The sequence below is a fragment of the Pelmatolapia mariae genome, linkage group LG18 (assembly GCF_036321145.2).
Source record: "Pelmatolapia mariae isolate MD_Pm_ZW linkage group LG18, Pm_UMD_F_2, whole genome shotgun sequence".
NCBI classification, from domain to species: domain Eukaryota; kingdom Metazoa; phylum Chordata; class Actinopteri; order Cichliformes; family Cichlidae; genus Pelmatolapia; species Pelmatolapia mariae.
In genome coordinates, this window is record NC_086243.1 from 19767526 (window position 1) to 20055883 (window position 288358).

The 288358-nt window shown below is 39.0% G+C and overlaps 14 protein-coding genes, 1 long non-coding RNA gene and 1 pseudogene across 16 annotated transcripts; 8 read left to right on the forward strand and 8 right to left on the reverse strand.

Moving 5' to 3' along the window:
- Window positions 1-3794: 3794 nt before the first annotated feature.
- snap47 (synaptosome associated protein 47) lies at window positions 3795-10590 on the reverse strand. Of its 2 annotated transcripts, none has more exons than XM_063462913.1 (5): window positions 10481-10590; window positions 9220-9745; window positions 8586-9094; window positions 8157-8281; window positions 3795-5350 (listed from the first exon to the last, which is right to left on the reverse strand). In XM_063462913.1, exons 2-5 carry the CDS (start codon window positions 9714-9716, stop codon window positions 5204-5206), a joined length of 1278 nt encoding a protein of 425 aa, XP_063318983.1. In that variant the 5' UTR covers window positions 9717-9745; window positions 10481-10590; the 3' UTR covers window positions 3795-5203. The 2 variants fall into 2 exon arrangements, with proteins under 2 accessions (XP_063318983.1, XP_063318982.1); XM_063462912.1 differs by lacking the exon at window positions 10481-10590 and adding an exon at window positions 9878-10107.
- jmjd4 (jumonji domain containing 4) lies at window positions 10583-13660 on the forward strand. Its single transcript, XM_063462911.1, has 6 exons — window positions 10583-10847; window positions 10944-11109; window positions 11195-11320; window positions 11415-11682; window positions 12841-12987; window positions 13076-13660. Exons 1-6 carry the CDS (start codon window positions 10595-10597, stop codon window positions 13409-13411), a joined length of 1296 nt encoding a protein of 431 aa, XP_063318981.1. The 5' UTR covers window positions 10583-10594; the 3' UTR covers window positions 13412-13660.
- A 102-nt stretch (window positions 13661-13762) lies between these two features.
- On the reverse strand, window positions 13763-19991 carry iba57 (iron-sulfur cluster assembly factor IBA57). The gene is made up of 3 exons (XM_063462915.1): window positions 19506-19991; window positions 15696-16045; window positions 13763-14330 (listed from the first exon to the last, which is right to left on the reverse strand). The coding sequence occupies exons 1-3, from the start codon at window positions 19865-19867 to the stop codon at window positions 13939-13941; spliced, it is 1104 nt and encodes a 367-aa protein (XP_063318985.1). The 5' UTR covers window positions 19868-19991; the 3' UTR covers window positions 13763-13938.
- Window positions 19992-21327: 1336 nt separating this feature from the next.
- gjc2 (gap junction protein gamma 2) lies at window positions 21328-34765 on the reverse strand. Its single transcript, XM_063462914.1, has 3 exons — window positions 34680-34765; window positions 25736-25865; window positions 21328-23623 (listed from the first exon to the last, which is right to left on the reverse strand). Exon 3 carries the CDS (start codon window positions 23592-23594, stop codon window positions 22338-22340), a length of 1257 nt encoding a protein of 418 aa, XP_063318984.1. The 5' UTR covers window positions 23595-23623; window positions 25736-25865; window positions 34680-34765; the 3' UTR covers window positions 21328-22337.
- Window positions 34766-44668: 9903 nt separating this feature from the next.
- LOC134617177 (5-beta-cholestane-3-alpha,7-alpha-diol 12-alpha-hydroxylase-like) lies at window positions 44669-46195 on the reverse strand. The gene has a single exon (XM_063462377.1). It carries the CDS (start codon window positions 46193-46195, stop codon window positions 44669-44671), a length of 1527 nt encoding a protein of 508 aa, XP_063318447.1.
- A 16550-nt stretch (window positions 46196-62745) lies between these two features.
- LOC134617186 (7-alpha-hydroxycholest-4-en-3-one 12-alpha-hydroxylase-like) lies at window positions 62746-64281 on the forward strand. Its single transcript, XM_063462386.1, has one exon. The coding sequence runs from the start codon at window positions 62746-62748 to the stop codon at window positions 64279-64281; it is 1536 nt and encodes a 511-aa protein (XP_063318456.1).
- Window positions 64282-67873: 3592 nt separating this feature from the next.
- LOC134617122 (5-beta-cholestane-3-alpha,7-alpha-diol 12-alpha-hydroxylase-like) lies at window positions 67874-69480 on the reverse strand. The gene has a single exon (XM_063462310.1). It carries the CDS (start codon window positions 69478-69480, stop codon window positions 67945-67947), a length of 1536 nt encoding a protein of 511 aa, XP_063318380.1. The 3' UTR covers window positions 67874-67944.
- Window positions 69481-72107: 2627 nt separating this feature from the next.
- On the forward strand, window positions 72108-73448 carry LOC134617093 (HIG1 domain family member 1A, mitochondrial-like; annotated as a pseudogene).
- A 928-nt stretch (window positions 73449-74376) lies between these two features.
- Window positions 74377-75983, reverse strand: LOC134617198 (5-beta-cholestane-3-alpha,7-alpha-diol 12-alpha-hydroxylase-like). The gene has a single exon (XM_063462400.1). It carries the CDS (start codon window positions 75981-75983, stop codon window positions 74448-74450), a length of 1536 nt encoding a protein of 511 aa, XP_063318470.1. The 3' UTR covers window positions 74377-74447.
- A 6515-nt stretch (window positions 75984-82498) lies between these two features.
- Window positions 82499-84949, forward strand: LOC134617334 (HIG1 domain family member 1A, mitochondrial-like). The gene is made up of 4 exons (XM_063462545.1): window positions 82499-82626; window positions 83136-83210; window positions 83358-83492; window positions 83630-84949. Exons 2-4 carry the CDS (start codon window positions 83141-83143, stop codon window positions 83704-83706), a joined length of 282 nt encoding a protein of 93 aa, XP_063318615.1. The 5' UTR covers window positions 82499-82626; window positions 83136-83140; the 3' UTR covers window positions 83707-84949.
- Window positions 84950-90888: 5939 nt separating this feature from the next.
- ccdc13 (coiled-coil domain containing 13) lies at window positions 90889-98452 on the forward strand. The gene is made up of 14 exons (XM_063462536.1): window positions 90889-90983; window positions 91323-91515; window positions 92597-92745; window positions 92828-92970; window positions 93059-93142; window positions 93237-93353; window positions 93467-93571; window positions 93730-93900; window positions 94777-94953; window positions 95244-95450; window positions 95554-95663; window positions 96149-96211; window positions 97280-97381; window positions 97527-98452. Exons 2-13 carry the CDS (start codon window positions 91328-91330, stop codon window positions 97359-97361), a joined length of 1596 nt encoding a protein of 531 aa, XP_063318606.1. The 5' UTR covers window positions 90889-90983; window positions 91323-91327; the 3' UTR covers window positions 97362-97381; window positions 97527-98452.
- An 8026-nt stretch (window positions 98453-106478) lies between these two features.
- Window positions 106479-121301, forward strand: tmie (transmembrane inner ear). Its single transcript, XM_063462219.1, has 4 exons — window positions 106479-106793; window positions 110842-110959; window positions 116483-116632; window positions 120970-121301. Exons 1-4 carry the CDS (start codon window positions 106683-106685, stop codon window positions 121257-121259), a joined length of 669 nt encoding a protein of 222 aa, XP_063318289.1. The 5' UTR covers window positions 106479-106682; the 3' UTR covers window positions 121260-121301.
- Window positions 121302-121448: 147 nt separating this feature from the next.
- On the reverse strand, window positions 121449-175691 carry pth1r (parathyroid hormone 1 receptor). The gene is made up of 13 exons (XM_063462522.1): window positions 174497-175691; window positions 149881-149983; window positions 138121-138231; window positions 137817-137938; window positions 135380-135474; window positions 133441-133624; window positions 128192-128345; window positions 127732-127792; window positions 126829-126895; window positions 126585-126679; window positions 125385-125526; window positions 125030-125071; window positions 121449-124945 (listed from the first exon to the last, which is right to left on the reverse strand). The coding sequence occupies exons 1-13, from the start codon at window positions 174563-174565 to the stop codon at window positions 124583-124585; spliced, it is 1608 nt and encodes a 535-aa protein (XP_063318592.1). The 5' UTR covers window positions 174566-175691; the 3' UTR covers window positions 121449-124582.
- LOC134617419 (uncharacterized) lies at window positions 140749-143636 on the forward strand. The gene is made up of 7 exons (XR_010091528.2): window positions 140749-140857; window positions 141542-141653; window positions 141962-142050; window positions 142164-142315; window positions 142433-142465; window positions 142770-142953; window positions 143424-143636. It is a non-coding gene; the product is annotated as an uncharacterized LOC134617419 (long non-coding RNA).
- Window positions 175692-192254: 16563 nt separating the features above from the next.
- On the forward strand, window positions 192255-195062 carry myl13 (myosin, light chain 13). The gene is made up of 5 exons (XM_063461618.1): window positions 192255-192362; window positions 193916-193943; window positions 194362-194511; window positions 194688-194861; window positions 194956-195062. The coding sequence occupies exons 1-5, from the start codon at window positions 192255-192257 to the stop codon at window positions 195060-195062; spliced, it is 567 nt and encodes a 188-aa protein (XP_063317688.1).
- Window positions 195063-198158: 3096 nt separating this feature from the next.
- On the reverse strand, window positions 198159-237149 carry LOC134617073 (corticotropin-releasing factor receptor 2). The gene is made up of 12 exons (XM_063462239.1): window positions 236955-237149; window positions 236705-236824; window positions 219290-219375; window positions 218261-218367; window positions 216274-216391; window positions 216021-216174; window positions 211571-211631; window positions 211399-211471; window positions 210038-210123; window positions 207343-207478; window positions 206802-206843; window positions 198159-201292 (listed from the first exon to the last, which is right to left on the reverse strand). The coding sequence occupies exons 1-12, from the start codon at window positions 237073-237075 to the stop codon at window positions 201152-201154; spliced, it is 1245 nt and encodes a 414-aa protein (XP_063318309.1). The 5' UTR covers window positions 237076-237149; the 3' UTR covers window positions 198159-201151.
- Window positions 237150-288358: the final 51209 nt, after the last annotated feature.

The following is a 288358-nucleotide window of genomic DNA, read 5'->3' on the forward strand; positions in this document are numbered from 1 at the left end:
AATTACTCATGAAAATAGATGTGTAATACTAAAACACATTTATATAAAAACACATTAATTTTAAACTATAATTGCTGCATCATTTACACATTGCCAAGCAACACAAAGAAAAGTGCTTCAACTTTAACATAAATATAAAACACTGAAGAGCTGGATGTTTTTTTCTGGGATGATGAATACACCCTTTTCTCTTGCAGTCACATGACTCCATATTTTGGAGTGCAGTGCAACCGACTTGTGCCCTTTGTAGCCCACAAACTTTGGCTGTTTTTTTCCCCCTGCAGCAGTTGATTGATTGGCCATCAGTGCAGACACGCTCCTTGAATGAGAGCGCTCACCACAGAACTATCAAGTAAACAGACTTGGAAGTCAAGGCCAGCAAAATCCCTTGTGTCTTCATACCATCCATTGGGAAAGTAAAGCCGGATCTCGTGTATCTGTGGTCAGACAAGACCGCCACCACTTCCTCGTATTGCAAGGCTGCTTGAAAACCACGCCAGTGTGTGTTCTATTTCCCCTAACCTTTTTTAAGGATTGGAATTCACATAACCATGTGGTATGCTTCTGGAGTTTGGGACTTCCAAAACTCTGTTTATCACAGAAATCAACCAAAAGATGACCCACAGTAAAAACATTCTCACTTGTGCAGAAGAAAGCATAACATCTCACTGAGGCATTCCTTTTTTTGTTTAGTTTTGAGTGTCACATCTTTCCTGGTGGGCTCTGTTTAATAGAAGTGATAAGTTCATGCTAACCGGGACCAAACTGTTGAATGAGGCTGCCAGTCTTTCAAACCTCTTTATGAAAGACTTCTTCCTGATTCATAATTAATTACTCAACCACTTGCCAAATCAAATGTGGTCTCCTGTTGACATGAAGTAGTCCCCCCTTCTGGTAAAAGCAGTCCAGCTGGGGTGGTCAAACCAATGCCAACAGCCCCGGTGCCAACAGGATGTTATAATATTAGAGGGAATAAAGTGAGCGACTTCCTCACAACAGCATGCACAGCGACCGATACCATAATGAACTGTTTTCAAGTCTTCTGTTACAGTTTGTCACATGTGAGCTGACTGTGAGGGGCGTTTCCCAATTACTTTCTGTTAAGACCTAAAACCTGGTTAAAACTCATTTCACTGGCCCATTTCACAAGTCCCCACAAATAGTAATCCTATTTTTTCATCTAAAAAAGTCAGTCATATCTCTTTCTTTAATGGTCATTTTCTCTCTAGACTCTATATAGGGGAACACTTTTTAGAAGAGATGCAAATTGTGATGAATACAGTTCATGTGTATCATGGAGCAAAACACCCTGAAAAACTACATTTTCAGAAGTTTGCCATTTCCCATCATCAGTAGGCTCCAATGTGACATTTTAGCTAGAAAGAATGACATATACGTTGGTAAATTAGATATGATTAATGCATTGGTGAAGTGATGTTTTTATAGCAGATTTAGCATTACTTTGTTTGTCATTTATTTTTTATCACTGTTTTTCTATGGGAAAGAAAATCAGATTTTTTTAGCTGTTACAAAAAATGGTGATTTCATTAGAGTATTTTTCTTTCTATAAATAGCAACAGCTGAGTGAGCATGTTATGGTCACAAAGCAAGATGAGAGATAAAGAAGTATTCACAAGCTCCAAAAAACACAATGGTTAGCTGATACAGTGTTGAGTAATAGTGTTGAATCATCCATCATTTCTTTACATTTTCCATGCAAGATTTTCTTAAGCAATAGTTCTCCAGGTTTTCTGAAGGTATTTCAATATTTTTCTTTGGACATTGGCTGCTTTTTCACTCATTTGTACTTAAAATTGTCCCCTTTTTTGTTTGTTATGGCACTTAATACTGACCTATGAATGATTCAAGCATAAAAAGTAGGGTTTTTATAGTTGTGTTTACATATAACAGAAAACTTATTTATGAATCATCTCTAAAGTGTATATTTAGACTGTTTATAACTTGCAGCCTATTGAAAAACATTCCCTTAGTTCATTTGTTGTTGCTGAAATTTTTTTAATATCTTGCATGGTGTGCAGGGTATCCTTAAAAAATCTGAGGAAACTGGACAAGTTGAGTTAAAAAGAAGAAGTGACAAGACTAAAACCCATCTACAGTAGATGAACGGTATCTGAAAGTTAGGTCTTTAAGAAATAGCAAAAAATACAAATGGAAAAATGACCTAACACAGGACTGTGTCAGGTCATTTCACTTCTGTGAGCCTCATCAGAAATGGTCTCATTTGAAATATGAGACCTCATTTCAATAAACCATTCTTAATGAGTGGAAAGATGAGAAAAGGCTGAGGTATGTCAGATTACATAAAAGCTAGACTGAAAATCAGGTAACAGGTCTTATGAAGTGATTAATCCAAATGTGAAATTTTTGGTTTTTATTGTAGGACGTCATTGTGGTGCAATGATTAGGACTGTCACCATCAGTGAAGCCTGGGTTCAGATGCAGCCTGGGGCCTTAGGTATCTGTCTCACTGTGACAGATTAGTAACCTATGCAGGCGTAGCCTGCTTCTCACCCTGTGACAGCTGAGATAGGCTCCAGATGGTTCACAACATTGCAAGTATGTATGAAGTAGGTCGGGGGAGAGGTACAACAGCGCGTGTCTACAGCCATTTGTTAAACACGGTGGAGGTTCTGCCATGGTTTGGGGCATTTTAGCCAGTGGTGTTGTAGATCTTGTCAGAATTGATTGAATTGTGAAGGCAGGAAAGTACCATCATCAACCATGCTATGCCATCTGGAAAAATCTGATGGGCAACAGTTTAAATTTTTCAGCACAACAATGATCTCATACACACTGCCAATGCAGTAAGAGATGTGGAGATTAAAGTTGTTGTTTAAAGACACACTACCACAGCTGCGATACCCTGTGAAGTAGTGAACGTGTACTTCGGAATGGGTTTTAGCATCAAGGAAGGACATGATTTCTCTTTTTGTGCATAAACACAGTGTGGTGATTAGTTTAAGAATGCCGAAATGATGGTGCAGAAAGCTCCATCTGGTCAGATGGAAAAACAGACAGATGTGGGAGAGTGGATTTGCACAAAAGGAAATGGCTTTTAATGGACAGATGCAAGGTTATCAATGGCTACATCCTAATGCAATTAAGAGGATGTATGTTGTATCACAAGACAACTGATCAGTTTTTATTCTCAAAATGATCAACAATATATATATATTTTTTTAAACGTGGTCCTAATACTCCCCAGAGCTTGGACATCAACAACATTGAAGCAGTGTGAGATCGTCTTGGGAGGGAATGGAACAAAAGGCAGCCAGTCTTCAGTTCCCATTTCTCTAAAAAAAGGGTAACCCAAGACATTTGCACAGCACTATAGCTAATGCTGTCACCCCGAATGCAACTAACAAGCATGTTGGTGGTTGTGTGGTGGAGAAAAATGATAAAAATGAAACCAGACTCGTTATTTGATGAAATAAAGTCAAAACAGTGAACGGAATAATATACAGTACTACAGTACACATCTTAGTCTGGACAGTATACATTACACTTAGTTCAAGGGGGTGTTATTTGAGGTAATGAGTGTAACAAGAACATGCTGTAACAAGCTGCTTGTCGAAGTAATGTCACCCTGCACTGCTGACAAAAGTACTGAGGGTGAACCAAAACAAAAGACTCAAAGACGCTAAGAGGCCTGCAAAGGGAGACTGCAGTGTGTGATCGTATCATTGAAACACACACCTTTGACAAGCACAATGACACAGATTATGGAAACTGTAAGCAGCAGTTTCAAAAAAAGAGCAAACAAACTACTTGTTTAACTTCAGTTTTATTTACATTATATGCTTTCCAGACCTTGAATGGTGAAAGGAATTCATTCATTGCTTATAATGGTAGTATAGTGCAGACGGTCTTCCCTTGTATTTAGAATGAGCGTTTTAGTTTCATTCGTTGTCACGGTAATTATCACAGGAAAAAGTAAACATTGATAAGATTTTTAAACTAGACATATATTTAAATTAACCTAGTGTCTAATTACACATTCACAGCGATAACAGACTGTTATAACATTACAGAATTACATTGTATGTATCATTTACAGATAATACAGGCTTAGAGGAGAATCGAGGTATATACAGTAGATGTGGATCGGTAGTGTTTTCTGTTTAAAGGTCCAAGAACTTGTTGCAAATTTACATTTTTCAGCAATATATTGATATTGATGGAAGATTTTCCCTCGATGTTATACAAAGCAGCATTATTGGGACATGCAACACTGCACCACAGGGAAACTGTGTCTAAAAGGGATACGTGATACACAGAACCTGAGAAAGACAGAGACGGTTATAAAAGGAAATAATGGCAGTCGATTATCAAAGAGAGACCCAACATGCAGCTTGTTTTAAATGAGTTACTGCAGAATGAATGTACAATATATTCTCTTTTCATTTCGGGATGTCTTGTTCTGTACTGCAGATGTGGAGGGTGTACACTGCTGCCTGTCTACCCTGAAAATATGAAATCATCTGCTTATTTTTCACCTGCCAACTTCACAGGGAGCGCACGACGTGCACTTCAGATTCCTGCCAGCTCCCACTCAGATGATACGACTGATCAGTATGAATCACTGGGGCATTAAAATCGATGTGCTCCATCATTGGGTTCCCACTGGTAATATTTTAAATTGGGGTGAACTGGCTACATTTTTTTCTGTCATGTGCCGATTAGGCTTATATACTAACACCTATTTGCCAGTATTCAGAGGACATCTGCCTTTCAAAATGTTGTGCAGCTGAGAGAATTAAAGCCAAATGCAAAGGCCACAGCTGAAAAATATGCATTCACAGGGAGAGCATTTACTCGTGCTATGGCCAATTAAATGTTTTGACCATTTCCAACTGAGAAGGGCAAATTTAGAATTGATACGATGCAATTTAGCAAAAAGTTCAAGTTTTCTCATGTAGAAATGTGCACGGCCACATGTTATCTACTTTCTCTAAAACAAACAATTGTGTTCTTTTTAATACTAAAGTGAAAACTTTAAAGATGTCTTGTTTTAAGTGGCCATTGCTGTACTTCCCAAGAATTAGTGGCCATCAAATGCAACTAAAATTAATTTTGAGACTACACACAAGTCCTTGTTGATGTGCGTTTTTCATGATTCTCAAACTGCATGTGAACAGTAAGAAGGACACTGAGCCCATGTGCATCTCCTTAAGCGTCAGGACTACAGGAGTCTTTTCATGCGACAGGTGTGCTTCTCTATGTGCATGGTGGCCTGGTCTGTGGAGCTCGTCAGGACATCCAGGGCTTCATCCTGGCGTTCCAGCTCAGTTTCGGCCTCCAAGGCAAGGTTCTTTAGCTGCATGAGCATCTGCAAGCACACCCACACACCACAGCACAATAAAAAGACACAACGTTTTGTGTTAATAAGAAGTAAGGCACATTAAAACAACACCACAGTGGTGGACCAGGGTGAACCACATATGGAGAGACATAGACATTGGTCCTTTCTAATGCTTAAACCATCTGGTTTAAGCATTAGAAAGGCTTGCTGTTAATTGTGCGCTGATCAGAAAGGAACAATGGAATTCACCACAATGATAGCTGTTATTCATTTTGCAGATGAAACTTGATGATACACAGAGGGGGAAGTCTTGGCTTGATTCTTGGGATCGGTGATATCATACTGGGTTTTTTCCCTTACTTTCAGTGACTTTAAGGGATATCACAACTACATGACAATGATCCAGCAACTGCATATGCTGTAGTTGATGGAACAGTTTTAATATATTGTGATGTGCCAAGCAAAGCCTAATAAACACTCACCTCAACCCTACCACTATGGTTACTTAACTGGTAGTATTTTATGCTACATGATCTGCCTCACACATACACACACACACACACACTCACACTCCACTGACATTATGTCATTATGTTCTCTGGCTGGTTTATGTGGACATTTCAGCTGAGCACAAAAACAGCTCGAGTTAGCAGTTTGAAAAACAGATAATATGTCAATACACACCAAGGAACAACGATATTCATTCACTCAGGTCTGTGACTTTACAATTTAAACTGAGAGGACATGACTGAATCACACCTTGCAGTTAACATTCACAAGAGCTTCGGCGTGTCATAGAAAAACAGTAAAAATGAACACTTCTCGCCGCTGTTTATATAATGGCTAGGGGACTTAAGTCATGTAGAAACCCTTCAAATCAAACATTTAGGCTAGAGCTAAAAGAAAAAATATATTAGCAAAAAAAAGTCTGAGTGTCTTGTGTATTAGTGCGGTAACTTTGGGACTGTGCATTAGCAGCACACTCAATTTCATATTCTTACAGCATATTTTTAGCAAGTGGGAATTTCCAACCACAAACAATAATAAAACATACAAATGCTGACACCGAAAAGACTATTTGGCACGGCACTTAGGGCAGGACATGAAACTGAGTACAAGTTATCAGTACCAGTTGGCCCACAGTGATTCTAATCTTGACATGGATTACAGTAAGAGCAGGGTGTGTACAAAAGCATAGCATTAAGGCAAAACTGGCACGCTTTGAAATGTAACCCATTATCAGCCGCAGATAACATGCCATTTAAAACACAATAGGCTAGCCAGTGATTGGCCTGGTGCTGTTATTGCTATGGTGTGCTTGTTTCTTTTTTATATTATTATCCATCCATCAATCTTCTTCTGCTTATCATGAAGAAGGTTGGAGGCAGAGGAGGGGGTTGGAGCCTATCTGTCATGGGGTGAGAGGTCAGGTCGGCAGTTTACTGCAGAGCGAGACAACCGTTCACGCTCATATTCACCTCTACGTACATTTAAGAATCACCGATTGACCGAACATGCAGAGCAGTGGTTAGCACTGTTGCCTCACAGTAAGAAATTCCTGGGTTTCATTCCACTGGCTCGCTGGGGCCTTTCTGTGTGGAGGTTGCAGGTTTTCCCTGTGTATATTAGTTCTTGCCAGGAATGTTGTTAGGTCCTCAGAGATATTATTTTATATACTACTATAAGGCTGCAAGCAAATCTTAAATGGACTGGTTCTTATATAGTGTTGCTTTACTCTACTGGAGCACTCAAAGCGCTTTATACAACTTGCCTCATTCTCCCATTCAAACACATTCATATAAGCACTTTTTTCTATCCCTTTTTTTTCTATTCACACTCCAATAAATGCATCTGAGAGCAACTTAGGGTCTTGCCCAAAGATACTTTGGCAAAGTGACCAAACAGCCAACCTTTAGATTAGTAGATGACCTACTCTACCTCCTGAGCTACAGCATGAAGCTATTTGCTAACCCCAACACAGTATTTGTCTATGGTGTCACTGCTGTTGTTGACAAGACATTTGTATGTTGTTGCTTCAGTTTTTGATTTGAGGAGTTGAGGGCAGTAATGATGTTATGAAAAACTTTGAGTTAATATGTTTATGTGTTAATATGTAATGCAAAGCCATCTTTGTCTGCTACAAATTTCAATACTGGCACATTTGCACCATTATTAACTGTATTTGCTTAGTTTCTTCTCACTTGTAAATGTTAATATCGTTTTTTTCCTTTACATATAGCAGAGCCTTGTAGACTGAAGTCACTCATTAACTTTGATCATTTAAACATTATATGATAAAACAAAGAGCAACTTTCTGAAAGTTTTACATGAAAAATCCTAGTCTAAGCAACCTGTAATAGCGATTCACACACACATAAAAAAAAAAAAAAACTTGCCCGAATCACGGGTCTGAATTTGCGTCACTGTGTAGGTCTTGCCACCACAGACCGTGTCTGTAACAGCATTCAGCGCTGTGAGGTTCTGAATGGAAAGACATTGTAGGTTCTGACCAAATAACTAACCGTGTTTCTTTTCCTCTCTTAAAACCAGGATGGACATTGGTTTGTGGTCTCACCAAATAACATTTTAAACATACAGGATGAAAAATAAAAAAAAATCATTATGGTGAATTGTGGTTTGGACTGGAAACATCAAAATACGTGTTGCTGAGACTCTGGGATTATTTACAATAGCAGCTACCCATATTTGAATCAATCTGTTCCCAGAGCACACACGGCTTTTCATTTGTGTTACTTGTCTTGTGAATACAAATATGAAACATTTTAAGGCCACGGTAGTGTAGTCATAAATTTGGGAGTCCAGCTTTTCTCACCTGTTTGAGTTCCTGGGCCTCGGCCTGACTGACAGATGGCTGGAAGACATGCACCTGCAACTGGGACAGCTCTCCTGCGGGGACCTCCAGTGGGAGCTCTGTCTCTTGGCACGTCTGCAGTAAACCTGACTCCATGGGTGGAGATGGTGAAAAAGTGCAGAGTACATATGTTGTTTATGAGGAAACCAGACAGTAAACTCAGAGTACAGCAACTGAGGCAATCAGGGTGAAGTGACTCATCAAAATACATTTCTGTCAAGGAGACACCAATAACCATGATGAAATGTTTTTACATGTGGCTGCACACTTATAAATACACAGAGGTGGAAACGCAGACCTTTACTGCCACTTAGTGGTCAAATCTATACTAGGCATGGAAACCACTGTGGAATAAGAGTGTCTTTATTTATTTTTTGATGTGTTCCTTACCTTCAGTCCAGCTTTTCCCTTCTGTGTCACGTGGCGATGAAACTGGAGTTGTCTTAAAATCTGTGTATTCGCTTGTGAACTCTATCTTCTTTTTGTACTGCATCTCTAACACGGACAAAGCCTCTGGCATCTTGGCGGACAGGAGCCTGTAACATATGTCTGGCTTCCCGATGAAACGCTGCCTGACGGTAATCTCATAGGGGCTGTGCACCCTGATTTCATCAATTTCATTTCGCTCAAATCTGTGAAGGAGCTGGCAGTTTGTGTTTCGCACCTCCAGCGAGGACACTAGCACCAACAAACATCCAGGCTTCAAGTCCGATTCTCCACCTTTGGACAGCACTGCTGGGATGCTTGTGATTAACTTATTTCTGCTGGAGCCCCTGGCTGCTGAAGAAGAAGCAGCAGCTGCAGCTCTCGCAGCATCCTCGGCCTTTGCATCCTGCTGGGTCTTCCAGGGGAGTTTACCAAAAGGCCACCAGGAAGGAGACTCCAGTTCTGACAGAAGTCTGTAATACAGAGGCAGGAGGAACTGATGTTAGTCATAAATTAGGCCTTGTTATAGAGTTAGCCAAGCAATATGAACAAGACACGTGCAAAACTTCAATAACTAAAAATATCTTAAGATAGTTACTTGTCAGCCACGCCCAAGTCAGAGTCAATCTTCTCCAGGCCCTGCATCATATTGTCAAACTGCTCTCCCTGATGGCCGAGGACTCTGCCAGTGTCCTCCAATCGTTTCTGGGCCCCTGCCACCAGGCTGATCAGCTCTCTTCCCTTCGAAGGCTGAGCCTCAGCCCGCTGGGCTTCTGAGCTGGGAGAGAGAAGCCGCTCTCTCCAGAAATGCTCTAACACATTATAAACCACCACCCTGTTGGGCTTAAGGGAACCAAACCAATGTTTCACGTTGCCTTCTTCAAGTACTGTGAGAGTGCTGAAGATGAAACTAGATGACTCCATCTTGATCTCCATGATCCTCGAGAGACGGAAGCTGGCAAGACTCTCTTTGCTCTGGTTGGAGACGAAGCGCACCGTGGTTCTGGTGAGAGAGAGGGTTCCGTTTTCCCACCGTTTCTCACTGTTGATGTAATAGGAGCCTGGCCAGCTGTGGATGGGAACGTCCAGGCTCATTGTGATGGAAGGAGATAAGACAGATTCACCTGTCAGGGGGACAAATAGGTATCAGTTTAACATGACAACAACATACACACAGGTACTGCTGCAGGTTAAGGTGAAATTACATCAGAAGCACTTTGTACTGAGTGATCTACGAGTCGTGATGAAGAACATACTTTCTTTTGAGTGTAATCCAGACAGCAAGATGAGCTCAGTCGAGGCGTTCACACTGGCAGCTTCAGCTCTCTAGCCAGCTGACCGCATTACGCGTGCGTCATTATAATGTTATAACCTTTTTAACGTGTTTTATATCCTCTCGGTGCAATTAAACCCACACCACATTAATCGTCAACACCGGGCTGGGCATTACGTTACCTCGTAGTCCTCTCAGTAACTCTGCTGTTTGTTGCGGAAGTGACGTCACGCTCGAGCACGGCCGTATTTACCGTCCGACTTGGGAAAAAAAAAAACTTGCTGTCAAAAAAAAAGAAGCACTATTACGAAAATGTCTGGCGAAAAATAATGACAGCGGCGGCGGTTTCGGCGCTTTCCAAGCGATACGAAAAACATAACGTTAATATAAATTTATTAAATATATATATGTATGTATCGTAACAAAATATAAATAGCAACGGTTTTATACGTGCGTCGTTCAGGAGTCCCAACATGCGCTAATGTATAGCGGCTTGTCATAGTGGAAAATTGCGTTTTTCTTAGCTTAGTATCTTTTTCTAGCTTAACCAGATTTTCAAATGTGGCAGAAACGTGAGAATACGTACGCGGTGTAATGGCGAATTAATCTTCCAGTTAGCTTTTCCCCTCACAGTTCCCCCGCTGTCCAAACCCTGACAGCTGAGCTTGCTAAATAGCTAGCCGAGGGCTTGTTTACCATCATGGACAGGGAGGCGTACCGTAACTGCAGCAGCCTGGTCAAAATACCAAGGCAGTCATATGAACAGTTTTGGTCTTCGCATTTTGTAGATTACATTGACAAGGAGCTTAGCTATTCCAAGTTTTTCAAGAAATATCTGCTCCCCAATCACCCTTGTATGTTTTCAAGGAGATTCACAGAGGAGTGGAAGTGTAGGAAACAGTGGGTGACTGAGGATGGGAAACCTAATTTCCAGAAATTGCTGCAAGAGTTTGGTAAAACAAACAAACAAACAAACATGCATTACTGTGTAAATGTCTGCAAAGATAATCTGTAATAATTCTTAATAACTGTTACTGTTTCAATCACAGATGAGACTCCAGTCCCTGTTGCAAACTGCAATGCGAAGGAGTACAATGCCAACCCCAAACAAGTGATGCCTTTCAAAGAATTTATACACTACTGGAGGGAATACATCTTGAATGGACACTCATCACCCAAAGGATGCCTCTATCTTAAAGACTGGCACATGTCAAGGTATCACAGTAATATTAATCCAAAGAAAAATGTTTACACCATTGTATGAAAAATGTGTAACTATCCTTTGTAAATTTCTCCACAGGGACTTTCCAGAACATAATGTTTACACCACACCAGTGTTCTTTACTTCTGACTGGCTCAATGAATACTGGGACACCCTCGAAGTGGATGACTACCGATTTGTCTACATGGGACCTAAAGGGTCATGGTATGAAAACATTATTTCAAAAAAAACAAAAAACAAAACATAAGCTTATATAAAATGTTTCATGATCTGACCCAGTGCACTTTCTTGTTACCAGGACACCATTCCACTCTGATGTGTTCCGTTCATACAGTTGGTCTGCAAACATCTGTGGCAGGAAGAAGTGGCTCCTGTATCCTCCAGGTCAGGAGGAGTTTTTACGAGACACTCACGGCAACCTCCCTTATGATGTTACGTCAGCTGAACTTCGAGACAGAGGCCTTTTTCCACACGCTGAAGAAGCCTGCCAACCTCTTGAAATCATTCAGGAGGCAGGAGAAATCATTTTTGTGCCTAGTGGTTGGCATCATCAAGTTTATAACCTGGTAAGAGCTGTAGAGGGATATCTACTGTTGAACTAGAGGAAAATGGTCTGCCAAGTATTATAAAAGACAAGTTGCATTTCTTACTATGAGAAGTGTTCTGTTAGACTGAATGTAAACACCAGCCACAATGTTAGGTACACGTGTTCAGCTGCTCATTAACACAATTATCTAACTCAGTGCATTAAGGCATGTAGACATGGTCAAAATGACCTGCTGAAGTTCATATTGAGTATCAGAATTAGAAAAAAAGGCCATTTAAGTGGCTTTGAATGTGATTGTTTGTGCCATACCGGCTGGTCTTAGTATTTCAGAAACTTTTCCCAGCTTACAGAGAATGCTCTGAAAAACAGAAAATATCCAGTGAGTGACAGTTCTCAATGAGGTAGCAGCAATTCAATTAACCACTCGTTAGAAACAAGTTTTGCAAGAATAGCACTTCTGAACTTAAAACATGTCAGACTTCGAAGTGAGTGGGCTACAGCAACAGAACACCATGCCTGGCCACTCCTTTGAGCTAAGAACAGGAAACTTTGCACAGGCTAACTGGAAATGGGCAATTGAAGATTAGAAAAATTTTGCCTGGTCTGTTGAGTCTCAATCTTCTGCAGAGAAATGCAACAGAGCATCTGTCAAATGTAGTACAATGGGAGATTTACATTGTAGATGTGAAGCAAGTGTGCAGTTCTCATTTGTTTTAAGAGTTTTGTGTGTTTTCTGTGTGAACAGTGTAGACAGTAGAGCGCGAGGGCTAGCCTACAACTCGGGTGTCTAATAGTGTTCAGATCTCGTCGGGAAAACAAATATATTATTGAAAGGAAGTGATAAGTTCAGATGCCTACAAATCTAATGGACTGGATTACTTACCACTTACTAGATGACAAGAGCCCCAATAATTTTTTTTTTCAAATTAGGTTTTAAACAAAATTCATGTTTTGTTTAACATTACACACATGTACAGACACACTCATGTTTCAATACAGCAGCTCTGGTTTATCTCCTCCAGTCAACATATCTTTCATAATTTTAAACCTTGTGTATATTTTTGGTAGAAATATGGCTTTTTGCAGGAAATGATGACATCACAGTTACTCTAAGTTGTATAACACTGCGTTTTATTTATCACCAGTTTGACATATTAAAACATTCTGTTTCATACAGGAGGACACTATCTCTATTAATCATAACTGGCTAAATGGCTGCAACATTGACATCATGTGGCAGTTTCTTCAGACTGAACTGTCATCTGTTCAAAAAGAGATAGATGAGTGGAGAAACACGATGGACTCGTGGCATCAGCACTGCCAGGTACAATGCATGGAACTTTTCAGTCATGTCATTTAAATGTGCTTCTGCTCTGATCATAATAGCAATTGCTTGGTGCGTTTCCTTTTAGGTAATTATGAAGGCTTGCTCTGGTATCAATTATGGAGAATTTGCCTCGTTTTTGAAAATCATTGCCAACAACAGAATGGCTTTCCTTAACGCTTGCTCCTCTGGGGATTCCTCCGATTACTCACGTCATCTCTCAGAGATTCTCACCACATTGGGACCTTACCATGCGGCCTTTGACCTACAAAGAGTAGCTCATATAATCGAATGTCTCCTGTGCAATGAAGACTTTAAGCGACTCGATCACTCAACATTGACTCTGCAGCCAGAAACAATGTTACAGCAAATTCGTGACACCATACAGTCCACAAGAGGGCAGCATCTCCTTTATCAGGAGTAATGTGTTCGGCCTCTCACCATTGTTATCGCCTGGAAATAGCTTGAATGAAAAGTGCCGGTTTGCAAAAGTGCTGCAAAAAAGAAAAGAAAAAAAAGATGATACATCTGTTACTGCATCTTTGGGTTGAGATTAACTGAATCTCAAATATTGCTTGTGAATGTCTTGCATTTGTTTTTGCACTGACAGATTAAATACATAAAAAAAAAATCTGAGTTTTCTCTTTTAAATATTTATTGAATAATCACCAACACTATTTGTGTCCAGTATGAACAGAGCTGTGATAAGTCTATAATAGTGCATAGTTCAGTGGTAAATAATACTTAAACAAAAAATCCAAAACACACACACACACACACACAAACTTGGGCTTTATTGCAAAAAAAAAAAAAGATACCCAAACACGGACCAGTGCCACACAGCTGTTAAGCAATGACAGTGTAACATACTGTACTTGAGGGTTATGTCTATGAGAAGTCTGTCAGATGTGATGCATGTCATTTTTAGGGAGCTTTAAAACATCATTCCCTTCAGTTACATTTCGCATCTTCAGGCCACCAGTCTGGCACGGAGGCCTTGAGTGTCACTGTAGTGTCGTCAGAAGATATGAGCGTCAACACCTCTTTGGCATGCGCCATGCGGATCAGACTTAGGCCCAGTTCTCCTGTCCCTGCCCTGTGCTTCCCAGCTGGCTTGCCTGACTGGGTTAGCAGTGCCGTTCCTTCCTCGAGGTGTTCCACTGGAGATGACAAGCGTATTGGCATCAGGCGTTTTCGAATCACACCAGTGTGATGAGTCCTGGCTGTGAGTTCCTGGCCAATGTAGCAGCCCTTGCTAAAGCTGATACCCTGCATGTAGACAAGATTGGACTCTAGTGGTAATGCAACCCCAGGAGGAAGGTCTTTGACTCCCTCAGGCACACCTAGACAACAAAAACAGCAAAGGACACAAACATGCGTCATAAAATAAGAGTACTTTTTCAGACAAATAAAAGCTTCTCAGAACCACCCCCTCCTCCTTTTGTCTGTGCTTGTCTGTCTGATTGTTAGCAGTCTAGCATTCACAGCTTTCAAGATATGTTTAAATTTTGTGTGATGGTAGATTCCAATACCATCTCGAGCTGATTTTAACTTTGGTGAGAATACAGTAAAGGTCACACCAAAACTAAAAATCAGCAAAAACTTTATATTACCCACAATTTTTTATAGATCATTGTCAAACTTCGCAACAATATTCCAGGTCTTGGGGGACACTGAGGTTGGCTAAGCATTTGACCTCGACCTTCATTTGTCATAGCCCAAGGTCAAAGTTAACCTAGAAAAGAAATTGGAAATAAAAAAAACCCATAGAGTATAACATATCACATGAAAGTGCATGGAGAGAGCTGCACGATACTTTATTTTTTCAATACAACACCCTATGACCTCACAACAAAATCAGAAGGTTTTGCAAAAATCACACACTGCATGAATTTATCTTCGTCTCAGGATCTAGCTCATAGAAGCTAAAGATTTCAGCCAAGTCTGCTCTAATCATATGAGTAAAGATCAATCATTCCATTATCTTGTTCTTCTTACGTTTTTTTTTCCCCTGGAGCCTATCCCAGCTACGGTAGGGCGAGAGGCAGTAAACTAAGTAAGTAAAATGTATTTATATAGCGCTTCTTAAAACAGGAAGTTTTTTCAAAGTGCTTCACATGGGAATAAAAGCATATCAAACGAAACAATAAAAATGGTATAAAAAAGGTATAAAAGCATATCAATTGATACAATAAACACTATAAATAGGGTATAATAGCATATCCAATAAAACAGTTTGCTACACATGGCAGGTCTGTCGCAAGCCTAACACAGAGAGAGAGACAACTATTAACACTCATGGGCAATTTAGAATGGCCAATTAAACTAAACCCACTAACTGCATGTCTTTGGACTGTGGGAGGAAGCTGGAGTACCCAGAGAGAACCCAGGCAAACACGGGGAGAACATATAAAACTCCACATAGAAAGGCCCTGGCCAGGTGGCGGAATCGAACTCAGGACGTTCTTACTGTGAGGCTAATCACAATGCCACCGTGCTGCCCATACGGGTAAATCTTATTTTTGTCCTTATCTGGCTAAAGATAATAGAGCATATTGTATTAAAAGCAACCTGTCCTCCCACTGTAATAACCCCCCCCCCCCAAAAAAAAAAAATTCAGAGTTTTAGTAAAGCCCTCGCTCTTCGGAATAAGTTGCTCTCTCTCTCTGGGTGTTCTTGTTTGTCTTTGTTCAAAGCTGGTGTCATACCTATGGCATAGCGATGTCTGTGATAGTCTTCAGTGTCTCCTTTCTGACAGGATGCAATGACTTTGAGAGGATCAACATCACTCTGTAGCACAAATCTCCAGCCCATTTGCTGAGTTCTTGGATCAGCCTCCCATGCCAGAGCTTTATCAGGGGAAGAAAGCTCAGGCTTACTGAACTCTTGACCTGGCTTGTTTTGCTGGGACAGCACAGCCCACACAGAGAGCTCTGAACAAGGGCTAATGTTGACTTTTCTGCGGATCTTGTATACTTTCAAGTGTTTCAAGATGGAATCCTTAATTGTGTTGTCACACTCCAGGAAAACACCGTATCCTCCTTCTGTTTCTTTTAATCTGAAAGCAAATATAACTGGATGAGTGACTCAGAAGAATGCAAAACAACATGAAAGCAAACACACGCAGATGTTTTCACTTATTTTGTCTGGTTGGGTGACCTTTGGTGGAACTTTGATGGAGCATCTGTGGTCACCCACTGTGTCTTACAGATAAGGAGAGAATTATTAGCCCTCCTATGAGAATGTCATTTTTAACAGGATTTGCTGCAACAGCAAATACCGTCAAACAGAGCAAGGAGTTTTTAAACACAGCTTTTCCAAACATCCTAGTTTTATTTAGGATGTTTCATTTATTTTGCACACAGAAACAAAATTATTTCCCAAAAACTACCAGCTTAAAAATTGTGTATTATTTTTGCTGAACTCATAACAGTCTGCACTCATTTGTTGTAGTTTACAACAAGTCTAACACATGTCTCCTGAGCAATCCCAGCCCATTCTTCTTTGGAGAATCTCTCAAGCTCCTCCAGAATTAATGGTCTTCTGGCATGAACCTTGATCTTCAGTTCACCTCACTGATTTTCAGTGGGATTCAAGTCAGGGCTTCACTAGGAGTGACCTATCTTTTGGGTCATCATTGTGTTGTGTGTCCCTGTCCTGTCTTCATCCGTCACGCCTCCCTAAGCCTGGTTTTGCTGGAGGTTTCTTCCTGTTAAAGGGAGTTTTTCCTTCCCACTGTTGCCAAAGCATTTGCTCATGGGTTCATAAGATTGTTGGGGTTTTCTCCGTTTTCCTTGTATCATTGTAGGGTCTTTAACTTACAATAGAAAATCACATAGAATAGTCCTTTATTGTCATTGTACATATACAAATGATTTATGTACAAAGCGCCTTGAGGCAACTGTTGCTGTGATTTGGCACTATATAAATAAAATTGAATTGAATTGAATTGTGTTGGAAGACAAAGCAATAACCCAGAGGCAGTATTACTGCTGACCACGTGAAGTTTTCTTTCAAAATCTTTACTTTCCTCATTCTTCATAATTCCTTCTACCTTGACAAGATTTCTAGTTTCACATGCATTGATACACCACCATAGCATAATACTCCCACCATTGTGTTTCACTGTGGGGAAGCTGTTCTTTGGGTTCTATGCCTCTCCCTTCTTTATCCAAACATAAGCATCTCTGTGGCCAAAGAGCTCTAAATTCATCTCATCTGACCAAAGGACATGCTTCCAGACCATAGTCTTCCTCCAGGTTGTTCTTGGCATACTTCAGTCTGGCTTTAAGGCTTCTCTCCTGCAGAAGTGGCGTTTTTCCTGGTCTGCAACCTCGCAGTCCATTCCTGTGCTGTGTTCTAGCGATTGTCTTCTTTGAGACTACAATTCCTGACTTGACTAAGTCATTCATTTGTGTCTTGCCAGTTGTTCTGGAGTCTTTAGACACATCCCTCTCTCTAGTTATCTTTCCAGAATCTTTGAAATCTTTTGTTTTCTACCTCTGCCAGGCTTGTTCTGTACTGCATGGCTCTGTATAAATTTTTTGATTATACTTGACACTTGGAAATGCTGTGAGAAGTTTGTATATCCATCTCCTGCTTTGTGAGCATCAATTATTCTTTTTCTCAACTCAAAACTGATTTCTTTTGTTTTTGGCATGATGCTTTCTCAAGTGAGAGCGCAAACCCTCACAGAAGTTTTAAAACTGTGTGAAATTGTAAGATATAGAAACAGAAATAATTTATGCTTTCTGAAGAAAACTATTATGTTTACAATTACGATGAAAATCACTTGCTCTGGAAAAAAGCACTTGGGAAACATTTTTACAAATGCTCTAATTTCACAGGGGGCTAATAATTTTGTCTTCATCTTTATGTCTTAGAAATTTTTAAAATCATACTGAATATACATGGCAAATACAGAGATGTGCAAAAGTCTTCAGCCATTCTTCATTTCTTTGTACAACGGAAAATTAAAATAGAATCTAGGTACAGTGATGTAGTGAAAACATGCAAACATACATGGAGTTTACACAATTCTAACAGGCTTGAAAGTCAATATTTAGTATGACCACCTTTGTTCTTGAACATAGCCAAAACTCTCTAAGGCAAATTTTAATTTCTTTAAGTAATCTCGAGAAATAGTTCTCCAGTCTTTAAGGACATTTACATCTCTTTTTGGATGTCGTCTGCTTTTTGTTCTGTTCTCTGTCAAGATGATCCTACACTCCTTCAGCAATGTTGAGCTCCAGACTCTGGGAAGATTCTCTCCTGACCTCTTCTACACACTGATGACTGAACCAAACATTTCAAATTTGCATCGATCACTCCATCAAACCTGTTTTCACTGACTTTCAGTCCGCCTCTCAGGGCCAGTGTCAGGACTTTGATGGATTTTTTCCTGTTTCACCAGGACATGACTTTCAGTGGCCTGCCATTTCTTCTTTTGTCCTCTTCTTGTCCAGTTTAGCTCATTAGTTTAAAGCAAACCATGCACACTATACTGAGATATGAAAACTATCAGCAAGAACAAATGGCGTGTTTTTTGCCTGGAGAACTACTTCTCAAGACTGCTTTAACAATTTATACGAAAATCAAGAAAACGAGTGGGGGCTGAAGAGTTTTGCACATTACTGTATCTGTAAAGCAAACTTTCCTAGTAAAATGAACATTCCAGACTATGGACAAATGTAACTGCTCCAAGTCGTGAACTAGACTTTCAATTTTCAGAAACTGTACTATTCTGGAATTCTTACAGCGTATTTTTTATATTCAAAACAATTTTTTTTAAAAAACAAATCAGACATCCATAGTGCAAAATACTACAAAGACTAGTAAAAATGCTGTTTAGATATCAAGATGAGTTATGAATGGTGAGAACTGCAACAATTGCAACTATTCAAAACTGGGGATATTTACAACCAGGTGTACAAGAATATCATCTTAAATAGTTTAAGGTATAGAAAACGTGGTTCACCCATCAATGTACATCAAAACTAAAAGAACATTGATCATGTGTCAGTCACTAAAAATTTGAGATGCTAATATTGCAAAATGTCTTTTTGCAGTTTATTAGAGTGGTTATACTCTATAATTTAGATGTACTCAAGTACAGCATACATGACAAACGCTTTTTAATATAGAATTTTAAAAATGGTTTCTACTTCAACCATCAACATTAGTCGTTTTTTGCTTTTTAAAGTTTTATTAACATTATTTTTAGTAACAGTAAAAATAGGCAAGTGACAAAGAAGAGCTGTTGTTGTTCCTGTGCTGAATTTTACAGCTTATTAAATAAAGGTTTGCCAGCCTGAGCTCGTTTTCTGTTATATATTTGGTTGTTTCTGGGGTTTAAAAAAAATAGAAGGAAAAAAGAAAATAAGCTTATGTCGGCCAGTGTGACGCCTCGGAAAAAAACGCCTTTACGTAAGTAGGCTGTAAGCAGACACACCCTCTTGATAACGCGTTTACTGAATGCACTTATAAGCGTTTGAACAGTGCTCTAAGTTTGCTCTTACCTGTACAATATGATGTCATATAGTGTCCTTCCTTGTACGTTTAGCATGTGTGCGTATAAAGCTCTGTGTTCAGGCTCATCCAGTACCGCCATGTCATTGGTTATAATACCCTGGAGAAACGCGCTCGTGTCTTGTCCCTGAATTTTCAGCAGGCTCCTGTGCGGAAGGTAATAGCACACAAATTGCCCCGGGGAGTGTTTAGGATTACCCGTGTCCTGGCTGTACCTCCTGACACGGATCCCAGCTGGAGCTAACACACTTGAGAGAAGGGTTACACACAAACCTCCGGGTTTTTTCCTGGCGTAAACACCGAGGCCGGAGGCGGACGCCAGCACTCCCCGAGCAAAGCACAAAACCCCCATGATGTACAGTGGCACGGGAGTGTACTGAGCCGTAAAAAGACTGCCTACTCCACTAAAAACGACAGTGGACAGCTAAATAACCAAGGACATCACAGCGTACTCTACACAAACAGCTCCATTTTGAAATCCCACAATGCATTGCTCGATAATATCGGAGCACGTGTGTGTCAGTGAGCGATATTTGTTCCCGTCGTCTTCTCGTGAGGTATGGGACGCTTATTGATAGAATAAAAACTCTCCTACTATCCCTTTATAAATACTTATCAGATTGTAAAACATAAAAAAGACACACAGAACAGCAAAGCAGCAAAAATCAAAGTTATTAAAGTTGCTTGTTTGCGAGTTTTCTGCATATTCCTCAGTAATGATATCATTTTCAAATTTTGCGTGATAGGTAGACAACAAGAACAGCTCGAGCTGATTTAATTTTGTCGAACGTCTCACCAAATGTAAAATTAAACAGTAAAAACTCTGTATTTCCCACAATTTTTTTTATTACAATCTTCAAACTTCACAATATACTAGGCCTTGAGGGACATGAGTACCTAGGTTGGCTAAACATATGACGTTGACCTTCACTGTTAGTGCTCAAGGTCAAAATTGACTTTGAAAATAAAATGTAAAGAAACCATATTGAGTAGTATAGCATATGAAAGGGCATGGAGAGAGCTGTACAACCCTCTGTAGAATGACACCATAACAGGCTGATACCAGTTTGTAATAAAAACATCAAAGTTTTAGTCTAGGCCTTGGCCTTCAGGGGGAGTAACGCTCTGTGAATGTTCTTGTTTTAATACTATCGTGGTGCTGTGAATCTGTAAGTCAGCGGAGTAGCCAGCTCCCACATTGTGATGTTGATCTTTCATTAGCTGTGATTTTATAAGACAACAGATTAAATGTTTGAAATAATTAAATGTAGGGCAACTAATATTATTTGGGGCAAATGGAATGAGAGGTAGTCTGAAAATTTCCTACATGTACCTTAATAGATGCATATGCACAGCCTGTAGAGCTTAAGGTTTGGCATTGATTACATAAAAAGGACAAATAGGCTTTATTTTATTTGAATGCAGTTTGCCCAGATTCATATGAGCACAAATAGAAATTAAACTATGTCAGTAAGTAAGTTAATTTACTTATTTATTTACTTAAGTAAGAATATCTAAAAGCTAAACAAACAAACAAAAAAGGTATCTCTTCAGCTTAGGTTTAAAAACGTTCAGAGTCGATGCTTGTCTGAGGTCACTTGGGAGAAATTCCAAAGTCCTGGTGCAATGACAGCAAAGGTATGACCCCATTTTAAGATAAGACTCAACCAGCAGATGGTCAGAAGTGATTGAGAAGTACCTGCAGTAACATCCTAACTTTCTTCAATGCTCTAATTTTTAGTCAGACTTCAATAAAAAAACAACAACTTTAAAGCGTTTGCACTTTTAGAAACACTTTCTTTATTAGCACAGTGAGACAAAAGCAGAGTGCTGCTGTAAAGACAGAAATCTGAGGTTTCGAACAAGTTTATTTTTGTTTCATAAATAAAATACTTGAACAGTCTCTTAAGGTTTGAGGCACTTTGTTGTATGAAAACAGCGAAGGCAGGATTAACCATTATTATGAAAGCAATTATAGAAACAGAAAAAAAGGTAATAATCTCATTTAACATGCCAAGACTTAGGAGCTTATTGAATAGCTAAGGACAGGATTTTTACTATAGCCTATGCTATGTCTATGCTGTATGTTCCCAGCTGCAAAGCATGCATCATCTGCTTTAGATCGCATAAAATCAGTATTTAGTGTATTTTCTATTTACTTACCTCTTTCTGTTCGAATGTGACACTGCAAGGCTTTGGGACACATTGATTGGCGATCACACTAAGAAGATTTAAAGCCTTCAGTGTCAAACAGTTATATATATATAATTTTACATTTAATTTTCTTGAGGGGACACTCATCCATACTACATCCAGAAATACTTCTAATTTTAAACATGCATCTTTCTAATAATAATAACATTCATCATTCTTCAGAATGAGCCATTGTGCATGTGTACAGTGTCTTAGACTGCATTTTCAGGTTTAGATCCAGTTGTGTCCTTTCAAAGTAAAATTTCTTCAAATCAGTCATGGTAATTAGCTTGAAGCAGTCTGTTTATGCTTTGACATTTTAATTGGAAGTAGATGAATAAACTGAGCAAGCATTTGTTAGCCTATAACCAAAATCTATGGCAAGCACAATATGACACGCTACAGTAACAAAGAAGATTTATGATACTGGAGTTAATAATTCCTTCGTGTTTATTTTTTATCCCCCCAAATTGTCTTCCTACTTTGTACTTCTTTAAAATAGTGAGACTGAAATTTCACTTGTTATCGTCCAAAGTTGTATCTCACACAAACACATACTCCACCTGGGTCACTTTGAAATTCTGGGGACTTGATAGTTTTCACTGTTATCTACTAAAGGAAATTTATCACTAGATCCAGACAGAAGTCTTCCCATTTTTTACAATGGATGCAGCCTTCTCTGTGGCTGACTTGGGTCTTGCTCCTTGTTTCTCTTGGACTGTATTAACTCTATTCTGCTCAGCCATAGTGCCTCCCGACACAGGACTACTGGTTCTGGAGGTTTGTTGGTTGTTTTTGGTTTGGTAGGTTTGAAAAGCCATATCAAGCTGCTCTTGTGCAACCCGTAGATGCCGGTGCAGACTTGCAAGATCAGAGGGGATATTCTCATCTGGGCTGGTGCACTGTTGCTCCTGGGCCACATTGGCCATATTCTGCTCATGTGTGATGAGGCTGTTGGGGATCCTGCTAGGCTTTTCTGTCTTCATCACAAGATTGTACCCTGGAGGGGACGCTGGGATGTTACGGGAGAATGGGTAGCCATATGACATCCGCTGGCCACGGTTCCTCTTCATGCGAAGAGTATCCCGAAAAGTGCCAATCCCCAAGTGAAGCATCTCACAGACATTTAGCACGAGACAAAGACAGCTTACCACATACATAATTAGGAGGAAGATTGTTTTTTCTGTGGGCCTGGAGATGAAACAGTCCACTCTGTGTGGGCAGGGCACCCTGTTGCATACATACGAAGGATTAACTCGAAAACCATAAAGGAGGTACTGTCCAGCAAGGAAAGCAATTTCAAAAATAGCTCTTGACATGAGTTGGAGGACATAGATTCTCATCAGGCCTTCTTGCATTATTTTTCTGCGGCCATCATATTTTGGTGGGTCTTTGCTAGTACTGCTTACTGGTTCAGGTTTGGCCTCCTGCACCTCCAGTGTATCCTCATAGATCATTGGCTCCGCATCGTCATCTTCCTCCTCCTCTAAGACTTCCTGCAGATGGTGGCTCTCTCTCCATCTCAAGTGAGGAGGTGGCTTTTTGCGAAGTCTTTGCTGCTTCCTGCGCTCCTCCTCTGAACTTCGGGCAATCTTGTGGATGGCATAACCCATGTACATGACAGAGGGAGTGGAGATCATGATGATCTGGAAGACCCAGAAGCGAACATGCGAGAGGGGAGCGAATGCATCATAGCATACGTTGTCACAGCCTGGTTGCTTGGTGTTGCAGGTGAACTTGGTCTGCTCATCCGAGTAGATGGACTCACCTCCGACTGCTGTGAGCACAATGCGAAAGATGATGAGCACAGTCAGCCACACTTTCCCCACGAAGGTGGAGTGGTTGTGGATCTCTTCCAGGAGGCGAGTGAGAAAGCTCCAGCTCATGTTGCTCTAAGAAGCTTTTCAACTAGAATCTGTTAAAAAGAAAATAAGATAAGTAATAATTAAATGTAAGTAAGGAACTATTCAAGAGATGTTTTGGACTGATGATGTGAACATTTTACATTTTAGCAAACTGTCGTTTAGAACTGTAATGAACTCTAGTCTTTGACTAATCAACCCATTGTATTCATTGTGTGGTGTTCTCTAACTAAAATGGTTTTAAGTGACAATTAAATTAATCTTGTTTTTACTCTCCTGTATAAAGATACAATTACCAAAAATATACAAAAATAGTATTAAAAAAAATCCCACAGCTTTTTAGATCCCAGGAAGATGATGACAAGAAAACAAACCCAGAAGTAATTTACAGTCCCTGAACAGCAAAGCATCTGAGTTTCCTTAAACTTAAGACCAAATTATAGTCTTAAAATATTTTCTGTTAGTGAAATTTTTGCTGAAAAGTGTGGCGTCATTTTTCAAGAGACAGGCAATTATTGCAAATTAATTTTAATTTTATGATAAAGGTGTTTCACTGATTTCGTTGCTATCTCAGACTTAAACAGTCACTTTGCAAGCATACTTGCTGAAACATACAGTATGGACGTGTGACCAGCTCACTTGGCTACTTCTTTTTGTAAAGGATATTTCTCTTTTCAAGTGATTGCACAGCCACAAATAAACAAAGGCTTGTGTTGATGCATAGGGTAAAGTCATTAGGACATCCTGGAATAGTTTTTGACATGGTTGAAATAGTACAAAATAGCTCAGGGAAGATTAAAAGACAAAAAGAAAGCATTCCATCAGCCAAACAAACAAACGCGCCATCAATCATTTGATTAGACAGAACAAAACCGATTGCTACAAGAAAAGAACTCGAGCCAGTTCGGAAACCAAAGAGCGCCTCTTCAGAAACATACTGCAAGCTTTGTTTTAAAACTCCACGCCAATGGTCCTACACAGAAATGAGATCTCACAGTGTCATACTCTTCTCATAGCCTGCATCACAACTGACTCAGTGAGGCAGCTGTAATGGAGGGAAACAGCGTAGTACTTCTGTCCCTTCATTCATGGTTCACGGTGATCTCATGAATGCAACACTGCATTCCCTGGCGTGTGATGTGCCATCTCTGCTGCCATCTGAGAGAACAGGAGAGGCTTGTTGCTCTGCCACGAGGCCTCCCCTGCAGATCCAGCACTGCTGACGCTGGGGAGGGCTACGGCGTCATGGAGGCAGATGGCACCTATGGTGGGCAGTTCACGTCTGCCCCAGGATGGCATGACAGAAGGGCTGTTTCATGTAGGATGCAATGAATTTGCTGTGTATCTTAACATCAACATTATTCTTATAACAACTGCTATACATTTACGCTCGCTGCTGATGTGCTTTGAAAACCGTTTTAGAAAATGTAATATCAGTTTTGTGCAGTTTTGTTTGTATTGCAGAGCTGCGGCAATTTCAGCCCAATGTGCCCCCTGAGTTTTAAATGTCTGTGGAACCTGATAGATTTTCTTAGGATATTTTTTAGGATAAATATAAATTGACCTACAGTAGTAGTAGAGTAACTATTCTTATTAATTACATGTAAAAATTAAGGTTGGATATTTAATTTAATTTAATGCTGTAATATTTTTCCAAATCATTAAAAAGAGGAAGAGTTGCCATGTTTTTTGTCAAATGTCCCAGAATCTGTTTATTGTGTAAATAACAGGGAGGTATTTAGTGAAGCAGTTAGAGGTAGTTATATAGGACGTTACACAAAATATTAAAATGCGTGGTTTATGCATCTTGACAATAATGTTTTACATAAAACCATATTATGAATGGGAACTCTGGCTAAATTAGAGTAGTATCGTAAAATATTTTTAGTGACGAGCTTCCTCTTGGATTGGGACATATTTTTGCACTGTACAATATAAAACAACTGCTACACACTTTTCCATTTAGTTGCTTTGCATATGTCAGAGTGTTTGATATTTGAAAGACTGCTGCAGTAGCGTCAAAATGTCTTTCAGCAAGGTTTTTTTTCAGAAACACGTCCACGCAAACACATCCATGCTGCCATGATGCAAGACTGTAGTTGAACAAATACTAAAATATCTAGTTGGTTTAGACTAGAGAAGAAAGTCGGCTAGAAACAACTCACCTGGAAAAGTTGCACATGTTTTCCCCATCCTGAAGGTCTCCTTTGCCCTCTCTAGATATCCCCTCCACAGTCTGATCCATGGAATACCACTTCCATCCTAATGTCCTGGCCTTCTCCGTCTTACTGATCACTTCCAGAATCACAAAAACATAAGAAAAATGACTAAACCTGTTGAACTGGAATTTCTTTTCATCCCGTTTTTCACTCTGTTAAGAAGTGAAGTCTCGCCGCTGTGAATGCCTCACATTCTAGCCTGTGTCTGGTTTCTATTACACCAGCCTCCTGCCCAAGAAGGAAGTATAAAAAAAAAAAAACAGAGAGCCAGAGAAGAAAAAATCCTCCTCTGGCAACTGACCCTCATCCAAGGGTTCAGACTTGAGGATATGGTACTGCAGATTGAAACGAACACCCAGCTGAGGGAGGACGTTAATCTCAACACAGTCAACCTCCCCCCAACGCTCGTGTGCAACATTTGTAACAGAGATGATGGGAGTATCGCTCTCTCTCTCTTTCTCTACTTTTTCTCACTTTGTCATCGTCTTCATCACATTCTGTTTCCGACCACATACAGTAAGCACCTCAGCTTCTAGCACCTTTATATTTTAATGACTGATAAACAGTTTTAGTTTTAGTTCTCTCAAAAGATCATTTAAGACTACATTTTCCTCTATCCCACTCTTTCTGTCACATACAAGCATATCAACAAAAAATAAATGCACACTAGCAACCTCTCTATTATCAATTACATAACAGTTTACAGTCGGTGACGGTCATGAAAAAACAACTTTGGGGAGGCAAGTAAGTGTAAGGACAGCAGTGTCACTGAGATATAAGCCACCTTGCCTCAATACAGATCCGCTAGAATGTAACCAGCAGGTATGCTCAGTTATATCAAGTGTCATAATATTTAGATCTTCTGTCCAGGCAGATGGCCAGATAGAAGCAGTGGACAGGTCGCAGTCTTTGCTGCGGCTGCACGTCTTTTCCCAACTTGGTGTTTATACTTAAAGCTTTCACCTTGGTCTGTGAAGTGCAGCGGCACACATTGTTACTAAAGAGACGTGATGGCCTTTATTTTATCATGATGAAAAGACTTGTGCTATATGAACAGAAATCTCACACACATACATGTGTGTACATTAATTGCTTCAGAAATGAAACACCAAAATACAGATGATGAAGCGATTCATGGAAGATTAGAAGTAGGAATTTCTCCATCGCTTTCTTCTATGTGCCAGACCTTGCCATCAAGTTTTGAAAGAGATTTAAACTCGACTACTTTTAATAGAAGACAGATAAACGGGTTAGTGTCTGGCTTGCATTAATGAAATGTGCCTGGTCATTGTCACGTTGGCCATATTATTATAGAGTTACTTTCACCAGATCCCCAATAACTCTTTAATTATGATCTGTGTACAGCTATAAAGCAGAGAATAACGTTCAACAACATCAGCAAGTCCACCATCAATCAAACCACAGTTTCAACTCAGAAATGACGCAAAATTCTTGATATCCAGTGTCTTTAAACACTGTTGCAATATTATGAGCGCAGGAAGCCAACAGAAATAAATGCCCAGATTAAAACAATAACAGTAAAAAAGAAGTCTGCATTAAAATCTCATTCTTTTTGAGTCATTTGTGGTCTTAATAAATCTCTGAGCGCTAGCCATCTGGGCCTGCAGGAGCCTTCCTCCAGAGGCCTCGCCTTCAAGGCTCGCCTCTCCATTTGACTGAGGAGATGCGGCGTAGCAAGCACCACTGGTGCAGCAGTGAGGAGAAGAAGATAGGGGATGCTTCTGGAGTGGCTTGAGCATTTGGCATTTGGACATGTGCTTTCCCTAAGGGACCATTAAGCACGTGTTTTTAAGTTGTAACACACTGCTCTCCCTTTAAAGTCCTTCCATCATCCAGAAGACGCAGATGGTCCAGTGAAGATAGCTAAGAAGTGAACATTTGTGTGACTTAAAATTGAAGTCAATTAGAGTTTATGTTCCTCGACAGTTGCAGAAATTGCTCACCGTTGATGTGAACTGCAGTTATCACTCTGGTATCATAACATTCTGAGCGAAGGAAGCACTCAGAATATTAGAAGAGATTAATATGCAGATGTATTAGGTCACGATAGTAGAACCATTATCTACTAAAAAACATTATGTAATCAAAAATGTATGCCTGAGTATTGCCTTTTTAATTTTATTTATAAATAACTGTTTGCAGGATTACTGTTTTTACAGCAGAAGATTAAGAAAAAATTGATATGATATGAAAATTGATAGTGGCAGTGACAAAATATAAAAACTCAGCTTTAAAGAGCGTGCATTTAAATGCATGAGATGCACAAAGTTACTGAATAAAAACAAGCCACAGAGTCAACCCATTGGCTGTTTAGCTTTGAATACACAGTCATTGTGTCCTTGGACAAATCAGACTGTTCTAGCTTTGGGAAACTGAAGTTCATGTTGATAAGTATTGATTGGACTGCCCTGAGCCAGGAAAATATTACAGTATTCCCCTGTAAGACATTGTTTGACTTTGCTGTTGTTACAAGGACTGGCCACATCTAACAGCCAAAAGAGGGTGTTTAATATTCATTAAGGTTATATTTATTGTTATATGTTAAACAGATCACTTAAAATAAAGAGAAAAAAGACACTGGAATGTCTCATGAATTTACCAGATTAAAAAAAAGGTTTTAAAAATACGCTGAATTCCCGTGGTGCAAGTGAATACTCACTATATAAACCATTTCATAACCATTTTCATAGCCCCTGGTTCATGTATACTGTATACTTATACTTGCATCAATATTCCAACCAAATAAATGTAAGTTTTGAGTCACAGACGGTTACGTCTTAAGAGGTCACTGCAAGCTTTTAAGTTTTGTGGCATAGTGACTGCTGAATGATGCAGCATGGAGGAGCGAACATCTCAACAACTGTCCTTGGACGCCGCTAATGACATCACAACAGGTTTATCTGCATGCATTTACTGAACAAAGTTGATGCGAGTAGACTGGGGGCTGTGAAGGTCTGTGTTTATGTAACAGATCAAGCTCCACCATGTGACTTGGATGTGTCCCACCCTCTGGGAGAAAAGAGTGACACAAGACACCCGAGCAAAAACATGCAACTTGGCTCTTGGACTCCTCCTCTCTGATCCTCTGCTACCACTATCATTAAACTACTCTTACCAGGCTGTGAAGGGCTGTCCCACAGGCAGCCTGAGAGTGGTGGCAGTCCCATCGCATTTGTTCATTTTTCTCCCAGTTTCTCAGCCGAGCATCTCCTACCCCCGGGGTGAGTGCGTCCCGTGCCAGTTTCACTAAGGCTGGACTCCACTGAAGCGACTGCATGAAAAGCCTTGAGGAGGATGCCAACAACTTCCCTCAGACAGGGCTCTGCGTCCCCCACACATGAGCAAAACAACTCGTATTGAGTGTGCATTACATTACGCTGACAAAGGAACTGAAAGTTCATATTTGTTTAGTTTCAATATTAAAATGTCGACTTGGTTATTATTTTTGAATGTGTTAAATTAACAGAGAAAATAAAACATTAAGAGTCCGATATGCAGGTAAAAGCTCTCGTCTTCATGCACGTCCATATTCACTTAAAGATAAATATGACAAATAGTGTGCTGCACTGCAGCAAATCTGGCAGTCACAGAGATTTTAAAAAGCTCTATTACTAAGAGAGATAATGAATATATCCACACCCCCATTGATCTATAGGGGGAAGATTAAAACATTATTATTATGTAAACTTCAGAGCTATATCAGGCCAGCCTTCATTGCTAGTTAAAAATTAACTCATTAGTAGTTGTCTCATTAGGTAGTTTACAATATTGAACTATTCTCACCTATAGAACTGGCTGTATGGCTGTGGTGAATGTGACACGGATGAATTATGCAATGTTTTCAGTTCTTAAATCTTCTCAGATATGTCATTTGATTTGACTTTAAATAAAAATATTTGCATGGAACCAGTTGTCTAGTTACATTAGATAGTGAGTAACACACCTTAAAACAAAGTAATCTTTATTAACCAAAAGAGCTATAGAGCCCTATAGAAGAAAATAAAGCAGCTGAAAAGATGCTGAAAAGTTTGGAAAGCAGAAGAAAATTTGCCGTCTTAAACAAGAAAAGAAATGAAATCAGAATATCAATGATGTAGTAGGTTATCAAGTTCACAATCCCTCACAGTTCACAGGTTAGTATCCATAAAATGACCTTGACCTTGAACTTTATCTCAGGCACAGTTTGGATGAAAACACACTGGGTGATTACTGAGTGCAGGTTTCACAAAAATCTGGCCAGTGCTCTGGGAGGAGCAGAGATTCTTGTGAAATATGACCTTGAACTTAACCTTGATTTGTGTAACGACCGATTAGGTGATCATGTGTGTTTATTCTGACCGATACTGTTGAGGGAGTATTGACAGATACCCCCTCCATGGGCATGAGCTCATAGGTCTGTTAGTAAGCTATATTCTAATATAGAGACTCAGCGCCGAGTTCTAAAAAATAACCACGTTTTAGAGAAATTTTAAAAGTTTTCAAAATGTTATAAAAAATCTGGTAGCAACATAAAAGCTTTGACTAATATTGTAAAATTCAATGTGTAACTTTTAACTATTTTTATGACCACTGTTAATTATATGATGGCTTTCTGATTAGGTTTTCCATCAGGGCAATACAATCCAACTCACAACTAGCCATCAAAAAGAAAGAATTGAAATAACAGTGCTTTGCTTGCAGAGCTGTGAGGCCTTGATCTTTGACGTTATCTTGTCTTAAATGTCTATGTCAGGGAATGAGCTGGGGCAAGCTCAAAGGAGCAGCAGACCTAGTCAGGGTTCATTTGCACTGTCAGGGGTATGTTAAGGCAGCCCCTTCTTTCTTCTGGACATCTTAGTGCCGTTGCCTTTCTCTAACTGAGTGAACTCCAGACACTGATAGCAACGCTGCAGGACATCCTCAGATAACAGCAAGATACTTTTTTTTAAAAAAAAATCTTTAATCTTTTAATGTTGTAAATTAATACAATCAGTTCAGATCATAACTCCACCTATGATTACATTGTATAGTACTATAGTACTAAATACATATAACAATTAAAGTCTTAATCTTGTGATAAGAAAAGTTAATCTACTCCGGAGAATATTAACCTTCAAGGTCACTGTCATTGTTGCCAAGTAAATATGCAACTATTCATGCAGCTATTCATTATGCCACTGAATGCATGCTAAGTGTACAGTAGTATATATATTAATATATTTTTAGATTTGAACAACTACATGTGTTAAATCTTGTTCATTTTATCCTTCTGGCATTGCCATTATTAGCCACTAGATGGCAAGCATGTACTCATTTAAAACACCAAGTTTGACTCCTGTTGAACTCTTAACAGACATTTAAAGTGTTTGATTGTTATACAACCTAAGGCAAACAGGTGACTGACCTATTTAGGCTTTGATTAGGTGGAATACTAGCAGCCCTGTTTTTCTAAGAACTTTGAAAGCGTGTGCAAACAATAAAAATACCCTGTTCCAGAGTAAACAACTAAATTTTTTACAGAGGTCTCTGGAAGCATATTTTAAGGCATTTAATGCATCGGATTATATACCAAGGAGTGCAGTAGAGTTGAAATTGATGTTATTATTTTCTATCACAGTCTATGTTAACATGGCACACAAACTTCAGACGGAAATCCCTACAGAGACTGCCTAACAATCAACATTTAGATTTACAGTAGAGCAAGCAAGGTTGTTAGGCGTGACTGCGTGCTTTTTCAGGCTTTCACAAATTGCTTTCCTGAGAAACTCCCCACTATTGTTTTTTTCTTGTTGTTTATTTCGGTTTTTCTGTTTAAGAAAAGTAGGAACTGCAATATAGCACAAAATATTGAAGTAACAGTACTGTGAAAAGGTTTTGAGTCATGTCTCATTTCTCTTTGGCTTTCGGAGGAGGCGGATGCATCTTTCACCCTCTCCCTGTCTTATCTTCCCTGCTGCTGCTTCTGTGTCTTTGTCTAGTCTCGTCTAACTCTAACCCTCAAATAGTCTCTCAGTCTTGTTCTCTAAAACCTAAAGAATTATGGATTTGATCAACTGGTTCCGTAACGAAATTGACACCCTCCTGGGCTTGGGAGAGCCTGATTGTCCTGCGGAGACGTTTGCTGCTGATGGTCGGTTGCATCGCATGTCTGGCAACACTCTCAGTGGAGGACATTGAACGACATCTACCAATTCGGAACCAGGATAACAGAGTTCTGGCTGACTGGAGCTGGCTCGGACCTGGCTTGTCGAAGAACAAGAAGCGGCTACAGCTGTTCAAAATCCCATAAAGCTGGCCGACATGATAGACGATGGGCAAGGCTGTGAGTAAGACTGTGTTATTGAACACAATATGGATAAGATCTTGGAGAAGAAGAACAGGAATTAAGAGAATTGAGAGAATTGGTGACCAGTGACGGACATTAGACCAACTGTAAAAATTGGATGCAGTTGTTCGCACTAAACCCAAACATTCACCATCTTCACTCATGTGGCTATCCCACTGGTGCCAGCTGAAGGCTTGCCATGGCCGAAGCTGACTGGAACAACAAATTCTTGCACTATCACCCTCCCTCCCCCGAATCTAATGCCTCCTCCCATGCTTACCTCCCATCCGATGTGGACAGCGGATCAGCCAGAGGTGCAATTGAAGATTGCAGCGGTCCCAGATCCAGCTGTACACACTGGAATATTCTCCCATGTTGCTTGTCTGTGTTTTATTGTGTTATGGTGTGTTGATATCTGTGCATTCCTGGATTATCCTTTTGTGTTACACATTTCAATGTTTTTTTTTCCCTAGCTACCTAGCATGACCTGTCTCCCCAATGTGATGTGTGTGTATTGTATGTACGGTCGGTAAGGTCTGTCATCTTGGTTGTGGGCAACTGCAACTGACAAATAAAGGCTATCTCATCTCTCTCATCATCTTCATATTTTACTTCTAAGGAGCCAAACTTTCTGGGGTCATTAAAGCCATTTAACACTCACCAATGAAGCCTTCAAGCATAAAAAGATACCTGAAGCAGGGATGAATGGTGTTGTGTCTACACATAACAGAAAATGTAAAGAGACTCCGTTTTAAATTGTATCTTTAGGTACTTTGTTATTAGCAGCCTTTTGCAAAACACATATTTTTATCCCATTTCTTTTGTTGAATATATCAAATATAAAAAAGATAAGGTAGTTCACCTGGCATAAAATAGTATTTTTGCATCAACAAGTGATTCCCAATGTGCAAACTTGTCACATCTCAGTACTTTTCATAGCGTGTTCCTAAAAATCAGAGGAAATTGGACGTGTGGAGGACAAAAGAACAAGTGGCAGGCCTAGAAAACTACAGCAGATGAAGAGCATCTGAAAGTAATGTCTTTAAGCAAAAGGACGAGATCCAGCAAAGCTCTGACACAGGACCTGAGAGATGCATCTAGCCCTGCAGTTGTTCCATCAGTTGTTCACTAACGCCTCAAAAAGAAATGATCTTGGTGGAAATGAGACCATTTCAGTATTGAAAATCAGTGTAAAGAGGAGGTCAGCAGAGAAGTACAACAGAAGTGTCTACAGTCATTGGTAAAATATAGTTGAGCCTTTGGTTTGGGGATCCATTTCAGCCAAGGTAAATATATTGCAGTTTATTACCTTGAAGCATGGTAACAGTGACATAGCATGAATAAACGGTAGTGTACCAATTTCTTAACCACAGTATGATGTTACTTTGCTGATGTAATTTACGACAAAAGGCATAACGGTATCTCACTGGCGTCACTGGCTACAGTGCATTACCATAATTTTTCCAAGAGTATTATAGCACAACAGCAAAAAACGGTATCATCCTGCAGAACAGTAACTTACCATAACACGGCGTCACGGTATGACGCTGGCAACAGTGACGCCAGTATGTTACTGTAAAGTGGAGACGGAGTCTAACAGTACGGTGGTGTTGGGGATCTTGTAAAAAAAGTTGATGGAATTATGAGCCCAAAAAGATACCATCAGATTTTGATCTACCATGTATGCAAGCATTTAACTGACAACAGCTTTATTTTTCAGCATGACAATGATCTCAAACACTACCAATCCAGTAAAGCATACGAGGACAGAAAAACACACAATGGAAAACTATCAGTCATAGACTGACCTCCCCAAAACATTATCATTATTATTATTTAAGAAGTGTACAATCATCTTGCCAGAGGACAGAACAAAAACAGCCAACACCCAAAGAAGAGGTTTTAAAGTCCTTCAAGAAAACTGGAGAACTATCATGAAGATTACTGCCCAATAGAAGCTTGAAGCCCTTCTCCTCACATACAGGATTTTGAATTATCAGGCCCCAACTAATCACCTGATCCTTCACAATAGGTGAAGGAATTAATTTTCTACAACATCCTTTAACTTGAGAAGGCCAGCGGATATTTTTTCTCTTGGTAATGATTAATTTGATAACATTCACTGGATTGACTGATACTCAGAACAATGGGAAAGTATTCAGCAAAGATGTAAGAAGGAGAATTTCTTGTGCACAAGTTGAGAAGGTCACTTGAAGCATTTTCTAAAAAACTGCAGAATCCCAGATCATCAGTTCAAACAATTGTGCATAACTGCAAGTTATTCAGATGTGTCACCACTTTGCCAAAGTCTGGTTATCAGTAGTTATTATTAGTCTTTGGCTCTCTTCCACAGCGTGTCTTTTTTCCTGTTTCCTATTTAATGAAGCCAAAAAAAGCTATGAAGTACAAAAAGAAAAAAGAATCGGCTGATTCTGAGGGGATCAATGGGAGGCACTCACTGATTTCCCATCTAATGACACATAAATTAATTTTTAAGCTTTAAAACTAATGTTCAGCATAATCCACAGCACTACAGTCAAAGGACAATAAAAGACTTGCACCTACCTGTCCATGTGGGTAAAGAAGAAAGTGTGTTTAGAATTTATAGTAAAGCACACTGGGCGGGCATCCGGAAGCATCCTTTCATTGCTAAAGCTCAGAAGAAGGATGAGCAAGACAATAGGGTCATTTTTATCCAAAACCCCTCACCACCAAGTACAGGCAGGACACTCAGGAAAGCAGCATCCTGCCAAAGGCCCCATTGTTCCCAGCTCATGTGCCTCTATTGCCATGACCACCGACAGTTTATTTTGTTTCCAGGAACATGCCTATTTAACTTACTGAGAGATTTATCAGTTAACTTTAAACCTAATAAATATTTGTAGGTGCATGAGTCAGATTACTTCCACAAATTATCAACTGTTATCTGCAGGTTAAAACAGCAGATAACCAGTAAGTAAGTAAGTAAGTAAAATTTTATTTATATAGCACATTTCTAGATAAAAGATCACAAAGTGCTTCACAAGGTATAAAACAAAAACAGTCCAAATTTAACAAAATGCAATTCTAAAAAGATGTGTTTTTAGCTGTTTTTTTAAAAGTAATCAATGAGTCTGCAGATCTTAAGTTCTGAGGAAGAGAGTTCCACAGTCTGGCGGCCACAGTGGCAAAAGCTCTATCACCCTTGGTTTTCAGCCTAGTATGCTGAATAACAAGTAGGCCCTGATCACAAGACCTCAGGGACCTACTAGGGGCATAGGGCTGTAAAAGTTCAATGATGTAGGCTGGTGCTTGTCCTTGAAGAGCTTTAAATGTCAGAACCAGTATCTTAAAATGGACTCTGAATTCAACGGGGAGCCAGTGCAGCTGTATAAGCAGTGTTAGTCAAGTTACTTGAAAAAAGTAATCAGTAACTAATTACTGATTACTTCCCCCCAAAAGTAGTCCTGTTACTTTACTGATTACTTATTTTCAAAAGTAATTAGTTACTTAGTTTCTTAGTTACTTTTTAAAAACATGATTTACAACCTGAATAGGTAATAAAGCGATAGATCCTTCAGCCCAATTCTACTTTTTCTGCATAATCCATCATACCAAATGTAATCAAATGAAAAAGTCTCTTTTTAAAACTTGTTTAATTAGTTTTAATCTTTTCAACTTTATGCATCAAGCAAACATTAAATTATATGCAACATTCTCTGCATATTTGTTTAACATTTAAACCTATTTTCTGCATATTCCAGCATATAAAATAAAATAGTTTTTTGTGTTTACACTCACTCTTTCAAATAGACGCAAGTAAAACACAGCAGAAAATAAATAAAATCAAAGACTCAGCGGTCCTGTTGCTTTTTTTCACCTGTATAGCAGGAGTGGGGCAGGCGGAGGTTTGCCCTGGTGCACGTGTGTCGCAGCCGTCATGTCAGTGGAAGAATCCGGGAGTTTCTCTGTGAATTTGACATTCCCGTGGCAGCGTACTCAGTGCTTGCTCAGAGTTTAGGGGGTTTTTTTTCGCTGTAAAAGAAGTTTTCTTCCCACGCAGTGAACAGCGGACGCTAATGTTTTTGTCACTTTTTACAGAATTAAACTCAAAGTAAGGTCAGTACTTCCACGCTTTAAACGCTGCACGGTCATACTCTCTGCCGCACTTGATATATTATCCATTGTTGATCTGCACACAGCTGTTGCCACAAACGTCGCACTCGCTTACGTCATTGTCATGAGACACTCTCGCAAAAAAATCACGGTTTTAGTAACACAGTAACGCAGCGTGCTTACGGGAAAGTAACAGTAATCTAATTACCTTTTTTGCAATAGTAATCCCTTACTTTACTCGTTACTTGAAAAAAGTAATCGGATTATCTCTGCAGATAACACTTATCATTTTGTGTTGTTTTAAGCTGAAGAAATTGTGATTAAGTATGTAAATGTCCTGAGCTTCAATAACAATAATACTTTTAAATATATATGTGCCTCATGTTAATTCCTCCTTTGTAGCTTTTCTTTTTGTCTTTTTTTCTGTCAGAAAGGTTAAACAAGAACTAAAAGCTGCTGGAAGCTGCTTACCTATTTCCCAACTAGTTGCCAGATCAGGTGGATTTACATGTGCAATTCTCCCATTTATCTAGGCTTGGGACCAGCACTAGGAGTACATTAACCCTGAGGTTGGGTAAGAACTACCAAGCCACAATTCATACAAATTAATGCAGATATGAAACATGGGCAAAGGAAGGATCGAATTTATTTTTTTTTTTTGCCTGTCCCGTTTGGTTCTTTTGCCATCAGAATTGTTGTCTAAAGGCAAAGAAAGATGCCCAACGGATTTACTTTACCAAATGGACCATCCCAGCCTTGCCGTATTAGTTTATTTGATTCACCTTTGCTTTTATTGTTTATTTTATTTTCATTTGCTGAACACGGGACAGACTTGACTGGGGAAAAGAAAAGGGAGAAAGAAAGAGGGAAAGAAAAAGAGCGGGGAAGAGGGACGGTGATAACGGGCAAAAACCAACAAAACAAACAGACAAAAAAATACATATATCAATCACCTGGATCACCTGTTGAGAAAGAAAAAAGAGAAAACAAGCAAAGAAAAAGAGAGCAATATAATAAACAACATCATTGCGATGATCTATGTGAATATAACAGTAAATACTAAATATTAAATATTATTGTGCAGCACGTAAGATCGACAGCGCACAGTGTGCTTTGAGGTAGGAGCCAAAAAGGGTGTAGTTTGTGTGTGTGAGCACCCGTGTGTACACCTGTGAGCGTGAGCGCGCTTGTATTTAAAAGGTTCCTTCATGTAATGATCTGCTAGAGGGTGTGGGGAGCCATAGCCCCGTCCTCCTGGGCATGAAGCAGGCATGGAGGAGATCAAGGCTCCAGACATCCAGAGGCCCCAAGAGCAAAGGAGACCAAGGAAGACCAACGGAGGGGCAACCGTGCCACTATCCCGGAAAGAGCTGAGGAGAGCCCCAGATGAGGAGTCGCTCAGCAGCCGTGGAGCAGAAGCCAGGGGGGGTTGCAGTGACGTGCCCGTGAGCTCCGCCGGCAGCCAGCTGTGCCAGAGTGACCGAGCCCCAGGTTGAGAGGCCGAGGGCACCCCACCCCCGAAGGAGCCCGAGCGAGCCCCAGGCTCCAAACCCGACAAGCAGCCACCAGGAGTGAGTCAGTGGGTACCTGGACACCCATCCCCGAACATAAAGAACCACCAATGCACCGATGTCTGAGGGCATCTGCCACTGGCAGGGGGAGTGGTGGGGGGAGATAGGCCTCCATACCATGGAGGGCCTGAGATGTCCCTAGAGAGGTGGCGTCTGATACCCAACCTGACATATAGACACAGACATAAAGGCACACACAGATACAAACATCCAGTCCCACCCTCATGCTCTCATATGCAATTACTCAGCACTCACCCAACGTGGAGACAGACATAAATAGACACTGTACACACAATCACACTCCCCAAGCGTACTCTATACCCCAGGTCTAGGTACCCTTGCCCCTGGAGGGGGAAACTGCACCCAGACCCAGGTAATGTTACCCTTTTCCCTGGGGTGGAGAGAAGCAGACCGCCCCGACTCCGCAGCAGCAGGCCCCACATTCCAGACCCCAATCGGATGGCCAACTCCTCCTCCCAGCCCCCCCGCCCCAACAGAGAACGGGGGGGTGTGAAGACTCCAAACCTCCCTCCGCCCGCTCATATGTAGTGTTGATGCATGTGTGTTCTAAGGTGCATTTAAAACCCAGGGGGGCATGGAGCCTCCTGATAGCCCTCAATGTATACGTGTATTTAAAATTGAGAGGTGGGCAACAATGCCAGGGTTGAGGTTGTACACCCTGATGGTCTTCTGGATGACGTGTAGCGTCGGGGGGGGGGGGGTTGCCTCCCCTGCACCCTGGTGACACACCTTTACCCCAAGGCCCTGCATGTGTGGGTGATTGTGGTGGAGTGGGAAGAGGGAGGCAGCTGGAGATGGGGAGGGAAGGAAGGTAGGATCGAATTATTGATTGGTGTGGAATCATTGGCACAGCTTCTTTAAAACCGTGCGATAGGGCCCTGCTTTTTTGTCATAATATTGGTTAGATTTACTTGGCTATTCCTGATCATGATGTAATTACATAGTACACAGTTACACAGTATTGCAGTAATGTAATGTGTTATTGTATTAAATTCAGTAATGACATTACAGATACAATTATGTCATTTATGTCATTTATTTGAAATGCATTTCAAAGGCTGTACAGTCATCTGCACTCTGAGCGGAGAGAAAGGAAAAAATGGTAAACTGTGTTCAACACAGAAACAACTTACATTTTACTGTTAACACAACTTTTGCTCTTTGCGAACCTTTGCACAGACAGTATCCTAACACAAATCTAGATGAGAACCATGCTTGCATGCTGACCCCAGTCCAGCAGCCAGAGCCTAAACTTCAAAAGGACACAAAAGCAGTGACGAGCAGTCAGGCTTGCAGAACTGTGGCCTCCATTTCTACCTTTTTCTAAAATATAACATGTTTATAACATATAATATTTCTGTTCATACCTAAAGCTTGTGACAACAAATGTGTCAGCTTTTTTCTTTTTCAATTCAAATGTTTTGTCCTGTAGACATTACTGTGTACTTTATAATGTGGTTTCTTGCCCCACATTTAGCCTAAAGTATATTTTTTATGTATAAAGCCTTACTGGGTGATCTCTCTTCTTGTCTATGTAAACTCTGTGTAAAGCTGAATGCTTTTGTGTCCCTGGGAGAGTTCAAACCTCTTACAAAGTAGGACTGCAACTGCTATTCAAAAGCTGGACATTGTGATGTCTTTGTGATTAATTTACTTGGTTACTTGGCAGCTGTTACTTGGTCCTCCTGATTTGCTTTACTTTTTGTTTTATGTGTATATGTGTTAATACTGAGCTTAGTTTAAGAGATGTTAATCTCAGCAGACATTTTGTTTGAAATTAAGGTGTTATAGCTAAATAAAAAACAATGTGAAATAGGTCCGTGAAGGTTCTCAGTCAGCCAGGTCTGTGTAGTCTAGACGCTTTTCTTTCCAAACCCCTTAGATTACAATGTGGAATAGGTGTAAAAACAATAGCAGTGAGAGTCAATGAGAAGGACTAACATGGATTGGGAAATGTGCTCCTGGTGTGAGAATTGCATCAGAAATCTGAACCTCCTTGCTTTGCTTTGATAATTATGACCACTTTTAGGTGAGTATTGTTCCCTATTGAAATAGATGTAAACACCAAAACACAGCATATGGCAAGCAGATCTCTGATGTGTGTGCTCAGCAATAAACACCACTAAATATTTTAACCCTCAAGGAGCTTGTAAAACATAGTGTGAGAGTGAAGTTAAACTCTCCTTTCTTCAAACTATTGAGGCACTTTTGAGTTTCTAAATGAGACATCTATTTACAATGGCAATGTGAATTTAATTTATATAGCACATTTCATTCCAAGTAAACTCAATGTGCTTAACATATAAGATTAAATCATTAAAAAAATCTATGTAGGTCTACTATGCCTTAAGGCAATGAAACAACAAAGCAAGTTTTAGACAAAAGAAATCCAAGTTAACAAGGTTTTATATGTGAGATTTTAAACACATGTCTGTGTGTTATGTAACAATATAGTGGAATTTAGAGTATAAAGTCACTTCCTCTGTGTGTGTTGTTGTGCATTTGAGCCCCTCACAGCTTTAATAAATACCTGAAACATTCATGAATATGGTTTTTACACCCAACATTCCAACATTTAGTCCATTTTAAACCAAAATCTTAATTCAATTCAATTCAATTTTATTTATATAGCGCCAAATCACAACAAAAGTCGCCTCAAGGCGCTTTATATTGTACAGTAGATAGCACAATAATAAATACAGAGAAAAACCCAACAATCATATCATATGACCCCCTATGAGCAAGCACTTTGGCGACAGTGGGAAGGAAAAACTCCCTTTTAACAGGAAGAAACCTCCGGCAGAACCAGGCTCAGGGAGGGGCGGCCATCTGCTGCGACCGGTTGGGGTGAAAGAAGGAAAACAGGATGAAAGACATGCTGTGGAAGAGAGACAGAGATTAATAACAGATATGATTCGATGCAGAGAGGTCTATTAACACATAGTGAGTGAGAAGGTGACTGGAAAGGAAAAACTCAATGCATCATGGGAATCCCCGGCAGCCTACGTCTATTGCAGCATAACTAAGGGAGGATTCAGGGTCACCTGGTCCAGCCCTAACTATATGCTTTAGCAAAAAGGAAAGTTTTAAGCCTAACCTTGAAAGTAGAGATAGTGTCTGTCTCCTGAATCCAAACTGGAAGCTGGTTCCACAGAAGAGGGGCCTGAAAACTGAAGGCTCTCCCTCCCATTCTACTTTTAAATACTCTAGGAACAACAAGTAAGCCTGCAGAGCGAGAGCGAAGTGCTCTAATAGGGTGATATGGTACTACAAGGTCATTAAGATAAGATGGGGCCTGATTATTTAAGACCTTGTATGTGAGGAGCAGGATTTTGAATTCAATTCTGGATTTAACAGGAAGCCAATGAAGGGAAGCCAAAACAGGAGAAATATGCTCTCTCTTTCTAGTCCCTGTCAGTACTCTTGCTGCAGCATTTTGGATTAACTGAAGACTTTTCAGGGAGTTTTTAGGACATCCTGATAATAATGAGTTACAGTAGTCCAGCCTGGAAGTAATGAAGGCATGAACTAGTTTTTCAGCATCACTCTGAGACAGGATATTTCTAATTTTAGAGATGTTGCGCAAATGGAAGAAAGCAGTCTTACATATTTGTTTAATATGTGCCTTGAAGGACATGTCCTGGTCAAAAATGACTCCAAGGTTCCTCACAGCATTACTGGAGGCCAAGGTAATGCCATCCAGAGTAAGGATCTGCTTAGATACCATATTTCTAAGATTTTCAGGGCCGAGTACAATAACCTCAGTTTTATCTGAATTAAGAAGCAGGAAGTTAGCGGCCATCCAGGTCTTTATGTCTTTAAGACATTCCTGCAGTTTAACTAATTGGTGTGTGTTACCTGGCTTCATGGATAGATAGAGCTGCGTATCATCTGCATAGCAGTGAAAATTTATGCTATGTCTTCTAATGATGCTACCTAGGGGAAGCATGTATAATGTAAATAGAATTGGTCCTAGCACTGAACCCTGTGGAACTCCATAATTAACCTCAGCATGTGAAGAAGACTCTCCATTTACTTGAACAAATTGGAGTCTATTAGATAGATATGATACAAACCACTGCAGTGCAGTACCTGTAATACCTACAGCATGTTCTAATCGCTCTAATAGGATATTATGGTCGACAGTATCAAACGCTGCACTGAGGTCTAGCAGGACAAGCACAGAGATGAGTCCACTGTCAGAGGCCATAAGAAGATCATTTGTAACCTTCACTAAAGCTGTTTCTGTGCTGTGATGAGCTCTGAAACCTGACTGAAACTCTTCAAATAAGCCATTCCTCTGCAGATGATCTGTTAGCTGTTTGACAACTACTCTTTCAAGGATTTTTGATATGAAAGGAAGGTTGGAGATTGGCCTATAATTAGCTAAGACAGCTGGGTCTAGAGATTGCTTTTTAAGTAAGGGTTTAACTACAGCCACCTTGAAGGCCTGTGGTACATAGCCAATTATTAGAGATAGATTGATCATATTTAAGATTGAAGAATTAATTAATGGCAGGACTTCTTTGAGCAGTTTTGTAGGAATGGGGTCTAAATCATCTTATCTAAATCAATAAGATGAAGTTAAAGATCTTATTGGACATAAGACAAGTTTTAATGGACTGTTAATATGACCACACTCTAAATACTTTCAGAAATCATTGAAAGTTTTTCAAGCTATCATGTTTACAAACAGAAAGATTGACGCAATGTTCCCTCTAATTTTTCATGTGTCTGAGCGAACACATAAACTCCCTGAGCGGTCTCTTGGACCACTGTGAGCAACATTAGACGTGTGCACTGTGGTCACGCCAGCATCGAATCCATCCAAGTTACATGGTTTATTAAAATAATCAAATTACAGCATTTACATTTATGTTAGACTACTTTTAATTAACTGCTTTAGCCCACTTACAATGAAAATTTAAAAAAAAATCTTGTTCATGACCTGTGTAGTATGTTAACACTATTGGAAGTAAAAATAAGTTGAAAGTTTTGAATACACAACTTTCTTTCCTTTTTTTTTTTTTTAAATAAAGCTCTGACTTGTATTATGAGTATGAGTCTGTGGTCTGGGAGAGAGTCCTGTAACTCTCTGTCTGCAAAATACAGTATATAATGACCAATGTTGGGCAATTAAATATGTAGTTACTTCTTCAAAAAAGTAACAGAATTATGCAAAAAACAAAGTTTTTTGCAGCTGTTTACCTAAAAATGCAGCCAAGGCGTTTTTTTTAAATAAACATTTCAAACTATTTACAGAACAATCAGGTGTTCTGCATCAAATTTGATGCCACACAAATTGTTTGTGCCACTCCAAAAAATAATTTCTGTCCACTATGAGATAAAGGAGAACATCACAAGCCTGATATCTGCAGGCCTGACAACAGGAGATGTATCACTCCTGTAACACCTGTAACATTCAGTAGTCGCCTCATTGTTCTGACACACACAACAAAACTATTGACTACACCATCAGTCCCCAACCCCCGGGCCTCGGACCGGTACCGGTCCGTGAGTCGTTTGGTACCGGGCCGCGAGAGTTGAGGCTCAGGTGTGAAATGTATGGTTTTCAGGGTTTTTATCAGTTTTCAGCATTATTTTGTTATCGTTTTTATCGTTAACTCGGTTTTCCTGGGTCTTTTCACGTGTGTTATGAATAAATCTTCTTTTCTTCGGTACCGGTACTAGTTTTATTTTGTTGTATTTATCCGCGACACCTTAAAGGCCGGTCCGTGAAAATATTGTCGGGCATAAACCGGTCCGTGGCGCAAAAAAGGTTGGGGGCCACTGGACTACACTACACACTAACTACACAAGATTTGCGCTAAACGTCGCAAATCTCTCACATCTCAAAACACCGCCGTCACTCCTAAAACTTCCCCCTTCCTAAACAATAAATGCCATGTTGCCATATCATTTTTTGATTGGTCGACATGGTACATTTTTCGACTAATAGGAAAGGGTGGGGGGGGGGTTTTGGTGTTGTTTTTGCTCACAGGCAGAGAGTGCTTTCGAGCGTTTTCCTTATAAAACGCTGTTTTTACCGTTTCTTCCTGCAGTAAATATAAACAATGATAGTATTCAGGAAGAAAACCAAACATTGCATATATTTTTATCATAGCTCTGGTTTTACGTGACCTATCAACACTGTAAAAACTGGTATAAAGTCCACACTTTTTCCGTCAGTTGTTCCGTCTGTCCTGCTCACATCTCCAGTGGTTGTACACGTTGTCATTAATGTGGCTTCACTCCACATCAGCCACGCCGCTTTGCTAGCTAAAACACCGGTGTCGGCACATAAGGACGCTGTCATAGCCTGTCAATGACGTTGATTAGCTGCGTATATACGAATGTGAATCGCATTATTGGCTGGACTATGGGATAAGGTGGCATCGTTCTAATCCCATACGGGAGCAGCCAGTCACTTACTGACTAACACTGCAGAACAGAGTTGTTAAAGTTTTAATTTTAATTTCAATTCAGGTTAGATTTTTTTTTTTTTGCGCACAACACAGATTTTCTGTGCGCAGAGACCGTGCCAGCAGTGCGCACGCGCGCAGCTTAGAGGGAACATTGGATTGACGTGCATTCAAACGCTACCAAAAACATAGTCTCCATGGTAGTGGTAATAAAGTAAGTCAAAGAAAAACAAAGAACTATCTAGGGACTGTGTTCATGGTGAGTAAATCGGTTTTAATTGAATTGAATTGCCCCATGCTTCAATTTATAAGGGTTCAGGTAAAATCAGTCAATTAAATAATTATACAAAAAATGAGCATTCACAATAATACAATGATTCAATTATAATTGATAGAAAATAATCACAATTTTTCTCAGTGACAATCATGTTTTTATCTGACTGGCTTAATATCTGAGTCTGAATCTGAACTGGACATCTCTGACAGGTTGCATCGTTCCAAAGCCGTATCGACTGAGGTCAGTTTCAGGTATCTTCTCATCAGGATTCATCAGCTCAAGTTCAAAATAGACCAACATGAGGAAAACAAACTGTTTGAGCTCATTGGTGGCAAAGAAACGGCCAGGGCACATGGAGACCCCGGATCCCCAGGGCATGGTGTAATATTTTACCTTCTTTCCTGCTTTGTAAAAATCAGTTTTCTTGGTCCCGTCTGGATTCAGGAAGCGGTCATATTTGAATGAGTGCGGCTCAGGATGGATCTCTGGGTCATGGTGGACAGAACTGAAAGGAAAGATTGCAATTCTGTCACCCTTGCGAAGTAAATATTCACGCCCATCAGCCATCTTGTCCTTTATCACTGCCCTGGTGAGGAGGGGTGCAGCAGTGAGTCGGAGGGTCTCTTCGACAGCACTGTCCAGGATCGGGGTTTTCAACAGCATTTCACGGGTCAGGTTGACCAAAGGACCACCAGGCCGGACCTCCTGTCCAGATTCTTTCAGAACTTTATCCACTTCTTCCTTCACTGCTTTCATGGCTTCTGGGTGTTTCATGAGGAAGAGGAGCAGCCAGAATGAAGAAGGCCCTGTGTTGCCCTGAGAGGCCCAAAGAAGCACAAACATGTATCTGGTTATCATTGACATATCCATTCCTGTTTCCTCTTTACCCTGCTGTATGTCCCACACCCAGCCACTGATATTGTCCTTGGTTTTCATTTTCAGTATTGACAGAACATCCCAGAAGTATGCCTTCAACCTCTCTGCAGCCAACTTTTCCATCGGTGGGAGGACCCCATACGCCAATCTGGGGAAGAGCTGGTCATATTTACGAAACTCATGAAACAAAGCTTCTGATTCAGCTCTGTCTTTCTCTTTGGCTTTCTCCTCACTTTGTTCTGACTTGGGTGGCACATTGCCAAACAAGGCCAAATATCCAGCTCTGAAAACAACATTGTAGCTGTACCTGAACAGTCCATCTTCTTTCCAGGTCCTGTCCTCTGCAGCTGATCCAATGTTGTGCAACATCATGTTCTGCAAATTAGTCATAAAAGATTGGGTCAGTTCTTGCAGACCTTCCCCCTTCAGATGCTTGTTGCTGGAAATGCGGAGAATACTGTGCTCCCCTTCAACACCTTTATATCCAAACACTCTGTGCGCCAGATGCAGAGCAACCTTTCGAACGTCCAGTTTGTCCCGACTCTCCTTAATGAACCCCCCAAATGAAAAAGGGTCCTGGACAAATGTAATATAAAATCCTCCCAGCTGTACTGTAAATATATCACCGTGCTTCTTCTCCATTCTCTCTAGGAACTTCAAGGTGTTCCTGCGAAACTCTAAGACATGACCCAACCAAGGAATGAGCCCTTTATCAAGGGGGGGTTCTCCTGGTCGCCGCTGTCTGAACACTCCGACAAGGTACAGCCCTCCGACCAGACAAGCAAGAAAGCCAAGAAGGATCGGCAGCAGCAGCTCCATGACTGATTCAGTTAACCAGCACAGATTCATCTGAAGGAAAGTTTCAGGTCTGCTTTAATGAGCAGACCTTTGCTCCTCCCCCAGCACGCAGGATGGGTTTCTGGGAATTGTCACTAAATAGTCCAGAAAAAAACTCTGTCCTCAAGTAAACAGTGTTAAAACCTGTTTACTTCTTAGTTATAATTTACTAGAACAACGTGTGATGTTGATGTCCAATTCTGGTGAAAATAAACCAGAGTGAAGGGACTTGTCAGGCCTTCGCTGGCAGACGCGTAGAGTGGAGAGAGCGTGGACCCAAATGCAGACAGTGACGACAGACTGAAACTCAGAGCGTACTTTTATTGGCAAAAGGAACAGAATACAAACAAAAGCAGAAAGCGACGAAGTGTACCAGCAGTACACTGAGTACTGCTGGTACACTTCGACAGAGCCACCATCGAGTGTGTAATAATCTATTGCATATGCATCTGCTACACTAGCTGAACAGTGACCCAGAGGAAAGCACTCCAAGGGGTCATTAACACCGCTCAAAGGATCTACACAATACCCGCTGTAATTAAAAAGCTCAGAACATTATAAAAGATACCTCACACCCCGGTCACTCCCTGTTTGTTGCCCTCGGGCCGACCGTACAGAGCAATCAGTGTAATGACAAGTAGACTCAAATGCAGCTTTTACCCAACCGCCATAACATGTCTGAATGCTGCTACTAATAAAATGTCCATTACGCCACTTTTGTAATGATCTATGCACTGACTGAAGCATGTGTGGGAATGTATGTGAATGTTTGCTCATACTATTCTTATTAGCACTTTAAGTATTTTATTTATTGATTTTATTCAATTTTATTGTTTTATTTATATTTTTATATTTCTATGGATGATGCACTGATCGGAGACCACTTTTAATTTTGTTGTACCTGCGACAATGATAATAAATACATTCTGATTCTTCTGATTCTCAGAAATAAACTAAAAAAAACTAAACTGGGAACAACTACAAAATAAGTATAAAAAAACCTGAGCCCCTGAGATGTGGAACATGAAACATGGGACCCTGGAACCTTATTATTTGGTTCCAGGGTTATTCCAGGGTTATTCCAGGGTTATTTGTTGCCACTCATTCTTTCTCAGTCTTTGACATTTGACATCTTGATGTATGCTCAGTTATACAGATAAGTAAATCTCCAAAAGTTGATTCTGTTCATCTGGATGTAGCGTTTTCAGAGGGAGAAACGTTTTGTCACTCATCCAAGTGACTTCTTCAGTCTCAGCTGACTGCAGGTTTCCCCAATCTTATAAACAGTACAGCAGCACAGCTAGCACCACTGAAGGAACAATGGGCTGGGAGGTCAGTTCCTTCATCATAATTATGCAAACTGCTAAAGGGTAGAATTTCGCTGTGACGCCGAGATAAATCCAGCTAGTGGAACTGATCACAGCCACAGAAACAGCAATTCGAAACAACAATATTGCAGACAGGAAGCAGAGCAACTGCGGACAAAAGTTTCACCTGTCTCAGCAATGCATAGCCCCCAGCATCCAACATCAGTATGGAGGAGAGGAAGGCTCTCTCATCACTTAGTAATAACAACAACATTATCATCCTTCCGGCAGACGAGGGTAGGTAGGTGCACAGCGTTGCTAAACCAGAAAGACTATCATGAGAAAATTCTGTCACTGCTCAGTGACGAAAATACTTATGAGCCCCTGAAACGAGACCCAGGAAGTGTTTACGGGAAGAGGGTGATAGACTGTCTGAAGCAGTTAGAACAAGACAATGCTACTGACCGGACCTCATACCACAGGCTATACCCAGGGGGATTACACCAAGTCTGTATGGTTTACCGAAGATACATAAACAGGATGCACCTTTAAGACCGATTGTCTGTATGATCAAGTCGCTCACCTATAACATCTCTAAGTTTCTGCTGGTGTATGGCGTTATATTTGTGCCACAAAACCAGCCAATCACAGACTTGGATGCAAAAAAATCTGATTGGCTGTTTTGGTCTCCAATCAGCTCGAAATGACGAAATGCAATATCCCAGAATCCATTTCGTCCAAAACTCAAACGAGGCAGTGGCGGAGGAACACAGAGTGGCGGAGTTTGAAATATTACTCTTTCTGGGTCACAAAATAAACTTTTAAGATATTTTCATGCGAGAATGGTGCTGTGTAAACTTCAAATATCTGCTCGATTTATCAAGACATCACATATTTGCATAAGTGCTCTAACGTTTTCGGAGATGCCTGTTACCCACCAGCTGACCGGGTGGTCACTCGGGTTAAACATAATATATAAGGCTGAACTGACAAAAAATAGGCTGACTACACCACCAGGTATTATAGGAAAAACCATAAAGCCTTTGAACTAAAACAAACGCTGTTGTGACAGTGTTGTACACTGTCTTGTTGGTATATATGTATGATTTGTATCACCTTCATGTTTCCCTCTCACCACATATCCAAACTGATATCATGACCAGCAGCTTTTACAGCTGTGGCTCCAGCAAACATCAGCTGATACTAGAAAGTAATATTAAATAAATTCTAACAACAGCTTATCAAGCTTGAACGTGCTGCTGTTGTTTAGCGCAACATCCGCTGGTTTCCTCTTTCTGGCACAAAGTGGGCGATAAACAAACAAGAGAGACGGGACTTGTGGCAGAAAAGCCGATCAGCTAATCCTTGATCAGTTTCATGATTGAAGTAGCAACAGGAGAGGGAGGGGGATAGAATGAGAGAAGAACAGGCAGTTGTGCAGCAAAAACACAGAATAACTCCAGCTTTGTGTCTTTTTTTCATTCTAGCTGAAGTACGGGATGAATCGCGTTCCTTTTCCCCTCAATACGGATGTATTGTAATTGGTCCAGCCCAGAGTTCATCATGACCAATTGGCTAATCCACCACCTTTCATTGTTTATACCATTACAAAAACAAACAAACAAACAAACAAACAAACATAAAAATGAAAAATCACCATCGGCCCACCGGGCAAATGCCCGATATGCCCAATGGCCAGTCCAGCTATGCGGTCAGCTGGTGGGTAACAGGCATCTCCGAAAATGTTAGAGCACTTTTGCAAATATGTGATGTCTTGATAAATCAAGCAGACATTTAAACTCTGTGTTCCTCCGCCACTGCCTCGTTGAGAAGGGTCTGGCTGCAGCCACTGGGGAGCGCCATATTGCGACCTCCACAGTAACTGGAAACACGTGACCTCCACCGTAGCCGGAAACACGTGACCTCCACAGTAACCGGAAACACGTGACCTCCACAGTAGGCGGAAATACGTTCCTGCATGGATCATCAGCTGTGTCCCAAAATGTCGGCTGCATCCTCCGGAGGCCGCATTTGAAGGCCGATTACGTCACAGATTACGAAGGCTGTCCCAATTCGTGGACTCCTTCAAATGCGGCCGACAAATGCGTCCTTCATTTCCCCGAATTTGAAGGATGGGTCGGGTCTGTCCTTCGTGGGCCACCATATCCCAGAATTCATAGCGCGGCCCAGCCAATTCCAGTTTCCAACAATGGCGGCCGCTACTAAGTTTTAAAATTACTCTTATTATTCTTTCTGGGTCACAAAATAAACTTTTAACATATTTTCAGGCGAGAAAGTAGCTGTGTAAACTTTAAATATCTGCTTGGTTTATCAAGACATGGCATATTTTCAAAAGTGCTCCGACGTTTTTGGAGATGTCTGTTACCCACCCGCTCGATAGCTAGCCGGGGGTTTCAATGGTCACTTGACCCGGCGAGAGCAGCGGACTCCCGGCTTCATCGTTTTTAGACCCCCGTTTTCTTTCGCTACTCAGGTTAAACATGATATAAGTCACTCGGATAACTTAAAAATGTAATTGTTTGGCTTTTTTCAGTGTTTTATTTGTTCCGGAGTAAATCGGTTTGGCTGAGATCAAAGTTATTAGCTTAGATTAGATTAAATAAAGCTTTATTAATCCATCGGGTGGGTTCCTCTGGGATTTTTACACAGCTGAATAAATGTCAAAAAGAAAACTGATTAAACAGAAGTGTGAGACGGTCGAGAATTTACGCTAGTGTCCTGTTATATTTTAGATAGCAAGGAGCAGATGGCTGAGTTTATTAAACTCCACCGAGACAGCGGTGACGCAACTCTGAAGGCTAGACTGTCCCATTTCATAGCCTCGCACTTTCGGTCTTCGAAGGACCCGGCCCACGTAGACCGCGACGGCCGGGTCCTCCGAAGGATGCAGCCTACGTCTTGGGACACAGCTAATGACTGTGGAAACCTTGCAAGTGGATCGTAAAGGTTGGGACAGAGTCTTTCATGTATAAATTTGCCGTTAATAATTATATAATTCTAGGAATCATCTAGTTTGCTTACACTGATTATGTTGGCACTTTGTTATTGTTACAACAACGGTCATACCCCTGAGGTATCTAAACTTTAGTAAGGAATGCGTGTACTTTTGACACCTCTGGTTAGCATTTAGTGGTCAGTTTCAAACGTATTTGATTTTTGCTTGTTATTGAACGAATTCACTTCACTACTTTTTACTATCTGTAACATCAATGCACATTGTTCCATTTACTGCATATTGCACTTTATTCATGTCTCTCATTCCACCTGCATCAACATTGTAAAGTTTGTCACAAAGAGATTTATATATTTATAAATACTAATATTCTCCCGTTCCATTCTGTTCTGCTTTTTTATTGCCCAGATTTTAGTTAGCCTTTGTTAAATTGTCTGTTTTATGCCAATAGATAGATAGGTATGTCACAAATAAAAGCGTCTTTTAAATTATGTCTTTGTAAAGAATTTTCTCCCAAATCTCTTAGATGCTAACTGTAACGTGTTATTTCTGCTAAAACCTGAACTTAAATGTGTATATAGTGTTTATCTGTTTTTCTGTCTGTTTTAGATTCACATATCAATTTGGAATTCTGCCTCCAAGCCAGAATTGCAGGAATGCAGCACATGTTCAGAAGACTTTTTCACTGCCCTCTGTGCCCCACTTTCAGCCCTACTGTCAGGGCAAAGATTGAGGAGCATATAAATGGACACATTAAAAATGCTTTGCCTTTCAAAGGTATGTTGGTATTAAATATACCTCATAGTTAAAGTTATAAATATGCACTTCTTTTCAGCACTTCTGCAGTCTCTTTGTTGACTTAAAAGTTGCTTTTCACATTGTACAGTTCAGTGCATTCATCAGCAAGAGAAAAAAGTGTGTTTTCATTAAATATTTTTTTTTCCTGTTCACCACATTTCTTGACAGCTCTTGTGATTCATACCATTTTGCTTTCATTATTGAGGATGGCTTGGATATTTTTGTTAATATGTACAATATGTTGTTTGTTTTTGTTAATATGTACAATCTGATTGTTAGATAAACTGATTGCATTCTATACAACTACATTTAAATTACATGTTGTTGTTTTATCTTTTTTTTTCCTCTCTTAAAGACAAAATGATATGCCGGTGCACTTTCACTGTCCTGTCTGTAACATGACAGTCATACAGCATGGGGATATGGCAAGGCAATTATTGAAATGGTAAATGGCCTGTAATTGTATAGCGCTTTACTTAGGTCCCTATGGACCCCAAAGCGCTTTACACTACATTCAGTCATCCACTCATTCACACACACATTCACACACTGGTGATGGCAAGCTACACTGTAGCCACAGCTGCCCTGGGGCACACTGACAGAGTCATGTCAGCATTCAGGACTGCTCCCCACTGAACTCTCCGAGGAGCCCCGCCTCTCTCTCGCTGCACTCTCCGTGGAGCCCCATCTCCCTCTCGATGTCTTGTCTCCAGCATCTAAACCATTTTCTGAATCTTCGGTAGAACATTCATGTGTTCTACCCTCTGTGCTAAATGAAACTGCGGCTTGTGGAAAGTACATGAAAATGAAATGCCCTCACTGTGGTCTTAGTCTTCTTAAAAAAAAACTTCAAGGCTCACATGATGAGGAGGCATTCAAACAGATCAATAGATGTTTGCCTGGCCTGTCATCTGCAGTGTTTTTGTGTAGAGGGACTTCTTCCTCTTTGTTTTTCAGTTTGCAGAGGACATGGAGCTCTTTTTAAAAGCATGTGCTGACGAGCAGGGACTACGGGTCAATGCAATGTTTGACATTTAATGTTTGACACTTGTTTCCATGTCCATACTTTTAGTAAAAAATTGAAGTGTAAATGTAACAGCATTGTTTATACTTGTAACTTCAAAATAAAAGGCTTACAGTTGCTATTAACATTAATGTATTACCCTGTAATCAATAATATTTTTATACATTTTACGCATTACCCCTCTGGGCTCTATCCTGGCCATTTGTGGCCACTTCACTTCTTTTTTTGACTACTACACTGCAGTGGACCAAAAGAATGACGCAGGTTTGAGCTTAAGCATCTAATAGTTGTGTGTGTTTGTGCATGACATTGCAACGCAAATATGTATTTGCAAGACAGACTGGAATAAATTATGACACATCAAATATTACACAGGCTGCAGTGAATTTTTGTTGATACAGACTATTGAGCTTTGAGTTTCCCAGTCAAACTTATCTTTGAAGCACATGCTAAAAACATTTTTACTCTTGTACATTTCATAACAAGACACCATAGCCAAAATATTAACTCTCAAAAAAAATTTCAAAGCTGCAGCACATACAGCAACAAACACTGTTAGTAAATGTGTCCTGGAGTTTATGCAGGTGCAGAAAGTGCTACTGCTGTAAGGAAGCCTAACAGCTTCCAGATCACTTATTTTTCTGGAAAGATGGCAAGAAGGGCATTACTGCTCATTTCTACAATCTCCCAGTATTATAAAATGAAACCGTGCAAAACGTTTCGTTGGCATTGTTGTGTTTGTTGGGGAGAAAACTTACAAACATACAGTACATCACTTCAGAGTTACTCTGCTAGCGATCGAAGATTAGGGGTGAACCGCGTTATAGCGAGGGACCACTGTACAATAATTTCCAGTAGCACTGCTGATATATGAAATGGTGAGTTTTGAGGTTGTTTTCAAACAAGTGCATTGTACTAGAAAAAGGTGTTTGAAGGATTAAAAATGTAAAAAGTAATGACTATTTTATATTTATGAAAAAACCTTTATGCAGAAAAAGTAGCAAAGAAACAAAAACATAACACATGGACACTTTTGGCCACAAACAAGCTGAAGGGATGGTGATTTTTTTAACAAACCCAGAGTGTTAAAAAAACACTAACCAAATTTATTTATCAGCAGCATCAATATTAACAAAAACACAATTTAGTTTTCGCTGTCAAAGTCGATTTAACTGAAGTTACGTGTTTCCGGTTACTGTGGAGGTCACGTGTTTCCGGTTAGTGTGGAGGTCGCAATATGGCGCTCCCCAGTGGCTGCAGCCAGGTGCTCTTGGGGTCCCATATGTACCATATGTAATTTTTTTCTGGAACCGGTTGTCTGATGGTATTATGTGGAACGAAGTTTGGAGACTCCCTAATCAGTTTTTAATTACCAACAAAATTAAAGATATTTCTTGTAAATTAATACACAGAATTTACCCATCTAAAGATTATCTTCAAAGCAAATTCAAATTAGACATTGATACAAACTGTAGCTTTTGTAAAACTTGCAAGGAATCTACTATACATCTTTTTTGGTTTTGTAACCTTGTGCAAGACTTTTGGCAGAGTTTATGTGTTTTTATCTCAGAAAATGTATTTAAAGGATTTGTACTGTTTTGGAAATATGTATTATTTTGTCTACACAAAAGCCAAAGACAATTCAACATTGATAACAGATATGTGATTAACTTGTTAATCTTAATGGCTAAATTTCATATTCACAAATCCAAATGTTTAGGAAGACATCCCTCTTTTTATGTATTCTCCTATGAGCTTGTGCAATATCTTAATTTAATTAAGAACTCTACTAACCCAAAAGCTATAAAAACTATGGCTGTATGTGAAAAAATCAAGATCCTTCAATCAGTTTATTCTTTGGCTTAATCAGTTACTTTTCCCCCTAGCATATGTATATTGTAGGTTCTGAATATTGTTCATTTATTTGCAGTGATGGGAATAATGGCGTTACAATTTTTTCAGTAACGAGTAATCTAACTAATTACTATTCCTATCGTTACAATGCCGTTACTGTTACTAACAAGGAAATGCGGTGCGGTTGCGTTACTATTTTTCAACAAACAGACGGTTGAAGCTGTCTTCAGCTTACCGCTTCTTATATCAGTTGCACGGAAGTAGCTGTCTACGTAAGTAATCTGGGCGCTACAGCTTTAAGCAGCTAAGCGCTCCTGCGGACGGCAATCATTTTCTGGCAGACGATCGCTTTTTGGCACAACACCTGGAGCTAAGGGAGCAAAACAATCGCATGAGTGCTGCTGTTTGACTGAGGAAGAATGAAGTAGTCGTGGTAAGACCACTTCAAGATCACAAAGCAACAAGGTGATAATTACCAGTTTTAAATCGTGTTGAGAGGCCACGTAAAACCAGAGTCATGATAAACAATATATACGCGGTGTTTGTTCCTCAATAGTTTCGTCACGTTTACTGTCTAAGGACAGCGCTAGCAAGCACTCTCTGCTTATGACCAAAATAAACAAACAAACAAAAAAAACCAGCCCTTTCGTGTTGGTGGAAAAATGCACCATATCAACTAATCAAAAAAATGATATGGCAACATGACATTTGGTTGTTTAGGAAGAGGGGGAAGTTTTAGGAGTGACGGCGAGAGAGAGAGAGAGAGAGAGACAGCAGAAAAAGAGAGAGAGCGAGTTTTGAGATATGAGAGATTTGCGACATTTAGCATGTTTGGAGTGTGTAGTTAATGTGTTGTCTTGTGTAGTTAGTGTGTAGTGTTGTGGATAGTTTTGTGTTGTGTGTCAGAACAATGAGGCGACTGCTGAATGAAAACAGGAGGAGTGACACACCTGTTGCTGTCAGACCTGCAGGTATCAGGCTGCGATGTTCTCCTTTATAGTGGACAGAAATTATTTTTTTGGAGTGGCAGAAATAATTTGTGTGGCATCTTATTTAATGCAGAACAGCTTATTGTTATACAAATAGTTTGAAATGGTTATTTAAAAAAAAAAAAGATAAAAGGTAAATGGCTGCAAATAACTTTGTTGTTTGCAAAACTTGTACATAGGATTTTAAAATTAACAATTTATATTCGCATTTAAAGTTATGAAATATGATTCAATAAACATGTTTGTGGTTGTTACAGTAAAAAATATAACCTTTTTACTCTGATTTTATGTTTTTTGTCTGATTTTAGATCAACTGAGTTAATACAGTATGTCAAAATGAAAACATAACTGTAAATTCAGACACGTGAGGTTGTGCTGAAAAGGATGATACCAAACAAGGCAAAGTAAATAGTTTTTAAAGGTGTAATGTAGAGGTAAAATCAAAAGTAGTTAAAAATGGCAAATTATACCCTGGACCCCAGAGGGTTAAACATTTTTTTTAAAGTAACGCAATAGTTACTTTTCAAGTAATTAATTACTTTTAGAATATTGTAACAGTTACTAACTCAGTTACTTTTTTGAAGAAGTAACTAGTAACTATAATTAATTACTTTTTCAAAGTAACTAGCCCAACACTGTTTATTTGTTTGTTTATGGTATACAATTTTTTTGTAAGTACAACACCTTTAATGTAGTACTGTTTAATTCTACTTTGTATTGTACTGATGTTTAAATAAAGGTTTGGAAAAAAAAAAGGTGCTCTTGGCCTCCTTTGAGTTTTGGACGAAATGGATTCTGGGATATTGCATTTCGTCATTTCGAGCTGATTGGAGACCAAAACAGCCAATCAGATTTTTTTGCATCCAAGTCTGTGATTGGCTGGTTTTGTGGCACAAATATAGCAGTGTACAGAAAGAGTTGAACTCGCATAAGCGCAAGCAACACATTGCGAGCAAGCGCAAATGCAAAAACGAGCGAGAGGGGCTGCTATTGTATGTGTGTATGGATAATAGCAAACACTGAAATACATTTTCTGCAATTTTTTTTACGTGCGCTCAAATTTTTTTTACTTGCGCTCAGAATAGTGTCACAAAAATAACGCCATACTACTGCTACTGTATTCGTTACTCGCAATAGAAGCCACATGCAGAGTACTAACCAGGTTCTATCCATGAACATTAAAAAAACAACCATTGCGTTTTATTGCTAGTAATTGCTACCTTACCAAAAAGCAAAATAAATTCAGTTTTTTTCCTTCCTCCCTTCATCAGTACTACAGTGTTCCTTGCCTCGCTTCCCTGTGGATTACTGCAACATTTGTTGAGGAATGTGGCATAGTGGAATCATTGAGAGGACATCATAATAAACATTGGGTTAGAATTATTTTGTATTTCAAATATTGCATGCTTTTTTATATATCTTTTTCCAAAGATTCTTTCTTTTGTTATCAATAGTTCTCATCGCGCTGATTTATGTCCAAGAGGTCTCCTTTCCCATAAGCAGTGTTGGGAAGGTTACTTTTAAAATGTATTCCACTACAGATTACAGAATACATGCCCCAAAATGTATTTTGTAACATATTCCGTTACGTCACTCAATGAGAGTAACGTATTCTAAATACTTTGGATTACTTAATATATTATCATGCTTTTTACAACTACATGAATGTACTATTGCTGTGTGATTTATTACTATTACTGAAGGTCCGCGGCTCCGAAACGTAGTAAAGGGACCTCTGGCTAATACGTCGGGTTCCGTGTCAGGCTCGTAGCCGAAAAATAGCTTTACTTTGTTGTCTGGGTCAAGTTTGAGACAGAGAGAGGCGTTGAAAGGCTGCTCCAACGGAACTTATTGTTTCAGAGGAAAACATGAACACGGTGTACAGTCGAGTCTTAATAGCTTACTTACAACTGGGCTCGTCAGGCACTCTTCTTGGCTGCAGTGGTTATTATTATATTTACATGCTTCCAGCTCCCATTTCTGCTCTATGACAGCTCGTACTTTTCCACTCTCCTTTCTCTCCCTCCTCGCGCTCACAGACACATAACGGGTATGGCAGTCCATTCTCCCTGCAGCACGGACTACACTGCCCATGAGGCTACATTCTTTAGGGCTATGCCTGTAGCATTCTGCCTATTAGCTTAGCACAACAACAACAACAAAAAGGCGCTCTCTCACCCAGGAAACACACAGTCGCAGAGAGAGCGTCGCCCTGTAACCATGGCAACCGTAACGCTGCCGCCTGGAACAACAGAACATAGCTGTCAAACAGAACCCAAACAGTCCTGACCCGCCACAATACGAAACAGGAAAATACCGCCGTGTAATCCATTTATTTCAACAAAGTAACTGTATTCTAAATACCACCTTTTTAAACGGTAACTGTAACGAAATACAGTTACTCATATTTTGTATTTTAAATACGTAACGGCGGTACATGTATTCCGTTGCTCCCCAACACTGTCCATAAGTTTGATTCTAATTCCTACCGCGGTGATGTTAAATTGGGGTGTAACGTCATCATAGAAGCTTTGACTGGCAGCTGCAGTCACGGAGAAACTTGCGTATATCTGTTCGGGAATAGCAGATAGAGCGTAGGCTCTGAGAGGAGGGCCAGCGTTTACGTTACGAAAACATGACCGACTGTTTTAACCAATGACTGTGGTTTTAACCTGACAGCCTGAGGTGTTCTTCAATAAACTGGACTGACCACCCGACAGAAGGACCCGAGGCCCCGCTGCACTTTTCCGGGAATGTTAAAGGTGTTTGTAAGCTAATCCGTAACTACCGTCCTTAGCTAGGTCCTGAGACCTAACTAGCTAAGATGATCACTCGGCTGTCGGGGAAACTTGTTTTGTAAAGTTCGTTTAGCTAATCCGTGCAGGTGAATGAATTTACCCCGACTAAAGAAATCAAGAGAAACGCCCCGGGCTGCTCAGTCACTAATTATCGTTACTGTACTTTTATTACAAGTATTATACTCTAAAAGCATCAGGCTGCACTCTGCTTCAGCTCCTGTGCAGAGCTGATTATTAAATATCTTCAAACAGCAGCATGTTTTCAGTCTTTTGCCACATCTGTAAAGACAGTAACACCAAATTTAAAAAAAAAAGAATAAAAAAAAAGCTTGTACTTCAGTAACTCCTCATTAATCAGTAATATGAATTAACTGTAGAACTGAAAAAATGTAAGAGAAGAACTTCAGATCCTGGGTGTGTGAGGACAGAAAAGGATCAGCTTTATTTCAGATTTGAGAGATAAACTTTATATTTCAGTTTGTGATGATTCTGTTCTCGTTGTGATTACAGGAGCTGCCCTCAGATTCAGATCTCAGCACCACCCAGTGACAGCAGACAGATCATCCAACATGTTCATGAAAACAGTACAAAGGTTAAAGTATCACATGTGCTGTCAGTGAAAGCTGCAGCTGTTTTATTGATAAAGTTAAAGACAAAAAGTCAAAAGTATTAATCACTGCTGTAACTGTGCCACTATATATCAGCATTAACAGGACCTCAGTTTGGTGTTTCAGAGAGCTGCTGATCTCAGACCTGCACAGCTTCTATTTTAAACGCTTGATCTACTCAGCTGCATGAAGAGCACATTTGATTTTCTCTGACACAATAAAATAAAACCTGATGAAGGTCAAAGGTCGTCACTTGTATGTCAAACTACAAACTTGTGATCTGGAATTCTTTCACAGTTTTTTGTAGATAGTGTTATTTACCATAAAGTAATTCAGAGTTATTCATACCCGAGTAACCAGAGAGGATAATATATTTTTAAATATATAACTTTCTACAGGACTGAATATAATATCTTTATGTAAAAGTCTGGAGCCTCTGGGGAGTATCCGAGTATTTATAACAGTACACAAACCAAAGGTCTCCATCACAGTGTTCATAAAATGCTGGGTGTATCCATCTTCTGGGGCGGGCCTACAGAGGAGTGCTGAAGATTTCCCTGTGAGGGAGCTGCTGGTGAAGATCATGAGTCCTGCTTGATCAATGCGATGAGCTTCAGTCTTTCTGGTGTTTCTTAAATGAAGCCTCTCTCAGTGGGTCAACAGGACTTCTGGCACAGGACAGCTGTGATGAAAGAAAGGGAAGAAGTTTCTCCAAACCTCTGGACCCAGGAAACCCAGCTTGGTCCTGATGGTCTCCCTCACTAGTTTCTCCCCAGGGTGAATGTAGCTGTTGATATAATATGGACTCCATTATTAAATGAAAAGAACAAATTAGACTACACTACTGAAACCTTCTGCTGCTGTTTTAGAAGTTTCCATGTTACCAGGCTGTAGACGGCTCTGAAGATTTAAACAGTTTTAGATCCATTACACTCACAGTCTTAAATGTTAAGATCTCAAAGGACAGCATTACATATTTTATATTAACAGTAACTCTGGGCCTCTGTGGAGTGTGCAGCTGATCTTATCACTGTCTGAAAATGGATAACAAAACCTAAGGAGTGCTGAATCCTTCAATAATACAGACTATAGAGGGTTTTCACCTACGTCACATTCTGGGCGGTAACCTGCATGCGCGGCCATATTGGAGGCACTCGGAGGTAAACACTGCAATGGATCAATGTCCAAAACCACAGAAGAGCTCCTCAAAATGCGTTATAGATGCAAAGGCATACAGGGAAGGACTTGGTCCGCAGGAAAGGGCATATTTGGAAAAGTTAAGGTTTATTGGTGGTGCAGATCCATACGAGTTGGCTCCTTTGTCTTGGATCAATGACGACCCGGAGTCTTCCGTCTTTTGCGTATCCTGATATCGTCAACTACCTGGTTTTCTCGCCGAGCCCATACACAGCGGAAGACATTAAATCTTATAAAAGTTTGGAGGCCTATAACCAGATGGTGTGTGGATGGGTGAGGGAGATGCAGTATCAAGTCATCAGCGACAGATGTGTTGTGAATGCCAAAGTAATGCAATAACATCTTTAATCAACCAAACCTTAACCGTATCATCCCTTACCAAAAAGTAGCATACTTCGAGTATATTTTATTAAGTATGCTTAACTATAGAAAAATATATTTCCCCAAGTATACTTCTATTCTCCAAGTACACTGATAGAAATATACTGGCAGTTTACTAGTATCATTTTGATAAAGGTCATGACATGGTTGTATTTACCTTAATTGAATGAGTCGTCAGTGGCGGTAAACCCATCAGCAAATAAACTGGAGCAGCCGGGCTACGTAAAAAGTGTAGGGGGGCGTGTTTGCGATCACGTCCAGTGGGTGTGTGGGTGGGAGCGTAACACAGTCGCTCCACGTCAAGTCACTACTGCACAGACTCTGGCTCCAAAAATGCAAGATGGCAGCCTCCACAAGCGGGATATTTTGGCTTCATTTTTTCACAATGGGAGGAGGTGCTGTCATGTCGTCCATGTTTTCTACAGTCATTGTGAGAGATAAAGGGCCTACCCATGTGGGAGTATTCAGTTTAATTCAATTCAGTTTTATTTATATAGCGCCAAATCACATCAACAGTTGCCTCAAGGCGCTTTGTGAAGTAGAGATTTCACTCTAGTCCATCTGACAGCTATTTGGAGTTGAGTACTGGAAGTAACTGACTAGTGTGGGTTTGGGTCCCTTCTTTATGAAGGGGAGAGGACCGAGGAAATCTGTGTGTGGAAAGACAGGAACAAAGGGGGCTGTAGAACACAGGAGAAACTGGGAAAGCTGGTTTGAATTAGAGACCATGCTGGAGAAATTCACACCTTAATTAGTTTTGTAATCTGGCCTGGCTGGTTCTGTTTTTTAAAATAATCTAGTTTTATTTGTATGGAGGATCCATTTTAATTAGGGCTTATGTTGAGTTTTTAACAAAGGACTGGACTGGAAACCACCAGTAGGAACCTGTATGCTATGGAAGTCTAAGGAGAAAAAAAAACTTCCTGTGCAATTAGGAGGTGGACAACCTCATAATTGCAAAACCATGAAAGTACCTACTGTAAGACCTGGAGAAGAGTTTCATTCCCAGGATCTAGTGTGGAAACTCACTCCCCCCTAACACAAAGCCTATTAACTTTCTTAGGAAGACGCAAGTTTGCAGATACACCATACTGCCAAAAGTATTTGCTGGTCTGTCTTCCCACTCATATGAACTTGAGTGACATCCTATTCTTGATCCATAGGATTTAATATTATTTCAACTCCCCTGGGAAGGCTTGCCATATTGTTTAGGAATGTGTTTATGTTTAGATTATGATCACACCCACATCATAATCCCCCCTCCACCAAACTTTAGATTTGGCACAATGCACAATGAGAAAGGGAGAGACTGATGGTTAAGACACAGAGCAAAGAACGACTGCATTTCAGCTGTCTTGTAGATCATCACCTTCACAACCAGAGAACTAAACTGGTGCCTCAATTTTGATTTGATTTTAATCTCAGAATTCTAAAAAGAAAAAAGGCATGACTCGAATGAGCTGATATTTTATATTTTTATTTAGCTATCCTAAACTCTTCTGCAAAAAAATAAGCCCATTTGGCAGGCCTAGTGTCAAAACCTGTTTTTTTCATGGTTGGCTGTGTGGCAGGCAGGCAGGCAGGAAAAAGGACCCAAAATGCAGGACTCTCGGAGACAGGACTTAAACTGAAAATGCAGCTTTATTGCTAGAAAAACTCCTCAAAGTAAGACTGACAAAAACAGAACAAAAACCCTGAACTGAGGTGCTGGAATACTGGAACACGACAAACACACAGCATGGAGAAAGTACGACGCGACAGAGAGCACAGGAAAACACAGGGCTTATATACACAGGGAAGTAATCAGGGAGAAGTAAAACTGAACACACTGACATGAGACATGAACTTTCAAAGTAAAAAAGGAAACCAGACACAATTCACAAAGATGCGGACTGAGAAACATAGACTTTACACCGAGGGACACACGAGCAGAGCAGACTAAGCACAGTACTAAACCTATACTAAACCTGAGGGCAAGAGAACAAAACCGAAACCAGAAAAATTATAATAATCAACACAGGATAGCTAAAGAATCAGAACATAAATATAATGAACATAATCTAGAAAAACACCAAAATACAAGAAACCGAAAAAGCTGGGTCAAAATTACCCAGAACCGTGACAGTTTTCTTCTTAGTTATAATTTACTTGAACAATGAGTGACATGGATGTTCCTAACCAATTCTGGTAAAAAATAAACCAGAATCACGCGTCTAGTGTCAACAACATGCAATGCCATTGACCCCTCAAAACTTTATTTTTCTTACTTATGATTAACTAGAGTGATATTTGTTTCCAGTGTGCACTCATTGCTCCTCAGTCTCTTCATACCTGCTGTCATAGAGCTGTTAACATAAACATAATATCACTGCAGGTTACAGTATGTTCTTTTGGATTTCGAAAGAGGGGAATCTCTAGGACAATTGGAAAATCGTGTCCTCAATTGATACTTAAGTGCATTATTATTTTTTCTGGACTATTTAGTAAACAAATCCCAGCAAATTCGCAGAAACCTATCCTGGGGGAGGAGCAAAGATCTGCTCATTAAAGCAGGCCTGAAACTTTCCTTCAGATGAAGCTGTGCTGGTTAACTGAATCAGTCATGGAGCTGCTGCTGCCGATCCTTCTTGGCTTTCTTGCTTGTCTGGTCGGAGGGCTGTACCTTCTCGGAGTGTTCAGACAGCGGCAACCAGGAGAACCCCCCCTTGATAAAGGGCTCATTCCTTGGTTGGGTCATGTCTTAGAGTTTCGCAGGAACACCTTGAAGTTCCTAGAGAGAATGGAGAAGAAGCACGGTGATATATTTACAGTACAGCTGGGAGGGTTTTATATTACATTTGTCCAGGACCCTTTTTCATTTGGGGGGTTCATTAAGGAGAGTCGGGACAAACTGGACGTTCGAAAGGTTGCTCTGCATCTGGCGCACAGAGTGTTTGGATATAAAGCTGTTGAAGGGGAGCACAGTATTCTCCGCATTTCCAGCAACAAGCATCTGAAGGGGGAAGGTCTGCTAGAACTGACCCAATCTTTTATGAGTAATTTGCAGAACATGATGTTGCACAACATTGGATCAGCTGCAGAGGACAGGACCTGGAAAGAAGATGGACTGTTCAGGTACAGCTACAATGTTGTTTTCAGAGCTGGATATTTGGCCTTGTTTGGCAATGTGCCACCCAAGTCAGAACAAAGTGAGGAGAAAGCCAAAGAGAAAGACAGAGCTGAATCAGAAGCTTTGTTTCACGAGTTTCGTAAATATGACCAGCTCTTCCCCAGACTGGCGTATGGGGTCCTCCCACCGATGGAAAAGTTGGATGCAGAGAGGTTGAAGGCATACTTCTGGGATGTTCTGTCAATCCTGAAAATGAAAACCAAGGACAATATCAGTGGCTGGGTGTTGGACATACAGCAGGGTAAAGAGGAGATGGGTATCGATATGTCAATGATAAACAGATACATGCTTGTGCTTCTTTGGGCCTCTCAGAGCAACATAGGGCCTTCTTCATTCTGGCTGCTCCTCTTCCTCATGAAACACCCAGAAGCCATGAAAGCAGTGAAGGAAGAGGTGGATAAAGTTCTGAAAGAATCTGGACAGGAGGTCCGGCCTGGTGGTCCTATGATCAACCTGACCCGTGAAATGCTGTTGAAAACCCCGATCCTGGACAGTGCTGTCGAAGAGAACCTCCGACTGACTGCTGCACCCCTCCTCACCAGGGCAGTGATAAAGGACATGACCTTCAAGATGGCTGATGGGCGTGAATATTTACTTCGCAAGGGTGACAGAATTGCAATCTTTCCTTTCAGTTCTGTCCACCATGACCCAGAGATCCATCCTGAGCCGCACTCATTCAAATATGACCGCTTCCTGAATCCAGACGGGACCAAGAAAACTGATTTTTACAAAGCAGGAAAGAAGGTAAAATATTACACCATGCCCTGGGGATCCGGGGTCTCCATGTGCCCTGGCCGTTTCTTTGCCACCAATGAGCTCAAACAGTTTGTTTTCCTCATGTTGGTCCATTTTGAACTTGAGCTGAAGAATCCTGATGAGAAGATTCCTGAAATTGATCTCAGTCGATACGGCTTTGGAACGATGCAACCTGTCAGAGATGTCCAGTTCAGATTCAGACTCAGATATTAAGCCAATCAGATAAAAACAAAAGTCTTATCTTTAAACACCTTTTTTTTGTATAATTCTTTTGATGATACATGGAGACTTATAAAATGAAGCATGGGAACACATGTGTTGCAGATTTTCTGTTACATTTTCCATATGCAAATTAAGTAGAATTTTTCTAAAAATCAGTGCCAGCCATCCATCTCCTTCTGTTTATCCAGTCCAGGATTGCAGTGGGATTGGAGCCTTTTCCAACTGCTATAGGGCAAGAGGCTGGATACACAATGGAGAGAAAATAGATTTGTTTTTTTGTTCTTAAAATTTCTGATTATTGAATTTTCTGTGATTCTGCTTCTGCACACTTTGTTACTCTGTGAATAAACAAGGCTTTAATTGGTATAAGTCTACATGTGTATTGCATTTGTACTGGTCTCATTACATATGTACATCTGTTCATCTACTCCGGTTGTTGAGGTTAGCAAAGAGTTTCATATGGAGTTCTCTGGTGGGAAGCCTCCGGAACTGACCTCAGCACAGTTGTTACTCATAGTATATGCATGGTTTTTTGGTTTTCTTTGATTTGATTTGTTATATTTGTTATTTCTAGGGCTTTGTATCTTCTTCAGTTTTACCCATTGCCATGCAAGCCACATGGTCTGTTTTGTCATTTGCATTATCTATAACTGAACTGACTCCTCCCAGGTGCCAGCTTCTTCATTTTGATAGTGCAGCAGTCAAAAGTATATCGAAAAGAGGGGAGTGAGAACAGGGAAAGACACACAGCAATAGGGCCATCATTGAGCTGTATAGAATATGGTCACCTGCTCAGCCAGTGGGGTTTAATCTCGGAATTCAAAACAATAAAGTCATGACCCAAACATTTTTTATCTCTTGTGCAGAAAATGACCCGAGTCAAAACTTGTTTTCTTAATAGAATGAACTAGAACAACAGCTGATGTCAATGTCCAACTCATTTGTCCTCATTTTCCTGATACCTGCCGTCTGAGTTGTATGTTTTGAGAGAGGGGAGACAAAAAAAAACAAAAAAACAAATTGCATACATATGCAATTACAAGGAGAGCATCACAAAACAAGTTAAAAAGGGTCACATATAACCAGGCTGAACAACAACAACCCAAATTCATCAAGAATCTAATATGGAATCGCATCATACTATATCACTGTCATCAGGTGGGGACAATGCAAAGCAAACGTAGCCTATGTTTCACCTGATGGGGTAAAATGTTGCTGTCGATCTGTGACTGTAGACATTAAAAAGTCCATAGGAAAGATGGTAGCTGATTAAACAAGTGCACACATGCATGCACATACAGTGACATTTTATACCTTCTCCAGAACACTGTATATACTATGGCCAAAAGTTTGGATCCTGGTGCTGATCCAGAATCCTTCCCTTATTATTTATTCCTAGTGCTATAAAAATAAAGTAATAAGAATAAAAAAATTAAGTAATAAATATAAAATAATGTATTTATGATGATTCAATTTGTACAATATTTAAACCATAGAGATACAATAATTTTACTGCTGAAAAATCATCATTTTGTTATATTTGAAATATAAATCTAATATAATCTGTATTTTCTTTAAAATACAGTGTGTGTGTGTGTGTGTGTGTGTGTGTGTGTTTGAATATTGTAATTATAATAAGAGCTACAAACCTCTGAGACCCTTACCCAGTTAGCTAGCGGCTAATGACTACCACTACTTCTGTAGTTAATAAAAGGACAGGTAATATTTTGTCGCCCTGTCGCTCAGTGCACATACAACAATGCTCATTTGTTTCAATTCATCAGTTGCCACAAGAGAACTTAACCACGTGTACATAACAAACTAATACTCCTGTGGGCTATAGACTATAGTGTACTCTGTACACCCTACTTCCTGGTTTTTGTTGCATCAGCCGTCTCCCAATCAATTTTTGTGTTTCTTCTATAGCTCCGCACTGCCCAGGTGGCAAAAAAGGCACCAAGCTTGTTCCCAGCTCGTAACCAACGCACTCTGCCATCAAGGGGTAACCATTGGTTAATGGTCATCATGTGACTTATGCAAGCCAGATCCTTTCATTTAGCAAAGTTGCGATTAATAGTTTAATGTTATTGTTGAGGGCCACAGGCAGGACTCTACACACACATTAAAAAAAAAAAAAAAGCTCAAGAAAAGGGCACCCATCAGGAAAGGGGCAGATGCTCAAGCCCCTGCCGGCCCCCCTGCACGTGTCTGGTAGATAGTCGAGACAGTCTGCTGAAGTTCAAAAATGATTGACTGGCTTTGCATGTTTTTACAAATTTGATAAAGATTTCATTTTATTTTCTTTTGCACTGATGAATCTGTGTTATTAAAAATGTCTTAACTGTTTTCATTAGTGGTGAGATTGAACTTTCCTGATGAGAGCACCAAAGGGATCGAGAAAACATGTGAAAGGTAAAAATCGATGTGGTGCAACATCGGGTCAAGGTCACGGAGTTCAGGGGGAATTGCGCTCTCGGAGTGTTTTTGTTGGTTTTGCTAAATGAACTTTACAAAAGATGGTTCACAGCATCGATCATAGACCAAAGAACACTAATCTGACCCTGATTTGCATTTGAAATCAGACTTGCCTTGTGTGAATGACCTTGAAATCATTTCTGTTCATGATTAATTTGTGTTTGAATGTCAAAATCCTTCTTGTTATAACCTTCTAAGTTATTAATCAGGATGCATTTATTCTTACTGTTTATTTGCAAATTCAGCAAAATTCACAAAAGCATTTTTGTAACTGGGGTTTCATCACAAAATTGGTGAGCCAGCCATTCTGTGAACGGAATTTTTAAACCTGTAATGCATGAAGAATAAAATAACTGCCAAAAGTTTCTAATTTTATTTTTATTTTTAAACTGGAGTATATATTTAAACTCCTGACATTCATTTTAAAATAAATTAAATATAAAATTGCATTTATCATTTTTCATTTCTATCATTCTTCTAAGATTCTGTGTTTTTGTACAATTTATTGTTTATTCTAAAAACATTGGGAATGTGGGAATCTGCTGCCATCTATTGGATTTTGTTGTGGGGAACAAGTAAAAGAATCCATGTCACTGAGTTAACTGAAGTCAGCCTATAACTTTGTTTTTGTTTTTGTTTGTTTTGGTTTTTTAAGCTTTAAAACAGGCTCACATAAAACTCCAAAATCTGACATTTACAAAAAAAAATTTATTTTGGAAAAAACAAAAAGCAAAAACTTGTAATGTACATAGAAAATTGAACTAAAAATTGAAACTGACAACGATATAAATGAATCGTCTCAATTTCTAAGTGTACATGTCACATCAATTACGGAAAAATAATTATACAAAAAAGAACATTCACAATAATAATTAATAAGCAATAATCATAATCGTTGTTATCTTAAACAGTGCCCATCAATATCATTTCTAACTGGATTTAATCTGATTGCTGATCTGCAAATTACTTAAAGAAGAAGAGTTATGATCAGAATGTGTTCAATATACAAACATATACATGTCTAGAATATCAGTGCATTTGCATATTGAATCGTTACAGTTGACCAACACATCAAAAACTTTAGATTTAAATCTGCTTCCATAATTTCCATAATGTCCTCATCAAACCATCTTGATCCAAAGAAAAAGAAAATCACAGTTTTCTTTTTATCTGACTGGCTTAATATCTGAGTCTGAATCTGAACTGGACATCTCTGACAGGTTGCATCGTTCCAAAGCCGTATCGACTGAGGTCAATTTCTGGTATCTTCACATCCGGATTCTTCAGCTCAAACTCAAAATAGACCAACATGAGGAAAACAAACTGTTTGAGCTCATTGGTGGCAAAGAAACGGCCAGGGCACATGGAGACCCCGGATCCCCAGGGCATGGTGTAATATTTTACCTTCTTTCCTGCTTTGTAAAAGTCAGTTTTCTTGGTCCCGTCTGGATTCAGGAAGCGGTCATATTTGAATGAGTGCGGCTCAGGATGGATCTCTGGGTCATGGTGGACAGAACTGAAAGGAAAGACTGCAATTCTGTCACCCTTGCGAAGTAAATATTCACGCCCATCAGCCATCTTGAAGGTCATGTCCTTTATCACTGCCCTGGTGAGGAGGGGTGCAGCAGTGAGTCGGAGGGTCTCTTCGACAGCACTGTCCAGGATCGGTGTTTTCAACAGCATTTCACGGGTCAGGTTGACCATAGGACCACCAGGCCGGACCTCCTGTCCAGATTCTTTCAGAACTTTATCCACCTCTTCCTTCACTGCTTTCATGGCTTCTGGGTGTTTCATGAGGAAGAGGAGCAGCCAGAATGAAGAAGGCCCTGTGTTGCCCTGAGAGGCCCAAAGAAGCACAAACATGTATCTGTTTATCATTGACATATCGATACCCATCTCCTCTTTACCCTGCTGTATGTCCAACACCCAGCCACTGATATTGTCCTTGGTTTTCATTTTCAGGATTGACAGAACATCCCAGAAGTATGCCTTCAACCTCTCTGCAGCCAACTTTTCCATCGGTGGGAGGACCCCATACGCCAGTCTGGGGAAGAGCTGGTCATATTTACGAAACTCATGAAACAAAGCTTCTGATTCAGCTCTGTCTTTCTCTTTGGCTTTCTCCTCACTTTGTTCTGACTTGGGTGGCACATTGCCAAACAAGGCCAAATATCCAGCTCTGAAAACAACATTGTAGCTGTACCTGAACAGTCCATCTTCTTTCCAGGTCCTGTCCTCTGCAGCTGATCCAATGTTGTGCAACATCATGTTCTGCAAATTACTCATAAAAGATTGGGTCAGTTCTTGCAGACCTTCCCCCTTCAGATGCTTGTTGCTGGAATTGTGGAGAACAATGTGCTCCCCTTCAACACCTTTATATCCAAAAACTCTGTTCAACAGGTGCACAACAAACTTTCGAAAGTCCAGTTTGTCCCGACTCTCCTTAACAAACCCCCCAAATGAAAAAGGGTCCTGGACAAATGTAATATAAAACCCTCCCAGCTGTACTGTAAATATATCACCGTGCTTCTTCTCCATTCTCTCTAGGAACTTCAAGGAGTTCCTGCGAAACTCTAAGACATGACCCAACCAAGGAATGAGCCCTTTATCAAGGGGGGGTTCTCCTGGTTGCCGCTGTCTGAACACTCCGACAAGGTACAGCCCTCCGACCAGACAAGCAAGAAAGCCAAGAAGTATCGGCAGCAGCAGCTCCATGACTGATTCAGTTAACCAGCACAGATTCATCTGAAGGAAAGTTTCAGGTCTGCTTTAATGAGCAGACCTTTGCTCCTCCCCTCTGACAAGCCCAATGGTTTCAACTTTCCTGGAACTGATCACTAAATAGTCTTGGAAAAAAGCAAAGGTGTCCTGAATACAAGCAACAATTCACATTATGTTCAATCAACAATGTACTTTCCCGGAAGAATAATTTTCATCTTAATTGCTTATAATTACCGTTATGCAATCCGATAATATTCAAACATCCTTAAAATCAAGATCAACAACCCGTAAATGGTCTTTGAAGTCAGTGTCAAATTTTTCTGTAACTGAAATAGTTAACATCTGGCATGCAGCAGAATTCCAGTCTCACCAGTTTATTCCCGGATGAAAGGTCTGACGTATCGAAGCCACCTGATTTTCATTACAGACTGAATGTTTCATAGCACCAAAAAAAAAAAAAAAAGAAAAGAAAGAAAAGAAAAACTGCAGATTTCTCAAGGCAAGCAAAACATGCCAATACTCAGAAACTTTTTCATGGTTGCGATAACTAGAAAGAAAAAAGAAAAAAAGCTGACTTCGACCTGCATTTGAAAGCTCGCATGCATTGTGTGACTGACCCTGAAAACCATTACCGATCATAAATGATTAGAGATTTGTCTTTGAACGTTAAACTCTATTAATTTAATTGCGCGCTGATCTACTGAATTCAGTTGGAATGTGGCGCCATCTACTGGATTTTTGTTTTAATGGCGAACAATAAAAAGAATCAGCATAATTGAGTGCTTGACTGTTTTTCAGCTTGCCATTTATTTTATTTTATTTTATTTATTTATTTTTTAAAAGAAAACAGTACAGGTGTTAATCTAAACATTAACACAAGTGACAATGTGGCTTAGAAGCAGGCTATGCTGCTATATCAACTGTATAATGTAGCATATATGAACTGTATGTGAACTACATTAATTGTCTGCCATTAAACACAGCTGTGCACATTTCTGTGTTACACTGTTTAAACGAAATAAATTTTATTAAAATAATCAAAAGAATATTGATTATTTGCTTGCTTCCTACCTCCCTGCTGGTCTTATGTTCTGGACTGTCTCATCTTTGCAGGGCCTGAAGCTTGGGTTTTGTCTGCTCTATGGATCAGATATGTAGCCTCTGTGCTACTCACCAGGCTACCCATTTCTAACCACTGGGAGGATTTCTTGATGTCACCCACTTCAGCTATTGAGTCTCACAGAGGTGGAGATATTCATTAGTTACAGGATCTGATAAGAAACCCTTAAGTTAGATTTTGCACAGGGTCCCCTTGTAGTTGAGAACGGCCACATGAGAAATTTAATTCTGGTATTTGTCTCATTTATTAGAGCTCCGCCACTCTACAACCCTCCGGCACATGACCAGGAGCACAAATCGAGTGGGAGGGGTCATCATGATGCACAGATGTCTATCATTGGCTATTGAATTTACTACTCTGTCATGTTTATACACATCTCTCTTTCTCTGTCTCTCTCTCTTTTTTAAACTTTTAGTTCTTGACATTCTGTTAGCCGAGCCACCAGAGTGCAGCAGCTGTCTTTATTCAGCCATGGAGCCTCTTATTCAGAATTCATTTAAGCATTTTCTTTTTAGTCTCATCAAGATTTTTAATCTTTTACATTACTAAAAAAACAACAAAAAAAAAACCCAACGAATTATTAATATATTTTTTTTAAAGTGATAAAGGGTGGCATGGTGGTTCACAGCAGGTTCACTTCTGTGTGGCGCTTACATGTTCTTCCAGTATCAGTGTGAGTTGCTCTCTGAGTATTCTGGCTAAACTCACCTCTGGCTAATCTGGTGATCTGTCCACTGTCTGAGTTTGCTCATGCTCCTCAGTACTGTCATGTGCTGTCACTTTTTATAGCTACTTATTACACCCTACGACTGGGTATGAAAAAGCTTCTTTTTCCTGATATTGCCAAATAACTGTTAGAACAGCTTTCCAGTCTGAGTGTACTCTGTAGTTTCTTTAAACTGATATAGTTGTTATTGTTTTGCAGCTGACCACTTCCTTCCTTACCCTACTTATTTTTGTTTTCTTATTGACTTATCGTTTTGGTTTAAACTGTAACATACTTACCCTGTATTTCAGTGTACTTAGCATTGTGCAAAAAGAAACTTTATGTACGAAGGTGTGCAAGTGTATGAGATTGTTCAAATAAGTTCTTGAAATTCTTTAACACTTCTTTTGGCTTGTAATAAAATATCTCCAGGATTAAATGGTCTGGCCCACTTATGTCCCCCACCATGTAAAATGAGTTAGACATCCCTGACCTACAGCAATGACAGTATAGTAAACTGAAACAAAACCAGAGCACATTAACACGTACAGAGAGTGCTCCAGCATATCCTTTGTAGACACACAGTACTCTAGGTCACACTGGGTCGTGTTCCACATGTTGTGAAAATGCTAACAGGACCTCATGCACTTTCTCCGCCTTCTTGAGCTTGTAGGTCCAAGGCTTTCGAAGATGTTGCCTGTATTTACTACATTCTCTTGGAATGTGAACACAGTACAGCGGTTGCTGATGTCAGGCATGCGTACGAGGGAACTGTTATGTAGCACGCAGAACTGTATCACGTAGACGCCGGCTTATTACTTCCTCCATAACTACAGGCTGCTGCTCGGAGGAGACGTTGAACTCCGCGGATAATTCTTTCACTGGTGCATCCAGCTAACGACACCTTAAAGCAGGTAAGAGGGAGCCCTCTTCAGTTCGGTGGAAGTGTCTTTACGTGCTTTTTAAAGTGTAGCTCATCTTAACTCTCGAGTTGTTGCTTTTCCACATTTTTCTCCCGCACCACACGGAAAGGCCTCGCAGCTGAATAAAAATTCTTCAAAATATATAATATATAATATTTAAATATAATACTACTTAAAAGTGTCGCGTCATTGTGATGTGCATATCAGGCACAGTTGTTTAATGTTAGGTCTGTGAAAGATAGGTCTAGTCCGTGCCCTTCATCTGTCACCTCTGAAGTTTTCATGTCCTATTAATAGTGACTCTCGGACCTCTTTCGTGGGAACGACTTTTAAAGCCTGATTTTGGAGAATTTTTGTGAGACACAGCCTGATGCTTACTTACATGTTTCTCTATGCGTTTTGTTGGTTATATATCAGCACTGAATTAGCTTGCATGCTGTACTGCTACACGGCCAACAAACGTTTGAACTCAGTCGACCTCGTTCTTGTTTCAGGCCAGATGTCTTCTTATGAGGAGAATGAGTCCAAATTCTGGCGAAAGGCGAAGGAGAATCCATTTGTCCCAGTCGGTGAGTACATATTATGACAAGGGCAAATAAAATATGTGCTCACAAAGACAAAAGTTTAAGTTTTGGGTTTTATTGAGTGAGTTTTCAGAGGATTTGGGGGATATGTTGCTGTCTTATTTTTGTTTTAGTGACTTTTGCTTTTTGCAGGGATGGCTGGATTTGTTGCGATTGTTGGCTACAGGCTGATGAAATTGAAAAGTCGTTGAGATACAAAAATGTCAGTGCACCTGATTCACATGCGTGTAGCTGCCCAAGGCTTTGTGGTGGGAGCAATGACTGTTGGTGGGTCATCTTTCAGTTCTTACTGCCAAGCTGCAACCACTTCTTTATTTTTGATTTGTGGTTTGAACCTGAAATCATAATACTATAAACACGGGTCATTTCACATGCTTTTTTGTTGTTTTGTTTTGTTTTCAGGTGTCCTGTTCTCCATGTACAGAGAGTACTTTGCAAAGCCCATTGAACAAGAACAGAAAGCAACCCAACCCAAGTGAACATGGCCTCTTGGACTCCTATTTTATCTCCCTTAGTATTGCCTCATATTAAGGTGTGCAGAAGATTTGTTTCACAGATGTCCTGACTAGAAAAAAATCTATATAGCCATTATGTTGAAACTGTGTGGGGAAAAAAAAGGCTTTAATTCTGTAGCTTTTATGCAGTTTCATTGTAATGGTGAAGTTCTTATTTAGTTTTTCACTTCAATTTAGCACTGGCTTCCGTGGAACATCTATACACTGTGTAGCAGCCTTGTGTTTTAATAGCTGCCTTGTGAAGTTATTCTCTAAGCTAAGTTGTACACAAGTACAGGATGTCATTTGAGAGGTTTTTTTTTTGTTTTTTAAGTGTTAAAGATAAAAGGTTTTTGTATGAATTTTGGTACCTTGATGTGTTTTGACTGTTAAATGTTGTCTTTGTGCCATTATATTGTTGTTGAACACCCATCTTCTGGGTTGTGTAGTACACATACAGCAGCTAAAACATTTACAGTTAACAGGAAAGGCTCAAAACATTGTAAACTAATGAACTCAGCAGCATGAAAGGACAGACTCTACAGCGATCATAAAGTTCTCCCCAAGTTTGAACCAAAATATAACATTGCAGCTTTTTGTTGTTGGGGTCTTTTTTTTAAGCTTCTCACTGATGACACACATTCTAACAGGTAATCTTCTAACCCTTTCCAATTCTACCAAATAAAGCTTCTGTGATTTGCTCAGTCATATACTGTTTCTATTTACTTTCTTATCAGGGATAAGAAAGAAAATCTTATCAGCCATCATTTTAAGCTGGAACAATGCTTTGTCACTGTGACTTTGGAAAGTGTGTAAACAGGCATTTCAATAATAATTAATGACCAATAATCATAATTGTTATCTTAAACAGTGCCCATCAATATAATTTCTCATGGGTTTAATCTGATTGCTGATCTGCAAATTGCATAAGAAGAGTTATGATCAGAATGTGTTCAATATACAAACATATACATGTCTAGAATATCAGTGCATTTGCATATTGAATCGTTACAGTTGACCAACACATCAAAAACTTTAGATTTAAATCTGCTTCCATAATTTCCATAATGTCCTCATCAAACCATCTTGATCCAAAGAAAAAGAAAATCACAGTTTTCTTTTTATCTGACTGGCTTAATATCTGAGTCTGAATCTGAACTGGACATCTCTGACAGGTTGCATCGTTCCAAAGCCGTATCGACTGAGGTCAATTTCTGGTATCTTCACATCCGGGTTCTTCAGCTCAAACTCAAAATAGACCAACATGAGGAAAACAAACTGTTTGAGCTCATTGGTGGCAAAGAAACGGCCAGGGCACATGGAGACCCCGGATCCCCAGGGCATGGTGTAATATTTTACCTTCTTTCCTGCTTTGTAAAAATCAGTTTTCTTGGTCCCGTCTGGATTCAGGAAGCGGTCATATTTGAATGAGTGCGGCTCAGGATGGATCTCTGGGTCATGGTGGACAGAACTGAAAGGAAAGATTGCAATTCTGTCACCCTTGCGAAGTAAATATTCACGCCCATCAGCCATCTTGAAGGTCATGTCCTTTATCACTGCCCTGGTGAGGAGGGGTGCAGCAGTGAGTCGAAGGGTCTCTTCGACAGCACTGTCCAGGATCGGTGTTTTCAACAGCATTTCACGGGTCAGGTTGACCAAAGGACCACCAGGCCGGACCTCCTGTCCAGATTCTTTCAGAACTTTATCCACCTCTTCCTTCACTGCTTTCATGGCTTCTGGGTGTTTCATGAGGAAGAGGAGCAGCCAGAATGAAGAAGGCCCTGTGTTGCCCTGAGAGGCCCAAAGAAGCACAAACATGTATCTGGTTATCATTGACATATCCATTCCTGTTTCCTCTTTACCCTGCTGTATGTCCCACACCCAGCCACTGATATTGTCCTTGGTTTTCATTTTCAGGATTGACAGAACATCCCAGAAGTATGCCTTCAACCTCTCTGCAGCCAACTTTTCCATCGGTGGGAGGACCCCATACGCCAGTCTGGGGAAGAGCTGGTCATATTTACGAAACTCGTGAAACAAAGCTTCTGATTCAGCTCTGTCTTTCTCTTTGGCTTTCTCCTCACTTTGTTCTGACTTGGGTGGCACATTGCCAAACAAGGCCAAATATCCAGCTCTGAAAACAACATTGTAGCTGTACCTGAACAGTCCATCTTCTTTCCAGGTCCTGTCCTCTGCAGCTGATCCAATGTTGTGCAACATCATGTTCTGCAAATTACTCATAAAAGATTGGGTCAGTTCTTGCAGACCTTCCCCCTTCAGATGCTTGTTGCTGGAATTGTGGAGAATATTGTGCTCCCCTTCAACAGCTTTATATCCAAATACTCTGTGCACCAGATGCACAGCAAACTTTCGAAAGTCCAGTTTGTCCCGACTCTCCTTAACAAACCCCCCAAATGAAAAAGGGTCCTGGACAAATGTAATATAAAACCCTCCCAGCTGTACTGTAAATATATCACCGTGCTTCTTCTCCATTCTCTCTAGGAACTTCAAGGTGTTCCTGCGAAACTCTAAGACATGACCCAACCAAGGAACGAGCCCTTTATCAAGGGGGGGTTCTCCTGGTCGCCGCTGTCTGAACACTCCGACAAGGTACAGCCCTCCGACCAGACAAGCAAGAAAGCCAAGAAGTATCGGCAGCAGCAGCTCCATGACTGATTCAGTTAACCAGCACAGATTCATCTGAAGGAAAGTTTCAGGTTTGCTTTAATGAGCAGACCTTTGCTCCTCCCCTCTGACAAGCCCAATGGTTTCAGCTTTCCTGGAACTGATCACTAAATAGTCCTGGAAAAAAAGCAAAGGTGTCCTGAATGCAAGCAACAATTCACATTATGTTCAATCAACAATGTACTTTCGCGGAAGAATAATTTTCATCTTAATTGCTTATAATTACCGTTATGCAATCCGATAATATTCAAACATCCTTAAAATCAAGATCAACAACCCGTAAATGGTCTTTGAAGTCAGTGTCAAATTTCTCTGGAACTGAGTTCTTCAAATAGATAACATCTGGCATGCAGCAGAATTCCAGTCTCACCAGTTTATTCCCGGACGAAAGATCTGACGTATCGAAGCCACCTGATTTTCATTACAGACTGAATGTTTCATAGCACCAAACAAAGAAAGAAAAGAAAAACTGCGGATTTCTCAAGGCAAGCAAAACATGCCAATACTCAGAAACTTTTTGGCCAAAAGGGAAACTATTGAGCTGAAACATGTAGGAAGGACGCGTTTTTACAGACTTTCCTGGAGATTATACATGTTCTAGTTTTATGGTTGCGATAACTAGAAAGAAAAAAGAAAAAAAGCTGACTTCGACCTGCATTTGAAAGCTCGCATGCATTGTGTGACTGACCCTGAAAACCATTACCGATCATAAATGATTAGAGATTTGTCCTTGAACGTTAAACTCTATTAATTTAATTAATTGCACGCTGATCTACTGAACTCAGTGGGAATGTTGCGCCATCTACTGGATTTTTGTTTTAATGGCGAACAATAAAAAGAATCAGCATAATTGAGTGCTTGACTGTTTTTCAGCTTGCCATTTATTTTATTTTATTTTATTTTTTAAAAGAAAACAGCACAGGTGTTAATCTAAACATTAACACAAGTGACAATGTGGCTTAGAAGCAGGGTATGATGCTATATCAACTGTATAATGTAGCATATATGAACTGTATGTGAACTACATTAACTGTCTGCCATTAAACACAGCTGTGCACATTTCTGTGTTACACTGTTTAAACGAAATTAATGTTATTAACATAATCAAAAGAATAGAATATTATAGGGATGCTTAGCCTAATATGTGCAAATTTATGTGTACTTTGATAGTTTGTATATCACAAAGATATAAAAGTGATATAAGTGAATGATATCAGTTTCCTAGAGGTGCAGATAGTTACAGGTTAAATCTCAGCCACCGTCCCCAAATGGCTGAGGATAGCCTTAACAACACCAAAACTTTAGGTCTGGCAGCTGTCTGTTTTTTAAGGTCAGTATAGAATCCTGATAGCTCAGCAGGGCAGTTTCTCAATACCAGATGAAAATCGGTTGAATGTATGTAAATTCCAATGGAAATCTATAAATTCTTACATATGGGGAATTTAGGATGGAAATTTTAAATTCATTTATTAATTCTGGGGATGGCCATTGATAAAGCCCTTTTCAGAAGAAATTCCCAATGCGCAAAACTCTCAAAATTTGCAAAAAAAAAAAAAGAGAAAAAAAAGAAAGAATTAATGCTGAGCTTCCCTTGCAGTTTTCCACTTGATTATTAGGAAATATCGGTTTTCAGATGAGACACCCTGATGAATGCATATTTGGTGCTCTGATATGTGTGTAAAAAAGCACTCATGTGATATTGGTTGCAAAGGAGGAATAGTTGATATACTGGCCACAGGACGTTAAATATGGAGCTGCCAAGCAGAAGGTAAAGAAATAGACCACAGAGAGATTCATGGATGTAGTGATAAAGGACATGCAGAGGGTTGGTGTGACAGAAGAGGGTAAGATGAAGGCAGATGATCCACGGTGGCCAACCCCAAAGGGATCACTAAAAGAAAAAGAAGAAGAAGAGAAATCTAAAAGTAGTTGGAGGTTTGTACCTTTGGGATTTCAAATCCATAAATAGGTCTTCCTCCGTGCTGCTCACCAGGCTACCCATTTCTAACCACTGGGAGGATTTCTTGATGTCACCCACTTCAGCTATTGAGTCTCACAGAGGTGGAGATATTCATTAGTTACAGGATCTGATAAGAAACCCTTAAGTTAAATTTTGCACAGGGTCCCCTTGTGGTTGAGAACGGCCTTAGCAACACGAGAAATTTAATTCTGGCATTTGTCTCATTTATTAGAGCTAATATAAACGACTATGTCACCCGCTTCCACTACGTGCCAGTGATATATCCCAGAGACTTGGTTTTCCACTATATTTTTTATTCCTTCCCATCATCATCTGTCATCCCTCTGATGAACTCCTTGTTTCATCCTCCACTGTGGATCCCACCCTTGCTAATCCTTACCCTGTCTCTTTTTTATTGCAACAATGTATAGTCTCAGGGTGCTGGACTTTGCATTATGTCTTCATATCTGTTTTATCTATGTCCTCCTGTGGCTGGTAGGCTGTATATGTAAGGCTGACTAAGCTCACTGAGCTGACTTCACATCATCCGTTTTACCTTCAGGAGATGTTTGTATCTAGCTGACGTCCTCAGTATCTCCATCGTGATTTTCACTGACTTGTGGTCTAGGTACTTGTAGCCATCTACTGTAGGAAGGCTTTCTGACAATTACCAGAGTTACTATATCTTTAGGACATCCTGATATCCTTGCAGTAGATCCTGGTGAGGTCGATTTGTGATTTGATGTCTTGTTTCCTCCTTGTGTAAAGCTTGGCGTCTGCTTCTAAATCTGTATCTGTATCGAGTCTTTGCAATGAGCTGGATCACGGGGTTCAGGTCTGTGCTAAACAGCATCAGTGACTTGTCCTGGTCACTGATAAGAGTTATAGTATAATAGTATATTAGTCAGTAGTTCTTAAAATACATCTTTTTTTGAAATCATTAGAATCATGAGAATCTTATGGGTTGTATAGCACAAAGGACTTCAGAAGGTATTAGACTAAAGCTCTAAAAGGAAATGGGAATAAATATGAACCATGTTTATTTAATTGTGCTCTCAGAAGGTTGTCTGGAAGGCCGATTGCTGCTCTCCCACCTTTGTATCTCTACTTTAATCTCCTGTGTACACTCTGTTCTGGCATATAATCAGTGGTAACTGGACCATAATTGCATGAAGGAAATACCACAGGCTCATTATGACTTGAAAGATTCTTTTGATGTTCATTCTCAAGAAAGCTGAACACAGCGCAGAAGCTTTTGGAGAGGCACGGCCAACTACTATTGTTAAGAAACAAACAATTTATTCCTGTGCTTCAGATAATTGGCTTGTTTGGGGTGTAATTTACAAAAAGTAAAGTGCAGTGAAATCTTTTACATCAGGAATATAGGCAACTATTTTTTGATACAACAACAAACCAATCATAGTATATAAATTGAGTTGATGATATTAAATTAATCATAATAAGTAATTTTCTAATCAAATACTGTGATTTATTCTGGCACAGTGAAGCCTCCACAGTTCTCGTTCTCAGTGTATTGTTATTAGATGGAGAGGTTGGGTTCACAGAGTTCTTTTTCTTTCCTTTTTTTGTTCCAGCAGCGTCATGGAACAGCATATGTAGCACGTTGCAGGCGTTGCACGTGACTTGAGGCCACAGTTACGTCATCCCCGAGATTAACACGAGAAGCAAAAGGATTCCCTTACACCTACTTCCGCGATCGGTTAAATAGAGCTTAGTTCACACCATACAGTTCTCTCGCTTCGTTAAAACTGCAACCCGATAACCCAAAATGTCACCTGAGATTACATAAAAAAAAAACAGGCAGAGAGCTATTTTGCATCATGTGTCCCCATTTTTACTTTTTTCAAAGGCGTTTTACCGAACTCACGCTGCATTTAGGACACCTCGGAAACAAAACGTTTCCTTAAAGCAATTCAGTGAATTAGTGTCAGGCGTGGCTCTTTTGTAGCCCCACCTCCGCCACTCTACAACCCTCCGGCACATGACCAGGAGAACAAGTCGAGTGGGAGGAGTCATCATGATGCACAGATGTCTATCATTGGCTATTGAATTTACTACTCTATGTAATGTTTATACATATCTCTCTCTCTCTCTCTCTCTTTAAACTTTTAGTTCTTGCCGTTCTGTTAGCCTAACCACCAGAGTGCACCAGCTGTCCTTGTCTTTATACAGTCATAGAGCCTCTTATTCAGAATTCATTTAAGCATTTTCTTTGTAATCTCATCAAGATTTTCGATCTTTTACATTACTAACCCCCCGCCCCCCCTCCAAATAAAACCCAAGGAATTATTTAAAAAAAAAATTAAAGGTTGGCATGGTGGTTCACAGCAGGTTCACTTCTGTGTGGCGCTTACATGTTCTTCCAGTATCGAATGACTTATCATTTCAGTTTAAACTGTAACATACTTACCCTGTATTTCAGTGTACTTAGCATTGTCCAAAAAGAAACTTGATGTACGAAGGTGTGCAAGTGTATGAGATTGTTCAAAAAGGTTCTTGAAATTCTTTAACACTTCTTTTGCCTTATAATAAAATATCTCCAGGATTAAATGGTCTGGCCCACTTATGTCCCACACCATGTAAAATGAGTTTGACATCCCTCAAACACAGAGGAGCTCACCCGGCCCTGACAACATCAGCAGTCGAGTTTTGAGGCACTGTGCAGGGCAACTAGGAAGTGTGTTCCGGACTCTATTTCAACACTCAATTGACAGTCACACCGTCCCCCAGCTGTGGAAACACTCCGCAGTCATCCCCATCCCCAAAAGAAACAACCCAAAGTCTCTGAATGATCTTCGTCCTGTGGCCTTCGCCTCCCTGGTGATGAAGGCCATGGAGAAGATCATAAAACAGCACATCGTAAGAGCAACTGACCCCCTGATGGACCCACTCCAGTTTGCTTACCGTGTATGCAGAGGTGTCGATGATGCAAAAATCTTCATCTTGGACTCCATCCACAAACATCTGGAGCTCCCTGACTCTTCCACCAGACTTCTGTTTGCTGATTTCTCGTCAACGTTCAACACTCTGCAGCCTCATATCCTGGCCACTAAACTTTCCTCCTGATTTCAACTGGATGATCAGCTAATCCTGTGGATATTGGACTTTTTGACCAACAGGACTCAGAAAGTTTGGGTCAACAACTCTCTTTCCGGTCTCCGTTCCACCTCCACTGGCTCCCCCCAGGGCTGTGTGCTCTCCCCCCTGCTCTTCATCCTCTACACTAATGACTGCAGATCCACACAGCCCAATTGTCACCTGGTAAAATATGCTGATGACAAGGTTCTCCTGTCACTGCTGTCAGGCCCCTCACAACACCACGGGCCCGCTCTTCAGGAGTTTGTAGTGGTGTGACAGCTCCAAACTTGAACTGAATGTGAGCAAAACCAAAGAGATGGTGGTGACCTTCTCCAGTAGGCAGAGGGAGCTGGCTGCTTCAGTCACCACCACCATCCATGGGAAGCCAGTGGAGGTAGTTGAGGAGTACAAATATCTGGGAACCATCTTTGACAACCTCCTGATATTCTCTGCCAACACAGAGGAGATTTTCAGGAGGTGCCACCAACGGCTATACCTCCTTGGGAAACTCAACTCCTTTGGAGTCAGCACACCCATCATAATGACTTTTTACTATGCCTTCCTGGGAACCATTATGAACTTCTACATCTCCTGCTGGTTCCACTCCCTCAGCCTTCAGAACAAGAACAGACTGCAGCACACTGCATCAGTGTGCTCTAAAATCATTGGCATGCCTGTCAGAACTCTGGTACAGGTTTTCAGCCAACAGGCCCTTAGACAGGCAGCCAAAATCATCAATGACCCCTCTCACATTCTTCACCCGCATTTCAATGGCTCCCCTCTGGGCGACGCCTCCGCTGCATTTCCTGCAGGACTGAGAGGAGGAGAGCCACCTTTGTCCCCAAAGCCACCCTGCTTTTTAACTCCAGCCAATAAGACCATTTTCCACACCCATAAACATAAACTACTCTACACTCTTTTTATACTGCCGACACTTTACTCACTTACAGTTATTTATTCACCTTTCAGTCACTTTAATTTTAAAACTGTGTCATTTTAAAACTGTATATATACTGTATATTCTGTGTATTTATTATCTCACTACTATTGCCTGTTTATGCCCTGTCCTTATCTTCAACGTCATGCTGCTCTATTGTGTCTTAATTGCCCCCTGGGGATAAATAGTCTTTCTGATTCTGATCCCTGACCTACAGCAATGACAGTATAGTAAACTGAAACAAAACCAGAGCACATTAACACATACAGAGAGTGCTCCAGCATATCCTTTGTAGACACACAGTACTCTAGGTCACACTGGGTCGTGTTCCACATGTTGTGAAAATGCTAACAGGACCTCATGCACTTTCTCCGCCTTCTTGAGCTTGTAGGTCCAAGGCTTTCGAAGATGTTGCCTGTATTTACTACATTCTCTTGGAACGTGAACACAGCACAGCGGTTGCTGACGTCAGGCATGCGTACGAGGGAACTGTTATGTAGCACGCAGAACTGTATCACGTAGACGCCGGCTTATTACTTCCTCCATAACTACAGGCTGCTGCTTGGAGGAGACGTAGATCTCCGCGGATAATTCTTTCACTGGTGCATCCAGCTAACGACACCTTAAAGCAGGTAAGAGGGAGCCCTCTTCAGTTCGGTGGAAGTGTCTTTACGTGCTTTTTAAAGTGTAGCTCATCTTAACTCTCGAGTTGTTGCTTTTCCACATTTTTCTCCCGCACCACACGGAAAGGCCTCGCAGCTGAATAAAAATTCTTCCCTTTCAAAATATATAATATTTAATTATAATACTACTTAAAAGTGTCGCGTCATATCAGGCACAGTTGTTTAATGTTAGGTCTGTGAAAGATAGGTTTAGTCCGTGCCCTTCATCTGTCACCTCTGAAGTTTTCATGTCCTATTAATAGTGACTCTCGGACCTCTTTCGTGGGAACGACTTTTAAAGCCTGATTTTGGAGAATTTTTTTTTTTTTTTTTTTTTTTTTGTGAGACACAGCCTGATACTTCCTGACATGTTTCTCTATGCGCTTTATTGGTTTCTATCAGCACTGAATTAGCTTGCATGCTGTACTGCTACACGGCCAACAAACGTTTGAACTCAGTCGACCTCGTTCTTGTTTCAGGCCAGATGTCTTCTTATGAGGAGAATGAGTCCAAATTCTGGCGAAAGGCGAAGGAGAATCCATTTGTCCCAGTCGGTGAGTACATATTATGACAAGGGCAAATAAAATATGTGCTCACAAAGACAAAAGTTTAAGTTTTGGGTTTTATTGAGTGAGTTTTCAGAGGATTTGGGGGATATGTTGCTGTCTTACTTTTGTTTTAGTGACTTTTGCTTTTTGCAGGGATGGCTGGATTTGTTGCGATTGTTGGCTACAGGCTGATGAAAATGAAAAGTCGTGGAGATACAAAAATGTCGGTGCACCTGATTCACATGCGTGTAGCTGCCCAAGGCTTTGTGGTGGGAGCAATGACTGTTGGTGGGTCATCTTTCAGTTCTTACTGCCAAACTGCAACCACTTCTTTATTTTTGATTTGTGGTTTGAACCTGAAATCATAATACTATAAACACGGGTCGTTTTACATTATTTATTTTGTTGTTTTGTTTTGTTTTCAGGTGTCCTGTTCTCCATGTACAGAGAGTACTTTGCAAAGCCCATTGAACAAGAACAGAAAGCAACCCAACCCAAGTGAACATGGCCTCTTGGACTCCTATTTTATGTCCCTTAGTATTGCCTCATATTAAGGTGTGCAGAAGATTTGTTTCACAGATGTCCTGACTTTTATATGCACATGTCTGCTGTAAATAGCTGAATAGTGAATGACACTGTGCATAGTAGGAGTTGTATTGATCCCATCAGATTTTTCTTGGGGTTATTATCCCTGATAGTTTGGGGGCATTACTGAAAGTTCATCTGCTCTTGCTGTGAGTGAAATATCTACAAAATATCAAAATGAAAATGTATAAAATTTGCTGAACGTGTGTGTTACTAAGTTGGGCCTGGATTAAAAATTAACCACCAAATGCTACCGGCCTGACATATTTATTTTTGTCTCGTATCAGCTAACCACCCCTGTTCATTTCCTGTACTAATACTGGGATGTTTGCCAGATTAAAATTGATTGCACCTGAGCTCATATATTGCTAAATGAGCATCCGAGTGCATTTTGAGTATTTAAAGCCTTTCACAGCACTTGGCTGTCAGATGGAGCAGAGCCCTAAAGTAATAATAATGATAGTGATAAAGTAACTGATACTGGTGGTGTTGAGCTATATTATCCTATAGAAAAAAAAATCTATATAGCCATTATGTTGAAACTGTGTGGAGAAAAAGGCTTTAATTCTGAAGCTTTTATGCAGTTTCATTGTAATGGTGAAGTTCTTTTATTTATTTTTTCACTTCAATTTAGCACTGGCTTCCGTGGAACATCTATACACTGTGTAGCAGCCTTGTGTTTAATTAGTTGCCTTGTGAAGTTATTCTCTAAGCTAAGTTGTACATAAGTACAGGATGTCATTTTAGGGTTTATTTTTTTTAAGTGTTAAAGAAAAAAGGTTTTTGTATGGATTTTGGTACCTTGATGTGTTTTGACTGTTAAATGTTGTCTTTGTGCCATTATATTGTTGTTGAACCCCCATCTTCTGGGTTGTGTAGTACACATACAGCAGCTAAAACATTTACAGTTAACAGGAAAGGCTCAAAACATTGTAAACTAATGAACTCAGCAGCATGAAAGGACAGACTCTACAGTGATCATAAAGTTCTCCCCAAGTTTGAACCAAAATATAACATTGCAGCTTTTTGTTGTTAGGGTCTTTTTTTTTTTTTTTTTTTTTTTTTTGAGCTTCTCACTGACGACACAGTTCTAACCCTCTCCAAAGGTAACCTTCTAACCCTTTCCAATTCTACCAAATAAAGCTTCTGTGATTTGCTCAGTCATATAATGTTTCTATTCACCTTCTTATCAGGGAATGACTGGCATCATTTTAAGCTGGGAACAATGCTTTGTCACTGTGACTTTGGAAAGTGTGTAAACAGGCATTTCCTTGATATTCTACCTGACACGTGCCATGTATCGTGTTACATCCTGTACCAAAAAGAGCACACCTATCAATGGCATGCATAAACATGCACAGATCCTGCTGTTATCTTAATTTAGTTATCTTGCACACAATTATGCAAAAACAGCATCAGTAAGAAAGGTGGTAAGAGTAGAGTGGTGACCTCAAACAGACTCCACAACTGAATGTATGTGAAGTGACACATAATTAGGGTCCCGTGGCACGGATGACTGCATAAGGTCCAGGGGCCCAAATCAGCCTGGCTCCAATCTGGACAAAGCTATCCAGTGGGATACTAGAAAATGCCAAGGAGTGCATATATTTTGAACTACAGAAGTTTTAATGCTTTGCCTATTGTTACAGATCTACACCACCTAGTGTGATCCATAATATACCAAAGTACAATAACATTTTTTGTGAGTTCATAAAAAGTTTATATAATAAATTTATAATTACAACAAAGTCTGAGCAATAATCTACCAGAACCTTTTCTGTAGCATTACATGTTTATAATGTAGTTTACTGGTCCAGCCCACTTCACATCAAAGTGGGCTGTATGCAGCCCACGATGTAAAATGAGTTTGACGTCCCTGCCATTTGGGAATCCCTGCCAAATGATCTAAACTAAAAACATGGACTGGATGTAAATACTGGAAATCTTCCAAATGGAAAAAACTAAATAAAAGTGTTCTTGTGTGTTACCTGTTTCAAATTGCAAAGTCACATCACATTTACCTCTAACAGTTCAACAAAAACTGCTTTGTATAGCAGCTCGGTTCATATATTCACGCAGGATGTTGCCTAATGATGGCCTAAAGCAGTGGTCCACAGAGGCCAACTGGTGTTTGAGGAATGTCCGAATGGGGGAGGTGGGTGGGTTTGTGCAAGCTACAGGTCTACATTATAATTATTAATTGACAAAATCAGTTCTTTGTATGCAACAATTTCCCCCCCAAAACTCTAAACTACTGCTAATACCAGAAGTAACCCAGGGGGTGTTATGAAATGACATATCATACAGCAGTAAGGATAGCAAAAGATTAATGAAACGCTTTCTGTGTGGAGCAAACCACAACTAACTTCTAGGGCAGATGACCCCACCGCCTTAAAAAAATAACATAGCTATGGTAATAACGTATCAGTTTTATGGAGATGAAGCAGGCTTGAGCGTAGTGCAATACAAACATACAAGAGCAACTCTGGCTGTTATTAAAGCTACATTTACAAAACATGTTGATAATAATAACAATTAAAAAAAAATACTATAACGTGCCTGGCTACTGTATGCTGACAGGCCATGGAAAATTATGAAATGCTGATGATCCAAAGGTAATCTTGCACACTGGATGAAACTTTTCACTGGCTGTCCAATTCTCTTGGTGATTGGTGATTGGTAGTTCCCTGCTCTCTTGGTGGGCAAGCTGCTGTTAGGGAACAAAAACAGACCAAGAACACTCTCAGTCATGGATTGGCCTCCCCAGAGGGCGGTGCTCAACACTAATGAAGCAATGCAAGAAAACGGAGCAAAAGCCAGCCAACATTCACAAGGGTTGTGAATAAGAAGCCTGGAGACCTTTTCCCAAAGACTACTTAAAGAAATCACAAGAAAGCTTGCCTAAGAGAGTCATTTAGGGATGTTTGCCACATTCACATTGTTTGCACCTGAGCCCATTTATTATTAAATGGGCATCCCAGTACATTTGGAACATTTGAGGAAGCTTTTCACAACATTTAGCTTTGTAGAATGAGTAGAGCTCTATAATAACTGGCACTAGTGGCCTAATATTAACCCGAAGGAGACATTTATAAAGCCATTACAGTAAACTGAAACTGGAAAAGAATTTGAGATGTAATTCTGTAGCCTTTATGTAATTTAATTATAATGAACTCTCTTTTTCATTTTTTTCAATGATTTTAATTTTGTTATTTGTGCTACTTTGTTATTCTATATATACTTTGTAGTAGCCACCAAAATGTTGTTTAACCTGTTTTGTGCTTTAATTGATGCCTTGTTAAGCTATTCCGAATATGTCATTTCTGGTCTTCTAGCTTTTCCATTTCTATCAAATAAATCTTTTCAACTCTGTTAACTGATACACTATTGTATTATTTGTATTCATTTTTCCTCTAAATGGGGAATTAACTGCATCATTTTGAGGTATGAAAATGCTTTGTCACTGTGACTATGGGGCTGCTGTGAAAATAGGTATTTCCAAGATATCATATAAAGTCTACGTGACATCTGCCGAGTATCATCTTACATCCAATACTGACAGTGTTGGGAAGGTTACTTTTAAAATGTATTCCACTACAGATTAGAGAATAAATGCCCAAAATGTATTTTGTAACCAGTGTTGGGGAGTAACGGAATACATGTACCGCCGTTACGTATTTAGAATACAAAATATGAGTAACTGTATTCCGTTACAGTTACCGTTTAAAAAGGTGGTATTCAGAATACAGTTACTTTGTTGAAATAAATGGATTACACGGCGGTACTTTCCTGTTTCATATTGTCGCGGGTCAGGACTGTTTGGGTTTGTTTGACAGCTACGCTCTGTTGTTCCAGGAAGCAGCGTTACGGTTGCCATGGTTACAGGGTGACGCTCTCTCTCTCTGCGTGTTTCCTGGGTGAGAGAGCGCTTTTTTGTTGTTGTTGTTGTTGTTGTGCTAAGCTAAAAGGCAGAATGCTACAGGCATGGCCCTAAAGAATGTAGCCTCATGGGCAGTGTAGTCCGTGCTGCAGCGAGAATGGACTACCATACACGTTATGTGTCTGTGAGCGAGGGAGGGAGAGAAAGGAAAAGTCCGAGCTGTCACGGAGCAAAAACGGGAGCTGGAAGCATGTAAATATAATAATAACCACTGCAGCCAAGAAGAGTGCCTGACGAGCCCATTTGTAAGTAAGCTATTAAGACTCAACTGTACACTGTGTTCGTGTTTTCCTCCGGAAAAAATAAGTTCCGTTGGAGCAGTCTTTCAACGCCTCTCTCTGTCTCTCGCTAGCAAAGTTGACCCAGACAACAAAGTAAAGCTAGTTTTCAGCTACGAGCCCGACACGGAACCCACCGTATTAGCCAGATGTCCCTTTACTACGGTTCGGAGCCGCGGACCTTCAGTAACAGTAATAAATCACAGCAATAGTACATTCACGTAGTTGTAAACAGCATGATAATATATTAAGTAATCCAAAGTATTCAGAATACGTTACCCTCATTGAGTAACGTAACGGAATACGTTACAGAATACATTTTGGGGCATGTATTCGGTATTCTGTAATGGAATACATTTTAAAAGTAACCTTCCCAACACTGTTTGTAACGTATTCCGTTACGTTACTCAATGAGAGTAACGTATTCTGAATACTTTGGATTACTTAATATATTATCATGCTTCTTTACAACTACATGAATGTACTATTGCTGTGTGATTTATTACTATTACTGAAGGTTACTCTCCATACCAATACCAACTAGATTTTTAAATCTTAATATAAAATGAGTAACAGTAGGGTGGACATTAGGTAAGGCTGCGCTTTTTGCAGCGATCTCGTATAGAAAATTATTCCGCGGCTCCGGCTCCGAACCGTAGTAAAGGGACCTCTGGCTAGTACGTCGGGTTCCGTGTCGGGCTCGTAGCCGAAAAATAGCTTTACTTTGTTGTCTGGGTCAAGTTTGAGACAGAGAGAGGCGTTGAAAGGCTGCTCCAACGGAACTTATTGTTTCGGAGGAAAACACGAACACAGTGTACAGTCGAGCCTTAATAGCGTACTTACAACTGGGCTCGTCAAGCACTCTTTTTGGCTGCAGTGGTTATTATTATATTTACATGCTTCCAGCTCCCGTTTCTGCTCGATGACAGCTCGTACTTTTCCACTCTCCTTTTTCTCCCTCCCTCGCGCTCACAGACACATAACGGGTATGGCAGTCCATTCTCCCTGCAGCACGGACTACACTGTCCATGAAGCTACATTCTTTAGGGTGATGCCTGTAACAATCTGCCTATTGCCTTCATATTAAATCATTTTTAAAAATATTTCTTCACGTCATTATGAGACGCGAGATTGAGACACAGGCATTTGAGCCTCTTAATGCGTGTTTTGTTTGGGTTTCCACCGGCGTGAAATTACAAAAAATAGAGAGGGCATAGCCTAACATATGAAACAGGAAAAGACCGCCGTGTAATCCCTTTATTTCAACAAAGTAACTGTATTCTGAACACCACCTTTTTAAACGGTAACTGTAACGGAATACAGTTACTCATATTTTGTATTTTAAATACGTAACGACGGTACATGTATTCCTTTTTTTTATTATTTTTTTTTTTTTTAATGTATTCCGTTACTCCCCAACACTGAGTACTGAACACATAACACCTGCGCATGGCGTGTGTAAACATGTACAAATCTGTTGGTCATTCAGCCACTCAGCACGCAGTTACACAAATATAGCGTCCTTAAGAAAGTGGGTGGGGTGGTGATTTTAAGTATAGAGTTTGTATGTGTACTTGGCATAGACTTAATTTAACCCCACACTGGAGAAATTCACTTATTCAGCAGCACAGGGGACAGGAAGAACAATTAAATTTTAAATATATTAGAAAAGTAAATAAAAATATTTGTGTACAAAAACCCCCCAATACTGTGTTGTATAGTCTGACTGCTGTCAGGATGAAGGACCTATGATAGCGCTCAGTCCTACATTGTAGCTTTAACAGTCTACTGCTGAAGGAGCCTCTCAGGGACAGGTGGTGAGAGTTGTTGTCCATAATGGACATTAGCTTGGCTAACATCCTCCTCTCATCCACCTCCTCTATGGAGTCAAAGTGTCATAAAAGGTCCTTGTAATGTTCTGCATCTCTCAAAAGGCTTCAGCTGACCAGCAGATGAAGACAACTTTGGCCCTTCTTGTACACAGGATAAGAGTTATGACCACTCCAGTTTACTGTTAAGATTTGTACGTATCTATCACTTCCAAAACTATCCAACCCGTGTATGTTACAGTTACAGGCCTACATTATCACTGCAATATACAGCTAAGCAAAAAGTTATGCCTTTTTGCTTAGCTGTATAGCAACATGAAACAACAGCAAGGATAGGAAGGGGCCTGCCAAATCAAATATGTGGAGCTAACTGCTGTCCTGACCTCTTGTGACTAAAGGAGTAGCTCAAAGTAGCTTTGATCTGATTGATCTGATCGCATGCTTAAACACCATAGAAGAGTACCTCTGGCTGTGATTAAAACCACATTTACAAAAGATCTTAATTAAAATTAGTTAAAAACACTATACTGTGATGTATGGTGACATAACATGAAACAAATTGAGCCTATCCAAGCTGTCTGAGGGCAAGAGCTGGGGTACACCCTGGACAGGTCTAATGTGAAATATATTAAACTAACTAAATTAAAATTTCCAATTACATTTTTTGTAGTGGTGAACAATCTACAATCCACCGGAGGGAGCTGCAGTACAAGTAGCCTCCTTATTTCCCACTACACTGGAAAATAAAAACAAAAGAGCAAAAGAAGAACAAAAACAATGGAAGTTTCGCAAAACCTACTAGGCTATACTGAACGAATACTAGCACAGTGCCCAATAAGTTTAGGAAGCACTGCAGGTGCAGAAGGTGCTTTTATCTGTCAGTGCAGTTAAAAAAATGAAGTGAATACATTTGTGCCATAGAAAGTCAGACTTTGAATTAAAGGTGACATATCCGGGGCACCATTAAAAAAACGTTTTAGCCTTTAAAAGCGTCCCCTGGTCTCTATGACTACATTTCTGCTCCCGCGAGATGTTGTTTTAAGCTGAGCTGAGTCCCCGGACGGCAGTTGCTATGGATACAGGAGTTGTCTTCACCTGTGGTGAAGTTTAAAACCAATTTGTTTACACGGACCCGACTAATTAACAGGTGAGATATTTTCTCTTCAACTTAATCCCTCTTAAAGGGAACTTTTCGCTTAGGCTCAGAGAATAGTCTTTACGGTACGTACGTACGGTTTACGTACTGTAAACGTCGACTACAGACATCGTATTAAGGACATTCTCTCTGGATTCATGGTTTGTTTATCATTGAAAACGTCTTGCCTGACTTAGCTTCTCTGTGAAACAATAACGAAGGCACGGATCATTCTAAAGAACTTTGCTTTTACCTGTGTCAGATAAGAAGCACAACATGACATAATAGTTTAAGCCTCAGCATTGATTCGATTATAATATCAACCTTTAACTTTCCAATGCCATAAATCAGAGATCATGGAGTCTGAGGATCAGCTGAACGAACTGCGGCTTCAGTTTCAAGCACTGCAAAAACAGCAGGAAAAAAGGAAACAGGAGAGGAAAAAGGAGAAACAGCCAGACAAGCTCAATGACAGTGGCGCTCAGGATGATTTGGATCTGTCTAACCAAGGTGTTCAGGCAAACTGTGATGCTCCCCAAAACAGGTGAGACTTAAACTGCGGAATTAAATGTTTTTCAAGGTATTTTCCATAAATGTTGCTACATAAACCGCTATGAAGGAATATATATTCAAGACTGGAAATCTTTGTCACCTGCATGCAGTCATGTGAAAAACTAATCATTTTCTGTATGATGAATTTTGGCTCACTCTTCCATACAACAGTGCTTTTGTTCTTTGAGGTTTGCAGGGTAGGTCCCATGACCTGATAAGTCAGGCTGAGGTCTGGACTTTGACTTGACAATTGCAACACATTCTTTTGTTGTTGTTCAGTCAGATTTGCTGCTGTGGTTGAGATCATTGTCCTGTCATTGCGTGACCAAATTTCAACCAAGTTTTAGTTTTCAGACAGATGTTCTTACATTTGACTCTAGAATACTTTGGTACTGTATACAGAGAAGCTGATAGTTACTCAGTGACTGCAAAGTGCCCGGGTCCTGTGGCTGCAAAACAAGTCCAAATCACCACCCCTTCACCACAATGTCTGACAGTTGGTATGAGGTGTTTTTGTGCTGATATGCTGTGTTTGGTTTTCACCAAACATGTTGCTGTGCATTATGGTCAAACACATCCACTTTGGTGGACATTGTTCCAGAAGTTTTGTGGTTTGTCGAGATTCAACTCTGCAATGCCATGCCATGTTCTTTTTAGAGAGAAAAGGCTTTCTCTTGGCCTTTCCAAACAAGCCATACTTGTTCAGTCTTTTTCTAATTGTATTGTCATGAACTTCAACATTTAACATGCCAAGTGAGCCCTGTAGATTCTGAGCGTTGCTAAGTCTGTCCTTGGGGTAAATTTGCTGGGACACCCACTTTTTGGAAGATTGTGGCACCTGAATGGTCCGGACCAGTAAACTGCCAAAATTTCTGCTTTTCATGGCGCTCACACTTTCTGATGATCAGTTAATTGCACATGGCTGCCACTAACCCATTTAAAGGTAACCACTAAGGGTGGACTCAATTTTTCACAGAACTGCATAGAATCCCACGAAAACTGTCATTTTCACATGGTTGTAAATAACCATTCTGTCATGTTACATTCATCCTTGTTCATTTTGTCTTCCATAGGCTGTTGCACATTCAGAATAAGGCCCTCCTTGACCAATTGAGAGAGCTAAAGGATGAAAATGGTCGGCTCTTCAAACTTCTGAGCGAGAAAGATTTTGAAATTAAGCACCTGAAGAGGAAAAGAGACGAAGAAAGACTGGCTTTAGCAGGTATAATGTAAATTGTTTTACTCTTTTTTTTTTGCATTGAGATGTGACAGCTTCTTCCTGCTTCATCTACTCATCTGTTTAGGTACTTCAGGCTTGGCAGGAGCTGTAGCTGCCACCAAGATTGTTGAGCTATCCAAGAAGAATAGAGAACTAACTGCTGAAATTGAGCAAGAGAAGATTAAATGTAAGCAAAACGGCAACAGAATCAAAGAGCTTGAGAGAGAGGTAAAGTTTAGCTTTATGTGTATCATTTGAAATAATTTGATGCATGAAAATTTGTCCTTCTCAGAAAAACTGTTGTGACTTTCTGTAGCTGCAGGCCATGCTGGTACATAGTGTACCTGGGCAAAAAGTCGATTCAAAGTCACCAGTTAAGATCTCATCTGAAGAATGTGAGGTAAGGAATAATAACAAAAGGAATATTTTGCTGTAGGGTCCTAACTAAAATAATGGCATCACTGAAAGGATCATTTATGACTTGTTTCCGAAAGCAGGAAAGTGCACTGGTTAAATCTCTGCAGGAAAAATTAGCAGCTACCCAACTGAAGGTGACCGAGTACCGCAACCAGGTGCAGTCTGCCAAGCAGGAGTTGAAAATGGCACAGAAGGTAGGAGACTTACTTTATTTTCTGTCTTATATGCAATCACTCAAGAAGAATATTTTATATCTGAATGATTTTTCACAAGTGACTTATAGATTCTAAAATATGAACTACTTCAGGTTCTGATTAGTGAGATTGGAGAGGAGGTCAACCTTCAGCAATTACTAAGCTGCCCTGGGAGCTTTAGAGGTCGAGCACAGCAGATACTGGCTCTGCAGACAAGGGTAGGTTCAAAATTGAAGTTTAACTTGATTTTACATAAATGTATTTTAAAGTTAGAACATTATAACCAATGAAGTGCTTTTCAAAAATAGTGAGTTCACAGGAAAGCATAAAAAAACCCCTGAAACTGAACTGATGATGAACAAAACTTGAACAACAGGTACGGGAGCTTGAGCAGCAGCTGAACAAATCAACACAACAAAGGCAGTCAAGTGTTCTGAGTGGAGAGGAAGAGTTTCTGGTCATGGGTGTTCTTCAGAAAACTCCTCCTCGGGAAAGAAATGTCAACTACATCCGTACTATAGAGAAAGAGAAGAGGGAAGCCCTTGAGGTATGTATAGCCACAACCACAGAGGCCTGCAGACCTACCATCAGTTGCTTGGCGAAAGTGTGTTTTTTACCAATGCCAACCACTTATTAAATGAAAATTTGAATTTCAGAGATATATCAAAAGTTCTTATTTCAAACTGACTATGAGAAACAGGTCCATGCATTCATATCAAGCAGGTTAAACCACTGTATTGCTGTAAGAGAGTGCTTACACATATGCTGCAAGTTCAGCATTTTGTTAGCACTCAAGGACCGAAGTCACAACAGTGGCTCCAAGTTCAATGCAGAATTACATTTAAAATCCTTCTATTAGTTCATAAACCTCTCAGTGGCTTGGCACCCCCAGTACATCTCTGACTTGCGCAGCCTCTTTAACCCAATTAGACCTCTCAGGTGAGCAGGTGCAGATCTTTTGGCTATTCCCAAAATTAGATTTAAGTGTGCTCAGGTGCTTCAGTTACTGTGGTCCTGTTGTTTGGAACAAGCATCCCACTGACTTGAGGTCAATTACAACTGTGTCTACATGCAAAAACAGACTCAAACCATGTTATCCTCACAGGCTTACAGTTAATCATTGTGTGTGTGTGTGTTGACTTGTATTTTATATCTCTGTGTTTTTAATCACCTTGAGCCAGTGCAAACCTACATAAGTTTTTCTGATTTCATTTCTTATGTTAAGAACACAGACTTTACATGTATTCAAAAAAAGAAACTGCCATTTAGTGGCTGTTGGAGGTCACGTGCATGTTGGATTGCGAGAGGGTTGTTGACTGGTCTCTCTGTCTGTTTAACTGGGACTTAGGCAATGATTTTAAATGAACATAGACATTACATTGTTAATGTGCTAAGGCCCTTCTCTCCTTCCACACCTGGGCAGAGGCTCTCAGTGGATTATGAGGTGCTCTTGAAAGAACACAAAGATGTGAAGCAAAAGCTGGAAGCCTCTAAAGCCAGGAGCAAAACTCTATCTGCTGAAGTCAAAACTCTGAAGCATCAAATATCAACCCTGATGGAGAAGGGGAAACACGATGATGAGTTCGTGGCTGCTTTGATGGTAAGAAATTAGACTGGAGACAAATATCTGGTTAGAGTCGTATAGATTCTACCTTTTAATAAATGTATATATTAATAAGAAAGTAGGTATTGTAAGACTTTAAATAAGGTATCTCATGCATGATTACACTATTAATAGTTTTGTTAAATACCATGGCAGTTAGTACTAATTTAACTTGACATTTATGAGTTGAAGTCAACATACTGCAAAGCAGAGGATATCCTGTGATGTTTCCATGCTTTACTACTACTGTGCCTATTAAGTTAGCATATCTTTTCTACCTCTGGCAGAAGCAGCAGGCCCAGATGCAGACGTTATTAAAACGACTCAGCCAAAAACAAAACGTACAGAGCAATGTGATGCAGCAGAGTGTAGGACAACAGCTGAGCAACATACCTTCAGAGCACAGTGCTATCGTCCAGAGATTTAAGGAGATACTTGCTGAGAAAGATGCCATTATCAAAAAACTACAGAAAAACCAGCAATTCTCTGATAAGGTAATCAAGAAATAATTACCAGGGTTTTTTTTTTGGTTTTTTTTGTGCATTCTCCGAGATTCAGCATGAGAAGTCTGACCAGCAATTAAACGTGTGTTTATAGGTGTTGAAGAACGATGACGTGCACAGACAGCCCAGCATCAGGATAACAAACTGTACTTCTGCTGTTTCCCCAGAAGAGGGAGACATTACCAAAAGAATTCCATCTTCAGGGTACGTGTGCTGGCTTAATATCTGATAATCATTAAAATATGCTTATTGTTAGTTTAGCTTAGTGGGTCCCAATCTGTGGGATATGGATCCATTGCACGTGGTGAGAAATAAAATATTTAAGCAAAAAAATTACTTAAGTAAAATTAAGCTGGGAACCTTTTTTTTGAGGTTTAATAAAGAATTATGACGTGTTGAGTAAGAACTGTTTTAGCTTCATACAACTTTGAGAAACCCTGATTTACCTCTTCAGGACAGATAATTATTGTTCATCTTGTCTTCTGTTTCGCACTTGAAACCAGCCTCTGAGGCTAAGTGTCACACATAGCACTGATATCTCTCGTCTTGTCTAGAAACATAAGGCTAAATAATTACCTAAGGTTAACGTTGGGGTGCACTGTTATCGGCGTATTGATGACTGTGATGTTAAACACTTCTGTATTCCTGTGGGATTTCTGTTTACCGCCTTCAAATGTTTTGTTTTTCAGTTCAATTTCTAAATTTGGTCACAAACTGGTGCTGCCAGCTGTGGGAAGTGGCATAGAATTCACGTAAGTTTAATGTGCATCATGTCTGCTCTGTACTGACATGGGCATCACTATGAAATTAGTAAACAAAATTCCTGACTGTGACATGAGCACAGTGATAACCCAAGTCCTCTTTGTGGAGAAGGACTAACAAGCTTGAGAGGTCTGTAGAATATACTGCAGATGTTCTTTTGTAGTTGTTTTTTTTTTTTTCAATCTATCGCTCACAGCGTAATTCTGTCAGTGGGACAGGGTTTTGAAATGCACATCTTTGTGTGAAAGTATAGATCGAAAAATACCACTTCACCTGAAGGCTTAAAACAGTTTTGATTGATTCCTCCAAAATACCCAAACAAAAAAAAATAGATAAAAACATCGAACAAGCAGCACAGGTCACGAAATGTCTCCAAAAGCGAGATCATTTTCATTTTCTTACACAGGATCCAGATTGCTGTAGCTAACAGCTCTCCAGCTTGATCTGGAACGGCATCTTTATGCCACTGCTGCTGGCTCTCTTACTCGTCAAAGATGGTGATGAAGGAGTGCTTTATTGTTGAAAAAATAAGTCGAGTCGATACCCATGTGCTGGTTGTTGTTTTTTTTTTTTTTGCCAAATGAAGTGGTCGGATGATTCACGCAAATGTTCTTTCTTCACATTTCAAGTTTGCACTTTTGCGTACTGCACAAAGCTAAAGTAGCCACTTTTATTTTCTTGTCAGTGTAAAAATTAAATGCTATAATGCTGCACAACTAAAATGTTAAATCAGTTTGTATATTTCCATCCCAAGATTACAAACACAGGGAGGCTATTTCTGTTGGTGTTTGTTCATTTTATTTATGCAGTGCACACCACAGTAATGACTGTGGTGTGCACTAATGAGAGCGTGGTGGTTTATTTTACAGTTTTCAATTTAACGTCGGAAATTTAATGGTGCAAAAATGAAACTTTTATATAAAATTACGCATATTTATCAAGCTAATAGCTTGTCTGAGTAAGTATAATCTATATTTGTCACTCCAAAGCTGTGTCTATTAAGAAAAATTCCATTGCATTAACTCTAATGCAATCCAACATTTGTCTGAATCTTCTAGAGAGAAAGTGATGAGCCACACATGTTTGGAGGCACAAGCACCAAGAGGAGCACCACAGGCCAGTGATCCTGGAGGAGTTTGAGAGGCCAAAATTAGATTAAAGTAAGCACTGTGCATGCAGCATGGCTAGGACTGATATGCCAAGGCTCAGTGACAGCATGATGTGACAATATCAGGATTTTCTTCTTCTCTTTTTTTTTTTCTTTTTCAATTTCCCTCTTATCTTTCTTGCTCGTGGCTATCACAGCTCTGTCGGCAGGAGCAGAGTCCCTGAGCACCATGGAGTCTCTGAGCAACAGGAACTGTCCACAGACAAACCTGAACAGACTGTCCAACAGTCCAGCTGGCATTTGTAAACACTTTATTTCTTTGACAACACTGCCTTAAACTGGTTCTGGTTCAGGAGTTTTCTTTCTCCAACCATAAGAGATGGTCAACCAGACGACAGAAATAATGATGTGCGGCGGTAGACACGCTGCAGACAGCAGTGCTCATTCTGCCCATCACATCGGGGTTGCACGGAGATGTTCATGTTGTTCTTGTATGTTGTCTCTTGGCTGGTCATTCAGCTGGAGGAAACGCGGGCGCTGAGGGCATCCCTAAAGAGCACTCTCCACCATGACCTGCAGCTTTCAGTGACGTGATGAGACAAGTCAGGCATGTTTTCCTGGAGGCTCTGTGACAGCACAGACAAGACACTAACCAGGGGAACTGGCTGGTCCCTGCTCAGCCTCACTTCCAGCTGAGCCCTACCTTCTCCTGTCACATGTGACAAACAGCAGCCTGCAGGAGAAAGAAAAAAAAAAACTCTCCTCTTCAGCCACACAAACATTATATGCATCTCTGACTTTCTCTCCATTTGAGTCCCCGAAAGACAGTTTGCGACGTAAGGTCGGGTGACCTCGGTTTAACGACTTAAGTACCTTGAGTAGAATAGCTTTCAACTTAACCCTGATGGCATCAGACAAGTGTCCCGGGTGACTGCAGGAGCGGTCGGTGCTGATAAGACGTCTCCCCGTGGTTTCACATCTCGTCTGCTCGCTGTTTTATAAATGTCACTGTCACATTTTATTAAATATATGTTTGTCTTTCCTCGGCTGGTAACCTTAAATGCATTACAGGTATCGAGACCAATGCTGTCTGTTTTCAAAGTAAATATTTTCTGTAAACCAAAGAAACATCCAAATTAATCAGTGAAAAGGAACCGAACCCTCACCAAATATTTTCAATACATTGTTTACCTTCATGGCGATGACTTTGGTTGATTTTTTTTCTTTCTTTTTTTAAGGGTTTTTTTGGCTCCATACAGTTGTAAATAAATGTGCGACAGGCCAGGCTAAATAGTAATCACCGCAGTTAAGTTCCCAAGTTGTTTCAATATTCCTATTAAATATTAACACTAATCATTTCTGACTTGAAACCAGTTTTGTGGGAATAGCGGTTGAAAATAACTGCAAACTCAAGCTGCACAAACTCCCACTGTAGTCCTCTATACATTCCCCAGAGCAGGTCACACATGTACAGTATATGGCTCTTAATCCAAAGGTTGTCTGGATATGCCCAGTGGGAGTGGCCCTTACATTCATACTAACATCCGAGTTATTTTCTTCCGATGTAGCCAAAAGGGTTTCAGCAGAACATCCCCCCTTTCCCCCCTCTCCACATCACGCTTAATTTAAAACCATGGCTGAGTTAGTGTGCTGCTTCAAATACCGCACTATGTCTTCCAGGACCCTGTGGGAGATTGGCAGGTCCCCATTGGACTGAGCGAGAAAGTGCCACAAGACAAAAATATCAGAGTTTGGACATGATGAAGAAAGCCTTTATGCTCAGAGTAACAAAAAACAGCTTGTGTTTGAATACCTCCTGGATGGAAGGTGAGGCGCTCTTTAATGCAACAGAGTGAGACGTGTCACCGTAAGAGCAAGATGAGAGACGAGCAGATGAAGATTGCCAGATACGTATCAAGTGAGGAAATGTGCGTCAGAAAGGGTGTTGATGGAGCAAATGCTTGTCACGGTCCCTAACTGTGTCTGATTGCCAGGAAAGCGTTCAACTTCATATGGGCTTTTCTTTTGGGTCATTTTCAAACTTTGCCACAAAACTGTACGTTATATGAAGCCAGCGTTTGAGCATTTTGTCAAACCTGTAATCGTATTTAATTTTAACGCAGTGCATGACTGCAAGAGGGACATCATTTCCATCCTTTTTCAGTGAGCTTTTCTTTTTCAGACATGTTATACTGAAGTTTCAGTTGACCTAATATCAGGGATTAATGTGACTACTTATGTTGACTTCAGTTATTTAAGAGTGTCATCACTTTCAAATAAATTACACCTCGCCAGACAATTTTATTATTGTTTTATGTAGCTGTATTACGCAGAAAGGTGTAGATTTATTCCAAAATGCCCAATAACCCACCAAACCAAACACAAACTTATGTAAACACAGCATACGTAAACAGCCTCACCTATTTGTCATTCCAAGTTTGAATGACTCCTTTCTCCATCCTTCTCCTCAGAGGTATTCCCTCGTTCTGGACCAATGCTTCCTGCAGACCATTGACTGCATCCAGAAACTAAAGTAAATAGTGCAGCTGTGAACGCAGAGGTTAAAGTTAGCCATCAGTATATGAGGGATCTGTGAACTTTGCTAAGGCCAGAAAACGGTTTGGACCTCTATGCATCCATTCATCTCCCAGTCCCTCTCATTTACATGTAATGGAAAGAAAATAAACAGCAGGGTCCTAATGTGCTCATTTACAGTAAGTAGAATTAAAGTAATGAGTTTTTATCTTTTCCAGGTGGCGGTGAGGGAAAGGGTAAAGATCAAAGTGTACGGGGTGAGTTAACGACACTGAAATTGATTTTAAAAATCAGGTGCGGAGGTGTTCACTACAGCCTTGTGAGGCTCAGATCACCTCAGCATGATACTCATTTGTGCCTCTTGCACCCATATTTCAAACTTTTTGAGTCTTTTTGTGTTCATTTTCAAACTCCTTCCTTTGCTTACACTTCGTTTATATACAGTGCAGTGAGTCAATACTGCGTGAGCCCTGTAGTAATTTCAGTTTACTCAGATATGTTTAAATACAAGTAGCATCACTAGATGGCAGTGTGGTCAGTTAAGTACAGTACTTGATGGCGACTCCTATGTTTTGATCTGAAGCCAAAAATGAAATTAAATGGATCCTGCAGGATTAATGTGACACTAACAGCAAATATGTACATTATCAGTTCATACAGCAGAGTTTAATTGCCATTATTGTGACACAGTTGTCATTTAATCATTGATTTTTCCAGCTTTTGGAGTTGATAAAAAGGATGAACACAGTTATAATACTGAATTATTAATACTGGAGACTAAACCAGCTGTGATGTTTTGGTTGAGATACTTGAGATGACAACACACTGATTCTGGATCAGAGGGACTGCTTACAAAAATGCTGTCTCATGAAAAACTGTAGCTCACAATCTGTGCTCTAAGTGCTCTGTCATTGAAGGCTGCGTTCCCCCCCTCCCCAGTCGCTTTAGTAACCCAGTGTTGTTCTCGACTCATGGCTCTTCCGCATCTAATCCTCCCGGCAATTTTCTCACTCTAAATTGAATTGCTCACCATGTTGTATCAAACTTGGAAATAATCAATTTCTTCTGGAACCACTCCACCTTATATCCGATGATGGTCATGGGAAATAAAAAAGGATAAAAAAGCTTCTTTGTTTTTATTCAGTATTATTTGCCCAACTGCTTTTGAACACGCTTGTAAAACTGTTGTTGTCAGTGAAGGAAGAGATGCAGTGTATGTATTTTTTATGAAGAGACCAAAATGCTAATGCCATCATGTTCATGATAACTGGGCAGCAGTGGACGTTTGTTTCTGTCCATTTGTTTCGTCATATGTATGCATCACCACTGGTGCAGATATCCTTTATGTTCCTGCAAGCAGACTTTCCGCCTGACTGCAGCTGCGTGGCAGGAGGTCCTTTAACAAGCAAAAATTGTTTAATAAGTCCCTTAACGAATGCTTCCATGTTAGGGTTGACATTTTGCTCACAGATATGATCACGGTTAGTGAGATCTGCAGCCTTCTGGAGATGTGTGCGAGATCATCACTGATAACAAGGGTGTGATTTTTTTTTCTAGTTTTACCTTTGTCTGAAAGTTTTAAAGAAAGAGAGAGAGATGGAAATAATTGGGCAAGAATGACACACCAGCTGAGATGCAGGGAAGCCCCAGGAGGCCAGTTGCTCACAGAAATGCTGTCTGTGTATGTTTTCTGAATATAAATGTATGAATATTTGTTTTGACACAACAGTCACATCCACTAATTAACACTTAACAGGTCCTCAAGGTGTCTGTGCAAAATCATATACTGTAGCATTATGTAGGCGTGTAAGGGTGGAAAGTGGTTGAATATTCTCAGGCAAGACACCAGATACTCTCTGACTCTTTTCAGCTAATCATTCAGATTATGACTTCATATTGAATTAGTAAAACAGGGTACCACCCTGTGCGTTGTACTACTAACAGTTGCTTTATTTTAAAAAGCTGACACTTTTTAAGAAGCCTGATACATAATATATATATATAAATATATATATGTCATTAAAAAAAGAGTGTAATAAAGACAAACCCACATTGTAAGATTTTACCATTGTTGTTTTCTACTACCATAGCACAATGTCTCTGAGCATGTTTCCTCTGTTGCACTGAATCTAGTTCAGCACATAGCCATAGGACGAAAATGTCAAACATTTTGGGAGACCTTTTGACTCCCTGCATTATAATCAGACGAGCCATTTGACCTTTTCTGAGGCATGAACATGCAACAAGTCATTATTATCATGTTTTTGACCAACACGAAGAAAGCAAAAACAAATCAACGTCAAACAGTAAATAAAATGGGCAAGTGAATTAATTTTGAAAATATCTGTTCGTCTTCTGCAGCTTATCTGGGTTGCAGTGGCAGTTTAAGCTGAGATTCCCAGACCTCCTCCTCACCAGCCACTTCCTCCAGCTCTTCTTGGAGGACACAGAGGACAGCTGAGAGATATAATTTCTTCTGGGTCTGCCCTGGGTCGCATCCCAGTTGAGCATGCCTGAACTGCACTGACTCAGTGTGGAGGAGATGTGGCTCTATTCTGAGCCCCTCCCAAATGATCGAGCCCCTTACCCTAAAAGAGAGCCCAGCTACTCACAGCTTGTGCTGCCATAAGTTTCCTTACCAAACTTATGGCCGCATCCCCATTACTACAGATACTGCACCAATCCATCTGCCAGGCTTCCTTTCCCTCCCTCACTTGTGAACAACGCCCCTGGAGTGGATGCTGTGCCTCTGAGGTGGATACAGAATCTGTGACAAAGGGCAGTCCTGGATCCTGAGTCCAACACCCACTGGGAACCAGCATGACTTCTTGCTGGGAATGCAAACCAAACTCTCACAACAGTTGTACAGGGACCAAATAGCCCATAACAAAGGGCCTGACACTCCATACTTCCAAAGTACCCCCTACAGGATATATCCTACAGGTCACCCCAAAGGGTCAAATGCTCTCTCCAAGTCCACATAGCACATGTAAACTGATTTGTAAAATTTTCACACACCCCTGCATATCCTCAAGAGGATAAAGAGCTGGTCCAGTGTTTTCCAGAAGGAAAACCACATTGTTCCTCCTCAGTCCACAGTTTAATTAACCAGTGAACTCTCTTCTCCAGTACTCTGACATAGACCCTCCCAGGGAGCCACAGAGTGTAATTCCCTTTAAGTTGGAAGCGACACTGCTCCCTTTTTTAAAAAGGGAGGACCTCCATCTCAAATTTGTCAATCAGTCCAGGACTTCCATATGAGGCATGTAGAACAAGACAGTTCAACAAGAGCCTTAAAGGTACATTAAGTCATTTTTTAAAGTTATTTAACAGAAAAAATAATATTGTACTCATGAATATACATTTATTACTGTGTAATTGCATCTTCCAACATATGATCCATTCCTATAAACTTAAAATTAACACATTTTTTTAAAAAAGGAGAGGACGCCGGTTTGTGGAAGCTACCATGTAACTTTGCTATCTTGAATACGGTGGCTGAGATGGACATCGCTGTTCTGCCTTATCACAGTCTATGACCAGCCAGTTACGTAGGATGTCTTATAAGTTACTTTTAATTTCATGATCACAAATAGCTTTTTAAAACACTATATGACCATTTAACATTTGTGAGTGTATCTTTTCATCATTTCTTTGTGATCATTTCTTTGTGATCATATCTTTCTCCTCCTCCACTACTGCTCTCTTTGCTCCCATATTTCCATGTTTTCATGTTCTTCTTTCTCACCTCAAACCTCAAGCCCACCTCAAGCAATACTACTGTTATTTTTAGTCACAAAGGGCAGCGCATTCAACAATTTTTTAGCACTTTGTTAAACTTCAGAAATAATTAGCCAATAAAAAGTTCAGTGACTCTCGCTTGGTCCCCTTTGTACACTGTTTGCAGGTAAGAGTACAGGTGTCCATAAGCAAGAAACACTTCTAACAAGCACCATTGCACTACTTTAACACGTATGTATGACCCGTGATTTTGCCATTTTTGCAGGAAGAATAATACACATCTTTGAAGGAATTTATAGTTCTCTTGAAAGTACAAAAAGTAAGCAAGTGTGCCAGCCACCACGGCTATATAGATGGCAATATTGTACTGTTGAGCAGTTTCCTTTTCCTTCCCTTTGTTTTCTTATTTTTGCAATTCATGCTCACATATATCGACACTAACAGTGTTATCTCTAAACACAGATTATGTGACGTGCAAGACAATTACTTAGAATAGATGCACCATGGTAGAGTTAATCCAAGAAGCCAAAAGATCCCTGAAAGCAACAAAACCAAGAAAAAACAGATGTTTTAATCATTGCATTGAAATGAAATAGCATGTGTATATTATCATAAATTAATTAGCTTGTGACTTTGTTTTCTACCACTGTCTGCGATTTTTATCCTGTGGGGGTTTTTTGTGCTTGTTGCAGGTAAGTTCATTTCCTTACACTTTTCCATGATTCATTTGATAAGAGGGACCACAGGAAGTCTCATCTAATGCATTTGGCACCAGTGTATCAATATTCATTAGAGAAAACAAAGCGATATGTTGTTGTATAAATATTTTTGCTCACCATCAATTACAATGACAGTGATATAGAATCAAACAAGATTTGGATTTGCTCAGGGCTTTGAGGTGCACTCAGTAGATATGTGAAGTGCTTCAAATGTAAAATATTAAACTGGTGCTTCATTTTAATACTTTAACCTTGGTTAAAAAAACAAAAACAAATGTGTAATGGGTGTGAATTGGCTTTTCAGTCTTTCATAACCATCTCATTTTACATATAAAATGTCACAACAAAGCATCATTATCACTAAGGGTTGCTTCCCGGCAGACCTGCTTGCCGCATAAATATAATGCTAAGCTAGAGAGGAGACACTCACTGTGTAAAATATATATATATATATATAGTCTGTGAGGGGAACACAATTTCAAAGACTTCTTTTAAGCTGCCTGTGAAATAACATTTTTTGGCGAATAACAATTTCATGGCAAAAATAAAAAACAACAATAAAGAAGCTTTGTGCAAGCATATTGCATTAAACAACAAGAAAGGCTCTTTCATATGCCAGTCGTTGGACCTAACAGATCCTGTACTGGTATAGTGATTACATCCTACACCTCTGTCAGAAAGCCAATCACAGGGAGCTATTTCTGACTAATTCTGCATGCAGATAAGGGTTCTCATTATCACCGAAACCCCCTCAGGATGGGGCTTCTGCCTTCTAAAGTAGTGTACGTTTCTCAGTGATTTTAATCAGGGAAGTCAGATTCAAGTGTGATGGAGGAACAGAAGTGTGTGTTCACCCATCAGTTTAAATAATACACGATGTCCCTGTTTCTTTGGTGATTACAGGGACAATTCAGACTGTTTTTAGCTATAAAGAAAACATTCAAAGACAAGGTATTTCGTCACTGTTAATTAAAGACTTACTCAGGAATGTGAAAAAGGCTGGATGGCAAAAATGGAGCTATAATGACACCGAATCCACTTTGACTAATGACATTTCATGTCAAAGGGCCTATTAGACGTGCCCCGAGACATCAGCATGATACTCGAATCTATTTGGAAAAGCATCTCTCTGCAGGATGCGTCAGTCAGTCTCTTTGCAGTCATTTCACAGAAACCTTTATGTAATCTGTAATTTTTCACTAATAAAAAATTACAGTGAAATGTGAAATTTGTGAAAATTCACATTTACAGGGGAAGTGGATGAGAGCTAGTGAGATAATTGATAATAAAAGACATCCTGACATTATGTTTCATTAGCAATGAAAATGATGATGACTTACAAAAACAGAAAACCAGATATTGCTGTGGAAAGTATTAAATGCGTTTGCTTGAGAACAAGATCTACAGCCGGTCTAATCAATATTTCATATTAACAATCAATCAGTTGAGTATGTGTTATCCAAAGGCTCTTGTCTGCAGAGGACTATCACATACAGTTTATTCGCCCAGGCTCCACATGGGGTATTAGCATCATTTGATTTTCACATCTCTTATCTGGTTTACTTGCCAGCTGCAGCATGCAAAAACAAAACTGTTAAGAGGCAAACTGAGCATTCAGCAGAACCAGAGCATCACATTCTCTCAGGGTTTGATGGAGACTAAAGTAGAGCTAAAATAAAGGCAATATTGCACAAACAAGGTCGCTGGACAGCAAAGTTCAAAGCTCTTTAACACTGGATATAGAGTTAATGTAGGTTTGTGGTGTTGGCTCTTTTCTCGAGTATTTACCCTGTTGTGTTCATTTTCACACAGAAGTCATTGGTTTTTCCTCAGGCAAGTCCAACTTGAAAACGGCAGCTTGGCTCGTCATCTTTTACCACACTGAAAGGATGAGGCTGTGAGGATTTTACACTTCAGCCAGGGGCAATAAAGGCGATGACTCACTCGTTCGCTTCTCTGTGTCTGTGCAGGCCAGCCTCATCATGGTCAACTGCACCACCCATCCCCCCCCAAGTCTGAGTTAACAGCCTGTCCCCAGGAGGATGAGCTGGCTGTAAACCACACCAGGTCTGTTAATTAATTAATGTACCCTAACTGCAGGGCTGGTTCCCTCCATTCTAGTGGAGCAGTTTTCAGCTGGCTGCACTGGTGACTGCCAGTGCTTTTGGGTTCCTGCTCTGGTGTGGCATAAAGGCAACAGATAGACATGACTGTGGATAGGAGGAAGACTTCATCACCATAGTCACTATTAATCACCCAGGGCCATTGTGGTCCTGTCCTGTAAACAGCGCAAGTGCAGGCAGAGAAAGAAGAGAGGAAGAGGGGGCAGGGTGGCTGCAGGGAGAAAGAGGGGAGAGAATGGTTGGGGATCAGCCTGTATGCCCGCCTCAGCTCATACTGCGGGGCTGGGGAACAGTGCTGCTGTCTCAGTGTTTGTCCTCCGTGTTCTCCCAGATCCCGGATCCTGAGGTAAGAACCTGATACATCACCTTGTCCTCCACAGGTTCCTCTCAGAAAAAGCCTCGAGGTTTCTAAGTGACGGGTGCAGGTACATCAGTGTTTTAGGAAGCCCAAACGTGTGCGATTAATGCTCCTTTGTTTTGTCGCTGTAGTTGTGTCTTGCCTTATTGGATGAGGAGAGGGTGAACCTATGTTGAACCCTGATATATTATATGGGCTAACATGAACAGCCGTGTCACACATGTTTAAATGGGTGCTCCTAGAGGAGAGCTAGGTTGACTAGTACTCGAAAGGTTTTCGTGCTTTTGATCGGGATAGAGAAAAAAGAGTTACATTCAGAGAATTTAAATAGACCTGGCTACAAAATTGATCTGAAGTCCGTTTTCTTAGGTATGAAACAATAAATGATGACTGCATGACTAAACATTCTTATAACATCAAGTCAATCACTAGTAGTCAACTACAGGAACATGAAAGCGAATGAATTTTGTGTTGAATACTAATAGTTTGATATTTAATGTGTTCCTAAGCACAAGGAAACAATATACCAGTGTTTACCTATATGACTCATTTTTGCATCAACATCCTCTGAACTTCAGTTTGCAGCAAACAGTTTTGTTTTTTTTTATGGAAGATGAGAGAAAGCATGAGAAACTTCTAGTAACAGCCTCCCCCTGGGTGTTTGTGTGATGCCTTTTAAGAGCTTGAGACAGAAGATGGTTAATAAATAATAATAATGTTTGTTGTTGCTGTAGAGAAGAGCAAAACTATTTTCTAGTAAGCATGTGTTAAATGGAGAATTAAATATAAAGCTTTAAATATCAGGAAATTGTTTGTCCATATTCTTTGTGCATAATATTGGTCCTGTACTTTATTACTTGAGTAATTGGCCCTTTGCTATTATATGTTGAGTCATTTTTAACCAAGTGCACGCTTTTCTATTTTTAGGTATTAATTCTCTGTTCTTATACTAATCTTCCTTGATTAGTCCCCAGAGGTTTTCCTTAGCGGAAAAAACCAGAACTACTATTTGAGGGAGAATATTCAATCAAGGCTTTGAAGATTTAACACACTAACTAATCAGCCAAACATCCAACAAATAAAAATGTTTAATAAATTAGGTATGTAATCATTAACATTAGGGTTACTTGAGGTCATTTTGTGCTTGTTGTTTCACTGAAAGAAAAAAAAAAGGCAAATAAATAATTGATAAAATAAGAAATGTCCTCAGGAGGACATATATAGCATTACACAATTACTCTTAAAGAAAAAAAAGTTATTTTATTAGATGTGTAAAATATCCTCAATAAGTGAGTTGCACACACACACACACACACACACACACACACACACACACACAACAAAAAACATATTTTTTTGGCAACTTCTCTGTTAAAGATCACAGCCCTTCTTGTATCCTGCTCAGTGCATAAACGGTACAGACACCCTGAAGTCGTGTACACTGTCACATCTGGCATGTTTGCTTTTTATCAGTTCTTTATAGACTGGAGTAAACAAACTGGTCCTTTTGCGCTGGCGCTTTTAAAGAAAGCAGAGATATCCTGTAATCCTTTAATTTTTTAAATTTCTAGTATGATAGTAACATCTCTCAAAATGTACCCTTTTTAGTATTTTAACTGACTTACCATTCCTATCAACTGTTTCTTTTTCATCTCATCCTGTGCTGCTGTTTATCACGTGTATGATATCACCACTTTAGTTTATTTTTGAAACTTTGCTTTTTTGTGGTTCACCTCATAATTGTGTTACACATAAAGGCAACAAATGCAATAGATGTCCATTTTCTGATCTGTTCTCTGTTGGTTTATGGACTAAAGTATAGAGTTTCCAAAACAGCCTTGTATCATCAAATCAACTGATCGATACAGAGGAGACAGGGAGAAATCTACTCAGTAATTTTATCAGGGAACCGGCCCTCTGATGGCTGTGGTAGTACCGATCCAAGTCATTGATCTAGCAGGAAGACAAACGCATACTACAGCCAGTTTCTACACTTATTGTTCCCTAATCCACAGCTCTGGAGAGAACTTTGAAATCACAAAATAGTTGGTCTTGGACGGTAACAAGAAAAACTTCTTGACATGCAGGACATCTAAAAACACTGAGAAAGTTTATGGAAAGCAGTCAACTTGTGCAACACATTCACTGCTGTCACTGTGTGTACTTGTTTATAAGGGGGGCCATGTAAGTTCACATCTGGCATGAAAACATACAGGGGGTTTGGGGGGATTTCCGTAAAGAAATACTAAAGATCCTTTTTATGGAGGACTGAAAGAGTCATTAAAATATTAGAGAAATAATATGCAGTCACACTAACAGAATGTACAATATGAAAACATACATTAGAATCAAAATTAATCAAAAGTTAAACATTTAAGTAAATTACATGTTAGTTAATCATTAAAAAAAAACTTTATAGACATTATAAAGTATATGAGCTTTGACAAACATTTTGAATATGAAGCCAACAATAAATACTTCACATAAAAAATACAATTCGATCATCTTAAAGTGTTACAAAGAAATCTAAGAACATAATGAAAATGTTTATGCAATTTTTAAATGAGAGCTGCAAAACAGTCACAAATTGTTTTAGGAATGGAGCACAGGGAACAACGTGTAAAGACTAAATCAGGAATACAATACAGGAAAAGGAAAACCCACTACCCACTACATACTTACGGATGACTTTATGTTTTAATTTAATACATTTTTTATTTAACACATTTGGTTTATTAATTAAATAATTAATTATTAATAATACATTTAGTTTATTTAATTTAATAAAATTTTTTATTTTAACAACATATTTATGGATTAATATATTATTTGAAGATTATTTCTACAATTTCTGTTCCATTCACTAAGTTAACAAGCAAATTAGTTTTTATTTATAGCTATTTATTGATTACTTATTTCCAAATCCATGTATTAGTGCCTTTTTATTTTTAATTTTTTAAATTTTTTTTATTTATTTGCCTTTTTATTTTTACGATAATTGATTAAATAATAAAAAAGTCCTTCCATGACACTACAGGTCCTCCTTACATATCTGCCTTTTGGTTTTTATACTTTCTTTCTTTGTTAGAAAATGCTCTGATAATTGTTTGCTTTGTCTCTTGGGATTTTCTTACAGTGCATCTATATATCTAATGTACTGCATGCATGTGGCTGTCAAAATGTGTTTCTGTGGCCCAGTGAGTGTGATTTCACAGGTCATCAAACTGAAAGAGTTCAAAGAAACTCACTACTGCCTACTAATGGAATAATGTTGTAATGACTACTGTGTACTCATGAGTTGGTGGTGACGGCATTAGGGTTGATATTATCCCAGCACCAGATGGTGTCTAGTAAGTAATTATATGAGTTCATTATATGGATTCATTTTGATATCAGCTATAAACCTTTAGTGTTTTATTATCATGAAATTGTGTTAAGAAAATCTACAATCTGTGGACATGTAAACATTTGCCATCCTTGCCAGGTAAATACAATATGAGCTACACTGTAGTTGTTGTTAATAACTGAAATGATGTTGAGGCGCTGACATTGCTCAGAATGAAATGTGAGGCTGTACAAGGACGTTGGCTGCACACTTGTAGTAAATTCACTGAAAGGAGGCAGAAATTATTCCTTAATGCTTTGTCCAGTTGTATTCTGAAGAATCAATGCCCGTCCGACTTCAACCCTTATTTCTTATCTAAATGGTGATGCTTTGTGACAATATGACAGATTCAAAAGCTTTTCATTTTACTTGGAGTCAGAAAAGATTGCAGAGTGACTGAAAACTCGAACACCAAGTACTTTACTGACATGCTGCATTGCCTAAAGAGTGAAGTATCACAGTGAAAACTAAAAATAGTTCTCTGAATTTTGAGGTCCTCTAAGATCTTGTTGCTCCTTGAGCTTTGCACTGTTGTTAACCTTTTTTTTTTTTTGTGAAGATTTATTTTTAGTTTCTGCGTAGATATATATATAAAAAAAACAGTTGATGCTCTCTCTCTCTCTCTCTCTCTCTCTCTCTCTCTGCCCACAGCTTTTACCCACAGATCCCCCAAAGAAGCCCGACCCTGTCACTTCAGAGACCGTTGTTTTCTGGGGGCTGCGGTTATGGCAGGTCATTGGCATCTTTTCCGTGTTTGTTCTGGCAGTTGGTTAGTATATCTCAGGAAATCACTTTGTTGTCACCTTCACAAATCATTCATAAAAAAAAACAGCTATCTTGACATGTTGCCGCAGGGCACAAATGTCCTCAATTATGAGTCCACAATGTGATTATCAAGCACAGTGTGATTAGTTGTAATACTGATATTATGTCAGCAAATGGAACAATTTATCTAAGCAGCTGATAAGAACAACCGCAGGATGAGGGCAGAGATACTTTGTTTTTTTGTTTGTTTGTTTGTTTTATTCTGGCAGATTTGTTTCAGAAAAAAAATGAAATGTCAGTTCTACAGTTCTAGTCTTCATTCTTATCTGCATTTTGGCCTGAATGGAGTCTTTGGCATGCTCACATTGGCAGTGGTAGCATAATGAAATTTAGCACGTTACACATTTGTTCCCTAATGCAGTTCAGCCGGGGCTGATCATTAATTGCATATTAAAAAGGAATTCTGTAGGGGAGACACCACATCATTTGCTTTTGAGATACCAATGATACCAATCATTTATTAGAAAACATGACCTCCCGGTGCATTTAGATTAAAAAATAATAATAATAATTTAACCACATCCTAAAGAACTTGACTGATAAACAGTCCTAGTGCCACTGTGAAACATGTCACTATGCGAGCAAAAAATAAAAATCCTGCTTTCATGCATGCTCTTGGTGCCATGGACGGGTTATCATGACCACTGGCCTTAGACACAAAAATGCCATGGGCCTACTTACCTACTCATGCAGAGAGTAAACACTCCATGTGCCCTTTCTGAGAACATGGATTTTGGTTGCACAGTAACACAAGGAAACTTACAACCACGCAGAATGTGTTATTTTGACCTCATAGTTTTCATTTTGTGATGTTAAATTTCTGCTATTTTGTTATGTTCTATGTATTCTGTATATACAGTATATAATATTTTACAGCACGATTTTACATCTTAAGGAGTCAGACATACTTTAATTGAAATAAAACTGCCAGACGAAATGTCTGACTTAAAGCATTGACTTTCTTCTGGGGTTCTTCTGGGAAAAGTCACTGCTCAAATCAATCAAGTCCAACTACCAGACAGTTCAAGTTCAATGGCCATAAGTGATAGGCTGTTTGGGTGTCTTTGTCTTATCCTTAGATAGTTTCTAACATTGTGAATATTTGCCAAAAGGACTGTTCTCCTTGAAAGGCCCTGACAAGAAGCGTCATATTATTATTAGCAGCTTTTTTCTCCACTGGAGTTGTCTTTATCCCTCTTAATCCTATCTGGTAGTGCTGCCCCAGGCTTCACCGCTATCACTCATCCCAGAGCTGCAGTCCTACTGTAAACTTGGGCTAGCAGCATCAGGTCCTTCAAGGCAGACAGGACTGTAGCACTGACAGCGCAGCTGCTGACAGTTTATGGTTTGTCCACCTACCAAGTCTGCATTTCCCCCATGGATGTCTTATTTCTCTATGTTGACCTTTCACAGAGACATGTATTCAGCTGGCATCACATTGATTTGACCTACTCATCACAGGCTTCTTTTCATAAATAAACTCACATCCATTGTTCATAGGTCAATTGACTCCCAGTGGCCTAAGTGAAGATACCACAACAGACCCTGTGGGTTATCTGTCTTGGCTGGCTATTTATGAAAAGATTTAGTAAACATGCATTTTCTAAAAATAAAAAAAAAAAATGAAGAAAAAAATGACATCCACAAATATCCATCAAGTCAATTCTCATATTCAAACTACAGTTTTGACTAGAGACCAATACAGGCCAAAGCACTGGAGACACTGAGCAACGGGACTGAAGCCTCGAACTATGCAAAATACAGATTTTACAGTGAACAATACAAAAGGGAACAGCCGAACAGCAAAATAAAGCGCTAACATAATTGGCAGTACAGTAATACAAAAAACATATGACATCTGCTGCCAGCAATCATCTATCTATCTATCAGCATGCAGACCCACAAAATCAGTGATTCAAAAGTACAATACCTCAATAAAACCATTAAATCCATGAAAGCCACAGGTGTGGCTTTTCTAATAAACTCATTTATACACCTACACCTGTTCAATAGGTGATGCTATCCAGTGGTTTAAAAAGTAATTGAGTGTAATTAGTACTGAAAGTTTACAGTTTTTAACAAATTTCTTAGAGCCTCCCATAAAAACAAGAAAACACAAATATTTAAGAAATCTTTCAAAACTTGACAAAAATAGCTTTTTGTTAAGCAAAAAACAAATTGGGTTCAATTTTTTTGTATCCAAATTTGAGCTGACACACTGCACAGAAAGTAATCAAAAATAACATTCAAACACTGAATGTTATTTTATTTTTACATAATTACAGTAAATAACTGTAATTTGGCATCTCAATCAAAAAATAGTTCTGTGCTTTACTTTTTTTGTGTGTTTATTTTGAAAATTAATGGACAACAGCAGTAATTCTATTTTAGCATTAAAACTATTATTGGTATTAAGACATTTGCACATACTCATGGCTCTACTGTACACAAACCAAAAAATTTTTGGCAACTACCAATACTTTTAATTTAAGGCAGCTGTGGCATAAACCTTACACTGAGGGGTGATCTCATAAATCTGTTAAGCACTTTAATTCATTAAATTGTCTCCACCTTAAACTTTTACATGATACTATATTAAGTCTTTACATCATTATTATTACACGTGCATTAAAATAAAAACTGTATTTAATGTGATGTTTACAACTTATGGTTATTAACGGCGATTCATCTGCTGATTATGTTTTTCTCAATTATTGGTTTGAAATTATTTTAAAAATCTCAGGGCTCAAAGTGATGTCACCCCAGTGCATGGCTTTGTCCAACCAACAGCCCAAACCTCACAACATTACCCAATTAATGAAAAGCAGGTTTTAAAATTTTATATAAGACATGTCATCTGCAAAGGCATTGATGGCATGGCCAAATATTTTTGCAATATTTGTGGAATTTCAGTGTCCAGTAACAGTCTCTAAAACATGATTGAGACAAACCAAGAAAACAAGAAGCTGGTAACTTGCAAAGTGGGGCTAACTTGTCAAAGCAGGTGATAGGGAACAAGTTATAGCTTAATGACACATTATTAGCTATTTGATAATCTAATCTACACTCGTTTCATGTGTCCGTGCATGTATGAGAGCCCACTTGCCCTTCATGCATGTGTCATCAAAGAGACTCATGGGGAAAAAGGTGCAACAAGAGTGAGTATTCCTCCATGGTGTCTGCAGTTGCACATGCATACTTCCTGAAACTAATATAATCTCCGCCTGAGAGGCTCTACTTTTATTTTTGCTCCCCTCTGCTCTCTGTTGCACCATTTGTGTGCATTTGTGTGTCCTCTGCTCCACTTGGAGACACTTGGAGTGGAGTGGAGAAGACACAAATGGAGCCACGAGGAGGGGATTTGGTGTGCAGAAGCTTCCCTAACAGTTTTAATCTTTTTAATTGCTTTGTTCTTGATGCTGCTGTTCAATGTGCTGCATATATTTTAAGCATTTTGTTATTTTTTTTCTTTCCCCTTACCTTTAAAGTACTGACTGTGTCCTAAACCTCTTGTTTTCCTCTCTTGCTTAAAAAGGCACACACAGTGGCGGTCTCTATGTATGACTTCATCTTGCAAGAGCCCTTCAGATGCCATGGGAGAGTGTAGGTGGAGGCTTTGGGCAAAAGACTCAGGGAAGAGGCGCAGATTAATTTGCATATTCATAGATGTGCGTATACAAAATGAGCCAAAGGTGTTGAGTTACAGCTGAACCTTTTTAAGACATGAAGGAATTATCCTCGTGCACATAAATAAATAAGTTAAAAAAAATCCTAAGTATATACTTTGGATCTTTAAGAGTTTATTGAGTGCCTGGAGGGTGGCTGTTTTAAAGCTAGGACTATCGTTTCATGCATGAAATGTTATGGTTTTTAAAAAATGATTTTAGAAAATTAACTAGATAGTTGCTAATTAATTTTGTGCTCAATCAACCAAACATTTTATCTCTACTTCTATAGACAATGTAATCTGTAAAAGGGCTCTATATGCATGGCTGCTTCTGCTTCAGTAACAAACATAAAAGCATGGCAACAATTTAACAATACAATATACAAAACCTATTCAACGTGCACACAGCGGTTTACAACAATAGAAAGCCTTTCACAAACTTCAGTCGCACATGCAGAGACCCAGATGGGCAAATATGACTAAACCTAATCTAACATTCTAACTGGATTCTTCATAACCAGCATTTTGGTAAATAAAGATTAATTATGGATGTTTCATTCACCGCTCCCTGCTGAGCATGCCATAGCTGTTTGAGTGATGAAAGAGAGAGCAAGACTAGAAGTAGCATGCAAGATGTAGGACGCTATTAAACATATCCTGTGGCTTTGTACCTTCTCTCCAGCTAGAATTACAAAAGAAAAAGAAAACACACCAATCAATGTTAAAACTGTCACCAGTAAGTCCGATGGATGTGGGAAACTAACAAATGGTGTCTATGGGGGAAAATGAGCCAGAATTAGAGGGACAAAATAAATAAATTTATCACCATTTTAACTTTAAAAAAACATAACCAAGCAACAACTGTCATGAAAAACAAAATGAAATACTGCAACAGACTTTGAAGCTGATCAGGTCAACACATCAATCCAGAAGAAAATTCACATTCACCAGGGAGTAGGCAACAAACACCACAGCTCAGTCACTGTCAGGACAAGGCTCTCTGGCACTGGCTGTCCTCTCCTCAGTTTAAGTACTACCACAGCTGATTGCTGAGTTGAGCCAGCTGCCCGCTGGCTCCACTGGAAGGTGGGCTGTACCGAGATCGGGAAGAGCAACACAGCAAACCAACACAGCAAAACTACAGTTGGCCTGCTAAACATGTAACACAGTTACACGTCATTATGCAGCCATGAGGCTGTGGTGTAACTTCATCACACGTCAGCATCGGTTTCAGTCACTTAGTCATTGAGGGATGTATTTAGAAAAAGAAGCACTCACAGCCGTTTTTTAGACATTTTCTCCCTCTTGGTTTGCATCTTTGTGTAGAGAGATTCATACTGCAGCAGGATAATGAGTCCAAGTGAACCAGGATTAAGGAGCACTCATGGACTCCTCAGTAGCTCGATTTTACTCACCAGACCTCATTTCCACTGAATATTTGAGGAAGCATTTGTATACTGACAAAGCCAAACATGTCACAAAACATTCTTTGGAACTTTGTCCGGTAATGATAGGATAGCGTAAGGTATTTTCTCCAGCTTGATTGCTTTCTGTCATCAAAGAATGGGAGGACGACCAAAACACCAATCAAATACAAAGATATTCTGAAATCTATATATTTTTTAAACATTCAGTCAGAATGTTAATATATATTGTATGTTGATTATATTCATTTGTAATGTGAAATTTATAAAAATGTACCACTGTATATTGTGACTGCCACTGCCCCTTAAGGTGTTATTAAAATGTCTTATTCAAATAACGTCATCCTGTCTTTATCCTTGTTCTTCTCTCCTTTAGTCATCACTCTGTGCTGTATATTCAAATGCCGAATTCCCAGAACAAAAAAGGAAATTGAAGCAAGGCATGCACAAAGGCAGGCTGCCAAGAAATACGCCAACACATTAGAGACAGTGCCACCTCTTAATGAGCTGACTGAGATCCCAGGCTGTAAGTACCCTTCTCTCATATCTTTCAAATATTAATATGATAGTATTACATTGGTTTTAATAATTGAGTTATAATTGCAAGCAGGAGCTTGAACTCTCATACCAGCTGCGGAAGTTCACAAGAACTGTCCTACTCCTTAAATGCTTCAACTACCAGTTCCTTCAAATGAGAGAAATGATGGATAACTGCCTGAATTTTCCATGCATTCCTCTTGAACCATTAGTGAAGTGCACAGAGATAGACAGAGAGAGACATCAGACTCCCTTAGACCAAAGCACATCACAGACAGGGATTGGGGGGAGGGGGGGGGGGGGGGGGGGGGGGGACACTGGTGACTTCAGTTCTGTATGGATGAGTTACAATATGAATTTGGGTCTCTATCTACAAGAACAGAAGTTTGTTAAATATAGTTTTTTTTTCTCAGTTCTGCTTTGTGATTAAGACCAAGAACAGCTCTCTCTTTTTTTTTTTACTTATTTTCTAGGATAGCTTTGATTTATTAAACTTTTGCTGTCTCTTTTTTTCACCTCACAAAATTTTCACACTTGGTTAAAGTCTTCTTCTGATACTTTCATGTACTAAACTCTTCTCTTCTTTTTTCTTCTCTTCTCTTCTCTTCTCTTCTCTTCTCTTCTCTTCCAGCTGCCCCTGATGCTTCTGCAGTACAGACACTCTCTGAGCAGGTTCAAACTCAGAGTGCTAACAACAGCCAGCCCTCAGCTGTTAGGGTCAGTGAGGAGCATCCCAGCTCCCTCACTTTGCCAGAGACAGGATGATATTTTTTTCCCCTCCTTTTCTTCGGCTCTTATCTTCCTTCAGACACTCCTCTTGGCTAAATCGCTTTAACAAAAAAAAACATAGCGTGCACATTGGCAGCTGCTCTAAAAGTCCCCTTCTTGCATTTATCACACATGCATCAGCCTGTTCGATATTTAGTACATCTGGTTTTCCTTGAATGAAATTTAAGAGAAGCTCAACCAGAAAAGAGCATCTCTCATTCAGCTGCTTACCTCATCACTTTTGAACTAGTCAGAAATTACAGTGCAATCTAACTTCTCCAAACTTTGCTTGATAGTGAGTTTTAATGGAGATGAATAGTAGGTATTGTGCTGCTTCTGTGAATGTAACTACTCTGGCTCTATAGGGCAGCTTGGCTTTTGTAGTCCATACTGTATGTTCTTGTGTCCTTATGTCCCTAAATGTCCCAATATTTTTTGCTTCATGTTGATGAAAATGTGGATTTCAAGACAAAATGGATTTGATCAGAAATTCTGAAGACAGGATATTGCTATTACAAAATAACTGTAAACTGTAATGAACGTACCACGCCTCGTATCTAATGTTTGTGCTCTGTGTTTGTCCCCGTCCCTCTCTGTCTGTTTGCTTCTCCAAAGTGGTTTTAAATAAAGCAAATCAAGCACTCTCTCTTTTTCTAGTGTAAATGGACGATCTGCACGGCACTCCTGGGTTTAATTATTTGAACGATTAAGTGTTCTTATTCTTACAAATGTTCTTTGGTGCGTTGCCTCAAAGATGGTGCTTTCTTAGGTAAGAATAATAGCAAATAACCACAGACAGCTGTCATTTCCTGTTCCTGTAGGTGCTATATCATGTAACAGTACATTAACTATTTATTGTAAAAATCAGAAAAAAGAAAAAACAACACAATCAGCAGTCACTGAGTTGCCAGGTGATCATTTATTAAAATAAGACCTGCATTTGAGCACATGATGACTCTGCTGTGGTCAAAGCATCCAGAGTTTTATACTCTCTAGTGTCAACCAGAGAGTTGGTCCAATATGCACTGGAGTAAATATTCTGTTATTGGCTATAAACTGAGTGACCATATGTCTTGAAGTAGGGCTGAAGGGAAACAAAAGAGTGAAAACATATATGCTTGTGCTCAAAAAACACCATAGTACACTGTTTACAAGAGAGGAGCACTAATACACAAGCAAACATGCAAATTGCCGCCTCTCTCTGGGGATTATAACCAGCTGACACAACGCCGAGTTTTTAAGCAGTAAAATCTGACAAACCAAATGACCCTGTAAGTAAAGAAAATAAAACGAATCCTGTGTTGCTGAATGTAAGAAAGCAATATGTTAATATGAAGCTCAGGATTAAAAGTTTTGCAAGTTTTTTCCTCTACAATGAGGTTTTGATTATGCAAAGCAACATCAAATTCATGAAATGCTCTCCCGAAGTAGGCTAATCGGTAAAAGTAGCACTGAATTATTAATTAAATGTTACAAATGAGGATCAAGAAGTGTCCACTCCTATTTTTTGGATATGTGCGTGGATATCAGATCTGTTTACAAATCAGGAATAAAATAGGTTCATTGCATAAAAGTAAAAAAAAACAAAACATAAAACAAAAACGCAGCTAAACAAAAAGGCAGATATTTTGAGCATCTGTAAAATGAGCCGAGTTGGTTTTCGCGCCACTAAAATTTTGGGCATCCTGTGTCATTTGCATGCACCTACTAGCTTGAAACATATTGGCCCCAAAAATGAAATCTGTAAAAAGAAAGTAGTGAGCATCTCTGGCTTCACAGCCTGTATCTGTTTCAACTACTGTTACAGTGAGAGATGGAAACCTCAGAGCGTTAGCGTCAACTTATTATCTCTCTCTCCCCATCTCCCTCAGAAACACTCACAGAAGACAGTTGTGAAACAGTTCCTCCAATTTGTCATCTTCTCTTATCTACCATCATCTCTCATCCAGAGCTGCTGCTTCTGGAGCTCAAAGTGAATAGTTTCAAGTAGCTGGAAATGAAGACATCCCCGTGTGTCAGCCAGTAGTTGCATCTTTTGTTTGTAAGAAATCAAATGCATTTCTCGCACATCTGCCCCCTGCAGCTCGGAACAGACAGTAAGGAAAACGTAGTTTGATGTGCAAAGACTTCCAAAAACAACTTTAGTCTTATTAGAAGCCCATCTCAGGGCAAGATAAAAAGTTATTGTTCTTAAACACACACTGTTTATGATGTCTTTGTGGCCAATTTTAGCTGAATTCGTCAATATTTTATTACACTTATTGAGATGGAACTCACTTTTTAATTTTCTAAATGTCACAACTCTAAAATTCACTAAGCCTTCGTGTTTTATCAAAAATTGTGCCAGCTTTATCCACGCTGAACATCTGACATTTAATAGTGAGAGTCAGAGCCTTTCTTAACCTTAAACTAGTCCACTGCAGTAAGTAAACAACAGGACACTGGCAAAATGGCACAAAGTCTACATGTCTGACATTGGAATTTAAATGACATATGAGTCTGATGGACGTGGGATCAAAATGTTGGAAATTTAAATGCTTGTTTCTGCTCGCCAGGTTCAATCAAGATCTGATTGATCTAGAAGAAACCAAGAGAAAAAAGCTTTACAGTCGAGGATAATAGCAGAAGACAGCTTCAAAATATGGAAACACAAAGAAATCTATTCACAGACATTCTTATGGTTGCTTGATTATTTTAAGTCAGCTGGATTCACCCACTTCAGCTAAACGGGGGACTGAATGATCTTAGGTTTACTCCGAGTCCCTCTGGCAACTTTTGACATTTGGTGTGTGTTTGTCATTTGGTTTCTTGGCCTTTGATTACATAGCCAGTGTTTTTTGCAGCTTTTGGAAAAATCATACAAAGAAGAAGAAAAAATAGAAGGAACCATATTTCACTCCAGCTCGTCGTCTGTATGTCCTTTGAGGAATTTTCACAGTTGTTCCTAGAGAGTGTTACATTGTTGGGTGCCCATCAATTCTTGTTAGTGGAGTTTATATTCACTTAGTGTTGATAATGTGTGATAACCTTGGATATATCCTTGTTTAGTGTATGTCTGAGATTAAGATGAGGAGACTTATACCAGCAACACATCTGGCAAAAATCAAGCAAAGACGAGGGCTAATATATAGGGCTAGTGAGCCAGGCAGGGTGATATTTAAGATGAGACAAGATAAAAATACATTTTATTTTACTCAAATGTATCGTTCTCCAACATTAAGCAGCTTTTTATGCGATATGCATCTTCAGTAGCTCTGTTGGCCTCAGCCTCAAGATCTCGCCTCCTGAATAATAATGAGCAAAAACAAACCTGATTGTTAACTTTGGCTCTCCTGTTCTCACCTGTTAAGCACTTCAAACAATCCTATTAAAAGAATAAACAGACAATGGTTATTAGAAAAGGTGGAAACAGATGTGCCTTCATTATATTCAACCTACTTAGCCCAACACTCCGCTGGATTAAATTTTCCCACCCAATTAAAATTAGAGGCAGAGAGTGTCGATGATACCTGATGTCGCTGTGAAGCCTTTAACCCTTTTTCCTTTTTTTTCCTGCAGCTGCAAAAGCAGAAGACACTGAGGAGGTAAAAACAGTTTCTGGGAAGGTGGATGCTGAAAAAGGAGAGAAAAAGACCAAGGAGAGCAAGAAAGAGGGCAAGAGTGCCAAAGAGGGGAAAGGAGATGAAAAGAACGCATCTACAAAGAAGAAGGGTGAAAAGGGCGAGAAGGGAGCATCCAAGAAGGAAGATGGGGACGGGAAAGGGAAGAAACCAGGAGAGAAGGGAGACAAAGGGGAAAAGGGAGCGAAAGGAGGGGCTAAAGGAGGGGGCAAGAAAGCTCAAAAGTAAACTCTGCTTTTCTGTAAATACCGGGAGAAAAAAATCCAATTTTTTCACTGGGCACATTTTGAAACTCTTTTTCTAAAGTGAAATTTGTATATAATATTGATAATAAACTGTATTCTGATACATTATTACATTATTGATGTTTTTGTCTTATTAGGATATGAAAAGACAGGTAGAATTATAGATTTATTATCTTATTCACAATTCACTGATGAACAATAGAGATCAGAAAGCATCCTCCAATCTCAGCTGAAGTTTACACTGGTATCTACAACATGCCTACATCACAAAGGAGTGAAGCGAGAATGACTGAATGATGTGTCACTGCCCACATTACAGTATCTAAAGCATGAAGACTATAAAGTCAAGTCCACTGAGTACACTTCGGCACAAGATAAATAAATGAAAATGGAATACACATTATACTTCCATGAGAGGTATTTGAAACAATGAAATACAACCTTAGCTCTACGATTATTGGCCCTATTGTACACTTGATTCCAAAACTCAATCTTTTTACATAATACAATCAGAACAAAACACCATATTACAGGGTATTAAAGTGGTCAAAGAGAATTTTCCAAGTGTTCTTGATTCACAAAAAAAAAAAAAGATCTTCATGCTCTGACATTGCCCGACCTCTGAGTGAAAAACTGGATTATACAACAGTAACATGGTATACTCTTTGATGGTTTGCAAATTAGGCTAACTTTCTGTTTTCACAAGCCTGGGAGAAATGCATTAAATTACAAAAGGATACAGATGGATGATAGATATTTAAATCTTCTGTGGCAGTAAGGTACGGTAACATGACTTTATAAAGGTTTCCCTCAGCCTGTCTTTTTCTATTTTCATCACTGCGGCATGCAGCCACCTGTAATTACTATTGTAGTCAATCCAGTCAAGCTTACGTCATAATTATAGCAGAATGAAAATGTTCCTCTTGACTGTCAAAAGCAGCTCGGAGCTGTCTGCTTCTCTTACATTTTATTTTCAATTTTTTTTTCTTAATTAAAGGAAAAAAAGCTGAAAATTTTTGAGCATGTAGTTTACAATTACAGTTTTTAGCAGAGGTAAAAGAAACAGGAGTTAGTCTCTGATAAATGCATTACTATTTTGAGTTATGAACTGCATATTAGATGTGCTACCGTAATATGCAGAATAGACAAATACTCTGGAAAAATGAACAATAAGATCACCCAGTGAATGTTCATCATAGAGCTCTATGGCAAACGGGAATTTGTTATATGACACTGAAATTATAAGTTAAATCATTTTTGGTTTTGGTCTTTTATATAATAATAGGAAAAAATGAAGCATGTTAAAAACGTTAAATACTTGCTAAAAGGGTAAACAGTCGGTGTGTAAAGTTGATTTCATTCTAGTGCTATTGGATCTTTTACCTTGTATCCAGTTTGTACTGTAAGCAGTAACTTGAACAGATCAGGCTTTAAGTTAAAGAGGTGGCTAACTAAGTGTGAAATGACCAAAAGAGCCATACAGGGGAGCTTACAGTTAAATAGTATTTACTTGAGAATATGTAGAAATTTGGCCAGATACTGCTTGGAAATTTTGTGACATTCAGAATCATTATATAAGCTAATGTTAGATCTTGAAACATAGTCTCCATGTTAAGGATCTAACAACAAATTTAATATTAAAGGCTTTGGTCGGTTGTTACTTTGTGTCTGGGTGTTTTGAATCTTTTACTGCTATTTACATGAAACTAAAGATTTTTTTAAAGGCAAGAAAAAAATAAAATATTACTGCAAAATTAAGACAATCTGGTCACTGTAAACGCGATGGTGGAGGATAATACAAATAAATTCTTCAGTATAACCTCTTCTCTGGCAGCTTATCATGTCTTTTCTCTTTGGTATAATAGATCATGTGAGCTACCCTGCCAATCATGCAGGCTAAGTATAGTAAATTACAAAGATATTCAACTGTTCTGTTTTGGCCTATATACATAACCAAATATTGCCAACATCCCATAAACCAATACATGAAAAAAAAAACCCATCAAAACAGCTTTATAACATATAACATATGCATACATAGGAACACTTTAAGCTCACAATTAGAATGTATCTCTGATTTTTGTAAACATCGTGACTCGTATATACATCATAGAAGCAGCACAACACTGGACTGACTACCTGTAAAAAATACTGTGTAGTAGTAACTTCAGTTTTTTTTTTCTCTATAGCATCACAAATATCACTCCTGGAATCCCACGGGGAATTTAAGACTCTTCGTTTCCTCCTTAAATTAATATTCCACTGGAATATTAATAAGACTGTTGCCTGCACCCTGTGCCTTCTAATAGGGCTTCATCTTTTGACAACTTTGAGAATATATCCAGTATATACAGTTTTCCTTTGAGTTACATGACGTTACTCAAAGAAAAAGGTTGTCTGCAAAGACATTCTTACTTTGGTGTTTTTAGTTTGGCCGTGGGAGTATTAACATTTTATGTGGACAAAAAACTAAAAACTAGTACATTCATTTTAACCATTCAAAATCTGTGGAGTTAGAGGGCTGAATACTGGGTGGGAGGGGACAGAAGAGAAACACAAAATAAAATTTTATGACACACATGGATCCTCTGGAGCAAAAAGCTGACTATGCTAAAACACCACTTGAACAGTATAAAAATAGGTGTGCAACAACAGAGGACTTCAATTACCTGAGTAACTTCCCTTTTACGCTGAAGTGGATTTAATCCAATGCAGAACAAATGAGATTCCACACCAGGAAACATGAACACATGTCTCAACAAGTAGGATTAATAGTTTTAAAGCCACACGTAATCTTCATTCAAAACTTCCTGATTAAATTACCCACATTTGTGCCTCTGAGAGCGCTCAGTACCCACCTGGCTTTACTTTGGTGATTAAGGGTATTCTTGGCCATTGTAGTAACTACAAAACCCCAGTTTTTACTTATGCACAAAAAAAAAAATGACCACAAGACGATTGCTTCCAGAGGAAACATAAATGAAAGATAACAACAGTTATGGCAGTGAATAAGAAATAAAGAATGGCAGTCCTCTTCTCAACATTTTACACATTCAGTGTGGCAGGCGGTTGGTGAAAGAGTTATTTGCTGCAACAACGACAGTCATCACCCATCAAATAAGCCCGCAAAAGCGATACGGCCTTTCTGCCTCGAGCCTCATCGCTTGGCAATGTTCCGGCTCAATTCACAGGAGAAAAAAACTGGCAGTGTCGATGCATGCAGCCATCCCCTTCGGACCATCCTGAGACTGTTTCGTGATGATTTTCTTTCCTCGATTTTCACCGACAAAGACAGCGTCCTGCAGGTCACATGACTGTCTCCCTCTCCTCCTCAACCACGGGCGAGGGTTTTTCGTCCTCACAAGGCCGCGTATGCGCAGAATGCTCTTCGGCTGGAATGTGGAGCTCCTGTCCCGATGACGGTACAGAGTTCTCTGACACTGAGCCATTTTTCACATACCCAGGGAGGTTCCTGTGCCCATTCACAGGCGCCGGTCCCAGCCTTGTGGTGAGGTGGAGGCCCAGCGGTCCTCTGGCAGTGACATTGGTAACACTGGTGTGTGATACCATAGGTCCATAGCTGTAAGTGTTACTGCCGCTTCGAGCTTTTCTTTTGAAGTCCAGGGCCAGAGTTCTCCTGCTCCAGGACTTTTTTATCTCAGCTTGCACCTTAGAAGAGAAAATACTTTTTTTTTGATGCATAAAAGCAGAAGAGTCAAAAATGTGTAAAAGGCAAGATTTCTGAGTTCTTACCTCTCCATTGCAAAAGCAGTATATAATTGCCACTAGGAATCCCTGCAATATAGTAAACAGTGATTTTTACTCCCATTATCCGTGAGTGAAATATCTTTGCAATGCACTTTAATTTGACATTTTAGCTGTAAAATTTGGCATTTTGTTTGATATTTTCAGTCATCAGCTACTCCTGTTGTTCTTTTAACTCAAGAACTAAACAATAAGCAACAACTGGACATTCGCTAACTGTTTTTTGGTGATAAGGATAACCCTTAGGGCATTTCAAATCCTGAAAAATCAAGCCTATTAGATTTTTTGAGCACGTCATTATTTATGTCAGAATAAAATGAGATTTTCATCACAGCATTTTTACCTGGAAGGAGTTAGACAGCATCTCATAATGCATTTGGATCAACCATGGAATCCCATGCACCTCTGTATATGGCATGGCAATGAATATGATGTAGTGGACGCCAAACAGAGGCATCAGCACCAGCGTGGACTTCAACAGTTTTCTGTAACAGAAACATTTCACAATCGTAACACAATACTTTATAAACATCTCATTTTGATAGATCAACAATAAAGTTGAGTTGGTGGATTGAAGGTTAAAGTAATTTGTTAGCAAAAAAAAAAAAACACAAATCAAGCTTAATTTCCAGCTTTTTACATGCAAGGGTTTGATGATTTTTCTCTATTTGAAATCATTTGAAATTGAATGCTGAACAGTGCGGAACAGTTGGAATGTAATTTGAAGATGACCTTGTAGTCTGTGTTGAGAATTTCCCACGTTTTAATCTCCCTGTGTTTGTGTGGGTTTTCTCCTACATTTGTAAGACTTAGGCTATGTGGTGAAATTCACTGCAGATAAAAGTGTGTGGTTTAGGGTTAGGTGTGTTTGTACGTGCACTGTGATAGACTAGAAACCTGTCGAGTATGTTCCCAGGATTTATTTTACTTTGGCAGTTGGGATAGACTGTCACCCTGAGAAGCATAAGTGATTACAAAAATGCATTATATGGACAAAGGTGCTGGGTCACCTCCACATTAGGCGTACAGGAGCTGCTCTCCCATGAAGTTCTGGGCGCACAATTTTTGTGCTGATGTTAATGCCAGAGGAGGTTCTGAGCTCTGCAGTTACTGAGTCAGCAGAGCTTTGGTGACTTTTATGCACTAAACCCCACAGCACTTAGCAACCCTGCTCTGTAACTTTACTGTGGTTGCTGTGGTTCCTCAGCTCTTCCACTTTGCAGTAATATCACTTGCAGCTAATCGCAAATATCTAGGAGGGAAGAAATGTCACAAACTGACTTGTTGCAATGGTGACATACTATTACAGTACCGACCCATTAATTCACAAATGCCTATAAAGGCAGACTGCATGGCTAGATGTTTGATTTTACAAAGAGATGTGGCCCAAGACTTTTGTCCATATAGTGTGCATCTCATGATGTAGCTAAATGTTACCTTTGCTGGTTGCAGCATTAAATTTCAAATGAATCGTAACATGACTCAGAAAAGAAAATATTTAAAAAAAGAAATAATAATTTTGCAGTTCGCTAGTACGCAGCACCTGTACTGTTGTCTGGTGTCACACCTTCTAGCATTTGTTTCTCGCAGTTTAGTTGCCAGGACTCGGACGATGTTCAGAAATAACAGAAAATTAATCTGAAGAAGAAATAGAAACATAATGTTAGAATTAGACGTAATTGGAATCACTAAACGGTGTCTTATCCATCAGCTGTGATGCCACAGGTGCAGCGAAACACTGTCATTTCGCACACGGTAGGGGAAAGTTGAAATCAGCACGTACTCACCACTACAGCAACCACGATGGGCATTTGATATATCCATTTAAAATTGCCTGCGCTTAGGTTCCAACACCTATGATAGACAAATAATAACAAGGCATCGATAAACAAGTGATATGAAAAACCCCTTTTGGGGGGGTGTTATTGTTTTCTGCCATCATGTCGGATATACAGAAAGGGCACAAATACAACATCAGGTCATGTTTTATGGCTTTCAAAGAACTTTAACATTTGCAAAGCTTTGAAATAACAAAATCTGCTCTTTTTATTTGGAATTAAAAGTTCACTTGACCCCGGGTGTCATTTCAAAGATTTATAGACAATGCACAATGACAGCATTTGATTTAGGTTAAGTATGGTATTAACCATAGGCTGCTTTTATTGATAGATTTTAAGCCATATGGATATTATTATGTTTACTCAATTTCCCAAATATATTGCAAAGGTACATGCTGTGGTTATCATCATGTATGGTAGATTTTTTTTTTGCTAAAAAAAAACAAAAAAACAACCCAGACAGGAGGCAGAAATGTTCTGCTGCTCTCCCACCGACAGAGAAGAGAATTATGTGGTTTAGTTGCACTCTACAGATGCTGGATACTAGCTTAGTCGCAAGCTCCCAGCTGCAGAAACTTCATGTTTTACTGTGGTACAGGACCAATGTGTACGCTGCAGATAATGGTAGTTGGAGTTGGTTGAGATCCTGCCTGTCTGGTTTAGGAGTTTTGGCAGTTTTGACCCAGGTGAAGTTGCCCATTTGCAAATCGAATTTGAATACACTGATTTTTAGCCACTTTAAGCTTTATTGGACACACTAATACCAAATATGTGTGGTTAATTCATACACAACTGTACACACACACTTAATGGGAAAGTAGTGAAACTAAATTGCTTCTATGGATCACTCACTCTGTGTCTGCAAACATGGCTCTCACAGTTGCCCAAATGGTTACAAACACAGCTGGTACACCTGCAAAATAAAATAAAAAATGTCTGACTTGGTATCTTAAAAAATTTATCAAAAAGACAAAAAATAATTTGCTCATGTGAGGAGAATCCGGGTAGCACAGCATCCACATTGTATGCGCTGTGCTTATGACATTTATACGCACAGTGTGTACAATGCAGGAACTGTAAAGCCCATATTCAAAATCTTTTCCTTTTTTTTTAACCAGATGAATCACTCTCCATTGTCCTTTCTTATTTATGAGAATTTCATCAGCAGATATGGAAGTACCTCAAAGTGTTCCAACTTATTTGCATGCTAATTAGACCATCAAAAATTAAATTCCTTTGATAAGAGCTGCGTTGCAGGTCATTGGATCTACTGAACATGCAAGTACAATGTAAATTAAGCAAGCAAACTCACCCCATCCAATCACAGTAAATCCCCACAGGCACTTTCGATTGGAGAAGAAGGTCATAAAAATGAGACTGTGGAGGTAGAGACCCTCCACGAGAATCCAGTAGTAATTAGTTGCCAGGAAGTACATAAACAAGGTCACGACCACCTTACAGGTAATCTATAGAGAGAAGAATAAAAAAAGCAACAGATTTAAAGTTTAAACACATACCTTATAACTTTAACATACACCTATGGTACTCTGATTTCAGCTACAGGTGATAAACTAGAAGGGTACTTTCAATAGGTTTTTATGATGACACTGACATGGATTGTGGACCTCTACAGTTTTCTCATGTCAGCGCTGGTTTCCTATGTGCCACAGAACTGAATTTCAAATACTGCTTGGTTTAAAGACCACTGGAAGGTTTGGGTCCAAAATACATTTCACGCCTGCTGACACATTATGGACCATTCACACCTCTCAAGTTGTCTGGGTACGGTTTTATTCGCTATCCCCCAGGGTCAGGACTAAGCATGGAGAGGAAGAATTTGGTTTTTATGCATCACACAGCTGAGCAGAAAAACACTTTGCACATGTATTTCATGAGACAGGTGAATATGAGCGGGGGAAACTGATCTGACATTGCAAACAAAGTCCTGCACACTGTCTAAATTGCATTGAGAAAGTTGAGAAATGAATATATTTTTGCAATACTGTGCATCAGCGCTGAAATGAGCTCCCAAAAAAATCCAGATAAAATGAAAAAAACTCAGCAGGACTGCTCCACTGAAGGCTTGCACATTTCTGTTTGCTACAACCTTTTAATAAATGAAATTATTTTACACATTAAGTGATTTACCCATTTTTTAAATATATTTTATTTTTTTATTGTCTCCCATTTAATATTGCTCTAATTTATATATGTGTCTGCAGCCACAACTTTTGTCTTCATGCATTTTTATTTCATGCACATTTGACTGATGTCACGGCGAGTGAGAAGAGCCGTGTGGAAAAATAAAGGAGGATCCAAATGCAGGCACTCGCTGATAAGTGAAGGTGGTTTATTGAAAAATAAACCACCTTCACACAGCTGGAAGTAATTGACAAGATGAGACAAAGGAGGCAATCTGAATACACTCACATAAGACACGAACTTTCACAATAAAACAGGAAACAAGAAATCACTACACAAAGACACAGAACTAAACCTACACAAAACATGAGAACAAAACTCTAAACCAGAATCACCGAAACATAGATTAATAATAATAATAATGATCAACAAAGCACCAGAGAATCAAAACGATCCATCATTCAAAAATAAACCAAAACATAAGAACTCAAAATGACCCAGAACCATACTCGAAACGACCCAGAACCATAACAACTGACCTCTTGTTGAATGGTGCAAAACAACATGGCTTATGTTACTCATGTTCAGATTATTCACCACAGGACAGCGGGCATGATTATTTTTCAGGCAGGATTCATTCCTGCTGCTTTTCGCCACACCGCTAATTGTTGAGCAACTTTAGAGGCACGAATGAGGTTAAAATCTTGTTAGCTGACCTCCAGCTAGTATAAACATGAATGATATATTGGCAATTTACAACTCTGATAGATGTCAGAAAAATGAAGACTCTCTCACCTGGCATTTCATTAGGTATACCTGTTCAACTGCTATTATTGCAAATCAGTCAATCACATGACTGCAACTCAATGCATTTAGGCATGGAGATATAGTAAAGATGACCTGCTGAAGGTCAAACTGAGCATCAGAATGGGGAAGAAAGGTGATTTAAGCGACTTTGAATGTGGCATGGTTTTTGGTGGCAGACAGGCTGGTCTGAGTAGTTCAGAAACTGTTGATCTACTGGGGTTGTCCGACAAAACCGTCCCTCGGGCTTATGGAGAACGGTCCGAAAAAGAAAAAAAATCCAGTGAGCAGCAGTTCTCTGAGTGGAAATGCCTTGTTGATGCCTGAGGTAAGAGGAGAGAGGCCAGACTACTTTGAAGTGATCGGAAGGCAACAGTAACTCAAATAAGCACTTGTTATAACCAAGGTATGCAGACGAGCATCTCTGAACGCACACCGTGTTAAGCCTCGAAGCAAACGGGCTACAGTACTCTAGCCCACATTGATCTCTAATCACATTTTCTTGTCTGTAATTACTGCAGATTGGTTAGCGCACAAAGTGCTCACAGATCCTTGTGATGAAGGATGGTTCTGAACAAAATAAAGACTTTTACTGGGAATCATGGGACCTCTTTCTTTTTCTCTAAGTCGGTCACAGCAGTTTGAGAGGAATCTTCGTAGATCTTCTGACTAGCTAAGTGAGAAATTTAGCCAGACAATGTGACAACTATTTACTCATAGCAGAACAGCTGAGATAAACAAGGTAACTTTATGAGATTTCCCCATCTTCAGGTGTTCCTTTTCTTTAGGACTGTTAGAGTAATTGGACATATTTTGACAGCTGGGTCATATGTTGTGAAAGCATGGGCAAATGTAATGTAGTTCAAATCTTGAATAACACATAAAAGTTTCTCATTATCATTAGATGTACCTCAGGAACATCTAAATTTGCAGCGCTACTGTCATTGCACCCACCCAGTGGGAAAATACTGCTCTGAACTACATCTGTAACCGAGTTACAATGCCATTTTGTTACTGTGGAAACAACACATTTTGCTTGTGGATCACTGTGTGAGTTTAGGCTCGTTACTGTATATGCTGGTTTTTTAGCCAGACTCTTTTTCTGATAAAAATAACATGTCTTTTTTTTTTACGGGTGGGGGGATGAGAAAATTTCTGAAAAAACAAAAAAACTGGGGTGAGCAGTTACAGAAATATGACTCCTTCCCAGACATAACCCAAAATAATTGTGTTAAACAGTTCTGAGTACTAACAATCCATTGTACGCATTTGAGCATTAATGTATTGCTGTTAAATTTTGTTGGTCCCCAGAGGGCGTGGATCAATTTCCCCCCACCACCAGCAAGTATACGTTTTCACTTATTAAGAAAGCTTCAAGTCCCAAGCATCGTGGCCATCTGCCGTTCCCATTATAGGGTTGAGATTCTTGATTACAAAATTTAGCAATTATTAGATTATTAGATGGGTATCAGTGGAATTACAGACAAAAAGAGGTTAGCTTCTACCACGACTGGCTTTGGTAATCTTTTGATTTTTTTTTATCTAGTACCTTCATAAGTTTCCATGTGATCAGTAATTGTCTATTTATTTATTTGTTTGATTATTTTTATAATTTCTAAATATTTAAATAAAATTGAATTGAATAGAACTGAGTTTGTTTATTTTTAACAGGGACAGTGTACATTAATAAACATTGCTGTAATTGTACAAGAGTTAGCAACAGGTTAATATTCATCACCTGCAAACTAACAGCATTTCTGTTAACCTCTGCTGTGTTATGTTTGTACTGTAAATGAACCAAAACATCATCATGCTAGCGAGTTAAGACCAGATGATAAGTCTGGTAAATACGCTGCATGTTAAATAGCATGCAGATTAAAAGCATGCAGACAGCACATACAGAGTCCACTGTGGAGTTTTTTCACAGCATCTGTGCTTCATAGTTACAGTGTTATATGGTCGACCAATGGATTATTATTGCAGTTTTCTGAAATGCATCTGTTTTATTAAAACATTCAATTAAATAATAATTTAATTAAATGTTTTACTTTTTATCTATATATATTTCTACCACAAATAAAGAGAATGGATGTAGTTCACTGGCTTTGAGCTTAACTCAGTTCTTACGCATGTCTAATTATCAGTCCCAAGCGCACTAATCCACAAATGTTGTTCCTGTGTTATTCGCAGCCTCTTATTTTCTGTGTCCATCCCAGTGTCTTAATCCATTATCTGTATTTGTGTGGAACAAAGCTTTTGAACCCACTGTTTCAAAGTTCTGAGTGAAAATGTTTTATTTCATGCACAGAATAAAGTTTTGAAACTAAGTGAGTTATCACCATGCAACATACGGGAAACACATTTTATATGTGAATGATTGGTGTCTCTCATGCCAATTGTATTAATCTTTAAAAGCAATGTGACATAAATGTATCAATAGACTACCAACAAAATTAACCACAAACACTAAAGTTGGGACTCAAAGCACAGAGTACTGCACATAACTCAAAGGACGAGCAAGTGTTGTGTCTACAATTAACTTGCACTTAGCAAAGAACCAATTTTAAACAGTATCATTAAACACTTTTCTACTAGCAGCCTGTTGCAAAAACCCATAATTTCTTTCCATTTCTTTAGTTGAATTTACAAACAAAAAGTACACATAACACAGTGTGACAGGTATTTTTGAACCAACATGTGATTCCCAAAGCTGAAAACTTGACATATTTCAACTGGTTTGCAGTGTGTCAAAAATTCTGCAGCAATATCTTCACAGAGAACAGAACAAGCATCCAAATAGGAATTTTGGAATCTCTTTAAGAAGCCTCAGGGACTATTCATGAAGACTACTTAAAGAAAACACAAGAAAGTTTGAGTAAGAGAGCTCAGACTGAGTTGAGCTTCCATACATCCTTAATAAAGTGCAATAAATTGCTGCACCTAATTCCCATTTTGCTATAAAGAAGAAGGCTTTGGAACAGCATTATATACACATATTCAGCCTGTGATTTCTGCAGGAGCGTCAGACCTTTTGTGATTGGACTGGTCTGTGGTTCAGACCTTACATTTTCTTTTTCTTAATTAAGAAAATAAGTCGTTCAAAAAGATTATTTGCTCCATACATAAAATGATGAATTATGCCAGAGTACACACACCTAAGTTCCCTCATTGTGTCACACACAATATTTCACCTACTAAGCAGTTTGAATACAGTATAAGTTACTTTGCAGAGATACAGAGGATGAAAGATATCCCTAAATATATAGTGTAAATTGTTTGTGTATTAAAGCATCCGTGAAAAGTACACAGTCTTTACAACTTTTTTCAGACTTGACTCTGTTCGGGAAAGCCAAGTCCTGGCCTAGTAAAACCTTGGCACGGTGACAAACAGTACAGTTTATTTGCTGCAGTACTGGAAAAGCAACTGAGACTCCTGCAAAACTTACCTAACACTTCCCGTGCGGAAACAACTCTTCACACCAAGCAACACTAATCAAATTATGTGTACACGTAAAGCAAACAAATCCCGACATTATATTTTTTGTGAATACTGCACGTTCACTGACTACGACAATGACTTTATCTGCTGCTTCTGTTTCTATTTGGTTTACTTACAAAATGCGTTTTGTCGGTTTGTGAGGCTTCAGAAATAGACTTGATGTCTTCCACACTGACTCCTTCCATGTCTAATGTCGATCCGGAGTAGAGAACAACGTCTTTTACAAAAATGCTTATAGCTCTTAGCATGTAGGACACAAAGAGGTGCATGTGGATGTAGTTCCTGGTACAGTGTAACCGTCTAAAAAAGAGAGAGAGAGAGAAAAAGAGTGGTATGGTCAAATATCAGATATGTGAGAAATGTTTCCTATTTTTACTTTTTTTTTAGACAGTTGGTACACCTCAATGCTAAGTTTGTGTCCGACTTTTCACACGCACACAAACAATACGCATCCTAATTAGAGCCAGCTGAATTCCACGCTGACTACAACACATTCTCGAGAATTAGGAGCTTGAACACACACAAATATTAAATCGTTACACTCAAAGTGAGCAGTAAAAACGAAATTGCAAGCATGTGTTGAAAAGGATCCAAATTTGCTTCCACGAAAGCACAAGTTTATCAGTCAAAAATTCTTCATTCTTAACATTTGTAGAAATGTTAACATTTGCAACTGTGAAGTGATTCTGGCACTGTGCCCCAAAGGGAGCTGCAGGATCAATAGCCATAAAGGTTACATTATTGCAGTCAAGACAAAACATCAATGATAAAATTTCTTGAATATTTACTAGTGCAAAAAAAATAAATAAATCTAAAAGGCATGACAGTTTAAAGTCTAAATTTGTCAAAATTTACTTGACGCTGACATTAGACCAGTGTAATTTCTACCCACTGTTTCTTTCTCTAAAGACTCTTTAATGAGCTGAATTCTTTGACAAGCAACCCTCAGAGAGCTATTGATTGAGAAAAACTAATCTAGCGTACATTTCCCCAGTGAAAAATTCTGAACACAAGTGGTAATGCAAAATATCCCCTCTTCTCTCTCCCTGGAAAACATTTATGAGCTCTCCTGTCTAAAAGCTGATGTGTTAAAGAGGAGACATGGCTGGAGCACTCTGAGCACAGAGCCAGAATGTCAGATGGGCCCCTGGGACAACTTATTAAACTCATTTTGCCCGTAGATTTCCTGGTGCCAGTTGGGAGCATTCCTAAAAACCTTCTGACTGCCTGCCTGTACAGTAAGTCACGCCGGTTGGAGCATTGGTAAACAGTTCCTTCCCATTGATTAGTGATAGTCCCTGTGCTCAACTAAATAAGCAAATAATAACAAATCTGCCCTGTGTTAATCAAAATGATTAAAAAAAACAGACATTTTCAGACTGAATTCAACCTTGTTTTAAGGTTTTTTTCCTTTTTCATTTAAGAAAGTAGCCCTAAGGTAAGGCTGATACCTCTTATGTTTGTACAGTAGGAGGAGCAAGCTTTTCAAACACAGCACTTTGCTCTGAATTCACATCACTTCACTCCCTTGTTTAGATGTTTACATGTGGAAAAAGGTAGATGTTGATTAGGAAATGTAATCTTTGTAAGCTGGGAGGAATAATAAAAAATCAAAAATCAGCATACACACTTTGGTTGTGTGTCAGCGAAATCTGAAATCAGCATGAAAATAACAAAGAACCTAAATGTCAGGCAATGAGGCATGCATTACAGCACGCCTGAAGGCAGGCTCCTCCTCAAAGGCAGTCATATCATAGTCTGTTAAAAGTCAAAGTAAAAGTCAAAGGTAATGCTTGATACAGATTGTGTGCTCCGTGCCGTCGCTGTGACACAACACATATATTGCGATGCACGATTATCCGGTGGAGTCGGGGTGGGGGTGGTGGGGGATTCACAGCATGCCATCATGCTGTGAATCATTTGGACTCCCTGTTTTGATCTCTTCTCCAATTGCTCTAACCTTAATTTCTGACCCCGTATCAAACGCCCTCTCTTTTGGGAACATTTGTAGTTGAAAGTACTGATTGAAAAAGTCCAGCAGCAGCATCGACTCACCGAAAATATCCCAAAATGACGACAGCCACCATGAGCGACCCCAAAGAGACCGAGTACCCAACCGTGTAAATGAGATACAGACGGTGAAAGACGTCCTGTTGGAAAAGGATAATTTGTTAGAATATCAACAGACACATTATCCCCTCCTAATTGCATTGTTTGATCCACGGTATGTTTTAGTCAGACATGCTAATTCTGTTTGTTGGAAAAATTTGTTTAAGGATGTCTCCAAATAACCTGGTTTGTCACTGGAAAGCATTAGTACACTGGGCAGTAGTTTAATCCTCCAGCAGAAGCCTGGCTGCAAGAAAACCAAACCCTCTGCACGTCATGAGTTAATAAGTGCCAGGACCTCCTTGTGATGTAAGTTGATACTACACTGCTGTTATCATTTAGCATCAGGATCTTGTGCCAGAAAAAAACGTGCGTCTGCAGTATTGCTGTTTGCTATAGTTCATGCGCACATATTTATCATTATCTACTGCAACTGCTCCTCTGTTGGAACATCGATCTGAACATTCGACGTCATACAGATGACAGCGGTATCGTATCGTTTCAGGCCAGAAAAGGGTGACGATCAAAGCATGACAGCTTTCACGGCTTTCTCACAGCCTTTGAATGTTTTCATTTATCAATATTTTTAACAAGTTTTCCATCCTTCTTACAAGAGCTATTTACCGCCAGCACTGACATCTAACACCCCGAGCGATGATAGAGGAACTCTACACAGGCACCTGCGATCAAGGTCACATCTAGCTGTCAGTCACACTGGGTTGTAGTACAAAGGCTGCTGTTCTTCTTCTTTTAACTGTTTCCACACGATGCTTTGCAGTGCAATGGTGCTGTTGGTGCTCATGGTATTACAGATTATGCAACACATAATCTTCTTTATTAAAGTTAAAGATGTCCATTTTGTAAGACGTGTACGCCCGCTTAAAAATGTGCAACTGTGTCAGGATACACAGCAAAGAAACACTATCAGCTGACAGGTCTGCTATGAAACAATGAAACAAATACAACAACTATAAAGACCTCATTATGATAATTAATTATAACGTCAGGTAAATGACAACAAAGCTCTAACATTAAAACATTAGCTGAGCTAAATATACAACACACTCCACCCTGGGCCTAAGTATGCCAATTTTTATGGTTTGGCTTTAGAGAAGAAAAATAATAATTCTACAGCATAAAATGGTCATAAGCAATTACCTTTCACTGTAAATCAAATCAATGAAATAGATTGCACTATAGTATGAGGTGGTGCAACTTCATTAACCCTTTCCAAACCATCCTAAAAAGTTTGTTAAAATCTTCTCAACTCTGCACTCACTGAGTTTTATATTATAGATTTCATGCATACACTTGGAAATAGCATATTATATATTAATTTATATGTGTGTGTTGTCTGCCTTTTAATGAATAATTCTGTGCTTTGCTGCTACGCTGTACTATTCTGTTGTCAAATGTTCTGACCTTTTAAGGGGACTACAAATGCAAAATAACACCACGGTGACATTGTCGTCAGCCTGTTAAAGTAATTAAAAATACTGCACTTCTAACTGGTGTGCCTCAAGCACTGGAAAACAGTCCCTTCTTCCATGGATAACACACCCTACGATCCAGGTGGGGTTTCCTATAGAAATAAGCTTTTAGACATAACTGGCCCACACAGGTCTGGCCCGCCCTGACATATATCCTATCAAACACCTCGAAGAGACCTGCGATAAGCTGGACCCCTGACTAGCATCCAGGTCTCGTCACCTATCAGTGATGCTGTCGAGATTATATCAAAGATTTGCAGCAAAGTCTTCCCAAAATGGTCGAGGCTGTTACAAAAGCATAAAAATGTTTGCTAATGCTCCACACTAATGGTTTTCAAAGAAGATGAAAATCTAATCGGTTCTTCCTTAATTCAAGAGAACACTTGTGCAAGATTTGACGATACGGCATTCACAAGAAAGGATGCATAAAAATCATTAAAATTGATGAATGAAGCTGCATGACTCAAATGTGCAACTGCGGGTCTTATTATTGTTAAGTAACTCAGCTGAGCCATGTCTGGTGAATTCTTAGTGGTCTTAGATTTGCGAGGGAATGACTCAGTTCAAGACTAATCTGGCACTGTTTTCACTTTGTATTATAACATAAATTTAGCCAGTTACAGCCATTTTATCACAAAGCGACCACATGACTATCCTTTCATTATCCCCTCATCATCTTCTCAACATTTCAGTAAATACGATCAGACTTTATTTGCATTGCACATTACTAAGAAGGCATGCTGTTAATTTGTTACGCATTTCAAAGGAAGTATAATTGCAGGGTACATTTTTTTCTTAAATGCCTTAAGTGAGACAATTTGCTATGGTGCTGCTGTTAATTATTTTGGTGGGAGACAGTGTCAGTATGTAAATGGAAATCAGATGGCTCTTACCATTTGATAGCTTGAGTTATATTCAGGGAGGTGTTTTGAACATTCAGTATAATCGGCCCATGTTCTGTTGGCTCCTGCCACCTTCCATATCCCATTGCTTTCACACCGACGGTGTGCTAATCCTAGAAATCAACAAAAGAAGTCTATTTTTAATTACAGATTTAAAGCTGCATAATTAAATAAATTGCCAAAGCAGGTTCAGAGAGAGCTCCAGTTATGATTTGCAATGAGTTTGCAGAGCACAGCCTAACTCATTTTAAAATTCAGGGATTTAACTGCTTACTGTATCCAGGGCCAAGCTTACCTTTATGGTTGAAGTCAAAGATATACTCTGGACAGGGAGTGGATACAGTTTTTTCAGGAGGCCCTTCAGGCCAACAAACAATGCCATCCCAATCTGGTGAGCAGAAACCATCTGCAGAGAAAAGAAAAGAGTTGACTTAAAACCAAATCCTGTCATGACTATAGCACTGCAGTAATGGTCAGTAGGCATTTCCAGGATCTGCTTGTTTTCAGGGTTTTTGTTTGAATTTTAAAAAGCAGACACACGAAACATAAACAGCACTGGAATGGCACTGCAAAAGCAGCCTTGTAATTTCATGTGTGGCATAACTGACCCCCCCCCCCCCCCCCTTTTATTCATTTTTGTTCTACTTGTGGGAAACATGGGTCACCAAAAGAAAACACATGCCTGTCCACTTCCCATCTATTGTCACATAATTAAGACTTGCAACCATGGAATTTCCCGCATGCTGACAACAAGTTGTCCATTGAATCTGGTGTGTTCATTAAGGCTTGTTTGTTAGCTGCTGGATATTTCCATAACCGCTCCGTTGTTGATAACACGACAACTATTATAATGTTGTATGGAATTGGTTTTAGCATGGATCTTATTTAAAGACTTCCTGCAACACTAGCTGCATTGTGATGCCCTAACTGGCAAATTATGGTTAAATAACGGCACTATATTATATAATTCACTTTCAATATGTATCATATGTTTTGAGTCTTTTTTTAAGATGGATCAAATTCAATTAATTAACAACATCCAATTTGATTATTCATTTACGTAGAGAGTTATGTCTTGCTAGGGTGAATGAAATTTTAGAGAATGGGAAAAAATGCTGATAAGATGTAAAACAAATGTCTTATTTGGCCAATCATTATTCCCAATGCAACAACGTTATGTATATTTGAATTAATTTTTTGAAAATGTAAAATATTTATTTTAAAATATTTAATAATTTTAATTTTAAAAAAATGGTTGAAAAAATTCTTGGATTTACAGTCCTCGGCATGTTTTAGACCACCACCGAATCTAAGGTTTGTGCCACACCTGCCTTAAATTAACAGTATTTATGATTACAAAAATATTTTTTATGTTCTGCAACAGCTAATCCAACAGTACACCCATGCTCTTTAATCAAAATCCCATTTTTAATGCTAAAGTATAGTTATTCTTGCTATACATGAATTTTCAGCTTCACTGTTTTTCAAAACAACCATAATAAAATAGTAAAAAAAACTATTGTTTCAGTGATTGAATGTCATGCTTGATTAATTTATGGTTCTCAGAATTCTCAGTTTTTTCCTGTTCAAATTTAGGTAAAAACATGAATTCAGTCATTTTTAGTTTTTAGGGGTTTCTTTTTTCTTTTCTTTTTTTGCTTGTTTTTATTCTAATAAATGTGTTAGGAACTACAATTTTGTATCAGTCTGGACTTAGGGGACCATAGTGGTTTGGGTCATTTCACTTTAATAATAATAATAACTTATATAGTGAAGAATTGACTAATAATAATAACAATAATAATAATAATAATAATAATATCATAATAATATAATTTATATTAGGGCTGCCACAAACGATTATTTTGATAGTCGACTAGTCACCGATTATTTTTGCGATTAGTCGACTAATCAGATCATGCATCGATTGGACGTAAAACGTACAGCTTATTGCACCAGCAGCATCTGCTCTTATATAACTATTAGCTTACAGCTTTAAGTGTTTAAGGTATGTGCTAACTAAAAATAAAGACAAGGTGATACTTTATTAAATTTTAATGACATTTGCAGATTGTTTCGGTGAAGTTTAATAAACTCCTTGCTATCTAAAATATAACAGGACACCGGAGTAAATTCTCGAGCATCTCACACTTCTGATAATCAGCTGTCTGCTTGACGTTTATTCAGCTGTGTAAAAACTATAACTTTAATCTCAGCCAAACCGATTGACTCAGGAACAAATAAAATACTAAAAAAAAGCCAAACAATAACATTTTTAAGTTATCTAAGTGACTTATATATGTTTAACCTGAGTAGCGAAAGACAGCGGTGGGTTTGAAAACGATTTGCCGGGAGTCCGGTGTTCTCACGGGCTCTAGTGAGCCTTGCCCCCGGCTCGCTATCGAGCTAGTGGGTAACAGCCCAGATAGCAAGACAACATTGAATCTATGTTGATTTTTCATCCGAACCGTCGTATATGGTCGGGGTTGAAATGCCAATGTTGTAACAACATTGAAATACTGTGGTAAACCGACGGTCTTACTATAGAGACGTTGTAACGATGTTGATTCACCGTTGTTTTTTTGTCATTGATATTTGATCTATTTATAGTCGACCAGGTGACAACAACAACGTCGAGAAAACGTCTATTTATAGTTGACGATCATTCGGCTCCGGTCACCATCAAAAACCATCGATTTGTAGTTGAGCATTAAATTGCATTGCAACTGATCGGGTATAAAGTACCAGAGAAAGTAGATTTATTGTTCATTTGTTATCAATGACTTGGTCTAGTTCACCAGCTTTAAAAAATCGTGTCTACGTGCAATTTATGTATAGTTGACCGGGAAATTAAAGCAGCGATCACTTGGACTATTCCGCAGCACCCCTCTCACATTGGTACATCCCCCCCCCTCCCCAGGTATTCATTGTCTTCTACAGTAGAGCGGGACATTTGATTTACTCTCAGCGGAATTGACCGGAGAAGGCATCAGTTCATGCACTGCACTGGCCTGCACCATGATTAGTATAAGGTAAGAATGAATGATTTTTTTTTACTCGTTATTTCGTTATGTTTGCATTTGAAGAACAGTAAAAAACTCGTTAATGTTGTACATTAACGACTTTTTTACTGTTATTTACGTTGCTCCCACAAAATGTGGGAGCCCGAAATTGTGTCTACTTCTTACAATCCGGCAACAAATAAATTGCACTGCGAACAAAGTATATCAACAAATAAAACATTTTCGTTTCATAATTTCTTCGTTATATTCCCTTACAAAGCTAGCTTTAACGCTTCGAGGTTTCCTTTGTTCTTGCCGTCGCCTCGGCGCTTGACCCAGACTTTCGCTCTGTAGTTGCTTAGTACTACAAAAAATTCTAAATCTGTGATATATGATTGATAAACGTAAAGTTAACTGTATAAACGTGTTCAATGACTTTGTTACTTTTGATGATTGGAGAGCACTCGCTTCAATTCGCACACGAAAACTTTAGACTCAGTTTGAAAGCTCACGCAGCATGCGTGACTGTACGTTGTACGCGCACCTAACTTTACGTTGCACGCGTACATGACTTTCCGTTTGTGCCTTGAATAATGAATAAGGCTACGTCCACACGTACCAGCGTATTTTTGAAACCGCTGATTTTTCTATGCGTTTGCACCTTTTGTCCACACGTAATGTATGTCTGGCCGTACATTGTGTTTGTATTTCCAGGCACATTTCACGAAGCAGAACGCAGTCTTCAGAGATATCCACGTGAACGCTGTGATACGTCTGACCTTCAGTCCGAAGCTGAAACTCAGACCAGTCTTAAAAGAAAGCACAAGTAAAACCTTTATATTCACAAACATATCTTTGATTGTTAAGAATTTATGATCTTGTCTTTTATACATATCTGTGGTGCTTGCATACTGCAATATCACCACATAATATAGTCCAAAAAGTGGAAGTTTGTAAACTTTTTAAAAATGCAAAGCCGTGTACACTTGTGCACTTAAATTCATTGTATACTGCACCTTCTTGCACATCTCTGTTTCCTGTGTGTGTTGTTAGAAATCAAACTAACTTTAGGAAACAATATGCCAAAAGCATATTTACAATTACTTAAGACCGTTTTTAATTTCTTTTCTTTAGACCAAATCCCCTGTACACATATACGGACTCAGAGGATGAGCAGCCTACAAAAAAACGGTTTCCCCGGGCCCCTCGAGTGAAAATACCAGGTAATAAAATACTGTCTAGTGTCTGTGTACATATCTGTGTCTGACACAAGGAAACTTTTTTGACAAGTTGTCTGTATTCTTAAATACTTAAAAAATTATCTTTTTCTAAACAGCCCTCACCACTCCGCAGTCTGCCCCCCAGCCCACTGATAGCAACCATCATAATGCCCCACCCAGCTTCCGGCACCTTTCGCCACTCCGGCACAAACCAACACAGCTTTGCGATCTCGCCAGCATGCAGAGTCTGATGTCTTCCCTATAGATGGTATGCTTTTTAAAAAGCTTTAAAGCTGCATCACAATGTCATTGTACTCTTATCTAAAAAAAACAAAACAATTTATACTCCTGAATGTCATCTTGTTGTGATTTTTTTTTTCTGTAGATTCCAGAGACTCTGTGAGGCCACTATTACAAGGCAAGTTTGAAAATCTTGGAATTTCACAGTTTACATGGTATAACAAATATATGTGACAGGCAAAAACTAGTAAACACTTTTAGCAGTTACAAGAACTAACAAATGAATATCCAACAAAAGGGAATAGAAATACATTGCACTGCCAATACTTTGGTTTATTCTTTGTATGACTTGAAAACCAGGCTTTAGGGAAAACTAAATGACATGTTTCTATCATCAATTACATGAAGTAAACACACAAGCACTTGCATACACATTTAAGACATGAGACACGCTAATTCCATCTCATAAAATGTGTCTATAGGTGAGACGCTTTGCGTTGATTGGTGCTGCTGGACCACACTGGAGGTGCGAGTCCGCCGTGTAATGGTTTATGCCATTACAAAGGAGCTGGCCTCTGTACTCAACTGGGCAGGGAAAAAATACCAAGGACCAGACAAAGCAAAAAAGGGCATTTAAAGAGACAGCGCTGTGCAGATGCATATTTGGTAAGTTTTAACATTTATTGTAGTTTTATGAGCCTAAAGTGAACAATAAAGGGATCAATTGATGCGCTGGGTGCGTTTCACATTTCCTATGTCTGTTTTTTGCTATATTACTTTGTCTTTCTTAATAACAAGACTTTCATATCCGGTTAATCTGGAGATGGAGTCTTTGGTCTTCGGCTTGTTTTGTCCTTGGGTTGTACACTTTGTACAGCCCGAGGACCCATGTTTTCTTTTTTTTTTTTAAAGGATACACGGCACACCATGCTAAGACATATCACATTTTCAGCTTATAGCTCTTTGGGAATCAAATGCGGCAGTTTGCTGATTTCCGCCTGGTGACTTTCATGTTTATCAGCCTAGGAGTTTACATACTTTCTCACTGCTGAAGACAATTAACAAGAGCTTATTCATGTGCTCTAATTCCCTTTTTTTGTCTTTGTTTTTTGTGTGTGTGTCTATTTTTGTCCTAGATGGCCTGGCGCAGCAGGTAGGGGCGAACTCTATGTCTGAGTTGGTCTTTGCTCAAGCAGTCCAGAAATGGCTCAGATATGATCCAGATCGTACGGGTGGCACGCAGGACGCACATCATCCATCCCCATCCCGGAGTAAATAATAAAAAGTGACGTGAAACATAGAAATGTAAATAGGAAACTTTGTCTTTTAATAAAGTACTTTGCAAATGATACATGTCTATTGACCTTTTTTGTTTTTTTGTTTTTTTCAATAAAAAGCAACTGTGCGAAAGAGGTGGAAAATCAATACCATATCTCAACAGTGTTTCAATATCAGAATCTGACATTGTTTCAATGTCAACAGTGTTAGAAAATATAACGTCGAATCAATGTCAGGTTTCAACATTGATTCAACATCAAAACCTGACGTTGTTTCAATGTTAAAAATGGGTGCAAGAGTGACGTTGGGTCAACGTCACACTTCAACGTTGATTCAATGACGTCGCCTGATATTGACTCAACATTGTTTCAATGTTTCCTTGCTATCTGGGAGACGTCTCCGAAAACGTCGGAGAGCTTTTGAAAATATGTGGTGTCTTGATAAACTGAGCAGATATTTGAGGTTTACACAGTTACATTCTCGCCTGAAAATATGTTAAACGTTTATTTTGTGACCCAGAAAGAATAATAAGAGTAATATTAAAACTAACTAGCTGCCGCCATTGTTAGAAACTGAGCTGGGCTGCCTATGAATTCTGAGACAGAGCTACTTCTTCTTCGGGGTTTAACGGCAGCTGGCATCCTTGTACATGCAGTGCTGCCATCTTCTGTTTCAGTCCGTTATTACACTCTTAAATCCTACTACTTATTCCTGCGGCTTTTGTGATCTTACAAAGCTTCAAACGACGCGTCGACTATTAAATCAGTCGTCGACGATTTTGATAGTCGACGTAATCGTGACTAGTCGACTAATCGTGGCAGCCCTAATTTATATAGTGAGGAATTGACAAATAATAATAATAATAATAATGATAATAATAAAGATCATGAAATCCCATATTTGCATTCATTTTTTAACATAGAAAAATATCACATAAAAAACAGTTATTGCATATTTCTCTTTTTACTACAGAATTGGTTAATGATAATAATTCTCTCTTTTTTTTAATGAGGCTGATTATGAATGCAAAATGTTTCCCAGGAATCATTAAAGCAAAAAAAGTATTTTCCACACTTTTCACAGATTTTTACAAGATGCATGGTGATCCCGATGATCACAACAGAAAACTTTGTGTCAAATTATTAGCAAAGACTGTGCTACATTAAACTTGCCATAATGCATCTGTGCTAAGTTCAGACAAAGAACTTTACGTTCAAAGGGGGGAAAAAACCTATGAGTGCACACAGTCCCCTAATTCTCAGCAAAACCGTGGAACAGAGCCTACTGATAGTGTGAGTGGAGTCCCTTTCACCACAGATTCTTGGCAAAACCTCTCTTATGGCTTGGCATTTATGTTGTATTATTGAAAACATCTGCCCCACTTTGACCACTAATAAGTAGGTAAGCATAGAACTAAAACTCTCCTCTCTTTGCAGTAGATCCATTATTTTCTCATTCCTGTAATCAAACTTACAAAGAAACATCTGACAAAATGACGACTTGCTTTTAACTGCTTGTCACTGGGAGCACAAAATTAAAGAGTAGACTGAGTGGAGCTGACTGATTCTTGCAGATGCATGGTGGGAAAAAAACTGCGTTTAGTTTTGAAAATCACGCTGACCACACATCCTGGGAGTAAAAGTAGAATTGCTGCTTGCTTTTGCCATAGGTTTTACTACCGTAGGACCACCTACTAACAGGCTTAAATTAAACACACAAACACACAGACACACACACACATACAATTTCCTGTAAATTTCTTGACCACAATTTAAATATAAACGTGCCTACGGGGAGACTTTGGTATTTGTGATGTCACTGGGGTTTGAAGAATGTTTTTTTCTCCCCCAACTCATTTGATTCTGACCTGCAGATGTCAAAACACTCACTGCAGTTCCTCCTGATACATGCAGCCTTTTATAATGATTCCCCATGTTATTCTACACCCAGACCACAAGCTTGAAGGTTGAGCTATTTTCACACTGCAAGGTCTGGGGATTTGAACCCACATCCCTCCACTGTCCTCCCCAGGCAAACCTCACTGCATCCCTCAAAGAAAACCTTGTCCCAGGCATCAAATGGTGAATTTTACACATTTGAAGCCCAAATGAAGCACAACAGCTTTTCCTTTCAAGCAGCACTCAAAGCTTTCTTAATTAACACATAATTTTGGATAATCTTTCTACACTTTCTGCATTTTACTCTGCTGCCATTTGAAGCAGTCGTCATTCCTAATCTCCTATAATAGTTCAAAAAGCCACAGGATTACAGCTAAAGAGCCAGAAAAAAAAATCCTGGGAGATTAGGCAAGACAATTACAGATATAAATCTAAAGCTAGTAGTTGGTGTTATCAGTTTATCTCAACCCATGGTTTGAAGTTCACGCCACAATGCAAAAAGGAAGGAAAATGTCTCTTAAAAAGTGATTTCTGCTGAAATCTTGATGACTTTTTCAAGGAAAATACTTACATCTTTCATCAGAAAGCGCAAGTTAGGTTTTCTTTGAACTTAATGGCAAAATCTTGACAATATCTATAATTTTACTCAACATCACAGCAAACCCACTACCCAGATTTTAAATGACTTCCACACTACATAATTACAAACAGACAGATGTGGCTCTGGAGTTCAAATCAAATCCAAATGAAGTTAAGGTTAAAGCAATTCATCTGGCATTACAGGGAAAAAGAAAATCTCAAAACAAGCACATGCAAGGAGCACATATGTGCTTCTCAAGCCGTTAGTCTCCACCACACTGGGGAACTTAACTGAGGACTCTACTCTTTATTAAGGTAATAGGGTTATTTAATTTCTTCAGCTGTAATGTGATTGAACAGACATGTGCAACCTTCCAAAAGAGGTCAGCAAAAATCCACTACATGCAGGATGAGTCACATCCGGCACACCAGCATCATCAGGTATGCAGGTCAGCTCTCTTGTGCTGATGTACCCCTTAAACAGCACCTCAAGCATTTCACAGAATCCCAGTCAGGCATTCCTGATGGGCTTGTTAGAGTCCAGATTGAGTGCCAAAGTTTGCCCTAATGTGCAGACACAGGAACATGCGAGTGCAATAAGGCCGTGGTTATCAACTATTTATACCAGATTAAAATATAAATGTATATATAGTCCCATATGTCTAGTCAAGATAGTGCAAAATGTTTAATTAGGTTTTATCCCATTGTAGTTCGTACTGAAAATAGCATGCGCTCGGAGGTGCATGCGGACATGTGACACCAACCTTTCCTGTCACTACAACATGTCAGGATAGATTCTCGTCTGCGAGATCTCTGATGTTTGACTGATTGCTCTCCTCTGCATTGGCGCCTATAGCCATCTTGCTAAGTGTGCTGTAAGAGCTGGAACATAAACCCTAAGCAAACAAAATCTGCTGCTCGGCCCTCTGCAATTCTCAAAAGTAGCAATTCTGACATTTTGGGTTTTTTTTATCTAATTTGAGCTAGTGGATATTTATCAAAACCATGAAAAGTTGGGACATACCACATGGGTAATGTAACTACAGGGAACAGTCAACAATAGCTTTTGTGTTCTGAGCCAGGAAGTAAACGTTTTTAATTATGTGTTTCATTTACAAGGAGTATCGTTTGGAGGGCAAAGAATTTCATGTGACCACAATGCACTGGGGTTAAAGAGAAAATAATATGATTGGTTTGGCTGTGGAATTCCTCTCCAAACAATCAACTGGGAGAATGACAGCAACCACATGACGATACAGTGTGCTGGGGTCTGCAGGAAAATGGCGTTCTTCAGATAGCCATAAATATTGAAAAACACCCCAGGACCAGGTTTGCCTTCGAGCTCAGCCTTCGGAAAGCCACAGAGAAGACAAAGGAAACAAAGCTGAGGTTTTAAATGTAACCATCAACTTACAGTTCACAAAAAATGTCTTGCAACTGCTCCAAGAATGGTCCGTGATTTTAACATATCAGCGAAATATAGGCAAAACGGTCCCTTTTATTTATATATTTACTTATTATGGTGAAGTATGAACAGCATCAGTTGATTAGTTTAAGCTCTTATAATCAACAGTCACTCTCAAACAAGTCACCAATCACATTCAATCAACATAGCGTCTCGATGGACTCTTTACTTTCAAGCTTGTGTTCATCATGTTGCTGGTTATGCAGTTTACTTCCACAGTTCTTGGTAAACTTCACTGTTGATTGGTTTCTCCCTCCATACACACAGCCTTCTCTCGGTACGCCTCCCGTGTCTGATGGCGTCCTCCGCCTCGTACATTATATTTCAGCTCGGCAGCCATGAGGCGCTGCTCTGTGCAGCCTCTGGGGGATTTACTGCACTCCACATTGAACCTCTAGCTTCAGCTAGAATTCACTGGGGAGCTTCCTCACAAGCTGAAAGCCCCAAACTATTTTTAAGTGATAACGCCTTTGATAAATGTGCCTGTGACAGAAATCTTTTAATTAAAAAACCTTTAGCAGGTAGTGGAAAATCACACTATTGGAAATCAATAATAAAAGGCAAATAAAGCGGCACCTTTCAAACGCGTGATCCCATTTCAATTTCACGCATTCCGCTTGATTAGTTTCCTCCAGTTTTTAGCTATTAGTTATCTTGTAATAATAATCTGTAGCTAAACAAGACATTTTATTCGATATACAGAAGCTATTAGGGACGAGCTTATGGATTTGTATCTCTTATCTCTCTAACACACCCCTTTTACTGGGTGATTTGCATGACAAACATGGACTCTGTAATCCCTTTGTTACTCTGCTTTGGCATGAGGAGAATCACAATCTGGCTAACAGAGTAAACAATGAACCAAAAGCAACCAATGTCCTGTGCATGCGCTAAATGTTAATCAAATCTACAATATCATGCACACGCACACCTGCAGGCAATGTTCCCATGATAAACCACAGCACACCTTGATAAGTGCATACATGTCCCACACCCCACCCCTCTCACACATACATTAAACAAGAAATCTTCAGTGCAAAGCGTCTCACGAATGTTGATTTCGATGACAGGAATTCCTCCATTCGCATGGTCCTCAGGCATTCCCACCCAACACACTTTTCACTGTAGTATTTATATGCTTACCGTAATCTCACTAATTGCCTCACAGTTTACCAAAATTATGGTGACAGTCAGTGGTACCTCCAACCTGTGTTTTCACGTAAAAGTGGAAACAGCTGAGAGGTGAAAATAGATGAATTATAGTTGAGCTTCATTCCGGTGAACTTGACAAGCATTATGATTAGGACACATAATAAAGACATATAGTGTAATCACTGTGCAAGAGCTGCCGCTGGCTTTATTTGTAGGTTTTACTAATTTGTATGTTAATGTGATAATAATGTATCAAATTGGAAAGCTAAGTGTGAGTCTCCAATGCTCCTTGTGTGTCTGACAGCTCAGTCGTGCTCACTGCAGCGATCAAACACAAAAACTGAATGAAAACTAACATTGTAGACCATATCTAAGCAAAGCATTAGAGCCTACTACTAAAACTATTAACGTTCTGTTCAGAAATTTTAATGCCATCTGATTTTTATCCAAGAACAATGATTTAGCAGCTAGCCTAGTTAACACTGAAGTAAAATAGCATTTATACACGCTTATATATCAGGAAAAGGCAAGCCAGACTTTCTCACAGTAAATCCAGTTATCCACTCAAGCCCACCATTTATCCAGCAAAATCTGATTTGAGCGCTAATAGAATAGTTACAGCTCACCATTACAAACAAATAAAACTGCAGGCGTAAACTGTTATGATTAAGTGGATCCATGAGTACTCCATGATGTAAAGTGTTAATAAAAGTGTCCTGTCAATTTTTAAAGATCGGCTTTAATTAACCATCTGTGTCACCACTTTCCCCAGTCTACAAAATATAAGGGGCTGTGGTCAGGTGTGCAGATATGCCATTTAACTTTACAGATTTCAGCTTTTGCAAGAGAAGCGGTGCACATCCATTTCAAGCCCCCGGTTAAAAATGAGTCTCCAGCTAAAAGACATCCTACAGGCGATTTAAGGTTTAATTCTGGATTTAGGGATCTGGGATTTTTTTCACATGACTGCACTCAATCCACAGCTGTAGTACACAATGAAGTATGTGAACAAATATTAAAAACCCATGCTGTTTTATACAGATATTCCTCTGGCCCCCTGAGGATGAATCCTACTTAAATCTCCTATGTGGCTGTTGACTATTTTGCCATGAAATTCAATACTGAAAGTTCAAGTCCCCCTGAAGAATAACAGTATTGTCATTACAGACTCACAAAGCCACTCATACGGCTAAAGACTGACAGATTTGTTTCTGTACTCACCAGGAATCCTCTGCTTTGCCTTGATGATGGCCTCACATTTTTGCTTGGCTCTGTACAAAAACTCTAACTGCTCCTCTTTTGTCAGCACATCATCGGCGTAAACCTGCAAATCAGGGGGAAAGCCGCAGAGTTAACGGAAGGATATGGAAGTGGAAATAGGTATAGTGTGCAAAATAGATACTTTCAAACAAAATTTCCAACACCAAACATCTATTACAACTCAGCTACATGGCAGTTAAAATGACAAGAACAACATAAAAGTGTAAATATTTCGCTGCAGATGTAGACTCTCCTCTGGATCTGAAATGAGCATGAAAATCAGTTCAGACTTAGACATTAATTTCTTTTTACAGCTGCTTCAAAACTGTCAAACTGTCTGGAACCCTGCTCGTGGTGCTGTGGAGAAAAAATTAAATTCAGTTTCCTTCCTCCAAAATTCACCGGATATGAGTGACAGTAATACAGTGGATAAATATTAGAAAGTCCTGTACTTTGACCACATCAGTGAATTCATTGAAGAGTTCTCAGTCTTACTGTGATAAAGTGAAAGCTAAACTTCCCTGACTCAACAGCATCAGTTTCACTTGCAGCATGCAGGTTTATTCCAGTGGTAAACTGATTGACATGAGGAAAATTTTAACACTGACAAAAATGACATTTTATTCCCTGCAGCTTTTTTTTTTTTACCCCTTATATATTTTCAGCTTCTGAACGTTTTATATGAGGGTGACGTGGTAACTCAGGTGTGGTTTTCCAGTCAGGGAAACTTTTTCCATTCTAATAGGTCACACTGACTGACTTGCTGTTTGCCTGTGGATCACTTTCGGGCATTGACAAATGTGACTGTATTGAAAACGACAACATTCATTTTTAACAGAGCATGACAAGAAGAGTGGAAATGAAAAAACAGGCCGCCTAAACTAAAGGCTAGATCACCAGGATATTTAATGCTGTCATGTAGGCACTATCATTGTTCTCTGAGCCACACTGCAGCAAAACTATAAGACACACACCATGAGACATAAACTAACACGTATGCCGTACAGAGCGCCTGGAGGTGCGGCTAAAAAAAAACACACACACACACAGTCTTGTTTTTTTGGTCCAGTGATCCAGAGCAAATAGTGCAAATTAAAGACAGACGTTTACTCAGAGCAGCTGACTCCCTGGCTGCAGTTGCATCTGTCGGGTTTCAGACACAAATTACATGTCTGGATGTGAAGAAATCGAATTTTGCTTCTATGAAAGCAAGAAGCAGAACACTTCAAATAGTAACGAGTAATTATTTTACCAATGAGCAAGAGACAGCAGGGAGAACAAGGTAAATCTATGCATAAATAATTCACCTTTTTAAACATTTATTGCAGTCATTTTGGATCTAGAATATATATTTTTTAAACGTGACACAATGGAATATATAACCATAGATAGATAGCTGCAGATGCAAAGTAAAGGCGGTGTGGAGACTTGCTTGTCGAATCTCATTGTGATATAATGATTATGCCTGATTCTATCTCTAAATATAAGTAATATAATTGATTTTCTCTTGTTTCCCTGAAAAATCTTATTTGAATCTCTCCAATATTTGTTAATTTGTTCAGACAGATGTTAACTAAATAATTTGTGTACCTTATTTTTAAGGTATGCTTGTTATACTGCTCATTAACCTGAATATCTAATCAGTCAATCACATGGCACCAACTCGGTGTGTTTAACCAAGTAGCCATTATCAATTGAGCATGAGAATGTGAAAGAAAGGTGATTTCAGTGAATTTGAATGTGCCAGATGGGCTGGCCTGGTTATTTCAGAACCTGCTGATCTCTACAGGAAATATCCATGGGCGGCAGTTCTCTGTTGACGTCAGAGATCAGAGGAGAATGGCCAGACTACTTTGAGCTGATAGAAGACAGCAGCAACTCAAATGACTACTTGTTACAAGCAAGGTATGCAGAAGAGCATCTTCGAATGCACAACATGTTAAAGCTTGAAGCAGATGGGTACAGCACCAGAAGACTGCACTGGGTACAACTCCTGTCAGCTAGAAACAGGATACCGAGGCTATAATTCACACTGGCTCACCAAGATTGGACAACAGAAGATTGGAAAAACATTACCTGGTCTGATGTGTCACATGAAACAACATGAAAGCTGATGTTTGCATTCTAATATTTGTGTTCAAGCCTCTAGCTAAAGATAAAGACATCTTATGGAAAATATGTTTTAGTAATAGACTTTTACTCTATCTTAAACTCTTTTTTTGTGAATATAGAAATACTGGAAGTGAGCTTACTCATTCTGCAACAGTATTTTATATTGTATTCTTCTTATTTATAATTTAGTACAGCCAATTGCGGTGGTGTTTATTTAAAGTATATGAAATGCTGAAATTTTACAGCAGTAACAGCAGTATAAATGTTGAGAACCAACCATAAAAATGACAGTACCAAAACACTACAGTACTGAAATAAATTACAAAAATTTTACACTGGTTCCTGAGTACAACATTTAAGAGAATGTACTTATTTACTATAACAGTTACTATAGTAGATGTACAGTCTACTAAGAAGCATTTATAGTTTTGCAGTTGGCAATGCACCTCAGTATAGCAACCAACTGTTGTATAAGCTTTTTCAAGACTTTTTCCGCCGTCTCTTGTGCCTGTTCATAATGAGAAATAAATAAATAAGTACAGATAGGAACAAAGACATGTATACTTTGTTTCTAACAGAAGTACGCAACTTCACGAGGTTTAAATTTAACTGTAAATACCAAGCCGTTGTGGGTTTGCTCCATACAAACCCACAATACCTCAATCCATCAATATTTTCACTACTTTCAGCCCTAAAAAAAGGATGTCCAGTCTGAGAACTGAATAAGGTTACAGAATGAAGACGTTTATGGCTTTGCACAGTAAACAACCACAGATGGAATAACATTTTACCGCAGGCGAACAAGGATAGATACTACCTGTTTACTGTACTAACTAAGCCAATATAGAATATTCCGCTGACAGCTTCTGAGACGTTCACACTATTTTCATCTAAAAAGCTGCCTAGTGTTACTTTAGGTAATGACCAATAGGTAATCAGAAACAGTGAATTTGGAAGCTATTCTGGTAAGAATAACACCACTATCATTACTCTCTCTATTTGCGGACAGGTGACAAATTAAAGGAAAAACACTGAATGTCTAACCTCTACATTAAGGGGACTGTTATGCTGCAGAAGGCGTTATCATGATCAGCTTTATCTTGAGATCATATATTTCTTTTCCGATACGAGCGATCACTTCCTGCATATTTATTAAGGTGCAGTGGCATTTCCAGTCACCAGGTTTTAAGGTAGTTATAGCCTTATGGGAGAATTTGTACTGGCAGATAATTTTCCTCACCACCACCGTAAAACACCAAATGAGGGCTCTTTGGGGAGAAGAGATCTTGAGATTTGGAGAATAAGTGACAAGGCTAGCTGAAGCTGCATAATGTATTTTCACCATTTAAATAATTGCATGCATCATGCTGATATATGTTGAATTTTTCCACACACTTCAAATCAGTGTGAAATGTCCGCTAGTTTATTACTTTGAAATCGCAGGGTTACAATTTCTCTAAGTTATTTCTGCCATTTGAGTGAGACTGCTGTTCCAGCACATTAAGAACAAACATCCCAGCCTTTATAGCGGTGTTTAAGCCCCCGTGAAACAGTAAACCAAAATGAGGCATGGAGTTTCAGCTTTCTGTCTTAAAAACCAGACTCCTGCATCCAGGGATATAGAGGAGTATCATTTACCATTTCAAGAGGAGAATCTTGGGTAATATGTATGCCCCGTGATTATTTCTGAAAACTATTCCTCCTCCACTGGCCAGAGTCCAAACCTCCAAAGTAAACACACCTCTCACAGGGAGAAACGTGGACATTCTTATTTACTGCATTTCATTCAAAACACAGTATTCTTTTTGTGAAATGCTTTTGAGTTTGTGCCAAAATGAGAATTAGAAAAATACACAACATATAAATATGTGTGTTTTCATCCCCGGTCGCTAGAATACAAACTCCACTTGGATAAACCACAAGTTTCTATTTGTCTTTGCAAACTGCAGCTTGATGACTTAAACTGCAGCCCTCTGCAAGAATATAAGACCAATATTGAGAGAACTGTATTTAGGGTGCTCAGTCAAGAGAGTGTTTAACCGCTAGGATGAAATACTAACATTATACAGCGTGGGAGTGAAGGCACATTTACAGTTTAGTTTTAGTTTTCTATTTTCAGCATTTGGTCATTAATGCAAGTTGTATTTATCTGTCAGAGACTGATTTGTCTGGCATGACAGTTGAATATTTTCAGTGTCCATTTGTTGATTTTCAAATAGTTTGCACCAAAGGTTAAAAAAAGATTCTAATAAACTGTCCATCAGAAATGTGTCATATGGCTAGACGCCATGCATACATTGAGTGGAGACACTGGGTTTCCACTGCATTACCAACAGCCTTCATTGCGGACTGCCTTGCGCTTTTTATTTCTTCTTCTTTCTTTTTTTGAAGAAAGTTGTGGCTAACCAAAGTCATTTCCTGTAATGTCCTACACGGAATCAGAGAGTCAAATGCTGGAGCTTGTGAGGTAGACTTTGATTAGAAAAAACAAAACAAAAACTCGAGTATCCAAAAAGTTTAAATGAACCACAAAAACCACTGGATTCAATGGAGTATAATTATCTGCAGTGAGTCAACAGTGTATTTGGATTCAAAATAAAGCTCAGTGATCTCATTAGTACTATCTCAGACCATGAAAAAGTTATATCAAAAACACAACATAAAGCGAGTTCCAAATATCATGACGGCAAAGACGCAAGCATTGTTGAGCAAAACACTACAGCTTCAAAGTGGCTTGAACTTTGTACTGATCTCCCAGAAAGTTGAATGTAGGGACAATTCCGCTGCCAAAATTAATATACTTTATCCTCAAGCTAAGCTCAGTGGGCAATAAAAAATGCATCCCAACAGTTTTGATTACTTTCAAGAGTTCGTTCAAACGGAATTGTTGAAATCCTGCCTATACACAAGCCCCCTTCTATGCATTTTGGCTTTTTACATGCATGTAGAAGGTGTTGTAGGTCTCTGAAAAGCTTCTTCCACGGTTAAAGATGTTCAGGCGCTCCATTTCAGCATTTACATTTGGACTAGACACTGCAGATTTTAGCTTTCAGTATCGAAGGTGTGCATTTTCATCTTCTTTTTCAACATCACACTGTCCTCCGTGTTATTGTTTAAAAGGCTTATGAAAAGCCAACATTTCTATAGAGCTGGGGTTATATCACCAGTTGTCACTTTGGGGCACTCCAGTTTACGCTAATAACACAACAGTCGAAGAGAAAGGATTAATGATCGGCAAGAAATATTCATCGGCCAGAATTGGGTTTTTTTACTTTTTTTTTTAGTGATAAACAAAAATTAAATCCACAAGACCAAATGTTCCAAAGCAAGAACTCAATGCATGGAGGTAAACAGAGACTACATAAACTAGCTATGAGCTTTTTTTTTTTTCCAAAACCAGAAGAGTTTTTGATTTAATATAAATGAATAAATAAATAAATATATGTTAGGTGAAGCTGGCTCAAAATTCAGTCTGGACAATTGTTAAATATATATATTTTTTGTGAGTAATGTCTTTGGTAAAAATGTGTCAATATCTTAGCTATTCCTAGAACTGTACTCTTCTGGACAAGCACCTCTGATGTGCCTGGAATCTGCTGGAGCCACTCTTCCAGCTTTGGCGTTATTGGTCTTATTGCTCCTATCATTGTGGGGCCTCTTTGGTCTTTACCTTCCACATCTGCTCTAGTTATTCCTTCAGTCCCTGTTACTTCCCTGTTTTTTGTGCTTTTCTAACCACTAGTCAGATTACTTGATGTCCACCACTTCCTCAATCTGTCCATGATATATCCAATGCAGTGGCTTGGTCTTCCATGATAGTTTCTCATCACTGTCGTGTCTTCAGATATCTGAGGAAATCTTAGAGCAGCTTATCCCTGGGGTCATCTTTCTAAAGCATTCATTGACGTTTCATCTTTCTTCCTGGATTCTGGCTCTGCCCTCCTACTTTCTGTTGGCCGTAAAGCCTCAGGGTGTTGGACTTTGGGTAAAGAGCACCATATGTTGTAAGGAGTTTTCATGTCTTGACATCAGTGGCATATATGTCCTCCTGTGGCCAGCATATTATTCGAGCTGAGTAACAGTCTGATGAGTGGTAGGTCATATGTATTGATAGTTCAGCTCTTATTCCTACTGCTACCTTCTCAGGACCTGTCTTACCTACTGGAGATATTTGACTGTGGTTGATCTTCATGTATCTTTATTGCGGACCCTGTTGGCTTAAGGGATACCCATGTATTTGTAGCTGTCCTGTATATCTGCTATTATACCTTCTGGTATCTTCACCCCTTCAGCCTTGATCACGTTACCTCTCTATGCAATTTTCTAGCCACACCTATCCAGCCAAATGGCCCCAAATGTTGTCGTCCACTGAGTTCCTGATTGATGTTATGAACACACTTTACCTTGTATAGTGCCAAATATTCCACTATCAACGTGTGGGGCATTGAGTCATAGGTTTTCTTGTAGTCCAACCAGACAGTGCTGAGATTAGTCTCCCTGGTCTTACAGCTGTGGTGTAGTGCTCTATTAACCAGCAGTTGGTGTTTTGGCCTTCTGGTATTATTTTCAATGCCTTTCTGAGCTGTGCTCATATGTTGACTCATGTCAAGCCTACTCAGCTTGGTTGCTATGATGCCTTAGAGGAGCTTCCATGTTTTAGAGAGGGAGCTAGTTGGCATGGTAGTTTCATGGTGTCATAAACTTGCAGGGATATTTCATGATTGTGTTAGCAAGTCAAGATGAGTACCTGCTACTAGCAGCCTGCTTCTTTGTGTTACCAGGTGTTGATGGAGTACCACTTCTTCAGCCAGTTGGTGTGGATATCAGATCCTGGTGCTATCAGCTTTTCATTCTTGAGACACCTTATAAGATTTTTGCCTTTGTGTTGTTAACTGGTTCTTTTTCTGGGAGGTTGCTGCTGGATCTTTGGCAAACAGACCATTTATTCTCTTGGCCTTTGCTTCTCTGGTGCATCTCTTCAGCCTAGTCACCACAGTTATAAGCCTTTGCTTGGGAGTTTCTAGAGCCCCCAATTATGGACACTTTTTGTCATTCCCATTCATCCAGTACCCACATCTCATAACTTTTATAACATCCTTTCAAGTTTCCCTGATTTTGGCTTCCAGCCTACCTTTCCATAAGAGCTTTCTCTATATGCATTCCTGATCTTATACCCAAGTGTATCTAGGATTACTGTAGCAGTGGCATATATGAGCTCATTGGTTACAGTGATTTCATATTTAAAAATACTACCAAAATTGTGGGTAAAAACCTTAACAACCATGAAAGCAGAAGAAACTCTGAAACAAAATTTCTATAACTCACTGAATTATTTTAGGCCAAACTTCACATGACTTTAAAGGCACTGGACTCACACACATGCTGTCTTATTTCAGTTCAGTGTTTGCAGATGTTTTCACTGTCAACATAGAATCTCTCATCACAACTCTGGCAGTGTTTTCAGTGGAAACCATATTAATTTTTCTATAAGTTCAGAGACATCCAATAATGCTTCTCTGTTAGACAATCCCTGTGCGAAGATAAGGTTTTTTAGGTAATGGTCATAAGTAAAGCTTTCCATTCCAGATCACACTTCATCACATGAATGATAAATACTACACAGATAATATTTACTCTGGTTGCTGTGAAGCGCCTCAATTTTAGGAATACAGCTGAATGTTTGTTTTATGTACTTGTTTTGGTCATTTGCCATTCTTTACACCATAGGCTAACATTCACTTCCTTGTTGTTGGCATGTGTTCAAAATTTGATCCCAAGGGCTTTTGGACTTTCCTGCATGTTTTTTCTTCACAAAACAGTAAGGTTCTAGAAAATTATAACTTCGCTGAATCTAGTGTTTAATGGGCTGTCTACTATCTGGAAAAAACATGAATATGTTACTTTTGACATATTGCGCCGCATGAATGTTTTAGCGGATGAGGTTCCTGGATATTATAAACTCTATGAGTCAGTGCCACTCCTCTTCAACTGTGCAATTTGCATTTGATGATAAAAACCACAAACCACAAGACTGGTTGTCCTTTGGAAATGCTCGCAGACCACATTCTGACTTAAAGCAGCATTTAGTTCCTAATTATACCCTGCTCTGGTCGTAAGCCTGAAGAACAGCACTTTTGTCCTTGATGGAAACATTGTGTGTGCTCTGAGAGGCTGCACACAAGGCAGATAGCTGTGACTGTTGTTCTCACAAATTAAAAAGGGATCATTCTTGCATTATATAAGTGATTTAATACAGCAACTACAGACTGTTGCTTTAGCAAAGCAATATAAATGCACTATTTTAATTTTCATCAAAAGCTTAAAAACTACTAATGGTTATGCAACAGTCAAATGCAGTAGACATTTCATAATGTCTTAACGGATGTCACAAAACAACTGATGAAACAAACGAAACAACGCTCACAGGTCACTGGGCTTCAACAGCAGAATAATGCACTGCCATAAATGCAACTTATGCATGCAATAAGAAGATTATAGGTTAAAATATACATTTTAAAGTGGATTTAAAACCCATAAAAGGCTTTTTTTTGGATGTGTTTTTTCAGACCTTACATATTGTAGCTTTACAGTGCAGATCGGCATTAATGGAATATGAGACCATCTCAGTCACAGCTTGGCATTACAGCTATTACCCTTTAAATAACATCAGCTGATGTAAAACATTAGTAGGAATTAAATGCATCACTGAAAACAGGCTTCAATCAGTCAAAATTGATTATTCAGTTTTTGTCATCTGTAAAAGTAATGAATGATGTCAGGTTTGTGGGTCAATCCAATCATATTCCTGCAAATAGCCTTGCCCTAGAGTAATTGTAAAAACTAACTAGGTGAGGTTGCAGAAAGTAGGATTATGCAATATTTATTACCATGGACAGCAGAACAGACTCATCCATTTTTAAATGAGACTCCCCACAAAACTACATACTGTAGCAAGAATAAAAATCACAGGTTAAACTTTGAAACATCTCAAAACTTTCTAAAGGTAAGTTTATTCAGGCATTTATGAAAAACTTTCATCAATGAATGATGACAGTGAGAAGACTCAGATGAGGTGTCCAGTGAGTGTTTTTCATTCAAGTCAACTCACTCATATCAGCATCTTTTCTACTGCTATATTTGCTTTGCTGCTTGATCCCATAATTAACAGTGAATTCACATAATACGCAGAGCCTTGTCTATCTCGCTGTCAATATTATGCCTACAGGGAGTTTTTCAATTAGTATCACAAAGCCAACTTTTACAATTCCAAATGAGTGTGAACCACCACTGAGCAATCTCAGCCATGCACACTGCATGTAATGCAGACAATGTGTCAACACCAAACAATGTAATACTGTCTGTTTAACACAGTCAGTTAGGGCTGGGTAAAGGAGGATAAATATATATATATATATATGTATACATACATATATATATATGTATGTATACATATATATACATATAGATAGATAGATAGAGAGAGAGAGAGAGAGCTGTAAGATATATATATATATATATCTATATATATCTATATATCTATATATATATATCTATATATCTATATATATATATCTATATATCTATATATATATATCTATATATCTATATATATATATCTATATATATCTATATATCTATATATATATATCTATATATCTATATATCTATATAGATATATAGATATATAGATAGATATACTGAGACAAGAAAGCTTTGTCTAGGTGAAAAGGGTAAGACAGCTTATCCTTTTAATAAGACTAAAAGTAATTTATGGACATGCTAGAATTTTCATAGTCTACCTTGAATAGCTATGAATTATTATAATTTTAGTGAGGAAGGGGATGAATACAAAAAGACAACACATACAGAGGACAGCACTTCAATCAGCCCCTTTTCCACTGTTAACCAAAGGGACACCAAGGGGCCTGCTGCCCGCTAAGAACTAGGACAAGGGCACTTTTTGCATAAGACCCCTCATCATAACTGCCTTCCCAATAAAAAGCTCCAAAATTGTGGACTAATTAGGCATAGCTTAATCACCCAAGGTGTCTCTCATTGCCTGTTAATATTGCACTCTTCTGATTTGCTTATTAAGGAGGCCACGTAGAGTGAACCTCTTGCAGATGGTCACCTTGATTGAAGTGCTTTTCAGGGCAGTCAATCTATTACAAAATAATTTCAAATCAAAAGCAAAGGAAACGCCATGCTCTCAAATTTAATAGAGCCGCACAGGGAGTAAGAATTATACTCCACGCTAATAAACTAACAATCAATATCAAATACGTATTCAGAGTGTAATTAACACGGCCATGTAACCACACTAAATGCAGTGGAATTATTTCTAGATCAAGACTACATAATGTGAATTTTTTCAAATTTCTGCATTTCTACAATGATAATAATCAAATCTGACAGCAGTAAATTTTCATGACCTGCAATATGATAATTAAAATAATCTTATGTTGCATATACAATTGCAAGAGTTGAGCTAAAAACTGACAAGGCTTCCAGGAAAAATACCTATACAGCAAAAACACAAACTATTAAGAAAGACTGAATAAAATTCAAACTGCATTTTCAATAAAGCCGTAATTCATACTCCTGAATTTTCTAAATACATTAAAACATTTATGTAATTTCTCAAATTTTAACTTCACTAGAAAATGCCTGAAAAGGTTTTCTGATTCTATAAAACCTTTAAATGAAATGCAAATATATTTTATTATGGACTTATTGGCGATAAACATATACAGAGGATCTCTTTAGTAAAACATTTAAGGATTTAATGTATTTTTTAAACACTAACATTAATGCACGTGACTAAGATGCACTTTATTTAGCAGGGAAAATTAAAGCAGACACAGGCTACACTGTTTGTGCTGTACTCCAGCTGAGAGGCCTGCAGCTGACCTGCCAGCATGAGCCGTCCACACTTTCTTACAAGGCCATTGGTGCTGAGGTCTTCGAACCACGCTCCTGTTTCACTAAACATTACTTGAAACTGTGATTAAAAGGCCTGTGGCAAAACAGAAAAAAGTCAGGATTGTCATGGTGCTGAGTTTTTGTTAAGTAATGGTTTAATTTGTCTAATAATCTGTTTTCTTTTGAAAGCATTACTTTAGGTGTGTTTGTGCTTGAGCGTGTGTGTGTGTGCGACTGCAGGTTTTCTCTCTCTTCCTGTCCTTTGTCGGCTTATCTGTTCATCTGCATGTGTTCCTACTTTAAGTGGTGATTATACTCTGTTGTGAACATGGGAAGCTGGAGGCCGTACTCAGTCTTGTGATACTTCACTAAAGCCTGACTGAATGGCACTTATCTAATAGTTGAATTTTAATGTAAACACGAGTTGTTACAGTCACAGAAAATTTGGAAGCATGTGGATGTCCCCTCATAACCTAGGACTCGCTGTTTGATAACATCACTTGGACCAAAGTGAACCATAGCAGACTCAAAAACATGGGTGCAGATTTAGCTTAGTTGGATGTGCAGCCAACCATATGGCGTATGGCTGAGTCAGCCAGCCCGGGTTCGAGTCTGACCCGCAGCTCTTTTATCTACTGTATTTCGTTATCCTGTATTCATACATGTGTAATGACAATAAAGTTCGAATCCTAAAGCTAACTATAACATACCTTTTAGTTGCTGCATGGTTGTTTCTGTTCATCTGGACGTAGCATTTTCAGTGGGAGAAACTGAAAACGCTACGTCCAGATGAATAGAATGAACCTTTTGGGATTGCTGTAATATTATTCTCACTGCAATATTATGTGTTTTATATATATATTGCAATGACAAAACTCATCATTCAGTTATGAGTAAGGAGACCCCAAGCTCGACTTCAACGCTTGTTTACTGACTTTGTAAAAGAATATGTGAAAAATAAACAGATCCAAGAATATCAATTCCCTGAATTTGTACTTACTATTAGAATAACCAAAGTCCATGGGACATACATAAAAAAATGAAAATCTGTTGACATTTTAATCAAACTTTTTGACTTAGACTCATTACAGCCCAGTCTGAGACTCATTCTGCACTTTTCTGTCATCCTGTCACACACAAGCCACAAGTGAAGATTGGCAATAACAAAAGTAAAAGCATGTGGCCAAGAAAGAGACACTCTTCAAGGTTTTCATTGGTGTAAACTCACTTGAACACATGTTTAAAAAAGCTTACAAAGAAAAGCTGGTTTAATTGCTGCAAAGTAAGCACGAAACTGAACTCTGACGAGATCAACCCCATGTAGCATTTTCTCACTGACAAACGGTTCTTTCAGTCAGGATTGGAGCAATAATCAATCTAAATATCAAATTGGTACTTCACCAGAAAACAGCAATAGAAAGTAAAAATAAGTTAATAGAGATAAAAGCAACAGCTGTGCTGCACATAAAGAAATATATATTTTTTGACCACTTTATTTTTAAGGAGACAGCCACTCAGTCCAGTTCTGAACCTTCGAACCTTAAACTAAGTTTGAATTGTTGCGCAACGGGAAAAGGCTCACATCTTTGAATTAAAATGCACCTACTGTTGCAGTGCAGTGATGAATTAAAGGACAGCTGATCCTTTGCATATCAATACTGTTTTCAGAGTTTTTCTCTTTAGCTGATATCGATCCCTTTCAAATTCATCCCAGACAAAACAACGTCTGCCCTGTCACATGCTCTAAACTGAAACCAATATTTTCCATTGCAGATCAGATAAGCTTAATTGCCCCCCCAGAAACCTTAAAACTTACATTTTTATCTTTAAAAAGCACCCGTCTGATTTACTATTGAACTCCTTTAAAAGACAGACAATAACAACGGGCAAATCTTATTCATTATAGGTATGCTTCTTTCTTGTCAAAAATCGGATAGTTATTCAGTCAGTGTATTGTGTTTGTAATGGCTAATGTAGCTTGAAGCAGTGAGTAAGAGCATGCTAAATAAATAATGTAGACCCTAATGTCTACATTATTTATTTCTCACTATAATAAACAGCCTTCCTCACCCATCAGGTCAGCTCAATACTATCAGCTATCACTCCAAATGCTTGTATGGGAGTATGTATGATTGAATGCAAGACTGAGACTAACCCTGACCCTCGACAACAACAATACTGCCACACTTGTTGGTTTATTTTGTTTTCTTTTTGTTAAAAATGGCTGGTTGAAATATATGTTACTTACTTAAATAATTGCTTGTTTTTTTTTTTTTACAAAGAAACACAATTTCCCACGAGAGAGGACACGTGCATATCTCTTTAAAATGAGATAGAAATGAAATGATTTTATGAAAAGAAGGTAACTTTATTACCTTCATTTATTTTTGATGTATTTTAAATCTTCATTGCATCATGTTTAAAGTATAGTATAGCATTTCTGTAGCCATGAATACAGCTACATCACACAAGGACATTTTGTAGAAATACACTTTGAATATGGAACAATAAAGCTCTGAATAATAATCAGTGTATATGGAGATCATACACCATGCTACATGTTTAAGGATTACATTTTAAATATTGCATCCATTCAAGTTAGTCCACATATGGATGCAAACAGTTCAATGACTGAGTGCCAACTATGCATCATCATCCGCTGTAGGACTCATACAGTGCACTAATTCAATATTTTGGTGTCTTTACAATTTTAAATATTTAATAGCAACTGAATCCACCAAAATAAAACAACAAATAATTGTAATAAAAAAAACTGCCTGTTCCAATAAAATAAGCCAAATTATATAAAAAAAATCTTTTAAATGTAATTAATTTTTGCTATATTTTATTTCTATTCGTTACATTAATAGGGCCACATTAATCACAGTCTAGCAAAGAGAGACACAGTGAACCTTAACCAATGAGCAATAAGCTATAATGCTGGAAGAAGAATTCATGCAAAATAATTTGTGACAAAACTTGAAATTAATCATGTGTCTGACCTTCACTACACAATGAACGGTACTTTTTGTAAATGTCAGTCTGAAAACATTCATTAAATCTCTCCACGACCAACAAGTATCTTATACGAAGCACTCAAACTTGAGATCTGTGATGACTCAAACTATAACTTTTTAACCACATTGAGAGGGGCTTGGCTTTAAATGCCACCAATTTAACACAGAGAAAAACCCATCCACCCACTGTTATCTGAATTTAAATTGGCTGAGATTTCCCCCTGTACTGCAGTGTAAGGATTTTTTACTTATTGCTGGAAAATCTGGAGCTGTGAACTGCATACTTACAAACCCATAAGCCCCTGAGTTTTGCAATGAAACTAATAAAGGTCCTTTTAAGAAATCCAGCCTCCTCTTAGCCATAAGCCATGTGCCAGGGGAGTATTCCTGCCCAAAATTTGAACCGCTTCCAAATTACGCAAACAACTGAATCACGTGTGAAATCCTACTCTCTGTGCCCACAGTAATTAAGGAATTGACTTGGAACTGTCTACCGGCCTAATTTGTTGTTGCATTTAAAAGGACAGAATGAGACTGGAAGAGTCTGTATATTTGAAATTCAATCCGTTCGCTAACAGTGGGGGTAGGGCTGAGCTGAACTGTCGGTCAATGGCAAAGGCATCTGCATAGCTGAGAATTTTCACATGTCAACTCAACGGAGGTGCTCTGGGATTCCAAGCATATTGCCCGCAAGGAAGTCTGCACCACAATATTGATACAGCGGGTAACTGATGAAAAAAGACTGCATAGGACTCAAACTCGTCACAGAGCTGACAATCAATCAGCGTGTCCCTGACTTCTAGCAACGTTGAGATTATAATACACTGCTGGTCTTAGGTCCAACAATTTCTAGTTCCAATGCTTAAATAAAAACAATGTTCATATTGGTCATTCTCAAGACTGTTTGCATTTGAATTTTGCATGGACTTAATCTTATCAGAGACCAGATCAGAGTGCTTCAAAGATTCAGCTTCTCTTTGATAAGCATCACCACAGATCATGATGCTGTTAGTCAGCTGAAACTCCACAGGAAAAAATAAATAGAGGTTTTTCTGCTAAATTGTTAAATGCAATTAGGTGAAGCATCACTGACATCACCAGCTGGTTTGTCGTCAGTATCTTTGTATAACTGTTGCTCACTACTGTTGCTTTTGAAGAAGCATCAAGAAAAGAGAGTATAAAGAAGCGGATTTTTACGAGTTGCCAAGGTTAAACAAATGAAGCTGGAGTTTAAAAAATAATAAATTAAACAAAATGTGATGTTTTCACTACAACACCATATTTTTGTGGGTGCTAAAGTCCACAGAACATAGGAACCATCATAAAAATATCAGTGAGAAGTGTAACTTTTTTCATTGAGGTGTAAAAGTGGCATTGAGTTACACATATTCTGGCATTCTTCAAGTGGAAAAGTTAAGAAAAAAAAAGCAGAGGTCATGGTAAGTCAAGAAAACAACCCCTTTCCTGAGTCAAATACTGCCATGGTGTTACCTTACCATGCTGCTGAAACTGAAGACTCGCGTATTAACACATGCGTTATGGGTCTGACTCACAGGCCCTCTGAAAGCGAGCAATGCATCGGTCAATACGCCACACAGATGAATGCACTCCTGAGAGAAAGTTACAAGAATTAGATTATTCTGCAGTTATCTCAGGAGGTCATGTCAGCTACTGAGAGTAAAACTCTCAGCGTGAGGAGAGTATGTGTGTGAAGGTTATTTTTCCCACTACAAGTTGCCTCTGTGAGGTAAATATCGTGCTGATCCCACGAAAGTTCAGGCAAACATGCAAACTGACGACAGCAAGCACATATAGCAACGAGCGCTTACTGAGGTTACACCTCCATACTGCTTAAATCTACAACACGTGCTGTAAAAACCAAATTACAAAACAGGATGTCTCAGATCTGCCAACCGCATAATCTTATTAGGATGGAGAAATTATATCCTATCCAAGGTGGGCATAAATACCCTCTGTGCACTAGAATACCCGCTCTTAAGTCCTTCAGCTTCATGTGCTACTGTTGATTTTTCAGTCCATCATGCACAATTACACGATTCTCTCTGCTGTTTGAGGTATAAATGTGTTATTTTTGGTGTTTTCAGTGACTCCACTCAATCAGAGTGCAGTGTCACTGAGCCATCTCCACTCAGCCTCATACTTCCTGTGGTTAGAGCACCATCCATGACTACACCTCCAACACAAGTATAAAAGCTTTCACCTTGCACTGTCATCAAGTCAGCGGTGGAAATCGCTGCACTTTGCCCTTTAAAGCTAAAACAGTTAAAATGTGAGCTTTCTAATATGAAAATACATAAAGAAATAAAGCAATGACTTGGATTTCCATCCAGACTTGGATTAAATGTTAAATTCTAAGGAGGACTATGAAATGTTGGGTTTATATGAAACCATTTCCGATGTCCAATGTTCCTTCTGGCAACGTCTTATCATATCATAAAACCCTTCAGATATTAGATTACACTACCTCATAAAGCTCTGAGTTTTTGTCTGCAGGTAAGCAGTTGTATAACTCTCTTATCCCTCTTAACATTACAATAATGTGAATACACTGAGCGAACCAACACCTGTCCAAACAGGCTGCTCTCATGCTGTCTCCTTTAGCACGATAGGAGGAGAATGGACACATTGGCCTCTATCGCGTCCAACAGCTCAACTTGTGCGTTCCTGTCAAGAGCCACAGTCATCTCTAGCATGGACAAACTGAGTGAAACAGAAAGGGCAGAACTAGCTAAAAAGCTTGACCACCAAATCTACAACACAGCTGATAAAGGGGAAAAAACATAAAAACTGTGTTCTTGTGATTTCACCATCTTGAAACAAAGAAGCATGATGCTGAGTGTGCGCAAAACATTTTAAGGCTGTAAAAAAGCAGTGAAACATTGAAAATAAAGTAAGAATACATGCCCCAGCCCTCCCACAACCCTGAATTCGATGAGCAATTGAAAATTAAAAGGATAAAAATAAGTATATTCTTTCTAAGTTTATAACCTCAATAAGTGTCCTTAAAAATCTTTCATTGCGTTAAAACTTACAAAGATTGCCTAGTACCTAATAATAACAATAATAATAATAATAATGATAATACTGATCAAATCTGAAGTGTTATGTATTACATGATGTATTATGTGTCATGTATTGCATTGAAATACTACTGTCAGTACAATGTCTCTTGATCTTCAGGTCTGGGCTCTGAAGGATCCTGAAACCAAAAACTGGCCTCCTGTGGCTCTCATGAGGCTGATGACTCTGATCCTTCCCTCACTCTCTGTTGCTCACCTCACTGCATATTAAATTCAAAATCAATGTATGAAAAATTATTTGGTCACACAGTGACTCGCTCCATACTAACACCAGGTTCCAACAGCAAGAAGTCCATTATTTCCCCCACTCTGTTGCTCTATAGCAAAGATCCAATGCCCAGGAGAGGAGTAATGCATTTAAACTCACTGATTAGAACAAACATTAAAGTGCTTTTTCACTAACTAGATTATATTATTTTGCCCTGTGGCCACAGACAAAAGGTAGCAATTTCAGAAGCAAGTATTAATTTGTAAAAGGTATGAAGGTGAAGCAAAAGCAGAGAGGCAGACTGAGAAAAGCGCACACAGTGCAGCACCTCGGTTAGGTGTGGGCACACAAGGCACAGTGACTGATGTTTAGAGATTTCATGCAGCACAAATAGTGCATGGTTAGAAATTGGGTGTAACTCAGAGAGGTGCATTAAATGATCACTAGGAGCTCACTTCAGTGACGACCATTTAAAATGGCTCCTTATCTCGCCTTTAAATGCAGTTATTTTCTGCAAAGCTGCGCTTCTAGTGATGAAGAGAACAAGCTAAAGTGGATCCAAAATAAAAGATTCTGTGTTTGAGTGCTAGATGGTGGCGCATCACAAACTCATGTGAACTCACGTGCTAGATTATTAATTAGTGTTTTGTTTGTTTGTTTGTTTTTTCCTCAAATGGATTTTAATGGATCCACATAGCTTGCTTGGCAGTCCTCCTTTAGCCTGTCCAGTAGTTTTTGATTAGCTCACGATTAGGAGCAATTAGCAAATCCCTCCACTAAGCATAAGCTGCTGAGTTTAAACTAACTGAAAAAGTAAAATGTAAACTGTGTTAAGGCTGAGTGACTTCCTACGGTTATTTTTCTGAGTGCTAAGCAGGTTAATTAATAAGCAACTTATCACAAATCCCAGTGAAAACGGATGAACTCGAGCATAACGGTAGTGCTGTAATGGATTGCTTAAAGAAACCCCTTTGTTGTAAGCAGTAGTCATTTCTTCATTGTGTGTAAGGTTAGATAACAAAGCGTGTATCACATGATTCAGGTGTAGTCTGAAACTGGGTAACAAACTTGAGTAAATTTTCATGTTAAAACCTCACTTCACTATTTAATCATTGCTGACACACCTCCTACTTCCTCTCCCCTCCATCTTGGGAAATGTAAAGGTCAGAAAGTCCAGCCATGCATCAAACACACACATTTCCATGCCTATCTTTGTGAGGACACTTATTGACATGATGTATTCCTTAGCTACTAATCCAAAGAGTAAAAGAATGCTGCACAGTGGCCCTGAAAGCTTATTGTACTGCAATTTGAACAAAAACCAAAGAAAAAAATATTTTAAAAAAGCAAAAAGATAACACACAAGCAAATTAAGAAAACATCTTCAATCTTTCATCACATCACTGCAACATGTTTTCTCTTCCATTGTGTTTCCTGAAGCCTTTTATTTTCCAAGTGCTGCCTCTGTGTTGGCAAATTAGTTATGATATTTTCTTGTGCTTTTCAATTTGGATTTGTTTTCTTGAGCTGCAATGCCTTTAGATCTCAGGGCTACCTCAATAACTAAGTGTCTATATAATCACACCCCTTGCTCTAATCTACACCGCATTGCAGCTCGAACTCTAAATCCAAATCTTAACCCTCACGTAGCCCTTTGAAAATTTGTCATCAAGAAAAAAAAAGCAAGCGAGCCTTTCATCATGAAATATTCAATATATGAAGTATAAGATATATATATAAATATATATGACAGGAAGGTGGTTTTCCCATATAAAATGGCTTCAGTCTGGCACGCGGTTGACAGTTGTCAGTGAGGTGTCCACTGACATGTGTAAATGGGCCCTGGCAGGCTTTGTTGTCCCTCTCTGTCCTAATGGAAGCTAAACAGAAAAGGCATCGAGATCAAAGCCGCATCCAAACTGTTTGAACTCCCTGAGGAAATGAAATAAAATAGTGGCCGGTGAGGCCAGCATTTTCATCACACTCAGTGCACTGATGGTAATATAAGCAGAGAAACACACATGCAGACAAATATTTACACACTCACTGGCCTCTTTGTTAGGTACACCTGTTCAATTGCCCATTAATGCAAATATTCATAAATCACACAGCACCAACTCAGTGCACTTAGACATGTAAACATGGCCCAGGTAACCTGCTGAAATTCAAAGTGAGCGAAAGAATGGGGAAGAAAGTCACTATGAACGTGGCATGGTTGTTGATGGCTGACAGGCTGCTCTGAGTATTTCAGAACCTGCTGATCTAGGGGGATTTTCCTGCAGAGCCGTCTCTAAAGTTTACAGAGAATGGCCTGAGAAAGAGAAAATATCCAGCGAGCGCTCCCAATAAAAATGCCTTGTTGACACCAGAGGAAAACCTGAGCTGATAGAAAGTAACTGAACCATTCATTACAACCAAGGTTCACAGAAGAGCATCTCTAAATGCGCATGTCAAAACTTGATGCATCTGGGCTAAAGCAGCAGAAGACCACACCGGGTACCACTCCTGTCAGCTAGGAACAGAAAACTAGTGACTACAGTTCACATGGCCTCTCCAATATTGGACAATACTGTCTTGACACAATACCATTAAAGCATTGGTTACACACCACAACCTACCTGAGTAACATTCCTGAACATGTCCATTCCTTTATGACCACAGTGTATCCATCTTCTGATGGCTAATGCACCATATCACAACACTCAGATCTCAAATTGGTTTCTTGAACATGACAGTGAGTTCACTGCAATCACATGCCCTTCACATTTACCAGATTTCAATCCAGCAGAGCAGAGAGGAAATAAAAATCTGCAGCACCTGTGTGATGCTGTCATGTCAATATGGAGCAAATGTTTTCCGCACCTTGTTGAGGCAGCTGTGAAATTAAAAGGCAGTTACAGTACAAGCAAGTTGTAACTAATGAAGTAGCCACTGAGTGTATAGATGTAGACAAGCTGAGTGTGAAGAAATAACTGACACAAACTATGAAGAGCTGGTGAAAACACACAAAAAACATTGTCTCTATATAGTACAGTATAATATAATATAATATAGTCAATGAAATATGGTACAATGTATGAAATGGAAGGAAAATCTTGCGCCAGATAGGCGCTATACTGGCTATACAGGCTATACAGGCTATACAGACTATACTGCTTTTGGTAGATGATGTACATGTGAAAACAAATTCAAGGAGGCGTTGGTAGGACTCTGACAAGGAGAAACAATGCAGAGACATTTAAAAAGAAAATGTGTGCCAGATTATATTTTATCGTTACATACATCAACACTTCAACATCAGAGGAAACAAAGGAAACCAAAGAATTCTTAAACTGCAGTTTCTTGAATGATCACCTTACACTGGCTGCAGAAGTCAGCCAATTCCCAAAATAGTGTTTTGTTTTTTTTGTCATTATAGCTCATTTTCTCTTTGTGACTTCAAACCTTTTAACCAACTACTTTGGATTTTACTTAGGATTAAAAAGATATGCCATTATAAAAAGTGCGGCCTTTAATAAATAAAATATTTTGTCTTTTTCCAGCACTACCGTCTCATCCATATTCACACCTGACATAAAAATAAATAAAAAGAAGGGCAAAGCAAAAATGCAGGAGTCAAGGATTCAAAAGGGTTGTTCACAAATTAACAGGTGAGACATGGTTACGTCCAACTTTTAATTACAGTCTGTTGAGCATTGGACAAGAGGGAAAGTGATGTAACAGTCTATCAAATGTGCAATTACACACAAATAATAACTTAAACCTACAGGACTGCATAGAGGATTCTCTGTTTAAATATATTCTCTTATGTGTCATTACTTTTAATTGTAGTAATGGTTATAGTTTTATTAGTATTAGAAAAATGCACAACACTGTTGTACATGAGGGAGGAAAATGGAAATTTGACTCATTTCAAATTAAGAGACTTACCTTAAATTTCATGGCCAAATGTGTGATAAACAAATAACCCATTTTAATAATGAGCTACCTTGATTAGTTGCAGGCATTATGTCATAATGAAAGAGGCTATCATTAATAACAAAGTCTCTACAACCACAATCGTTATCATTGTAAGGGGAGTTTTAATCTCGTGGCACGTGTAAGAGTTGCCACTTTTAAATGAAGATGCATTAAGTGTTAGCATTAAGCACAATAAATTAGAAAACAACTTCACCTTTGTACATGTGCTTGAAAAATAATCAAAAGTAAGGTTGGTAGAGGGCAGTGTGAGCAAAATGATTATTCCAGTAAGTACTTCTGCATTGTAACAAAACTGATGCTACAATAGTCGATTGTGTTAACCGCTTCTCCAAGGTCACTGACGCTAGGTGAGGGATGAAGCACTGTTTTTGTTTTTCTTCTCTTTTTGTTCAGTTTTCACTGAACTATTCCAATTTAAAACAAAGACAACAATTTATCAGCATTTATTATTAATTAACAATACATAGTGAATAAATAGAATTACCACACTGGATCGGCTCTTATCGGAGAAAGTTTGGAGGCTAACTGTGCGTGAAGCTGCATATGAAGTAGAATTAAAAGCAGCAATCAAACAGTCTGTGGTTTCAGCAGTTTTCTCTTAATGACTAAGTGAAAAGCACATTTCTGGAATAAATTTAGGAGGACGGCTCATTTCATGCATCTTCAGACACACATATATTCGCACAAACACAGACAAGTGGGAGAAAATTATCATAAGTCATATTTGAGATCAGTCAAATGGGTATGCAGAAATGAATTTCAATATTAAAGCCTATTTCACAGATGCAGCAGCAGTTCATTTGAATCTGTAAGGCAATATCTGCTGCCCCTAATTACCAGTGACAGATTGGGATGAGATTATCCGCCACTCTAATCTATGTTATGAATCTCTATTGAGGATGATTCAACAGAGATGGATAAAGCTACTTTGAATGATTATTGGGAAAGGGGGAGGGGGGTATTCAGGTATTCATTGTTTGCTTTTTTTATGTGGATCAGTAACTTTAAAGTCTTTTAACTGATGACACGGAGGGTACTTTATTATGAAAATGTATTTTCTGTGTGCTCTGCTCTCCTCTTGGATTTGGCTGTCAACCACAACCGTGATCCCTTGATTTCAAATTGATCAGCCATGTCTATGAATATCAATTGAGCTGTTCTCTGGTGAGAAAAACACAGACGTCATTCATCTGTGGGGAATTTAAGAGTTCTGAATCAGTCAGTTCAGTTCGGTATAACTTTGAAAACTATCCTCAGGGAAATTGGAGGTCTCTGGTTTAACACAACATTGATTGAACTACTTAATCTAGAATTTTAGCCACAAGGAAAACTGCTGATTCTCTGCACAAAAAAAGAGAAAAAAAAAAGAAACGAAAGGAAAAAAGTTTTGGCTAAAGTTGTCAACAACTGATATTTTCCACACCTAGTGAAACTCGTCAAAACTGCCTTGTGCAATACTAAACATGACAGTCGTCACAGTCAGATTCTGTCCAGAGCTGACATAAACCTTGACAATGTCATGCAGATGCAGTTACAGTCTGAGTTCTTCCAGTTAGGATCCGAACACATGCAAGTCATCACAGAGGGAAAACACAGTCATGAGGTAAAAATTAAATGCTCACCAAGCTTTCCTGAAAGCAGTGCTGCCTCTTAATAAATGTAATAACCGAGTAAGTGAGGCAGGCAGTCACACTGAACAAAGGCTCTATGAGGCAGTGCTTTGTCTGTCAGCTGTCACTACAGCTTGCCTGCTGCGGTGTAAAACACAATTGAGATATTCCTTGTCAGTCCCTGTATCAGCCAATTTCGTTCAGATAAAAATAGCGAGTACACATTTTGATATTTGTATTTTTAATACGAGGATTCGCAGAGCCTCTGGGAAAGTTGTAAAACGCTGTATTTTGAAAACAGTATGTCTCAATTTTTAAAATATTCCTTCATATTCTTTCTTCAAACACAGACCCAGATTTTTCCGCTCTTAGTTTAGATTCAGTGAACATCTACATCCCGTTTGGTTACAGTCTGGAAAAAAATAAATACTTTTTTGTGGAGAGGAACACTAAGCAAACACCAAACTTAAAAACGGGTAAACACCATTCACAGACAGAGCCTTTGAACGACTCAGTGTTGAATCAGCTATAAATACACAGCTATGTTATAATTGTTTTCCTCTGCCATCTAAACCAATGAGCCTAGAGGTCCTGCGGTACAGTGATGGACCACATCACTGGGAAAATGCACTGTACCTCAGAACCTGGGCGAACTGCCTGTTGAATGCACAACAGCCTCAGCCAAAACACACAGAACCAACTTCGTGTGCTGCTCTGCCTGCACAGTGTGTTTGTGTGTGTGTGTCCCTGTGTATGCAGACATTCTAAATACAACTATGGCAACATTTGAAAGCTCAATACTTGATCACCGTGTTGGGCGAGTTGTTCGGCCGCTGCTGCTGCAGATGTGAATGAAAATTTCTAGCCCCATTTTGACTGCACGAGCTGCATCAGCTCATGCGGGTCAGAGCTTTTCCGAGCTTACAGCATGAAACGTGCTGTAGTAAAACACAATGCTCTGCCTTTTAGGGCAGCTAGGTTACTGTGTGCTTACACAAACCCTAATTGTACTGTTAGGTTGGGAAGAAGCACTTAATGGAACAAGAGCGTAATCACTAATCACAGCTGCTTTTTGTTAGCTGCCATGTCCACCTCTTAAATCCTGTTAGGGAACTGACAATATGTCTGTCATTAGTCAACCGTCTCTCTTGAAATTTCAGCTTAAATGTGTTGTTTTTTTTCCACGGAATCTGGCAAAACAGCCATGTGGTCCGATAAAGCAGCAATTTCAAGAGTTTGACTTCCAGCGCAGAGACAATTAAAGGTTTTGAGCAGATGTGAGTAAAAAGCTTTTGACAACAGAGCCACTTTGTCTCTTATTCTGGAGGACGCACTCTCTCCTTAACACTGAGCACATGCTTCCTCAATCATGATTTGCAAAAGAAGCAATGGACAAATTTTGCGGAAATCAAAGTGAATTTTGCAGATTTCATCAATATGGGATACAAAAAATAATCATCCTAAAAGAGGTCCTAGAGTTTTACTTGGCACACAGCACATGCAGATATCTCTCTCACAACCTCTCAGTGATCTGTGCACACTTTACCAACATTAAAGCAGCATCTTGACTATCAGGCAGCATAAATGTGCTTATTGCATTTTTATTTTCATTTTGAAATGACTCACCAGGCATAAACCGCTGAGTAGAGAGATGAGTAGAAAGTCCAGATTGCGGAGATGCAGAGAGGATCCCATCCCTGACCTGAGGCAACTCTACCTCCAAGAGTCCTTGCAGGGCTCAGACAGATGCTGATTGAGCTCGGATGAAATTATTTAATCTACTTAACTCTCTTCAAAGTGGAACGAGTTGTGTTTTTTCACTCCATCTGGCCTCTCGATGCTTATGATGGCTTGTGAAATCATAACTCTGTAATCGCCTCGCTCTGCCCTCGATTTAATTTCCTATAATCTACTATATGCTCCGGCTCAGTCTGCTCTCTTTATTTCTCTGCATCTGTCTTTTTTCCTCTTCTGAAATTACATCCACATGTCAGAACTATTTATGTCGCCCTAGCTCTGCGGTGGGAAGTTCAAATGATTCTTTGTAGGGAAGAAACCGACGCTGTATTTTTAGGTCTTTTAAATTTCCCCCTCAGACTAACTTAAACACTTCAGTATGGAGCTGTGCGCCTTGCGGCTTATTCCAGTATTCTTTTCCAAGCGTTAGATCAGCGTTGTACAAAAATAAGCCCGAAACGTATCATTCCATCACCAGTCGCTGCTGAATTTCACAACTTCAATCCTGTGACTCATGTCACCATCAACAACGCACGGATCTATCGTGCAGGGCGGCAGTGGAGCAGAAGGATCGCAGACAGGGTCTACTTTGTGCATTTAACAGTAAATGGCAGCCAAGTGAAAGAGCGGAGCGTGAAATTTCAAACTTTTAATAGAAGTGTCTGATTTGCGTGTTTCAACTCAATCACTGTACGCGTGTTCGCTACCCCTGGTAACCGGTCTTTTTTCTTTCTTCTTCTTTTTTTCTTATAAATTAATAAAAGCACATAACGGTAGTGTATCAGCTGTCATGTCCACAAACCGTGCCGAATTATAAATCTATCCACCGTGACAGTTAGACAGAAACTGCATGTATGGAACTCCCAAACGGGGATCTGTTTAAGCTACCGATGGTGATGTGAAAAGCTTTAGAAAGGAGGAAAAACGCCAACTTGGTCTGAATAATTTAGGCTACTTACTATCAAGAGAAACCCAAATTCACCCTGACGGACAGATAATTCGCAAACGCGTGTTTGTTCGCAGAGTAAGCGCAAAACTTGAAGTTCCTCGTGTTGAGAAAGCGTCTCCAGATGTGGCAGGAGGCAGGTCGTGCTCAGTAGTGAGTATGTGGATGGAAAAGGAGGGGGGAGGAGGAGGGGGGGCGGAAAGGAGGCAGGTAGGGTGGAGCGTAAGAGCTTTTCATTGGTGCGCTCTCTTACGTTGGAATAAACCACGGCTCCGAAATGACATATTTTCTCACCCCTCAAACAAACTCCACATTCAACAGATCGCAGGGCCTTTGCCAAACCGCTTTTTTCCCCCTGCACTCTCTCAAAAGTTGCAACTACTAGTAGGATTGGATTACCGAGACATAATGCAGGAGAGCGTGCACAATTTTCTTTTAACGAATCAAGATTTTTGTTTGGAAATGAAATAATAGAGGTTTTGTGGACAGTGTCATAGCAGTTTGTCCACTTTATGCTTTTTCGCGAATATGTTTGTGTGACACTGTTATTTGAATCGTGCAGGCAGACATAATTATTATTATTATTACTATTATTATAATGGTGATAATAATATATACAAAGTCGTTTCTAATCAAACACCTGTTTATAACTGATTATCAGGTTAAGAGACGATTACCCTTTAGTGTCCAAGTATAATACAGGCGGCCTGGTCTTATTTGGTAACTTTGGGTGTAAAAGTCCGAAATCATACATGAGTGAACGCTTTTTCCGCCGTTCTTTCAGAATAACCTCAGCTTTCGATGTCTTGCAGTTGTTTTACATTACTGACCATTAAAAATTTTTAAAGGGGGGGAACAGGGTTTTGTTTTTTTGTTTTTTCAGGATTGTAATTAAGTGAAAACTGGTATTTAACATGAACAAAATGTTAGACAACTTGAAATATGAACTATAAATGTTTTTTGTACGTTTTTTGAGCCTTGGTCTCTCTGTTTTTCATAATTCACTTTTATATCCCAAATGTCCAAGCGCTTTTTGGACTCTGTGATAGATACTAAAGTACTTCCTGTCCTCCTGGAGACAGAGACCCACACTGCGATGATGAGACTACCATGCCAAACCAGGCATGAATGCATGCAAACATCACATATATGTTTTGACTATCTTCCTTGTTCACATTTCATTCTGTAATGAAATTATGTAAGTGTCCCCATCCCACTGAAAATTTCCACTTTCTGATTTTGAAGTCTTTCAATCCCGCTGTGATGTCCTCATTTGACCAAGGCAAGTGGGAAGATCTCCAGCTGTTTGATTTTTTTTAAGTGTCTTTTCTCAAAAGTGATTCTATAACCACTAGTTCTGCAGGTTATGATGATGGTTTTCGGGGAAAATACTGGCAAACACCATTGGAGCAGCTTATTTCAGTCGCTATGGTACTCTGACAGCTGAATGTACAGCACTGTTTTTTACAGTGTGGTCACAGTTGTGATCAAATGGTACAATGACTGAAATGCCCCAGCTGTTAAACCATGCAGAGTCCCAGCTATCATAGAATAGTTCTAGGATTATAAAACCACCTCACAGGCTCCCACAAGCAGAGATATAGTAAAAGGCAATTTCAGTCCTGCTGGGTGTAACTTACACAGATGCACCACCCAGGAGTATCTAGGTAACTACACCTTTTCAAAGGACAAAAGGGTACATATTTGGGCCCAGGGAGTAAAAAGGTACACACTGGCACCATTTCATCTAGATTTTAAAACAGGATTACTTTTAAGAAGATTGAGTGTGTGTGTGTGTGTGTGTGTGTGTGTGTGTGTGTGTGTGTGTGTGTGTGTGTGTGTGTGTGTGTGTGTGTACGGGTTCATACTATCCTGGTGGGGACCAAAATCTGACTTTTACTATCCTGGTGGGGACTTTCTGCACCGTGGGGACCAAAATCCAGGTCCCCTCGGGGTTGAAAGCAATTTTCACACTCAAAATGCAGTTTTACTGTCAGGGTTACAATTAGGTTATGGTTAGGTTTAGGGTAAGGGTTAGGGTTAGGCATTCATTTTTAATGGTTAGGGTTAGGGTAAGGGGCTAGGGAAAGCATTATGTCAATGGGATGTCCCCACGAGGATAGCAAACCAGACATGTGTGTGTGTGTGTGTGTGTGTGTTCAGGGATATGCAAGGACTTAGGTGAAATATTAATTTTCAAGATAATTTCGCATTAAACATAGGAGCACACAGAAACAGTACAGGGAGGTTGGGGTGACGGGGATAAGGTAGGTTGTATGTACCGATCATGGTGACCAGCCTTAACATGTGATTTATATTATCTTGTTTGTATTTGAAGTACACGCTGAGTATTATAAAGGGAATGAGCTCTAGGCGTAACATAAGAATGGAGACAGTGTTTTTGTTTTAACTGGGTCAAGTTTTTCTATAAAGTTGAAGTCAGTTTATCTAAATTTTCATGATCTGTTAGCAAGTTGAGCCAGTGAATTATTGATCATTTTGTTTTGTTTTTCCAGTTAAGAAAAATAGTTTTTATTGCAAAGTTTAAAGGCATTAAGCTATAAGCTTGGAGGTTCTTAGGTACAGTCAAAGAGAAGAAGTCAGATCCAAGTAAAACAGAGGGGGGTTGTGAGATGCTGAGGCTAGCTCTGTCGAAGGTTCTAGCTTTAAACTTTTCTGAGGCATTTGTTCTCCAATTTGTTTTGTGCTTTGACAGTGCATTAAGATATAGACACCAGAGGTTCAAGACTGGTTTCCACATGGTACAAACCACAAGCATTCTAGCAAGTACAAATATCAAGGGTATCAAGGGTACAACAGCAGCACTTTAGATGGTACTGCCCCAGCTACACGCTACTGCACCCATTAAGGCAATTTCTTTTCTGAGAGAATACTGTTTGTGGCTAAGTACGCACTTTGATACAACTGTTGTTCTGATATATATAAATAAAATTCCATTGAATTGATACAATATATCAAGCATCAAGCAATGACTCACTATAAAAGCCATCAATGCTGATAGACAATCGTGATTGGCTGCTGTTGTGGATGAACGTCGTGTGTATTATCCATCAGAGAGAATAATGTTTCAGCAATCAGCTTTAAAGTCATTAACTGCCATATGCTTCCGCCACACAGGGCACAGACTGGCATCTCATGTTGACATTGTTTTCATGCATCAAATCAAAGTTTAAGTCGCAGCAGCACTCATCACGTGTGCAGTTATACTTGAATGTGCGTGTTTATTGTGGGGCTTAAAATGCTCCAAATCTTTGTAGTTTGGCATTTTTGCTCATGTCTTTTAACCAGCTGATTAACTGTAAGTTTTGTTAACAGTGTGAAACTAAAATAGAATAATGACTCAGTGGACAAATTCATAGCCCCAGTTTTCTGTGTACTAGGATGGATAATGGGTACTTAGTAATTTGAGCATAAAAGCTCGCCTTAACTCAAGGTTCACTACATTTGTGGAGCTCTCAAGCCTTTTACAGTTGTCCCTAGTGGATACGGTTCTTACATTCGATTTTCATGTGCATTATACCTGTTAAGAAAGTGTTGTTGTTGCTGCTCAGTGATAAGTTTTTGAACAAGTCAGTCAAACATGGTATTTATATATTATTCACTGGCAATTAAAATATAGGATATGATAGGACCTATAATTCAAGCTCTCCATTTGCCGACAGATTCAGTGAGGTGCAGTTGATGTCTTTCTTTAAAGCTGATAAGAAGACCAAGCTTTGCTATATTCTTTCTGCCTCCTCACGAAAAAAAAACAAAACAACATATAGCAATTTAGTCTTGTATTTTTTATAAGGACTTGATGTCAGTATGTTGCTGTGTCACTTTGCTCAGTCAGTCAAAGACAAAAGCAAAAAGCCACGACATAACGAGAAATTGTTTTTGCACGAAGAAATCAAAAAAGATCCAGTACCATTTTTACAACCCCTTAACTAAGCAGCAATGCACTATAGGTTATGAAACTGTGTGTATTTGCACAGCATACAAAAATAAGGATATATAAATATCTTTCCCATTTTCCACTTCCTTTTTTTAACTTCCTTATTTTCTTTTTGCTCTGTGTATTTATTTCTTAGAGGTCATGGTACTTACTATAACAATGTCCTCCGTATTAACCAGCAGAGCCTTCTTTTCCATCATGAATATAGGTTAATTCCTGTGGTGCAAGATAATACACAATATAAAAGCGGTCATAAACAAACAGCAATAAGATGTATCAATATATTTGCTCATCTGCCTTGCAGAAGATTGCACCCCACTGTGCCTCCATGGAAAACTCAAGATACAGTAGGCTGCAGAAGATTAACAGACGAGACTGTGTTTAAGATATATGCATAATCTCCACTCAGTTTTCAATCCATCTGTCAGGGTTTGTCTTTCTAAAACAGAGCTTTTCTTTGAAACGGTCTCTGGGAAAGGTTAACCTTGCCTTCAAGCCAATTACTGTATCTCTGTGCCAGTTCTGCTGGTTATGGTACTTATCCATGGTACTTATTCTTAATTTTTCACCCTGTCCTGCATCTTTTGCCATCAAATTTATCACAGAAACATTCTGTGATAAATTCCAGATGGATGTCAGAGATCAGAGGTGCTCTCTGATCTCTGACATCCATCTGGAATGATTAATATCCATGTCCAGTAATTGTCTGTAAGTTAGGGACAACGCTCTGCTGTGACAGCACATCTCTATCTATCTATCTATCTATCTATCTATCTATCTATCTATCTATCTATCTATGAGCGCAGCAAGCTCCCATCATGGTTGGAGTCCAACTCTGTAGGAGACCAACTTGTATATTCTTGTTCTCTCACATTTACAAAAGGAATTAGATATCAAAGTAGATGAAAGTGAAAAAAGCTATTAAGAAATCTATTATCTGTTACACTTGGAGGAAATTAGCTTTTCCCTTATCAGCTCTCATTATCATCCACTCATGTTAACTTTCTCTACTTAGAAAAAAAAATAAAGATAGTTTTGGCTGCTCCACTTGTCACAAGGGGTCGCCACAGCAGGTACCACCGCATGTTTGATTTGGCACAGATTTACCCGAGATGCCCTTCCTGACACAATCTCAAAGGGGACTCTACTTAGAAAAAAATAATACGTTAAAAAAAACACGCCAGTGTAACATATGGCATGTATTTTGTATCACGTATTCGCCACTGAAATGATACTATAAGCTATATGCTGCACCCTATGCAACAATCCAGGAATGGGGACACTGAAATTGTATATCTGTGTGACGCATTGTCAAAAGCCATGAAAAAAGCCAAAAATTCAAAGCACATGTATGTCTGGACACATGATACTTCTCTTCTTGTATGGTTCCATATAGTGTGCTGGACTTCTTTTTCAACATCCAGTTATATCTTTTCTATATAAACATCGTTTTGTTTTGGTTTGTTTTGCCCTCACTTTCACGTACACGCATGACCCTAACAAAGGAAATTGCAAATGAAAGCTTTAAATGCACACATATAATTAATTCCCCATGTTTAGAAACATTTTGGAAAATTCTGACACAATTACCAAGTGCTGCTCAAAAATCACCAGGGATTGTAATTGGAATAAAATCTTGGCTTCCTTTTTAATCATTTCTATTTACTTTAATCATGATTCCAAGGCAGCAAATGTCATATACAATATAGTCAATACCCAGTTTTTGTCACAAAACAATTGGTGAAGCCCCCCAGGGCCAGACAAAGCTTTTTCAAGTTGGATTAGGGTCAGCTCATCTTTCCTCTTGCTGCCTTGACAGCTCACCCACTCAGGTCTCCCAAAAGGTATAACCCAGAAATAGAATAAAGGAACAAATCTGGTCAAAGAAACTTCATACCTGACACTGTGAACATAGGACACACTTACACACTGTGGAAGCGGAGGACTTGATGATTATGATCATCAATCTTCCACTTTCATGTCTATCATATTGCAATGAAACTACTTTGATCAAACACATGGCTCGTGAAGATAAGGCGGCATGAGCTAACCAATGACCTTTAATGACCCACAAACACAACTCACATCCTTATCAACAGTTTTGTGACACAGTGTAAAGACACAAAGACAAGGACTCTTTTATTTATATATATATGTGTATATATATATACATATATATATATATACATAATAGCAAGTTGTTTCAGAAGCCACCAGGTAAAGTATAAATTTCTAACATTTACAACCTCATAAAACCTAAACGTGAACATCGTGGACAAAGATTTAATGTCAAATTGAGAATAACATTTCAAACACAGCAAACAATTCAGTACAAAATGCGCTATAATTTCAGAGACTTGAACATGTCCAGCAGTGTCAACAAATTCCAAGATAACCAAACTGTTGAGCAATAAGACAAAACCAGAAAGGAACTCCAAAACAAAAGTAGGGTTGTGTAATTGTTAAAGTACGAGAAAAGAAAAACAGTTGGCACATAAATCTAACAGTTAATGTCAGAGGGGCCAGCGCGGCAGCTGCTTGGAATATCTGATAGCTCGATGTATTTTTCTCAGCAAATTAATCTGTTGTTACAGACATACTATCTGGATAAAATGAATGTAATCAGCAATGAGGTCACCATTTCTTTCCCAAAACAGAACAGCAGAAACTGACTCGAACCAGCGTGCGATGCTTTAGAGCGTTTACTTTGAAAACTTTGTGAGGGAGTTCTACGAAGCTTTGTCCCTCCGATTGGGTTGTGTTTACAGGGTTAGGTTAAAGCATGAGTCATGAGGAATGATAATTGGTTGTTTTAGGCATGAGAAGTGAATCAGAGACACAGGAGGGTGAGCGCCATCAAGTATGTAACTTTCCCCTTGTTAAAGTGAAGGAATAATTGTGTATTTCCTCATTTTTTCTTTATTATTTTGGTTTACACACACACACACTTCACCCATCTTCCATATTTCCGTATAGACACTGTTGCTTCTGCTAAAGTGGGAAGCTCTAAACAACAAAGTTCTTTTTTACAGTTTTTCACAATTTTGATTATAATACTCTCAGACTTGGTCCTGTTGTGGCATGCTACTTGGTCATCATTTCCATCGTTATCGTTTAAACAAGTTCTTTAAAAAATAGGTTAAAAAAGTTCAAAAGTAAATCATATATGATTTTTTGTTATTGCAGGCCACACCTGCAAAGTCTTAACATGATCACGCTTGGCCTCAAACTTTAAGGAACAGGAAAACTTTCATTATTTACAAAAAATATAAGATCAGCAGAATTAAATTTTTACAGCTCAGTGCCATAGATAATAACATGAGGGGAAAAGGGAAAACATATTTACAGTGGAAACTATGGCCTCCACTGCTGTGAGTAGATATGGTTGTGGTAAACAGGAATCATATGAGCAGAGCAGAGTAAACACTTAACTGGTCGAGAGCAACATGGGGTTTAAAGTTAAGCGAAAACTATCTTTAATAAGAGAACTGTTTGCACGATGCAGAGCTGAAAATGCAATTTTAGATAAACAACGCTTGTCAGAGTTACTTGGTGTGACACTTTTGCCTCACAGCAAGGGCACTCTAGTGGTCACTGTGACCACTTGGCTGCTGAGCTCGGTCAAATTCAGAGAATGAATGTCCTCGGGAGGATCAATACATGTGAAGTACCTCGATAAATCTTTCTTCATTCCCACCAACTCACAGAAATATAAGAGGTATATAGTGGGGCCGAGGTACAAACAGATAATTACACAGAGAGCAGAAAGAACGGGGCCTTAATCAAATAAATTAGATGTGACATCAAACTAATGTGAGGATAATTTTAAACAAGGCTGTCTTCGAAAAGTCAGAATAATTCAGCAGTGCTGCTCTGCACGATTAAGTGTCCAAACATCCAGATTGACCCATTATTTTCTCTATGTTAGTTCATATTAATTGAGGTAAAACATTTTGTATTCTAATGGGGAAAAAGGTGATATGAGGGAAACACATGATGATGAATCATTTGCGGATTCAAAGATTTGCTTTTACAGTTGTTGTTTTTTAATTCAATTGCTTTGGCACATTTTTCAAAAGATTTTTGAAGTTTATTTTCTCAGTTCTCTTCTCTGCATTTCCCAAAACTGCTCATACATGCAGTCAAATTCAAGTTTTTTTGTTCAAATGAATAAGTGTTTAAAGCCAGGCAGAAAAATGCTTAGACATTTAGTTTGTTTGTTCTCTTCATGTTTCCTTACAGTCTTGTCCTTTATGTTTTCAGTAACAACAAATGCATTTTGAATAAAACTGTTATTCCTTCCTGAGAATACCTGCTACATTTGTGGTCTGAAGTTTAAATGTAGACTCATCATGGGCATAAATGTCACAGTAATTTGGGGGTTTTGATGATTTCTTTGAGCTGTTCTTTGTCCTCAAATATACCCAAAGACCCCAACTAAAATTTGGTTAAATGTGCCTTAGAAAGTTGCACCCCAATCAGATGCTTTTGGTAGACATCAACAAGCTTCTGGCATAATTCTGGCTGGATATTTGACCACTGTTCTTGGCAGAATTGACATAGGTCATTTAAATTGGTTGTTTTCCTAGTGCAGATCCAGCTTTTAAAGAATTTTTAATAAGGTTGAGGTCAGGGCTTTTCAGAAGCTTAATGTTAGCCTGCTTTATCCATTTCAAAATCAGTTTTGATGTGTGTTTGGGATTATTGTCTTGACAGAAAATCCAAAATAAATTCAAACCTGTGGATCCAATTCTTTTTTTTTCTTTTTTTTCTTTTTTTTTTAAGTGATTAAAGATGCATGCTGTATAATCATTCCACCCTGTAAAACAAAAAGCTCAACAAAACCATTAAAAGTACAAAACTACCATGACATTCGTGACCATGATTAGTGTATGTAAACCTCTGACTCCAGAGTGTGTACATTTAGGGTTTTACATTCGACATGTAAACAAAATGTTTTCTGTGATTTGCATGTTTTATGAGGGAGTCATTTTTCCTCTAAATGGCTGCACATTACAGTTATAGTTACAGAAAAACTGAAAAAACAGAGACAAAACACATCAGCTATCAGTGCCAAAAAACACGTACTGTGGAAACAAAATATGAGTCTGCTACGTGTAATAAAATGCAACAATAACAAAGCTGTGCTGTGAAATCACTGGATCCTTTTGCCCGCAGGCTCTATTAAACCTCACACCTAATGCTCTCCCTTACAAGGTAACAGGGGATTTGTTGCATCCAACCTCTGCACTTCTTCTGCATCCCTCTGTATTCTGCTGACTTCCCGTTGTTACACTGCCATATCTTTGCTCCTCTTTCTTTTTCACCAGCTAATAAATGTTTGTCTGAGCAGACTCTTTCATATTCTATACATACATATATATACACAAAAACATTATTTCTATTCATAATTTACACCTGTGGGTTTGGCAGATTGTGACAGTTAACCACCCCATTTTCTGAAGATGATGACATATTCAATTAAATGACACTAGCATATTCCTAAGACTCTGCAACTGATCAATAAATTGTAGTCAAAGAACAAGAAATGTTCTTTCAAATGCGCACGAGTAACAAGATGTTACTGGATTGTTAGATGTCATCCCTCTCTGTATTTTTTGAGTATTGTGCAACTGAGAAGACTAAATTAAGTGGCAGTATCGACACCCAGCTAATTACCCTGTGACCACAGGAGGGCAGTGTAGTTCAGATGCTGGCTGGGCTCTCCGTGTTTGACAGCACAGATGTTGACAAGTTATAATTAGGGCTTGCAGACTGACATCTTGCGCCTGAATAATAATACCTCTATCTCATTACATTTTAAAGTGAAGCCTCTGATGCATGAAGTTTTAGCTTGTGAACATTAAGGGTGCTTTTTTATATATATCTATTACACGTGTAAATGTTTGTGACAGAAGAGGTAAGACTAGGAGTTTGTAAAACGAATGTTGCTGCCTGGCGACACACACTTTCATAAACACACATAGATTAAATGTTTCGCATAAAATATGTTCTAGTGGAAATCCTACTGAGAGCCCCCCCAAAAAAACCCCTGTGTTTATATTTTCTTTACTAAATAAGAATTTCTGCCAAACAACATGGCAGCTATGGAGTCTATGTTGGAGTGAAGCCTGTGCAGACTGGCACCATTACCACTTCAGCACACTAAACTGGATACCACATCGGATCCTAGTTGGACAGGGGACAGTTTAATTACACGCTCCTTCACTTCACTGACTGCCTTGTGGACCTGATAATGAACACGTCAAAACCTACCAGGAATTGAGCTGGTATATTAACCACCTTATTAGTATTAACGTTGGCGAGGACACGCTGTATCCTGAGTGCTCGTAAATGATCACAGTGGAGCAGTGTCGCCCCGCTCCACAGAGCCCTGTCACAGAGCCAAAGGGTAGTTTGTCTGTTAATGCAGTTACAGAGCACTGGACGCACTTAATGTTGCCCTGTAAAGAATTATGAAAGCAAATAAAAAAGGTTTCCCCAACACCGCACCTGCTACAACAGGGAAAAGACAAAATCTCCCCAGCTTCAGGTTTAATTTTTTCAATTATATTGAACAGATCTATGTTTAGTGTTAAAACTGATAATCACATTAATGCTGTGTTTAAATCTCTAAGTGAATGTGCAGTATTCTATATGGGCTACAAATAATTTATTCAATTTATAAAGTATTACTCATCTTCTGCAGATCACCTGCTTTTTTAAATTATATATCAACCCCATAATGATTATTCTCTGATGATTTATGTTCAATTTCAATGACAGAAACGAATCCCAAGAATATTTCTTTCTTTTCACAAAAGCTCTGTTGCCCACCTAAGCTGCTTATTTTCCTTTATCTTTCTGCTACACTGATGCAGGACCTAAATAAATCTGCCTCCGGTATCAAAGTCTACAAGAAATTTAAGAAAAAAGAAAATTAAGTAGCTTCTATGTCTCTTCAGCCTTAGACTTCACACTCACCTCGAGGCCTGTTTTTCCCTCAGTCAAACTCACCAGGCCAAGGTTAACCCCGAGCCCACAGCAGCTCGTGGAATCTGTCTGAACCCTCCATGCCAGCAATGGAAAGGCTTGCACCGAGTTCAAACACAGAGAAGCTTTCTGTCTTTTGTTCTAAAGTCCCAGCCAGCACACTTTCAGTCTTCCTTGCTCATTAGCTAGCTTTCTATTGTATTCTTGCTTCCTATGCGTACGCAATAGCCCTGGCAAGCAGTTTAGCATTCTTGCATGGTAGACTTCCCACAATAAAAACTGCCAGATCACAGATTTGACCACAGCGGAGATATGACCTGCTAATGCCCCCACCTCCTACTTGACATGAGTGCAGGCCTTTTCCAAGCTTCTATCTTGCACAAAAATATGTTGATTTTTTTTTAGCTTACAGGTGGCATAAATAAAGGGGGATGGTAGCTATGGGCTTTATTCCTACTTTCACTATCATAGGTGAGCTCAGTCTATAGCTTGGCAAGTGAATAGAAGCCCCAGCTAACTCACAGAATAAGGGAACACCAGGTTTGACAGAAGCATTAATATGCAGGCTGTCAGTGTGTTTTATTGACACTGCTTGCACGATCACACCAACAGGTTCAGATGAAAGCTGATAGCTAGATAAGGAACAGCCTGATGACGGTGTTTACCTCTTTACCTCTTGACCTGCACCATGTGTCGCCTATGCTGACATAAGTGAGGCAGCTTGTAAAGGAGCATTGCTCTGAGCCCATTTCTCTTCACCTACTTCACACAGCGATTATGTTAGCGCAGGCCATAACAGAGGCTTTCAGGTGCATTAGGGGCTTTACATCTCTATGCCATCACTGTGATCATGTTAGCAGAGCAGGTTGTGTGGTCAAGCGCTGTGTGCTCCTGATCTTACTGCTCAGTGCAGCAGTGAGTCATTCCTCAGAGGAAGGTTGCAGGTTCTCTGCTGCGGATCATAGAAGTGAATCCACAGCATGTACTGTGTGCATAGGAGCATAGAACGTGAAATGACCAAAGATATTTTCTGCATTAAAGTCAGGCATTTGGTGATTATTTCTTTGATTATCAGTGATAATGTAGCACCTCAATATGAGCAGATGCGCTCATGGGGAATAGGCTGCTTTTGTCAGCCATGAAACATGACAGAGGTTTTAAGCCTCCATCTACATATAGTGCTCAGGTTGCAGTTTTGCTTTCAGCCTCCTTTACATGTTTGGTTGAGAGGGTTAGCTATTTTTTTCCCACTGAAGATCGACCGTAGCTCAGGCTGCTTCCACATCAGTGACGTCAACACAATGCACAACAAATTCTGAAAGCAACACAATGCTTTGGCATGTGCAGCTGTGCTACCCTGCACCTACAGGAAAAAAAAAAATTTACAAAAAAAATATGTTTTTGGAGGGGGCTACACATCCCGAGAGTTGGTCTTAACCTGCTTCTAAATATAGTGCTCACTGTGAAATGTTTAAAGCCTCTGGACTACAAAGGTGACAAACTGAATGTTTTGTTTGTTCATTACTGCACATGAGAAAATCTTCAATAATGGATGCCCGCTGGAGAAAAAGGAAATCTTAACCAGGATGTGATACATGTTATGTTATCCAAGCATCAATATCCATAGTTTGCAGAACAGATATGGCAGGTCTTTGCCCAGCCTGTCGCTAACATGTTCTGATTGTTTGACAGTGCTGAATAGGCCCAGGGCTTCTGGGGGCTTATGACGACCCCTGTTGAAGGTTTTTTGGGGGGGTCATTTTGCAGCTTTTTCAGGACTTTGCCTTCAGTGGTAACAAATAACAGTCCCATAGATTGCTAAGTACATCCTCAGAGGACTAGAGTCACATCTACAGTATAGCAGAATCATATACTATTAATTGCCTCAGAAACAAACCACATGTCACTGACACATCGTGATTTTTTTGTTGTGGCTTTTGTGTCTTTCTGATGTCTGACTGATAAAAACTGTACTTTTTCAGTGAGTCATCAGAACTGGACTGCCACTTTTTGGAATGGCAGTGTAATAGCATTGCTTTATCCTGGCTGCTAAAACATCATACACTAAAAGCTACAGCTGCACTGAAGGTCGTGTGATAGGTCAGAGTAACAATTGGCATTGTGCGCTTACTGGAGTCTTTCCAAGGTGCATGCCAGCCAGACAACAGACTAACTCCAAAATAGCAAACTGCACAGGTCTTAGATGGTTTGAGAGCTTGAGTGTATGTGGTTGGTCATGTCAGGAGTTGTTGCTGCAGCCTGTTGATGGGATCACCTGACAGTATCTGAGGGGGGAGGTGGCAGTGAGCTATGTATGGCTGGATCCATTTATACTTGGGCTAACATACACTGTTTCCATCTGTCTCTGTGTAGGTTCGCTCAAACCAGACACTGACAATTTAAGTCATCTCCCATTTGAAGATAATGAGGAACAAACTGCAGCCATGACTAATTATTTCTCAACCATTCACTCATCAGATTGTTTTTTTTTTTGTTTTTTTATGATTTTATGCACCATTTCCTCCACGAAGCCACAGTCAAACTGAGCAGCAGAAGAAGAGCGTGCCAAATTATTTTCCTGTGTGTTTCTCTTCTCTTGTGTTTCATTGCATTTTAAAGACAATATCCCCTTGATCATTACGATTTAGTTCCTTCTCTCCTTTTCTAGTATTTCTACAAGCTGGTACTGACAGGCCAGTCATATTTTTTGTGACATCATTCCTAATAAAGGAAATTATAGTTAGATCAAGATTTAAATCAAGCGCCTGAATATGTCACTGTCATGAAATTACATGATTCAGGCTCCTACAAAACTGATGATTAAAGGAGTTGTTTCACATTATTCAGTATTTGCACTTCCTAATGGAGGATTTACCAAACTTACCATCAGGCAATATTGACTTCATTAGTTGACATTTTTATCACATGTGCTTGATGGGAGCTCTTTAAAGGCTTTAAAGGCAAGCCAAGAGCAGCTGCTGACAAGCATCTTTCCTTGAAAAGACATGGAGATGTAATCATGATCAGTCTGTAGAGTGAAGACATGGAGCACATCAAGCATATATTTCTAAAAACAGGCCAAATTTATACATTTTCCCTTCTGTAGAATCTGTAGCTGCTAATTTCACACTGCTTTCATTCTTGTGTATTTAGGCACAGTTCAAATTTCATCCTCCACAGATCGCAGCACCAGAACAAAAAATCAAAATACTCCACTGAATCAATACCTACCTTGCTCACCACTTACCTTTAGCCCCTGAAAAGAAAAATGACAGAGTTCTGAAAATTCAGAAAACTGCGACTGTTTAATCACAGCGTTAAAAAAAGATTGCTGTCTTTATAATTAAGATAATAAAAATTATTTTTGACTTCATTTTTACCTGCTGTCGTGTGAACCAAAGAAATGAGATGTTCATAGCATATCAGCTTTTGGATTTTGTGGTTTTTACGCACTGTTAAAGTTTTTAACTATATGGACAAATGTCCTTAATGAAATATGAGCATAGGTCAGACTTATTTGCACAATCTTCTATAGATGCAGAGAAAAGTGCTTTAGTGACAGAATGATGATGTACAAAAATACTCAAAAAGGAGAAAGTGTTAACAAAGATCTACAAACTTTTAAAATGTCCATGAACAAGCTCTTTATGAGCATGAATAATTAAGTCTCCACTGGATCTGTGAATGGACGGCTTGCTTTTTACAATATTTTTATACGCTCACTGGTCTCTTTGTTAGCTACATCAGTTCAATTAATCAGTCAGTCATATTGCTGGGACTCAGTACATTTAAGCATATAGACATAATCAAGATGACCTGCTGAAGTTCAAACTGAGCAGAATGAGGAAGATCGTTGACTTCAGTAATTTCGAATATAACATGACTTCTGTTGCCTGACGAAGTGGTCTCAGTATTTCGGAAACTGTTGATCTTCCATCTCTAGAGTTTACAGAGAGTGGTTTAAAAAAGAGAAAATAAGCAGTAACTCAAATAAGTACTCATTGCAACCAACCCTTCTGCTACAGAAGCAGAAGACCACACTGGGTGCCACTCCTGTCAGCTAAGAACAGGAATTTTAGACTAAAGTTACACAAGTTTTAGTAAAAAATAAATAAATTGAACAATAGAAGATTGTTGCCTGGTCTGATGAGTTTAGTTTCTGCTTTAACATTCACATGGCAGGGTCAGAATTTGGCACAAACAACATGAACACATGGATCCATCCTGTCTTGTATTAACAGTTCAGGCTGTTGGTGCTGGTGTAATGGCCCACTTTGGACCTCTTAGTTCCAGCTGAACATTATGTAATATTATGATGGAACAATTCAATTCAGTTTTATTTATACAGCACCAAATCACAACAAGAGTCACCTCAAGGCGCTTTATATTGTAAGGCAGACCCTACAATAATACACAGAGAAAAAGCAAACAACCCTATGAGCAAGCATTTTGGCAACAGTGGTAAGGAAAAACTTCCTTTTAACAAGAAGAAATCTCCAGAACAACCAAGCTCAGCAAGGGGTGGCCATCTGCTGTGACCAGCTGGGGTGAGAGAAGGAAGACAGGAAAAAAGACTTTTAGGATCAGGAAATTTTCATCATGAATGTGCAGCTGAGTAATGCTACAATATCTCAAATCCCTGAGAAATGTTTCCAGACCCTTTATGAATCTATCCCATGAAGAAAAAGGGAAAAGGTAGTCCAACCTGGTGATGAACCTAATAAAAGTGGGTTACAGTGAGTTTATTTCTGTAGCTGGATAAACAAGTCACAGTGTGAATACATCCACACATCTTAATCAAGATTTGTAAAGTCAGAAAATCACAGGAACTGTGATGCTAATATGAATGTCAAGCATGACCTTTCATTTCCAAGAATTTTCACTCTGCATTAATTAGCTAATTAAATGCATGTTTGTGTAAGTTATTCTTGCATATATGATTCTGAATTCATAACCATGTGAATAAAACCAAAAACATCAGATGGCTACCACTCTGTGTCTACATTCAAGTGTGAATGGCAGCTGCACAAAGCAGCACCCAGTGTTATCACAGATTACTTTATTCACTTCTTTGTTTGTTGTATTCAACTTTGCGAGTGGTTTGTACACATATAATCACCCGCAAGACTAAGATCACACAGACACAACACTCGGTGAATCCTATTTTCAGCCGGATTTAATTTTAATGGCCTGAAAATCCCTCTGATCGCACTAGATAAATGGTCATCATAAAGGCTTGTGCTGGCACACAGTGTGCACAGTGGATGATGCCGTCTCATTGGTCGTAATTTTGAATAATAATCAAGGATAATTGCTGTTCATCACAGAGCATTGTGGCACTGGAATTTAAGCAACTTCCCCTCTTGTTCAGCAATCATCATTTTCGTCTTCCTCTCCTCACTAATAAATGCCACACTTCACCGAACAAGGTCAATAGTCAGAGATTGGTTAGGTAACATGAGGTCTCGCATAGCTTGATTAACAGAAGGATCCAGGCCCGGGGATCTCAGCTAATGTAGTTTTCCATCACTCCTGTCTTGATGATGTTACACACACAACAACCTTTGTCTTAAATAGAAGCACAAAGGCATATCCTTTTATAGTCCTCCCCTATTGTTGGCACTGTGGTTTGGCATGGGGGTGGAGGTGACACCTGTGGACAGTGGATAAAGGGCCTCTAATCACCCATCTCTGACCGCAGTGTCCAGGATCACTCTGCTGTGTGTCAGTCCTCCCCTTTGTCTCTTGCAATGGCCCCTAAGAAGAAAGAAGAGCCAAAACCTGCTGCACCAGCTGCCCCCAAACCCCCAGAGCCTGAGCGCCCCAAGACCCCGGAGTTTGACCCAACATCAGTGACGGTAAAACATCAACAGATATTATTATTGTACACACCGATTGTGGATCGACTTCAGATAGAGGTTCTTGGTGAATTTAACCCCTTTTTTTATTCAATCATATTAGACAGATAAGGAGACTTCATTTCAAGAGTCCAATGCTGTTACCTATGCCCGTGTTTAAAGTGCATCAGAGACCCCATGTGACATTTACTTGGCAGTGCAAGACAAACAGGAGGGTAAAGATTTTTCAAGGCGTTATGGTGATTCTTGTAATATTTTTCTAACCTTCATAGCTTTACAGAATTTTTCATAAACTGCGCGCATGTTTGACAATTAAGGGGAAAAAAGCATGTAACTCACTGTCAGGGCGAGGTTCAGAAGCAAACTACTTGATACGTCAGACATCATGGAAACATTGTCTTCTGCTGACTTGGCCCTTTCTCAATGGATAAATGTTTTCTTGGTTGAGCGAGCTGCCATGTTACAATGGACCGTGGTTAAATCCACAAAATATGATCTTCATTATGTCTGCAAATAGCAGACCACCCTCACCATTCCTCTGTGGGGAAAAAGGGTGGAAAAACTGGGAGGAAGAAAAATACAGATAATTATAGCCATCTTCATCCATCTTTAAACATGCTTAGATACGTTTTTGGATAATATTTTTACAAAACCTCACAAAGGGTCTAGGGGTCTGTAGATAGCCTGACATGAGACAGAAACCGAGGGCGTGCCCTGACAGTTCAAAATATGCTTGAAGTGCAAAACTTCAAAAGTTGTTGTGGTTACTGAGGCCAAAGCTATTTTTAGATTTAAAATAACAGATTTTAATGGAGCACAAAGCTGATTGTAGAAATGAGCTGTACAGCTGGTTTAACATTCAGTTCTCTTTCTACTATATATCCTACAACCTAAGTGTCAAACATGTGTGCAGTTTCCCAGGAAAAGCAAAGATACTGTGCAGGACCCTCAAGCACCCAGGTCTCTGGTAGAGGACCCGAGTTTGAAGGATAAAGACCGCCCTGCCCTCTCTCTCACACACAAACACAAAAATTAAAAAATTAAAAAACGAGGTGAAACAGATGGGTTTCCCTTCAAGGTTTTGTTCCGCTTGTTCTGCTGAACAAATAGAAGAATAATTAGAAGCATATATTTTAAATCGCTGGATCTCAGGTTTTCTAACTCTAAATGGTGTTTAACAGATTTTATGTACTTTACACTCTTTATATCTAATAATGCTGCTCGTGTGCATGTGCACATGACATTATGACCTTGTTACTTCCCCGTGGAGCTGACAGCACCAAAGATTCCACGTTAGGTCTAAAAATAAACTCAAATGACGCTGACACTGGTAGACAATATACATCTAGTAAGAAGGGGGTTTTAGCCTCAAGGTCACAAGTAAACAATGCACTTTGATCAGAACAGATGATGGCTGTAACTCGACCTGCTAAAATGGCTTGCTGTAGGGGGGTCATCAAGGTACCGTCTTAAATGAATTCACTTTGTTTGCGGTACTATGTCCCAAATGATCAGCATCCCTCAGTCGCTTTGTTTTCTATGTCTTTTTGCAGCTGGAATTTACTCCTGAACAAATTGAGGGTAAGGCTCAGGCGGCTGTTACAGTTGTCTTCTGGGCTGCATGGATTGTGAGTTATTTATAGAGTGAATAAATTGTTTGTGTGATCATGCCACCCATAAGTGTGTGAGAAATGTTCGGCAGCAGCTGGTGATACACTAGAGCCAGCATATGCTATTATATTAAAATAAACATCCATCTGTGTCAGTCGCTTTGAAAAGGCTTTAAGATGCATGTCAGTCTAGGTAGAGAGGAACATCTGAGGGTTTGACTCTTTCATTAGCAGTGGGCTCTTTTATATGAGGGGTGCAATTATGCTGTTGATCATTACATAAACAGAGAGCATGTGATGCCTTTTCTCAAAGACTTTGCATGTTTTCTTAGATTACAATAACAAGATGAGAAATCAAAAGGAATAATGTGCTTTCTTTTCATTCACAGACTTCAAAGATGCTTTCCAGCTGTTTGACAGGACCCCAACCAGTGAGATGAAAATCACTTATGCCCAGTGTGGTGACCTAATAAGAGCTTTGGGCCAGAATCCCACAAATGCAGAGATAATGCACGTGCTTGGAAAGCCCAAAGCTGAAGGTTAGTAATGAGACAAGTGTGCAAACTGAGTCATTGCTCTTGTTAAGAGTTGGAGCCGGATGTAGTTCAAGAATCTGTATAATATCGGACTAAATAAGTTCACCACTACAAAGGAATTCCGTCTTTCTTTTTTTGTGTGTGTGCTTTATTTGTTACACTTTCAATAATTACTGCAGATATGAATACCAAGATGCTGGACTTTGACCAGTTTCTACCCATCCACCAACACATCTGCAAAGCCAAGGACCGTGGAACATTTGAGGACTTTGTAGAGGGCCTCCGGGTGTTTGACAAGGAGGGGAACGGCACGGTCATGGGTGCAGAACTCAGACACGTTTTGGCAACACTGGGTGAGTTAATTAACAGCTTTAATTCATGAAGCTGTCATCATAAGGAAATGTACTGAACTGACTGCTTTCCTGCATTCTTCCTTGGGGATCATAGGTGAGAAGATGAGGGAGGACGAGGTGGAGCAGCTAATGCAAAACCAAGAGGATGCTAATGGGTGCATAAATTATGAAGCTTTTGTTAAATACATTATGGCATCTTAAGAGGGGCCAATGTTTCTTTCAGCCTCATTGTCATTCTGGTGCTACATCGCAGTACATAATGAAATCAATATGAGTAAGTAATGAGTTTGTCTCCTCCTTCATTGTGAATTCTTGACCGCAAAAGATTTCTGTACATCTCATCTTGTATATTTTTCATTTCCATGCGTCTTGGATTGATCTACAGCACAACTCATCAATATTTCACTGTTTTATTTTTTTTTCTAAGGTCCCTGATGTTAATGCTGTGCGCACACTGCAGATTGCCCCTGTTCATTTTGTAGAGCATGGTAAATAAATAGACTCATTGTGGCTGTACTCAATTTTTCAAAAACGAACGCAGAAATGTGTGTTATTGTCTGCGCCTTTCACATAAGGCAGTTCATTTTGCTTCAGACTGAGTCATAATATAGTGCACTAAGAAGCAAATCAGTGACTCCATGGTGTAGTAGGTAGCACATTAGCCAAATCTGAAAGCTCACTGGTTTAAGAAAAAAAAAAACTGCTGAATCAAAAATGTGGAACCATCCACTGTGGTGACCCCTTATGAATAAAAGAAGCTATACTAACAGACAAATCAATAGAGTGTCCTGTTTGTTATTCTCAAGATAGCAACAGGACAACAACATTTAAAATAGGAAACTATATAAAATTTCTGTAGTTTGCTGTAAATGAGCATATATTTGATTCAATTACTTCTTCTAAAATTGTTTTACCTAAATTATATTTCTCAAAATGTATTTTATTTTGTCAAAGCCATTCCCCAAGAGAAAAGCATCTTTAGAGTAAAGAAATAAATACTGACATTTAAAGTCTGTATTAAACCGTAATATAGGGCAGTAGCGCTTACTACAATGTCAATCACAGGAAATTTTGAAAGAATAGTACTTTCCCTAATCAGCCAACAGAGGGAGCTGTTGCTCAAAAAATGTCTGACATGCGGTAAATGTGGGGATTCTGTAAACATTGACGAATGAAAAACAACATGCCATTCTTCACCTCCAGCCCTGCTACAAATATATAAATGAGGGACATTAAGGTGCCACAGCCTATCCATCCTGCTAGTTCCACATTACTGAAAGTCATTTCAATTCTGGTTGGCATTTTATCCAATGGCAGAGTTAGTTTCATAATGCTCGTTAATCAGCGTGTAAACCCACGCCTCTAGTAAGACCCATAATGAGCCAATTTACCATAACTGATAAAATGTTCGCTGTTTGTGAGCACTGTTATGTAGTACTGCTTAAATACTATTTTGGTGGTAAAGTTCATACAAGCTTAACGACATCAACCCTGTACAAGGATTTTCCTTTTATTTCCCTCAGAGGAACAAAAACGCTCAGATTTCTGAACAATATCGTCATTGTCATGTTGTAGATTGGGTTGAACAGGTGCTCTATGGACCTATGCAATAATTAAGAGTAAAATATTCAGCGCCGTTGCTTTATGCCTGCACCATTCAATTAAATGAATCAAAATCTTAGATATTATTTATACCTGTGGGGTTTCTCTAGTTGTGAATGAGTTGAAAAGGACCCACTTACTACATTCGTTTGTTACCTGAGGCCTGAGGCTACAAATACAAACATGCTACGCCTACATTTTTTCCTGATATTGTTGAAAAGCAAATAACATATTTCAGCATAAGTCTGAAATCTGGACATAAAAAAGAAATTTCTTTGATTTTTCGCTTGTATCTTGACATTACAGTAAAGACTATCCCATTTTGGGATTAACCCATTTCAAAACAAGTTCACCGGAGCTATTTTAATTGTATTTCAACATCAGTGACCTTCTCCTTCACCTCAAATAGCTTTTCAAGCACTTCTTTTTCACTGCTCTGCTGACCTTCATCATGCCGCATAATCTTTTTCAGTCTGCTTTCCTCATCCAGCCGCTTCAGGCTATATAGTATATTTACCTATTATGTGTTCACAGCCAATTTTCCACCAGACCGCTAGGCTGGCACCAGTTTATAGTTGCTGGGACATATTGACTGTATGGTTTGAGTAATTCAGTAAACTGGCAGCATCATATTGGAATAATTTCCACATTAATTCCATATAATAACAAGACTCCTGGTAGAAAACAGTTTATATATTTAATGCTATTCACCCTTAAGGCTTACCCTTAAGGAAAAATCAAGTATTTGTGTTTAAAAAGTCCTGGTTTACTTTGAATTACCTGTTACCTGTGTAATTGTAAGCATGGTGCTTCTCCAGAGAAGAAGAAAAAAGAGACTGTTATTCTGTTGTGTCAAATTCATTTTTAAGATCAAGAATTTTAAAGCCAGAGAGCATAATTTACATTAAACCCCTTGCCAACTGAGTTCACACAATGCTGATTAGGTCCATCATCATGAAATAACATTAAGGCAGAGCTATAAATCCGGTGTCGCTGATGACATTCATGTGCTGGCACAGTGATTCTGACTCATTTCAAGTCAACCAGTAAGAACTGTTTTGCCAGTGGTGAAGATGTGAGCAACTGCCAGTGGGAGTAGTTTCCCTTCAAGGCTTCCTGACAGAGAGCTTTATTTTCTTTTGTAATGTTTTCAGTTTCCAGGTGCTGTTAGTTATTTTTAAGCAACAAAACTACTTGGTAAGGCTTAGAATAATATTAGGGATTGGATTAAAATATATCCTCTCGCTACAATGTCGAGAATTTCTCTGCCAGAAAACCTTGAAGGCAAATACCACCAAAAACATCGTTTTCTTAGCCCCACCAGTCTGGTAAATGTGTTTTTAAGGTTTACTCCACCCTCTACGTGCACATGTGATGCATACCTTCTTTTAGAAATTTGTAGTCTGAAGTTGAAAACTCAAACTTAATAAAGTTCCTTTACAGCCATAATTGACATTTTCACAGGCTGAAGGATGCTGCCTGTGGGAATTGCTATTAACTTACCTTTATGTATAAAATCAGCAGGGTGACCTTTGCATGACAGTTTCGGCTTAAAGCAGCAATAATTAAGCGATGGGAGATACTTCATTAAGCGAGGTCATTTATTAGTTTATCTGAGCTTAAGATATAAATATTACATTACAGATGGGTTTATTTTGAAATTCACAAAGCATCTGAGGCTTAGTGGCAGCCTTATTTTGTCATGCTGGTTATTTATTTTTAGTTGATGCAATGTGGAATGCAGTTTAATGCAGACACATGGGAGTTCAGGACAAATAATCCATGATGCTGTGCAGATGTGCTGCACACGTCTGGCATGATACCGAAGAATCTGATAGCATTGTCTATCTTTTGCAATGCTGGAAACCATTAGAAACATTAATTGTCACAATAAGGCTCGATTGGGCTACATCAGAGTCCCGGCCGATTGTTTGGGGATGTATAACTCGAATCCTGACGCTTCTGGGCATAGGCTGTAGTTTCTGCTCCATTTCACTATAGTCAAGCCTGAAGCGTATGAAACGGTGTCTAGCAAGCGCTCTCTGAGGGTGTCTTCCATTCTGTGAGTAAAAACTACAATTTCAGATCAGGAAATGCCATGCCACAATGCCAGTGAAGCAGCAGTCGTTCAGTCTATCAGAAGAATAAGTGTGAGATTGGATCATTATAAAACTGCTGTATTTATTTTATAAAGTGCCTGGAGGTGAGGGAAATACATAGCAAATGAATCAGCTGAACAGATTCTATTAGTGCAATCTGTGGCTTTTGTAAGATTTTCAAACTGTATGGACCCAATGCACTGAATCCCCCCCTCCAAAATATATAGTGTGTTATATAATTTAAAGTACAATTTTAATCAAAATTATTTTTTCACACATACAGTCCAAGTGTATACAAGTAACACAAAGATACATGATTTACAGAGACAACGGCTTCATTTTCACAAAAATGTTTTTTTTTTCTTTTGTTTATAAGGCAACCTGGGTTGTTCAACAAAGATTTGATTCAACAGAGTTTGATTTTTTATAAAATTATGTCTGACATCAAACAGCACTGAATACACATCATGTACAACAAATGATGTACAAAATAAACAAGATTTGGTCGACAAAGTCCAGTGGAAATAATAGAAATACATAGGCAGTTAAAAAGTCAGTATGTCAGTAAACATGGTTTCTCTCTTTGGTGAGTTCAAATAAAATATAGTTTTATTTATATTTTATTCACATTTGTTTAAAAAAAGTTTCCTTATGAAAATACTTCACAGTTGTAATGTAATGTAGTACACTTTGTATGTATGTAACATACTGAAGTCTTGGGAGGGTGCGCAATGTCATGGCTAAATTATGATGCCCTTGATCAGAGTTATATATTAATGGGTAAATAATGAGAGGTGATCAGTATTTACCAGCTAACATCAAGCGTCATCAAGCAGCAACAGCAAAAATGAACTAAGATCAACAGAAACAGATGTTGTAATGTAGCAAAAGTTTACAAAATACTTCTTTTTTTTTTACATCAAGATGTGATTAAATATTTTGTGTTATGTACACCATCTTCACATGGGTTCAGTTTTTGAAATAAATTCTGGATGTTTTATGTGACACTTTTAAATACAAACCCGATATCAATTCAAATATAATCTGAAATAAATACATAAACTTAATAAATAAATAAAACAGGGGAAGGTCATCCACTTTCTGTCTGAAGCTTACAAAATCTTCTTAATGACCCCTCTAGAGCTCAATCACAGTATTAAGCGTTATTGTTAAATCCATACAAAACACACATCTAACAGAAATGAGTGGTGCTGATTTTGCCACCGATCAAATGTCAGATGGTTTTTATTTAACAGATGTGTAGCTAATTTATCAACACAGAAGGGAATATGTGCATAAGCTTGCTGTAATTGATCGATAAACCTTTTCATAACAAACATTCCCTCCCTTATTATTATCTGTCCATACATGGCTGTTTAAATTACTATTGGGTGAGCAGCCTTAGGAGGTGTAAGAGCTGGGGTTACAGGCAAGCAGAAGGTTGATCTCACCAGAGCAAGGGTTTAGGAAAAGGATCGGTCCTCATATTGTCAAGCTCCTCTTCCTTTGACCCAGAAGCTTAGTATGTGACACTGATTATAAGGAAGCCACAAGGATTTCATAAAGCCAAAAGAATTTAATCTGCTTCCACTGTGCCTGCATGACAAATCCATGCACAGCACTTAACAGATTACATAAATGAGAATCACTTGGCTCCATAAAATAATGTATATATAATCATACCTTTCCTCGTCTGCAAGAGAACTCGAAGTTGGGAACGCTCATTTATCGCTCTCGGGGAGTTCAAACACATAACACGTAAAATTGCTCTTTATGTCGACACCTTCCTTGCACAGTAAAAAAAAGCAACAAAAAAATAAGACCAAGTCTAACAAAAGGAAATAAAAATAGTTGTGAAATCAAATCCTCAGAACAAAGAGGGGAAAAAAAGTATTTACCAATGTTTACAACAGTAAGAAAGATGTAAAAAAGAAAGAAGAAAAAGGATTTAAAAAAAGACACATTATAAAAGCTTCTTAAAATGGCTTGTTTGTATAAAATAGCCACATCTCACATTAACCAAAACATCATGTGTTGAGATTGTGTTTTAGTTAAAAAAAAAAAAAAGCAGATGATGACTCTACGTTAAATTGTTTTCACTTCAGAGAGTTATGACTCATTTTTTATTTTTTATTTTTTTTACTCTGTGTTGTTTTCTGTTTTCTTCCTCCCCAAAAAGCTTCTTTCTGTCAAATTAAGCTGCTGGTAAAGAGCAGGTAATTCAAAGAGCAGTTTAGCATTTTTATCATAATAGATACAAATGGCAGTTTTGGCAACATATGAATGCATCATGGTCAGTCAAATTTCAAGTACTCATAACCACTAGGCAAGTTGGATGCCGGTAGTAACAACACTAAAATTATAGGGTCAAACCTGCTGTAATGTGACGATTGAACCATTTCGTTGTTTCGAAAAACCAAGCCCCTCTACGTCACAAACAGTACCTTATAACGAGAACTTCATGTCATTTTTGTGCAGTTAAAATGTACTTTTGTCACCAGGCAAAATAAATCGCATGACTCCTTAGTCACACTGGACAAACAGTGACCTTGCTGGAGGAATCAGTCTGGAGATTGCGTGTTTCTGTGGTCACACGGCTGTGGTCTGTTTGATGCTGTGGAAGCTGATCCTGGTCGGAGAGGTTGGGATAGACATGGCTCGTGCCACTCGAACTCGAAGAGCGTGGTTGTCCTGCCAGCGGTGCCACCGTTTTCTTACTGCTGAGCGAACCTACAACGATGAGGATACCGGTATGTTAACAATCCTAATAACAAGATATATAGAGAATAAAAGAATATTACAATAAACTTCAAATTATTTTTTAAGATATTATACAACATTTTGGGAAGTCATTTTAATTGTTTAATGTAAAGAAGGGCCATGTGAATAAATAATTGTTTTAGAAGATTCTGTGCAGTCCTGTGAAACTCCATTATTTAGTTCAGCTTGTAGAAAGCACCTTTAGCACTCCTTAACTTGAAGTATTGTTTTCTGTATGACTTCCAGTCTCTGGAAGGACCCACACTTCTTTACAACACTTCAGTTCATTGAGGTTTGTAGGCATTTGTTTATGCACAGCTCTCTTAAGGTCCTGCTCCATCATTTCAGTCAGGTTTAGGTCTTGACTTTGGCATTATAACACTTTGACTCTTTTCTTTTTCAGATTCTGTTATAGATTTGCTGCTGATTTAGCTATTGGACAAATGGCTTCACATTTGAAAGAGTACTTTGGTATACAGAGGAGTTTGTGGTCTACTGAGTGACTGCAAGGTACCCAGGTCCTGTAACAGCAAAAAAAACAGCCGAAATCATCAGCCCTCCAACACGGTGCTGACAGTTGGTCTCAGGTGTTTGTGCTGATATGCTGTGTTTGGGTTCCTCCACACATGGTACTGTGCTTTATGGCGAAACATCCCTACTTTGGCCTCACATGTCCAAAGGACATTGTTCCAGACGTTTTGTGGTTTGTTCAGTTGCAACTTTGCAAACCTAAGCCTTCCTGCCATGTGATTTTGGAGATGCTTTCTCCTGACAACCCTTTTAAACAAACCATGCTTGCTCGTTTTTCTTCTAATTATACTCTCATGAACTTTAACACTTAACATGCTAACTAAATCCTGTAGAGTCTGCGATGTGGTTCTTGGATTTTTTTGCTGTTTCTGTCACCAAAGAGGTTGTCACACTTGTTGATGAGCAGCTGATCGAGTGCATTTGATTAGCAGCACCTGGCTGCTACTTACAATACCCACTTCATTCCTGTGGAAGCAGTAAGGGTGTGCTTAGTTTTTAACGAGATTATAATGAGTCCTGTTAAAACTCTTTCTCATGACTGTAAATGTATGCCTTTAACGGCAGACTATGAGACCGTAAACACATTAACTAATTAACTAACTAATGAAAAATAATATTCAGGTAAAAATGTTACATTAAAAAAATATAACTTTTTTGCCAATAATTTAAAGGGCTCTGTTCCCACATTGAGTGTGTTTATGTATAAATTAAACCCTATTATTTTACTGATTTAATTTCTGTTTACTCTCGATTACGATCAAACGTGACATAATCGTTATACTCCACGTCTGTTGTCCTTTTGTCTCGATTTATAGGTTTTTCTTTTATTAAAATTTTCTGAATGTGATTCTTAATAAAAGTCACCTTCACAACCTTCCACCATGATCTGGCGTTATATTTTAAAATCAAATAAAAGGTGATTTCAGCATATTTGGCCACAAAACCTAATTTCTGTCTCTGCTGCTCATCCACCTCCCCGTGTCCGTATTCAGTCCTTTGAACCCAAGTCAGGTACAAAGTTTTCCACACTCACATTAATTTTAATGACTGCAATGTTCTTTGATGCAAGTCCTGCCACTTGCTAGGACTTGACATCTTCTTAACACTTTTAGGCAGTTATTTGGGCACTTATTTTAAAGACCCCATTTAAAAGAATGGGAATTTCAATGGTCCCCCAGAACATAAAAATTGCATGCATCAAATCATTGAGTGAAACTGCTTAAAAGGCCTGGCAACTTTGCCCTGGAAAAAAAAAGGTTTCTTTCTCAGAAGTTATACGTCTACTTCACTTGTGAAGAGTTACACAGCATTTTGGCTTCACTATCGGCTCAATCGAGAGTCCCGACACAACCCTCATCTCTGACTCATTCCACCAGACCACTGAAGAAATGCCAGTTTAATTAATATGGGTACAGTAAACTAAGAAAAACAACATCTTCACTACGCATATTTATGTCTACCCCCAAAATGTTGAAACTTGACTGTGCACTTGTAACAACATGACTTACTAATTTGTTTCATGGTTTGGCTGCCAGAAAGCATCTGATTGATTCATTTGGGTTAAGACCGGGAAATGCAGTCCCTGTCATTATGAAATCCTCCAACAGAGTTTTATTCAGGAATCTTTCTTTCCATCACAATGTATATACCTCAGTGTTTCTGATTGCTTTGATCAATTCAAGATCTTTGACTAAAGAGCCTCAACAATTCCAGATAACATCAATATTAATCCAAAAGTCCCGAAAAGCAAAATCCTTGCTACAAAATTACAACCACGTTACCTCAACTTCATTTGATTTCAATGGCTTGCCGGTCTATAATTGACCCAGTATCTGAAACTGTCATGGACCCGGGTTGTTGACCAGTTTGTTTGGCTTCATGAGGCATTTTGTAGTATGTGTTTTGCATTGTTTACTCTTGTTCTTTCTTCATGGAGTATTTGTGATTACTATGTTCAGCTTGAGAGCCCTGGGGTTATTTCTTCGTTCATCAAGTTTTGTTCCCTTTCGTGTCCCGTTTGTCTCGGTCTGTGTGTGTCCTCCCCAGAATCTGGCTGTTTAGTTTCTTGGTGTCATTCCAGTTTAGTTTTGTTTAGTTTTTCAGTTAGCTTAGTTTCTGAATCCAGCAGTAAAGTGAGTTCAGCCCTGCATTTGTGTTCTGCGTTTTTGGGTCCTATTCCTGCCTGCCTCACACAGCGTTATGACAGAAAAAGGATGTTTTGATTTTTTTCCTCCCAAATTCTTTCAATTAACACTTGTTCTGTGTCTAGATAACTGACAGTAGTAAACATAACACGGTTTGACTTTGACCACTGCAGAAGAAATTAATAATTGGATCCCCTGGTACTGGATATTTTTGTCTTATGAACCACGTCAGCAGCCAATTGAATCAATTTCAGTTTGAGTCCTGCAAATAGATTTATTCGTCTCTCATTAGTCTTGATTCTACTTGTGTTAAGCTCTATTTATGTCAGATGATATATAAACAGTGTTGGGCAAGTTACTTTGAAAAAGTAATTCAATTATAGTTACTAGTTACTTCTTCAAAAAAGTAACTGAGTTAGTAACTGAGTTACAATATTCTAAAAGTAATTAATTACTTGGAAAAGTAACTATTGAGTTACTTAAAAAAAAACAAAGAACGTTTAACCCTCTGGGGTCCAGGGTATAATTGGCCATTTTCCCTCCACATTTTACCTTTAAAAACTATTTGCTTTGCCTTGTTTGGTATCATTCTTTTTAGCACATCACGTGTCTGAATTTACAGTCAAGTTTTCATTTTGACAAACTGTATAACCAGAATTGATCTAAAATCAGACAAAAACCATAAAATCAGAGTAGAAAAAGTTATATTTTTACTGTAACAACCATAAACATGTTTAATGAATGATATTTCATAACTTCAAATGCAAATATTAATTGTCAATTTTAAAATCCTATGCACAAGTTTTGCAAACAACAAATTTATTTGCATCCATTTACCTTGATTTTTAAATAACCATTTCAAACTATTTACAGAACAACCAGCTGTTCTTCAATAAGATGCCACAAATTATTTGTGCCACTCCAAAAACATAATTTCTGTCCACTATAAAGGAGAACATCACAGCCTGATACCTGCAGGTCTGACAGCAGCAGGTGTATCACTCCTGTTTCTACCTGGAGACAGCAGTCGCCTCATTGTTCTGACACACAACACAAAACTATCCACAACACTACACACTAACTACACAAGACAACACATTAACTACACACTCCAAACACGCTAAACGTCACAAATCTCTCACATCTCAAAACTCGCTCTCTCTCTTTTTCTGCTCTCTCTCTCTCTCTCTCTCGCCGTCACTCCTAAAACTTCCCCTGTTTTGTTTTGGTTTTTTGCTCATAAGCAGAGAGTGCTTGCTAGCGCTAACGTGGCAAAACTATTGAGGTAAAAACGCCGCGTATATCTTGTTTATCATGACTCTGGTTTTACGTGGCCTATCAACACAATTTATAAACTGGTATATATCACCTTGTTGCTTTGTCTTTAAGTGGTCATGTGACTTACCAGACTACTTTATTCTTCCTCAGTCAAACAGCAGCACTCCTGCGACTGTTTTGCCCCCTTAGCTCCAGGTGTTGTGCTAGACAGTGATCGTGATTGCCGTCCGCGGGAGCGCGCGCAGCTGCTTAAAGCTGTAGCGTCCAGATTACTTACAGCTACTTCCTGCAGCTGATATAAGATGCGGTAAGCTGAACACAGCTTCAACCGTCTGTTTGTTGAAAAATAGTAACGGACCGCGTTTCCTTGTTAGTAACTGTAACGGCGTTGTAACGATAGGAATAGTAATTAGTTAGATTACTCGTTACTGAAAAAAGTAACGCCGTTATTCCCATCACTGTATATAAACTATACTGACCATTCTCAGATCCCTGTTTGTCTTTCAGCAATAAAAAGCTGGATAGCTCCAAATTTCCTTCCAACTAATGAAGCCAAATCAGGGGTTATATTAAAGTGTCACACCCTGACAGCTCACATAAAAAGGGAGCGTAAGTTTTAATGACATTTCTATATTTGTGGTATTTGTCATTTTGTATTTTGTTTTGTATTAGTGGAGCATTTTGTAACTGTGGTTTGAAAAGTGTTCTACATATTTATGCACTATTTCTTTTTCTAGAAATGATACTAAAGCCAGACACAGAAGAACAGGAAGCCAGAATGTCCATATGGACAAAAACCAAAATCTGAAAACAACAAGCTGTGACAGAGCTGGGCTATGTGGTTTTTATGCACTATACTAGCAAAATCATATAATAAATAGCAATAGTTAAGCCAAGCCTCCTAATTTTTCAGGTTTTAAATAAGAATCGCTTTACAGCAGTCGTTTGTAATGTGGCCTAAAGTCACACAATTGTTTTTTTTTTTTGTTTTGTTGTTTGCCACTCAGTCTTAAATCGCAATTAATATCTGTTCAAATAGGGTGACTCAATTTCTTCACATCACGTCATTAAATTAACAAACTCTTTACCCCCGAGTTTCAATAATTTGAGGGATGAGAGCGCGCAGCAAGAGAGTCCTTCATTTTTTTTCTATCACAATTCATCACAATTTATGTGTAATCATAATGGCGTTAATGACTTTTAACCAGCTGGAGTTTTGGTAATTTGCTTTTATTTCAATCAGGCAAAAATGAGACAGCCTCATAAAAGTTTTCTATGCTGTTATTTCACTGACTGCACGGAAACTCTTTGGCATTTTCTTTTCTATTACGGCTACTTGATCCTCCCCCTGGTTGAACATAAAAATGTTAACTTGGAGGCAAGTTAGAAAAACAATATTAAAACTAATTAAGGCTATCAATTTACGGTTTTATTAAGCTTGTGTATCAAAGAAAAAAACCCATAGACATTGACAGTAAAATTAACTTCATAAATAACGGGTGTTTTGCTAAACTCCAGTGACTCACCTCTCCGTTTAGAAAGCAGTAAAACACTGACACAAAGAACCCCTGCAAAATAAGACACATTAGAATTAGAAGCAGAAAATGTGCCTGTATTATGTAATGGCACTGTAATTAGACGCAATTATTATAAAGAAAAGGCAAAACAAACTTCCAAAGCAAAATATAGAATTTTTAAAGCTCTATTCGAACCCCCCCTTCCCCTACTCAGCCCTACATTTAAGCACAGGAGATAAATAAATAAATAAAAAATAGCCACAGAGCAGAAATCATGCCCACATGGCTCTGTTATTCCTGACAGCTGAGAGCACTGAACATGAGGTAGGAGGGCCATGTTGTGTGTAAGCGCAGCCAGGATGCTACTTCAAATCATCTTCCCACAAGAAGCCTTAGAACCTGAAAAGTCACTCTTTAAAGTAGCGATACAACTCTGAGATAAAAACACATTAAGAAATCAGAATGATTCATATTTTTAACTTTGTGGGCAGTGAGTGTGGGCTTTCAAACTCTGGCCACTGTCACACTGTATTATTAATCATAATCTCACCTGAAAAGACTGTAGAAAGGAGTTGAAATAGATGAACACAATTTGCGAGATGTCATCCTCCCCCGGATTCACAAAGAAGAGCATGTAGGTGATGCCGAGCAGAGGTAGCAAGACTAGTGTTGCTTTCACGGCTTTTCTGTGAAGACAGAGTTGGAGTCTCATTTATAGAATTGCAAAAATGGAGCCTTGAATGTCAGCCCAGTGGATTCTGGAAAATGCATGACTCTGTGTCAGCGGCAGACTGGGATAAAAATAAAAATGTCACCCTCCACCACATGGATGTTTCAGATTGGAAGATGGGCCCCTTTTCAGGGGTAGCAAAAATATGTATGTCACATACAATTCTAGTTCTTCTGTAATAATTTTGACAGTGTGAATAAGAGCAAAGTTTAGCTTTCTTGGTTTTGCAATACAGCAATAAGCCATCACATCTATAGATAAAAATGTGGATGATTTATCGTCTGTCTCGCCATCTTCTGCATGTCCTCCTCCACTGCATCCATAAACCTTCTCTGTGGTCCTGTCACATGTCCAACATGTCCACTACGCCTCCTCTGAGCATGTCCAAGCCATTTTTGCTTTGGCTCTCTGAATTTGTTTTTCAAAATAAAGCTCAAACTGTCCCATACTTTGAAATGTTCACAAGAGGATCCAATAAGCAGACACAGCAGGCACTGGCAAGTGGATGGATAAACTAGAAACCTTAATCTAGAATTCATAGACAACCAAAAGCAGTGTGCAGTCTGATGGAAAAACTCAAATGAAGGGAATCCAAAACCCAACAGGAACAATCCAAAACACAGGGAGGCAGCAGAAAACAAGGGAGTCTCAAGAACAGGCGAGAGATGTGACAACGCCTATACGGACTAGGGAGAGGGATAATAAGACAGGTGAAATCAATCAAATCAGGGTGGAAAAAGAAAGTGAAAACACATAAAGCCACATGAGGAAAACAAAAGGGCAAGTAAAAGAAAGAAGGACAAAAAACAATACTTGCAGAACAAAATACACACAGGCTCAGACAGGGAAAACTCTGAAAGCACTCACATGAGGAAAAGATTCAAGATCATAAGGGCAACAGCCAAACCTAATTCAAGGAATAACAGAAAAGACCATGGTGGGGACTTTTAATATGAGCTATGACAGTCCCATAATTTAGGGATGACCACAAACCTTTCTTTGCCCTTACTGATTATAATTTTCATTTTAAAACAATCAATTTTTTTAAGGTCAAGAAGTTCAGCTTGAAACCCTTGTTCTTCATTTGCTTAAATTTGTATGGCTCACAACGACCACCAGAAATCCAGCCCCAGCCTGAAAAGACTACACTCAGATTGTCTGAGCCATGACACTGAAAACACTCTGTGCGCTTGAAATAATCCCCACTGGAGAAAAACACACTTGACACAGTAACAGCAGGTAGGAAAACAAGCTCACTATTTTAGTGATTTCAGCCATTTCAGATACACAACCTAACAACATAATTCAGGTATGCACTCAGCTCGGGCCTCTCAAGCGTACACCAAATCTCTGCTCTCTTCTCAGGCACACAGAATCAGACAAACTCAAGGTTTTTCCCTTTAACTGTTACTAGTGCGTGTAAATGAAAGAACCTCTTGCATGAAGTATTGCAACTGAGTTCACTAAGGTTGAGGCGTTTGTCTAGAATCTTTATTTTATGGGTAAGAAGCACATTTGTAATACTTTTGCAGTGTCCTGTAATAAGTTAAAAGACAAGACAATATACTTATTTTGTTTCAGGCTTATATTATTATTATTATATACTTTATTAAGCACACTGGTTACCAGGTTAGACCTGTGTTGGACCCCCGTTTGCCTTTAAAACTGCATTAATCCTTTGTGGCATAGTTTAAATAAGGTTCCTCAAACATTCCTCAGAGACTTTGATCCGTTTTAACATGACAGCATCTCGCAGTTGCTGTAGATTTGTCAGCTGCACATTCATGATGTGAACCTCCCATTCACCACATCACAAAGGTGCACTGTTGGATTGACATGTGGCGACATTTGGCATTTGCGAAGTGAATTTATTGTCATGTCGAAGAAACCACTTGGAGATGATTTGAGCTTTGTGACATGAAGGATTATTTTGATGGAAGCAGCCTTAGATGATGGGTACACTGTAGTCATGAAGGGATGGAGGTGGTCAGTGTTTAAATGATGATCATTTAGTACTACAGGGCCCAGTGTATGTCAAGAAAATATCCCCCCTACACCATCACAGCACCACCAAAAGCCTGAACCATTCATACAAGGTTGGATGGATGCTTTCATGTGGTCTATGACTCTACCATCCAAATTTCACAAGCCACCAAATCACAGCTAAAGTTTTTTAGTGAAGTTATTTTCTTTTCCCACAAAATTTCCAATACTTAGCCTTAAAGTCATAAGGCAAAAGTCACAACCACAATAACAGATTTCTTCCTTAATAGCAGTTTGATTTAATTATCATTAACACCGGACCCTTTGATCACCAAACATCTGTTCACTGATAGGGTATTAACGCTCTTAGATTTGTATGAAATGAGGTCTGATGCTGATGATAAAGGTTTAAATGAGTCTAATAACTCTAAAAATGTGCTTCTTCTGAAACACTCCTTAATGTCCTTGAAAGAAGGAAGACAAAGTGTACTGCTCCTAAATTTATTCGCAGTTACCAACAGAATCAACTCACCTGTACTGTATTGTTTCTGATGTGGTTGAAGCTCTTAGTTTGGTCATAAGAATTCGAACTATATTGAAGAGGAAAACAAAGTTTATCTAGAAGAAGAAGACATAAGGAAATTATTACTTTAAAATGCTGCGCTAATGACTTATATTATACAGAGGGGAAAAATATCAGACAGCTCAGTCAGTGTTGAGCTGGGACAGAAGAAGTAACACCAGTCAAAGCATATAATCTTCCTTAACAAGACAGTGATTAATCATATTACATGTTGCTAATGACTTACATAAGCACAAACATTTGTGTGAAATCAATTTCTTATTTTCAGAAGTCTTTTGTTTGGAAACCCTTAAGACTACAGTTCTGTGCAAAAGTCATGAGTCATCCCTCATTTCTTTATATTTAGCTTCAAAGGAGTCAGACAGAAGTTTTTCTTTGGACATTGAGTCCTTTTTAATTCATTTTCAGTCCAGTCCTTGCACCTGACCATTTTCAGTGGGATGCTTTTTGTTTGTCAGTTCACTTAATGCTGACCACTGGCCATATGTAAAAACATGAAGCTGTGTCCTGCTTTGGGGCTGTATTTTTCACATATGTCTTTGGAATCTTGTCAAAACTGATGGAATCAAAAATGCAGAAAAGTGAAATTAATTGATATTGATTAACTATGTAATATCATATCTAAAGCATCTGATTGACAACAGCTTGTTTGTTTTTTTTGTACTTCAAACAATCAATATACTAAAATCCTACCTGGATAGAAAAACACAGTGGAATACTATTAGTCATGGATTGGCCTCCACAGAGCTGAGACCACTACATTGTTGAAAAAGTGTAGGATCATCTTCATGGAGAACAGAACAAAACACAACATCCAAAGAAAAGCTTTTGATGTCCTTCAAAGAAGCCTAATTCTGAAGACTACTTAAAGAAATTACAAAAAAAGCTTGTCTAAGAGAGTCCAGACTGTCCTGAAGAATACTTGAAAGTCAATATGTTGGTATGACCAGCCGGTCGTGCTGCCTTTGAAGCTTGCTGGTATTGTAAAAGTTCTTTTTCGAGCCTGAAGGCTGCTTAAAGGAATTGCTGGAAAGCTTGCCGAAGAGAGCTCAGGCTGTGTTGAAGAATAAAGGTGGTCACACCAAAAATGTTCCATGTTTGCACATGTTTCAATAAATGGCTGCACAAAATATTCAAAACTGAGGGGCTCAGTACTTTTGCACTGTACTGCTTTTGTGACTTTCTAATCTAGTCACTGCACAGAAATGCAAAAAATAAATCAGTATAGGGCAGATTTTCTATGTTAATTAGCAAATAATGTCAAATTGATGGCAATAAATTTACAGTCCGTTTTCTTTGTTGTAGCTCACCAAAAGCACAAGAATAACAGGTCCCTGGTAAATGTAGTCCATGTATTTTCCAGGTTCTTTACCAAACCAGCATCTGTTGACAGGAAAAGAAGAAGAAACGTTCCATTAATTAAAGAAATCATCCAGAAAACATTCAAATTATGTGGCCACAAATTATTAGGGGATTTCTTACTGTTCATTTTCATAATACAGCTTTCCTATGGCCCAAGCCACAATTATAGGACATGGAATACCTGGAATAACAAGGAAGAGTCGTGTAAGTGGAAATAAAATAAAACGTATTTGGTAAACAGATTTTCTTTTTCATGGCATTGAAGAAAGAAGGTCAGAATAATAAAGACGAGAATCAAAGATTGTTTTTTTTTTCTTTGCTTTTTGGTTTTTGTTTTGTTACATGCACAGCCATGGGGAGGGGGAGGGGATAACAAGCCAACACGCTTCAACTACAAAGAATAAAGTTAAAACAGAACATGCTCCCATTTTTCCTGCCCTCAAGGGTTATAGTGTAACGGCAACAGTAGCATAATTTCTGCCAAAAGGGGCTTCAGAGTCATACCATATAACTTATGAATCACAACTGCTTCCCCTAGTCCAGCATGTAATGTATATCTGGAAAAAATTTTTGATGTTGATGCTTTGACAAAGTAAATAGAAGGTTTTTCACATATAAAACAAACAACATGCACGGTGAAATCAAAACAATCTTTTTTAACTGCTTTAATAAAACGAAAAAGGACCATTCACCATACCTCTAAAATTAGTCACTGCTGAATAAAGGCCATGCGTTAACAACATGTCAAATCAGCGTGTTAGGTGCCAGGCCTGACAAAGTACGACCAAGTGTGCTTGAATAGGCTGAGATTTCTTATAAAAAACATTGACCTCTCCAGAAAAGAGCAACTGCACTGACCGTATCAATCTACAGTCTGCTGTTTGTTTTAACGCGAATGCAATCATCGTTCAGAGCATACTAATTTTATTAGCTGTCTTCAGACTGTTTTTCATCAAAGTCTTTTCGTTACATGTAACATTAAAGTGAAAAAGTAAAGAATATCTCACTGCTGCCCAAAAGCAGTCCAGACCACGGGTCAGGGAAAGTCCACTACTTTTCAACATGCAGCTGATTCTATTCGCGTTCCCTCTGCGACTAATTGAGCTAAATATCTTCCAGGTAGCTTATCCAGTGCATAAATCAGAAATATTAAAAGCAGACAGAACACTGAGCAGATGTAGTCAAGCTTTGCAGGAGGAAAATGTCCACAAATCGGACGAAATGTTCGTAAATCTGAAAAAGTATCAGTAAAATCACTTCAAATAAAACACACATCAAAAGCAGTTTTGATCCCAGCTCATCAGACCTGTGGTAGCGGACAGATTTCATGCGCCCCACTTCTATCACCTCCTAATGAAATTAATTAGAAGCCTCTCCAAATGAAACCCAGTGAGAAAGCACCTGCAATAACCCCATTTAAAATAAAGCATATATTATATTGTACACACTCTATGATTGTTAATATGAAATTAACGACTTAAATGGATAATACTTTATATATGGAGGTGGAGTCCAGTCATATTAAATTTCAACAGAGAGCAGAGTGGATGAGTGGACCTGCAAATAGGAACTACTCTGCTAATCTAATCTTTATGAGACAAGCTGCCAGTACTTACTATTATATTCTTATTAAAATCATATTAGAGAATTAAAAATCTGATTAATATCTGTGAGATCTTTTTTTAATTTCTATTTCAAAGCTAACATTAGCTTGCCAATAATATCATCCATCTGTCGTTCACCGTCATCTACTCTCTACATCTGCTGATAAGACTTCATATTTTAATCTTGTGCTCACAAAGCTCCATTAACTCATTTTCTCGTGACCTAGTTTGAAGTAAAGTATGGGGCTTTTTTCTTTCTGCTGAGCACACTATGTCCATTACATAAACAGAAGCAGAAAATCTCAGTGTTTCCGGGAAGCATGCGAGCAGAATACTTTGTGTATTTCTGTCCCTGATGATGTTGGCTCTGTACAGCATATAATATGCTTGATTTATCAGTCAAGGTGAGCGTAGATAATTTATAGGGTCATGATGGGATATCTGCTGCATATTCAGGACTCAAAGTCAAGCACGTTGCATGCCGGTTCTTTCATTAAATTAAAGTCTTATCTCGGATATGAACCACTACAGAGTTTCCCTCCTCTTCACTGGAGAAGTGATTGTACTCTCGGGCACATGCTCAGTTCAAACAATAACGCCTGATAACAGTGTTTTGTCACAACCTGGTTTTCAATTAATGCAAGAAAAGTAAAATTCTCCTTTTGAGTATATGTATGGTTTGACAAACTGTTCTTTTTCTAATTTTGAGCACATTCACCGGTCACTCTGTTAGTTACAGCTTGCTAGCACCATGTTGGATCCAATTTTGCCTTTAAAACTGCCTTAATATTTCATGGCATAGATTGAACAAGGTTGAATTCCTCAAAGCTTTTGGTCCATACTGACATAACAGCATCACACACACAAAAAAAAACAAACGTGTGCCATAGTCAGCTCTACAGAAGACAAGCGAGTATTAAAGGAGTGACGTTTTGTCACTGTGGCAGGTAATTTCAAATGCAGTGTTTCTATCAGCTTAACAAACAAACAGTCTGTGTGCAGTTTATTTCGCAGTTTTTTTTTCTAGCTGAAGGTCCAGCTGCTGTATTTCACAGGGAGAGAAAAGAAAGAGAGCTAACGTCACTCAGAGAAAGATAAGGAAGGCGGGACAGGAGATGAAGAACAGAGGTTAGATTTAAAGGTAAGGACTGCTCAGTAGTGTTTGATAAATTGGATATGCAAGTTTTTATATTTTTTAATCAGGTATGTACAGGTCTGTAAATGCGACATGTTTTTTTTTCATATTGTGAAACATGCTGCAAAACAAACTGAGCTAGACTAACTGTGTTTAAAGGTTACATGAAAATACTCTGCAGGTTAGTGCAGGATAAACTGGTTAACTTGCTGCACTGTGATGGATTTAGATCAGCTGATCACAGCCTCTACATCTCTCAATAGAAATTATTGTGAGCTGCGATTCTTTTTCCCCACGCTGAACCACTACAACTGATATTAGGGTTCCCTCACCTGCTGAATCCCACTTTAACCTCTTCGCTACTCATGTTCCTCGTTAGAGGCAAAGTTACCCTCTTCAATGTAGGCAACAAAAAACAGAGCTATTTTTCATTTTCCTTCTTTTTTTCTGCTCATGTTCTCTTTAACTGATTCAAGCTGAGTACATTTAAGGATTATTTCAATTTAGATAAAAATTGTATACTTATATACTAGTATTTTTTTTATTATCACATTGATATACCACAAGGTTGGTATAAATGTTCTTCAAGGACCCACTTTTTACTTTCTTACTTTGCGTATATTTTAGAGCCGATACTTTTACTTGAGTGAAACATTTGAATCAATTTGACTGGAGTATTTTTTTTTTAGCTAGTATCTGTACTTTGATTTAAGTACAGAACATCTGTACTTTTGCCACCTCTGTTCATGCTGTGTCCACCATTCTGACAGTGTTGCAGAACATATTGAGAGTCATTAGGCCAGACAACATTTTTCCAATCTTCTGTTGTACAATTTCGGTGAGCCTGTGTGAATTGGAGCCTCACTTTCCTGTTCTTAGCTGGCAGGAGTGGCGCCGAGTGTGATCTTCTGACGTGGCTTCAAGGTCTGAAGAGTTGTGCATTCAGAGATGCTCTTCGTGGTTGTAATGAGTGGTTACTGCTGCCTTTCCACCAGCTTGAAGCAGTCTTTTCAGTCTCCTCTGACCTCTGATACCAACAAGGTATTTTCACCCAGCGAACTGTTTTTTGTTTTTTGTTTTTGTAGTTTTTTTTTTTTATCGTTCTCTGTAAATTCTCCCAGCTATGTTCAGAGTCACTTAAATCACCTTTCTTCCCCATTCTGATGCTTGGTTTGAACTTCAGCAGGCCATCTTGATTATGTCTACATGTCTAAATGCACGTGTGCCCTGGTTGCTGATTTAATGACTAGCTGATTATGTATGTCCTTCAAAAATCAATAACACAAATAAATAAATATTTGACATTCGTACAGGCCGCTTTCCAATTTTTTTCTGCTGTACTTTAATCATCTAAAGAAATGTCTTATAACCTTATCAACCAGTTTTTAGGGAGATCAGAATATAGTAAAGTGAAAAAAAACTTCTATAAATACAGTGACAGATTTTAATAACACAGTGGATAAAAATATCATTGCTGTGCACTGTTTTTAGATTTATTCAAGGCCTTTGAAATGGTGCATTTTACATAATCCACTGATTTAAAAGTATTGGTTCATCAAAGGAAAGATAATGTTCATTGTGTCCAAACAGATGATAGCTTGGCTCAAGGTAAAGGTAATGTCACCTAATAATACTTTGTCTTATTTTGCTTCATTTTCTGTGAGATTTTACCATTTTATTAAACTAAAGTCTGTATATTCAGCCTGTTTATGCTTTGAATAGAGTTTATAAAGCACTATGGTTTTTCCATAGAGTATGAAATGTGTTTCATAAAAAAAACGCCTTGAGCTGAATATAGCATGACAAATGCACTGATAACAATCATACTTACACCAGCCGATAAACAGGAAGACCCACTTTCTCAGCTTATCAGTTGAATATGTCATTACAATGGCTGTGTGAAGGTAGCATCCTTCAACAAACATCCAGAAAAAGTTTGTCACCACAAAGTAGTTGTATATTGTCGTTATTAAGCGGCACCAAGGCTGAAAAAAAAGAATTCAGAAAAGATTTTAAAGACTTTGTATTGGTAAATTAACACCTTAATGATACTTTCAAACCCCATAACACATCACCGCTGTTACCTCGTTGCTCTCATGGATATTGTGGTCAATCAGCTGAAGCAAAAACCACATAACATTCCTCAGTATGAAGGTGGTGATTAAGTTCCAGTGGATGATGTTTCGAAGACATCGTATGCTCCTAAAACAATAGGCCAAACGCATATGGCTGATTAAGATGTTTTGAAAAACAAACTCAAGTCAGGTCAGTTTAATTACTGCATCTAGACCGTTTAAGCACACGACACATGAACCAACGTGCTGCACAACAAGTACAATTATCACAGAAACAATACAAAATGATTTAAGAACAAGAAATAAAATATAATTATTTAAGCTACTAAATTAATGAAAATTAATGAATGAAAATGACACAATAAATTAAAACTACAGTAATTTGAGCTGAAAAGAAAAGCTAATGAGAAGATGTATGTTTTCAGTTGGATTGGGTTACTGAGGAAAATGATCTAATCCAGAAACAGAGACAATTCCAAGGCTGCGACTAAGACTGCAGGGTCATCTGCACAAGCCAATTACTGTAAGACGTTAATCAGCGGACATAAGTGAGTGGCATGGGATGTAGGACTGTAAAATGTCTGATAGATAACCTGTAGCGAGCCCATTCAACCTCTTATATGTGAGTCACAATATTTTGAAATTCATCCTGTACGTCTCAGGAAGCCAGTGTTGCGATTTAAGACAGGGCTAAATACGACTGTGCTTCTGTGTACCTGTCAGAAGTCAGCATTTTGAACCAGTTGTACAATGCAGCATTAATTCTAAGAAGTGAGATCGTATGAAGAAAAAATTTAGAAAGCTGTCACACAATGCAGGAGAACGACTTGGAAAGATAGAGGCAGTGTAATTAAGGACAAAACTGATAGTGCTGAACAGGATTCTTCATCTGCTGGAGTAAGGAGAAATAAATAAAGCATTTGTTTCTCAAGGCCTTGACAGCCTCCTGATATGTGTTTAGAGAGTGTCTTAAAATTTCACAAGGCACTTTTTTTCTGCTTCTTTTGTGCTCTCCTGCATCATTATCTAAGTGTCAAAAGTTTAAAAATAAAGGACAGTTTATTCACAGTGAGATGACATTATAGGCTGGAATATTGACAGAATAAGTTTATACTTGGGATGAAGCCACTGTAATGGTTTGCTCGGTTATTGGCTTTTACACCTTTGATCAATTTTCTGGCAGTTCTGTAATTGCAGGCAGTGCGTGAAAACTGAGCCTTTTTTAGGCCAATCAATTTTTTCCAGTTGCCAGTTCCTGTTTGCAGGCAATTATTGCTAGATTAGTTTAGAACTACATAAAACTTCATGATAAACTAAAAGTGTGCTAACTCTAAAAATGCATGTATAATGTTTGTGTGCTCAGATTTGACACAGTTATGACTCAGGGAACAGGCACTTTCATGCAAAGTAGGGTTTTACATTTAAAAAAATGTAGACATCTTCAGCTTTAAAACTCTGCTGAAAGTTAATCTTTGTACAAGATTTAGCACTGACTTATAGTTGCAGGTGATTCTTCAAATGCATTTCCCAAAATGGCCAAGAATAAATATATATGTGGAGAAGTAGTTGCTGATTTTTCTGTGAAGTCTAGGGAGATTTAACCTCAGAAGACAATAACTATTTTAGTCTCCAAGCTGAAATAATCGGTATTTGCTTTCAGAAGCCCATATTGATCTAACCTCAGTACACAAAGTATCTCAGGATGCTGGTGTTTGCCCTCTTTTGTCATAACTGATGTAGCGAGTGGGAGTGTGTGTGTGTGTGTGTTTTCAAGCCAGGATATGAAAAGAGATACAACTTCAAACACAAGTGTTGGGAAACGCACATTAGGCCCTTCCGTGCCTGAGTGCTCCATCGCGGCTGAGCTGCAGAGTTCTATTCATCTGACATAAGCGAGTTAATGATAAGCAGTGTGAGTATGATGTGGATTTCACTGATTGTCTTCCATGAGGTGCATACAGGACACGTTTGAAATATGCACTATTTCCGTACTTGCCTTAAGCACAAGAAGAGAATGAAGGCCACGACAAGAGCTCCCACAGAGATGCAATGGCCTAAGTAGTTGATGATCAGCGCTATTTTATAATGCATCGGATATTTTCTCTGAAAAGACAGCCCATGAATTACTTCTTTATTGTTACAGCTGGATAATAGAAACAAAGACAAAGCAATATATAAACACAGTGGAAGAACCTATCTAGTGCATGCAGTTTAACAACAAGAGTGCCTTTCCCTGCAAATTTTTGATGTTAATACATGTTCAGTGCACTAATGGGTCGTCATAAGTAATTACATGCTTAGGTCGTGACAATAGTAGAGGAACCAAGAGGCAGTGGCATGCAGAGTGCATTCAAAGCCAAGCTTTTACATTACTGATGCAAATAATCACTCATCTTTAATGAAGCAGTTAGTAAAGTATTCTATGCTTGAATGAAAGTAGGGTTTTTTGTCTTTTAAACTGTTCCATTTGCAAACATTATTGAGAGACCTAATGATCCCAGCATTGGTGGAGCAAATACGTTTCCCTTAGGCTGCAGTTAAATAATTTTAGTCCGAGATTTTTGAATTAATGGCAAGAGAATGATAACAAGAACATAATTTGTATGAGAGGGCTGTCTCTACATTGTTTCAGCTGCTTCTCTATCTAGGCTTCATTGTACTGAGGTTTAACTATGATTATAAAAAGCAAATGTCATTGACATACTTCAGTCTTGGCTTAAAATTATCTAAGAATATAGAGCAAGACACAGAATCGGAGCCACAGTACGAGGTAATCAGGCCAAAACTTGCTACATACAGTGCATCGCTCTTGCAGTTTGTCCTCCGGCTTTGTTTACAAAGACACAGACAACACTGCACAAAAAGAACATGTTTTAAAGTGGGGTTTTTAACCGCACCGCATTCTAAAGGGACATACGGGTCTGTTTGGTTCTTTTTCATTGTTGCATCTGATTGCAATTTTTCTGACGATGATGAGTGTTTTTCTGAAGGACTGCAGGATTCGCTCCCGTGTCACCACACCTACCTTCTCCTCCAAAATGGGTTCACAGTTGGAGTAATTACTCTTCAGCGCCCATGTTCCATTATCCATACATTCCCTGTAAGCGCTCCCTGCAAGAAAAGAGAAAACGGTAAAGCTTTGGCATTCTCGCAAACATATTGTTTTAAAATGCATGTTACACTATAAAGATAAATACAGATCTCACATATTCATTATTCCAAAGCACTGTAATCAGCTAAGTCAAATGCAGGCATAAACCTGTGATTTGCTGTTACAGTAAAGTGTTTTCCAAGTAGGTAAGCTAAAACATCCTTGTAATTTCTTCAGAGCTCAGTTCAAAGTTGAGCACTACTATCCGTCTGACTCTCACCCAGAATACCAATTTAGCAATACAAATTTTTATTCATGGAGGGAAATGCAAAGCCTCTTACTCTGTCAGTTTATTTGCATATCTCTTAAAACCCGCTTCCCATAATCAACTTTGAACTGCATTTTCCATTTTGAAGTTCTTCCTTGTGTATTCAGTGGGCTCTTGTTATCTCTTTAACACTAAGAAATGTATAGAGGGCAGGGGGAAACACAGCAGCATGTTTCTGCCTTTGTATTATTATGATGGCCAATTAAAGTATTCATTTAATCAATTTTATTCCTTTATTTAACTAATTTGTGCAGTTTTCCAAATCCATGCAGTCATTAATTTAACTTATTATCCTGCAAGGTTTTGATATTTTCCTGAAAATAAGCATTGTTGAATGAATAAATGCATTCCTCTGAACGTTTAGAAAACTGATATCATACCCAACTGTAAACTGCAACATTCACATTAACCCATCTTAATTCAAACATTCTTGTCAACAACAAAACAGAAAGCGAGGAAAACGTCCACCTCAGAAGTGCCTACAGCGATTTTTGAAGCAGTGGCGGGAACAGAGTAATATCCTTTGCATTCAATTTAATGTTATATAATGTGACAGTTTTGCTGTTTGACAGCAGAGACCACAAAACTGCTTGTGGCAGCTACACAAGACAAGGAGAAATAAGATTTAAAATGAGCTTGGTTTAAGCTCTTCACTTGACTGATGGCAACACGTCGTGACTGCAGAATGTTTTGTGCTCTTCATGAGGGAAAATCCTAATTCTCAGCCATGTGAGAGGGATCGACTTGTGCAGGCATAGTGGCAATTCAGTGAAACCAATAAAACAACTGACTCTGTGGTATACGACACCGTGAATTAGTTTGTTTTTTTATATATTCTAAAACCATATTCATCGTGTGAAACTGCCTCAGTGTGTTTATTGATCAAGTGCCATGTGGCATTCAGCAAAGTCCCGGTGCATTTAAGGCTCCATGTCTGCAGGGTTTAAAGTTTGATTCAAACAAATGAGAGAACCTGGATTTTTTTTTTTTAAATTTGTTGTTTTTACAAGCAGTGAAGACATCAAGGATCTCCAAGAGGAGCATTACTTCAACACATTGCATTCATTTGGAGGCAACATGCATAAAATAGCTGAAAAGGATCATTTTAGTAGGGAGAAAAGGAAGATTATAGCAGTTTAAACTGAACTGCAGAATTAGAAATGTCAGGTGTGGTCGTGCTCGTCTTGCACTCGGGGCCATCTAGCAATCATAAGGTCAATGGTTCAGTTTTCCACCTCGGCATCCAGCGGTGGGTGTGAAAGCCACTTTAAAGGCATAGAAAAGAGTGCAATGTGAATGTGGCTTGTAGTGCTCAGAGTAGAAAAGACACTGTTTTGAATTAAATATTGATTAAATACTGCATCACCACATTTCTGTCCAGGGACAACTTATGAAGCACAACGCCAAGATATTTTAAAAACATGCCGAGACTTTGATGTGTAGTGTAGTGTCACCATAACCACTTCACTCATTACTTGCAGCTTGCAAACTGCCTTACTGGGCTACTGCAATGGTTCTCAGGGAAGCAAATTTAAGCTTGTTGAATTAACAAAACTAGAACAGCAAATTATTTTTATTTCAATCTGTGGCTGCTACTGAGCAGCAAATAAATAAGGTATTACAAACATTTTTTTCACATTTATTACAAAAGAAGAGTAATCACAGGTGTCTCAGTTTAGGCAAATAAAGCTAAAAGTCAGTATGATGACATTAACAGGATGACTGCATTACTTAAAGGTATTAACAGCCAAAATTCCTCCAGGCACTTTTGATTCATTATTTTTAATCTGTGTGAAAACACATTTTAAAATCTCATTAACTTAATATCCATATTAATAGGAAGTGACGCCTTCAAGTAAGCTAAGCTATTATTATAGCTGCAGCACAAAGTACTTTCCAGTTACTTTCCAAGTATCCTACTGTGTTTGCGAATCAAGCAGCGAAGGTGAAGAAACAGAGGAAGGGGAGCAGGTTGTGGATTTCTCCCTGTGAGCTACACCACTGAGGCAGGACTAATTCAAAGCACTGGTGCAGGGAGAGCACATTTCTGACAAACCATCTGTGCAGTGGGCATGATGAGGCTTTTTTCTTCACATTATCCTTACAGGGTATTACATTCACGCAGTTAAAAAAATCTCTAAATGACTCATTCTGTGAGTTTGGGAGGAGGATTAAAAGCTTCCATTTGAGGTGCTAACAATGCTGTAAGCAACTTAACACTGACCACACTCCACTGGGGTAAAGACGCACAAGAACATGGAAGAAACGTGCAACTTCCAACTGATATAGTCTTTGCCAACAATGCCCACCTCTTCAGCTAGCCACTCTGCCAGTCCTCTTTCTTGGAGGCATGCAAACAAACACTGTACGGCTGCTCAAAGATTAGAAAAATTGGAAGCTCTAAATGAGGAAAAGAGTGTTTACATTTAGTCTGGATTGGTCATTCCTGCATAAATGTTCAGACAGATGATTAAAAAGACTAAATATTGCTTGATCTTGATTGAAATTGTAAGATAAATCTGGAAAAAAAACACCTAATCCAAAGAACAAATCAGTGCCTTTTCACTTCAGCTAAACTTGACCTGTTTCTTTTATCTGTGGGTTGTGCTGTCAGCTGTGCTATACCAACTGTGAAGCGACAATAAACAGGAATATTTCACTTAATGTTTGCACAAGGCTGTCTTTCTTTTTGTGGTGTTTGATTGCTCTGACCTCCTCTTATCCCAGGTGGTTGGGTTAAAAAAGAAAAGAAAAACGTGATACGACTTTTACGCCTCCTCAAAAGACCAAGCCGCTCTTTATAGGTTATCAACAATTACCCACTTTTTTCTGCCGTTTTGAGAAATAGTCACTAAATCTGAGGTTTTTTATGTGGATAGGTTTCAAAATATAGTGAAATTGAAAGGCTAAGATATCTAAAAACTGAGTGAAAGCATCACATTAAAGCCATGCACCTGAGCCAGTTACAGCAGCTTTTACTTCGAGCCATATGAAATTTGATTTCATGAGCTGAGTAGATGGAATAAACTAGGCCATACAATAACATGGGAATCTCATAGCTCATTGCACTTTGATATTTTATTCAAGCAGCAAGAACTAGAGCAAAGCTGCCATATTACAGACATCTACGTCCGAGAACAAGCAAGGACATAAAGTCAAGAGAATTAAAGAAAATGAATGAATTATTTACCAGCCAATTAGTCCAATAAATAATTTTGAGTAAACGGTGGTCCCAGTTTAATGTTTATACTAAACTGTGGCCACTATGGGCCTCTGCAAGACGTATATGTGTATATATGTCTTACTTAGTTTTGAAAATGAAGAACTCGGGTGAGATAAAAGGGCTCATTCTGTTGCATTTATCTTTTAAAATCGGGCTGGTCTTGGTGGTGACTCACTCTTACTAGAATTACTAGTAAGACATGCAGCTTGTGGGGATAGGTTAATTGGAAAACCCAAATTGCCACTAGGTGTGAATGTGCGAGTGAATGTGAGTGTGAATGGTTGTCTGTCCCTGTGTGTTAGCCCTGCGACAGACTGGCGACCTGTCCAGGGTGTACCCCGCCTCTCGCCCTATGACAGCTGGGATAGGCTCCAGCGCCCCCCGCGACCCTGAAAAGGATAAGCGGCAGTGAATGGATGGATGGATGAATTCTTAAATGAATGGTATTGGTATTTATCAATGTAACAGTTAATTCAGCAGTATGTGCAAGCTCTTTAATCAAAATTATGTTTTTAGTGCTAAATTATTATCATTGCTATTATCAATGATTTTTCAAATTCTCTATTTTTTTTAAAAGCGGGGAAAAATAGTAAAACCTATTATTATTCTTTAATTAAGATGATTAATTACAGTCATTTGCTTGGATTTCTAAACAGAAAAAAACGGTCTTAGTGTTCCACTATTATGATTAATTAATTTCTGACTTCTCGGATAAATTCAGTGTGCCAGCTCAAGTTTGGGTAGAAAGACATTAATTCAGTTTGTTAATTGCCTGATAAATAATTTGAGAGATTTCTAAAATATTTGTGCTTCCTTATTTTTATGACAGGTGGCCTAATAAATTCATTAAGTACTGTAAGTCTCGTCGTTTTGAAAAAGAAACTCTGGCTGGAACAAAAGGGTGACATCGCTCATTTTGTTGCTTTGGATTTTCAAAATCCTGCTGAATAAACCGCTTCTTTGCATCTATGCTTTGTGGTTCAGCAGCGATACGATGCCACAGTAAAACTACAGTAAAATAAACACATTTTACTCTAAAATGTGTTTATCTCTTATGCAACTCAAAGTTATGTTTCACTCACTCACTCTTACTAGAGTTGCATTGGGAAACTTACTTTCTGAACCACATGACTGATTTCATTCAGTTAGTTGAGGTTTTTGAGCTTAACAATTTTATTATACCACCACCCTTGTTCGGTTTATGCCGCAGCTGACCTCAATTAACAGCACTGATAATTACAAAAATCATTTTTTTATGTGTCTGTAAAAGTTAATCCTCCAGCATGTGTGAGCTCTAACTATCTAACACAACTACTGCTCTTGCTTACTGAAAGTCATGTATTGCAGTATCTTAATTTGTCATGCTGTCTTTGTAGCCATTGCTTTCCCCCCATGTGTCCTTTTTTTTTCTCCCCTCTTCTTTTTGACTCGTGTTTTATTTTCCATCTCTGCTGTGTTGCATCTGTGTTTGTGAGTGGTTTATGCGGCGCCCTCCATCTCCCACTCTCCTGGATCCACTCCAATCAGTGTGCACACCTGTGGTTCAAGCGCTCAATTTTGTGCAGTATGCCCTTGTCTGCAGTCATTGCTCACTAGAGCTTTCTGACTGCTGCTGTGGTAGTTATGCTAAGGCCTTGTACTCTGCGTATGTCTTTTGGTTGGAACTAATTGAACTCTGTGATGGTTAGACTTACAAACGCATTCCCTGCCTGCCCACCCAAGCTCCCGCTTCCGCTCGTCAGTTCATCTACAGCAACGGAGGAGTGACGGGAGAGTCACCTGCCCACTCTCACTCAGGCTGCCACACCACACACTCTCTGCCGCTGGCATCAGTCCTCCGTCTGCCTCTCTGCTCTCTGAGCCTGCACGCTCCTTCTCCAAAGAGCCATCGCATCCACATACAGCTACTTGAGCATTCACACTAAAAGCTTGTTTTGAGTCACTGCCAACCTGAGTATGTTCGTCCAGCCTTTTGGTTCCAGAAATTCTTATCATCTTAATGCTTGGACACAGGTTATCGCTGGATCTGTGGAGTTCTTTCTCTAATATTGTAAGCTTTTACAAGGAGATGGTTTTAAACAGATGCTATATAACTGTAAAAATGACTTCATAGTATTATTTTTATATGTATTTACACCAATTTGTCTGGAGCTGTTTTATAATGTGAGTTTTTGGGTTGCTTTTTTTTTTAACATTGTCAGGACGGTTTCCTTTTTTGGGATAGCATCACATGTTCCTTTTTTATGTGTCAGCGACTAACCTAGCCCTTTTTCTCTTGCAAATGAGTCCTTTTCAAAGGGCATTTTTTTTCCTTTTGATCACATGTCTCCCATAAGGAGTTGGCCTAAATGGTATGTCAGCCCAAAACACACAGAGAACACACTTGTGATTGACTTGTGCTGATGAAAGCAGGAAGCAAGCATTCTCTGCCTTAAAAAGTAATTATTTTTATATAAAAAAATATTTCACTGCCTTCAGCTTCCCAAAAATTTATATTTGACCCAGATCACCGGTGGTTCAGATCATAAAATGTCTCCAGTGAGCCCAACCCGTCAACACAGCTGCATTAAAATGCAGCTGTTCCGAAGCCCTTCATTGACCTCAGTTTGATCAAAGACAACGTGGCAGCTAAACAACTTTCCAAAAACCTACTGTCTCGTCCTTGTCACATTAACTCTGTTATACATTTTGTCAGAGGTGCTGATCCTTTTCAAATAAAAACAGTCTCTGGCTCTCTGGCATTATCAGCACACTCTGAGGCTGGATTACCTGAAATAAATCTCTGGGTGATTCATTCTACGACATTACTAAAAGCCCAGACTTTGTTAGATCAAAGTCAAGCATACATCACAGAGTATTTAAACTCATTTCGCAGGCAAGGCCCTTTTGGTGCCATTAAGCACTGAGCTTTTTTGTGTTTTCACATGCATTTATGTCTACCAGTAGTCAACACCTTAGTGCAAGGTCTGTCACCAGGTTCATAAAAAACAGTGTTTGCTTTCAAGTATTATATCATAAGATCCTTCTTTTACTGAACAAAAACATTAGATGTTGCCACTATTAAAATGAAAAATAAATCCAAACTTTTAAAGTTTATAAATCAAACACCCATTTAGCAGACTGCGGTGAATATCTCTGTTTTATAATCAGACTCGTGTGAAATCTACGCACACTCATGACTTCTATAAAGGGAACAGCCCAAGGGAAGCAGTAGCTCATGCACAATTGTGCTGCACACAGGCTTGTGCAGAAATGTTCCTGACATATTTCTGCTGACAAAATTAGTCATCCATTTCTACTGTACAACAGATCTTATAGCTTGAATGCAATACAGATCTTGAGAACACAGCCACCATGGATAAGAAAAATGACTTGTGTAAATATGTACTAAAGCCATTAACACATGGATGTTTAAATTTAGCGCAGGGAATCTGTCTGAGTCGAAAATCCCACTGTAGCCTCGGTGTTTTCTCAGAGCGACTTTAAGCCTTAGTGTCATGCTCTTCCTCCTACAGCTGACAATTGAGATGGCAGCTGGAGATGTGGCTGCAGAAACGCTTCACTAGGTTTACAGAGAGAAAACTCTCAGAAAGACCGGGACGTGGAGCAGCCTCATGGGCCACCTAACCACACAAGCACTGGTCGACCCCCACTGAGCTAATCAACAAAAGACATATGGGGCTACTCTAAAAGCTTTGGCAACAAGAAATGCTCACCCAAACAGCAGCTGGCTTACTTTGATGTCTTTATTCTGCATCCATGCTGAATACACAGAGCAGGAACGTCTTTCTTTAAAAGTTCACTTGCAAAAATCAAATTTGAGTTTCTTAAAGTTCGACTTCATTTAGTAAAAAGCCAACGTTTGGGCAATGATTTGTCATAAAAATCTAACAACGTTATCTGATTATTCTATATAGGCAATAAAATCTCATTTATAATTTATACAGTTTACAATTTATACAGTTTATACAATTATTTGAAAAAAAAAACACTGAAATCAGTCTATAAAACCCTTCAATGCTCATTGTATTAAAAACAAAAAAGGCAGATTTGATTTGCGTCTTAGATAGATGTGGGTTGGATACATCACGAAAAAATCACTAAATACTAACAATCTGTACAGAACATGTTTATAACAAATTGCCTCATTTCAATCCAGAAATTATATGAATTCAAAGGATATTTAAAGGAATTTAAAGGAAAAGCTTGGTCTCAAACATGCTCATTCCAGTATATCATGACTTTTGCAATGTTCTAATAAGTATATAATTACTTTAATATATAATTATTCACTCCATTAGTACATTACCCATAATAGAATCAAAAATTATATGCATGTACAGTACTCCTGTCTTCATATTCTGTCAGAAAAAGCAGGAATTGAAGTGAAATGATTTATTGAAACGTGTGTGTGGTCATGGAAATACAGTATATAAGGCATAAATAGAGTTTGTACAATTCCAGCAAGCTCAAAAGTGAATATTTTGGTATGAACAGGTGGTCATACCAAAAAAAATGACTTTCAAGTATTCTTCAGCACAGCCTGAACTCTCTTAGGCAGAGTTCTTGTAATTTCTTTAAGTAGTCTGAAGGAATAGTTTCTCCGGGTTTCTAAAGGACATTCAAAGCTCTTCTTTGGATCTTGGCTGCCTTTTGTTCTGTTCTCTGTCACGATGATCCCACACTGTTTCAGCAATGTTAAGATCTGGGCTCTCGGTAGGCTAATCCACGAGTAACAGTATTTCCATTGTGTGTGTCTGTGTTTTTCTATCCAGGTATGCTTTTACTGCACTGACAGTGTGTTTGCCATCATTTCTGTACTGTGGGCTCAAGGCTTTTGCACTTTACTGTATATTTCATCTTGAAGAAACAGAATTATGCAAACAGAAAACTGACATTTAATAATTTTTTTATGGAAAGGTTGCTCAGTTTCCTACTTTAGTCCAGACAGAACTTTAAAATATATTTCATGTATTGCTCTGATTTTTTTCACCCCCACCCAGATACAATGAATAATGATGCTGGTGATACAGTCATCTGAGTTTACATTTATGAATATTTGTAGGGTAATATTAGCTTTTACCATTAAGCCTTATTGTGCCTAATAACAGGCTGTGAATGCTTAGTCCTGCTAGTGAAAGAAATGGTCTGTTTTCTTTTATTAATCAAAATCTGTATTGTTCTGTCAAGGCATTATTGGCATCTTTAGTTCTTGTCAATAATTTCAATTGTCCCTGAGTTCAGATTGCTTGGAGCCGCTGACATGTATAACAAATGAGAGAAAAAGTAGTGCTTATTTTGGTGCTTGTTTTATTGCAGTGTCACCCATCATCATCAGAGATTAATACTTTCTATTTATTATCTGCCTGTAACAAATCAGCTGCTTCACTGGCTTGGCGACCTGGTCAGATAACACTGTTTCTAAGAGGGAAACAGTGGCTGAGCAAGCTTATAAAGTTTCTGCATGACGAACAGCTCATTTAGTTTTAAGGCGAAGCAAAGCAAAGAGCTCGGAGTAGGTAATAGCAGGCAACTGAAGGTTACTGAGCACTTCTGTAAGGTTCATCATGTCGAACAAGTCGATTGTACACAGTACTGACAAGTTGAAGAATGAATCGCTTATGAAGGGAGGAAGAGAGGATCTATGACTGCCACTCTACTTCACTTTAGACGCTTCAATGAATTTCAGAATTGAGCTAATGAGAATGATCACATCGGTGCATACTGAATGTGGTGAGTATTAAGTCTAACTTGTTTATTCCCCGTACCATATGTTCTTTTCAAATGTGCTCAGTGCTTGGGATCATTTTTTCAGTCCGACTTTAAAGTTTAAAGAACCGGCTTTTCTCAGTTGAACATGAGAGAAGAGGACATATTTTGTTTAATTTTCACACACACACCAGGAGGGAGACAGAGCGCCTACAACCATTACCATTCCTTCAAGTGAAGATTTTCGTTTGTTTGTTTTGCTTCATAACTGAATATACAGATTTGGAAGGTTAAGGGAAGAGAAAAATAAAGGAAGCATCTGACCACTTCTGTTTGAGAACATGTCAAAGGCCGGTGAGCGTTATTATTCGTGGCTGTTTATTGCTGGGAAAAGGGCAGAGCTAATCAGTTCAACATCAGAAGACTGAGGAAACCAGCAAATACTCACATCTGAGAAGTGGAGACCAGAGAGGTGTTGCTAGAGTGCTAGAAGTTGACGATAAGTAAGTAATAAATGCACAATCAACTTTCAGCTTTCATAAAATCACAAGTAGTAGCTTCACTGGGCATGCCTTATAAGTACCACATAATGAACATTTGCTATGAAAGAGAGATTGGGTAGGGTTGTCAGAGTGTCTCCTCTTGTTTAGCACATACGACTGAATCGCTTAAAAAGCCTTGAGTAATGACCACTGAAGCAGACAAGCCAGCAGAGCCCAAGGAAGAGATACTGGGTAATCTTTTACTCACAGCTGTGGCTCTTAAGCTTTCCTGCTTCTCTCCATGCCCTCTTGACATATTAGCTATAACTGCAAATGCAAACATTTTTGTGCCTGTTTGCTGTCAAACTTTCAACCCTCAGCAGCTGCACTGAAGCCAGCTGGTGAGAGAAAATTAGCAAAAAGCCACGTACTAAGACTATGTCCCTCAGGGAAACAGAGACGGCATGAGGAGGATAGTGAGAACATTACCCCACAGTACAAAAATGAAAAGTATGCAAGTATGGCCACATTTTATAACAACCTTACCAAAGTCTTGTTTATAGCTGCTTATTGAAATAACAAAAATGGCTTTTCAGTCTGACCGTTGCCACAATCGAGTCTTGGTCCTGTAGTCTTTGAGTTTTAACTCTTCAGTCTCTGTTTTCCACATGCAAAATTGTGCACAGAACAGTCACAACATTAAAATCACTGACAGCTGAATTAAATCCCATTTATAATCTTGTAACAGTGCAATGTTCTGGTTGTTGACATTCATCAGCAAGCGAAACACTGATGCGGACCAAGCACCCGCACCAAACGCTGCAACACCGCTCCCTGACAGAAGGTGCTTTCCCACTGCACACCACAATTTGCAAAAAAATTAGGACTGCCTCAAGAAACAAAACAAAGAGCTCAAGGCATTTACTCAGAAATTTCCGTTATGATGAAGCCTGCAAACTATACGACTGTTATGGCAAAAACCACGACAGTTGCTTTGGTCAATACTGAAATCAGAGGTATTCAACATCATTACACACAGGCTACCTCACATTAATAATCAGTGGAAGGTGAAATTGTAATTCAAATGAAAATTTGATTAATTGCACAGCCATAAATAGGACCAGAAGGATCTGCTGCCAGCATACAGCGCTGACAGGTAACAGCTGTTTCAGCCACATGTGGGTGTATTTGCTTTAATGTTGAGGCTGATTTTGTATAAAATCCAATATGTTTTGGAGGAAACACTGTTGCTCTTGGTCCCACAATACAGTGTTTACAATTTTGAAATGTTAAGCTTAGATTAAGATTATATATACTGGTGTCAATATAGAAAAAATCTTTTATTTTGTTTTTTTGTAAAAAATTAACCACATGTTTTGATTTGTGGGGAGAAAAAAGAAAAAATATTCCAGTCAAGCCATAAGATTTTCACTCTTCAATATGAAGCTTTAGCTAAAAGAAAAATGTTTTTAAAGATAAAGGTATTTATGAACCTTAGTCCTATATGATCAAAGGTGTAATCATATGGCATATACCCGCCTCAGTCCTGGGGGATTTAACATCGAGGAAATTTGTAAAAAAAAAAAAAGCCCTAGATATGAGATATGTGACCGATTTTCCTTTGATGTATTCAGCAGTGCTGCACACTTCTCTTTGATTTCAGACATATGGTCATTTTCTCACTTTGGACAGCAACGGTAAAATAAGAATCCAAAAATGAACATCCCTGATACCCCAGTAGCTAGTTATTCTTGCACGTACGCATGCATGGCTCAAAATAGTAAGTAACGAACAAAAGCTGGCTCGCAATTCAGAGTGTGATGACAGTTATGAACAACAGGGAGATGCATCTCCAGGAGGAGACCGTAAGAAAGATGCAAGGTTAACTGACAATTTTTCATGGGTGGCAGCTGCACTGCAGGAGTCTCAGTGGTATACAACTGAGAAAACTGTTACCTCTGTTAACAGGTACTGAGATTTTAAGACTTTTTTAACAAGAAAGCCGGTCCATCGTCTGAGTTTGGATGTGTGAAAACGCCACTTTGAGATAGAGTGGGGAAGATGAGGGTGGAAAATTAATTTGAGGCATCTATCGAGACACAAGTGCAACACTAAAACGAATGCAGTTTTCAGGAGATATGGATGTAAATGTGTCATTTGGTCTGAAATGATAAAATGAAAATGTTTGGAAGGAGGACTTGGATTTACAAGTGAACACAGAAGTAGGAATGAAAAGAAAATAAACCATAATAAATAATCATGACATTCTTTGCAGATATTTGTATTATTTGGTAGCTTCAAAATGTCTCCGGTACTTTAGTGTGTCATCTGTGGTGTGGGAGCCAGTGGTGAGTGCAGCCAGCGGAGGCTGGTGCTGATTGGACCCCCTCTGGGACTTGGTGTGCAATGGCTAGTGAAATGTTTGCAACACATACTGTCCTGAATTTGCTGATTGAACCTCTTACTCAGTCTCACCGTGGAGAAGGGGATCAAAGGTTTCAAAGGGCTAGATTCGCAGTAGGAGAGGTATTTTGCAGAGACCTGTGGTGCCGTCATCAGATTGAGCAAAGAAAAAATAGCACAAGTTGCGGCAGACGCATGTGCATGTTTCTCAGCATGAGAAAATGCACATGAGGTAGATTGCATCAGTAAGATAAGTGTCACAATAAGACATTTTGTGATTTGGGAACACCTAAATAAGTGAATGCAACAATGAGCGTTGACTGTCCACATGTAATTTTCTCCAATTTCTTCTCACAGCTTTAGGAGGAAGGAAAACGAGTTTCATATTAATTCTTCTCCGTGTGGGGACATGACAGCTCACAGACAAGAAGATGCAAAACAGCCACTATAGTCATTTAAACTGTCATTAAACTTCAGCGAGTCATTTGGTCATGCTGTGCAGTGAGTAAGCTTTTAACAAATAAGGCAGGATTTCTTTTACACATTCCTAGTCACACAACCAGTCCTCCTGAGAATCTGCTCTACATTTTAAGACTTGTGCTCATGGGTCCGTCTGCCATCATAGGCTCTTAAACAATTTTTAATAGGGAACATCTACAAAAAAAACTGTGCTAATACCAGTTTCATAATTACTAACAATGCCTGTCTATGTTTATCCACCACCTTATATTAGTGTCATGTTTGCCTCCAGAAGACGAGGTACAGAATTAGCTGTGATTTAAAATAAAGAGACAAGCTGTATCCCCCAACATGCAACACTACATCAGCTTCACTCTCTCCGCTGTCAGCCTGAACCAGATACACGGAGCAGCACTGATATGTCTCAGACTTTATTAATCCTGATAAGAGAATCAATAGAGCTCTATTGTAGAAACAGCTGCCCTGATTTTGATTTGTGTTGACTAGGATGGTACATTATGTGCTAACAGGATGTCGCCTATGTGAGAATGAACACACACTCACTGGGAGGAGGTGAATTTACAAGAACAATAGGAGCGATTCACTGAATAATTAAAGTTATGCTCTGGGTGAACAGAGAAAGCATACAGGTCACACATTTTTTATTTATCTTCCAAAACTAATACTTCAGCACTAGTGCCACTCTTCAGTACTGCTTTGGACAGCTTGTTTTGCCTGAGGCTTGATAGAGAGCACATCATATAGTAGTTAGAAAGCAGACCGTATCTAACAACTGTGGCCCAACGGTGGCGATTTTCATTTCATGTAAACCAGAGGAACGAATAAATGTGCTGCAAGAAAAAAAACATGAACAGAGGAAAGTTTAAAAATGCATAAATGCTCTTAAGTCACTCTGCGCAGACATTAATATTTATACAAGCCAGATGAAATGGAAAAGAATTTATAGCTACTTACCTGAACTGCCCCGTTAAGCCTCTTAAACTTCTAATTTTTGTCAAAGAATCGCAACATTTTTACTTTATACTTGCTCAGCTGCTCATTTGAAAGCACCACAGAAAACCTACACGGTTTCAAGCAAGACGTGGCATTTATATCTTGTACTGTTCAACAACTGGGAGTACAAACCGCAAGGGATTTGCCTTAAAATACCCAGGGTCATTCATTTCTAATATGCAGGCTTGTACAGAAGCATGAAATATCTGGCTCTTGGATATATGCTGGGCAAATGGCTGTTGTTAGGCATGTGGTCGAAGTGATTGGCTTAGAAACGCATCTTGTTTGGCTTCAGTTTACAAATTGCTGCGCTGCATTTTCACACCGAGTTAATTTTTTTGCATTGTTTTAATTAACACCTGCTCATGGGATGTTAGGGCCTACTTCTATTCTTAGTCTGACCTATTTTGTGGTTTAAAATTTGTATTTTTTTTTCCTGAATGCAAATGAGGGCTGCTAATGTGACCTAGGAGGAGCAGAATAATCACCTACATTGTCTCTGGTGTCACATCACTTTGCTGTGAAAACACGCAGAATCCTGCGGTTAAGCTATCAGTTGTGAAGAGTTTTGTAATGGCCTCCCTGCTGTGTCGAACCGCAATCTATTAAATATTCTGCTTTGGCTTCTTTAATAGTCTGACTTAAAACAATGCATTTATTGTTGCATGTTTGACATCCTAAAAAACTGAAAGTCTATTTCCTGATATGACAGGGAGAAAGAAAAAGATTTGTTTACATAGCTAAGATAATCCAAGCATTTCAAAGCTTATTAGCTGCACATGTCACATGTCAGATCTGTGTTAAAAATATAACAATCCATGTAATTATAAATGTTGGTGACAGTGAAAGAATAAAACCTGTAATCTCTGCTGTCACAAGAACCAATCCCTGTAATTAACTTACTCATCAACTTTTTCACACGAGGGCGAAAAATCTGTCATCTCTTCTATCTAATTTCTGAACTGCACATATGTTTGAGACAAACATTCAAATAATATTTTATTTACTGTTTGATTGCTGTATTCATTCACTCCTGGGTGATGCAGGAAACAGCAGCTGTACAGTTCTTTGTACTTCTCCTATTATCTAAAGGGAAACTCTTCACACAGTTCAGTCAGTATATTACAGCCTCAATATCTAAACCTGAGCCTGATAAAAATGTAATATTGACTCACCAGGGTGCTATCAACTAAACCTTCATTGGACAAGGTGTCTCAATGCTTTTCGGTATGCTTTTCACACTGGTGGATCAAACCAACAGCCGTGTTCAGCTAATACTAAGCAGCAGCAGAGCAAAGTTGAATCAAAGGTGATCAGACAGCAGTTGATTGTGGGTGTGTATCAGAGGTTTGGTGGGTAATGACACTACACCTGAGTCTATTACAGAGATAACAGTAGTGTTAAATGAAAAATCCAGATTTGGACACTCTGGACACTCACACTTGGTGCAGGTCAGTTATTTTGTGAAACGAATGGTGCTGTTTTCTCAGCAACAAGTTCATCAGCCTTATGACTAACACAGGAGTTACATAAGGTGACAGTGCTGGGGTGGCGGAGTTGTGATATGCTGTTCTCAGCTCTTAGCTAAACTGTTGGCTGACACAGATTAGTTTGGAAACTGCTCAGCCTGTCAAGCCAGCAGATTAAAACCATCCTCTTAGCGTATTGTTGAAATCAGAAGCAAAGTGAAAAGTATTATTCTGAAATCCCACACCCACCCTCCCCCCAAAGAAATTGACCAGATAAGTCATTTCCGCAAGCTCTTATGAACTAGAGTTGCATTTTGGAGATAAGTAGCCTACAGGAGCTGTGTTAATATCTGAGTGATCCAGGGTGACACCCAGGACACGCAGGTAGGGATGGGGGTGGGCGCCTAAAAATTGTATCATGATATTTCAAAGACATCTGCAAGAATTATATTTCTGATGATATAGAGAAATAATCCTCAACAATGTTTTATCTGAGATTGCAGCTTGCCGGCAGCACTGTGTATTTGTGCAAACAAAATAATGGACATTTACTGTCCTTCATTTCCAGTGAGCTGCTGTCATCGATGACAGACGATCTCATTCAAAGTGTGATTCTACTGAAACAAGGTGCCCCCAGCAGCAGAAATATCACAGTGCAATGGTAGTGGCACAGCATTATATTCAGTGATGCAGCATAAGACAAATGTAAGTGTAAAAGGAACCTGGTGGTTTGCATTTGGATTGTGGGGACACACAGTTATTTGATACTTTTGAGCAATTATTAAAGTAACTTGTAACTCATCAGCAACCAGCACAATAAAACTGAAGCTGAAAACATTTTCTACCTGGGATGTTGTTACTTAGGTCAAGCAATTTGCTTAATGTCCTGTTTTTCCACCATTTCAATTGACATTATATTATTACATATACTTGCCCAAAAAATATGAAGCAGCACTGGTAACTTCTACCATTTGTGCTTCCTGTCATAGGGAGTGAGGCTCGCGAGTGCTTCAATGATGCTCAGTTATACCATTTTTGGGCCTCCTTGGATTTCATGGTGTGTTTTCACCTCAAGTGATGAAAAATACTTTCCTAAGTATTGTGCTTTGTTGGAAGATGTTCAAATATCTCCCATTTTACTAAATGTCTGGGCGTGTCTTGTTGTTTTGCGCAATAAGGAATATGCACAATAACCATTGCTATAGCAGTGATATCACAATATGGCACTTTTTGCACATTAAAGTTTTATATATTATGTTGTTTTATATTGTATGATACAGCCCAAGTGGAAGGCGTCCATAGGGTCCATTGTTTGGTCACACCAGACAAATCTCAAACCCCAGTCTCACTGTTAGAAGTCGAGCATGTGAATATTGACTTTGGCAATTGTTTTAACTAGAAAAACATCAATACTTATTTTTAGGCTTATTGTATGAACACTTGTTTAAGATAAGGAGATTTTTAAAGAAAGCAGCCTAGGATTAAGGTCCAATGTTTAGTAGACCCATCCATCCACCACAAACCTCCTCCTAATGGAGGCTTTCATTGTTTCATATCCTCTCTTATTTTGGACACTAGAGTGTGCTGCTATGATAACAGTAATAACAATAGTTCTAATGGGCAGTCAGTCTCAATTTTACAGCAGATCACCTTGCTCGCTCGCTCTCCCTCTCTCTCTCTCTGCTGATACTGGAACACCAGTGCGATGCCAAATTGTCCAGCTGTCTATTGGAACAAACAAAATTCCCACTCAAGTAAAATCAAACCAAGAGATGCCCTCACATACATGTAAGTAGCTTACAGAAGCAGAGATTTGAGCGATTTTAGGTGTATTTGCCCTTTAAGTGAAAAGCACACACGCACATTCTTAAGCAGCTGTTCCTGTAACAGGAGGTTTAATAATGATCACTGATTCACTGTCTATGCCGCTTTACTTGTGAACAGAAGGGGGGTACTAATAAGCCTTTGGAAAAATTATCTAATTAGGGTAGAAATGAAAATTCATAAGACGGTGGGCTAAATGAGAGATCATTAAGCTGCTGGATTTGTTTGTTATTGCTTATATTAACGGGCGGTTGTTTGCAGCACAAATCATTTTTTTCATGAAGTCTTGCTGTAATTAACGCACTTGCTAATGTTGCGCTCATTTGCTTTGCGCTATTTCTTTTTCCACAACTGACTAAACAGTTTTCCACAAAATGCTCCACAGTTTCACACACAATGACACGTTAAGGAACTTTTTTCCACGATGGAAAGACTTACTCGTTGTGTTGTACTTCACCCCATTAATGTACTCAGGGCAAGGTCTTTCTACAATCCTGCCAGTGCTGCTCCGCGGCCAGCAGGTTCCAATCTCATCGGTTGTGGCGTTGCAATATAAACCTTTTAGAGGGGAAACATAATAAAATAAAATAAAATAAAAATAAAGGTCGACGCTTAGCTTTCTATTTTTAAGATGTAACAGCAAAACATCTCAATACCGAGGAAGGAGAATGAAGCAATTTCGCCTTACCATCAGTGCTCAGCAGTGACAATGAAGCATTTGCCAAAAAAGTGTCCTGGAAAGCCTCTATTAAACTACAATTTAGGTCCCCGAGCTCTCCAAATATGATCTCATAAACAGTAGCATCCATAGTGCGCGCCGCCACTTTAGGTCTGAATAATGTGCAAGTCCGAGAGGAGATAGGCACACTGCCGTGCCCAGCCGTGTTCGTGGGCATGTGAATCGGTGCAACCGTAATGACAAGTAGAGAGCCCGGCGCTCCTTCTGGGGAGCGCGCGCCTGGCCAATCAGAGCCGCGGATCCGCTCATCCCTCCACGTGAAAGACAGCCGTCACACCGCACTGACCGGATCATGAGCCTTGTTACTCTGACATTTCACACCTGCTACCCACCTGTCATGTTTATTTATAAGGGAAAAGTCGCTGCGTTTGAAATGCAAAGTAGCGTGTGTGGGAGAGATTTAGAATGAAATGTACAGCCAGGTTACCTGTTGTTGCGAGTGAAACTTGAATGGAAGGGAAAGAAACAGAACAGAACAGAAAGCAGCAAGAAGAATATTGGGTTCAGTTATTGATTTTATATTTGTATCATGGAGCCCTTTTTTCTGTATGCAAATAGAAAACGGACGTTTTCAGGGCAGGAAGCTGAAAAGCTGATTGTATGTCGTACAATAATTAGACTCGGTGATGACGTCGGCTCCTTTGGCTTTTGTTTCTAAATAGCACTTTAAGGACACAACGCTGGGGTCTCTGTCAGTACTCTTTAAGATGATGCAGAGCTTAATCTGGAATGTTTGGACATAACCAAGTTTAATTTTTGATTTGGATTGCTGTTATCATTTCCTGTTTTATTTTGAAATCTGTAGTTCTTATGTGTTTTTGCTTTACTTTTTCCATTATTGTCTTCACCTTGAAATATAAAGCACCTTGAGGAGATGCTGTGATTTGGCACTATATAAATACAACTAATTGAAGATTGAATTCAACTGAATTAAGTTCAACTGATTTGTTTTCTGTCACTTTTGCACACCATCCTTAACCTATTATGTAATGGAGTCACCATATAAGGCAGTATACTTAAACCTGACTCTCCAACTAGATGCTTGTACTCCTTATATTCAAGCCTTCTAGTAATTTCTTGGTTCTTTTCTCTCCTGTTTTTTTTTGTTTGTTTTTTTGGCTTTGTCTGCATGCAAAAGGACATACAAGCTCCCTGACCTGTGATTCAGCCAGTACCCCTTCAAGTTTGTTTTCATTGTTGTGTCCCCAGATTTTCAGAATACGTGCCCTTTCTGCTTTCCCCTTGTCTGCTCTGGTTATCTTGTGTTTGACCCTTGCTGTGATCATTAATCTTTGGATTTCTGGACTTTTACTTGCCCCTGGTGTCCTGGATTTGGGTTGTCTCCTCCTGTGAATCGTTAAGAGGTTACCCGAGGACTGTGAAAGAACCAAATGTGCTCCTAGTAGCAGAAAAGCTGTATCTCTGGCATTAAAGTCTGACACTTGGAAGCCAACCACCCACCTCAGCAGAGGGTTTTTGTGAACATATCTTGTCAGCTCCAAATGTGCACCTGATACATTTTTTCCCATTCACAAAACCGGAAGCATTTAAACAAATGCCATGGTGCAGTAGAGGGTAGTCTCTTTGAAGACTGAGGAAAGTACAAACTAAATAAAAAATACTACTGTGTACCTTCAGAGTGTGTACACTCACAACTCTGTTTATTTTTCATCAAACAGAGCCTGATTTTGCACTTTTGCACACTGAGTAGTTTTTCTGTAAAAAGGTGAAAATAATTATGACCACAATGGCACTGATCATGCAGACCAACACTCCCTACCAGGTTTACAGTTTTGAGTACCCTTTGAGTGAAAGTACAGTTCATTCCACAAATGAGCGACTCAAAATACTGAATGCTTCATATTAAAGATGTAGTCAGACTTTTGCTTTAAACAGTCATTTTTTATTTATTTTTATTTTTTGCGACACAATTTTGATGTTTTAATTACTGCAACATAAAAGTGAGATTTACGCAGCTCTATTCCCAGTTATTTCTGCTAAATATGTGGCAAAACAAAACAAAATAAACTGTGTGAATAATAAAATCTCAAGGCTTGCATTATTTGATTAAATATTCCAGTTTCTCATAAATTCTGGAGCTGCAAATATAACACGACGAAACATTCAAATGTTTTGTCTCAAACTTCGAATCAGATTAATGAAAAGTGTCTAGACTGCAAATGTGACTCATAACAGAGTTTAATATCTTGGCTGTTTACTGTTAAATGTGAGATGTGACCTTTTCACCAGCGAGAGGCTTTCTGTCTAAGCTCCCTCTTAGCTTCCACATGCAGAACTCCATGTCACTTTACCTCCAGTCATGCAGTCATAGATCGGATTGTTGGGTTGACCTGGCCATGTGATGAACACTGTTGTAATTACCCAGCTATAAATAGTGCACCAAAAAGTTAATTAATTCTCCCACAGCATCCACTCTGTGTTATACTGCTTCCAGGGATGGGAAGACAAAAAAGCACTTTAGGTTGAAGAAAAGAAAACATCTTTCATTTTTTGATTCTCAGGATATCTGAGATTATTAGCTTTGTGAATAGCTTTAGAACAAATTTCTTCCATTTGTCACCTGGAGAGCAGGTACAAAATGCTTACAATCATTAGCATAATGTCAATAAAGAAGTCGCTGTCTCCTTGTAACTTACCTAATCTATTTTTTCCTGCTTGTAAGTGAAAAACGGATGAAAGCCTCTCCGCTGCTCACACAGAAAACACTTTCCTTCAACAAAAAGAAACCAAGCTTAGAAGACATCAAACCTGGCTCAAAGTGAAAATTTCATTACTGGATCCTAAAGAAAACCCAACGCAAGTTCCCTTTTTTCCACTGACTTTTCCAGCCAATCTAGGCTTAAAAAAAAAAAAAAAACCACAAAGCAAACTGCACCACAAAACTGCTGAAGCCACAGTTTAAACTTTAATCAGTGAATATTCCTTCAGGTACAATGAAATCGTAGCAAATGAAATTTAACAATGATTGTCAGATGCAGCCCACAGATTGATTTGACCACTGAAATGACCTAAAACTTTTGCAGCAACACACAACCTAATGTTTAGTTCTCAAATTGGTCGAAATATGTGCACGTATGCTCATAAGACATTTTTCACATCCTGATTTCTTCGTTTTTGTATATTTGTAACACTTTAATGTTTCTTTAAACAAACCTTGATTTTAAGAAAAGATCCTCTGAGTATGAATGCAGAATGCAGTTTTTTAAACTATGATTCCATTTATTTTTTCATTTATTAAGGGAAAAAAGATATTCAAACCTACCTGGCACTGTGTGAAAATTATCCACGAATAGAGAAAAAACTCGAAAGGCCAGCCTGTCAAAATTACTTCGAGAGGACATCAACAAAGGCGGTCACAAAAAACCCAGAATAAGATCTAAAGAACTGCAGGCCTCACTTAAGGTCAGTTAAGGTCAAAGTTCGTGATTCAACAATAAGATAGAGACTGAGCAAAACTGGCATCCATGGGAGAATTCCAAGGAGAAAACCACAGCTGACCAAAAAGGAGCAATCTTGCTCGCATTTGATGATCCCTGAGATTTTTCAGAAAGCATTCTGTGAATTGTAAAGTCTAAGCAAAAAATACTTTTTCACAGCAGTGGACTGTGTCTTATTAAGTTGCTGGGCTGGCAGAACAGCTCCAGTGTGACTTCTAGAAGTCTCTGAAACTCTGTTTTAGCAGTGAAACAAAAAGATATTTCCTCATTTGTGTTTTAATGATGCTGGAAAGCATTTTGTTCAGAGGGGTTCAACGAGGATGAGAGCCGGCCGTGACCGCGAGGGCCAAAGCATATGATTTACAACACTGACATATTCATCAAGTCATCTGGTGACCTTCCGTGCCCTGTGGATTGGGGTATTGTCACTTTGGAAGAAAACACTCCCCTCAGGATAAAACCTTTCATAATAGGTTAGAGGTGACCAATTAGAGTTCCTTTGTATTGATTTTGACTGACCTCGCTGCAAAGGGGACATGAGCCCAAACAATGCCAGCAAAATACCCTGCACAGCTTAACCAGAGCCCTTCACTCTTGGCCAAAAGGTCTGATTTTTTTTAACATAATTTTTCAGCTGCCTTTAGACTTCAGTTACTTAAATGTTTTGACCTGATTAATGCCGATATTTTACAAAAGCATCAAGTAAATTTGTTTTGGGCTTAAAACTTAATGCTCACACTGTTTCAGTGGAAAACAGGAAGAAAATGAATCTGCTTTAAGAACACATCATATAAATGTGATGCATATATTTCACCGCAGCAGATTTGTGTTGGAATGAAAAACTTTTTTTCTGCTTGCATGCCATTATATATAATCATCTTCATGATTTCAGCACTTTTTTGTTTGAACAACAGTGTGTTCACTTTGAGCTCAGATGAGGGACATTTCATCACGGTTGCGCGGCCCCATGCTTGCATCTCTGAGCCTCAGATCTGGGACCCCGAGTACCTCAGGACCCAAAGGCATTTAAACCTAATCCCACATAACTCAAGCACACATTCCGATTTCTAAAAGCTTGTTGACTCTTATGTGGGACTTCTCTTTGCTATCCTTAGCCTAAGGGTGCTTGATGACTCAGGGTTTCATTTGGTAATATAAGTAGATAAGATGCAAGTTTCATCTGCCTCAGGATGACTAATCAGATATGCCGTATCAGAGTTCCCTATATTACTTGAAATTCTCTTTGTCAGTTATTCTAAGTCTAATTGACCTGTTTCTAAAGACTGCAGCACATACAGCTGAGCTATTCTGCACAAAAATGGTCTCCAAAGACAGACCCAAACTCCTAAGAATGCTATGATATGTTGGCTAAATATGCACAAGAGTAGCTCAGAGCAAGGACATGCAAGAGAGCAACCAACCGCAGAGCGAAAACTGTAGGGGGGAGGACACAAAGTGCACTTCAGAGCACCTCGATGATCTTCCAGGTTAAAAACAACTGCACACAACAAAAAATTATACTAGTTAAAAGCAACAAAAAAGGTCAAAGCAATAACATTTTGGTGAAAAATACAGAAAGCCAATGGATACTATAGAGGGCAGTGGCATGTTTTGACTGATTTTAACATGACACCGTACATTATCGAAGGGCTAAATGATAATGAGCCAGGCTGACAAACTTTGCATGGCTGCAAGGTGGAGTATGAGCTACTTACTGCACTCTATGAAATGACAGCTGCCAAAGAAATACCCTTGTGAGCGGTGTTATACGCCTCACAGCATGAAACCATCTGACAGCTCAGCTAAGCAGTCACATCCTGATTCCTGCTCAGGTGGCATAAGTGATAAGCCCTGCTCATTGTAGCCATTTAACTCCCAGACCATTTGGCTGTGGATGTGAGCGGTCGAGTCCACTTTGTTGATTCCCTGCTGCCGCCAGCTATGACACACTCCTCTAAGTATCACACACAAAAAACCCCACTAGAACAGCAGGCTGATTGATGCTCCGTCTGAAGTGAGTGACCGCGCCGACATGAAGCAGCGGTTAAACACTCCATTTCATTTCTGTTTAAACGCACTTTCATGTTTAAATACCATAAGTGACCTCTTCGGGGGCAGAGGGAGGCAACCGCACTGCAATTAATATTCCAAACGAAATGAGCTGTTGTCAGTGGCGTCTTTGTAAATAACTGCCTACACTTCTCTGCGAGCTTGGCTTCCAAGAGCGAGTCACAATGAATGCAGTGCCTTATCACAGGCAGAGAACTTCCTATGCATTATGAAGGCTGCATGGAAATCCCACATCTTTTCAACGTGGCTTGCAAAAACAGATCATTACAGTGGGCTTAGTTCAAACTGTGATGCTGCTGTCGCACTGTAGATAAACACGCAGCTTTGTATTACTGACGCTGGCTTTGTGTGTCATGTCACTTTGTTGTACTGCGAATCGTTCACCCACCATCCTGTGAGTAGGAACACAGGTTTAAATGTTTAGAACAGAAGCTGAAAAACAACATGGTGCCCATATTAACTTTAAGAAGGGATTAGATGATCCGATTCCAGTGAGCACCTGCATAATGATAGTTGATGCGTAATATAATTAGTGAGATGATCACAGAGAGTAGCTAGTAGTTTTGTGCCATTCATTTTTATTGGTGCGCTTATAAAGGCATCAAGGACAATTTCATGACATTAAGACAATTTGAATATAATTAAGGGAATAGAAGATTCAAGTGAAACTAGCGTGTTGCATGAATTGTGATGGTATAAATGTCAGTGTGGGTGTTTTTATGTCTGCTTTTGGGTATGAATTCTTAGGGTTCGGGGGGGGGGATGCTAAAAACACCACACTGAAGGAGTTTCACAGTCACTAAAAACAAACCCAAAAGAAAAAAAATCTAGTGAAGAGAAATTAGCTTGAGGCTGTTCTCTGTATAGAACAAAACAGGTAAAAAAAAAGAGAGAGAGAAAGAGAGAGAGGAAAGATAAGCAGAGGTGCGTTACTTTGCTATAAGAGGCTCTATAATGAGACCATGAGATGTGGGTGGTTAGTGAATACCCCTCCAGCTTTCATTCGAACAAACACTGGTACTAAAGTTCAGCCGAAGCCTGGACTTTTTATCCTGATAGATGTGTTTGTCTTGTTTGCTTATTTGTCGATGTGTGTGCGTTTGCATGTAGTTTCCCTCTTATCTACTGTGAAGGGAATCCAATTCAGAGTGTGTGTACCCCCCAACATTGAGCTAAAGTGAAGGATCTGAAAGGACTCCTAGTAGTTTGTGGTAGTGCCGGAGCTTTCGGACTCTAAAGTATGAGTTATTGAGGCATAGATGAGAGAAGACTTTTCAGCTGCAGCCTTTGTTTTTCTTTGTTTTTAAATCTTTAGTCTCAAAGCATGTAATTTCCTCCCTGAGCTTTATAAAGAGTGGTGCTACCTGAATATATCTATTTTGGCTGTCACAGCTTGAATTCTTTGTCAAACCACCGCTATCAGAGAACACAGATATACAATTAAAGCCCGTTCTCAGACAGCAGCAGTGGCAGCTGCATGCTGCACATACTTAGGTCTCCCCAAAATATCAAATTCGAGTATAATATTTTATGGACAATTTACACAGTAAATTATGCTCTTTGAAACACGACAGAATTTATTCTATGATCTTGCTGAATTCTTCATCACTGAACACTGATGCAAATGAAGCCTGAGGGAAGGATTTGGCTCATTGTTTCTTTTTTTCATATAAAAGTTTGTCCTTTTAAGTTTCCTGGAATTGTTGAGATGTTGTTTCTGTGTGAGTCACTATATGATACATTATTTGACAGTACTTCAGACTACCTCCAACCTGGCAACCAGTTTTGACATACTACATTTGTTATAAAACGTCTTCTTTCAAGCTCTTAAAACTGCCATGTCTGTAATGATATCTCCAAAACACTCCACATAAAGTTCTACTTATTAATTGTATGCTTTTTTTCTTGTATTGCCCTCACCATTGCAAAGGCTCTTCAAACAGAAATACATTCGCTTGTGAAAGGATGCCTTGAGGCCACATGTTCCTCTTTGACTTCACTTTCTCACATTTTTCCAGACACTCTATATTGTACGTTGCTCGAGTGGTGCACTTACTTTCAAGGTTAATTTAAATTGTGGTTTAAATGAGCCAAATTCACCGCTGCTTTGTTTGTGCCTTCTGAAAACTCAAAGCGACACCTACAACAGAACACCGTACCGCCTCAGATATGGTTCTCCCCTGAAGGAAAAACAAAGTAATTCTGTGCATGAAATAATTATTCAAACAGTCTAAAAGAATAGCTGGTAGAACAAATGAGGCTTTGTTTAGCTTACAGACTACAACTTAATTCTTTGTTACTTTGCATTATTTTTGGTCATTCTTTTCACACACTTCTCTAGTTGTCTTTTTACACTGCAGGACGGAGTACAAAGCACTGCCGGGAAAAGCGTGAAAATACATTTCTTTACCTATAAAAAGATATGCATCACAATGAACAGACGATAAAATGCAGTTTGTGGAGAAATGCTCGTCCAGTTTAATAACAAATGTGTCACAATGGGAGGCTGCATGTGTGAGATTCTGGATCTACTCACAGAGGATAAAGGAAAAATGTTGATCTCAACCACTTATTATCCAGAGGCTGATTCCATCCATGATCTTCATCATATTATTGATGCTAGACTGGCACGCCCTGAGTGCCTTTGTGAAATTGCTTGACAAAAAGGACTGCCTTATGGGATCTTATTCCCACTGAATGCTTCACTTTAACCTTGTGTGAAATGCATATGCTTCCGAGGCTCTTTTAGACCATATGCATTAGTGCCTTTTATAGTTTTCTACAAGTTCTACGAGTTTTAAATGTTACATGAGACATCTGTTTTAGACACGTTTTAGGAAGCTCTCAGGAAGAACACAGTGTAATAGGAAAAACACACAAACATTACCACAGTTTGAGATTCGCTTCAGCTAATGATGCCACACAGCGTTCTTTTTGGTCCATAAAACTAAATGATTAACCTATGCCACGAGAGCATTCTCGGTCCAACTTTTGAAGATTTGAAATGTCCCCCCTCATCTTGCTGCACAGTTTGAGGTGAAATTGTGTAATCATTCGAAATGTAAACATTTTCATTTAAAAGAAGTTCTGCCAGACAGGAGACTTTGTCTATAATGGTGCTCCCAATGTGAGTGAAAGCACTTCAAACACAATTATGGCAAAGCAGTAGTATGCAGTATGAAAAGCTGGGTTTCTCCACAAACTATACCCCGGGGACAGATCTTTTGAAGCGTCAAAAGTCTCAAGCAGTTTCTAAAGTCTCAAGCAGATCTAAAAGCCATAAGCCGAGGTTGTTTGATAGACGTATCATTTTATTTAAAGACTTAATGGCTTGGAACTTCTAACATTATGTTGTGTCCTTGTCAAAGGTGTTTGGAAAGTTTTCTTGATTTTATACTAATTTAATCTGAATGAATATTTGCACAAGGGACAATACATGCATCACCGGTGAAGAGTGAATAATAAATATTAGCCACTAAGATGATCTCTTTGCAGCCCTTTGCAACCCCACAGATAACCTCTGTGCATTTGTAACTAAAGAATGAAACTTCAGTTCATTACATTAAACGGTTGCTATAAATCAAATGTGCACATACTGTGTTCATACGTGTAAAAAGTGCATCAAATTATAATTTGCCCTCTTGCAGGCAGTGCAACAACGCTAAACAAAATCTACTACTTTGACATTTTATTTATATATATATATATATATATATATATGCATCCTCACTGTTGTCAGAGCCTTTTCTGATCAATTAAGCTCAATTGTTCAGCTTTTTGGTCTCTGTGGCACGGGTGTGGTCTCTGGCCCGCTGCAGAGGAGGGGTGGCATGGTGAGCTCCCAGGGCGGCGCGGAGGCGGGGCTGAACAGGTGTTTGGGACGAGTGACTGATTGTGACTCTTCTTATGTTTTCAGTGACAGTCGAGGAAGTAGAGCGGAGTGACCATTGAGCGGGAGTGTCTGTGTCCCGTGCATTTAAGCTGAAACCACAGCAATAATAAAATAAGTGTGTGTCACCATACCCACCGTGTGTGTCTGTGTGTTGAGGCCCAGCAACGTCACACTTTCCATTTATCCAAAGATGTTAACCTGTTTCACCTGTACTGTATTTAAAAGATGGACATAGCCACTATGACATCACCCACTGATTTCCTGTTGTTTCTTATTTCAATTAAGCCAGAAGGAACCAGTTTAGGGTTAGTCTGGGTTTTGTGCCTGAGCTCTGAGTTTTTCTCATTCTTAATATTTGGATTTTGTGTGTCCTTCTTGCAGAGGTGGGAGGTTCAGTAGTAGAAGTACAAATACTTTGTTGCCGCACTTAAGTCGAATTTTTAGTATCTTTAATTGAGAATTTACTTTTCTGCCAACTTTTTACTTTCACTCTCTAAATTTTCCAAATATAATGTTATATCATTTACAGAATTACACTCATGGGTTCAAGTTGGCCAGAATGATCCAGAACAGTGTTTTTGCAGGTGTAAGTGAAGATGACGTTCCAGTACTTGAGCATCTAGCTAACACTTCACTAATGTAGCAGTGAAAAAGGAAGTAACATTTTTAAGTGGCAGGTATTTTCAACAGTTCAACAAATATCAGTAAACATGCAAACTGTTTCTATGCAGTTTATTGCGCGGCATGTCTGTGAGCCAAACGTCCAGCTGCTGTATTTCCCATAGAAAGAAAATAATGTGAGATAACGTCACTCCGAAATGGAGAAAGATGTAAGAGAGACAGGACAGGAGAGGATAAAAAGAGGTTATATTTAAAGGTAAGAGCAGCTCAGTGACATTTGATAAGGTGAAAATTTAAAGTTTATATGTAATGTCCTCATACATTTTAGAATTTTTTTGCAGATACTGGATCTACACATGATGTGTGGCTAAAGTTAAGTTTTTCATATTATGAAACACTGAGCAAAACTAATTGAAATATACTAAATTTGTCTCCAGTATGCAGTATTCATGAAAATACTGTGTGAGGGAGTTCGGTGCTAAGGTGTTTAGTTTGCAGTACAGTGGAGAAGTTTACATTAATAAACTATGTTGAACTGGGACAGAGCAGCTGTGGTGTTCATGGTCAGTGTCATGGTTGTCCCTCCCCTCCCCTGGTTTTGCCAGCAGTTTCTTCCTATTAAAAGGGAGTTTTTCCTTCCCACTGTTGCTAACTGCTTGCTCATAGAGGGTCCTCTAATGGTTAGGGTTTTCTCTGTCTGTCTCTGCTGTTTTTGTGGGGTTTTTACCTTTGTAAGGTCTTTACTTTTATCTTCAGACAACAGTTGTTGTGATTTAGTGCTATATAAACTGAATTGAATTAAATGGAACTGAATTTTATTGCTTCCATATCCAGGACTCACCCTCACTCCTTTTTGCTCTCAAAACTGGTAGTAGACATTAGCATCAGGGTATCAGATTTTTGATATTATTTCTTGTAATTTGTATATAAAATTCATATTATTTGATTTTGCTGTTTGCTATTCCCCTGCTAAATTGGCCTATTTTTCTTTACTCTAAAGTAATAATGTAACCATGTATCCAAGCCCAAGGTTCCATAAGGGGAGAGCTGCCATTAACAAGTGTAGCTGTTGAGTGCACTTGACTAACAGAGCTCCTCAGTTGAGTTGCATCATCAGAGGTATACAGGGTTGGGATCTGGATGTCAGCAGTTAAAGCTAAGCATGCCCCCACCATTGGCTTAAATTAGTTTCTGTATTTCCTTTAGGATAAGATTCTTAGAGTGTGGGACTCACATCTTTATCACCAGTTAACCTAACCTAACCTAATTAACTACATGTGTTTGGACTGTGGGAGGAAGCCAGAGTAACCCAGAGAGAACCCACAAAGAATATGCAGTCTACCCACACAAATGCCCGGGGCAGATGATGGATTCAAACTCAAGATTTTCTTGCTGTGTTGCTGTAGTGCTAACCACCACACTATCACGCTACCCAAGTTGTTTTGAAATCTGAGTTGTAATGCTTCAAATTTAGCATTAAGCTGCCATGTTTGAAGGAGAGGGTAAAGTTCTAAGCTAGATTACTTGGGAAGGTGTGTGTGTGTGTGTGATATGATTTAAAGCACTGCATTTTGAAACAGTCTACAATGCAAATAACAAATCAAAAACTGTCACTTTCAGCGCTCGTGATCCTGTGAAAGTAAAGACAACACTGTGTAAGTGAGGAATGATACAGAACATGTTTCATTTCAACTTTTCATTATGCCACCACTGCTTCAACACAAAAACTGTCACTTACTAAACAAAACAAACACTAGAGCAACTGCAGTTTTTGGCATGTCTGCATTGGCTTCATGTTTCAGCTCATTCACACACTGGGGAAAAAAACATGGTTAAAACAGTATAGCGCGTACTTACTGAAGAAACTATTCAGTTGAAATCTAAAGTAGTCCACGCAAACTCAGAATAATGCCAAACAGTATTATTAAGGTCATAAATTTAGGCCCTCATAATATTTAAACTGGTGGGTTATAAATGGGTGTATGTATTACCCTTATGCTTGTCATGAATAAGGAAATAATGTTTATTTCTGCTGTAAAACTGAGCATTTTCATGTGGTGAATTTTGGAGATTCAGCACAATGACCACTTGAGGCCAACCTCAGGTGGTCATTAGACCTGGAGTTCCTGCTTGGTTTATAATATGGACACTAGCTGGGCACTGACTTTGCCTGCTTGTTTTTTATATTTCATTTGACATACTTAATGAAAAACTATTTAGGCGTCAGTTTGGCTGCTTATAATAATCAGATTAGAGTTTTTAGACAAATCTATCTACGTTAAGTACACAGATGTTCCTTTCTGACTAATTGGAGGAGCAATTTGGTGCAGCCAATCTGGAATATGAATTCTAGTAATTATGATAGTAATCACTAGAATATAGATTCCAAGAAGTTTAGCCCAGAAATTGATATATATCAAATTATTTAACTAATCATATGCAGTCCAATTGCCTGCCATCACCAGCACCCAGACTCTGCAACATAAACTGGATTTACTGCAGCACTTTAATTAAGAACTGATTGACTCAAGCTGAGGTCTTCACCATCTGCATTCTGGATAATAGAGGTGGTACTTTTGGCACAACTGTCATATGACAGGCAAAGCAATTCTGCAATCCCTAAACCTTTGACCAAATGTCATTATTCAGGAGGTTTCTCTTTGCACCTCTCTCGAAATTGAAAGCACCAGGGCCAGGATTCTGAGACAGTCTAAAGAGGATTTCTAATAGAAGCCATCCTGGCTATTTGAGAGGCTGAATAAGTGGAAGAAAATACAGAAATGCCTTTAGATCAGAGTTTAAGAGTCCACATCTTCTCAGTTTCTTTCATTACTGGAACTGTGAAACTCAAACTGATGTGTATATGCCTATTTGTGTGCGATGCAGTAAAATCCTTTCCCTCCTGGTTCTGTTGTTCTTAATTCCTTTCTTTTTGGACCTTTGATTAATCAGTGTTCAGAGTACAAAGTGGTATTACCAGGCAGTACACTAAGCATGCAGACAGAGCCTTCAATCAAGTTACCCCTAGCACCCTCAGGGGGAATCAGACTATACGTTTCAATCCAATATCCTGTCTCCTTTATTCCTGATCCTCTGTAGTGATGTTTAATCTCTGTAATATATCAACAAGTCTGTGTGTGTGTGCGTTTGTGCGTGTGCGTGCGTGTGTGTGTTCTTTGCTTTTCTCACTTCACTTCAAACTTGGTGAAGAGCCATGTAAGTGCAGTGTCATCCCTATTGCTGGGCACCTTCATCAAAAAGCGATCACGTGGTAATGTTGCTATAGACTGTATGAGTCACACAGGCTTAAAGACTGTTTAGCAACTGCTTAACCCCATAACAAGCAAGGAAAAAATTTATATTGGCCAAACAGTTGGCAATTTTTGGAGAATGTTCCTGGCAGTAATGAAAGCTATAGGAAGCTGCACCTGAAACCTTCTAGCAATTGCTTTGGCATATTCCCACAGCCTCCCTCAGTTTGCATGGAATATGCCAAACTCTCTGCTAGCAACCAAATCAGTCACAAGGAGATTTTTGGTGCAGGACTTTTGATTTCAGACAGAAATGAGGCAGGTCGAATCTTGCGTTTTAAGCATGCGCAGTACTGGAACGTAAGCGTTTTCATCCATTTTAATGTGGACGCACAACTCTGTGAAAACGACTGAAAACGCTAGTGTGGACACGGAGCACTTTCAGACGAAAATGTCATTTTCAAATCTATCCGGGCTAGTGTGGACGTGCTACAAAAGATCAACATAACATGCAAACACGTACTTAGTGAAAAGTCAGCACAGACGTGCTTTAAACCTGTTCTGTTTTTCTTGGCTTTCTTGATGACTCCTCTGGTTGCAACAACACTTAACACTTAACACTAAAGGCTATGGGAAAACAGCCCTTGGTTACCTTTCTTTGCAATCTCAGTACTTTACAAGTACTTTACAAATGACTTTGTGGGCTCAGGCTCTAGATTCAGGTGGGATTGACTGAAAGATCAAGCTTTGTAAATTATAAGCCTTATTAAGACTCAGAAATGAGGATTATCCAGGGTATGTAAAAGCAATGGCAATAACAAAAACCCTAAACTTTAGGGCCTCAATATTCAGTGACACCATTAAGTCTTCATTCTGTCAACGATTAACACCTCTTACTCTTGAACTGTGACATGACAGCTGTCATACTCTTTTAAGGAAAATAGTAACAAATAAACCTCCAAATGACTGTGACATATATCTTTTTTCCTTTGCCCATGACAACAGGGGCTGCACTACTTTTTTTAAAAATCATGGTGACATTTTTTTTTTATTTCATCGTCATTTTATTCTGTTTAATCTTAAAACTCATAAACCCAATATCTCAAATGTATCATCTTTGTTATATAATATTATATTAAAGGTTAGGCTCCAGTCCCTCGTCGACCGGCAGATGGATGACATTAAAGGTTGTATAAATGAGATTTTAAACATTACTATTGCAGCAAAACAGTCCTTGCTATGGAAAGACACAGATGAGTGAAGTAAATAACCCTTCCTCTTGTGAGTTTCTGTCTTCAGTTTTTTTTGGTAGCGAATCCCTTTGCCAAAGCATGTTTCAAGCAAATCTCTTCCTTTGAGACAGTCGGCGTCTTCTGCATTCATAAAGAGTGCGGTCCAGCGTGGTGAGTCTGAGCCCTATAAATACCTTTTTTTATGTCACTTACCTAATTTGTTTGCATGCTTTATTTAGGCTCAGGTGTGAATCTGTACTTGTGCCACTCTCTATTCTCTGTTTTACTGCCATGTGTGCGTGTGTGTCTGTGTGTTCCTGTCTAGCTATCTTTGTGAGGACTGAAATCTGCATTCTACTATACTTGTGAGAACCAACAGTCACTTGTGAGGACACACACGCCAGTCCTCACAAATTTGAAGGCCTTTTTGAGGCTCAAAATGTGGTTTTTGTGTCAGGGTTACAATTAGGTTATGGTTAGGTTTAGGGTAAGTGTTAGGGTTAGGCAATTATAATTATATTTATAATAGGCATTATGTCAATGAAGGTCCTCACTAAGATAGCTGAATGGGTGTGTGTGTGTGTGTGTGTGTGTGTGTGTGTGTGTGTGTGTGTGTGTGTGTGTGTGTGTGTGTGTGTGTGTGTGTGTGTGTGTGTGTGCGTGCGCACGCTTGTTTACCTGACACATCGCTCAAACATCATTTTTAATTTGCTGGTTTTGACAGAAACCTCAAAGAAGCTGTCACAGCCCTCCTGTTAACAAAGCTGCTTTCACGTCTCAGCTGAGATTTAATCTGCGGTTCAGTGTGGGATCGCTTTTCACTGAAGCTCCTCAGTCGTTTAAGACTTGTGATCTCAGCAGTTTTTTGTTATTTTAATATTATTATTTATTTCCATCTTATATTCAAAGATGCAAAGGTTTTTGAGTGCATATTTCATACTGGGAAAACACTAATGTCACAGAGAAGAAAGTGAAAAAATTTCGCCCTGCTCCGTCTTCGGCTGAAAAAGTGTTTCTGAATTATCCGTCGAGGTTTTAAAAATAATAATAAAAACATCATGCATGGAAGCCTGTGGAATTAAACTTACAGAGACCTTCATATGCAGTATATTGGATTGTGATCCCTTGCCATCTGCTCTGTGTGGTTTCTGAATGTGCTGTAGCTACCCCAGCAACAAAAACTCCCTGCCTTCAGGCTTTACTTTCCCTGGAGATGTCAGAGTCCTGTCAGAAAGGGCAGCTCTGTGAACAGAATGCAAACAGGACATATAGTACTGAATTAGTTAATCCCTTAAGGTGTATAACAGACTTAGAACAGACATTTTTTTAATCATCAACCTTCATTATTCATTGCTGCAGTTATCACATTGTGATATTTTACAATAAAAATGTTTTATTATTGGCATTTGGACAAAAGCAAATAAAGCTGCAGAAAGGCAGCGTTTTTATAATAAGGTGTTGAATATATCCCGGTACACAGAATATATCCCAGCACACGCCTCAAGGCATTGAGTCGATGTTTACCTTTAAAAAAGCCACACAAACATATTCTAATTAAACAGACTATGTGCATAGAATATTCTTATTTGCCTTTAGCTCTTACAGCATAAATTCCTCACAGAAGTCTGGGGACAAGCGCTGTCTTATGGAAAACTCTTGCAACGACGTCCCTTTTCACAAACATAAAGCAAACACGTAAATGCACTCATAAACCTGTGTTCGAGAACAAAAAATACATCTCTGCCAGTGACTGCTGTGAGCTAAAGAAAGATAAGTCAGCAAAACGGAAAAGCTTCAATATATTCTGGACGTGTACAGAATCAGTAAGAAGCGTCACAGCTTTTCAAAAGCACCTCACTACAAGTGATGTTGTGCAGAGAATTATCAGCAAAACTCTCTCTTGATTCAGAAAATCGCTCCTGTAAGTCGTATACTTTATTACTGGGTTAATATTACTGACTGCTGCTGAAGTCACTCAAGAGGAAAGTGGTTAAATATTATTTGATTGTTAGATTTTGTATGTAAATAATAGAGATAATAACTTTGAGATTGATCTTTTGAAAAAAAAAAACCTTATTAATGACTGAAAGAAATAATTATTATTAATAACTGCTATGCTTGGATTAGCAGCGGCTCACCTATACTGTATATCAAAGGCTAGAATCCTTGCTGCCACGGTCTGGATTCGACACCGCCCAAGGCAATTCCCTGCACATCATTCCACCTCACTCTCTCTGTACACTGTCCTGTCTACTTCCTGCACTGTCCTGTCACATAAAGGCAAAAAGTTCCCCCCAAAGAATAACTGCAAAGTTGTACTTTTGAGCAAGCACAAGGATAAAGTTGGCCACTAAAAAGAAAAGTGCAGTTAACTTTAAATCACATTACAGGACACTTTAGTAATCTATAAATGCATTTCCGTTTCCATTAGCGACGGAGAAGTGATAGGCTGAAGCCTCAAAGACCCACCTAAAACACCATTACACCAAAAGGTACAAATACATGTCAAGTTTACAAGGATTGAATCAGAGGTGAATAACACGCTGCCAAGGGTTTTTACTATGATTATTAGATAGTATCTGTATTAAACAGTTACTTTTGGGAAAGCAGGAGAAGATTTCTCATTTGTTCTGCTTTTCATTTGTTCAGCGATATTGATCATTATCTCATTTTGAAAAAAAAAATTTAAATTGTGGAGTGCCCTGTATTTTAGACTGAGTTAAATAAAAATAATTTTGAATCTATTCAGTTTAAAGTATTAAAAAGATTTGCTGAGGGGGTGTTTTGATATTTGCAATCATAAAAACAGTCCCTTTCCACAACCCAATCACTTTTTTATGAAGCCACTTTGGAATTTAGAAAAGACTGAATTACAAATAAGTATGATAAGTAGCCATAACAGACTCCTCAACGCTATATCAGCAAATCAACACCTAATCGTTATTTTCCAGATTAATCTGAAGCTGCAACTTTATTTTTCGGCAGAGTTTTCACACATATAACTAATCGCTATTTTCACACATATTTCGCTTACTTTTTTGAAACACTTTCCTCCAACCGAACTATAGAATGCATCAATACATCCTGATTCTCATTGTTGTGTTCTCTCAGCTATAAAGTCAGATCAAGTCAGTACCTCCCGCTGACAAGAAGCTGAGTTTTACTGGGAATGGATCATTAGTTTGTCAATGACACAAGCCAGAGCTCTCCACAAAGGCACATACTGCATACTGTATGCTGTGCACATTTATATTCAGTTCCATGTCCATATTCACATCCATATTTCAGAGCTGTGTAACTGAGCTGTAGCTCTCTGAAACCTCAGGTTTCACTTTTTCACAGCGGACATTACTTTGCTTCTCTTGTTTTTTTGTTTTGTCTTTTTTAAAAGACATTTTGCATAAATTAGATCAAATCACGGCATTAATACAGTAAAAATATTCATACTAAAGATATAAAGTAAACTAATATGAGCATCGCTTAATTTGGGGAATATGAGAAACTCTGAATTAAAAGCAATTTCCTATTCTTACTATTTTGTTTCTGCTCTTTTATATTTATGGAATTTATCACATAAAACATCAACTGACCTATTATATGTTAACACATATAGACCCACACAGAGCCAACCACAGCAGTTTAACATATTCTATTTACAAAAGGACCGATAACAGAATAAGAAAAAATCCTGCAAACAAAGTCTTGCTGTTAGTTGCTGCCAGAATAACTTTGAAACTAGCAGATAAATTAGTAGAAGTTCTGTCCTTGAGTCGACTGATTTCCTGAAGAGTGGGCAGGCAGGTGAGTGGATTTATTTTGCAAAACTGAGTCTCCTTCTTCTTACAAAGGTCACGTGAGGGGAAACTCAAACAGACCGGGGTCCAATAGTGAGTTAAGCTTTCACAGGAGCAGACAGAGGAATGAGCCAAGCTTTTGGCAGTGACATTCGCACACACTGGGAGATTTTCCTAGAAGGGGAGACGAGACCAATGTTAAGTACTCTAGTACAAAGGACAGGGTACATTTCCTAACAGCGTGGCGTTACCGCTTCAACAATCTGGCGAGGGTGTAGAGGAAGAGCGGGTCTTTCAATGCTGCAGGAGGGATGGAGAGATGAGAGGCAGGTGTGTGATGAGGTCACAGTTCCAGCTGGTGGCCGCAGCCCACACAGACGCACAGGAAAGAGATGAGGCTGCTGTGAGGAGGTAAGGAGGTAAGGGGACCATGACAATAAGCCGACACCTGAGAAAACAGTAATGCATATATTTGGGAATATTCATGCTAAAGATCTTAAGATTCACTCTTCAGGCCAGATTATGATGGGGTTTAGTGTGGGGAGATAGTGTGGACTGCCTACTTTACTGGTATTTTCAATTTTAATCTTTAATTCAAATAGAAAGATATTAATAATTTCTTCTAAGACTTTCTTTGACTCCTGGCTCGTGGGGGTCTTCTGCACACACAACACAATTTCTTGGTTCACGGTCTGCTGCTGATGAGCACATTATTAAGACGAATGTGGCTCACACAGACACCTCCTGTAAAGGACTGGAATTCTTCATTAGCATGCATTCAATTTCATGTTTAAATGAGAATGACAAACAATGCCCTTTAATATGTGAACTCCAGCTCAAAAATTTGAATTTACCTTGGGAAAGCCAAACATGAGCTGGGGCTTTCAGTTATTAAAGTATTAGTAAATAAACTGCGGGTGCAGTATTGTGTGGGCTCTGCTCGAAAAAAGAGAAAGCTGCAGCGTGTTTTGAGTTTTGTTGACAGGCACCTACCCGTCTAACTAGAGCAATTTAGTTTGCCTCATCGGTATATTACCCACAGTAAATGGTGGTCAGAACGCCCCCAGTTTCGATTAGCAGATGGGACAACCACAATGGAAGTGAAGACATAGAAAAGGCCTGTCTAAAAAAAATCAATATCACTGTAGGTGTGTGGTGTATTCAACTGCTTCACCTTGACATCAAATAGCCCTATCCAGCAACTCCAGTGCTTTTGCTAAGACACCAGACTCTATTGGCAAAAAACAGCAATTTTGTCAAGCAGAGCACAGCAGTTACTGGTGTAGCTTTGATAACTAACCTCTTAAAACACCAAAGTTATGAAATAGTACAATCTAATAACTGTTTGAAGTATTGGTACTTCGCACAGTAACAAATGCTACTATATTAAGAAAGTTTATCCTATTTGAAGCCAGGAAAGAAAGGCAGCAAAATGCAAACTGGCTAAGTTAACAGGCTTATTGCAGATAATATCACAGCTCTAACACTAAGCCAGGATCCAACCATTTTCTTCCACTAATCCAAATCCGTTTTCATGGAGTCTATCCCAGTTGACATTGGGCAAGACCCTGAACAGGTCGCCAGTCTGTTAAAGGGTTAACTTGGAAAGACAGACAACCATTCACACTCACAATCACATCTATGGACAATTTAAAATCACCATTTAACCTAACCCCACTAACTGCATGTCTTTGAACTGTGTGGGGAGACATGCTGACCCGTGTCATCATGCTCCACACAGAAAGGCCCCGACCTGGGTCACACCTTCAGTATTAAGTTAATTTATGTTTAAAAACTGTTTTAGTTTTTGTTCTTTCAGCTGCAGCCTGTGTGATCTTTAATGGATCTTTGAGATCTTTTAAAAACATACAATAATCCCAGGTTTGGTGTGCATGCAAATTTGACATAAGACCTGCAGGCATCCTGTCTTCCAGTTATACATAAATGCATATAAAACAATGAAATTAAAGACATTATATGTTATCAAAAACTTTAGACCTTCTGTAACAACCTCTGGGCTGCTGGGCTAACAGGTTGTCTTTGACTTTGTGTTTCGTGTTACACATGCCCAGTGGGTGTGGCCCAGTCATCAGAGATTGGGAACACCCGAGCTCAGCGTTCTCCAGTATAATGACACACTGTGCTCACTCAGAAAAAATTACTCTGCATTTCACTTGCCACATGCAACCATACCAACATGATCTGTTATGATATAACTCACAATTTTTACTTACTCTGGTAATTCCGCATGTTTTTGTTCATTTCAAAGAAAAGGTTTGTTTTGTTTTTGTTTTTTGTTTTTCACTTGATCAATTGTGTCATCTTCGGTTATTTGTCACTGTTTTTGAGCCAGTTGTGACACCTCTGACTATCTGCTCCCAGAGGTCTAAGGGATCTTTCAGGGCCAGTGACACTGATTTCTAGAGAACTGATTGGTGAGTAGGTGGTGATTTCGTACCTGCTGATCTCTAATGTGGACCCTCCGCAGCATAAGTTACCATGGCAATATACCCTGGAAAACCCAGCGTTAACACTTACCTGGATACGACAAAAATCCTGCTTCATCCTACAGGTTTCTGATAGAAAAATGATGTTTAGATCTAAGTTTGATCTAAATAGGTTTCTCTTCTCTGTTCAGCTCCTTCAGGGACGGGGAACAAAGACATAAGGCATGTTGTGACTGCCATATTCACAACCACACAATTGAAATAACAATTTGGTGTCATTCAAATGACACATACAGATTTAAGGTTTCACACCTTCCAACACCATCACTGTGTATAAGTGAATGTGCAATCACTGGAGTTACAGAGTAACAAACGGATTTGTTGAGTTCAGTTAACTTGGTTCATTTGTTTGAACACTCTGACCTGTCTGCTGCAGCCACTGCTGGTTTGATAAATGAGGAGAATGAGGGTGGAGATGGCTGAAATACAGAGGCCAAACAAGTGAACCATCTGCTGTGATGGCATGGCATGTTTGTAATGAGTTATTTCATTATTGTACTGGTGTTTTTTCCCCGTAAAAAATTTGTACATTTGTACATTTTCTCTGCTTGATACTGGTTGACTTAGCTCTCATTTTATTAGAGCTGTGTTGAGTTAAGGAGTGTTTATGAGTAGGATTCTGTGTATTTGACCTCTTTTTTAAGGTCTGCTTATTTCTTAAAATAGTTTATTTTTACTGCGCTTTATGTTTTGTGTTGTTAAAACACACTTTTTTTTGACAGTACACCTGTGGCTGTGTGTCCTTTGACTTTGTAGCAGCCTACAGATGTATAAAGCTTCTTCTTCTTCTTCTTTTGGCTGCTTCGTTTAGAGGTCATCGGTGAAGGACGGTGAAGAAAGTTAAAAACAATTCACCAAGCGTCTGACTGGAAACCACATCCACATTTATTACGAGTATATAGGATGTCTGTCCACACAGAGGTAAACATTAGGCTTTTGTTCACATTTCAGCACCAGTAAAGGACTGATTACATTTACAGAGAGTGCAAAATGCATCATCTGCTTGCTTTTAAATGACATGTGCAGCATATAAAAAAAAGCTGTATTTGACGGGGACTACCAATACTGTCACCTTGGACCAGGGAGTGTTCTCAGGGGCTAAAGTGGGCGGGAACAATACTGAATGGCGTATGGCACACAGTGTTTCTGCTAGATAAGGGTAACAACTGTGTATCTTCCATGGAAGAAAAAAATGTGGATGTGAGATCATTTTACTTTTAGAAATGGAGAAAAATGTAAGAAAGAGAAGACAGGAGAGGACGATTTGATTCTTTTCTAAGGTGAAGTCTGCTCAGAAGGTGACATGGTAAAAAAGAAAGTACACCCACTGTCAGGTTTTATACTGTATATCAGAATAAGATGTGATTTTAAAAAAATTACAGTAAACTGTAGTATTCAACAGGTTTCAAAATAAGTAAATCCAACCTGAGATGAACAACAACACATGACATCTTAGACTGTTATTATTTACTGAACATCTGAAGCCAATATACACAAGCAGAGTGTGTTACAGTTTTAGTCTCTCGCATTGTTGTTGGAGGAATTTTGGCTCTTCTCTTTACATTGTTGCCACAGCTCATTGAGGTTTTCGGGGATTTGTTTATGCACGGCTCTCAGCTCCCACCACATGTTCATTATGTTGAGGTGTGAAGTGTGATTGGGCCATTGAAGTACCTTGATTCTTTTCTCTGTGGGATCATTTTCCTGTTGTATGATCCACTTTAAGACAAGCTTTAGCTGTCAGACAAACATCCTCACACTTGACTCTAGAATAGAGACAAGACACTTTCCCCTATGAAACCAGAATATAATGCTGCATGACACAATTTTTCACACAACGCTTCTGCATTTTTGGTTAATTTTTGATGAATAATGCAGTGTTGTCATATTTTGTCATTCATCTAAGGTTGTATTTACCTCATTTCAAGACCTGTTAAGGACCAGTTATTTTTTATTGTGGCATGATACACGAAACCCGAGACCTGACAAAGTGTATTTTCTTATGGCTGTTAAATTATTATAGCTATAACATCACTATGAACTGAGTTATATTTCTTGGTTAGAGCTACTTCTAGACGTCTTTCACCTGAGTTTATTAATTTGCCGTGAAACCTAATCAAAAACAAAAAAAACAGCTGTGTGTGATAGTTGGCTTTAATTAAGGTAAATGATTTCTAGATACCCATTAATACCCATTGACAGTGTAATGTATTTCTGGAAACTCTCACCATGGGAGATTTTCACTCTCTTTCTCTTTAAGCTAACACACTATGTCGGTGTAAAGTTTTCAAACACCCATTTTGACCGTGTTGTGCATACCACTCACTAGCGTGAGTTTTTACGTGTATGCTGCATGTGTGTAGTGAAAATGAGCTATGTAACACTGATCCTAACGTTAACAAGTGTTTGATTATCAGTACTGTGTCTGCTTTCAAGTTGTATCCTTATCAAGGTGCTTACTTATCATTACCCAGATTTTAAATGCCTGAAAGTAGAAAAAGTTTCTAATTGCTGCCTCTGATAATTTATGCTGTCAATAATACAATGTATGAGATGTATTGTTGATTTGGTTATCTGCATCGGCAAATAATCGTCTATTTAGTCTCTGCATATCAATTAAAAACTGAAACAATCTCTGGACAGTAAAGAAATAATCAAATGTGTCAAACAGATGGATGCACATTGTAGGATGTACAAAGAAACGGCTATCACACAACATCATTTAAATGTAAATGAGAAGGGGTAGCTGAATCTGCATGCTTCCTAAGCTCCTCTGCCTATTAATACAAACTTGTTGCCGCTTTATCACATAAAAGAAAAAGATGCAAAAATCCACCAGTATCTTGAAAATTTTGCATTTTGATGAGGATAAGAAACATACTCTGAATAAATATTGTAATAACCATTTATGAGTGAAAATGTGCTGCATTTTTTGGAGCTTCTATAATTTAAATTTGACATAAGCTGATGCTAATTCCAGGATCTTGTTCTCTGTCACAATTCAGTCTGGTTTAACAGCAGGGGAAATATCGCCTGGAATGACTTATACAACTAAGGATGCTCTTTGTCTTCCTTTTATTCATCCTCCCCCTCTACCTCTCCCTGCGATGTAGCCATTGATTCATCTCAGACACAAGAGCAACCTTTGACCCCTTGTTCTGATTCATAATTGAACAATTTTGCATTTTATGTTTGTGCCTGTGAGTAGCCAGTGCTGCCAACCAGTAATTAGAATTTTACATTTTGCACTGACCCACTTTCCAAGTGAGATTTTCAATCACGATTCAGCCAAGATTGTTGATTTTTTTCATTTATTTTTAATCGTATTATTTTTTGTTTTTTTGCAACTCTGTTAATTGCACCCATTTAGTAATAAAACAGAGATCGTGCCTTCCATATGTGATTATAATTAATATATCTCATTTTTTAAATATGCACCAACATCATGACTGAATCTCTGGCAGTTTCTGATCATTTTCATTTTTCTCTTTTCTCTAAAATGAAAATGCAGCATTGTTATGTCATGTTTTTGTTCACTGTAGAGAAAAGAACTGACACACATGGCCAGAACCAGAAAAAAAAATGTTCCTTTCATCTGAAATCTTACCTACTCTTCATCCAGTTTAAGTTAAGATTAAAGATTGGAAAATCTGCACATCATATGGTTGTTCCTTAACTATCCAGTGACCCTTCATGTCCTATGGATGTGTGTATTATCATCCTGGATGATGCCACATCCATTACGATGTCCAGTCAAAAGATAAAGATAATCGCTCACAGCAACCTTGTAGTAAACCTTCCTCTTAGAAAAAGTTTGGAATGATAATGTAATAAAGCATAAAAGCCCACAGATGGTATATAAATACTGTATTTTGATTGGTAGTCGGTGATATGCTAAAGCATGGTAATTTGGTGAATATAATTAAGACACAGTAGCTGTCAGCTCAAGCTGGAGGATGAAAGCCTAGGCCCAAAACTACGTGCCAATCCCTGTGCAAACAGTGTAACAGGAGAGGAGAGTAGTTCAGTGTATGAACCAAGTGTGAGTGGCTGAGGAGTGAATAGTGAGCTCGGTAGGCAGAGGGTCAGGGAAGGCTGAAAATTGCTCTTTTCTGTGGACTGCATCCTGGGCAGCAAAGTTGACATCCTCAGGGGAACTAACTCAAAAGCAGGGAACACAACACCAGTAAGAGTTTGCCAGCTAACTTTCGCTATAATCACATAGGGTGGAGAGGGTTTTGACAGGAACCTCTCTTATTTTGGAGCTGCCTTACTGTGAACTGCATGTGGTTTCTTTTTTGGAGACTGATGAGGCCAAACCAGCAAGTAAAAGGGAATGAAATAAACAGTGTTGGGAAGGTTACTTTTAAAATGTATTCCACTACAGATTACAGAATACATGCCCCAAAATGTATTTTGTAACGTATTCCATTACGTTACTCAATGAGAGTAACGTATTCTGAATACTTTGGATTACTTAATATATTATCAATAGTACATGATTGTACTATTGCTGTGTGGTTTATTACTATTACTGAAGGCTACTCGCCATACCAACACCAACTAGATTTTTTTAATCTTAATATTAAATGAGTAACAGCAGGTGGACATTAGGTAAGACTGCACTTTTTGCAGCGATCTCGTATAGAAAACTATTCCGCGCGTATATAAAACAGGTCCGCGGCTCCGAACCATAGTAAAGGGACCTCTGGCTAATACGTCGGGTTCCGTGCAGTGTTGCCAACTTAGCGACTTTGTCGTTATATTTAGCGAGTTTTTAGACCCCCTTAGCGACTTTTTTTCTAAAAAGCGACTAGCGACAAATCTGGCGACTTTTTCTGGTATTATTGGAGACTTATTTATGACGACTTTTTGACGTGAAAACGCGTTACGCTCTTACTCTCAACAAGCAGCGGTGCTGCCGTTCACATCTATGCGTCCAAATGGCAAATGAATCGCAAATGAGCGAAGCCGCTGCTCCCGCACTGACTGTAACGCAGTCAGTTCTTCTTTTACTGTTACGCTGCTTATAACTACTTATAAACACACACTCTCACACACAAAGTAACTCCACCAGAGTGCCAATTTCAGGTCATTTTTTTCCGGTCCAGGCCCGGATAAAGGAGCAGGGTTGGAATTGTGACATTAAAAAACAATAATTGCTAAAAGAAATTTAATTTGTAGTTCTAAATAAATTCTAACTGCATTTAGGACGTTTTTTACTCACTTTATGTCTCTTCCACAATGTTATTTCTCTCTCCAACAACGTAGGTTACAATTACATTAGCATGACCAATTATGCAAATTAGGCGATGACGTCATTTAGCGACTTTTAGGACAGCCAATAGCGATTTTGCTTACTGAGGAGTTGGCAACACTGGTTCCGTGTCGGGCTCGTAGCTGAAAACTAGCTTTACTTTGTTGTCTGGGTCAACTTTGCTAGCGAGAGACAGAGAGACGCGTTGAAAGGCTGCTCTAACGGAACTTATTGTTTCGGAGGAAAACACAAACACAGTGTACAGTCGAGTCTTAATAGCTTACTTACAACTGGGCTCGTCAGGCACTCTTTTTGGCTGCAGTGGTTATTATTATATTTACATGCTTCCTTTCCACTCTCCTTTTTCTCCCTCCTCGCGCTCACAGACACATAACAGGTATGGCAGTCCATTCTCCCTGCAGCACGGACTACACTGTCCATGAGGCTACATTCTTTAGGGCGATGCCTGTAACACTCTGCCTATTGCCTTCATATTAAATCATTTTTAAAAATATTTCTTCACGTCATTATGAGACGCGAGATTGAGACACAGGCATTTGAGCCTCTTAATGCGTGTTTTGTTTGGGTTTCCACCAGCGTGGAATTACAAAAAATAGAGAGGGCATAGCCTAACATATGAAACAGGAAAAAAACGCCGTGTAATCCCTTTATTTCAACAAAGTAACTGTATTCTGAACACCACCTTTTTAAACGGTAACTGTAACAGAATACAGTTACTCATATTTTGTATTTTAAATACGTAACGGCGGTACATGTATTCCGTTACTCCCCAACACTGGAAATAAACCCCTAAAGAAGGAGTAATAAAACGTTCTAAGGGTGTCCTAAGTGACCCAAAGGAGCTGAGCTTCCTTAGGAAACGCAACCACTGCTGGTATTTCCCGCCTGTCTCAACTGTGTTTTCTCTGCAAGGTTTTAACAAGTAATCCAAGACTGTGCCCACGTGCTTATACTCCTGAGCAATCTCCACAGCCTTACCATTTATAAAGGTGAGGGCTGCTTTAGCTATGTGCCTTTGCTTGTTCTAGAACATTTAGTATAATCACAATAATGTTTTGGTATGCAAGAAGTATAAATGAGTCATCCAGCTGTCCATCCATTCATCCAAAAATCAGCTGAACTGCAAATTTTAATTCTCTAAACAGATATTAAACACAATTTTATTTACAAAGTTGCTTAAAATTACTAATATATTCGAACATATCTAAGTTTTCTTGACTGTAGCTGAGGGTGGAGGCTGTCATAGGCCTAGAGGTGGTGTACACTGTGGACAGGCCACCGGTGTATCACTGAATGAACAAATAATTTCATCAAAATAATTTAATTTCAGAGTAATTAAAGAAAATAATGATTCAGAGAGTATTTGTCGTCAGTTACAACCAAGAACCAACCTGTCAGCCTCTGTTTGCCACCATCACGAGGGTGTGCCCCATCTCAACCTGCTCCATCCACTGTGGGAGAAGAAGAAGAAGAAGCCAGCCTGTAATTAAAACCAGTAAGCAAACAGGCAAATTTAGCAACGTTGTGATCACAGTTCTTGTTGGTGGTGGTCTTATTATCTCAAGGAAGTTTAATTACCTCCACCAAGGAGCTCATGTTTTTGGTATGTGTGTGTGCATGCATGCGTGTAATAATTCTGTCTGTAAACATGATAGTTTGAAAAGTTTTTAATGAATTCTCATAAAATTTTGTAGGGGTGTAGAGTGGGGTTGTGTAAACACCCCATTAAAATCTGACCTTCAAGGTCAACTTAATGATATGCTGGTTGAGAATTGAGAAAATGCCTTATAACTTAGGAAATATGATTCTGACAAGTTTGTTGTGCAGTGTTAACATATAGAAAGTAACATATAATGATTGAAAATATGTCCCATTTGACCTCTGACCTCTGCTTCAAGGTTCATAGATTGATCTGAAGTTCAAAGTGATATTAATGCCATAGAGAGCAATTTAAACCTAACGTTTCTTACTGCTATTGTGTGTATTGACAATATATGGGCATATAGGGAATGATTATAGGGAATGATAGAGAGAGAGAGAGCGAGAGAGAGAGAGAGAGAGATGTATATGGAAGAATATTTTTTTAAACTTACTCAATATTATGTCAAGTACATTAAAATGGGTTTTAGCAGGGCAGATAACAAAAGCCTGCATTGTGCACTTGTTTTTACTGCTATACAAACTTCTTAAAGTACATTTAAAAAAGAACAAAGAAACCAAATTGAATATAGACAGAATGCAATGAAATTCCCTTAAAAGTAAGTGCTGCCCAGAGAGTGAGCTGCCTTGGGAGGTTTGTGCTCTCAGAGTAAACTTTCTGCTATCTCCTTCTTTATCAGTACCTCAAAATTCACATCTTCCTTTTCATTTCTAAACTTAAAAGTTTACTTGTTAATTCTAACCCAACTTCCAGATATGTCTGTGATGAAACCTTTGCAAATAAATCCCCTTAAGATCCCTGAATCCCCTACCTGAATCCTTTTAAGTTCTCAAAGTGGATATATTCTGCTAAATAGCTTCCACATCTGGCAGCTGTTCTTAACAGCAAAAAGCCTTGATGAACCCACTTGATTCTGCCCTCTCCAAATAGCAGACATAGTACAGAACCAGCTGGAGTACATATTGAGGATTTTAGCAGCTAAAGAGCCAGATATATTTTTTCTAGTAATTGATGAGGAATAAAACTTAACAGGGAGTAATTACTGGAAAGGAATGACTGAAAATGATCCCTCTGTAAATAGGAAAGTGAGTCGTGAAATGGAAACCATAACAGCTTAATGATATTTGTGATTTTAAATGCTACTAATGCAGGATATCATATCATATCAAGACATTGCAAGGGTTTCTTTTTCTTTTTCTCCGCGAATCCTAGTCTTAGTAGGGTGGAAAATCATGCAAAATAGAGAAGCTCAATGAGCTATTAAAATAGCACAGAAAAAAAATACAATCATGATTGTGCCTCAGTAAACCAACAGCATACTAAAAAGCTCAGGCATGCAGATACTGCATAAATGAATAAAGTAAACAGATAACACTGAAACATTATTTCACCCTTTACAAACTGTATTTAATTATCTCATTTACTCCAAAAACAGACAGCACTTCATTCACACTCACGGTTCTTCACCTTAAACTGCCACATGCTACAATCCATATTTTTTATTTTGTTTTTTACCTCCACCACTCTGTCGGAAAGTATTAGATGCCATGCTGCTCCTGGCCAGGGTTGAAATGAGGGTGCACTCAGTGTTTCCTGACACTCTTTGCAACACCTCAACTTGACTCTGACATCCATGAAATTCTTCTCTGTGCCCCGGACATCAATTGTATGTCACTCTCATATTTAGAACTGTCTGTCTCCCTGCACTTCCCTCCATCCCTGGTTGATCCTGGTCCATTAGCGCTGAGCGGTCATCCCCTCAGTGTATCTTTGCACCTGTTTCAAATGCCACTTCTCATTGAATAAAGCTCAAAGAAGAAGTTTAAATGAGGTTTGTCAGGGTCCCTAGAGAGAGCCGACGTGAATGTAAGGCTAATGTTATTGTGCACCATTTTCTATTACCTTTGCTTCCTAAGTTAACAATGACTAACAACAGAGTCTGTGATTATTTTCTTTCCTTTATATGTCTGCTGTCCTCATTTAGATGCTAACAAATAACTACACACTAGGGCAAGATATTCAAAATTATTATTATTCACTGATTATTCCCCCCAATGTCCACAGACAAGCACGAGGTTAACTGCTAATTCTAAATTAGCCATAGGTGTCTGTGTTAGGCCTGTGATAGACCAGGGTGTATACCGTCTTTCGTCATATGACCCCTGCAAGCCCGAATTGGATGGATGGACCGAAAAAATATTCTACTGGATTCTTTCTCTCTACTGGAGTATTTCTCTATTTCCTCTATCAATATATTGTACTTTTTTACAGCCTTTTTGAAAGTCCTGGTTGAACAGTTTTTGTTAAAGAAAAACGAAAGTTTTAATAGCCTTGATCATAAAATATAAAATAAAATGTTGTCATTTATGGTGCACGATTCTTAGGTTAGGACCCGAATGCAGGACTCCAAACTCAGGGAGATGCTCGATGCTGAAAGTCATAAGGTAACTCTAAGAATGCAAGCACACTATTAATACAAATACTCTGGGAATGCTAGGAACTTGGAATTTACTACACAAAGCGGAAAAGCAGGACACTATGGAAGACACACAGCACGAGAGTATGGAAATCATGAGGGAAATTGCAACAAAGGACAACGGGAGACAGAGACAGTTTGTACACAAAAGATGACAAGGAAACAGGCAAAACCTGGGGAACATGCCAGACATGACATATTTGGGACAAGGACCTAACACAGTAAAACAGGAAGCAACTAATACATGGGCCAGAAGTTAGACATACAAACTTGACAGAATTAAACAGAGAACCCAGACAACCACAGAGACAGGACACAGAGACTACCCAGACATGTGGACATGACTAAGCGGAAAGAGGGGTAAACAACAAGGAGACGAGAGTGACTTTACAAAAGGAAGAAAGGGAAGAGATAAGGAAACAGGAAGGGAAATAAGCAGGGAGGGAAAAAAAGTTACAATAACTAAATTTAAAATTCCAAATACTCAGGATGCTGGGAAAATAGACCCAGGACACGAAAAATCAGATCGGTCAATGTAATTATTTCTTCTTTCCTGTAAAATATCTTAAGTTACTCATTGCCCCACATAGCAAAATTGGTATGGCCCAGATCTGGCCCACACAATGTGCTTACACATGGCTCGCATACTGCAAAGAATGATGGCCCTTTGGTGGCCCAGATCTGGTTTGCCAGATGTGGCCCACACATGGGCCAGCACAAGGCCAGTTTCAGACACACTGGTGGTCCTGTGCTGGCCCATGCGGGGAGTACCTCTGGCAAACCTGATCTGGGTCACCAAAGGGCTGTTATTCTTTGCGGTATGTGGGCCATGTGTAAGTTGTGTGCAGCCACGGGTCAGTTGCAGACACACTGCTGGTCCTGTGCTGGCCCAGAACAGTTTCAGCTCTGGCCCCAGATGTCAGCCTAATGTGTACCTTAATCAAGCCATGTAATAACAACATGTACCGGAACATAATAGTGCAAAAGTAACATGATGAAACTCTGTTCAGACAGTGAATGGACTGACTCTTTTATAGTGCTTTCTTACTCTCCCGGATTACTCAAAGTGCTCTATACAACATGCCATATTCACCCAATCACACACTTTCTCCAAACTGAGTGCTTCCTAACTACATTCATACACATTCACACTCTTGACATGCAGACTGGAGGAGCCAGGGATCGAATCACAAACCTTCCGATCAGTAGGTGACCTGCTCTACCTCCTGAGCTACAGTCACCCACTGGCAAAGATGAGTAAACCGTCACTAGGTTTTGGATAAAGTGTACACTCACAAACCTGTCAAACCTGCATTTGAAACGTTGGCTACCATAGCAGTATAGTATTGCAACATGGCATTTGGGTCTCCTAACTAAAATAGGAAAATAGGAACATAAATAGTGCCATCACTGCCAGACCTGGCCCACATCTGGTTGACATACACTCTGCCATGACACCGGTCAGTCAGAAGCACCAGCTTGATGCCAGATCTGGGCCAACCCGTTTTCTATGGGCCTGGGCCACATAAACAAAACTACAATCACACCAGGTGTGGCATGCCATCACATAGACAGTGCCATCTATGCCAGGCCTGGCCCATATCTGGATGACATACGTCTTATCATGCCAGAAGTCAGCCAGCAGTGCCAGCTTGATACCAGATCAAGCCAGACCTGCTTGCTATGTGGGGCTGAACCCTAGAACGTAGTATAGTGCCTAATAAAACATACAGTACGTCCCATCAAAATGTATTAAAGTACACAACAACACCTTTTTTATTTTCCCCAAAACAAGATCTCTCAAAGTGACAAAAGGTGTCATAGGAGAGGACCCAATAAAAAGGACTCTAAAAATAGTGAAAAATTACAGAATTGCCTTTTGAAGTTGAAAAATGTTTTATATAACAGGTGAAGATTATTCCAGCATTCAAGCATGAACTTTGTGCTCTCCCTTATTTGGGCAGTCCTTACAGGGTCAGCACTTTACCAGCTAAAGAGCCTGTTAGAGCAGCAGTGTGACTGTTCAGAGATAGACTTTAGAGAAATCTGTCAACGTCGGGTAAATCAGCAGGTTATTATTCTAAGAACGACTTTCCTTAGAGAGCAAAGTAAAATCCCCAGTGGGATCTGGTAGAAGCTCAAAAAGAAAAAAAATACATGCTACATTTGTAGCCACAGCTTCACTTCACCCATTTAATATTCATTTAAGATCCCTTTGTAAAGCATACAAAGACTGTGTTCAAGAGAGAACTTTTTTTTCAGAGTTTTAATTGGAAAAATCCACTTTGTCCCCGAAGTACTGATAAAGTTGTGTCCCTCACTGTGAAATGTTTGTCTTTGAGCTCATTTGTTTCACTCTGAATCCCTAATTTATGATATGCCCCGCACTTCCACCTCCTCTCATCTGTCAAAGGCTCTTTCAGACATTGCTCTTTCACCAGTCCACCTCCTTTAATATTAAGGTGTTAATCCCCAGAAGCCTTGGCGACACACATGACTCTGGTATTTATTGCATGTGTTCCTTGATTTCATGCCTTGGAAATTCAAAGATGCATGCACATATACAAACTCTGACAAATGCACACAGACACACAAAACATAGAGGGCCAGTGACTCTAATTCTCTCTTGTCCTTTCTTGTAATTAGTTTCCCTCCTACATAGCGACCGTGTTTCCCTTTTTGTGTGAGAGTACTCGATAATTGTGTTCTTCGGTTTGTGGGGTGAGACTAATGCAGGCCATAATAGATAGGTGTATTTGTGTCCAGTAACTACAGCAACCGATGAAAGAAAAAGGTCATGAACGTATACATTAAAACCATATTTGAGCAAACTTAGAAGAGTCCATTCATTTTTGATGTTACCGGTGGGGGCATTGGTTTGATGGCACTTTAAATCAGTTGTAGAATACAGCTAATGTAAAAACTATAAAGTAGAAAAGGAAGATTATTCTACATAGTTCAGGTAATAAGTCTTATGTGAAGGAAACTATAAAAGATACCTATGAAAACTTAATTTATTCTGTGTCTTTTGAGAAAAGTGAAGCCATGAAAAATGTCTAACACTAAAATATAAGTTAATAAAATGTAAGTGTTATATTCCCTCCTGTGGTGTCAGTACACTAATTAGGGCTTATACAGAGTTAGACTGATACACACGGTAGTTTGTTTACATTTCGACTTCTTCTCTTTATTAACATAACACAGAAGTTACACATACACATAACTGGGCGTGGTGCCCCCTACTGGCGATAGCTTGTATAGCACACCATATATTTTGGTTCATACATAACAGTAAGTTAAAGATTTTTTATTTCAGTAGATTTAAAATGTACGAGTCTGTCTGTCATCATGATCACATCATGGTTTTAAAGTGTGGCAAGTTTTAAAAGCTACTTTTTATATATGTATTTTAAATGAAATTAAAAATATTTCTGCAAGTTTGTGTGCAAGTGACACTGTTGTCGCCTTTCCACGCACCATAAAATGCAAGCAACGCTTGATTCATGGGCTCCAAGGTTTTCTCCTTTGACATGATTTATTGGTCAGTGGTAAAGCAATCACAGCAACAGAGAAATCACATTCAGTAACAATCGAATCAAAGGCGACATCCACACCAGTGATGAAAGACTTTACATAGCCTGATTGATCCTTTAATATATCAGTGTTGTTAGGTTTCTGCGCGACTGAGGAAAAAACAACAGATTTTACTCGTAGTCAGTGTTATTTCTCCTTACAGCAATTCCATCTGGGATTTGGCTTGTCACACAATGTGTACTCTCTTTTTGGCATTTTTTTTAAATTTTGCTTGACAGCTTACAAATTCCTTCCTTCACATACATTTTCCCATGTGTTTTGTGTCAAAACTGATAACTCACAATTTTTTTTAACAACAAATACTCGGCTCTGCTCTACCTGACAAAATCTCTACAAAGTGAATGCTAAACTACCTTGCCTCCAAAAAAGATGAATATGTAATTCCAGTTTTGCATACAATTTTAATTTGTCCTTTTTGTAGCCTCGCTTAAGGTTGGTGCTATTTCAAAAAAAAAAATGTGCAAATGTAAAAAAGAAAAAAAAGAAAACTTTAATATTTAAGCATTTAAATATTTTATCAGTAATAGATGAAGGCTTTTATAAAGATGTAGGCAAATAACTGTCCCACTTCTGCTCACTTGTGTGCCTCTTTCTCATTCAGTGTACTCATTTCCCCATGCAGTAATTTCCTGATAGGAGATAAGCGACAGCATGGGAGGACAGAAACAAACTAAAAAAAAGGAAAGACAAACTCTGCAGACACTGCAGTACTGATGTACACATGGGTTTAACTCTACTAATAGCACTACAGTGGCTTTTGAAATGTAAAAGATGGAAAACAACCAGTTTCTATACAATATTTATGATAATGATATTTCCTGAAGGTCAGTATCCATTATTCTAGTCATTATCTTTTTCTTTTTTCTTTTCTTTTTTTTGAAAAAAAAAACAAAGGTCAAGTTAACTTGACTTACAAGGGAAATTGGCTTGCTGGAAACCATGCAAAAGCTTTAATCTCACTGCACAGTAAATCCAATTATTTTCAGGCATTGTGCATGTGCATGTAAATGAACTCTGCAATAGCATGCTTTAATTTTAGTGTATGGATCCACCCTACTCGGTTTCATTTTACCTTTTTTTTTTTTTAAAGGACCGCTTTCTCTGATATTGCTGGTGACTGGAGAGTGCTTTGTGTGCTTGTTTACCTTGATCAGTAGCAATGCTGTTTGATTTGCATAGGCTATTTACACTTATCTTTCAGCTTGGCCAGCACCGCTTTTTCCCAGGGTATACTGAAATATGTGCGTTTCCTCGTGAGTTACACCCTGCTGCTTTTATTCTACAAACAAGGCACTTTGATGTTCTTATTACTACTTCCATCACCTCCATGAAGGGGTATCTGCACCCTGCTAGGTTACCCATTTAGCAGATCTTCGGGAAGTCTGTTTGCCTCCAAATGCCCAGGTGATGTCTTATAGCATTTTTATTTTGTCAGCAGTTTGATTTACACGTGTAAGAATGTGAATATTTTGTATTCAGACAATGCATCGCCCTTGAACTCTCTAGTTCATATTTTGTATGCAAGCATGCACCCCGCATCACGATTCAATTAAGAGTGTATACTTACATATGCTTAATCTATGACTGTGGTATACAGCAGTCACAAGTGACCTGCTAATCAGCTTTTGTGCCTTAAAGAGGAAACATGTCAATCAGATTCCCTTTCTAAATTAAATTAAGTAGAGATGAGTCATAAGGGGTAAGCCTGAGGCACGCACAGAAGATCACTATACTTTGAGTATTTGCCAGAAGGTTATCATGCATATTCTCCATGTTAAAAGCAAATATGAAACCAAACAAAAGCCTCAAAATAAAAGCTTCCTGTAACACGTGTAACACACGATACATTCCCCAGGTCCTTGCTCTGCTCCAGTGTTATAAAAACTATCCTCACTTTATTTGATCAAAAATGGTTATTAAATAAAGATTACTGTAGTGTTGTATTTCATTTTTAAATCATTTTCACACAATACGCACAAACACTAACCACAAATTGCTGTGCTGGATTTGGACAACCTGCCAAATTTACAGCAATCAAAATCTTCTTCCCTCTATTAAATTGGAGGCTGTATCAGCACCGCACAGCACATTTTTCTTGATTGAGTTCTTTGGTCCACAGTAAACTCTGACTTATCTACCTTTCCACTCAAAAGGAAAAAATAAATGGGAAAAATAATCATTTTAAAGACCTTTTCAAATGAGCCCTTTAATAAACTCGAAAAGAGGTACCATCACACAGATTGGCATTGTCATCTGAAGTGGAAATGTTCTTTTCTTTTCATTGTGTTTCCTTCAACAATCTCAAGCCTTTGAAAGTGGGGGCCAGCGTATCAGTCAGCAGTACCTGCGTATTTACCCGAGCAGTTTTGGCATTAAACAAAGGGCACAGTAATACATATGTGGACAGGAATAAATATCAGGGCAGTAAATTAGATGTTTGGCTGTGCGCAGCTGATGGAATTGTTTCAATCCTGCCTGCTTGGCTATCTGATTTTTATTATGCAACCTGCTTATTACCTCCCCTCTCATTGTATTGTTGTAACCAAAGACCAAATAAAAATGAGTGGCTTAGCATAATGAAGTTCTTCCTAATAATTGTTTCCATGTGTGATAACACTGGTCTAATGCCTGCACAACTACTTCATGACCTGTCCAGAGATCCTGTATAGAGGGATCATTAGGGATATCTAAGACAAACAGAAAGGAAATGCATCTAAACCCACGAGGAAAAAGCTGAGAAACTTTCACTTCCCCATGAGCTTTAACTCTAATTAATATGGTAATAGACTCTGCAAAGACAGTGTAATCACTTCACAGATTTCAGTGACAGTGAAAATGATCCAGAACTGCAACATTTTAGGTAAGTTAAGTTCCACCTTTGATGATAAATAATCTGCAGTAGCCACTTTATATCTCACAGAGGTGAACATATGGTTAATCTAAAAAATATCTAAATATATGTACTGATGAAGTCCTTCCGAAATATATCAGCATTGCAGACACCTGTATCCATGTGATTTTAATGAGGGAAATTGTTTTTTACTGTTTCATTGGGGGGGTGCAATCTTAAAAAATAATTGCCATATCATAGCTCATGTCTTTGTATTCCACTTACAGGTTTCTTACAGTAAATACTTGTGATTTGCATTTTTATCTTTAATTTTAAATAGCTTCACTCCGAACTTTACAGAAGGCAGCAGTTTAAATATTGTACACAAACCTAAAATTACAGAATTTTATAAATGTTCCGGAGAGCAGTGATTCTGCACTTTGATATTACAGATTGTTCCTTGATATACTTCTATAACTATTTACATTTTTAGTTTATTAAAGTATACTTTAGCCTTCAGTCTCATATGCCTAGAGACCAGCCTACAGACCCATAGCATTTACAGGTATTCCCTGACTGGTTGGTGAGCAGTTACTCAAGGTTGCTGGAAGTCACCAGGTAAAACTGTTTAAAAGTATACGGAGCTGATTGCTCTCAATTAAAAATATTTGCTTTCATAGTAAAAGTCACATCAAGTGCTTGCAGACAGGCTGGCATCTTCAATACAAACTGCAGGTGGCTCCAGCAATCTGCTAGCAACCAGAAAGTATTCAGTCCAAAGTCATTACAAGGAGGTTTTCAGGTTTTTTATATATATAATGAGATTAAACTGTTACAACTGAGGCAGAGGAGGAACCACCTGTTGCTGATCTGTCCCTGAAATGAGAGCTAGTTAGAAAAAGAAATGTTCAACAGTCGTGAATTTTTTTCTGATTTCATACCAAAGTTGACTTTAATGGCTTTGATATTGTTTTAGTTCAGGTTTATTACTATCACAAGAACAGTTGCCTCAATGCCCGTTTTATATTGTAAGGTAAAGACCCTACAATAACCTGTTTTATATACACACACACACACACACACACACACCATGCACGATTGCTTGGTGACAGTGGGAAAGACAAACTCCCTTTTAACTGTCATGGTCCTGGGTCGGTGACCCAGCGCTTTAGTTTATTATCATTTTCTAGTTTATTATGATGATGATTATTATTGATATTATTGAGTTCTTTGTGTTATATTCGGTCTGCCTCTGAGTCTGCGTCTGTGTCTCTGTCTGTCTATGGTGTCACCCCGTCTGTTTGTGAATCTGTCTGTTTAGTTCTGCGTCTTGTTTGGTTCCCCGTGTCTGAGTTTCCTGTTTTATTGTGAAGGTCTCTGTCTGATGTGAGTGTGTTCAGTTTATGTTTCCCCTGTCCCGTCAGCTCTGATTTCTCCCAGCTGTGTTGCCCTCCTGGCTCTCATCCCCTGATTACTGGTGTGTGTATTTAAGCCCTGTGTGTTCTCCTGCCTGTTGCCGGTTCGTCTGTGTTACTCCGTGTCAGTCTGCGTTTCTCTGTGTTCCACAGTGTCCTGGCTCTCGTTCGTGTCTCTCTGCCTCTCTCTCCATTCTGGTACCATCTCAGGTTTGTCATTAGCTTTCCCAGTTTAGGTCTTTAGTTTTGTCTTCCCTCTTTGCCTGTTTTGCCATCTCACCACTGTGTAAATAAAACCTCACCAGCATTATCATCTACTGCCTGCGTTTTGGGTCCTTTCTCCCTTCAACATCACACGGCTCGCCTCGGCAGCCGTGACATTAACAGAAAGAAACCTCCAGCAGAACCGGGCGGCCATCTGGTGCAAATGGTTGAATGTGTGTTTATATAATAAATACTTTATATTTTACCCAGAGATAACTATCAGGAACCATTCCCACCCATTATAGAAACTCAATTTTCCAGCATTGTTTCAGTCTTTGAAATGTGCAACTTATGTCTTTTTTAACCCTTTCTATTCTTCAGCTCTCAGGCTTATGTCAGCGTATAATATAATTCATGACTTGCAGTAGTAAATTACATTTCTGAATTTATGAACCAAAAATTGTTGAGCAATTACAGAATATTTTCATTACAATCCCTGGAGAGACTGCACCATTAGGTGCTGGTTATGATCCATTCAATTATCTCCCTTTTCAAATGAGATCACAGGGGTGCAGTTGCCTCTGACCACATATAATATTCATGCTGCGCGTTTCCATTCTGTGATAATCAGAACTCAATCAGCAGTTTGACAAATGATCAATCAGCTGAAGACTGCTTTCTCCAAAGCCCGTGTGGGTGGAAGCATTTTGCTCTGACCTAGCTGATCTGGAATATTAGCATTTATTTGCTGCCATGTAACTTGTTATGCTATTTTGTTAGGCTAGATAATAGAGCGTAGCTGTGCACAAACTGCAGTTCATCCACTTATCTCAAAGTGTCTGTATTCTATGTTATGGATGAAGCGGTATATCTTTCTGCAAAGACAGGGCTTTAGACAGGAGATGACAGCGAGGAACACTTCAGCTGATTAGCTCGTGCTTTTGGCCACATGCTTTTCACTTGAGATTCAATAAGAGCACCAAAATGTGTGCGAGTAAGTAGGTTGAATAATTTACCTATTTGCAATGTTGTCCCACTGCTCAATGGAATAATGCATAAGACTTTTGGTTGGAAGGAAACTCTCCATGTCTCGATGTCACAGTTCATATTTGTCATATTCATGAAGCTGTCACTGTTACGACCTCGAGGATGGGGTGCTACAAAAACAGGTCCAATTTAAGCTACAAGAGTCAAGGAAATACAGCACCAAAGGAGAAAACACAGGTGACAGAGATTCAAACACACACTGAAAAAGTACAACTGTGGTCATAACAAGTCTGATTATTTAATATTTTTGGATTAGTTTTACATTTTTAAATGGCCATTGTTGGTCAGCCATTTGATCTTATTTAGCCAAATCTGTTAAGTTTCACCTGCTAGTTCAACAGCTACTCTTCACAATCCAACTGCTTACTTTGCTTAGCAACTCCTAATTTTTCCTAAGAGAAATATATATCTTCATGGCAAACAGCCTGCCAAACATCAGCATAATAATTGTCTTTAAACGCCGGTGTGCTGATGTAAGCGTTTAGCTCAAACCACCGCTGTGCCTCAGCGCAGCCTCACACAGCTGCTGGAGTGGCTGTAGTCTCACAGTCTTGTCAGACACTCAAGGCATGTTTTATTAAACCTGCATCCTGCTGTATCTTTTTAGCTTTATATTTTCATGAGGCGAAGTGCCTTCTAAGAAGTTTGGACAGTGCTTTTCTGGCCAGCCCAGTCTTGATGTGAATGCTGGTGGAAGAAGGTGTGTTATGGTAATGTTCAGCAATACATTATCTTCCAGTTTATTAGGTGCATTGGTGTTAACAGGCATGTGTTTGTAAGATTTATTTCACCCCTTTTAGATTGACGGGAGCAGACTAAACAGAAACAACACATCCAACAACATCCCTCAAATTGAACATGAAGGTAAATCAATATAACCTCTAACACTGTTTCAAGCAGAACAGGCAGCAGGCCTGCCTAATGAAGCTGCCACCGGAGTGTATGTTGCTGCTGACACTGTAAAATAAGCCACGTTATTCCATGCTGCACCAGTATGAAACTGTGCTGACCCTGGCCTTGCAATTGTTAAAGTGAAGTTATTTAATAATAGAAATGATAAAATTCCTCCATCAAGGCTCCTTAGGCCTTGGGACAACCTCCTGAACAGCCGGCTGAATACTTGCAGCTACACTTCTTTCACTTGATTCATAGATAACATAGGATTTCATTTGGGTTGTGTTACAAATTGTGTTTTTTTTTTCTTTCCTTTTATTTTGTGCCCGGGGACATAATAAAAGTGAAGCACTTGATCTGAGCCAGTTATTAAGATGCGATTTCAATTACTTGCATCAATGCAAAGTATATTTGACTCTACAGGTGAGCCACTTCAGCACAAAAAAATCCATTGTGATATCAAAAAAGGGCAAATTATTGGGGCTGTTGAAAATATATTTACAAAAGTGCTTCATCTGCTGTTCAAGTGTGGAAAATATTTAAAACTGTGTTTGCATTTCCTTTGTGCCCATCGCTTTAGAATCACAAAAGGCCATGACTATGAATTTAATGATCAGCACTTTATTTTTGTAATGCTGCAACTTTGTACATCCACCCTTAGGTATTCTAAAAAAATATATTTTTTTTTTAGTTCAGCTATACAATTGTTTGTAGGTTTCAGTGCTCACTTGACAATTTATTAACTGATTTTTGATATACATATCTAATCAGCCGATCTTTAAAGAAGCACCTCAGTGCATTCAGACATGCAGACTTACTCAAGACAATCTGCTGAAGCGGGATTTTCCCACATAGTCACCCCTAGGGTTTACAAAGAATGGTCTCAAAAAGATACAATGTGTCAGTTTTCTTGGTTAAAATAGTTAGGTAATGTCAGAGGAGAATGGTCAGAGTGCAGAAGAGCATCTTCTTCATGGGCTACAGCAGCAGAAGACCATACTGGGTGCCACTCCTGTCAGCTAAGAACAAGAGACTGAGGCTACAATTCACACTGGCTCAGAGAAACTGAACAACAGAAGACTGGAAAAAGTTGATGAGTCTTGCTTTTTACTGGTTAGAGTTCCTATGGACAGTATGATCATGGTGTTGTAATGGTGTCCCAAAGCGTGGCAAGAAATATTCAATTGGTACAAATACCAACTGAATATTTTTTAAATGTCTGAGAGCGTAGGGATGTTTCTAGCACATTGTTACGTCTATGCGAAGAAGCATTAAAGCAGTTCGGAAGGGAAAGGGGGTCCAGCCAAGTACTATGAGCTGGAAGTGGTAGCTGGAGTAAGGAATTCTAAGCGTCTCTGTGCAGACTGCTGCCCCCACAAATGAAGTTTACTACGACTTCACATCCATGGCAAATGTGGAATCACTGGTTAGTCTTGGGGTGTCCAAAGGAAACCCACCGAGGGTTATTGTGTATGTTTTAGGGATGGACACATGTCGTGACTGGTTGGTTATAGATATGATTTGGGTATATTTTACAAGTCCACAGTAGGTAGCTGAAGATAATTATTACAAAGCTGGTAAAAACCAGATTGGGAAAATGGTGCAGTGTGCTCTAAGGGAGACTGTTATCCAATAATCCAGATCATGCAGGTTTCAGGGCAAAGTTCAACTGAAGTTGAAGTTGCTCACCTTCAATTTTCTCTCCAAGTTTTCATATATCACCACACAAACAGAACTCGAGGCACATTTTTATTTTCTATGTGAGATTTACCATAAACAAGCAGCTGAAATGAGCTGTTAAAGGATACAGTATAAATTTCTGTTTTCACCTAGTTACACAGGTGTAAAATTCAAGGTTGTTTAGCATGTTTTGTCTATATTTTACTTGGTCATCTCTGGATGTTACGTGTAATAGGGCTAATAGATCATTGTGGGGGGCTTCATCCAATCTGTGTAGGTGTAAAATAAACAATAGACTTTTTTTATGTATATACTACACAATTTTAATTGTGCATCTCAGTGTGTGTGTGTCATCCTTTTTCAAGTACTATAGAAGTCCAATTAGAAAAGCAAGGACATGACATGAAATTTCAGCAACAGCTGGGTTCTTGTATAATAACAGCATCTTTACCGTCACATCAAGGGCTAACATCGAATGATTTATAAATGGGTGATATTTCCATCAAGCGTACTTGGCTCTTGTGTTTTCTGATGCCAATGGGGTGCATGAAGAATCTCTCATGCATCTGTTTAGCGCTGCTGGATCCATTTTCAGCATCTTTGAAGTGCCTTTTTTAGAGCTTTTACATGCATTAGAAACAGTCTCTAAAGATAAATGTCAGTCAAAGAGCCCTGCAGTATGACTTCATATAAAACAAGGACAGCTTCTTTCAGAATTTATATAGAAATCCTTGAAATGTTTATGACAGTCCTGACTTTGCTTTGGATTGTCCAAAGGTGAAAGTTTACTATTAATAACTTTTATAAATTTCACTCATAAATAACTATAAATTTGATCCAACCCACTTTCTAAAGCTGAGGTTCATCTTATTTTATTTTTTATGACGATTTAAACCTTTAGAAGTTTAAAGACCAAATGGATGATGTTAAAAGGCTTGGGATTGTATTTGTTTCATTTTTATCCACATAAAAAAAATTCAGGTGTTTTCAGTGTCTACATCGGCTGTATGAGGCTCCACGACTACAGCGGCGTTTGGCTAATTGGAAATAGGTCATAAACTAAAGTGGAGGACACATTTAGATTCTGTGACCTGATGATGACACTAGAAGAAATATCACCACAATTACTGAGAGATTAGACTGACCCATGTGAGCTCCTTTACTTGTTTATCCTTCCAATATTTATAAAGACACTTCACTAAAAACCAAAAAAGATAATATGAGAAAACCTGGAGCACCTGGACTGGACTCCAGTAATCACTGACTTCCAGTTGGGAGGATGCGGCTCGGGAAGTAGAGCAGGTCATCTACCAATTGGAAGTATCCTGGGGCAAACTATTGAACCCTGAGGTGCTTCAGAGTTGCTTCGGATGCATTCATTAGAGTGTTAATGTTAGATAGAAAGCACTTAGAAATAGGGCTGCCACAAACGATTATTTTGATAGTCGACTAGTCACCGATTATTTTTGCGATTAGTAGACTAATCAGATCATGCGTCCATTGGACGTAAAACGTACAGCTTATTGCACCACCACCACTTGAGCATCTCACACTTCTGATAATCAGTTGTCTGCTTGACGTTTATTCAGCTGTGTAAAAACTATAACTTTAATCTCAGCCAAACCGATTTACTCAGGAACAAATAAAATACTGAAAAAGGCCAAACAATAACATTTTTAAGTTATCTAAGTGACTTATTTATCATGTTTAACCTGAGTAGCGAAAGACGGCGGTGGGTTTGAAAACGCTTTGCCGGGAGTCCGATGTTCTCACCAGCTCGCTATCGAGCTGGTGGGTAACAGACGTCTCCGAAAACGTCAGAGCCCTTTTGAAAATATGTGGTGTCTTGATAAACTGAGCAGATATTTGAAGTTTAAACAGCTACATTCTCGCCTGAAAATATGTTAAACGTTTATTTTGTGACCCAGAAAGAATAATAAGTGTAATATTAAAACTAACTAGCTGCTGCCATTGTTGGAAACTGAGCAGGGCCACGCTATGAATTCTGGGATAGGTTGGGCCGCGAAGCGACCCATCCTTCAAATCTGGGGAAATGAAGGCCGCGTTTGTCGGCCGCATTTGTCGGAGTCTTCGAATTTGGACAGTCTTCGTCGTGTCGCTGTAAAGTAATCGGCCTACAAATGCGGGCACAGGAGGATGCGGTTCCTGAATTTGGACACAGCTACGATACCGGACACTGCTTCTTCTTCTTCTAGGTTTAACGGCAGCTGGCATCCTCGTACATGCAGTGCTGCCATCTTCTGTTTCAGTCCGTTATTACACTCTTAAATCCTACTACTTATTCCTGCGTCTTTTGGGATCTTACAAAGCTTCAAACGACGCTTCGACTATTAAATTAGTCGTCGACGATTTTAATAGTCGACGTAATCGTGACTAGTCGACTAATCGTGGCAGCCCTACTTAGAAAATAGAAAAAAGTGAATGGGTGAGTGAGACATGTTTGTACAAAGCACATTGAGTGCTCAAGTAGAGTAGAAAAGCACTATACATAAGATTCAATCGATTTACAGTAACTAAACAAAGGCAGAAACAAGAAAAACTGCTTTACTGACTCTTTAGAAATGTTTGCACACTGAAAAACAGCAAATATTATATGTGCACCTATTACAGCTCAGCTACATGCGCCTTACATCTGAGCCACTGAAATCCAAATGTGTGATTTCTGTGCAGATGTCTGATTTGGTGATTAAGGCAACTTGCTGAATGTGATTCAGGTCATCAGTGAGAATACAGTTGAAATTAATATGAATGATCACCTGCAGTTTCATCAGGAAAATTGCTGCTTCTGTATTTCTCCTTCACATCCTCAGAGGCAGCGGAGAAGAGCCCTGCTTGCATATTTAATACATTTGTGTGATTGTGCATGCAAGTATGCGTTTAATTGCTGTAGTCTGCCAAGTGTGGAAGAAATTCACCTGTTTGGCTTTGCTGTACAATACTTCAGGTATGGCAGTTAATTGGATTAGCATTTGACGCAGGTTATCTAATCATCACTCAAGGCAGATTGGCGTAAAAACGGTTGACACACATTCGGGAGCCAACAGAAAGTTTGATGGAGTCTTTCGTATTTCAAGCTGATTAGAAGTGCAATAAACCAGAAGAAAACTGCAATAAAACAGCAAACTCAGGGTGGATTGAACTTTAAAGCTTAACTAAACCCCAGAACACTGGCAGAGTAACAGAGGGAGGAAGCTGGATTAGCATGTGGTGCAGATTATGCCAGTCATCACGATGAAAGTGTTTTTCCAAAGTGTTAAACAGGGTTGGGGCTCAGATCCTCAGACTGTAATCCAGCCTGTGCATCACTTCAAACACACAAACATCTCGTAATTAACCTGATGCTCACAAAGCATTTTAAGAGACTTCAAATTCCATTTTAAAGCAACGACAATTACAGCAACACGTATCACCGCAATGCAGGAAATCAACATAAAGGAAGGATGGTCTGAAACGGGGGATTGTGTCACAAGTCGCACATCAGTACATACAGCACACTTAAATGTTGAACACTTTCTGTTTACTTGTGTTATATCTGTCAGGGTAGTGTTGTTTCAAACTGAACACAAAAGTTTTGCACTTACTGGAAATTACACTTACCAACCACTTTATTAGGTACACCTTGGTAGTACTGGTTTGACCCCTTGTTGCCTTCAGAACTACTGAAGGTGCCGGAAACATTCCTCAGAGAGCTATATTGACACGGTGACATCGCACAGTTGCGGCACATCCATAACGCTAACATGAACGTTGTCATGTTTTAGTAGCCAGTTAGAGATGGCCTGAGTTTTTGACATGATGTGTTATCCTGCTGGTCATAAAGAAATGGGCACGATCAGCAACAATACTCTGTTAGGCTGTGGCATTCAAAGAGAGCTCAGCTGATACTAAAGGGCCAAAGTGTGCCAAGAATAATAATAATGGATTGCATTTATATAGCGCTTTTCTAGGCACTCAAAGCGCTTTACAATTCCACTCTCACATTCACACACTGGTGGAGGCAAGCTACAGTTGTAGCCACAGCTGCCCTGGGGCAGACTGACAGAAGCGAGGCTGCCATATCGCGCCATCGGCCCCTCTGGCCAGCACCAGTAGGCAGTAGGGTAAAGTGTCTTGCCCAAGGACACAACGACCAGGACAGAGAGAGCAGGGGGATCGAACCGGCAACCTTCCGGTTACAGATAAGCTTCCCAATCCCCTGAGCCATGGTTGCCCCAAGAATATATGCCCCACACTGCTGTACCACTACCAGCAGGATGAACTGTTGATACAAAGCAGGATGGACCCATGCGTTCATGTCGCTTACCTTAAATTCTCACTCTACCACAGAAAGGATGCAGCAGAAATCAAAACTCATCTGAACCTGGCAACGTTTCACAATCTTCTGTGGTGCAATTTTGCTAAGTCCATGCAAATTGTAGCCTCATTTTCCTTTTCTTCTTAGCTGACAGGAGTAGCACCCACTTTGGTCTTCTGCTGCTATAGCCGTTGCAGTTGTAATGTGAGGCTTAATTTCAGTCCCTAAGAAAAAACACATCTGTGAGCTAACACTGACATTTGCATTTTTCAGTGGTGCAGAAAAATTGTTTGGTCATCCCTCCTTTTCTGCTACGCAGCCAAGGTGACGACTGCTAAGGGCAAGCAGTGGGCAATGACACAACATCCAGGTAATAATTTGGGTAGAGCACTTCATGTAGCCGTATTTGATGGTGTGAACACATAAAAATATAAATATGGAAGTTTTGGGGGAAAGAAAATAACAGGTGTGTGTTTCTGGTCTCCCTCAAACCACCTATGCTAAAAGGAAAAATGAAAAAAATTATGACTAAAGAATAACATAAAAGAATCCAGGTTTAGGCACTTAAAGTAGTTTTGGACAAGGCCTATTGTGCCTTCTTCAGGGTGGAAACGTGACTTGAGACGCAGCAGGAGACACATGAACAACTATTTGTACAACATATCAGGTCTTAATTTTCCTGACATTAAAGTATCTTTTTCACGGCTGGCATAAACTTTTTTTGTTGTGATATGCCGAGTGCATATCAGACCTTTCACTCAGCTGAATAAACTTTTCATTTCAAACAGTTTATAAAAAGTTCAAGTGCCACATCTTGGGAAAGGTTTTGTATCATTTCGGTTCTGAAAATCAGACTATAAAGCATTTTTATGAGTGAGCGTGGGAAAGCGATCTATCACTTCCTGCATTCAGATATTCATACATTTATATATATATATTCTTTAGCTTTTTTTTTCCTCTCTTGTGCTTTTGGCAGGGTCATGGCGGGGTTTTAGAGGTGGGGCAAGAATACTACAAAAGGGTCTGTGCTCGCAAAGGTATGTTTCTTTCATTTGGACCATAAGAAATAGTCCTCTAATGTGATTGGATACAGACACAGATATGCAGACAACCCACGTGAAGTACATCCTTCTCTGGATCCCAGGGACTGGGTTTTTTATGGGGGGTTTCATGCAGGTATTCATATCAACATTTTAACCTCAGTTTCTGAATACAACACCCCGAGGACGGGAATTAAGTTGTGATCTTAACCTCTATTTCACAAGAGTGAGTTAATTAAACACTGTATTTTGGTTCTGCTAAAGGTCCTTAAAGAGCAGAGAAGGAGGAACGAGCGGGGGAAATTAACAAAAGTAGTGGCACAAAACAAGAAATGTCACAGCTGAAAAGAGACGAATGATGTAAACAGAGGCAGCAGGGTTTAAAAGCGCTATAAACACAGAGGCAGGTGACAATATTCATTAAAAAAGATCATGAAAACAACTGAACGTGTACGTTGCGTGTCTACAGATCATGCAAAGGACATGAGCAACAATTTGAAATGGAAGGAATAGTAAAAAAAAGTAAATGTTGCCCTCTGCTGGGCAACAGTCTTATCCCTAATGAGAGGCAACAGCATAATATCTCATGTCTTATTGTACTTGTACATTCAGCATTCAGCAGCAGCAGATGAATATTTAACTTGTGACTGAACTTGAGACTGAATCATGAGATTGTACACAGGTCTTCATTTCCTTAGATTGTTGCAGTGGTTTTAATATATTAAGATTTATTCCTCTTATGAGGACGTTTGTTGTATTTTAGATGTTTCATAATGCTGAACTGGCCTGATCTTCCACCTACAGTCACATCCAAGGGCAGTACTAAGAATACTCATACTACTGTATCATTTTGGCTCCTCTTTATGTGACTAAAATAAACTGAGTGGATAATAAGAGAGGCAGAATCACATTCACATGATGCCATCAAGAAATGTGGGCTAAAGAAGGCTCAGCCGTGGTCATTGTGCATCACGTGTTGTGAACTGTTATGCTGCTCACTGAAAAAAAACAAGGTTACAAGTAATCACAGCAGCAGAGCCACACATATTTTGTCTCATCGCTGATTTTGCTTCAGTCGTTTGCTGCATATTCCTCTGTTACCAGATGCCATGAAGCCTTCTGTCTCATTACGACTGTCAGCAACAAGAAAAACCCGCTTAGAATCTATGCAGTCAGCCTGAAGCCAGGCGAAATCAATTTCACAACGAGCCAGGATGAAACAACATTGTTGGGATGATTCAGCTAAACTTGTGAAAGTGAAATAACCCCCCCCAATCCATATTCTCCCGTCTGGTTGTTATTGTGTAATTTTATGCCAGTGTGGCTTAAATGTGACATTTGCATGCTTATAAAACAATAGCAGCCACACTTTTAGGTTTAAGTTGGAACTAATGTGACCTGGTGTACTTAGAGGGGATTTAAAGTGAAACACAAACACAAACTTTGAGATTTTAAAAGGCTGTTCTATGTTATTGTCTGTTTCACATGCCAAAAAATTAAGGCAATGATGTTTTAAGGCGATGTCATTGGGAAGAAAAACGCAGTCTTTGCAAACACAAACATGCAAACATGGAAATCTGTTGCATATTTTTTTTTGGCAGTTAGGACTGCAGTAAGAAGCAACAATATGGAGCTGATTCCCCGATGAAGGCAGGATGTGGATTGTGTTGGTGATGGAGGAGCAGAATAAGCAGATGGCTGATGGAGACTTGGCTAAGATGCCTTGCTCAACCCAATGAGTTAGACAGGGGAGAAGAGGAATGCACAACGGGCAGCCTAAAAGGATAACAGTGATTGAATATAAAGAAAAGGGACTGAATGGTTTAGGGAATGTGGGTAGATGGATCACTGGACAAGAGTGAAGAGAATAGCCCATATAACCTACATTAGGAGTGTCCAGACTGGAGTTTTCAATGTGTAACCTTTAAAACTAACACGTCAAACCCCTATATTAAAGTTGCCTATGAGAAACAAAGTCTGTACCGGAGGTGTTGTCTGCCTTCCTAAATGATTAGAGTACAGTACTTTTTCCAATTTCTGCAGAGCTAAAATGACAATTGCATACAGGCTGATAAACTTTTCCACATTCACTAGAGGGCAACGGTGAGATTAGAAGGTAATATTCAGTGCAGAGACCTGGATGCAGATCTTGTGCTGGCGCATCTGGAATGAGAGGAATTTGTCACTCGTACTGTGATTGTGCCACAGCATGCCATCTAAACTGAAGAAAAAGCTTGCTGGCAAAATATCCGCGAGCACAATTTGAAGTCGGAAGCAATCACAAAACATAATGCAAAGGAAGTTCAAGCAGTCTCCTATTTAAAGTTTTCGCACTGCTGTAAACAATGAGATTTATTCTGGAAAAATTGTTTTGGGCTTTTTGTTGATTTCGCTGGTGATGGGAGTCAGTCTGCCCTGTGTCACACTTGTTGTTTTAAGTGCCTCCAATGGCTACAACAGCTGGGGTGGAGGGTAGCAGACAACTCCCGCCTGCTTATTCCCCAGGGCGCCATTTCTGAAGGTCAAGGAGCTGGACATTTCCTTGAGGCTGAGAAAAAAAACTAATCAAAGTGTGAGTTTACCTTCAGTTTTTTTAATACAAACTGAGAAGCATTGGGAGATAAAAGTTAGGACTAAGAGTACGAAGAACTCCCACATGAAAGAAATCAAACACAGTGTGGTGTTCTGCCAAATCCTGCGTTAGTAGATGAAGACATCCATTAAAAATCATGAGAACGATCTTAAACTTGAGAAATTATTCCAGTTTAGATCGTAAGATTTTCAAAGGTTCATCAGAAACAAGCGTTTTTTATTATTTTCTCAGGCCAAACCTAGACAAACACTCCCCACTCCAGAGAGATACTGAAAGTCCCAAAAAAAAATCACGACCTATACTCCCACAAAAGAAAAAAAAAAACGTGCAATCTTTTTATACCCGATCCAGCAATGTGTGGAATTAAGGAGGACCGCTGAGTTTTATCAACATTGTAAACCTTTTCTTGTCACAATGGATTGGTTCAGGTCAAGCTTGAAATTAAAGTTTGTCTTTCATAACCTTTTTGTTGTGGACTGCGCTTATTTTTTTTCTTTCCTCTAAAGCCATGGTCTTATTTTATCTGCACTTGGCTAGCATGTAGCATGATGCACCAGTTTTGTCCGTTTTCTACTCCCACAGCTATCAAAATCATAATAATTTAATTGTGACAGTAATGTTAAATGACATGTGATTTAACGAACTGCCTCTAGTCAGAGAACTGCCCGGTGAATACAAGAACATCGTTTTTGTTCTTTTGGTTTATTCAAAGACGAAGCCCGGTCTGTCATCGCTTGCAAAATTTAAGCTGATCAAACACAAGAAAATGGCAACAGGGCGATGATGAAAGAAGGATGCGTTCCCATTTCACCTTACACACTAGTGAAGAATAAGAAATAAGGATATTAACAAAAACCAGAATTCCTTTAATGTGAACTTTGTGGGTGGCCTTTGGGCCTCTGTTGAATGCGAGGTATGCCCTGATAACAGCAACGATAAAGTGATCTCCATATGGACCTCCTTACCTCTGAGGCAGCCTAGAAAGCCTCTTCTGAATGTCATTATACATAATGTATGGTCTATATTTACACTTAATGACTCTAAAGATCATTTGAGACTGATGACAGCAGTATACACACTGGTGTCTCTTTCCTCTCAAACAGATTTGTAAATGTTCACAAACCTCATCCCAGTGTTCTTGTTGTACGTGTTGCACAAGACAGGAAATCCTGAAACAGACTATCACGAATACAACATAATAAAATAATGATTTTTTTTGTTCTAATCCTATCTTTCAATGGCAGGATACTGAGTAGGAATAACATGAAGCCCATACCTTCCTTATTTTGAGTTCAGCAGAGTGTTATGCTAATATTTGTACAAGTGTTCTGCCAATAGTGATGTTTCCCGTCCTCCCATTTTACTCTCCCCGAATAAAATCGGACGTTTGTAGCTAAATTTGAACTGCACTGTAACTGCAAGCAGAAGTCCTAAAATTTCTCGACACTGATAATTTTAAAAAATAAAAAAAGGGGGGGAGAAGGGTCTTAAATGAAACTCCA

Coding starts and splice junctions, on each gene's coding strand:
- snap47 (XM_063462913.1), bottom strand. CDS start 9,716: ATGAGCCTGGACGTTCCCATCCACAGCTGGCCAGGCTCCTATTACATC. Junction 9,095..9,219: donor GACTTGGGCGTGGCTGACAA/GTAACTATCTTA, acceptor TCTGTATTACAG/ACTTCTGTCAGAACTGGAGT. Junction 8,282..8,585: donor AGGGAAAAGCTGGACTGAAG/GTAAGGAACACA, acceptor CCATGGAGTCAG/GTTTACTGCAGACGTGCCAA.
- jmjd4 (XM_063462911.1), top strand. CDS start 10,595: ATGGACAGGGAGGCGTACCGTAACTGCAGCAGCCTGGTCAAAATACCA. Junction 10,848..10,943: donor GAAATTGCTGCAAGAGTTTG/GTAAAACAAACA, acceptor TTTCAATCACAG/ATGAGACTCCAGTCCCTGTT. Junction 11,683..12,840: donor ATCATCAAGTTTATAACCTG/GTAAGAGCTGTA, acceptor TGTTTCATACAG/GAGGACACTATCTCTATTAA.
- iba57 (XM_063462915.1), bottom strand. CDS start 19,867: ATGGGGGTTTTGTGCTTTGCTCGGGGAGTGCTGGCGTCCGCCTCCGGC. Junction 16,046..19,505: donor TATGACATCATATTGTACAG/GTAAGAGCAAAC, acceptor ATTTGCTTTCAG/ATTAAAAGAAACAGAAGGAG. Junction 14,331..15,695: donor CAGACATCGCTATGCCATAG/GTATGACACCAG, acceptor TTTGTTGTCTAG/GTGTGCCTGAGGGAGTCAAA.
- gjc2 (XM_063462914.1), bottom strand. CDS start 23,594: ATGAGCTGGAGCTTTCTCACTCGCCTCCTGGAAGAGATCCACAACCAC.
- LOC134617177 (XM_063462377.1), bottom strand. CDS start 46,195: ATGGAGCTGCTGCTGCCGATCCTTCTTGGCTTTCTTGCTTGTCTGGTC.
- LOC134617186 (XM_063462386.1), top strand. CDS start 62,746: ATGGAGCTGCTGCTGCCGATCCTTCTTGGCTTTCTTGCTTGTCTGGTC.
- LOC134617122 (XM_063462310.1), bottom strand. CDS start 69,480: ATGGAGCTGCTGCTGCCGATACTTCTTGGCTTTCTTGCTTGTCTGGTC.
- LOC134617198 (XM_063462400.1), bottom strand. CDS start 75,983: ATGGAGCTGCTGCTGCCGATACTTCTTGGCTTTCTTGCTTGTCTGGTC.
- LOC134617334 (XM_063462545.1), top strand. CDS start 83,141: ATGTCTTCTTATGAGGAGAATGAGTCCAAATTCTGGCGAAAGGCGAAG. Junction 83,211..83,357: donor GAATCCATTTGTCCCAGTCG/GTGAGTACATAT, acceptor TGCTTTTTGCAG/GGATGGCTGGATTTGTTGCG. Junction 83,493..83,629: donor GGTGGGAGCAATGACTGTTG/GTGGGTCATCTT, acceptor TTTTGTTTTCAG/GTGTCCTGTTCTCCATGTAC.
- ccdc13 (XM_063462536.1), top strand. CDS start 91,328: ATGGAGTCTGAGGATCAGCTGAACGAACTGCGGCTTCAGTTTCAAGCA. Junction 93,572..93,729: donor TACTGGCTCTGCAGACAAGG/GTAGGTTCAAAA, acceptor CTTGAACAACAG/GTACGGGAGCTTGAGCAGCA. Junction 95,664..96,148: donor AAAAGAATTCCATCTTCAGG/GTACGTGTGCTG, acceptor TTTGTTTTTCAG/TTCAATTTCTAAATTTGGTC.
- tmie (XM_063462219.1), top strand. CDS start 106,683: ATGGTTGGGGATCAGCCTGTATGCCCGCCTCAGCTCATACTGCGGGGC. Junction 106,794..110,841: donor CCCAGATCCCGGATCCTGAG/GTAAGAACCTGA, acceptor CTCTGCCCACAG/CTTTTACCCACAGATCCCCC. Junction 110,960..116,482: donor CGTGTTTGTTCTGGCAGTTG/GTTAGTATATCT, acceptor TCTCTCCTTTAG/TCATCACTCTGTGCTGTATA.
- pth1r (XM_063462522.1), bottom strand. CDS start 174,565: ATGGGATCCTCTCTGCATCTCCGCAATCTGGACTTTCTACTCATCTCT. Junction 149,984..174,496: donor TACTCAGCGGTTTATGCCTG/GTGAGTCATTTC, acceptor CCTGATTTGCAG/GTTTACGCCGATGATGTGCT. Junction 128,346..133,440: donor AAACCGACAAAACGCATTTT/GTAAGTAAACCA, acceptor TTCTCTCTATAG/ATTACCTGTAAGGTGGTCGT.
- myl13 (XM_063461618.1), top strand. CDS start 192,255: ATGGCCCCTAAGAAGAAAGAAGAGCCAAAACCTGCTGCACCAGCTGCC. Junction 194,512..194,687: donor TGGAAAGCCCAAAGCTGAAG/GTTAGTAATGAG, acceptor TAATTACTGCAG/ATATGAATACCAAGATGCTG. Junction 194,862..194,955: donor ACACGTTTTGGCAACACTGG/GTGAGTTAATTA, acceptor TGGGGATCATAG/GTGAGAAGATGAGGGAGGAC.
- LOC134617073 (XM_063462239.1), bottom strand. CDS start 237,075: ATGGATGCTACTGTTTATGAGATCATATTTGGAGAGCTCGGGGACCTA. Junction 216,392..218,260: donor ATTCTCTTCTTGTGCTTAAG/GCAAGTACGGAA, acceptor CTATTGTTTTAG/GAGCATACGATGTCTTCGAA. Junction 210,124..211,398: donor CTGTTATTCTTGTGCTTTTG/GTGAGCTACAAC, acceptor TTCTTCTTCTAG/ATAAACTTTGTTTTCCTCTT.